Source organism: Lithobates pipiens, unplaced genomic scaffold, assembly GCF_037356315.1.
Source record: "Lithobates pipiens isolate NorthernLeopardFrog02 unplaced genomic scaffold, aLitPip1_a1.2 Scaffold_28, whole genome shotgun sequence".
NCBI lineage: Eukaryota > Metazoa > Chordata > Amphibia > Anura > Ranidae > Lithobates > Lithobates pipiens.
This window is the reverse complement of record NW_027507789.1, coordinates 19465171-19753528: the sequence shown is the minus strand read 5'-3', so window position 1 is coordinate 19753528 and position 288358 is coordinate 19465171. Positions and strand designations below refer to the sequence as shown.

The 288358-nt window shown below is 45.0% G+C and overlaps 5 protein-coding genes, 1 long non-coding RNA gene and 1 other non-coding gene across 16 annotated transcripts in view; 3 read left to right on the top strand and 4 right to left on the bottom strand.

The window, feature by feature from the left end:
* GCGR (glucagon receptor) overlaps window positions 1–106234 on the bottom strand; it is a 111415-nt gene extending 5181 nt beyond the window's left edge. Inside the window, exons 1-13 of one of the 3 annotated variants that reach the window (XM_077458842.1) lie at window positions 105982–106234; window positions 45176–45313; window positions 38192–38288; window positions 33340–33447; window positions 28146–28261; window positions 24943–25049; window positions 22931–23078; window positions 20039–20192; window positions 15225–15285; window positions 10715–10784; window positions 5908–5975; window positions 2522–2660; window positions 772–813 (exon numbers count right to left, since the gene is read on the bottom strand). In XM_077458842.1, the coding sequence (XP_077314968.1) occupies window positions 772–813; window positions 2522–2660; window positions 5908–5975; window positions 10715–10784; window positions 15225–15285; window positions 20039–20192; window positions 22931–23078; window positions 24943–25049; window positions 28146–28261; window positions 33340–33447; window positions 38192–38288; window positions 45176–45229 (1164 nt within the window). In that variant the 5' untranslated portion in view covers window positions 45230–45313; window positions 105982–106234. Of the gene's footprint in view, window positions 1–771; window positions 814–2521; window positions 2661–5886; window positions 5976–10714; window positions 10785–15224; window positions 15286–20038; window positions 20193–22930; window positions 23079–24942; window positions 25050–28145; window positions 28262–33339; window positions 33448–38191; window positions 38289–45175; window positions 45314–90734; window positions 90841–105981 lie in introns of those variants that run through there. The other 2 variants (XM_077458840.1, XM_077458841.1) reach the window with 2 other exon arrangements.
* Window positions 106235–131662: 25428 nt separating this feature from the next.
* Window positions 131663–179448, bottom strand: SLC25A10 (solute carrier family 25 member 10). The gene is made up of 11 exons (XM_077458839.1): window positions 179281–179448; window positions 155861–155980; window positions 153971–154085; window positions 150216–150264; window positions 141859–141900; window positions 138752–138795; window positions 138595–138665; window positions 137850–137942; window positions 134881–134958; window positions 134742–134798; window positions 131663–133364 (listed from the first exon to the last, which is right to left on the bottom strand). Exons 1-11 carry the CDS (start codon window positions 179368–179370, stop codon window positions 133263–133265), a joined length of 861 nt encoding a protein of 286 aa, XP_077314965.1. The 5' UTR covers window positions 179371–179448; the 3' UTR covers window positions 131663–133262.
* Window positions 179449–185566: 6118 nt separating this feature from the next.
* Window positions 185567–188373, top strand: LOC143935174 (uncharacterized). Its single transcript, XR_013263468.1, has 2 exons — window positions 185567–185975; window positions 187557–188373. It is a non-coding gene; the product is annotated as an uncharacterized LOC143935174 (long non-coding RNA).
* Window positions 188374–199388: 11015 nt separating this feature from the next.
* MRPL12 (mitochondrial ribosomal protein L12) lies at window positions 199389–214752 on the bottom strand. Its single transcript, XM_077458838.1, has 5 exons — window positions 214587–214752; window positions 209314–209485; window positions 205963–206046; window positions 201330–201467; window positions 199389–199856 (listed from the first exon to the last, which is right to left on the bottom strand). Exons 3-5 carry the CDS (start codon window positions 206017–206019, stop codon window positions 199740–199742), a joined length of 312 nt encoding a protein of 103 aa, XP_077314964.1. The 5' UTR covers window positions 206020–206046; window positions 209314–209485; window positions 214587–214752; the 3' UTR covers window positions 199389–199739.
* Window positions 214753–219845: 5093 nt separating this feature from the next.
* Window positions 219846–262492, bottom strand: HGS (hepatocyte growth factor-regulated tyrosine kinase substrate). 8 transcript variants are annotated; one of them, XM_077458833.1, is made up of 22 exons: window positions 262335–262492; window positions 259468–259552; window positions 256553–256628; window positions 250917–251009; window positions 250468–250591; window positions 248929–248981; window positions 248758–248826; window positions 248528–248652; window positions 248072–248150; window positions 240515–240568; window positions 237777–237875; window positions 237554–237688; window positions 237410–237448; window positions 237179–237325; window positions 235761–235974; window positions 234433–234605; window positions 233771–233911; window positions 232975–233146; window positions 232770–232891; window positions 230844–230945; window positions 225908–226020; window positions 219846–221754 (listed from the first exon to the last, which is right to left on the bottom strand). In XM_077458833.1, exons 1-22 carry the CDS (start codon window positions 262369–262371, stop codon window positions 221745–221747), a joined length of 2262 nt encoding a protein of 753 aa, XP_077314959.1. In that variant the 5' UTR covers window positions 262372–262492; the 3' UTR covers window positions 219846–221744. The 8 variants fall into 8 exon arrangements, with proteins under 8 accessions (XP_077314959.1, XP_077314954.1, XP_077314955.1 ...); XM_077458828.1 differs by having other exon boundaries at window positions 225925–226020; XM_077458829.1 differs by having other exon boundaries at window positions 225925–226020; window positions 235761–235971.
* On the top strand, window positions 234866–234949 carry LOC143937617 (small nucleolar RNA SNORD103/SNORD85). Its single transcript, XR_013263708.1, has one exon. It is a non-coding gene; the product is annotated as a small nucleolar RNA SNORD103/SNORD85 (small nucleolar RNA).
* A 79-nt stretch (window positions 262493–262571) lies between the features above and the next one.
* On the top strand, window positions 262572–274064 carry ARL16 (ARF like GTPase 16). The gene is made up of 5 exons (XM_077458837.1): window positions 262572–262698; window positions 266763–266817; window positions 268935–269051; window positions 271719–271834; window positions 273531–274064. The coding sequence occupies exons 1-5, from the start codon at window positions 262637–262639 to the stop codon at window positions 273694–273696; spliced, it is 516 nt and encodes a 171-aa protein (XP_077314963.1). The 5' UTR covers window positions 262572–262636; the 3' UTR covers window positions 273697–274064.
* Window positions 274065–288358: the final 14294 nt, after the last annotated feature.

Sequence of the window (288358 nt, the reverse complement as noted above, 5' to 3'; positions counted from 1 at the left end):
CTGGGGCAGAGGAGGAGCACCCAGCGGGGCGGAGGAAGACCTGGGGCAGAGGAGGAGCACCCAGCGGGGCGGAGGAAGACACTGGGCAGAGGAGGAGCACACAGCGGGGCAGAGGAAGACACGGGGTGGAGGAGGACACAGCAAACAGTCGGGATAATCGGTGCGGTGGGAGGGACAGCTGTGAGCACCAATCTCCCTGTATGACATTTTAGCTGACAGCCGTGGGAGGGAGAGGAGGAGAAGCGCCTGTCAGCTCAGCTGAAAAGCTATACGGGGAGATCGGTGCTCACAGTTGTCCCCCGCCGCACCGATCATCCCCAGCTGGCAAGGGACAATCACCCAGATCCATGTGTGCAGGGTAGGTCACAGTGGGCCCCTTCCCCTCAAGATCCCTTGTGCAGTGAACACCCTGCACTCATGGATGATACGCTACTGGCTGGAGCATCAGAGAAAAGAGGCCTTGGAGGACCGGTTGCATGGAAGGAGAAGCCTGTGGGAGATAAAGAGGTAAGTAAATGTACTTTTTGCTGGTACTCTGAACAAAAATGGGCATTTAATCCATTCTGCAGTGCACCAATGCAAGGGATTTTTTTTTTACAACTTTCCCTAGAATTCAGCTTTTAATGGTTTCTTCTCCATAAACTGCTTAGTGTTGTTGACATAACAAGCATGCTGCACTTTTTAATGTTCATTGTTGTTATTTTGGGCTCTTTAAAGAAAATTAGAAACATTTTATCTTGCACAGGGCATAAGGAAGGATCGATCACTTACCTCTTTATTGACAAAACAGTAGAGTACAGCTACCAGCATTCCCTGCAGAAAGGAGAGAGAAACAAGAGTCTTGTCAGCTAAAAATATATACAGTCCAGGGAAAGGGGCGTGGGGGATCCTCATTGCATAAATATTATGTGAAAGGGAGGATCAGGTTGGAATAGGGACACCTATGCCTTTTGGTCATATGATGTATCATTCAAAACAGAGCTGGGCAATGGGGTATAGGAGAAAAGGTGATTGCAGCAGAAGACAAGTCTCAAAAAAGGGCAGGATCTGCAATCTATGGTGCTCGTGGAGGTTAGGGGGCGCACTTTGGCTTTTTTTTTTTTTTTTTTTTTACCTTGGGTGCTAAAGGACCTCATCCTGGTTCTAATCCAAAAGCCCCTGCTTCCTGGAGCCCTGCGGTTAGTACTCAGCACCTTGGAGAGTTTCAGTTGCATCTGGAAGCGACCAGCATGGGAGTTTTGCACTCCATCTGATATTTAGGCTGCGTTCGCACATGCTGCGTCCGCAGTTTAGAGCATGGGGTCAAGTGCATCTCTGTTCACAGATTCAGGTGCAAATTGGGTCCGAACTTTTGCCTGAATTCGCACCTGAATCAGAACCAAAGAGGCACAGTAGACGTGCACTGAAAAAAAAATGTGTTCGTTTTCGTATCATTTTGTTTTTTTCAGAAATTAGAATTTTCAAATGTCCGAATCTTTGAATTCAGAATTTTCGTAATTCTGAAATTCAAAAATCGGAAAAAAAAACAACAAAATGAGTAAAATTCAAAATCGCTAACTATTAAAATTATAGGTATTGGAATTTCCTAATTTTCAAATTTGGCTGTTTGTGAACGTAATATCTGAAGTTACGAATTATCCGAAAATAACGAATGCCGCATCTAAACAGATGGAATGGAACAAATTAATAAATAATAAGAAGGTTTTATTATTATTATTATTATTATTATTGTTGATAATTATTAGATTATTACGTTCCATTTGTTTAGATACGGCATTCGTTATTTCAGATAATTCGTAACTTCGGATAAATTCGTACTTGTTACGTTCACCAACAGCCAAATTTGAAAAGAAATTCCAATACCTATAATTCAATATTTATTATTTGTTAGTTATTTCAGATTTTCAGGTTTTCGAATTTTCTGATTTTTCATTCTTTTGAATGTTCAGATTTTCATATTTCCTAATTTTGGCAATTTTAAGCTTCGGCAATTGGAAACTTTTGGAAACTTTGCAAATTAGTAAAATTTTGGAAACTTTGCAAATTTGGTAAAATTTTGGAAACTTTGCAAATTGGAAAATTTTGAAATTTCGGAGATGAACAAATTTAACATGTCTAATGCACAGGACCCTTTTTTAAATGCGGACCATGGCCGCCCCGGAGCTGTGTGAACCAGCTCCATTGAGAGCCGGTCACTCTTCTGTAATGCGAATTGAATGTGCTAGAACAGCGCAGATCGTGCTTAGACCCTCCCAGCAGAGGAGGTGGCTATAATGTGCAAGAAGGGAGGGGGCTGTGCTAGGGAATTGTCTCTTCCTAGAGTAACCAAATTTTCAAGCAAGTTTATTGGCAGATTGCAAGTCAATAAAAAAATTATTTTTGAAAAAAAAAAAATGCTGGAAGTAAGCTTTTAAAATACTTATTTTCTCTGTGGCTTTTACATCCATTTTATTTATTTATTTTTTTGGTTGGTAACGGGGTCTCTTCAATCACATTCTCATAAAGCCCACTTTTAACTTGCCTGGAATGAGCCGATAAAAAGGTCAAAGAAAAGTTTCACTAGTCTCAGGGTTCCCATTGCCGTCTCATCGGTTACCAGCGCAAACACCACTTCATGTATGCCCAGCAGAGGGATGAGTGTGAGCGTGGATCTTGCCAGCCTGGTAGAAGACATAGTAACATACAGGTGAAGCTATTATATACCATTTCCACTCAGGTGACCACCCCCTGCTCTTTTCCTTTTTTAAAGTGCCCATGTAGGTTTGGAGAAAAATTGGCATTAAGAAATATAGAAACTGCTTTTTTTTTTTTTTCCTTTTTGCCCTATGAAGGTTTTATAGTTATTTGAAGGGTAATATTAAACTTCATCTCCCATTCCCATTCCAACTCTCACCGAGTCCTGGTGGTCTCCTCCCAGTCAATCAGGTCTCTGGACCTGCTTTCTGATTGGCAGGGGGGAGAGACAGGAAGACATTAGCGAATGTTAATTTGGTAATGTTACACAACTGGGTGAGCCCCGGGGCCCACCCCTTAACCAATGAAAGCCTGTTAAAAAGTTGAAATCCATGCGTCCGGCACCCTGCCTGTAGATCAGGGATATGCAATTAGTGGACCTCCAGCTGTTGCAGGACTACAAGTCCCATAAGGCATAGCAAGACTGACAGCAATAAGCATGACACACAGAAGCAGAGGAATGATGGGACTTGTAGTTTTGCAACAGCTGGAGGTCCACTAATTGCAGATCCCTGATGTAGATTAAGGGCCAGGAGCATGTATATGGGGGGTGGCGCCCATGCACCCTGCATGAGCGGCCACCACTGTAAGCTGATTGTTCATTGTAAGAACCCTTCTCAGTGCTAGGAAAGAAGAAAGAAATGGCTGCACATCCAGAACTTCCTATTGCCTTCTATTTTGTCTCACAACGATAACACCAAACTGTGGTCACGTAGACGCGTTTCACACATACATCTTGTGCTTAATCGTAATGATTAAGCACAAGATGTATGTGTGAAACGCATCTACGTGACCACAGTTTGGTGTCTTTGGTGTTATCGTTGTGAGACAAAATAGAAGGCAATCTGAAGTTCTGAATGTGCAGCCATTTCTTTCTTCTTTCCAAGTTTCCCACGGAGGCGGGCCGGGGCTAGCCCTCTGCATGGTACTCTAATCGGCCGTATCTTTATACACCTGGAGCAGCGCTTCTCTTTCTTGTATACTACCTCCTTGTCAGCGTAAATGGTTCCTCTCATCAGTGTTAACGGATACATTTCCTAGAGCGCTAGTTCTTTTGAAAAAAAGCAGACTTGCTGGCCAGATCACCAGATGAAAATAGAAGGAAGAAAGCTGACAAAAAGAAAACAAATGCAGCCATCACATGTAAGAATTGGAAGGCTGCAATATAATGTTTGCCTTGGGTTTAATACCCGCTTTAAGCTTACAGCGGGAGTCCACCGGGACTCCACGTTTTTTTTTTTTTAAAAGCCAGCAGCTACAAATACTGCAGCTGCTGACTTTTAAAATAGTGACACTTACCTGTCCAGCGCGCCCGCGATGTCGGCACCCGAAGCCGATCTCTAGATCGTCTCAAGTGCTGCCGCCGCCATCTTGGGTATGGGAATCAGGAAATGGAGCCTTTCGGCTTCATTTCCCGGTTCCCTACTGCGCATGCACGAGTCTCGCTGTGCAATAAGGACGGTCCCCGCTGCCTCTGGGATCTGTGTGTTTCCCAGCAGGCAGCGGGGCACTTGCGGAAAGGGGCGGGCACTTGCGGAAAGGGGCGTAATCTATGCCCCTTTCCGCAGAGAGCTATCCCGGAAGTGGGTGCAGAATACCTGTACTGTACAGGTATCTGCACCCCCCTCCCCCCTGAAAGGTGCCAATTGTGGCGCCGGAGGGGGGGAGGGTTCCGATGAGCGGAGGTCCACTTTAGGGTGGACCTCCGCTTTAACTAATTATAAACAAACAATCCAAAGATTCCTCCTGTCCACATTATACAGCATGGATGGAGGAATCTCCTAATCCACAGACACGGCTGTTGCTCCCAATATGGCATCAATGTGGGTGCGGGGTGCACAGCGCCAAATACAGACAGTGACAATTTAACTTTTTTGCCCTGTACTGAAAAGTTTTGAGATGATGATGCTGGATGTTCTCCAGCCCAGAAATGAGGCGGGCTCTACTGGACTTGCTGCAGATAGTAGCGCACAATATGAGAGGCTCACAGTGTGCACTGAAATCAGTTTCAGTACAGGAGAGGAGCTGGTACAAGTGTGCATGACTGAGGGGAAGACTGGAATTTAGCCTTAACACGACCCTTCCAAAAGTTCTCCAAAACCTTCACCGTTGGTAAAAAAAAAACCCCCAAAAAAACACAAGTACAGCGGAATCTTGACTTATGAGCATAATGCCCTGTACACACGGTCGGACATTCCAACAACAAAATCCGTCTGATTTTTTCCAACGGATTTTGGCCCAAACTTGTCTTGCATACACACGGTCGCACAAAGTTGTCGGAAAATCCGATCGTTCAGAACGCGGTGACGTACAACACGTACGACGGGACTATGAGGCCAGTAGCCAATAGCTTTCGTCTCTTAATTTATTCTGAGCATGCGTGGCACTTTGTGCATCGGAATTGTCTACACGCGATCGGAATTTAAACGATTGGATTTTGTTGTCGGAAATTCAGACGGAAAAAGGCCGATGGAGCCTGATCGCACATTTTCCTGTCGGAAAGTCCGGCCGTGTACAAGGCATATTCCGTTCCAGGAGAATGCTTGTAATCCAAAGCACTCGCATATCAAAGACAGTTTCCCTATAGCAGTCAATGGAAAACTAAGATGATTCTTTCCGCATTGACTTCTATTGCATGCAATACTGCATGTGGCCAGAGGTGGGGGGCGGCGCCGGAAAGCCTCGGAAATACTCGGACAGCTGCGCTGAACTCTGAAACCCTCGGGAATGGATTATTTCTGAGTGTTTCCGAACGGCTCCGAATGTCACCAGCGCCCCCCTGCACCTCTGGCCAAATGCGGTACTGCACACCACATTAGCTTGAATTCTGCTCGTTTTGCGAGACAACACTCGCAAATGGAGTCAGGATTTAAAATAAAAAAAAATAAAAAAGTTGCTCCTCTTTCAAAACGCTATTTAACCGCGTTACTCCTTAACCAAGGTTCCACTGTATTACATCTTCCTTGCCGACTCCTTTGCAGCAGGATGTTTCTCACTACAATACAGGAGCACTTTAATCGCTATAATACATGAGCACTTTAGTCACTACAGTACAGGAGCACTTTAACTGGCAAACCACAGTCTGCCCTGCACAGCATTTGTGCCGTCCATGCGACTTGTGCCGCCGCTTTGCGGGTGTCACACGTCTCTCACCTGAGTTTATAGTCTGTGTACCTCATCTGATGAGCTCGCATCTTCGACAACAGAATCTGAATTATCCTCATGAATATTAAAAAGTTGATCTACAAAAGTACAAGAAAAAGAAAAGCTCCATTGTCATGGAAATCTAAACATTTTGGCGTTCTTTTACTTTTACAAGGGATTGCCTCATGGCAAAACAATCCCGAGTGTTTAGAACGCAGCTGCTGCATCCCCGCGGATCTTCTTGCAAACAAAAAACAGAATCTTATTTTTCCAGCTATTAAAGTATAGCTAAAGGCAAAACCATTGTCATTGTGTCCGTGAATAAGAGGAAATCTCACTAAACGGAGACCTGGATAGCAGTCATTCTCCTTGTGCAGGGTGACTGGTCTCGTCTCCGCCCCCCTCCTGTCGTTTTCTGCAGGCAGCCCACAGTGGGTGGAGCCTGCTCTGTCCCTCCCACATCGCTGTTCTCTGCACAGGGCTATGTATAGCACAGCGATTATGTCACCGCTACTTTTACAGGGTGATATCTGGGTTTGCAAAGGCAATTTGATGCACATAAAGTAGATTTGTATCCCTTTTGGCTATTAAGTAATATATTAAAAAATTTCATCTGTTTTGTGCTTGGAGTTCGGCTCTAAGGGCCGTTTCACAGCAGAAAACCCCCGTACGTTTCCCCGCACCATCAGGGCTTTTTTTTTCTCGGGGAATAGGTGCAGGAACCACCCCCCCCTCTTCCGAGTCACTTCTTATCTCCACTCCCTATCCATCTCCCAGTAGCGTCCCTTTTTGAGAATACAGAGCCAAGTATCATTTTGTGGTGCAAAGTAATTGGTATGGAATTTAAGGATAACCAGGAAAGTAGTAAAATCCCTTGCAGCCGGCAGCCATAGATCCCCCCCCCCAGCAACAATGTATCCACCCAGGAACAATGGACCCCCCCCCCCCCCCCAATGGACCCCACAAAAAAATACCACCCAACAGCAACAGAAGATCTCCCAGCAGCCAGCAGAAATGGACCTCTCTGTTAACAGTAGATCTCTTCCAGCAAAAATAGACCCCCTCCCTCACCAGTAGATCTCTTCCAGCAACAATAGATCCACCACGCAAGAATGGATCCCCTCCAGCTACAACAAATCTCACAGCAGCCAGCATCAACAGAGCCCCCAGCAACCCTTGCCATTGTATACATTCAGTGCTGGAACTGCGTTCCTTTTGAAAAATAGCCCATGCAGCGAGTTTGCCCGCAACTGGATCACATGGAACCATGCAATGCACTTACAGTGAGTTCCTAAAAGTAGTGCATGCATGGTACCATGCGGTGCACTCAGAGGTGTATTTAGGTTTTGTGCTGCCCTAGGCCTGACTAAACTTGTGCACCTCCTAGTTTAAGTATGGCCCACCCCTTCCTGTCAAGACCTGCCCTGTCATCTGTAAACCACACCCTTTCCTCTTTAGGCTCCACCTTTTCCTTTTAGAGCTCAACTCATCCTCCGTTAATTTCCACTCGCCAAGTGAATGCGAGTGGAAATTTTGAGGGCTGTGTGTATGTGTGTATATATGTGTATATATATATATATATATATATATATATACATACATACATACAAAAACAAAATGTACGCACAGTATCTCACAAAAGTGAGTACACCCCTCACATTTTTGGAAATATTTTATTCTATCTTTTCATGTGATAACACTGAAGAAATGACACTTTGCTACAATGTAAATTAGTGAGTGTACAGCTTGTAAAACAGTGTAAATTTGCCGCCCCCTCAAAATAACTCAACACACAGCCATTAATATCTAAACCTCTGGCAACAAAAATGAGTAAACCCCTAAGTGAAAATGTCCAAATTGGGCCCAATTAGCCATTTTCCCTCCCTGGTGTCATGTGTCTCATTAGTGTTACAAGGTCTCAGGTGTGAATGGGGAGCAGGTGTGTTAAATTTGGTGTTATCGTTCTCATTCTTTCATACTGGTCACTGGAAATTCAACATGGCACCTCATGGCAAAGAACTCTCTGAGGATCTGAAAGAAAAGAATTGTTGCTCTACATAAAGATGGCCTAGGCTATAAGAAGGTTTCTAAGACCCTGAAACTGAGCTGCAGCACGGTGGTCAAGACCATACAGAGGTATAACGGGACAGGCTCCACTCAGAACAGGCCTCGCCATGGTCGACCATAGAAGTTGAGTGCACGTGCTCAGCGTCATATCCAGAGGTTGTCTTTGGGAAATAGACGTATGAGTGCTGCCAGCATTGCTGCAGAGAGTGAAGGGGTGGGTTGTCAACCTGTCAGTGCTCAGACCATACGCCGCACACTGCATCAAATTGGTCTGCATGGCTGTCATCCCAGAAGGAAGCCTCTTCTAAAGATGATGCACAAGAAAGACAACAAACAGTTTGCTGAAGACAAGCAGACTAAGGACATGGATTACTGGAACCATGTGCTGTGGTCTGATGAGACCAAGATAAACTTATTTGGTTCAGATGGTGTGAAGCGTGTGTGGGGGCAACCAGGTGAGAAGTACAAAGACAAGTGTGTATTGCCTACAGTCAAGCATGGTGGTGGGAGTGTCATGGTCTGGGGTTACATGAGTGCTGCCGGCACTGGGGAGCTACAGATCATTGAGGGAACCATGAATGCTAATATGTACTGTGACATACTGAAGCAGAACATGATCCCCCTCCCTTCAGAGACTGGACCGCAGGGCAGTATTCCAACATGATAACCACCCCAAACACACCTCCAAGATGACCACTGACTTGCTAAAGAAGCTGAGGGTAAAGGTGATGGACTGGCCAAGCATGTCTCCAGACCTAAACCCTATTGAGCATCTGTGGGACATCCTCAAATGGAAGGTGGAGGAGCACAAAGGTCTCCAACATCCACCAGCTCTGTGATGTCATCATGGAGGAGGGGAAGAGGACTCCAGTGGCGACCTGTGAAGCTCTGGTGACCTCCATGCCCAAGAGGGTTAAGGCAGTGCTGGAAAATAATGGTGGCCACACAAAATATTGACACTTTGGGCCCAATTTGGACATTTTCACTTAGGGGTGTACTCACTTTTGCTGCCAGCGGTTTAGACATTAACGGCTGTGTGTTGAGTTATTTTGAGGGGACAGCAAATGTACACAGTTATACAAGCTGTACACTCACTACTTTACATTGTAGACAAGTGTCATTTCTTCAGTGTTGTCACATGAAAAGATAGAAGAAAATATTTACAAAAAAAGTACTCACTTTTGTGAGATATTGCATTAGCAAAGATCAATAGTATAAATATTTATTTTCTACAACATACTGTACAATGTGGCATGCATATTACATTATCCATGTCAAAACTCGTTGTCTCAAAACTGAATTTCTCATGGTTAATTCTTGTAATTATTAAATCATTAAAGTAGAAGTCCATGCAAAAACTAAAATGCCTGCATCTATAGGCACCAGAGATCTAACACTAACCTCTCTATCCCTGTAAAGAAAAGATGACTATACATGCCTTTTTGGAAGCCGATCTGACCCGCTCTGACCCGTTCTCCAGCGGGGGAAGCTCTGCAGAGGACACGGCTGACAACAGCTGTGAAATGAAAGTGACGTAACCCATAGACTTACTATGGGAAGTCCATTGTCGTCCGTGTCTTCTGCACCCGCCTCCACAGCGAAGCTGCGGGTGACAGCGCAGCGCGGGATTGTGGGTTGGAGCGGCTTCCAAAAAGGTATGTATACTAATTTTTTCTTTACAGGGATAGAGAGGTTATACCTGGTGTCTATAGATACAGGGATTTTAGTTTTTGCATGGACTTGCACTTTAAATTTTATATATATATATATATATATATATATATATATATATATATATATATATATATATATATATATATATATATATATATATATATATATATATATATATATATATATATATAATTTTTTTATTTTAATTTTTTTTTTTTTTTTTTTTTTTTTTTTTTTTTTTATAAATTGAAAATCTGGGATGACCCCAGGGGGGGTTAGTAATTCCTGGGACAGCTTTGGGAATCCTAGCTGGCAGCCATGCATTGGTGTGTAGGGTAGCAGATTATATATAATTATAATATTTAGATTTGATTTTTTGTTTTGTTTAATAAAACACTAAAAAAGGTAGAGCAAGCCAGTTGGGCCTCTTCGTTCGGGAGAGGGTTGTTTTTTTTTTTCATGCGGGGGGGTGCTTTTTTACAGCCCCCCGCAAAGTGCTGCCCTGGGCCTGGATGCACTTGTAGTGAGTTTCCAAAAGTAGGGCATGTGTAACTTTTGATGGGGTGCGATTTCCAGCGATTGGCCAGTAGCTAATAGCTTCCATCTCTTAGTTGAATCTGAGCATGCGTGAGTTTTGGCGTGTCGGAATTGCATACACACGATCGGAATTACCGATGGAAAGTTTTTCCGTCGGGAAAATTGAGAACATGTTCTCAATTTTTGGCTGGTGGAAATTCGGACAGCTAAATTCCGATGGAGCGTACACACGGTCGCATTTTCCGATGAAAAGCTCTCATCTGTGTTTTTCTGGCCGGAATTCCGATTGTGTATATGCGGCATTGTACAAGCTGAAGCCCATGTGTGAAACAGGCATAAGGGCACACAGACAATAAGATCTGGCAGAGATTCTAATTCTTCCCCACTGTATTAAAATAAAAAATAAAAAAAGGGTTTTGATTAGACATGCACTTTAATTTATGGAATTTATAAATAAAAAATAAGAGTGTATCGCGCTTAAAGCTGATCTTATGCCCCCCCCCCCCCCCCCCCGCCAAAAATACTGGATAAAAGTGCAAAAACAAAAAACATAAATTACCGTTATTGCAAGAAGCACCGGTGAACGCAGGATCCACCAGTATCCCATATTGAGGTTTATGGTCCAGCACCTGGGTGAGGAAACAAAAAAAAATGAAACACCGTCTGGGCAAAATCTTCATAAATTATTTAAAGAAGCTTATTCTTCTAAATCTCGCTTGCTTGCTGAATCTGATGATTCTCTGCTGGTTTACAAACTAAGATTTTAAGCATAGACTTCATTTATTCTGAATGGAGTGTAGAAGGGTTAGAACCGCTGTTGGGTTCCTATTGTTATCTGTAGCCATTGTTAGCAGGACAGAAAGTGATGGGAAATAAAAATATTTTATAGTAGTCACTAGGGACAGGAATAGTGGGGGAAACCTTCTAATGGGGACACCTGGCAAGTGGAGATTTCCTGTCATTTTTCTGGGACAGGACTTTAATTTAAAGAGCAAAAAAAAAACCACACACACCTGATGTGAGTTCTAAGGTTCTTATGCCGCGTACACACGACCGGACTTTGAGGGACTAGGTTCGACGGTCTTTCCGACGGACTTTCGGCGGAGTTCCGACGGACTTTTCCAAATGAACGGACTTGGCCACCCACAATCACACCAAAGTCTGACGGATTCAAACGTGATGGTGTACGACTGGACTAGAATAAGGAAGTTCATAGCCAGTAGCCAATAGCTGCCCTAGCGTCCGGTTTTTGTCCGTCGGACTAGCATACAGACGAACGGATTTCTCGGTCCGGCGCAGTTCCGGTGGAAAAATTTAAAACATGTTCTATTTCTAAAGTCCGCTGGATTTTTGGCAAGCAAAGGTCCAATGGAGTCCACACACGATCGAATTGTCCGACGGACTCGTTCCGCCGGACCTTTGCTGTCAAAAAGTCCGGTCGTGTGTACGTGGCATTAGAGTTGACATGCAGGAGGTGGAGGTACTTGGGTGGACTTTCAAAAGTCTACATTAAGGCCGGGTTCACACCGCTGCGATGCGGGAACGCCGCAAATCCGTGGCGTTTTCCCGCATCGCATTACTCCCGCCGGCAGTTCACACTGCCCTATGCGCACGGCTGGGAGTGTCAATGATATGTTAATGACACCCCCAGATCCGTCCGCATATCGCAGTGCTATCTGCCGACTCGCACAGGAATCGGATCGCATGGTGTGAATACCCATGCGATCCGATTCTGTTGCGGACCAAAAAAAGGGTCCCGTGCGAGTTTGCTGCGGGAGCGATGCGAATTCAGCCATACTATCTGTATGGCTGTACTCGCATCGCTACGGAGATCGGATGTGATTTGCGGTGCGAATCACATCCGGATCTCCCCCCGCAGCAGTGTGAACCCAGCCTAAAGGTGGAAAATGTTCCGAAATTATTTATCTTAGTCTCATTTTATTACATCACAGAAACCAGACATTTTAACAAGGGTGTGTAGACTTATGTCCACTGTAGGTCCAGCGTTGCCCTTTAACCAGTTCCAGACCACCGAACGCCGATATACATCCTAACTTTGACGGGGGATATCATTGTTATGGCAGCAGCTAGCTGCCATAACCCCAGTATCCTCTTGTTTGGCCAGCGGTCTGCTTCAAGAGTGGTCCCTGTGGCGGATTCACCGCAAGATCACTTTTATCGGTGGCGGGGGAGGCGCACCCTTCCCGCCGTGCTCCAGTGCCCTCCGCCACTTACCGGAGCCATCGGCAGCGCAGGAGGCGATCGGATGTTTCTTCTTCCTTGGCATGGAGACGAGTGAGGGGGAAGATGGTCCCCACCCGTCTCCATGACATTGCTGGGCGGAATTGACTCTTAAAAGGGCCATTTTTTTATTTATTTTTAAATGACGATTTTTTTTATTTTTATTTTTTTGCATTTTAGTGTAAATATGAGATCTGATGTCTTTTTTGTACCCCACATCTCATATTTACGAGGTCCTGTCATGCTTTTTTTTTTTCTTTTGCAAGGGATGTTTACATTCCTTGTAATAGGAATAAAAGTGACACATTTAAAAAAAAAAAAAAACTGATAAAAATAAAGTTAAAATAAATGAGAATTTTTTTTTTGAACGCGCCCCGTCATGCAGAAACGAATGCATACGTGAGCTGCGTCCGCATATGAAACCGGTGTTCAAACCACACATGTGAGGTATTGCCGCAATCGGTAGAGCGAGCGCAATAATTCTAGCTCTAGACCTCCTCTGTAACTCAAAACATGCAACCTGTAGAATTTTTTTTAAACGTCGCCTATGGAGATTTTTAAGGGTAAAAGTTTGTCGCCATTCCACGAGCAGGCGCAATTTTGAAGCGTGACATGTTGGGTATCAATTTACTCGGCATAACATTATCTTTAACAATATAAAAAAAAATTGGGCTAACTTTACTGTTGAATTATTTTTCATTTTTTATTCAAAAAAATAATATTTTTCCAAAAAAAGAGCACTGAGCAAACACAGTGTGACAGAAAGTATTGCAACAACCGCCATTTTATTTTCTAGGGTGTTAGGAAATTTTTTTTAGAATGTTTGGGGGTTCTAAGTAATTTTCTAGCAAAAAAAAAAATTTTTTAACTTGTAAACAACACATCTAAAAAAGAGGCTATTTGTCTATTAATCAGACAAGTATAATCTGAGCAAGTGGCGGGAAATATCAGCACCGTATCGGCGGTGGAGGTTTACGGGTTTTGCGAGCCGGTCTGTTGCCATCTGGCTGCGCTCCAGCGCTCCAGGAAATTGGCCAGTCTGTGTGACAGGCCTAATGAGTCTTATCATGTGCAGCGGCTCCTAGATAAACACAAGCCGCTTCATATAAAATTAAGCTGTGTGAACATCACCTGTGGTTGCTTTGCTTAGTCGATGTTTTGTTAGCATTGGCACCTGCTAATGTCCTGCGAGCAGAACGCCAAACCGCAGCGCAAGGATGGCGGTGGAGCAACACACGCTCTGCCGTTGCAGACAGCACCCGATTGTCATAAAAGGGAGCTTACTACGGGGCTGTGCCGACACGACTGGAATCTGGGCGATAACAAACCGGCTCAGAGATTCATTTACTAATTTATCTGGTGTGCATGTGTACAATATAAACATTTAATCCAGCGGCACTTGTAAAGCTAAAATGTAGGCAGATAGAAAAGAAGCACATGAATGCAGCTCTGTATTACTTGATAAATAATTTAAACATTTTTTTTTTTTTTTTTATGCAAGCAGCACAAGTACCGGAATTTGACCCGGTTAGCTGCCTCTTATGATCTCCTGTACAGCAGGGCTCAGACTGCGAGAGGAAGGGAGCAGCACTGGGAGCCAATCAGGGGAAGAACAGGCAACTTGCCCCAGGCCAGTGATCAGATGGGTGGCTCTGGGTAGAAATACTCAAGGGAGGGGCCCACAGTGAGCGACACATGCTGGAATCAGCACTAGGATGGGCCCATAAAGGGTGCCGCCCCCCCAAATCCATACGCCCAGGTACTAATCTATATGAGGCTCTAATTGGCTTAAAAAAAGGGTGGGCTCGGGGCGCAAAGCATAGCTCCCAACTGTCCCCGATTTGGAGCAACGTCCCTCTTTGCTCCTTATTTGTCCCTCATTTTGGTCTGATCCATATAGTTGTATATAAAATGCACTTTTTATCATTCAAAAAAAGTTTCCCAGTGCTAAACCTTTCATCCAAATTCTAAATTGCTGCATTTTTTAATTTTAAAAGCCAATATAAAAGGAATAATAGTGGCAAAAAAAAAAAAAAGCACTTGTGGATTTATTAACTATAACTTTTAAACTTTTCTTTTTGGTTATTTCTCCTTTAAGGGGGCGTGGCAGGGGGCGTATCCTATGCCTACATACGTTCGCTAGTAGGTGTCCCTCATTCCCATCTCAAAATGTTGGGAGGTATGACGCAGAGCACTGTGCCATGAGCCCACCCAGTTGCGTGATAATAGCGAATATTCGCTATTTTCTTCCCGATTCCCCTCCTGGCCAATCAGAAAGTGGATCCAGAGAGCCGATTGGCCAGGGCATATCAGGGCCCACTTCCTTTTTGGCCAGGGGGAGAATCAGGAAGACAATAGCAAATATTAGCTATTTTCCTGATTCTCCTCCTGGCCGATCAGGAAGCGGCTCCAGAGACCCGATTGGCCAGGGAGTCTCGGGCCCACTTCCTTTTTGGCTGGGGGTGAGGAGCCCCGGCTCTTCCCTCGGCATACTCTCAATCTCGCGCTGCCAGAACCCCCTACATCACCGATTCCCCCAACAGCCAGTCAGGGAAAACCGGGTGAACCGAGCACCCAAGGTAAGGCCTCCGATCACCGCCTCCTTCCCGTTCATCTCCTGCATGGAGGGGCAGGACAGGATGGGGACGGTGGCGCAAGTGAGGAGCGGCAGGTTGTTTGCTGCCCCCACCTCCCAAAATATTGAGCATCAGGATCCAATTAACCTACCAGCATGTCTTTGGAGATTATATACACACCCCACATTTTTTTTCTGCACAAATAATATGCCCAGCCTTGGCATTGATCTGCGGCTTCCTGCACATACTTACTGATCATTTTCATATGTATACTTGACAGCCACCCAAGGAGCCATAAATAAAACTGGGGCACCTAGAAAACAGAGAATGAAATAAGAAGATATCATTTAGATCCTATGGCCTTTTCTTTGCCTTCTCAAAATGACCCCCCCCGTCGGTAGCATAAACGGCCACTAGGGGGGCGCATGCGCTCGCTCCCCGAGCTGATGCAAGTGCCCAGCGGTCTCGATCACTGCCGGGATCCCACGATTGCTCGGGGCACAAGGAGAACCGGCAGCTGCATTTGTGTAAACACACGGTTTCCAGTTCTCTGAGCAGCGAATTGACAGATCGTCTGTCCATAAAGAGTATGAACAGCGATCTGTTGGTTTCCCTGCACAGTCCCCATGCCCCCCTTCAGTTGGAACACAAAATAGGATACATATTAACCCCTCCCCCGCCCCCTAGTGTTAACCCCTTCACTGCCAGTGAAGTTTTTACAGTAATCAATGCAATTTTAATCGCACTGATCACTGTATTAATGCCAAAGGTCCCAAAAATGAGTCAAAATTGTCCGACGTGTCCACCATGTCGCAGTCACAATAAAAATTGCCGCTCACCGCCATTACTAGTAAAAAAAAAAGAAAAAAAAAGAAAAACGATCCCCTATTTTGTAGAAGCTATTGCAAACCAATCAATACACGCTTATTGCGTTTTTCCTTTTTTACACCAAAATCATGTAGAATACATATTGGCCTAAACTGAGGGAAAAAAAACGTTTTTTAAATATATTTTTTGGGGATATTTATTATAGCAAAAAGTTTAAAATATTGCATTTTATTTTTCAAAATTGCCGTTTTTTTTTGGTTTATAGCGCAAAATATAAAAACCACAGAGGTGATCAAATACCACCAAAAGAAAGCTCTATTTGTGCGTAAAAAAGGACGTCAATTTTGTTTGGGAGCCACGTCGTATGACCGCGCAATTGTCCGTTAAAGCGGCACTGTGCCGAATCGCAAAAAGTGCTCTGGTCTTTGGCCAGCCAAATGGCCAGCGGCTTAAATGGTTAATCAAAACACAAAATTACATTTTTGTATGCATCTTGGGAACTAGAATCTACAGAGAGTTGAAGCTGTTATAGCTGCAAAGGGCGGGGCCAACTCAATATTGAACCCTACGGACTAAAGCTGGCCATACACCATACAATATTCTTCTTCAATTTCCTTTAGATTTACCTTCAACTGTGTAGTACAAGGGCCTGCCTGATTGCACACAAACTGAAAGTGTTCAGATTTGACCTCATATTATATGGTTTTGGTAAATCTAAAGGAAATCTATAGAAGAAAATTGTATAATGTATGGCCAGCCTAAGACTGGGATGCCATTAAAGTTCATGTGTGTAGTAAAAAAGGCAGGTGTCCCAATACTTGTGACAATATAGTGTGTGTAAAGCCCGCTGGATCATATGGCTCCCGGCATTGGCATTTTAAATATATTCTGGCTTGATAATATCCAGAAAACTGGGGTTGCTGCTCTGGTCTCCACCTCCTCTTTTAGTTTTCTGTAGTGGGTGGAGCCTGCTAGGCCCCTCCTACAGCTCCGCTCTCTGTACAGGACACTGATGATGACGCTGCTACGTTTACAATGTAACATCTGAGTTTGTAGCGACATAGGATTTACCAACGATTTTTTTTTATGATTGTAAAAGGTTATAATCCAGTACATTTATATAGAAAGTACATATGTACTAAAGATATAAAATATAATGATTATTGGTGACTAATGAGGAATATATTTAAATGTTTTGCATCCAGAGTTCAGCTTTAACATCCAAGTGACGTTTCAATGGACATACCAAAGGGATGACTGCAGACCTACCGGATAGCGAAGCTGTTAAAAGGTCTCCCAAATACACCATAGGTATGTACAGGGTGTGTGTCCCCATTTACTGCCCCTCCCCCTCCACCGCTGCTGGCTTCCTTCCTCTCCTCTCCCCCCGGCTACTGCAGGGGATGTGTCAGGATGGAGGAGAGCGGCGGAAGAGGCTAGTAAACATTTCCTTTTCTAAATGAACACAGTAAACACGCTTGCTCACTGTGTCCATTCATAATTGAAGCATAGTAAACGGCATTTACTATGCTTCAGTTTATGAATGAACCAGGAAGCCGCTCAGCACAGAGCACTTGTCATTCATTCACTGTCCCAAGCAGCTGAGGCTGCAGAGAAAGGGATGTGTTTGAAATTTGGGGTGCGCACCTGTGCAAATATTAGACATGTGCAATTTGTTTAGTTTTCAAATTCGTTTAACGAATTTTGACAAATTCGTTAATTCCGAATTTTTCAATTTCGGAAATTTGAAAATCTGAAAAAAAAAAGAAAGCAAAATCAATAAAATTTGAAATACTATTAAAATTAGAGGTATTGGAATTTTCCTTTCAAATTTGGTCAACGTTTGTGAATGTAACGAATACAAATTAATCCAAAGTTATGAATTATCCGAAAATAACGATTGCCGCATCTAAACGAATGGAACAAATTAATAATAAAAAGATTTTAATATTATTAGATCGTTACGTTGCATTCGTTTAGATGCGGCATTCTTTATTTCAGATAATTCGTAGCTTCGGATAAATTTGCATTCGTTATGTTCACAAACAGACAAAATTTGAAATACCTGTAATTTAATAGTTAATTATTATTTAGAATTTTACAGATTTCTCTTTCTTTTTAGACCCCTTTTCACACTGGGGCGTTTTTCAGGCGCTTTAACGCTAAAGAAGCCTCATCTGCAATCCCAATGTAAAAGCCCGAGTGCTTACTCACTGAGGCGCTGCGCTGGCAGGGCGTCAAAAAAAGTCCTGCAAGCAGCTTCTTTGCAGCGCTTTTGGAGCGGTGAATACAACGCTCCTAAAGCGCCCCTTCCCATTGAAATCAATGGGAAGCGCCTGCAAAGTGCTTTTGGCAGCGGCACTTTGTGGGCGCTTTTAACCCTTTATTTGGCCACTAGCGGGGGGGTAAAAGTGCCCCGCTAGCGCTTGAAAAACGCTGGTAAAGCGCCGCTAGTTTAAGGGGCGCTTTACCAGTGTTTCTTGGGCACTGACAGTGTGAAAGGGCTCTTAACCATTTAAGCCCCGGACCATTTTGCAGCTAAAGGACCAGGCCTCTTTTTGCGATTCGGCACTGCGTCGCTTTAACTGACAATTGCGCGGTGGTGCGATGTGGCTCCCAAACAAAATTAGACAGAATGTAATTAGCTGTGCCGCTCTTGTTTCTCAGCCACTTCAGCCCCTGGACAATTTGGCTGGCCAAAGACCAGAGCACTTTTTGTGATTCAGCACCGCGCTGCTTTAACTGACAATTGCGCAGTCGTCCGCCATTGCACCCAAACATAATTGACGTCCCTTTTTTCCCCACAAATAGAGCTTTCTTTTGGTGGCATTTGATCACCTCTGCGTTTTTTTCTTTTTTGCGCTATAAACAAAAATAGAGCGACAATTTTTAGAAAAAAAAAAATCAATAGTTTTTACTTTTTGCTATAATAAATATCCCCCAAAAATATATTTAAAAAAAACATTTTTTTTCCTCAGTTTAGGTCGATACGTATTCTTCTACATATTTTTGGTATAGAAAAAAAAAGAAAAATCGCAATAGGCGTTAATTGATTGGTTTGCGCTAAAGTTATAGCGTCTACAAAATAGGGGATAGTTTTATGGTATTTTTATTAATAATTTTTTTTTTACTAGTAATGGCGGTGGTCAGCGATTTTTTGTGACTGCGACATTATGGCGGACATGTCGGACAATTTTATCACATTTTTGGGACCATTGGCATTAATTCAGTGCGATTAAAAATGCATTGATTACTGTAAAAATGTCACTGGCAGTGAAGGGGTTAACACTAGGGGGCAGTGTAGAGGTCAAGTGTGACCTAATTTGTGTTTTTTTTTTTTACTGTGGGGGGGGCGTGGCTTGGCGTGTGACATCACTGATCGTCGTTCCCTATGACAGGGAACAGACGATCAGTGACAGGCTCACTAGGAAGCACGAGGAGAGGTTGGTTTACACTTACCTCTCCCCATTCTTCAGCTCTGTGACCCGATCGCCGCCGGTGTCCCGCGGCCACGGAGTTCAGGACCGGGTTGCGAGTGCGCCGCTGGCGCTGGGCTCATAAAGGGCAACCTACATGAACATGCTTGTGCCATTCTGCCGATGTATATCGGAGTGAGGCGGTCCTTAAGCAGTTAAAGCACTCGGGCTTTCACATTGGGATTGCAGAGGACGCTTCTTTCAAGCGATTTACATTTTTTTTTTTTTTGCTTTTTTTCCGAAATTTCAAAAATCCAGAAACCTAAGATCACTTTCACACTGGGGCGTTTTTCAGGCGCTTTAAAAAAAAAAGCGCCTGAAAAACGCCCCAGTGTGAAAGTGATCTTAGGTTTCTGGATTTTTGAAATTTCTGAAAAAAAGCAAAAAAAAATAAAAAAAGCCAAAAACGAACGCATTTTTGGTCAAAGTTTGTGAACTACACCCACTAGGTAGGCCCCACCCACTACAGGCTGTCTGCAGAAAACTACAGAAGGGGAGGAGACAAGACCAGTCTTCCTGCACAAGGAGAGAGAGCAGCAGTGAGCGGTCTTTATTACGGGAAGCCTGGGATTACTGCACAGATCTGGAAGAAACACACAAAGCACACCGAGGTTCAAGAAGAATACACACAATGAATGTATTTTATAGAATATTTGTTAAACCCCGGGGTACAGCGTCGTCAAGAAGATTGTGCGACCTTCATATTTCATCATTAAATCTGCTTTGCATTAATGGAAGGTAGTCCTCAATGTGTGTACTCACCCCATCCAATACAGATGTACAGCATAAAGTAACTCCTTTCCGAAAACACAACCAGCACCAGAAGATTGTGCAGGTAGATCCCCTCCACCAGCAGCCAGTAGTAATTGGCAATAGTCGCATACTGCGCCAACACATAGGCAACACGGCATCCAGTCTGCAAGATCGGGGGGGGGGGGGGCAAAAAAATTAAAAGGGATAGATTTTAAAGAGACCCTGTCACCAAATAAAAAAAAAAAAAAAAAATGCAGATAGGAGCACATATACATTACGACTAGTATATGCTTGCTGTATTTTTTTCCTTTTCATACACTGTTTTTATTCACTTGCAATGGGAAAATGTGACTTCTTTAGGAGATAATTGCCTAGCACAACCCCCTCCACCCCTTGCACATTATATAGCCCCCTCTCTTTTTTTTTTGGGGAGTATATAATTACCGTCTGTGCTGGCCCAGCTCCTCCACCCTTTCCCTCCCTATATTAGATTTTGTGTAGCTGCCATGGGAGGAGTGAGGGGGATACTATAGAGCAGGGATCTCCAAACTTTCTAAACAAAGGGCCAAGCTAACAGTCCTTCAGACTTTAGGGGGGCCAGAGTGTGGCCAGAGGAAGTAGAAAAACATCCTGACATCAGTAGGAGGAATAGCGCCCCACCGTCGAGGTCACGTGGGGAGAATAGCGCCCCACCGTCGAGGTCACGTGGGGAGAATAGCGCCCCACCGCAGAGGTCACGTGGAGAGAATAGCGCCCCACCGCAGAGGTCACGTGGAGAGAATAGCGCCCCACCGCAGAGGTCACGTGGAGAGAATAGCGCCCCACCGCAGAGGTCACGTGGAGAGAATAGCGCCCCACCGCAGAGGTCACGTGGAGAGAATAGCGCCCCACCGCAGAGGTCACGTGGAGAGAATAGCGCCCCACCGCAGATGTCACGTGGAGAGAATAGCGCCCCACCGCAAAGGTCGGTGGGGAGAATAGCGCCCCACCGCAGAGGTCGGTGGGGAGAATAGCGCCCCATTGTTGGTGTCAGCAGAATAGTGTTGGTGTCAGTAGGAATAGTGCCCCATAGGGCCAGATAAAAGTAAGCAAAAGGCTTCATTTGGCCCCCGGCTGTAGTTTGGAGACCACTGCTATGGAGTGTCACCTGAGTAACGGTTTGAGGCTGCTGACATCACATCCAAGATGGTATCACTCTCCGAGGTTTTAGAGGCCTACATAGGGGAGGTTTTTACAGGTAAATAACATGCATAAAATACATTAAATGCAGATATAATCTTATGGGATTGAAATAAATGGTCTGGTGACAGGGTCTCTGCTTTGAGAATGTGCCTGTAATGTACGCTATACGTTCATATGAAGCCTATAGTGCAAACGGACAAAAAGGGTGTTCCCAGAATCCCATGCAGTGCGGCTCAGCGTGCCGATTGTATGATGACTCTGATAGAACAGTGGGGTTGGGTTGGCTGCAATGCAATAAAATTATTCTCCGAGCTCCACAATGAAGTGTATATCATAATAAAGATTTATGTAACGCGTTTCAAAGTACTTCACCACGTCTTCCTCCGGCAAGTAGTACAACAAATCAAAGCTGTTTATAGCCCAGACTGGGCTGTTCAGGAGCTCAGGGATTTATTGCAGCCTACCCCCATCCACTGCTATCAGAGTCCTCCTCCTGTCAGCTCCCTCAACCTTGCTGCACTTCCATTTGACAGCCGACTTACATACACTCCAAGTGGCTGCAGCCGCCAGAATTGTGTTAACGCCCCACTGCCACCGACATAAGTTGGTAGCAGTAAGAGGGGTAACGAATATCTAAACCCAAAAGCATTAAATTATATTACAGATTATCAATCCGTAGATGTGGTGGCTGTGTTTTTTTTTCCGGCTGTTATAAGCGAATAAATAACCTACATGTTGTCTACTATTAGGCTTTAGTGTAGATCAGTGGTCTCTTAACTGTGGCTCAGGGGGCCGGATGAGGCCCTTGTTTTCCTTTATCTGGACCTTCGGAGATTTTCCTCCCACTGACCCCAATGTTGGGCCATTATTCCATCCACTGACACCAACATTGGTTTACTATTCCTTTGCTTGCCTTTATTTTGACCTTCGGACACTTTACCCCCCACTGACCCCAATGATGGGGCACCGTTCCTCCCACTGACACCAACTATTCCTCCTACGGGTACCAACAATGGGGCACTATTCCTCCCACTGACCCCAACGTTGGAGCATTATGCCTCCCACCGATAACAGGGCACTATTCCTCCCACCGACACCAATGATGTGGCACGATTCCTCCCACTGACACCAATGACGGGGCACTATTCTTCCCACTGACTCCAACAATGGGGCATTGTTCCTCCCACTGACACCAACAATGGGGCACGATTCCTCCCACTGACACCAACAATGGGGCACGATTCCTCCCACTGACACCAACGATGGGGCACTATTCTTCCCACTGACACCAACAATGGTGTACTATTCTTCCCACTGATACCAAAAATGGGGCATTAATCCTCCCACTGACACTAATGAGGCACCATTCCTACCCCTAATGCAAAGATGCATTGTTTACTCCCACCAAATCCAGGTCAATTTCTGTTTCCATTAGCCACAGTCCGGCCCCCTAAAGTCAGAAGGACAGTAAACTGACCCTTTGTTTGGAGACCCCAGCTTTAGATCCTGACTGTCATATTTTTGCCCTGATGAAGGGGTCTTTTCTAAGCCCCCCAAATGGGCCGTGTCCTTTTTTTCCTGAACACATAATTGTACATGGGCTCTTAGCATTGGTTTGGTGCTCTCTGTCCTTCACTTTATTCCATTTGAGACAGACATCAAAGCAAGTAGGATAAAGCCTGTTAATAATTACTCCGCATAGTCCTGTGACCTTCTCACCTCATTGCTGATCTCCACGTGGTGTTCAAAATCTATTTTGCTGTAACTGGTCTTCAGCAAGGTGTCGCTCACAAGTATGCCGACGCCCCGCAGAATGAAGGAGATGAACAGGTTGATATGGATGTAATTCCTCATGCAGTGAAGTTTACTGCAAGAAACATCATAGTGGCATATTCAACACAAGTCCCTCATGTGCCACCACCACGTAAAGAGACTCTGCCACTTTGCCCATTCAGGTCCTAAATTCATAAAGTGGCAGAGTCTCTTTAAAACCAAACTCCATTTCCCCCCTCAATCTAAAAAAAAAAAAATCCCATTTACCGTACTTAACTTTTTTCCTGCAATTTTTTGACCAATTAATTTCTTTCCTCCTATGGCAGTGGTGGATGGTCCCTCTTCCTGGACAACGCCGCAGTCACATAATGGCATGCCACACCAACCCCCTCCTTCCCCTTCCATCCATGAAGGGCCTGGGCTCACAGAATGTGGGGAGGATGAGGCTGAGCATTCACCCAGAATAAATTGAGTTTGTCCAAACGCAAACTCGTCTTTAATGCCCAGTAGTGCCAGAGTACGCAACAGCTGCAATGTGTACACAAAAAGGTAGGATGCTCGTGTTATCGTTGACCTAACCTGGCCACATAGTCCTTTCATTGGACCAAACCCAAATGCATCTTTTCTTTTGTGGGGGGGAAGCAAAACACATCTTTAATGCCCAGTAGTGCCAGAGTAAAAGACAGCTGCAATGTGTACACAAAGGGGTAGTTTGCTCATGCTATCATTGACCCAATCTGGCCACATAGTCCTTCTTTGGACCAAACACATATTTAATACCCTGTAGAGCCAGGGTAGGAGGTGGCGATAAGCGATTTACAGTCATGAAGTGTTGTTATTGCTGTTTATATTCCTATTGGGTCCCAGGGACCATACTGGAAGAAAGTAGAAAACCTACCCGATGAAGGGATCTAGCCCTTCGCCAGTATGCCCAGGCCTTCATGGACTCACCCCCTAGGGTGAAGGTCATGCCACCCAAGGGATATAGGCCAAATCAGCAGACCAACATCTTAGCGCAAGAGCTTCAATACTCTTATCCTCTCCAGTGCTGTCCCCCAGTACCACACCCAGAAGAAATGTGGTGCTGGGCCTTGAGGAGGCCTTTTTAATGGGGGACAGCACTGGAGAGAAGAGTATTAAAGCTCTCGAGCGAAGATATTGGTCTGCCGATTTGGCCTATATCCCTTAGGTGGCATGATTTTCTCCTTAGGGGTGAGTCCATGAAGGCCTGGGCAGACTGAGGAAGGGCTAGATCCCTTCATCAGGTAGTCGCTGCTGTAGGTTTTCTATCTACTTGCAGTAGGGTCCCTGGGACCCAATAGGCATATAGACAGCAATGACACTTTATGACCGTAACTCGCTTATCGCCATCTCCTACTCTGGCTCTACAGGGTATTACATATGTGTTTGGTCCAAAGAAGGACAATGTGGCCAGATTAGGTCAATGATAACATGAGCATACTAGCCCTTTGTGTACACATTGCAGCCGTCTCTTACTCTGGCACTACTGGGCATTAAAGATGTGTTTTGCTTTCCCCCCCCCCAAAAAAAGATGCATTTGGGTTTGGTCTAATGAAGGACTATGTGGCCAGATTAGATCAATGATAGCACAAGCATCCTACCCCTTTGTGTACACATTATAACTGTTGTGTACTCTGGCACTACTGGGCATTAAAGAGGAGTTTGGTCCACTAAAGGACAATGTGGCCAGATTAGGTCAATGATAGCATAAGCATCTTAGACTTTGTAGCCATCTCTTACTCGAACATTACTGGGTATTAGAGATGGGCTTGGGTATGGTCCAGCAATGGACCATGTGGCCAGATTAGGTCATTAATGGCATGAGCATTCTGCCCCTTACATTACAGGTTATGGAAAATAAAAATGTATAGTGGGATGGAATAAGCCTAACCATATGGAAACCATTTCTCCCCACATTAGCAGAATCCATAAAATACCTGAATCCGACAAGGATGGCGAGGGCCAGTATGAGAGCAGCTACCGAGCTGGAATATCCTACGGTGTACATGACCTTAAAGTTTTCATAGGTCTTGAAAAAAATTTCCTGTAAATGTAAAACAAATCGTCACAAATTACTCTTCTGTCTTGAATAATACGGTCTGCTAGAAGAAACAGAACTTCACATCTCAAAATTATTTGTGAGGTCAACAGCTTACCAATTTTTATAGGGAGGGGTCTCCGACATTCTAAACAAAGGGCCAGTATACTGCTCTTTAGAACTGTGGCCTTTGGGGGTAAGAAAGGTCTGAATGTCAGCTGGGAAAAACAATGCTCAATCTTTGGTGCCAGTGAGAGGAATAGTGCCCCATCAACGGTGTTATTGGGCCCCATTGTCGGAGTCATTGGGAGAAATTGTGCACCATTGTTGGTGTCAGTGGGCAAAATTGTGCCCCATCTTTGATTTCATTGACAGGAATTGTTCCCCATTGTTGGTGACACTGGAAGAAATTGTGCCCCTTGTGTACCTGAATTTGACTTGGTATCTGCCTCCTGCATTATCTATACAGCAGAGCTCCGTCTATGGGAGGCAGAAGCAGAAAGCATGAATAGTTAGGTGTGCTGCAATATTAGGAGTCACGATAATAGCAGGAAAGAGCAGAGTACTAGAGAGATGAGCTCATCAGTCTTCTGCTTCTCTTTCACCGTCCAATCACAGGGTGGGGGAGGGTACCTGTGAGTGAAAGCGAAACTGCAGCACAGAATGATCAGGTCCCCTTCCCTTGCTATACAGGGCTCTGTTGCGTGTCAGAGCTGTGTAAATCAAAGGACTGGATGAACAGAAATATATATTTCAACTACTGAATAATTGTAATCATATATATATTATTAAATGACTATGCCTTCTTGTATATGGACCTGCAGTTCAGCTTTAAACACAAGAACCGTGCATCTTCTGGGTTTCTATCTTGACAGGCCCCTACTGAATTATGAATTGAAGTAGAAAATCAGTTTAAATAAATCCAGTTGTTATATAAATGCTCTGGCTTTGGCATACCTGTATATAAACTGCAATCCACAAAACGTATACAGCCAGGAATCTGAACAAATGACTTGTTTATAGCCGTGTCTTCTGGATCGACCACGGTGGCAGGAAGTAACAACTCAAAACGCTTGCAGCTTTAGCAGAAGAAGGGCCAAAACCTGAGACCCATGAGTGGGAATGAGCTGAGGAATTTCAATGGCACAAATCCCACCACCCTTCAGGAACTGCCAGATAAAGGAACAATGAGACCCGGGAGACAGACACCTTATCGAGAATGGGGGCTACAATGACTACGAGGCCCTGGCAGTCTGCACAGCCCGGCACCAACAATCGTTCTTCAACAGAGTCCGACACCAATCAATGAGGTCACTGGGCTTGACGTAAAATGTTTAAACAAATTTGTGTTCCCAATTACGTGTGCTACATAAAACAATGGTATCCTTATCTTATATGCCATATATTTAAGAGAATGCTGGCAATGGAGGCAAGAGAAAAAAAAAAAAATGCTCTGGGCTACTTGTGTTCTTAAAAATGAGGGCTGGCCATCAAACATTTGTTTGCACGCCATGTGCAAGGTGACATTTTCAGCCCCTGAAGTGCTTATTTTCCTACAATTGCTATGATGTTTATGTACCAAACCTGGCTCTTGGGTCTTCTGCTGGCCAGGTGACTCCACAGAAAAATATTTGTAGATCCTACTCTTCCTGTGGATCAGTCCTACCCTCCAACTATGCAATAGGGTGCTTCAGCACCCAATAGAATGTTACGCAGTTGGATTATACTGCTATCCAACAGGGTGCCTCAGCAGCCAATTGAGAGATGCTCAATTGAATCTCCCCACTATCCCAAAAGATTGTTCCAGCAGCCAATAGAAAGGTGCACAATTGGATCTTCCCACTACCCAGTAGGGTCCCTCAGCAGCCAATAGAGAGGTACCCAAGTGAATCCTTCTACTATCCAATAGGGTGCCCTAGCATCTAATAGAAAGGTGCCCAGTTAGATTATACCACTATCGAACAGGGTGCCTCAACAGCCAATAGAGAGGTGCCCGATTGGATCACACCACTATCCAATAAGTTGCTCCAGCAGCCGATAAAAATGTGCCTAGTTAAATCCTCTTTCTAGTCAATGGGGTGCCCCAGCAGCCAATATAAAGGTGCCCAATTGGATCTTCTCACTATCCAATAGGGTGCCTCAGCAGCCATTGGAGAGGTGTCCAATTTGATCCTTCTACTATCCAATAGGATGCCTCAGCAGCCAAAGGCAAGGTGCCCAACTGGATCTTTTCACTATCCAATAGAGTGCATCAGAACCCAATAAAGAGGTGCCCAGTTGACCTATACCACTATCCAACAGGGTGCCTCAACAGCCAATAGAGAGGTGCCGGATTGGATTATCCGCTATGCAATAAGTTGCTCCAGCCGCCAATAGAAAGGTGCCCAATTGGATCCCCTACTATTCAATAGGTTGCTTCAGCAACCACTAGAAAGGTGCCCGATCGGATCTCCCACTATCAAATAGGGTACCTCAGAAGCTAATGGAGAAGTGCCCAATGGGAGCTTCCCACTAACCAATGGCTTGCTGCAACAGCAAACAGTAAAGTGCCCAACTAGATCGTCTTACCATCTAATAGCAGCATATGCCAACCAGCACATATCAAGATGGAACATAGACTATTGAGGCATTGCATCGCACTGTGGGATGTGTTGCAGAATGCTCTTCTGCAGCACATTTTGCAAAAGTCAGAATTTGCACCCTGCAAGTGCCCAGGTTTTAAGGGTTTTCATGGTGTCTGGCAGAAATGGATCCTCAAGCAACCTATACCTAAGCACATTGCTGTGAAACAAAGACTCAAATACAGGCTTGTTTTTAGACATCCATTCAAGCAAGTTATTTGCCAAGATGTTCAACCCTACTAGGCAATAATTAATGTGGAACGAAGGGCAAAATAAATCTGCAGTTTTTGTTTTCCTGTATTGGTTTTACCTGTTGGTCCTGTCAGTGGATCTGGGTCAAGAACCATGGTGATGATGTTTCTTGGTTCTTTCCCATAATGCTCTGAAAACATGGGTACTAGAAGCCTTTGAACTGGTTGTCCATCAGGCTGGCAGCCAGTTACTCCTCCTTAGATTTTACCTAATTATGGAATTGAATTACCTCCTCTTTCAGGTCCTCCAAGTCCCGCTGACATTCAAGGGTTTCATTTTGACGGCTCGATGACTCTACCCATTGCCCATCAGGACCGCAGTGCTTGTACACGAAGCCATGCTGCACTGAGAAGGGACACACTTGTTATTGTACAGAAAGACTTAAAAAAAAAAAAAAAAAAAAAAGTTGGTCCACCCAATACTGATATTTTAGAATTTTACGAAGAGATGCTGATAAACTGAATAACTAGCTGGTTACTAAATTTGTCATCATCCCTGTTATGTTCTCCAGCTGTAAATTCAAATTTCTCTTGTTACAGCAAGTGAAGCATTGACCCTCTTTCCAGAAAATCCAACAGATGGGGTGAAGGCTCCTTGCTGCGTCCATAGTATAGCAACCCTACTAGATAGGTGCTATCATGTAGTTCAGTATAGCGTGGTCTCCTGCTTAACAGAAAGCTTCAATTGTTTAGCGAGGGTCTCCTGTGTGACTTACAGTGCTGCTGCTGCGATTGGCTCCTCTGAATCCAGGAAACTTTGGAAAGTTCTGGGTGAACAGGAGTGACCCATGCAGAGCAGAAGCAGGAACATGAATGCCCTTTCAGCCAATTACATGCTGGGTGCTGGTATTTATATTTAGTGAGTCCATGGGATCTGGGTCTTCCTCCAGAGAGATCGGTCCAATTGGGGAGGGGCCCCGAGACCCCTCGCCAGCACAGGGTGCCATGAGGGGTCTGAACACCGAATACTGAAACCCAGGATTCTCCCGAGAGCTGACTGAGTCCATGGGTCCTGTCTGGTATCACACTTAGCCCTTGTACACACGGTCTGGCATTCCGACAACCAAATCCGTCGGATTTTGTCCGAAACTGTTGCATACACACGGTCGGACAAAGTTGTTGGAAAATCCGATCGTTCAGAACGTGATGACGTTATTTCGTTACGACGGGACTACGTTCAGGCTAGTAGTCAATAGCTTTGGTGTAGGAATTTGATCTGAGCATGCGTGGCACTTTGTCCGATTGGAATTCTCTACACATGATCGGACAAGGTCTGATCGGATCATGTTGTCGGAAAATTTTACCGAAAAGTTGGAAACGTGGTCCGTCGGATACTCAGACGCAAACAGTCCGATGAAGACCACACACAGTTGGATTATCCGACAAAACGGTCCGATCGGACACATTCTGTCGGAATCTCCGACCGTGTGTACAAGGGCTTACAGTTCACCTAAGCAACTAGGGTTGCCACCTCATCCCTTTAAAACCGAACACATATTAATTACACAGGTTCTGAGGCTGATTAAGGTGATAATTAAGCTCACTTGGTGCCTTATCTGCATGAAATTAGCCTCAGAACCTGTGTAATTAATATGTGTTTTCGGGCTTAAAGCTGCTGTTGCTTTGACTGAGGGCCCATGTATAGTGCCAAGGTAGTTAGACAGATAGGAGGGTCTATTTTGTTTTCTCTGTGTCTTTCAGGGCTCTGGAAGATAACGGGGCAAGAGTTTTGCCCTTAGGGGGCAATTTATGGAGGACCCATCTATGTGAACAGTGGGAGCAGACCTATAGGTGTGTTTTATTGTGGGAAGGTCATCTCTCCGGAGAGGATGTTCCCACAATTATCGAAAAAGAGAACGTACTGACTTTATTATTGTGCTTTCTTGCAGGACTGCAAGGATTAATCTCGTCATGGCTGAGGCAAATTTCACCATTACTGTTGATTGATATTGAACTATGTAAATATGTTAGCTAGGTAGGAGTAGCTAGGGTTGTTTCATTATCACCCTACCAATCATTAACATTTTTGTTGTGGGTTGCACTAAACAAAGTTGCACTGGGTAGGGCTCTACCTACTAATCTTGTGACTATATGTACAGCAGGTGGTTACATTTTCTCATTTATTGTGTGTATACACAGGTACAACAAACAATATGTATTTTTCTACACTATTGTATTTATTGGCCACATATGGGGCATTGAGAAATGAGCAGCGCTGATCTGACCAACCCTTTATACTAAATTCATACCACCCATGTGCACCCCATGATATTTCATTGCATGATATTCCACACTGCAAAAAAGTGCTACTGCAATCATAAACAAATATTACAAAATATAAAATGTGTAAAACATATCATGTCAAAGTGCAAATGTAATCTGTCTAAAACAGTATAATGTGCAAACAGTTCAGAAACAAAGTGCTATAGTGCAACAATAAAATCAGTCACCACTTTAAAAAAGCCAGGAAGAAAAAGAGGGGAAAAAAAAAAAATTATATACATCAGCGATTTTTATTGCGACTGCGACACTATGGTGGACACATCGGACATTTTTGACACATTTTTGGGACCATTGTCATTTATACAGCAATCAGTGCTATTTAAATACACTGATTCCTGTGTAAATGACCCTGGCAGTGAATGAGTTAACCACTAGGGGGCAGTGTTGGGGTTATGTATGCCGTGATGTGTTTTTTTTTTTATTGTAGGGGCGTGGCCTGGCTTGTGACATCACTGATCATCCTTCCCTATAAAAGGGAACAGACAATCGGTGACAGCCACACAGGGAAGCAAGGGGAGAGGTTTGTTTACACAGACCTCTCCTCGTTCTTCAGCTCTGTGGCCCAATCGCAGGACACCAGGGGTGACCGGGTCCGCTGGTCCCGCGGTCACGGAGCTCAGGACCGAGTCGGGAGCACGCCGCCGGTGGCGCGCTCCCGACCCACAGCTGGGCACTTAAAGAATCACGTACCGGTACGTGATTGTGCCCAAACGTGCCATTCTGCTGACGTATATATCGGCGTGAGGCGGTCCTTAAGTGGTTAAAGCAACGGTGTTTGATCACCCTTCATGGACAGAGGACAGGATTACACCTCAACCATGTCCAGAACAGCACTCTTATGCCCCCCTACACACGGTCAGAATTTCCGACAGAAAAGTCCAACGGGAGCTTTTCATCATATATATATTCCGACCGTGTGTATGCTCCATCTGACTTTTTACGTCGAAAATCCTGTTGGACCTAGAAAGAGAACATGTTCTATATTTTTCCGATGGAACAAATTCCTATCGGGAAAACCGCTAGTCTGTATGCTGTTCCGACGGACCAAAAATGACGCATGCTCTGAAGAAAGTACAAGACGGAAGCTATTGGCTACTGGATATTGAACTTCCTTTTTCTAGTCCAGTCGTACGTGTTGTACGTCACTTGACAGTCGGAATTTGGTGTGATCGTGTGTACGCAAGAAGGCTTCAGCAGAATTCCAACCTTCAGAGTTTATTCAGACAGGGAAAAACCGGGTCGTGTGTACACGTCATTAAGTCCTCCTCCAGTCCCAACTGCCCTACCTCTGCCAGGACCATGGACTTTCAATCCACTTCCTGCGACTTCAGGGAGGTCAACCACACACCTCCTGGAAGCGTGCCATCAAGCCACCCTGGCTTTCGGGAGAAGGTTGCAGCTAAGAAATATTAACCATGTCTTAGCCCCCGTACACACGGTCGGAGATTCCGACAACCAAATCCGTCGGATTTTGTCCGACTGATTTTGTCTGACGGATTTTGTCCGAAACTGTTGCATACATGCGGTCGGACAAAGTTGTCGGAAAATCCGACATGATGACATTATTTCGATGCGACGGGACTACGTTCACGCTAGTAGCCAATAGCTTTGGTGTAGGAATTTGATCTGAGCATGTGTGGCACTTTGTCCGATCGGAATTCTCTACACATGATCGAAGTATGTCCGATCGGAGCATTTTGTTGGAAAATTTTACCAACAAGTTGGAAAACTTGGTCTGTCGGATACTCCGACGGAAACAGTCCGATGGAGACCACACACAGTCGGATTATCCGACAAAACGGTCCGATCGGACACATTCCGTCGGAATCTCCCACCGTGTGTACAAAGGCTTATGGTGCCATTTTCTGCATCGTAGAGGATCCATTCACCGCAGGAAAAAGACATCATGTGACTGGACTGAGGGCAGCTCAAAAAGACATGTATACTAAAATATTAAAGCAGATAGGGGTGCATAACTGGCAATTCGGCTTTAAGAACAAACGACACCAAGAGATTGTGGATCCAGGGAATATCTAATGGCCTCCTGGGGGATTTGGGAGGAATTTGCTTTTTCTCCTGCTGGAGTAAATTGGACCATGCTTCAAAGGGGTTTTTGTTTTTTGTTGTTTTTATGCCTTTCCTCTGGATCAAACGTGGTTTTGGGATTGTATATATGGGAGTTTTCTGTTTATTTTCTATTGGTTGAACCAGATGGACTTGTGTCTAATGCGACCCGGACTAACACACGACCAGGACTCTTCAACGGACTTGGTCCAAACACGATCACTCCAAAAGTCAAAACGGATTTGAAAGTGATGACGTAGAATAAGGAAGTTCATAGCCACTAGCCAATAGCTGCCCTAGCGTCGGTTTTAGTCCGTTGGACTAGGATACAGACGAACGGATTGTCTGCTAAAAGTCGAGTCCGGCGGACAAATTTGAATCCAGTCTTATTTCTAGGTCCGCCGGACTTTGGGGGGAAAAAAAAAGTCCGCTGGAGCCTACACACGATCTAATTGTCCGACGGACTCCGTCTGTTCATGTGTACGCGGTATTATTCAATCTGATTATTTATGGAACTATGGAAATGAAAATTACAATAATGCTGCCTAAAAAAAATCTGAAAGTGATTGTAAACGATCACCTTGTAAAACAACCCATTCAGTTTGGCAAATGTGTGTATAGATTTAAAAAATTTTGTTTATTGAGGACATTTCCTCAGTTCTCAGCTGCATAAGAGCTGGAGGAGGAGAAGCAACAGCACACTGATCTTCCCAGTGAAAGGCTGTCCGGGGGAGGGGAGGGGGGGTGTCAGGACATGTCTGATCATTGGAGGAGAGCAGCCCGAGTTCCCAGCACAGCTAGAGAACTGGCCATTGTTAGCTCTCCTGCCTAGTGTGGTCAGTTTTTTTTTAACAGGAAAGCAGAGGAACTGTCAGGAACACCAGGGATTTCACACAAAAGTAAGCAAAAAATAAATAGTAAAAAATAGAACAGAATACTTTCTCATACAAGTACATGGTACAGCAGGCACATATCAGAATTTTTAAATGCTGGGCTAACTAACACTTGGCAAGAAAATGCATAAAACAATGCTAGTGTCCCCTTTAACACACAAAAGATAGAATGAAAATGGTTTACCTTTATTATACCAGGGTAGGTACCAAGGGCATGAGATATTGATTGTTGTGTTGGGCAGAGCATCGGGCCAGCAAGCAAAATTATCAAATGTCCGGTTACAGACCAGCCCTGAAAATCAAATGCACCGATTATAGATCAATCTTTATAAAGAGAACGTCAGAACATCATCTTCGAAACATTAGAGAAGGGACGGTGACGCTGACCTAAGGATCTAGCAAAATTTGGTAGCCGGAGTTTGAAATAGACGGTTTTAGCCCTTGGAATCCCGTAATCTGCAAGGAAACCGATACCAAAAAGGTGAAGCACCATACCACCAGATGGGCTCCATATTTTGTACTAACCTCATCCACGGACCACCACACAACCCCCTAGCTTCCGGGGAAAAAAAATATCTTCCTATAATCTGATCCAGTTGACATACAAAAAATAAGGGAGAGCGGATGGGAACATTTCTTGACCATGCTTCCAGAATGATCTCCCGGGATTTGCCACAGCTACTACCTTTGTGGCTCTTCCCAATCATTTGACCGTCAACCTCCACTCAGTAAAGGCCTTTTGTACCAACACTGTCCTCTTACATGTGAGCCCTTTCTTGGTATGTACCTCCCCCAGTCACGTGTCCCCTATTTTTATTTTCCTCTGGGTCACAGAATCGCTACTAGTTAGCAAAATTAAGAAATCTCAGTGAAATTTAATGGTAGTAAAAGAAGTATGGGATTGTGTTTTTTTTCCTTTTTTTTTTTTTCTTAGAATCATACTTACCAAGGTGGATGCAGCATCAGCTTGGCTCCAAGACTAGGGTTGCCACCTGTCCTGGATTCAACCGGACAGTTTGGAATCATGCGTCCGGGTTTCAGACTGAAACCCAGACACATTATACAGACCGGACTATGGCTTCCCAGCAGGGTTGCTGGCTGCAGTTGTCTAAGCTGAGAGTGGCTGTCTTTCTTTCTTTCACTGGCCAAAGCCAGCATTAACAATCCCCCCCAAACACACACACAGACGGGAGAGGAGAAAGCGCTTGATCTGCACCTCTTCCTTCCACCCCTCCCCCTCTGTGTCTGCACACACTGCAATCCCCGTGCTGTTCCTCAGAAAAGGAAAGTGGGGGCTGGAAATTATACATCTGGATGAGAGGCGCTGACTGCCAAGGGGTGAGTGAGCTCACCATCCATATCTGTCTGTGATTGAAGTCTCCCCCCTTCTCTCTCCTGCCTCTGAGCGAGTACACTAAATAAATTGGGGTTCTCAGAGCACCCCTTACATCAGAGTTCTCTCTGTACATCAGAGTCCCCAGAGTTCTCTCTGTACATCAGAGTCCCCAGAGTTCTCTCTGTACATCAGAGTCCCCAGAGTTCCTGCTTACAGTCAAAGGGGAACTCTTGTCATTAATGTCATATGATTAGAAATGTTATTTAATAGCAAAATATATGTATAGTTTATACTATAAAACAAAATTGGTGTGCTCCGTGAAAGTGTTTGGGTTTGAAGAAAAGGTGGCAACCCTATCCAAAACTGAGAAACGAGCGATCAAACCCTACCGATTGGTCGGTTCTCAGAGCTCCTTGAGCAGAGAGCTGGTGATGGTCAGACACCGCTGTCTGCTCAGCGTCCCCCCCCACGCTCACTGAAAGGGAGTGGTGGTGGCCGGTGTCTTGTCAAATAGGGTCCTCCATCAGATGCTGTCCCCTGCGTACTGCGCATGCGCAGTACACAGGTACACAGATTCCGAAAATTGCCGAGGATGAACGGCGCCTGTGCCGTGAGTCCAGGTTCTATCCCCACTATCCAAGTGGACAAAGAGTTAGAATAAAAAAGAGCCGAGCGCAGCGAGGCCGAGCCCGAAGCGCGGCGAGCGAAGCTCGCCCGCGAGGGGCCCTCTAAAATTCACAACCCTATGTCCGCTTGGATGGTGGGGCTACCACCTCCACTCACGGCGCAGGCGCCGTTCAGCTTCGGAGATTTTCCGAAGCTTCGTCTGCTCCGTACTGCGCATGCGCAGTACGGAGCGGACACATATTGATGGCCAGACTCTATTAGGCAGAACACTGGCTCAGCCTCTTAGAGGCTCACCGAGAGGCCGAGCTGGGTGGCGGTCCAGGCACGTGGGTGGATTCCGAAACATATACAGACGATCTTTCCCCAGCCTGGACCAGCTCTGCGACATCAGACGACAGCAGGCTTCAGCCCGCTGTCTGCTGAAAATGGGTCACAGGAGTGCAGAATGAACAAACAGGCTTTGGTTGAACTTCTTTAAAGTCCAACTGAAGCTTTCAGTTTACAGCTGCACTTTGGAGCGTGAGCGCGGATGATTGGATCATTGTACAGTGTGTCAGCCCGCTTTAAAAAAAAAATAAAAAATTAATCCTGATCTACAGCATGCTGCAGTACATTAAAAATATGGTTTGAAAGACTTGCATATCAATTACAGCTTATGAAGTCTTAACTGCATTACAGTAATATCAAAACGGTTCACCTGGGATTTTTTGTGGTTTTTGATGAATTCAGGGGTGCAATGAGCTTTAAAAGATCTTCTGAGAGTTGCAAAAGCTCCTTTTTTTTCCCCCAACTATCCCCAACCTGTTCTTGTGCAAAAAACAGTCCTTTAAACATTCCATTCTTTTTCACTTTTTTTTTTTTCTTTCTTTCGATTTCAAAAAATAAATAAATAAAAACATTAAAAATAGTACCCAAATAACAATATAATGCATAAAAAAAACAAACAAAAAAAAAAAAAAATCTAAAGACAACTAAATGAAATTAAACTACTGTAACCACACCCCTCAAAGACAGATAATAGTAAAAAGTCACATTGATCTAGATTTTCCTTGCCATGACTGTGGGTAAGCGTAAGTCAAAATGACGCACAAAGAGGTTTCCTTTCAGAACACAGAGTTATATGTTTAAAAATCCTCGTTTCATGATTAACAAAACCATTGGAGCAGAGGGATAGCTTGATTCTTGTGGGCCCCAATGCAAAAATGTTACCTGGGGACCCCCCCCGCCCCCCACTACCACCTGCTGCTTCTACTACCACCCAGGGTACCCATGGTGGCCAGGCCCTCCGACTTCCAGATTTACATACAAACTAGCCCACCGCTTTTACGCGGCAGCGTAGAGTGTGGCCTGCCTGCCCCCCCACCTTGTGTGCCCACGCATAGTTGAGCCGGGCAGGGAGGAAGGGGCTGTACAGGGCAGGGAGGGAGGGCTGAGCACAAAGGATGCTGCTTTAGGAAAGGGCTTGCCCCATCACTCTACATAGTAGGGGAAAATCAGAGGGCCTGGGCGGGCCCCTGCCCGGGCCCTCGAAGTTTACTGAATTACCTACACAGGAGGTCACAGCAAGTGCTTTTCTCCAGCGACACAGTGTAAAAACAGGGATAGGCAACCTTTTGAGAAGCAGAGATCTACATGAACAACATGAAAGAGATCAAAACCCCAGAAAACTTGCATCAGGCAGGGGACATAGTCAGTCGTTTATCACTTTTATTATTTTTTAAATTTTTTTTTTTTTTAATTACTATTTTTTTCAGCAACCGTGTTAGGGGGCTTTGGTGAAACATCAGGGGTCTAAATAGACTCCTAATATCTCACTTTTGAGACAGAGAAAGCAGAACAGCAAAAGTCCTCTATCTCAATGTCTGCAGCCTCAGATGAACAGAATGAATGAATGTTCATTCAAACCGAAGCATGGCGAACAGTTCACTATGCATCAGTTCTAAATGAACACAGTGAATGATCAGTACCAATCACTCACTGTGTTAATTTAGAAAAGGAAGGGTGTCGGTAAATTACATTTACCAGCCTCTTCCCCCGCTCTTCATCCAGAAAGGATCCCCGCAGCAACCGTCACGAGAGGAGGGGAAGCCAGCAGTGCTGCCAGGGGCAGTGGACCATAGAAGCACACAGGGGGACTCGGGCAGGAGAGGGAAGGGAAACCTGGACAGGAGGGGTGGCATTTACTGAAACCGATCCCCTTCATTTTTCTCCTGCAGCAGTTGAATGCCTGCAGAAGGGAGAGGAGGGTACACCGGCTTTCAGCTGCTGCAGGAAGAAAATAGAGTGAATCAGGCATGGTAATTTTTTTTGTAATTTCCCCTTTGGGATTAATAAAATATTCTAAATCTGAATATCTGAATAAATGCCTCTCTTGCCGCCCCTCCTGTCCAGGTTCCCCTTCTTTCTGCACATTGAAATGAATTAATGCTCAATTGCTAAACACACGTTGAAACGCATCGAGCAATTTTTCAGCCAAAACGCTGCTGCTCCTCTACACACTTGTAGTGGGGTTGTTTTTTCTTCTAACATGCAGGGATGTTTAGAGGCAGAAAATAAATGCCAGACACCCTTAGGAGCAGTGTTAAAAATATGGTTGCCACTTTTTCTTCAAGCCCAACCCGAACACTTTAGTGGCGCACAGACATATATTTCTTTAAATATACACTATAGCAGTGATGGCGAACCTTGGCACCCCAGATGTTTTGGAACTACATTTCCCATGATGCTCAACCACACTGAAGAGTGCATTAGCGTAGTGGGAAATGTAGTTCCAAAACATCTGGTATGCCAAGGTTTGCCATCACTGCACTATAGGGTTGTAACAGACCCGAGACACCTTTGGGCACTCCAAAGAGAATAGTAATGTGGCGCACATAGTGCCCCCCACCCTCTTGTCAAGCCCTGTTCTGAGCCACATTTCTGTCTGAATAATGTGTCCGGGTTTCAGGTGAACTGAAACCCGGACTGTCCGGGTGAATCCTGGACAGGTGGCAACCCTAGTTAAAAAAAGTGTCTCGTGTGTATGAGGCCTTATAATTTGCATTTGTGATCAGATAGGACTATAAGCTTTTACCTGATGAAAGGGGCTCCTTCAACATTTTGTCATCGCACTCCATGGAGTATTTCTTCCAGCTGTCACGCAGGTAATTCATCACCTGAGCAGAGGCAGCCTGGTTGGAGAAGACATGAAAATCAAGCGATGGACACAGAGAAAAGTGGTGTTATGTGAAGGTTAATCGTGGTCCGTAAGTATCATTACTTCCTACATGACCATCAGCTGACATGCTAGATCTTTTCACCGAAGAAGAACCAGGCAACAACCACAATTAAGGAGAACTTTGTTTAAGGACATATTCATCAAATTAATGAGCACCTATTGATGGTAAGTTTATGCAAAGATTTGAAAATTCACTCTTAAAAGTAAAGCTAAACCCAACAAATAAAAATTTCATATAAACGTTACCATGTTGTTTTCAATTCTTTTATATCTGCAGCTCACCGTAAAATGATCCCTGGCGATCCTGCTTGAAGGCCCTTGTTCAGGCACTTTCTGCGATGGGCTGGCAACTCTATTCCAAATGCTTCAGCATTGTCACCCTGTCACTTGTGCCTCCTGGGTTAGAACTGCGTGTGGCTGTGCTGGCACACATTGTCCAGGCATGGTCCACCATTGTCCCCAATAAGAAAATGGCCCAAAGCAATGATATGCGGTTGATGCTGAAGTGTGTGCATGCAAACCATTGTCTTCGCTAGACCCTGGCGTCTGAAGATGCGTGCCCCGGGTCTTATGCCTGGTCAAGTGTAGAAACACCTCATTCTGGCTGTCCGGTGTTCATGACACTGTCTCCATACTAATGTTTTTTTTTACAGATATTTCAACCAAGCTTTAAAAATCATTGTGGAATAAAGTGAGAGCGCAATGGTAGTGTCATGAACACTGGGCAAAGTGCAGGCAGCAACAGGTGGAGCGATATCCCATACATGGTTCCAGGAGAACAGGTAATAGTGTGGGACCATCGCAGCTTCTTCTTGTTACTTCAGGCAAGTAACAACTGACCAAAGGAAGGGGGCCATGATGCTGAAGGGGGGCACTATGAACACCAATTCTGTAAGGAGCATTGACCACTGGAAAGCCAATGCTGTAGGGGGCATTGACTAGTGGAACCAGGGCCATCTTAATGCAAGGGCACTCCTGGGGACTGCCCAGGGGCCCCAGGTACATGGGAGCCCCACAATAATCTTGCATTACATCATACGGATTTGCTGGGACAGTCATGCTTTTTACTAAACTGTGCCGATATGGTTGTGTCCCAGGAAGCGTTCCTGAACCTATACTATGCCCTCCTGATCCCAGTATTGTGCCCCCCCATACTGTGTCCTTTGTGTTGACTAGACTTTGATTAATGGAATGTCTTTTTGTAAAATCGATTTTATCGAAAGTACTAATGAATACATGTTTAATTATATCAACTATTTATACTTTATTTTTTCAAAATAGGTGCATAAATTGGGGCATGTTGGTAGGTGCCCGAGTGCATTACTTTGCACAGGGGCCCATGATGCTTTTAAGATGGCCCTGACTGGAACACCAATAGGGTAGGGGGCACTGGCAACTGGAACATCAATTCTGTAGGAAGCACTGACCACCAACATTTAAGTGGGTGCTGAGCACTGGCCACCAACATTGGCACTGGAAAACTAATGCTGTAGGGGGCATTGACCACTGGAACACCAATGGGTTAGGGGGCATTGACCACTGGAACACCAATGGGTTAGGGGGCATTGACCACTGGAACACCAGTGGGGTAGGGGGCATTGACCACTGGAACACCAATGAGGTAGGGGGCACTAACCACTGGAACGCCAATGGGGTAGGGGGCATTGACCACTGGAACACCAATGAGGTAGGGGGCACTAACCACTGGAACGCCAATGGGGTAGGGGGGCACTGACCACTGGAACGCCAATGGGGTAGGGGGGCACTGACCACCAACATTGACAGTGGCACCCAGCAATAACGACCAACATTTAGAGCTGAACCCACCACTGACCACCAGTGTTCTAGAGGGCACGGACCACTAACATTTATGCGGGAATTAACCATCACGGTGCAGGGGGCACGTAGTGCATGCTCTAAAGCACACTGGAGTGCTGAAGGAGATCAGCAGTACTGAGATGAAAAAAAAAAAAAAAAAAAGATTAGAACCAGATTAAACCCCTTAATGTGAAAGTAAAAACAAACCTTAAAAGGTTGAACCCAAATTTGCAACTCTGGCCTCTGTTAGTAAAACTGTACATATCATTGCAACTGTGCATTACCTCTTGCAGCTCTTTTGGCCTAAGGCTGGGTTCACACTGAAGCGATGCGGGAACGCCGCGAATCCGCGGCGGGTTCCCGTGTCGCAAGCTTCCCGCCGGCAGTTCACACTGCCCTATGCGGACTGCTGGGAGTGTCAGTGAAATGTTAATGACACCCCCCAGATCAGTTTGCATATCGCAGTGCGATCTGCAAACTCGGACAGGAATCGGATCGCATGGTGTGAACACCCATGCGATCCGATTCTGCTGCGGACCAAAAAAAGGGTCCTGTGCGAGTTTGTGGCGGGTGTGATGCGAATTCAGCCATACTATCTGTATGGCTGAACTCGCATCGCACAGAGATCGCATGTGATTTGCACTGCAGTGCGGTGCGAATCACATCCGGTTCTCCTAGCCGCGCCAGTGTGAACCCAGCCTAAGAGGCCAGAAAATAAATGACTTGATGAATAAATTTTATGTTAAAAAAAAATTATAAAAAAATTTAGCCGCCTGGTCTGACCTTTATAGAGGACTAAAAAGTGGCTTGCAGGTCAATAAGAAAACAGCGACACTTAAGTCACAATGCCTTACATTGATCAAATCAAAATCTTTCCATTTTGGACATTGTAATTAATAAGCAATTTCTTCTCTGTTGGTTATCCCAAACATTGACCAGGTTCTTTGGGGTCCGGCCATTATTTAAACTGTGGGCTGGTCAATATTTCTAGAAAATCTTGTACTATCCCAAGCAATACCCATATAGAAGTGGTGCCGTGGGTCCTGCAGAAGGAGGCACTCTGGGGCTGGGGGGTTTGCCGGGTGGCTTTTTTAGCACCGCAATGATGTTGGCCATAGGTTTACCATGATTGCTTGGGTCCCATAAAGATTCTCGTTCCTCTGAGAAAGAAATGTAGTCTATTTGAAATGTGTTGGGAGTGAAGAGAATTGTACCCAACATGCTCTGGTCATTATCATGTCCCGACATATTATTTTTACATGCACCTTATCTTCCATCACAATGCATCATAACATATAGTAAGTAACGTGACTATTCAAAATAAATGACACTCAACACACCAACACTATGTGAAAAGCTGGCTTTAAAATATATTTATTTTAAGCATTAATTATTGCGGCTATAGCTATGCCTTGTCTAGATACTGCTCTTGCAGCATTGAGATATTGTCTGTGAACTGTCACTCTTATTTACCTCTCTGGATAATACATGTGGCTCTGTGTAAGCAGAGGATGTGACATGCACTCCTGGTCATTCCCTCTTATTATGAACTGCTGGAGGATTTCCAAGAAATGCTGGACTCAGGAAAAATCGATCACTGGGGACATTCTGGGGACTGAGGCGTACATCTGTCTAAGAGGCAAGCTCTATGCTGATTCTTCTCATTGCCTATCTAGAGACAGAATATGTTAAGAACAACTCTTGCCACATTATTTTTTTTTTTTTCTGTTTGGGACAGAAGGAGAATTTTAGTTTGGGACAACGTGGCCATTTAAGCCTGGGATAGTTTGTTCATTTTAGCTTGGCACAGGATGGGAATTTTATTTTGGCACAGGATGGGAATTTTATTTTGGCAAAGGATAGAAATTTTAGTCAGGCAAAGGATAGAAATTTTAGTTTGTTTAAAAATTCCCATTCCGTGCCCAACTAAAATTTCCGCCCTTTGCCAAACTAGGATTTCCGCCCTTTGCCAAACTAGGATTTCCGCCCTTTGCCAAACTAGGATTTCCGCCCTTTGCCAAACTAGGATTTCCGCCCTTTGCCAAACTAGGATTTCCGCCCTTTGCCAAACTAGGATTTCCGCCCTTTGCCAAACTAGGATTTCCGCCCTTTGCCAAACTAGGATTCCCGTCCTTTGCCACATTAAAATGTTCACCTTGTGCCAAAGGATGGGAATTGTAATCTGTCAAAGGATAGAAATGTTAGTTTGACACAATATCGGAATTTTAGTTTGGCAAAGGATGGAAAGTTTAATCTGGCAAAGGATGGACATTTTACTCTGGCACATGACGGGAATTTTAGTTTGGCTTAGGGAATTTTCATTTTGGACATTTGGAAAGGATGAGAATCTAAATTTGGGACAGAGTGCCAGGTTTAGTTTGGTGCAGCATAGAATATTTAATTTGGCACAGGAGAGCAATTTCGATTTGGCACAGGACGGGAATTTTGGTTTAGCACAGGATGGGAATTTTAATTTTGGAGAGGATGTAAAATCCTAATTGGGGACGGAGTGCCAATTTTAGTTTGGTACAGCATGGAATGTCGAGTTTGGAATCAGTTGACAATTTTTAGTTTGGGACAGAATCAGTATTTTTTTATATAGAACAGGAGGATATTCTTGATTTGGAACAGGGTGGCAATTTTAGTCGGGCAAAGGATGGGAATTTTAGTTTGATTTAAAATTCCCATCCCGTGCCCAACTAAAATTCCCACCATGTGCCCAACTAAAATTTCCATCCTTTGCCAAACTAGAATTTCCATCCTTTGCCAAACTAGAATTTCCATCCTTTGCCAAACTAGAATTTCCATCCTTTGCCAAACTAGAATTTCCATCCTTTGCCAAACTAGAATTTCCATCCTTTGCCAAACTAGAATTTCCATCCTTTGCCACATTAAAATGTTCACCTTGTGCCAAAGGATGGGAATTGTAATCTGTCAAAGGATAGAAATTTTAGTTTGACATAGTATCGGAATTTTAGTTTGGCAAAGGATGGAAAGTTTAATCTGGCAAAGGATGGACATTTTACTCTGGCACATGATGGGAATTTTAGTTTGGCTTAGGGAATTTTCATTTTGGACATTTGGAAAGGATGAGAATCTTAATTTGGGACAGAGTGCCAGGTTTAGTTTGGTGCAGCATAGAATATTTAATTTGGCACAGGAGAGCAATTTCGATTTGGCACAGGACGGGAATTTTGGTTTAGCACAGGATGGGAATTTTAATTTTGGAGAGGATGTAAAATCCTAATTGGGGACGGAGTGCCAATTTTAGTTTGGTACAGCATGGAATGTCGAGTTTGGAATCAGTTGACAATTTTTAGTTTGGGACAGAATCAGAATTTTTATTTAGAACAGGAGGAGAATCTTAATGTGGAACAGGGTGGCAATTGTAGTTTGGGACAGGTTGGCAAGTTTCATTTGGCATACAATTGAATTATTTGGCCTCAACACCAAACAATATGTCTGGTGGAAATCCAATACAGCTCAAAATAACACCATTCCTATAGTAAAGCATGGGAGGTGGCAATATCCTGTTACGGGGGAGTTTCTCTGCAGTATGGACTGGAGCATCAGGATAGAAGGAAAAATGTATGGGTCAAAAAACCTGCTGCCCTCTGCCAGAACGTTGTCAATGGGCAGAAGTTTTATCTTCCAACATGACTGACCCAAAGCACACAGCAAAAGGAGAAAAAAGGTGAATGTCCTTGCATGGCCTAGTCAGAGCACAGACTTAAACCCCATTGAAAATATGTGGAATGAGTTGAAGACTGCAGTCCACAAACTGTCACCATCAAATATAACCGAACTTGAGCAGTTATGCAAAGAAGAGCGGGAAAATATTGCAAAGTCTAGAGGTGAAAAGTTAGTAGAGACAAATCCCAACAGACTAAAGGCTGTAAGGTAGTCCAACAAAAATACTGACACAAGGGGGTAATCCTTTTTCCAAATCAGGATTCCGTTTTTGAAAGGATGGGTTTCCCCTTTTGAAGAGATTTCCATCATCCCTTTCCAGGCAATAATTGTCACAAAGTGCAGGAAAAGCATTAGCAACAAAATCCTAAAAAGGAGAAAAGGAGTTTTAAATCTTCCCCCCCTCCCCTGTAAAGCTGAACTCCGGGAACAAAAAAGTTTCTTTAAATATAACCCTCAAAAGCTGCAAAGGATAATAATCCACTTTGTGTGCACCAGATGCCTTTAAAGTGGTTCTGCACCTAAAAAAAAAAAAAAAAAAAAAAAAAAAAAAAAATATTAAAAGCCAGCAGCTACTAATATTGCAGCTGCTGACTTTGAATAAAATCACACTTACCTGTCCCAGGGTCCAGCGATGTCGGCGGCAGATGACGAGCGATCGCCATCCTCTGTCAGGAAATCGGGAAGTGAAGCGTTGCGGCTTCACTGCCCGGTTCCCTACTGCGCATGTGTCTCTTCTGGTCCCCGCTGTGTCCTGGGAACTGTGTGTTTCCCAGAACACAACGGGAGGGTGGGGGTCTGCGGCAGTCTGTCCCGGAAGTGGGTGCAGATACCTGGATTATCCAGGTAACTGCACCCCCCCCCCCCTGAAATGTGCCGATTGTGGCACCGGAGGGGGGGGGGGGGAGGGATCAGATTAGCGGAACTTCCCCTTTAGGGTGAAGAACCGGTTTAACAAGCCAAAAGGTATTACCATTATAAAGTAGAAGTGACATCACTGTGCTGTACATATCCTGTGCATAGAGCAGAGCTGTGGGGGAGGGCCAGCAGGTCCAACCCACTACAGGGTCCCTGCAGAAAACTACAGGAGGGGTAACGACTCTGCACTCTCCTACTATTAGCATGATCATTACATCGCAGAATAACAGATTGGTTTCTTGAGATGCTTCCGCCCACTGTCTGGTCTGAGCTCTGCTGTACAGGGACTACATGAGGCTTACATAAAGTCAAGTTCAGGTACTGCATTTAAAAAATACATAATAATGTATTAATGAACACAGAGGTGCATTAATTAGCATCTGTAATATCTTAAGTTATTGTTTGCACAGGTACCTGGTATAGCGCTATCAGCACCAGAAAGACACGGAGGCGGATAGGCTGGGGCATCACTGGGCACCGACAACCTCATCTGGAGGATTTTGTGATTTCTTGCAGTGGAGCTTTCAGGAGAAGTGTGCACGGCTGCAGCAGCTGAAAAAAAGAAAAAAAAAGGATTAGAAGTTAATACAAAAAAGACCCCACATCTCAAAATCATCAAACATACAAAAACCATGTCAAGAGTTTTCATTTTCTTTTCTTGTTGGAGATTAGATATACAGTGCCTTGAAAAAGTATTCATACCTTTTGAAATTTTCCACATTTTGTCAAGTTACAAACAAAAACGCCAATATATTTTATTGTGATTTTATGTGATAGACCAACACAAAGTGCCACATAATTGTGAAGTGGAAGGAAAAAATGATAAATGAGTATGAATTTTTTTTTTACAAATAAATATGTGAAAAGTGTGGGGGACATTTTTATTCAGCCCCCTTTACTCTGATTCCTTTTAACTAAAATCCAGTGGAACCAATTGCCTTCAGAAGTCACCAAATTAGTAAATAGAGTCCACTTATGTGCAATTTAATCTTAGTATAAATACAGCTGTTCTGTGAAGCCCTCAGAGGGTTGTTAGAGAACCCAAGTGAAGAAACGGCATCATAAAAGGCCAAGGAACACACCAGACAGGTCGGGGATAAAGTTGTGAAGAAGTTTATAGCAGGGTTAGGTTATAAAAAAAAAAAAAAATATCCCAAGCTTTGAACATCTCACGGAGCATTGTTCAATCTATCATCCGAAAATGGAAAAAAAGAAAAAAAAAAAAAAAAAAAAGAGTATGGCACAACTACACATCTACCAAGACATGGCCATCCACCTAAACTGACCAGCCGGGCAAGGAGAGCATTCATCAGAGAAGAGCCAAGAGGTCCATGGTAACTCTGGAGGAGCTGCAGAGATCCACAGATCAGGGGGGAGAATCTGTCCACAGGACAACTATTAGTCATCTCTCCACAAATCTGCCCTTTACGGAAAAGTGACAAGAAGAAAGACATTCTTGAAAGCAAACCATAAGAAGAGTCCCGTTTGCAGTTTGCGAGAAGCCATGTGAAGGACACAGCAAACATGTGGAAGAAGGTGATCTGGTCAGATGAGACCAAAATTGAACTTTTTGGCCTAAAAGCAAAACGCTATGTGTGGGGGAAAACTAACACTGCACATCACCCTGAACACACCATCCCCACCGTGAAACATGGTGGTGGCAGCATCATGTGGTGGGGATGCTTTTCTTCAGCAGGGACAGGGAAGCTGGTCAGAGTTGATGGGAAGATGGATGGAGCCAAATACAGGGCAATATTAGAAGAAAACCTGTAAAGCCCCATACACACTATCAGATTTTCTGCCGATTTTTGTCTTCAGATTTACCAAAACCATGTAGTGCAAGGGCCTAAGGTTTGACCTCATATTACATGGTTTTGGTAGATCTGAAGGAAAAAAAAAAAATCAGCAGAAAATCTGATAGTGTGTATGGGGCTTTAGAGTCTGCAAAAGATTTGTGAATACAAATGCCCCCCACACTTTTGACATATTTGTAAAAAAAAAAAAAAAAAAAATTGAAAACCCATTTATAAATTTTCCTACCACTTCACAATTATGTGCCACTTTGTGTTGGTCCAGCACATAAAATCCCTATAAAAAACATTTACATTTTTGGTTGTAACATGAGAAAACGTGGAAAAATTCAAGGGGTATGAATACTTTTACTAAAGCCAAGCCCCAGGCAAACAGATGGTTAACCTGCCAATAGGATTTTTGTATAACTGTCCATCCCGTCCTGAGATGTCAACAGCTTTGCCACACAGCACAGACAGGTTTGTGACCCAACTCTTTTCTAATATAGTTAAGCACCACTTGTGACTGGACAGAAAAAGGAGCAGCAGCAGATTGGTGAGATCATCTCCCTGCTCTTTCTATTACAGTCAGCAGGTTTCCTGTCAACCAATGCTATTAAGAAAGAAGTCTTATAAGCACCATAGGAAGCCTGTTCCTACCTTACCAATTCAACACCAGGGCACCCTGAAAGCTGCATGTAAATACCGACTTTCTGGAAGTCTCTATTTGCATAACTCTAGGCATGCCCCTTGACATGACAAAGCTTCAGCCTGTCGAGGGGTCACTAAGTAAAGGGGTCTAAGTAAATTGGAAAGGATTTTCTAAAACTCGAACGGTCAATTTAGAGAAGCTGTTCATAGGAACCGGCAATCAGCTTCTTGCCCCAGCTTGTTCAGTTAGTGCCGTTTCACTCTACAACGACTTGGGATCCGACTTGTAAGTCCTCAAGTTGCTAGATATAAGAAATGCCATAGAAGTAAATGAGAGCCAACTTCCGGAAAGGTCCCTGTACTAGTACAAGGCAACTTGTACCCATGGAGGCAACTTCCATTGAAATCTAAAGGGAGATCTCCATCTATATGGAAGCGATTTTACACTTCCCACGTTTACCCAGGCAACCCCCTCCCTCCCACAGAGCTGATCATTCTGTGGATTGGCCATAGCCAAAGGCGCCTGTCCTAGAGGCAACTTTAAGTTGTGTTGTAAGTTGCGCAAAAGTCGCCTCCAAATCGCGCTGTAGGTTGTCCCTGTGTGAACCGGGAACTTAGGCTTTAAAATTGAAAGCTAGAAGATGACTTGTTGCCATGCAGAGCTGCTCTATGTAGTTTTTGTAAATTCCCCTCATTGTCCTTTTCCAGCGTGCAAAAAATAAAATAAAAAAAATGGGTGAAGACCGACCTTTTAACCACTTTCAGACCGGACCAATTTGCTGGTCAAAGACCAGACCACTTTTTGCGATTCGGCACTGCGTCGCTTTAACTGACAATTGCGCGGTCGTGCGACGTGGCTCCCAAACAAAATTGACGTCCTTTTTTTCCCACAAATAGAGCTTTCTTTTGGTGGTATTTGATCACCCCTACGGTTTTTATTTTTTGCGCTATAAACAAAAATAGAGCGACAATTTTGAAAAAAACGCATTATTTTTTACTTTTTGTTATAATAAATATCCCCCAAAAATATATAAAAAAACATTTTTTTCCCTCAATTTAGGCCGATACGTATTCTTCTACATATTTTTGGTAAAAAAAAATCGCAATAAGCGATTATTGATTGGTTTGCGCAAAAGTTATAGCGTTTACAAAATAGGGATAGTTTTATAGCATTTTTATTAATAATTTTTTATTATTTTTTTTTTTACTAGTAATGGCGGCGATCTGCGATTTTTATTGTGACTGCGACATTGTCGGGGACCCATCGGACATTTTTGACACATTTTTGGGACCATTGTCATTTATACAGTAATCACTGCTATATAAATGCAGTGATTCCTGTGTAAATGACACTGGCAGTGAAAGGGTTAACCAGTGGGTGGCAGTGTAGGGGTTAAGTGTTCCTAGGGGTGTGTTACTAACTGTGGGGGGGGGTTGGGCTTTCATTTAGTGTACACTGATCTCTGCTCCAATCACATGGAGCAGAGATCAGCGTCACTAGTTGCTAGGCAGAATGGGAAAATGTTGTTTATACAGCATTTCCTCCATTCGGCCGCTCCGTGAGACGATCGCGGGGATGCCCGCGGCGATCGAGTCCGCGGGTCCCGCGACCGGACTCACGGGGGTCCCGACCAGCGCGGGAGCGCGCCGCCGGCGGCGCGCTCCCGATGGCACGGTGGCAACGAATATTGGACGTACATGTACGCCAATATGCCTGCCCGTGCCATGCTGTCGACGTACATCGTCGTGCGCTGGTCGGGAAGTGGTTAAAATCCAGCCTCTTTCAAACTTTTTACCATGGGAGGAACCATTGAAATAACTTTCTGGTCTTCTGGTGAAGCCCTACTACTAATTGCTGTATCTACAGCTCATTGTACATTGATGTGATGGTCGGTGGGAAGAATGATCCTTACATTTGTGGTCATCAAGAAAAAATTCCCGCTTACAGATAGCTAAAAAAAAAAAAAAAAAAAAAAAAAAAAAAAAGCAAGGAAGAATGCCCCAAACACACGGTCGGATTTTCCGACAACATAATCCGATCTGACTTTTTCCATCTGAATTTCTGACCGTGTGTAGGGGGCAGAAGACAGAAAGCTCCATGGTGCCAGTGGAAACTTATCTGAGAGACTGAAATTGCCCATTCCTGAAGGAACCTCAAGCAGCCTCTGGAGGAACCCTGGATGAGAAACAGTGAATAACCCAATTTTGGATTTCCCATCACTTTCTTCCCTAGTAATAGTAATGACCAGAACAAATAGAGGGGTGAAACTTCCCAGCAGGAACACAGACTGCGAAAAAAAAAAAAAAAAAAAAAATTCCGACAGCTTTTTTTTATCCGCTTACAAAATAAATAAATTGGGCTTTAGATACACTTTAAAGTGGAATTAACCACTTAACCTTCAGAAGATGACCAGGCCATTTTTTTGCGATACGGCGCTGCGTCACCTTAACCTGACAATTGCGTGGTTGTGCGACGCTGTACCCAAATAAAATTGTTGTCATTTTTCCCCAATCGTCTTTCAGGACAGCCACCTTAGAGAGACACCGGCTCCTCCCCTCTGAGGAAACACCGCCTTCAATTTCATAATTTAAGCCTCCTCCTCCCTTCGTTCCTCAGTTATGGTGTTTCCTCCGGCGGGGAGACATCGCCAAGGAACCTTAGGCTAAATTCGGTTGGTGAAACTGAAGCCACCCGAGCGGAGCCCTGGCCCCGTTCGGCTATCCGACCGTTCATCGGTCGGTCCAGGACAGTCCTATCAGCGGGGAGCTGTAGTGTTCGTACTGTCCATATACCCTAAACTCCGCTTGGGGAAAGCGGGAAGTTTATGGGGTCGTCCGTTCGTTCACCCGCGGGGGTTTCAACGGAACAAACAGTCCAGTCGGCTGGGGAAGCTGAATACTCGACTGACCTTTACACGCACTCCAATCTTCGCTTGGGGAAAGCAGGAAGTCTTTGGAGAGGTTCATCCTTGCGTTTCGCCCAGTGGGGTGCTGAACGAAGGCGTCCAGGGCCCCCCTGTGTACGCAGCCGGCTGGGAGCTGGAAGCCGGACCGGTAGGCGGGCGACGTCAGTTCCGGTGGGGGCGGACCCCTTCGTTCGATCCGCGTCTTCCGGTTCCGGACGCGGCACGTGAAAGGGAACCTAGCGTTCGGCTGGTGCGGCCTCTCTTTTCACAGTTGCACAGGTAGCTGTTAGAGGCGCATTCGTACCACGCTTCCTCAACGGGAGAATGTCCGAGGCAGAGGCTTCAAAAACTCCTGGAGATAATAGCACCAGCCACTCGAAGGTAAGAGGAAACCTGGGGAGGTGTTCCCTTACTTGTATCCAGTAGCTCCACTGGTGTTCCTCCTTGGTGGTCGGGGGGAAGGGTAGTGTGTCTGGGATCCTGGTGATGGTTGATCCTAGGGGGGGCACTCCCGGTGGTCCTCTATGTAGCGCTGGTGTTGCTGTTTTTTAGGCTCATGCTGCCCCTTCCTGTATTTTGTGTCTTTCAGAAAGCCACGAGCAAGTCCCCCCATGGTTCTAAGAAGAAGTGCCCTTCGTGTAGAACGTCTATGGGAGACTCTTGGTCTAAAGCTATTTGCAAACAATGTGTTGAGGATTTACTTAAGGAACAGGCAGTAGAGCTGAGTGCAGATCTGGTAGCTTCTATGAAGGAACTCTCTGGTACCTTTCAGTCCTTCCAAAACTTTTTTTCCAGTTTTCAGTGGCCCCAGCCTCCGAGCACTCCTACACCAGCGCAGCAGAGTGTACCATCCAGCCCTGTGGATGTTCCTCCTGCAAGGGGAGAGAATTCAGAGGGTCCCAGGGAGGAAGCTGAGGAGGAAATTGACAGTGTCGTTTCAGACTCCCAGGGGGAGTCTGACGCAGAGATGTTGGATGGGGAATCCAGCAGAATCTCGCGGTATAAGCTTTCCCTGGAGGATGTGGATGAGCTCTTGGGAGCGATTCATACCACTTTAGGTATTCAAGAAGAAACTAAGACATTGTCACTCCATGATCGGATGTACAAGGGCATGGGGGAACAAAAGAAGCGGGTGTTCCCAGTGCATGACGTCTTGATCGATACCATCAAGAAGGAATGGCGGGATCCCGAAAGGAAACCTTTCTTTTCTGGGGCATTAAGACGTAGGTTTCCTTTTTCGGAGGAAGAGACTCTCGTCTGGAATAAATCTCCCAGACTAGACGCTGCTTTTTCCCAGGTGTCCAGACACACTGATCTATCTTTTGAGGATATGGGGGTACTGTCTAACCCTATGGATCGAAGGATGGATTACCTTCTTAAGAAGGCCTGGGATTCGTCACAGGGAAATCTTAAGCCAGCCATGGCAACCACGGTGGTGGCCCGCAACATGGAGTATTGGCTCACCCAGATTAGCGCACACATTGAAGCAGGGACAGCAAAGGAGACTATTCTATCCTCCTTTCCCATGCTTCTTAAAGGGATAGCCTACATAGCGGACGCTTCGGCGGAATCCGTGAGGATGTCGGCAAGGTCCTTGGCCCTGACCAACTCTGCCAGGAGAGCCTTATGGTTGAAGACCTGGCCTGGAGACAATGCATCCAAACTTAAACTTTGTGGAATCCCCTTTACAGGAGATCTACTGTTTGGACCAGGCCTTGAAGCGGTGCTAGATCGCACAGCAGACAAAAGAAAGGCCTTTCCTGTTAAAAGGAAAATTGGGGAACAAGCCAAAAGAAAGACTCGTCCCCAGAAAAGGGTTGTACCACCCCGTACGGTTCAGCAGAAGAAAAGTTGGGGACTCAAAAGCAAGGGCCCCGGGGGAGCAATTTTTCGCCCTCCTGAACAGCCCAAAAAATCTCAGTGACAGGGTCACGGTGGGAGGAAGATTGGGGGCCTTCCTCCCACAGTGGGAAATGATTTCCTCCAATCAGTTTGTCTTGGGGATCGTCAGAGGAGGTTACCATTTGGAGTTTTCGGAACTCCCTCCTCTGAGGTTCCTTGTCACCGAGCTGCCAAAATGCGCAGAAAAATCATCTGCCCTTCTTTCCTCTCTTCAGGAGTTGGAAGAACAGGAGGTGGTAGTACGGGTTCCAGTAGGAGAGACAGGCAGAGGCTTCTACTCTCACGTCTTCGTGATTCGCAAGCCTTCGGGAAAGTTCAGGCTCATCCTGAACCTGAAGCCCCTGAATGTCTCAGTTACCTACAGAAGGTTTCGGATGGATTCGGTTTACTCAGTAAAAGCACTCCTACCTCCGAACTGCTTCATGGCATCAATAGATCTGAAAGATGCATACTTGCATATTCCAATCGCAGAGTCCCACCAGCGTTTTCTCAGACTGGCAGTGAGAACTCCAATGGAAGTACTACACCTTCAGTTCAGAGCGCTTCCTTTCGGACTATCCTCTTCCCCCCGAATCTTCACCAAAGTGATGGCAGAAGTTCTGGCATTTCTGCGTCTCAGGGGAATCTCGGTGATCGCATATCTCGACGATCTCCTTCTGTTTGCCCCTTCCCCAGCACAATTAATTCAGGATTTACAGGTCACAAGAAACCTGTTAGTAAGCCTGGGTTGGCTCCTGAACCTGGAGAAATCCAACTTAATCCCTTCCCAGAGGGTCACTTTCCTAGGGTACGAGTTGGACTCAACAGTACAAAGGGTCTTTCTTCCTTTGGAAAAAATTCAAAAGATAGACAGGGCTCTGTTGTGTCTTCAGGGCAACCACCAGATCTCTATAAGGAAGATCATGTCAGCGCTAGGGTTGCTGACATCCGCTCTTCCAGCGGTTCAGTGGGCAGGGTTACATTACCGCCCTCTACAATTATTTGTGCTGAAGGTTTGGGATCACAGCCAGGAATCTTTGGATTCTCTGGTTTCGATTCCAGATCAGGTAAAGAGGTCCCTCTGGTGGTGGAGAAAGGGAGCAAATTTGTCCCAAGGTCTAGAGTGGGTCATGCCAACCTCCAGGGTGGTCACGACCGATGCAAGCAGCTCAGGTTGGGGGGCACACCTAGACTCCCAATTAATACAGGGTATTTGGGAAAAGAGGGACTCGAGGAGATCCTCGAATTGGAGGGAGCTGAGGGCAGTAGATCTAGCTCTCAGAACCTTTCAGAAGGAGCTCCGGGGGAAGCACGTAAGGGTAAGGTCGGACAACTCCTCGGTGGTAGCTTACATCAACAGACAGGGGGGCACCAGGAGCAAGTCCTTATGGGCCCTAGCGGAAGCCATCCTCAGATGGGCCGAAGCAAATATCCTGTCCCTTTCAGCAATCCACTTGAAGGGAGAACAAAATCAGGTGGCAGATTTTCTCAGCAGGAGAACTCTGAGAGAAGGCAATTGGGTTCTCAAGCAGGAAATATTCGAAATGATCACCCGGAGATGGGGGATTCCTGCAATAGATCTCTTTGCCGCAAGGGAAAATGCGAAGGTAGCAACGTTCTTCTCCATAAACAGGGGGGACGGGGCATTGGCGGTGGACGCACTAGCACAGAGTTGGGGTTTCTCCAGGTGCTATGCTTTCCCCCCTCCAGTGCTCATTCCAGCAGTATTAAGGAAATTTCAAGTGGAGAATACTACCCTCATTCTAATTGCACCTCACTGGCCCAGGAGGCCGTGGTTCTCGATCTTGAAGGGCCTGTCTGTAGAACCCCCCTGGATTCTCCCAGTGCAGGAGGATCTCCTGTCTCAAGGTCCGGTGTTCTGCCCTCAGGTAGGACGATGGAACCTGGCAGCGTGGCTTCTGAGGAAGAATTGCTAAAAGCCAAGGGCTTCTCAGACCGGTTGGTAGCCACTCTTCTAAACTGTAGGAAAAAGGAAACCCAGTCCATTTACTTAAAGGTATGGAAACGGTTTAACAGCTGGTGTTCAGAGGGTTCCTTCAACGTGCATAGCCCTATAGCCGTTCTAGAGTTCCTGCAGGCAGGGGCGGATAAGGGGTTAGCGCTTGGAACACTAAAAGCTCAGGTTTCCGCTTTGAGCGTGTTTTTAGAGAAACATCTAGCGTCAGATCCTTGGGTCGTAAGGTTCTTCAGGGCCATAGGTAGGCAAAGACCAGCTTCAAGCTCCCCCTTCCCGGTTTGGGATCTTTCTTTAGTTTTACAGGTTCTCACAGGGGAACCTTTTGAGCCGTTAGAATCTTGCTCATTAAAGCTGATCACTCTCAAAACGGTGTTTTTGGTGGCGATCACTACAGCAAGAAGAGTAAGTGAACTCGAAGCCCTTTCTGTCAGGGCTCCCTTTTTTCAGGCTTTTCCGGATCGTCTGGTTTTGAAGATAGATCCGGCCTTTTTGCCTAAGGTAGCTTCTAGTTTCCACAGGATGCAGGAGATTGTGCTACCTACATTTTGTTCAAATCCAGTTAGAGAACAGGAACACATGTTTCACAGACTAGATGTTAGAAGATGTGTTCTTTATTATTTAGACTGCACAAGTCAGTTCAGAAAGACAGATTCACTTTTTGTTTTATTTTCAGGGGCCAGGAAGGGTTCCAAAGCCTCTAGACGTACCATAGCTAGATGGTTAAGGTTAGCCATTGGGCAGGCATACGTGGCAGGGGGATTAGATCCTCCAGCGGGCATTAGAGCACACTCAACCAGGGCCGTGGCAACTTCTCAGGCAGAGTGGGCTGGTGCGTCTCCGGAACAGATCTGTAGAGCTGCAACGTGGTCCAGTTTTTCTACGTTTGTGAGACACTATAGACTGGATCTTCTGTCAGCCAAAGACCAAGCCTTTGGTCGAAAGGTGCTACAGGCAGTAGTCCCACCCTAAGGTAATATACTCGCTTATCCTCTCTAAGGTGGCTGTCCTGAAAGACGATTGGGGAAAAATGGAATTACGTACCGGTAATGTCCTTTTCCAGGAGTCTTTCAGGACAGCACCGGTTCCCACCCAAATTGTTGCAGATCATCGGGAACTCATTGCATGAGATCGTCAGGTAAGACTTAAAAAGGTTTATTTGTTTGACGTGTTCTTGTGTCTCCCCAGTTTGGCCGGAGGTACTCTGGAAGAACTGAGGAACGAAGGGAGGAGGAGGCTTAAATTATGAAATTGAAGGCGGTGTTTCCTCAGAGGGGAGGAGCCGGTGTCTCTCTAAGGTGGCTGTCCTGAAAGACTCCTGGAAAAGGACATTACCGGTACGTAATTCCATTTTTTTTTCTCACAAATAGAAGCTTACTTTTGGTGGTATTTAATCACCTCTGCAGTCTTTTTTATTTTTGTGCTATAAACAAAAAACGGCAACTTAAAAATAAATAAATAAAAAATAGTGTGGTTTTTATTTATTTATTTTCTGCAATAAAACACATCCAAAAAAAAATAATAATAATAATAATAATAATTGGGAAAAAAAAAATCTAAAATTTCTTCATCAATTTAGACCAATACGTATTCTGCTACATATTTCTGCCAAAACATAAGCAAAAATCTCAATGAGCGTATATTTATTGGTTTGCGCAAAAGTTATTGCGTCTACAGTACAAACTGAAATGTGATGTTATTCATTTATTTATTTTTTTACTAGTAACGGCGGCGATCAGGACTGCGATATTGCAGCGATCAAACCAGACACGTATCTGACACTATTGACACTTTTTAGGGACCAGTGACAGTGGTCAGTGCACTAATGACACTGGCTGGGAAGGGGTTAACATCAGGGGCGATCAAAGGGTTAACCGTGTGCCTAGCTGGTGTTCTACTATAGTAGGGGGAGGTGCTCGTACTAGGGGAAGGCATGGATTGGTGCCCCCTGCTTAGCAGCGACACAGGATCCATGCCTTCTGTACTGATGGGCAGATCTCCCTCTTGACCGAAGGACTGGCGGGTGCTGGAAGCGGCACGTGTGCGTGCCCCAGACCTTCTAGTGCAGGGTCACATACTAGGTACGTGATCTTGTGCAGCAGAGCTTCCTTGCCACCATATATGAATGTTATACCTTCGTCCAGCGGTTAAATTTCACAGTTTTTTAAATGGGCCCCTTGCAGGTTTAAGCCAGAATGTGCTAGTATTGCACTGCAAGGCAGCACATTTTAGCAGACTTACCTGTCAAGCAGAGCCCTCCAGTGCTGTGCCACCAGTTCTAAGGCGCTTTCACCTTTACCTGGTCATCCTTTTGGTTTTGTGCAGTTCGAATGCTTGAATGGCTGGGCTGTGATGATGTCACGCCCGTGCACGCACACATGGCACAGAGCCAGTGCCGTAATTGTACTCTAAGCTGTGTGAGGGTGGCTCAGGATACATTACCACTGACTGGCCAGAAGAGGCAGACTTCTTTACCCCGATATAGCTATAGCACGGCTCTGTTGCACCCATGGATGCCCTCTTAGAACCGTGCCCCCCCCAGGGCGCAGATTCAGCGAGTGCTGCGAATGCTGTGGTCTTCGGACACAGATCTTGGTAAAGAGCCTTTCACTGCAGCCCTTTGAGTTGGCAGTTATCGGCTATTCTTTCCTCACGTACTTTGAGGAGAGGAGAGCAGTTAATTGGCAATCCTGACAGCCAACATGTTCACAGATAATTAGAGCACTGATCATCAGTGCCTTGATTATCAGCTCAGCCCCATCAGTGCCGCCTCATCAGTGTCCATCAGTGCAGCCTCATCAGTGTCCATAAGTGCAGCCTCATCAGTGTCCATAAGTGCAGCCTCATCAGTGGCGCCTCATTGGTGCCAATCAGTGAGCCTCAGCAGTGGCGCCTCATCAGTGCCCATCAGTGAGCCTCATCAGTGCAGAGTTATAAGTGTCCATCAGTGCCCATCAATACCGCCTCATCAGTGCCGCCTCAGTGTCCAATGCTGCTTCATCAGTGCCCATCAGTGTCGCCTCATCAGTGCCACCACAGTGTCCATCACTGCCGCCTCATCAGTGCCCATCAATGTCCATCAATGTCACCTCATCAGTGCTGCCTTAACAGTGTTCATCAGTGCCGCCTCATCAGTGCCGCCTCATCAGTGTCCATCAGTGCTCATCATTGAAAGAGATAAAATTTCTTATTTGCAACATTTTATAACAGAATCTAAAAAGTTTTTTTTTTTTTAATTAACATTTCCTTACATTTTTTATTTATTTATTTTGTTTAGCAAAAAAAAAAAAAATAATAAAAAAACCCAGTGGTGATTATATACCACCAAAAGAAATCTCTGTCTCCAAAAAAAAAAAAAATGATAATAAATATAAAATGTCATATGGGTACAGTGTTGCATGACCGCACAATTGTCAAAGTGTGAGAGCGCTAAAAGCAGAAAATTGGCCTGGGCAGGAAGGGGGTATAAGTGCCCAGTAAGCACGTGGTTAAAACCCCCTACCTGATGGCAGTTTTTAAAATGCTGAGTTAAATACCACTTTAAAAATAAGCGTCTTTTCTGCTTCCTTTTCAAGTAGAATTTTATTTAAAGGAGAGAAGCTTTTTGTGTAAACACAATTTCCTCTTTGCATCTTGGTTTTAATACCCAAGTGCGCACATCTGTGGGGAAGCGCATCCGTCAGCCCCGTAATTGGCTTTGTGGCAGAGTAACAAGTCCACATTTAGAGATAATGGAACACCCTCCAGGTCTGCTGAAGTTTGAACTCGGGCAGCCTCTGTGCCGACTTCTGACATATTGTTAAATTGGTGACCGACACAGAGGGATTAAAGGGAAACCAGAAGGAATTTGTCACATGGTAAGCTTTTTTTTTTTCTCTAATATTACAACTAATGGGACACACATTTTCACGTACGTGCTTTGACACTTTATCTTAAATTGTATTGCACAACATCTTTTTTAAATGACTGCTGAAACAGCCAAAATTGTATTCATTATGAAGATACCAGAAAACATTATTTTGACACATCCAGCTGCAGAATTATGCAAGGAATTGTCATCGGGACCATCTGGAGCCTCTTAAACTGGAGGAGAACCACAAGGAAGTGCTAATGGCTGCACACGCCTAAAATCCCCTAGCTCTGACTGCATCTGAACCACTTCAAAGCCAAGTAAAGCCTGGTACACACGATCAGATTATCGGAGAAATTTTTGTCAGTTTTTTGTTGCATGCCAGTGTCATATGGAAAGTGAAGAGGCTACTCGCCATACGAAAATTATCATAAGACAGAATTCAACGTCAGAAGTGGCGAAATGCGTTGAATTGTGTTCTATGTGTAGCGCTATACGAGCAGCCGCTATATGATTTTCAAAGTTAATTCTCCTGAAATCACAGTTTTTGGGGCTAATTTTCAAAAATGTATGGTTTCAGTGCCAGTCCAGCTGGGTTGCACTGGGTTCTCCTTGACCGCAGGTGTCGCTGTCACCGCCGGCAAGGTTAGAAGCACAGTCTAGCTGGGTGTATTGAATGCCACCGATTTCCTTCAGAACCAGCCCAGTGCGAGTGTTCTCCTGCTGTGCATTCTGGGGGGTTGCATTTAAGGTGCTGACATCACATGCTTCAGGGTTCCTGAGATTATTTTCTGTCTCTGGTTCTGGTCCTCCTGACCAGCCCCCGTGGCCCTCCTGGCCTGGGGTGCAGAACCATGCATTCCAAGTCTCGGGGCTGGCTAGCCCGAGGCAACGCAACTGCAGGGACAGGCCTGAATGGATTTTGGGGCCTATTGATCCAAAGGTGGTCCGGTGCCGTCTCATCTAAGGGAGAGGCCCAACAACTGGAGAAACCCCAGGGGAGGACTCTTCGGGAGAAGGCCTTGCGCAAGGCTGGCTTCTCTGAAGGAGCCTGGAGGCTTAGTTGAAGGACACTACATGGATCTACACTCATAGGGTATCACCAGACTGGCTGAGAGATACTGGTACCGTATGATGGCTCTTAAAATTTGTCGATGTCCCTCAGTTACACTCAAGTCTGTGGCAGACCTTACTGACTGCTAGGCCTAGTGAGAGGAGGTTTGTCCGGGGGTTATAAAATCCAGTTGTGAAGCGGTTGCTATTCTCTGGATTTTTTTTCCTATAAGAGACTTTCCATTTTTGCAGTCTAAAGTACCTGAACTTACTCCTAACCCTCTACCCAAAACAGAGATTCTGTTTCGGTTTCGAATAAATAACCCAAAAGAGGGAGATTCAGTGTCAGTTTTCACATTTCTTTGGGCCATCTACCACGGGAATCCCTAGATGGAGACGTGAACAAGAAGGTAACGGTAAGCCCAATAAAACCAGCAGCTCCTTCGGGGGGTCAGTGCAACATATGTATTCTTTGTTTCTGAGCACGCGTTGTCTTGCTCTTACGATTTTATTTTTGCGACCGAAAACTGTGCTAATTAAAAACGAAAAAAATCGGACATTGTGTTCACATCAGACAAAAATTTTATAGCCTCCACATCCAGTTTCTGTCGTCCGAAAATTCAGAAATCGGCTGTCAAAAGCACTGTAACTAACGAACGATCAGAAAATCAGCAGATCGTTCATCAGACGAAATTTTACGACCGATTTTCTGATCGTGTGTCCATACGGACCTTGAGGCTGGGTTCACCCTTATGTGATGTTCAACATCACATGTGATTTGCACCACATGGCTGTTTACATCACATGTGTAGCACCCCTGATGTTTAGGCAGGGTTGCGTCTAAATTTACCTGCCAGGTATAGCGGCCTTGGCTAATTGTTTAGGATTTCACGCTTATGCTGCGTACACCACGATAGAACATTCCAACAACAAAATACCATGTTATTTTTCCGACGGATGTTGGCTCAAACTTGTCTTGCATACACACGGTTGCACAAAGTTGGTCGGGAATTACGAACGTCAAGAACATGGTGACGTACAACATGCCGAGAAAAATTAAAGTTCAATAGCCAGTGCTGCTCTTCTGCTTGATTCTGAGCATGCGTGGCAATCTGTGCGTCGGAATTGTCTACATACGGAATTTACGAGAACGGATTTTGTTGTTGGAAAATTTGAGAACCAAATCTCAAAATTTTGAATTTCCGACAACAAGCTCCGATCGCACATTTGCTGTCGGAAAGTCCAACCAGGTGTATGTGGCATAAGTCTGTAATTGCTGCACTGCTCTCTTTTGCTGCTAGGTAGTCGGGTACCTGGTGGCATTAGATAGAAGAAGGGCAATGCAAGGTCAGATTATGGGTATATGGGGTATCTTTGGGCAGGGGTTTTCTTGGATCCATTGGCCTGCTGGGAGAGCTTATATATTTGGGTGGAGTCAGGTGATCTATTTCGTGTCACCTGGACGGCTGTCTGGGTGGACCTGTGTATTGCCCGGGCTGCTAGGCCAGAGATTGGGCCTATCCCAGGCAAATCTGGCTGCTAGGCTGTGTGAGGGCCTACCCAGAAGCAAGAGAGCAGGGCAAGGTTGGGATTGCAGTTTGCAGTCCAACCAGAAGTGCCGGTTTTATCGGTCGGAGAACCCGTCGTGGTCGGAGGTAGAGGGGAAGCTGTTGCCACTAAGGGACCATCCACCTTGTTACCAGGGACCACAGTGAGTAGCTGAAGCAAGTAATGGAGCAACATTTTCACCAACCGGGGATGGTGAAGAATTGGGAAACTTCAGTGGGTATCAAGCCAAAGACCCAGCCAGTAGAGGTGACGCTTGCAGAGAATGACCAATGTAGCCCAGATGTCCGCAACCTTCTTTATACTACCCAACCACTTACACTCCCCCCATCCCCCTTACCATTATCTAAATTAACGAGACCACACCTGAATTTGGAGTATAAATGGCCATAGCAGCCTTTTAACAAAACATTTCAAAACTTTTAACATATAAAACCATCTGTAAATGACAACTATGAATCACTCAGTCTGTTGGTCTTTGACGGCACCCCAAAGTTAACACATATTCCACCACTACACTGCATGACCTTCCTCCACGATAGGCCTCCATACCGGCTCGGAGACAACCCACTTCCCGCAGTGCAACCATTACCATATTCCAGCTAACCTTTCTAACTGGAATACACCAGAGGGGCACATACTACCAATGAGTCCCCAACACTTCCATCTCATATGTTTTCCAACACTATCAAAGACCAAAACACCGCCACAGCCCGCAAGGATAACACCTTACCCTTAAGGGCCCCTCCACACCTGCAGGGCCTGCTGAATCCCATCCTGTAGACCCAGCGCCCATAAATCAATCCCCACTGCAAACAGGTGAACCCCATCGCCTCAGAGGTACAGGCCGGTATTAGATTTCAACTCCATGTGGCGGGTGACCATGCCCCCATTCTAAGTAATGAATCTTCCCAGTGTGAAGTGCCTGCAATTCAGATGCGATGTGGGCACCCACACAGGAAATCGCTGCGGTTCCCGCTTCGCACCAGGCGTGAACCTAGCCTGAAGAAATGTCATCACCACACCAAGGAGTCAAACTGGTCCAAAACTTTATTCACATGGTACACATACGGCAACATTTCGAAACTGCACAGGGACCCTTCGTCAGGCAAGTGACAAAGTGCAGTACAAATCACTAAGTATTTAAACAGACGATGCACCAATCAATGCAAACAATTGCAGCCTAAAGGCCCGTACACACGGTCGGACTTTTTGACAACAAACATGCAAATTAGCTGTTTTGGAGCAACATCCGACTGTGTGTACGCTCCATCGGACAAACTTTTTCTGTTTTCATCGGACTTTTGTTGGCTGTGCGAACGGACAAACTTTCTGGCAACAAAAGTCTGATGGAGCAAAGTCCGACCATGTGTACGCAAAAGCATCGGACTTTTGTACAAGGTACAAACACGCATGCTCAGAGCCTATGCAAACGATCAGACTACAATACAGAAGTTGACCAAAGGTGGCGCTGGAGTCATTGAACGTCCTCTTTTGAAGTGGCGTCCGTACGTTGTGACGTCACCACGTTCGTGTTTGTTGTCAAAAAGTCCGACCGTGTGTATGCAATACAAACTTGTGGACCACGCCCTTTGTACAAAAGTCCACGGAAAAGTTTGTACAAGTCCGACCGTGTGTATGAGGCTTAACTCCGCCCCTGACAAAAGAAAGTCATAAACCCGCCATTACACTCCGTTTAAAAATATGACTGATATAACTGCCAAAAGCAAAATTGCAATCAGTAAAATTATAGCAATCAAAAAAAACTCTAGTAGGCAATGATCCTATAAAGAAAGATGCTGGTCACTTTTTAAAGTTGAAAATCCATTTGTGTAATAAACAAGCTGGCTATACCAAGCCGTGGACCGTACAGTCCCAGGAGACTGTGTATCCACGTTCTGGGAAGGCTGTCCACAAGGTTTAGGAGTGTGTCTATGGAAATGTTTGACCATTCTTCCAGAAGCGCATTTGTGAGGTCAGGCACTGATGTAGTATAATGCCCCGTACACACGAGCGGACTTTTCGACATCCAAACTCCGACGGACTGAGTCCGGCGGACTATCCGATCGTGTGTGGGCTGCAACGGACTTTAGCGAAGCTAAAGTCTGACGGACTTTAGAAATGAAGCATGCTTTAAATTTTCCCGACGGAACTCCGCCGGACCCGGTCCCCTTTGAAAAATCCGCTCGTGTGTGTGCTACTCCGACGGACTAAAACCGACGCTAGGGCAGCTATTGGCTACTGTCTAGGAACTTCCTACGTCGAATCCAGTCGTACGTCATCACGTTCGACTCCGTCGGAGTTTGGTGTGATGGTGTGTGGTCAAGTCCGTTCGGTCGAAAAGTCCGCCAGAACTCCGTCGGAACTCCGGCGGAACTCCGGCGGAACTCCTTTGGAGGTCTGTCAGACTTAATCCCTCTCGTGTGTACGGGGCATAAGAAGGCCTGGCTCAGTCTCCATTCCAATTCATCTCAAAGGTTCCTCCAACCCAAACTCACTCATCCATGTCTTTATGGATCTTGCATTGTGCACTGGTCATGTTGGAACAGGAATCGGCCGTCCCCAAACCGTTCCCACAAAGTTGGGAGCATGAAATTGCCTAAAATGTCTTGATATACTGACACCTTAAAGGGGTTTTAAAGGTTCAGTCTAACGTACCTCCTCTGTGCAAGGGTTTTGCACAGAGTGGCCTCAATCTTCCTCTTTTGGGGTCCCCCAACGGTGCTCCTTGCTCCTCCCCGCATTGATTCCCCCAACGCAGAAGCGCTCTTCCTGGGGGCGCTCATGCGTCCATCAACACAGACAGCAGGACTCAGCTCTGAGACACCTTGAGACACGGGCTGGAGCTGGTGTGCTTATCCCCGTCACAGGAAAAACTGGGCTCAGGTAAGTAATAGGGGGGCTCTGGGGGGCTGCTGCGCTAAAGGAGGATTTCACCATAATGCATAGAATGCATTAAGGTGAAAAACACTTGAGGGTTTACAACTCCTTTAAGGAGTTCTCTTCATTGGCACTAAGGGGCCAAGCCCACCCACTAAAAAAACAACCCCTCACCATAATCCCCCTCCACCAAATGATTTGGACCAGTGCACAAAGCAAGGTCCATAAAGACATGAATGAGTGACTTTGGGATGGAGGAACTTGACCGGCCTGCACAAAGCCCTGACCTCAACCCCATAGAACACCTTTGGGATGGATTAGAGCGGTGACTGCGAGCCAGGCCTTCTCATACAACATCAGTGCCTGACCTCAAAAATGCGCTTCTGGAGGAATGGTCAAACATTCCCATAGACAAACTCATTAACCTTGTGGACGGCCTTAACAGAAGAGTTGAAGCTGTTGTAGCTGCAAAGGGCAGGCCAACTCAGTATTGAACCCTTCGGACTAAGTACTAAGCCCCAATACTTTTGACAATATAGTGTATGTGGAAAATCCTGCAAGATTCAATACAGCACAAAGTGCAAACATGGAGTCAAAATATGAAGATCCATCCATTATTGTAATATCATAAAATATGGCTGAACCGTTGATCTTCAGTATGTGAAGACTACAATGTCCAGATACATTTGGTGCAAAGCTGTTTGGAAACCACAAAGTTCAGTAGTAAGCCCATTCACAGTCCAGGCGGTGGAATTATTGATACATCTGATAAAGCAAATGCCCATAAAAGTGTTTGAATAACTATAGATAAACTGATTTCCACTAAAGTACAATCCATAAAATATCAACATATCTGCTGTTTCTTGCGAGAGGTGCGGATGTTGATCTAACAACTCACCTTGGTGGACCTTGGTCGGTGCCCCATAGGTTTTTCACTGCATATAAAACAATATCCCACTGAAACAACATAAATCATCCTTGGCAGTTCAAATAGTCAATGTAGCCCCCTATTTCCATCTCTGCAAAGTGGAAACAGACTACACACCTTCAATATGTGCGGTTTGCCACAATTAATGAAATCTGGCAGATGGGAGGACCTCACCGCTTCCATCTACCACAGAGAAGAGACGTGTCAGAATTGGCCTGGGTGGCAAGGGGTTGATTACCATAAGTAATATACAAATAATTATTATATTTTTAAAAGGTAATTTACTATAATTTTCAAAAACTGTACTCAAAGTGGAGGGCCACCCTGAAAAAAAAAAATATATATATAAAAAATTACAAAAAAAAATCTAGAAGTGCCTGTTGCTAGGCACATAATCCTAATCTTCCTCTTCCTCCTCCGCGGAGATCTTCTTTCTTCTCTCCTCCGTGCGGCGTCTTCTGGGTAATGGGTCGCGCTGTGTTCTGGGAACTGTGTGTTCCAGAACACAGCGCGTCCCATTCACAAAGCGCTGCGTGACTCACGCATGCGCAGTAGGAAACGAGCAGTGAAGCCGTAAGGCTCCACTGCCTGTTTCTCTTACAAGGAATGGCGGCGCCGGGACCCGAGAGCCGAGGGACGGGTCGGCCTCGGGCGGCCGACATCGCGGGCGCCCTGGACAGGTAAGTGGGCTGATTAAGTTAGCAGCTGCAGTGTTTGCAGCTGCTGACTTTTTTTTTTTTTTTTTAACGGCCCTCCGCTTTAAGCAGTTGGTTTAACGGACAATCTACTGAAGTTTGAAGTTATAAACGTAAAACCAGTAACTTCACAGTAAATAGATAAAAATTATTATCTTATAACATATAGCATAATAATAATAAATATTATATGATTTAGCTTGTACCTTTTCAACAGCAGCAGATTCTCATTCTCCCTCTTAACTGTGTTGTTAACACAGTTAAGTAAATCTTATACCCATAAACCTATGTTTTTTCCTTCTAGTTAAAGAAGTTGTATACTCAACTTTTACACTTTTACCTACAGGTAAGCCTATAAATAAAGCTTACCTGTAGGTAAAATTAATATCTCTTAAACCTGTACCATTTAGGAGATATTCCCTATGCATGCAGCCGCTGATGTTAGCAGGCGCATGCGCTCTGAATGTCCCAGCTGAAGGTCCGGCAGCGTTGCCAGACCTTGCTGGGAAGAAAACTCCTGGGCGCGTGCGCGGGAGTGACGTCATTGTGGCTCCGGCCACTCACAGCACCGGAGCCGCGAACCCGGAAGACACGCCGAGGGGAAGAGGTCAGCTCCCTCGGCGTGGACCGGGCACTGATATGGGGGCTTCATTCTGAGGTAAGTATTTGATAATGAGCTAGTATGCGCTGCATACTTGCTTATTATACCTTTGCCTTGCAGGGTTTTTTTTTTTTACTTTTTTTTTGTTGGTTTTTTTAATGTGCGGGTTTACTACCACTTTAAAAAGGACTAGACTGTCTCTTAGACACATGCCCACTGACACTGCAGTGAGAGGCGTGCCTCCACTGCAGCATTTTTATTGGCTAGCTGGGGCCAATGATACTTTACCATTGGTCCAAGACTCCAAGCTGTCCATTGAGCTCAGTACCTCTGACAAGAAGTGAGGAGAGGCACTGTGAATTCATCCTCTCAGTCTGCTGCAAACAGAGTGCGCCCGCTTGCATTTAAACTGACCGCTCTGTATGTATCTTCTGACAGGCTGAACAAAGAGCCCCGTATCTCTGAAACCATAGATGATAGGAGCCCCATATTTTGTGGTGGGGTAGGACTTTTGCTACCTACCCCCCAAATGTGGGGTCTCTTTGACCACCGAGCTACAACCCTCGAAGTCGATCATTTTTATTTTTTTTAAATGTTCATGGCAGGTGAGGCTCTGCCTCATCTGCCTCCCCTGACTGCACGTCCCTGCTGTGAATGTTCTTCATGTGATGACCTAAACTAGCCTATGTCACACAAAGCATATAAAAAGGGGGAGATTTACTAAAACTTGAGTGCAAAATCTGGTGCAGCTATCCTTTGTGTTGGAAACTGACCCAGCCCAAACTGAAGATACATTCAGAGTGAGTTGGGCAGCACCCCCTGAACTATCCTTGCCCTCTCTTTCTGACGACCCCCCCCACACACACACACACACACACACACACACACACACACACACACTTTTCTCCATAGAACCCCCCTTTTCCACCCTTGGGCTTATAACCTCCCTAACTTTCCTTTCCGCCATGTTTCTTTTATCGCCCACATCTCAGTACGCTTCTTCTATTGATGACACATAAGCTGCCTCTCCCAGCACTCCCCTATCTGGCAGTATTATACTGTATTCTTTCCTTTGGCATATGTTTTTGTATTATTACAATTTTAAAAATTTAAATATAAAATGGAATAAAAAATAAATAAAAATAAAATAAAACCCTCAAAGCAACGCATTTGGATTATAGGAGCTAAATGGACTTGCAAACCCTATGATGACGTCCAACTTTCAAAACAGCTTAAGTATATATGAGCCATATGAACTGTATGCATCCACTTTCGTATAGTTCATGGAGACTCAGTTGCAAGATATGAAATCAACAAAATATCTCAAACTTCCACATTGGATCAATGTAAATAAACATACATGAACCCCATAGCATTCCATCGCATTCAGGCTAGCCAGAAAAACAAAGATCTCCGTGGAAAAACCCAACCCAGCAAGCCTAAAAGCTGGCCATACATCAGTAGAATTTAGTTTGAAAAATTAGTTTGTTCCATTTTCTGATAGTTACTGGGGTCAAATCAAAAGATCGTTTCCGGCTATATAAAAAAAAAATAAAAAAGCAAGGCGGAGGAATAATTTTTTTCCCCAAATAAATGAAACAGTGAATATGTTTTTTGTTCAGGAAATTCCATTAATTCCAAAGTTGAATGGTAAAAGCAAACCAAATTTTAAAATACATTTGACAAGTCTCTAATGGCATTATCAAATGTATGAACGAGACTTTCCATGAGAAGGAGTATGGCCAGCTTAAAGCTAACTCAAGATTTGTTGGTTTTCCATTTCTGTCTTTGACCACAATTGGGAGAATTTCCCTCATTTCCTGTGCCTATGATACCTGTGAAAAAAAAAAGGAAAGACGAGGTGGTGGCAGCTGTCACCAAGACTGGAGCGTTCATTACAGTACTAAAAATGTCATACCCCAATCTCTGTTGCCATGATGGTAACTGAAACAGTGAACTAACTCCAAATATCTTGGCCTCCCCTTCTTGTAGCAGCCGTAATCTCCAGTGCGCCTAGGATAATGGTCTACACAGCCCCAGAATGAGTATCCATCATAAGTATCCATCATTGGTCAGCACGGTCTTATGGCTAAGCTGACCAATGAGTATGATAAATACTCATTCTGGGGCAGTGTAGAGTTTTTTTTTCGCCTGCCTTTACATGTACATGAACTTCAATGGCATCCCAGTCTTGGTCCGTAGGGTTCAATATGGAGTTGGCCTACCCATTGCAGCTATAACAAGCTTCAACTCTTTTTGGAAGGCTGTTCGCAAGGTTTAGGAGTGCGTCTATGTGAACGTTTGACGTTTCTTTCAGAAGCGCATTTGTGGGGTCGGGCACTGATGTTAGACGGGAAGGCCTGGCTCGCAGTCCCCGCTGTAATCCATCCCAAAAGGTGTTCTAGTAGGTTGAGATCAGGGCTCTGTGCAGGCCAGTCAAGTTCTTCCACCCCAAACCCGCTCATCTATGTCTTTATGGACCTTGCTTTGTGCACTGGTATAAATCATTTGGTGGAGGGGGCATTATGGTGTGGGGTTGGGCTTGGTCCCTTAGTTCTAGTGAAAGGAACGCTCAAGGAGTCAGCATAACAAGACATTTTGGCCAATTTCATGCTCCCAAATTTGTGGGAACAGTTTGCACAAAGCAAGGTCTATTAGCAAGGAATATGCAGTCCTGACTTCAACCTCATAGAACACCATTGGAATAAATCAGAGCGGAGACTGCAAGCCAGGCCTTCTCTTCCAACAGCAGTGCCTGACCTCACAAATGCGCTTCAGGAAGAATGGTCAAACGTTCCCATAGACACACTCCTAAACCTTGTGGACAGCCTTTCCATAAGAATTGAAGCTGTTATAGCTGCAAAGGGTGGGCCAACGCAATACTGAACCCTACGGACTAAGACAGGAATCCCATTAAAGTTCATATGCTGGTAAAGGCAGGTGTCCCAATACTTTTGGTAATATAGGGTACTCCTCACATTTTTTTGTAAATATTTTAATATCTTTTTCTTTTTTTCATGTGACAACACTGAAGAAATGACACTTTGCTACAATGTAAAGTAGTGAGTGTACAGCTTGTATAACAGTGTAAATTTGCTGTCCCCTCAAAATAACAACACACAGCCATTAATATCTAACCTGCTGGCAACAAAAGGGAGTACACCCCTAAGTGAAAATGTCCAAATTGGGCCCAATTAGCCATTTTTCCTCCCCAGTGTCATGTGACTCGTTAGTGTTACAAGGTCTCAGGTGTGAATGGGGAGCAGGTATGTTAAATTTGCTGTTATCGCTCTCGCATACTGGTCACTGGAAGTTCAACATGACACCTCATGGCAAAGAACTCTCTGAGGATCTGAACAAAAAGAATTGTTGCTCTACATAAAGATGGCCTAGGCTATAAGAAGATTGCCAAGACCCTGAAACTGAGCTGCAGCCCGGTGGCAAAGACTATACAGCGGTATAACAGGACAGGTTCCACTCAGAACAGGCCTCATCATTGTCGACCAAAGAAGTTGAGGTCACGTGCTCAGCATCATATCCAGAGGTTGTCTTTGGGAAATAGACATATGAGTGCTGCCAGGACTGCTTCAGAAATTGAAGGGGTGGGGGGGGTCAGCCTGTCAGTGCTCAGACCATACGCCGCACACTGCATCAAATTGGTCTGCATGGCTGTCATCCCAGAGGAAGCCTCTTCTAAACATAATGCACGAGAAAGCCCGCAAACAGTTTGCTGAAGACAAGCAGACTAAGGCCATGGATTACTGGAACCATGTCCTGTGGTCTGATGAGACCAAGATAAACTTATTTGGTTCAGATGGTGTCAAGTGTGTGTGGCGGCAACCAGGTGAGGAGTACAAAGACAAGTGTGTCTTGCCTACAGACAAGTATGGTGGTGGGAGTGTCATGGTCTGGGGCTGCATGAGAGCTGCCAGCACTGGGGAGCTACAGATCATTGAGGGAACCATGAATGCCAACATGTACTGTGACATACTGAAGCAGAGCATGATCCCCTCCCTTCAGAGACTGAGCCGCAGGGCAGTATTCCAACATGATAACCACCCCAAACACACCTCCAAGATGACCACTGCCTTGCTAAAGAAGCTGAGGGTAAAGGTGATGGACAGGCCAAGCATGTCTTCAGACCTAAACCCTATTGTGCATCTGTGGGGCATCCTCAAATGGAAGGTGGAGGAGCTCAAGGTCTCCAACATCCACCACCCCAATGATGTCATCATGGAGGAGGGGAAGAGGACTCCAGTGGTGACCTGTGAAGCTCTGGTGACCTCCATGCCCAAGAGGGTTAAGGCAGTGCTGGAAAATAATGGTGACCACACCAAATATTGACACTTTGGGCCCAATTTGGACATTTTCACTTAGGGGTGTACTCACTTTTGTTGCCAGCAGTTTAGACATTAATGGCTGTGTGTTGAGTTATTTTGAGGGGACAGCAAATTTACACTGTTATACAAGCTGTACACTCACTACTTTACATTGTAGACAAGTGTCATTTCTTCAGTGTTGTCACATGAAAAAAGATATAATAAAATATTTCCAAAAATGTGAGGGGTGTACTCACTTTTGTGAGATACTGTATGTGTCCATGAGCAATAGAGGTTTCTGTGGTGAGAGCCAAAGCTGTCAAAGTCAGTTCCTCTTCTCTAATAATGATCGGTAGCCAACGGGATGGACTCCCGATGGTCTGACTACCGTGACAGCCAATCACTGTTGCTGATCAGGCAAGGGGTTACCTGGAAATTCCACCGTTTTTTATATTAAAAAGGGAATGTAACAGGAGGAGTGAGAACATTCAACCCCCCCCCCCCCCCCCCCAAGATGGACAGAAACAGCTCCAGATATTATGGCAGCGCGATCTCATCAATGTGGTCTCCAAGAAATATAAGCAATGACCCAGCCTAACATACTCCACCTACAAGTCCAGGTAGACGGACCCTTTAAATAGTGACTTCGCTTTTCTAACAATGATGATATTGTAAGGTAGGCAAGACAATGGAATCATCAATTTTGTTCACAAATAATGGAAGAGTACAATACTAAACATACAGTATATATAGATTCTGTGTATGGGGGGGGGGGGGGGTTGCAGTTGTATTCACTTGGACAGGTGTGCAAACAGGTGAAAGGGCTTATGGAAGCATTCAGTTACATGAAGTATAAAAGCAAGGGTCATTTACTCTATAGAAGAGGCCATTGGGGATTATTGTATCTTCTATATTATATATACAGATTTAGGACTCCTTTTTCCATTTCGCGAAAGCCAAGTTTTCTAAGCTGGCTGATTTTCCACGCACAATACGCAATTTGAAGTCCCATTGAGTGCCATTATTATGGCCGCGGTGAAGTGAGAGTATCTGAGATCCTTGGTAGAATCGTTTTCTTCTAGGACTGGCTTTTAGATTCTGCACGTTACCGCTCTACATGTTCTAGATGCCTAGTCAGATCGGTGAACGTGCTTGCGTTGCAACCCAGCCAAAAACAACAAGATAAAAATAAAATTATGCAAAACAGCTTTTGCTGCAATATCCAGCTTCAATGCAGAGATTTCCCCCGTGAAGTAGATGTTCTCAGTCTGATGTCCAGCATCATTCAGGCCAATTTCTCTGAGCCCAGGTCATCCTGGGTGTATCACCAACCTGCAATGGGACAGTGAAAAGAAAAGCAGCACAGTGATGACCTCATCTATCACTCTGCTCTCTCCTCCTATCAGAATACTTCTTGTTATCACATGAAAACTGATTTGCTCCTTGTGCCAATTTTCCTCATGGTCCAGCCCTGCTACAGAGGGCCTTCAAGAGTATGCTTTATGGCAGTGTCAATGATGGGGTGTATACCCATTGGGAATGGTTGTACACTTCACCCCACCCTTTCCCTCAGGTACAACCTACTGTCCCCACCCGAGGGCCAAGGCGGGTGCCGCTGGGTAGAGGGGAGGCATTGTTGGTTGCTAGGACGTTAGCAACCAGGTCACACAGTTGCTAGTATGCTGGTGGCAGAGCTGCACAGCATCATCAGTTGTTAGGATGTTGATGGCAGTGCCCCACAACATTGTTGGTTACTAGGACGCAGGGGGCTGGGCCACACAGAATTATTGGTCACTAAGACACAGGCGACTGAGTCACACAGCAACATTGGTCACTAGGACGCAGGTGGCTGGGCCACACAGCATCATTGGTAACTAGGACGCAGGCAGCCTCATTGGTTGTTATGCAGCAGGCAGGGCCGGATTAACATAGGGGCTATTGGATCTGCAGCTCCAAGACCCTTCCTTCAGATAGGCCCAGCGGTGTGAATGAGTCACTAATGCTGCCCAGGCCTGTTCTGTGTGCAGTGCACACATGATTGATATGTAAATTGCGGTAGCATTGATATGTAAAATTGTTATAACATTCACAAGTATGTCAAACTCCTTGAGCCCTGGTCCACCATCACCTTTGCTGAATCCTGCCAACATTGGGGATGTACAAGCCCTGCCTGCCACTGCCGCCAAGCCCGCCATCAGCCTGTACTGCGAAGGTGAGCAGATGGATGGGGGTGGGGTGTTCAGAGGTGAACAGAGAAGGAATTACAGTTTGGAGGGCAAACATGACCAAAAAGGGGGTGTGCAGGGTGGCAGGGGTGCAAAGATGAGCAGAGGCTTGACACGTTTAGCAGAAAATTAGGGTGCTTGAGGTGTAGGGGACCCCCTAATATGTGCTCAACTGCCCCTCTCTCTCCGCTCTCCTTCACCTCCCTCTGTTTCTCTCTCTCTCTCACCCCCCCATCCCTCTCTCACCCCCCCCATCCCCCATCCCTCTCTCTCACCCCAGCCACCTGCACCATAACAAATCAATGATGCGGTGCAGCCTGGCGGCTGAACATGCACTGAGGACAGAGTGTCCTGTATTGACAGACCGTCCATCCCCAGTGCTGCCCCTACCGTGCCTCCATAAATGCAAACTGAGGAGACTGCCTTAGTTGGCCTCACAGGTTGCACAGCCCTACACTTTGCTAAACTGTGTCTTTATACGAGGGACCCCCAGGTAAGTGCAATATGAATAAAAAAGTAGCATCTAATTATCACATATTCACGTTGTCCTGTTTCCTTCTTAAAAGCTGCAGATTGAGAAGAGGGATAGTTGCAGGGGATATTTGTTTGTAACGGGATATAGTCACATAACACTAGGTTCAACAATACCACAGTACTATGCCGTCAATAAGCCTCTATGGGCAGAGGAAGGGGCATGGATGTCACTGGATGGTTTCAGGTTCATTGACTGGGGGTATGGATTGCAAAAAAGACAAAACGTTGCCTTGACTTCCACATTAAGGATTTGAAAAGGATTTCTGCGGTTCAATAACTGTATCTGAAAAAAAAAAAAAACCCCAATCCATTAAGCTGAAGGCCACCCTACCTAACCAAAAACATTTCTTCTGAAAACCCTCCTAAGCACAAAGTCACAAAATGTCCAGGATACCAAAACCTTAGTGACGTACTAGAGCTCAACAAAAGAAAAAAAGTTCAAAACCTTATTAGAGATACTGAGATGTGGTGACACACAATGACGTAGGAACACATGAAGGTGGTTTGTTATTTGTTCAGATTTATAAAAAATTTCATAAATCAGGAAAAAAGTATCTGGTGTTGAGTGCCAGAGCCAATCAGATTGTTTCTGGGTCAAAGGACAAAAGATCAATGCTGACCGTACCAGCCAGTTGGATCATGTGGAGCAGGGAACTGGACTGAATATATTTTAATCAGATTTTGCCTCCGTTAACGGCGCTATACCTGTTGTTGTGCACCCCATGGACGAGCCTTGGACTTTGCTAAAACAAAAGGCTCGTTCATTAGACAGATTAAACCCTTTCACATTTCTATGTTTAATCTGGCTAGAGAGAAGATTTACCATGTTGGCTGAACACAGACACACGTAATATTGTTCTTATACACCCTTAGGGGTGGCATTCCAGGGCCAGATCAAGCCAGATTCCACGGCAGGCACCTCCAGCTAGCTAGGCAGCTCTGAACACAAAAGGGAGTCTCTGCTGCCTTGCTCAGCTCAAGCACTCACGATAAGGTCACCGTGTGAGCTGCTACCTTCCCCGGGCGCACTCAAGAAAACGTCCTTAATTGCTAAATAATTACTAATGAGTTGTCGCTGCTGAAGGTGGCCCCTGACCTCAGGCTAAGTTGAGCTTCTGAATCCAAAACACGCAGCCAGGACACCTGTAGAGCAAGAGAGCGAGGATCCAAGTTCACAACGCAGTTTCCGAGGGGATTATGGAAGGAAGCAACGATTTCCTACCGACCAACCAATAAATAACTCTCCACCCCAGATGGAGCCCCTTGTCCTGTGTAGAGAGGACACATGGCTTCCAGTTTGAAATACCAACAATGAAGTGAAGGCTAAAAAGGTTTTCGACCTCCAACATCCATTCAGTGTTTGGGGGTGGCTTGGTCAACTTGTCCATTGGACTAAATCTGTCAATGAATTAGATTAACCCTTTTATATCTGAATAAGATGGTTCACTACCTTAAGCCTGAAAATTGTGTGACTGTCAAAAGATTGTTGACCTCCAGTACCATCGATCCATGAATAGCATTAACCCCTTTAATATATGAACATGATAGTTCAGTTACTAAAGCCTGAAAACTGAGAGAAGGTTAAAAGGTTGTTGGCCTCCAACAACCACTCAATACACAGAGCCAGTAGGGTCAACTTGACCATTTAGACATGGCTGATTAAATCCATCAATGAATTAGATTAACCCTTTTTATCAGAACAAGATGTTTCAATAAGTAAAGTCTGACAATCGGGTTAAAGCGAAAAGACATTGACCTTCCAACAATCATTTGAAGCATGGGGCCCACCAGGATTAAGTCCACCATTTAGACATGGCTGACCAAATATATCCATGAATAAGAGTATGGCCGCGTACACACGGGCGGACTGTATGGCCTACTTAGTCCGTCATACAATCCGACGGACAGTCCGTCATACTTTCGAATGAACGGACTTGACCACACACGGATGCACAAACAGTCCGTCGAAAGCTTGCGCGATGACGTGTACAGCGCGTACGATGGGACTAGAAATAGTCCAATACACAGCAATGCACCCTTCCACCGTGTAAATCCTTTCTGAGCATGCGCCATTCTTAGTCCGTCGAACTAGCCTACTAACGAGCGGATTGTCCGCTGAAACCAAAGTATGACGGACAGAATTTCGAAAAATCCGAAATACTTAGTACGCCAGACTGCACGCTGAAAAAGTCAGCTGAAGGCCACACACGAGCGGACTGTCCGCTGAAATGTGTTTCGACGGACTAAGTAGGCCATACAGTCCGCCCGTGTGTACGCGGCCTAACCCCTTTGATATCTGTGCAGGATGGTTCCATAACTAAAGACTGAAAACTGGGTGAATGGCCAAAGGTTGTTGACCTCCAGCAACCATTCCATGTATGGGACCAGTAGGGTCAAGTTGGCCATTTAGACATGGGTGACTATATCTATCCATGAATAGGATTAACCCCTTTTATATCTGGACATAATAGCTCAGTAACTCAAGTCTGCAAACTGGGTGAAGGCTAAAAGGTTGTTGGCCTTCAACAACTATTCAGTGCTTGGAGCCAGTAGGGTCAACTTGTAAGCAAGTTTAGTTACTAAAGTCTGAGAATTGAGTCAACATCCAAAAAGGTTGTTGACCTCTAGCAACCATTCCATGCATGGGGCCACAAGGGGCAACTTGTCCATTTAGACGTGGCTGACTAAAGCTATCAATGAATATTATTAAACTTTTTGTATCTGAATATGAGGGTTCAGTAACTAACGTCTGAAAATTTGATGACTGTCCGAGGGTTGCTGACCTTCAGCAACTATTCAAACCATGGGGCCACCAGAGCCAAGTTGGCCATTTACACATGGCCGACTCACTATATCCACGAATATTATTAACACCTGCTGTCAGCCACACCGTCTGGTGTGAACCAAGCCTTACTTTTTTTATATCTGAACATGAGGGTTTAGTAACTAGCATCTGAAGATTGGGCAACTGTCCGAAAGGTTGTTGACCTTCAGTAACCATTCAAACCATTGGGCCACTAGACATGGCCGACAATCTATTCATGAATGATATTTACGCTTTTTATATCTGAACACGATGGTTTAGCAACTAAAGTCAGAAAATTGGGTGAATGTCAAAAAGTTGTTGACCTCCAGCATACATTCCATGCATGGGGCCACTAGAGTCAAGTTGGCCACTTAGACATACCTGACTAAATAAATCCATGAATAAAATGAGCCCCTTTTATAGCTGAAGATTGGTTTAATGACTAAAGTATGTAAATTGGGTGAAGGCCAAAGAGTTGTTGACCACCAACAACCGCTCAATGCACGGGGGCCACTAGGGTCAAGTTGGCCACTTATACTGATAAATGATTAGGGGACATGAGGGCCTGATCAGTTGATTTAGTCATCCATGTCTATGTTCTGTAGTAGCTACAATGTGATTTTGGCTAGTAATGTCGCAGGCTTGTAACTGTACCATTGGTCCACACCAAGTCCTTTGTTATCTTTGCTATCCAGCCATTGTTTTGTAACTTGTAAAACTTTCAGAAAACTTCCCGAAACAGAAATCTAATGAACTCTTTCGTATCTAAAACGGTTCAAGTATTGAAGTTGGAGAGATAGAAAGGGTAACAAAGAAGAGACTAGATTACTTGGCACGCAAAAAAAAAAAAAAAAACGAGAGATGCCAACCACCAACCAGGAAAGCTTAAAACACAGAACTACACTCTAAAATTGCTGGGCTAAAATTCACATCTAACACTAAATTGTTACCAAAAATTAGAATGCCACACTAGGAAAAATATTTGACACAGAATTCATCCATAAATAAGGAGTAACAACTGTAATCTCATTATATCACAACTGGGCTACAGCTGACCTGAGAGGAGGCATAGTGATAGAAACAAGAAAACATTTGAGGATTTTTATTTTTTATTTTTATTTTATAGGCTGGATATACTTTGCAGGAGGTGTTTGAAAAGAGGTTGTTAATTTTTTAGGAACTATATCCTGTTAAGCATACCGCAAACCCAACGCATCAAGAATATGATAAAATAGAACTAGTAAAGAGTTGCAGGAAACCCACTTCTACCACAAGTTTAAACTATCACAGCCACGGCATGCACAGAATCCCCATCATGCTTGTGCGACCTGCTTAGCAAAAGGTCATCGCACCGCAGATCGCTATATCCGTACAATCAGACACAGACGTGGGTGTACAATACAGAAAAGCAGAAGATGCTGCACAAAGCACACTTGCCATAAAATAGCACACGACAGCCTGTGAATAAATTTAATTTTTAAAACTAAATGCAAGCTAGCATTTCAGCCCAGAAAGTAGATGGAGACCCTGAATGATGCCTGAGGAAAGATGGTGCCGTCTTTCAGAAGAGAAACACAGATGAAGGCATCGTCAGGGAAAGCATGCTAATAAATACCTAGAGATGTTACACATCACTTAGCATTAAATAAATGGATTTGATGGTAGGTCCATTTTTTTAAAGTTGAAGTCCAGGCAAATTGTTAAATACAATAAGGAAATGCATAATGTATGTATGTATGTATGTATGTATGTATGTATGTATGTATGTATGTATGTATGTATGTATGTATATATATATATATACATATACACACACACACACACACACACACACACACACACACACACACACACATATACACACAAACACAGTTGTGAAATGTATTATTTGATCTCCTGCAGATTTTGAAAGTTTGCCCACTTAAGCCCCATACACAACTATCAGTTTTTCTGCTGCATTTTTCCTTCAGGTTTACCAAAACCATGTATTGCAAGGGCCTGCTCGATTGCATACAAATTGAAACTCTTAAGGTTTGACCTCATATTATATGGTTTTGGTAAATCTGAAGGAAAAACTCAGCAGAAAAACCTGATAGTGTGTATGGGGCTTTACAAAGAAATGAAGGGTCCATAATTTTTATCATAGGTGTATTTTATATGATAGAGGCAGAATATCAACCAAAAATCCAGAAAAAAAAAGACACAATACAAATTATTAAGTTATAAATTGAGTTGCAGTTCAGTGAGTAAAATAAGTATTTGATCCCCAAGCAAAACATGACTTAGTACTTGGTGGAGAAACCCTTGTTGGCAAGCACAGAGGTCAAACGTTTCTTCTAGTTTACTACCAGGTTTGCACACATCTCAGGAGGGATTTTGGTCCACTCCTTACAGATCTTCTCTAAATCCTTAAGGTTTTTTTTTTTTTTTTTTTGTGTCTTCGCAACTAGGAATTTCAGCTCCTTCCATAAATTTTCTATAGGATTAAGGTCTGGAGACTGGCTAGGCCACTCCATGACCTTAATGTGGTTCTTCTTGAGCAACTCCTTTGTTGCCTTGGCGGTATATTTTGGGTCATTGTCATCCTGGAAGACCCAACCATGACCCATCTTCAGTGTTCTGGCTGAGGGAAGAAGGTTCTCATCCAAGATTTTACAATACATGGTCCGTTCCATTGGACCCTCAATGCGGCAAAGTCGGTCTGTACTTTTAGCAGAGAAACAGCCCCAAAGCATCATGTTGTTTCCACCTCCCTGCTTGACTGTAGGGATGGTGTTCTTAGGGTCATAGTCAGCATTTTTCAAACTTCTACCAGATTCTTATCGCCCTATATCTTTGTGGAACACAGACGTAAAACTTTTAACCTGCATATTAGCTACTAGCATAGGTGACAGCCTATTGCATTAGAGTGTGCACCCTTAAAACTTGAACACATGCATGTGTGTACATATATACCGGTGTCAGTAGATTTTTTTTTTAATTTTTATTATTACTTGTTTTACAAAAATTTTTTGCTTTGCTGAAATATCAGGGGTTTCAAAACTGGGAATATTTACAACACAGGGCGATTAGGGTGTTCCTAGGCACACCCTGTGTGCATACCTATGGCTACTAGGCCCTCATAAGTCATTGGCAAGCTTGTACACCCTGATCAATCAGGGTTCATCCCCTCTAGATCAACTGCCCATAATATTAGATGCCTTTTTCTTAATTTTGCAGATACCAGTGGATAACCAAGGAGGTAGGGCCATTCTTTCCTTAGATGCAGCCAAAGTCTTACCCTACCTCTGAGAAATTTTTCGGCCAGAACTCCACCGCACCCACTTCCCATCGAGAAATACGCTTGTATGCTAGCCCCGCGGACAAAAACCGACGCTAGGGCAGCTATTGGCTACTGGCTATGAACTTCCTTATTCTAGTCCGGTCGTACGCCATCACGTTCGAATCCATCGGCGTGGTGTGATTGCGTGTGGCCAAGTCCGTTCATTCGGAATGTCCGTCGGATCTCTGTTTGAAAGACCGTCGGACCTAGTCCATCGAAAAGTTCGGTCGCGTGTACGCGGCATTAGATTCTTAAATTGGGCGCGAATACTTTACTCAGCTTCTCGTGCTTGTATACACGTAGAAGCGGAGATATATTATTATCAGTAAATTTCTCATATTTTTATTATTAATAATAATAATAATAATAATAATAATACAATATTATATATAATAATGTTTTACTATTATTTTTTTATTGTTATTTGGATTATCTATCCAAATAAATAATATATTAATAAACAACAAACAACAGTAGTTATTATACCATTAGTTTATTTTTTTTAAATTTTCATTATTATGCTATGATCATTATTTATCAATTTAAAAGAAATAAAAATTGCCAGAAAATTTCTGGTACATGAGAGTACTTACAGTCATTTTCTTAAAACTATTATTTTTTTTTGCAGTCTAGAGAGAAGTCCCCAGCTTATCCAGGATTGCTGCCTCCAGCTACACCACTTCAAAGCCGGCCTTTCTCAATGCTGCTGATCTCAGACACAAAAAAAGTGATGACGGCGAAGACAATTTTCCACTCTGCGAAGTGTTGTACGTGCACAAGAGGCACAACTGCGTGCAGAGTCATGAGGCTGGGCTCTGCACTTCCACCTTCCATTCCAAGGCAGAAGAAGTATCCCATGACCCTGAAACCAGGACTGCTTTTCCCATAATGACTCTCGCAGCACTAATTGTTTTTTTTTTCTTATTTTGCCTCCTATCCACCTCTAGACATTTGTGACAAAATCAGCGGGTGTACTGCAAGGGATGTTGAGAGGAGTCACAAGGCTCCTTACAGTTCTGAAAGCATGAAGCCATTTATCATTCCTCTAGTTTGTTGCCCTCTACAGCTGAGAAGCGGTCCTAGATTTAAAGAGGACTGTAACGCATTTTATATGTATAGGTGTGCTGCAGCTCCATACATTTTGTGTGGCACCCCCAAAGTACCTATGTTGTAGAGCACCACAACACACCACTCTCAGCAAGGTGTCCACTGCTGAGTTCTCTGCTAAATCACTGCTGGGAGGGGGGAGCTGGGCTGCTAAGAAACTGCTGGGTCACTGCAGGGAGGGGAGAGCAGAATGAGCTAAGCTGTTGAGTAACTGCTGGGACTGGGGGGGGAGACTTGCTGGGAGGGGAGTGTCGATTCAGCACTGGGAGAGGGGTGCAAGGGAAGCTGAGCTGCCGAGGGGGGGTAGGGGGGGGAAGCGGGTTGAATAAAGCTGCTGACAAAACTGGCTGGAAAAATGTGGCACCTCTGCAGCGAACTACGATGATGAATTTCTCCACAGTGCCTGTAGCTACATAGGTAAGTTAGGGATCAGCTTGATGATCATTTACTGCTTTTTAAAGTGTATGTAAAAATCAAAAAAATATTTTTTTTTATATAAAATAAGGCAATTTTAGACCCTTTGGCACGTTTTTTCTGCAGTTTTCACATCTCTATTTCTCCTGGTAACTATTGTTACCGAGATAGAAAGTATAGAGAAATCCAAAATTTTTGATGACAACCTGGAAATGAATTCCCTTCACTTTGGCGAGATTTCCTACCACTTCCTGTTGCATCTCCAAGACCAGAAGAGAAGAAACATCACCTCAGTCCGAATACAATAGACAAGGTTCAGTTCCAGCTCATGTCTTTCACAACTGGCATACACTATATTACCAAAAGTATTGGGACACCTGCCTTTACACGCACATGAACGTTAATGGTATCCCAGTCTTAGCCCCCGTACACATGTTCGGAAATTCCGACGGAAAAAGTCCAATTGGATTATATTGTCAGACAATCCGATCATATGTGGGTTCTATCGGACTTTTGTCCGATCGTTTGTAGAGAATTCCGATCGGACAAAGTGCCACGCGTGCTCAACTCAAATTACAAGACCAAAGCTATTGGCTAGTAGCCTGAACGTAGTCCCGTCGCAACAAACGTACATCATCCCGCTCCGAACGATCGGATTTTGACAACTTTGTCCGACCGTGTGTATGCAACACCAGTTTCGGATTCTGTTGTCGGAATGTCCGACCGTGTGTACGGGGGCTAAGTCCGTAGGGCTCAATATTAAGTTGGCTCACCCTTTGCATCTATAACAGCTTTAACTCTTCTGGGAAGGTTGTCCACAAGGTTTAGGAGTGTGTCTATGGAAATGTTTGACAATTCTTCCAGAAGCACATTTGTGAGGTCAGGCACTGATGTTTTCGACGAGAAGGCCTGGCTTGCAGTCTCCTCTCAAATTTATTCCATTTCTCGTTTTGCATTTATGGCTTGTGACTCAGACAGTATAGAGGTCGGAGGGTCAACCAGCAGCTATCCCATGCAGTAGGAGATCATCTATGGGGGCTCCTGTAAGTGCCTTGCTTTGTACCGCCGGTTGAGGTGCAGGCCAGTCAAGTTCCTCCACCCCAAATTCGCTCATCCATGTCTTTATGGACCTTGCTTTGTGCACTGGTCCAAATCATTTGGTGAAGGGGGGATTATGGTGTGGGGGGTTGTTTTTCAGCGGTTGGGCTTGGCTCCTTAGTTCCAGTGATGGGAACTCTTAAGGCGTCAGCATACCAAAAAATTTTGTACAATTTCATGCGCCCAACTTTGTGGGAACAGTTTGGGGATGGCCCCTTCCTGTTCCAACATGACTGCGCACCAGTGCACAAAGCAAGGTCCATAAAGACACGGATGGGCGAGTTTGGGGTGGAGGAACTTGACTGGCGTACCAGTACACAAGGCAAGGTGGTACAAAGCAAGGTACTTACAGGAGCCCCCATAGATGATCACCTACTGCTGGCTGACCCCCCCGACCTCTATACTGTCTGAGTCACGGCCATCAATACAAAACAAGAAAATCAGAAATAAGTCATTATCTGCATACATGTTCAGGTCAGTGATTAAAGATATTGAAGCCGCTGGATCAGCACGACAACCAGGCAACTAGCACGAAGGCTAGTCATCACTGCTCACCTCCTCCATCACAGGAGTGAGCTCTTTCTCTCCCCTGATGCAGTATCTCTGAGATCAGCATTTGAGAGCTCCCTCCAGTGATGGCGGAGGTGAGCAGTGATGACTAGGCCTCACTTAGCAACGTCCTGGGAGTAGTCCAGTAAGGCTTACTATGTAAATGGCCTACATCTATAGCAAGGGCATTATTCAACTTCAGTCAGAGCTGTGCAGCTTGTTTTTCATCTACAGACACCCCTTATCTGCATAGGCAGTTTTGTGGCAAAGGTGAACTAACCCTTCAAGGCTAAACCGCATAAAAAAAAATAATCATATAATCACGAGCTGACCTGTTTTTTTTCTGTCACTTTTTGCTTACAAGTTTAAAATCAGTATTTTTTTGCTAGAAAAGTACTTCTAACCCCCAAACATAAAATATATATATATATATATTTTATGTTTGGGGGTTAGAAGTACTTTTCTAGCAAAAAAATAATACAGATTTTATTTTTATATTATATTATATTTTAATATTATTTATATTATTATTATTTTATTTCAGCAGAGGCCCTAGGAAATAAAATGAGGGTTGTTGCAATTTTTTATATCACTGCATTTGTGCAGTGGTTTTGCAAACGCCTTTTTTATTTTTTGGAGAAAAGACACTTTAATTAAATAAATAAAAAAAAAGCGAACACAAAAACACAATATAAACCCCAATTTATTTGTAAAATGTGAAAGATGATGTTACACCGAGTATATAGATACCAAACATGTCATGCTTTAAAATTGTGCACGCTGGTGGAATGGCGACAAACTACTGTATTTAAAAATCTCCATAGGCAACGCTTTAAACATTTTTACAAGGTTACCTGTTTAGAGAGGAGGTCTAGTGCTAGAATGATTGCTCTCGCTTTAAAATTTGCTTGCTTATTTATTTTACTTTTTACACCCCTTATTTTTTTTTATTTTTTTTTAAATCACTTTTATTCCTATTACATAGTTATATATAGGGGAGGTTGAAAAAAAAAAAAAAACACAAGTCCATCAAGTCCAACCTAGGTATGTGATTATATGTCAGTATTACATTGTATATCCCTGTATGTTGCGGTCGTTCAGATGCTTATTTAACAGTTTTTTTTAAACTATCGATGCTCCCCGCTGAGACCACCGCCTGTGGAAGGGAATTCCACATCCTTGCTGCTCTTAGCCCTTGTACACACGGTCGGAGATTCCGACAACCAAATCCGTCGGAGTTATTCCGACGGATTAATTCCGGAACAGGTCCAGAAGTGATGTTGCATACACACGGTCAGACTAAGTTGTCAGAAAATCCGATTGTACAGAACGTGATGACGTTATTTAGTTACAACGGGATTACGTTCAGGCTAGTAGCCAATAGCTTTGGTCTAGGAATTTGATCTAAGCATGCGTGGCACTTTGTTCGTCGGAGTAGGCTACACATGATCGGAGTATGTCCGATCGGAGCATTTTGTCGGAAAATATTTCCGGCAAGTTGGAAGAGTTGGTCAGACGGATATTCTGACGGAAACAGTCCGATGCAAACCACACACAGTCGGAATATCCGTCAAAACGCTCCGATAGGAAACATTCCGACAGAATCTCCGACCGTGTGTACAAGGGCTAAGAGTAAAGAACCCTCTACGTAGTTTAAGGTTAAACCTCTTTTCTTCTAATTTTAATGAGTGGCCACCAGTCTTGTTAAACTCCCTTCTGCGAAAAAGTTTTATCCCTATTGTGGGGTCACCAGTACGGTATTTATATATTGAAATCATATCCCCTCTCAAGCGTCTCTTCTCCAGAGAGAATAAGTTCAGTAAACATCCCTTGCAATAGAAAAAAGGATGACAGGTCCTCTTTATGGGGAGATCTGGGGGGTCAAAAACACCCCAAATTTCTTCTTTACCTTTAAACGCAAAAGACCCCAAAAAATAAATAAATGAATAAATAATGCATTTCCAGCCTGGACTATCGCTCTGGTCCTTTAAGGCCATAGAGGCAATCAAAGACGGTCTAATCTTTGATCGCCTCTGGGACTAGTCGGCTGCACAGTCTAATCATTTCTCGGGTGAGCCGCTGAAACTGGTAAGTCCGAGAGACACCGGCGAGCAGCGGCAGATGAGGCTGCCTGCAGAAAACTGCAAGAGTCGGCGGAGACAAGACCGGTCATCCTGCACAAGGAGAGAGAGAGAGAGAGAGAGAGAGAGAGAGAGAGCAGTAGTGAGTGGTCTTTATTACAGGAAGAAAAGTCTCACACCGGATTGCTGCACAGATCTGTAAAGCCGCGTACACACGGGCGGACTGTCTGGCCAACTTAGTCCGCCGAAACACATTTCAGCGGACAGTCCGCTCGTGTGTGGGCTTCAGCGGACTTTTTCAGCGTGCAGTCTGGCGGACTAAGTCTTTCGGAATTTCCTTAATATTGTCCATCAGACTTTGGTTTCAGCGGACAATCCGCTCGTGAGTAGGCTAGTTGGACGGACTAAGTATGGCGCATGCTCAGAAAGGATTTACACGGCGAAAGGTTGCATTGCTGTGTATTGGACTTCATATTTCTAGTCCCGTCGTATGTGCTGTACACGTCATCGCGCAAACTTTCGGCGGACTGTTTTGCATCCGTGTGTGGTCAAGTCCGTTCATTCGAAAGTAGGACGGACTGTCCGTCGGATTGTCTGACGGACTTAGTTGGCCAGACAGTCCGCCCGTGTGTACGCGGCTTTAGAAATACACAAAGCACCCCGAGATTCAAGCAAGACTACACATGACGAATGTATTTAGAAAATATTTGCTTATCCCGGAGTTCAGCTTTAAAAGCGATCAGCATGCTGCGAGTAAATTTACTGTTCACCCCGGGACTGAATGATCGTTTCAGACATTCGATCGGTTAAAACAATAAAATAAAAAAGGAGTCTATTATCTTCCAGAGTTCCCACTCTGCTTCACACACCTGCCTATTCAATAAAGTTATCTACACCAGAAATGTATTAGGGTTGAGAGAAACCCTTCCAGACCGACTGCAGATGGGCGGAGCTGGGAACCCAAGAGCAGAGACCTCAGCAATGGCGGTGCATCCATAAGGGTACAAGAGCGCCACCCCTTCTCTCCAGCCACCCCTCAATCATGAATAGATTCATACATTGCAACCTGTAAACTGCACATATCTGCATTCTGCAACCTGTAAATCGCACTTAACTGCATTCTACAACCCCCCCCCCCCCCCCAATAAGGTTAGCTTCACTGTACACATGGCAGGAGGAGGGGGTGGGAGTGCCAGTGAATGTTTTTGGTGAAAGTTACATGTGCTGCTTTAGAAATATGCCCCTCAATAATAAATTGTCACTAAAAATCAGTGAGAAATTCTTCATGGAGAAAGGAATTCTTTGATTCATTCCTTTTATATTGTTTTTAATAAAGTTGATAACGGGGAGCAGGGGGAGTATGGGGCAGTGTTTCTGCTGCCGCGGACCAGCACAAAAGTTTAAAACAAGTTGTTAAGGGGGGGGGGAACCACCGCAAATTTGAAACTAGTTGTTAGGCTGGGGGGGGGGGGGGGTGGGTGTCTGGTGTATTGTGCTGCAGCCGACCACTACCACTAGCGTGGGGGGGGGGTTGGGATGGTGGGGGTGGCTGGGTACCTCCGAAAATTTTAAACATCACGATTGGCATGGCTTATCTGATCCTCTGAGGCAGGAGGTTGCAGCTGAGTGCCAACGTCACTTCCTTGAGTGAGGCGCCACCCACTCACGGCCAGTCCATCGCGCAGGAAGCTGTGGCGCGATAGACTGCGACACAGAGCAAGTTTTTTTGGGGCAAATGAAAACGCGTCATCTGCAATCTCGTGATTGCATAGACGTGGAGCTTCCCAAATTGCACTGCGCCCGGTGCCAGGACTCAGTGAATGCACATAAAAAAAAAAAAAAGGTCTTTTTATTAAATTTTTTTCTTAAAGGGACATGTTTAAATTTTTTTTTTACTTTTTTTTTTGACTGCCTGGGGGGGGGGGGGGGGGCATTGGGGTGCAGCACTTGCGTGGCCTATAGCAGAATGATGGCCAGGCAGGGGGGCTCCATTTCTTATGACATCCTTTCAGAACAAGCCACTGTGTGCGTTCTGGACACACCGCACCTCCGATCACGGTAAAGTTCCTATGACGTAGGCTTTTTACCACGTGATCAGCTGTGTCCAATCACAGTGTAATTAGGAAGTGCTGGTTATCAGCACTCCTCTACTCGCATTGACAGGGCATGAGTAAAGGAGAGCCGATCAGCAGCTCTCCTGACGGGGGGGGGGGGGGGGGGGGTGGTTCTGCTCTGATAATCAGTGCATCAGCGATGCCTTCCAGTGCGCCCCCAGAGATGCAATTTAGTGCCCACCAGTGGTGCCTGTCAGTACTGCCTATCAGTGACCACCAGTGGTGTGTGTCAGTGCCCATCAATGCTGCCTGTCAGTGCCCACCAGTGGTGCCTGTCAGTGCCCATCGATGCCCATAAAAGCCATCAGTGCCCATCAATGCTGCCTTTTAGTGACCCATCAGTGCCCACCAGTGGTGCCTGTTGGTGCCTCCCATCAGTGCCCATAAAGTCTGCCCATCAGTGCAGCCTATGAGCGCACATCAGTGAAGGAGAAAAAATTACTTATTTACAAAACTCAGTGTCTAAAAAAAAAAAAAAAGAAAAAAAAAAAAAAAAGGATAAAATATAAATTCCTTTGGATACAGAATTGCATGACGGTGCAATTCTCATTAAAAGTGTGACAGGACTGAAAATTGGCCTGGGCAGGAAAGGAGTGAAAGTGCCCGTTATTGAAGTGGTTCTTCTTAGACACACTTCTATGGAGAGGGGGGACAGAGATGCTGGTTATAGAAGTGATGGAAGGCCAAAACCTCCCTCCAGAAGGAACCCATTAGCCGGACAGTCCCAAAAAGACATACATGAAATCCGCAGCTGGTGTGGAATAGCGCCAGCAAAGGGAGGATTGGTTCCCAAATATCTTAGCCAGTCCAGCAACGTATGAAATTGTATGAAGCTGTCTCTAGCTGAGACTAATCTGGTAAAGGGAGCTTCCCCAACCACCTCCCATTCCTCCTGATCTTGGCCAGGAGCCACTACTTCACAAGGTCGTAACAGTGTAGTAGTTTCTGGAAAAAGGGATATTTATATATAGTGGACAAAGGTTTGACCAACTCCTCATCCAACAATTCCATATCATTAACTTCTAAGGAAATGTGACTGGGGCCAAATTGAGACTGAAAATAGTGTTGTAATTGGAAGTACCTAACAAAAAAAAAAAAAAAAAAAAAAAAAAAAAAAAGGTATTAGGTGGTTGGTACAGTGCCTTTAACGCAAAGATTTTCAGAGAGCCAAGTTGGTCCAGACTCTTAGTGTCAGGGTTAGGGTTGGCACCTGTCCAGGATTCACCCGGACAGTACAGGTTTTGAATCACGTGTCCGGGTTTCAGTCCGCCTGAAATCCAGACAGGAATGTGGCTCGGAACAGGAGCTGACAAAAAGGGTGATGGGGCACTATGTACACCACATTTCTAATCTCTTTGGAGCGCCCAAAGGTGTCCCAGGTCTATTACAATCCTATTGTGTATATTAAAGGGGTTGTAAAGGTTCGTTTTTTTATTTTCTAAATAGGTTCCTTTAAGCTAGTGCAATGTTGGTTCACTTATCTTTTCCTTCGATTTCCCTTCTAAATGTTTCTTTTCTTTGTTTTCTTTGTCTGAATTTCTCACTTCCTGTTCCTCCTCAGTAAGCTGTTCTGGCTGACTAACCACCGCTCGGATGATGGTGTGAAGTTTACTGAGGAGAAACAGGAAGTGAGATATTCAGACAAAGAAAAAAAACATTTAGAAGGGAAATCGAAGGAAAAGGTAAGTGAACCAGCGATGCACTAGCTTAAAGGAACCTATGTAGAAAATAAAAAATTAACCTTTACAACCCCTTTCTAAAAAAAAAAAAAAAAAAAATTATTTGCTGCCCGCCGAAAAAGTGTTTAGGATCGGCTTGAAGAAAACAAAGTGGCAACCCTAGTCAGGGTACAAATAAAAGTGGACATGATTTGGGTTTTTCCACAAAAGGTACATGTGGAGAGAACCCGGGAGCTCCCGCGGGTGCAGAGCCATAAACCCAACACCAAGCCTTCAGTACAGAGAGCACGGAGCTAGCAAGACTATGGAGAGGCTTAGGGCTCCTATATAATAAATGTTTTAAAGCCTCATAGGATCCCAAGCCCGCTGCTTCCTGGGGCATCATCAAAGCGGGCAGTCAACATATTGGCCTAAATTTATGAAGAAATTTGATTTTTTTTTTATTATTTTAAGTTTGTAGAGCAGAAAGTAAAAAATTTTTTTTTTTTTTTTCCAAAATGGTGGCTTTTTTTTGTTTGTAGTTAAGTTACCAGTAAAAAAATAAAAGTCCCTAGATCTATCCCGTAGTTTGTAGACGCTATAACTTTTGCGCGAACCAATCAGTATACACTTATTGGGATTTTTTTTAGCAGAATATATATTGGCCTAAATTAATGAAGAAATTTACAGGTTTTTCTTTTGTTTATAAACGCAAAAAAAAAAAAAAAAAAGCAGGAGGTGATCAAATGCCACCAAAAGAAAGCTCTATTTGGGGGGGGGGCGGATTTCAAAGCCGCATGTCCGTGTGGCTTCAGCTACGACTTGGAAGACATCCATGTGGCTTCTTGCACAGATATCTATGCAAGTCACACCCGAAATCGCCAAAAGTAGTGCAGGAACTCGTTTTTCAAATCGATGCGCCACCGCAAACTACGCGTCGCACCGATTTGAACAGCCCCATTGCTGACAAAAGGGCACAACGTGTCAAATCGCATGACAAGTCACTCTGGTGTGAACAGGGGGCTAAAACAAGAAGCCACTGGCGATTAGAAGGCTCCATTCACATCTATGTAGGTGTGAAAGCGCATGCTCGTTTTTGTGTGTTGCATTTAATAGGCTGCCCCCCGGGTGGATTTTATTTAAATAAAGTCGATTTAAAAACCACTTGTAAAAAGGCTTCGATTTAAATCAACTCAAATCAAATCATACATTTTTAAAGAGCAACTGTCATCTCTGTCCCGCTGTGGACTCACCGACAGTCCCATTCACTTTAATGGGACGGCTGGTGATGCGGCAGTGACACAACGAGGTGAGGGACGTGGCGGCAGCAGGTGAGTGGATGCCCGCTAACAGGCGCTGCCATGATGGATCTGAAATGACAGGCACTTCTTAAATGCAAGGATTTATTCTTGCTGGTAGTTTAGAATCTTTAATATTTGCAAACAAAATGAAGGTTTCCCATTTAGAATAATAAGCTGTCAGGTTAGTAAAGCAGCGATATCAGAACCGATTCAATCATACAGTTTGTAATGAACATAGATGTGAGAAACAATGGGATAAAGGAATATTCCTGAACTTTGTTTTATCTCATAGTTACTGTGACATTGTGTGAATGAATCAATGCAGTGCATGTTATCTCAGCTTGCATTCATTGACTGAGTTTACCAAATATATATATATATATATATATATATATATATATATATATATATATATATATATATATATATATATATATATATATATATATATATATATATATATATATATATATATATATATATATCTATATCTCGGCAGAAAGGCTCATACAGGCAAACTAACGTACCTCTATGTTGCCCTTTAAGAGGAGGCCAGCAGGCAGCGTGCATGCGCGCCTGCGGCAAGCTCCCCGTGTCGGGACGCGGGTCCCGCGTACTTGATCGCTGCGGAGATACCCGCAATGGTCTCATGGAGAGGAAGAACGGGGAGATGCTAATGTAAACAAGCATCTCTCCGTTCTGCCTAGTGACAGTGTCACTGATCTCTGCATTTGTATAACACAGATTTCTGTATATATGATAATGATCCCAAAAATTTAAAATAAATAAATAACTTTTAAGCCTGTGTTGGGGGTGGTCTCTATATATGTCCCACCTGAGTGATACTGTAAGCTCTATGTTTGAAATTCTGTATGTTTTATTATGATTGTCCATGTGCCTGTTATTTCTTCCGCATTAAATAAATAAAAGAATTACAAAAAATAAATAAATAAATAAATAACTGATCGCCGCCATTACTAGTAAAAAAGAAATAAAAAGCATTTTTTTTCAAAATTGTCGCTCTTTTTTTGTTTATAGCGCAAAAAATAAAAACTGCAGAAGGTGATCAAATACCACCAAAAAAAAAAAAAAGCTCTATTTGTTGGGGGGGGGGGGGGGGGGGACGTCAATTTTGTTTGGGAGCCACGACCGCGCCAATTGTCAGTTAAAGCGACGCAGTGCAGAATCGCAAATAGTGCTCTGGTCAGAAAGGGGGTAAAATCTTCCGGAGGATGAAGTAGTAAAAAAATAAAAAAAAAAATCCATTTATCTATATCGACCCTGGGCTGCCCTACATGCCAAAAAAGCGAACTAAAGACTGCGCCATGCCAATCACATGGTACTTTGTTACTATGCATTTTGGTGCATGTTAGCAAGATGCATTGGGGTGCATTAAGGACACCGCTGCACACTTACAGAAGGTTTTTTTTATTTTGTGCATTAAGGAAATTTGCGCTTTTTTGCGTGCATTCCTGCATCGCACAAATCTGAATCTACGGGTAAGCAAGAAGGAAAAAAAAAAAAAAAAAAACTACGAGTGAGAAAACGTGAGTGTGTGAGCCATTCCTTCTGTATCATAGAAAATTAATGTTTGACCGGAGTGCTGCCACCCAGACGTACTATGAAGCAATCTCTATAGGAAATCAGTCTATATGTAGAATTTCCATACCGGCCTGTCCTGTACAGACGCGCACCTGCTGGTTCCCATTTTGCAGCCGTCAGGCGATCAGTAACCTGCAGCTCATTGCACAACCCAGGAAATGCTCAGCGAACGACACGCATTATAAATTAACAAAGTCCAAACGAGTGACGGCAGGGAATACGGCCAAGCCGAGTTTCGGTGAATCGGGCCCTGGGCAGCGTTACAAAAGTTCAGGCGAGAGTCGGGGCTCTGGGTTTTTGGATAGTGAGCTGCCGCATGAGCCGTGGCGCAGTACAACCATATAGACAGGGGACAGTTCACAAGGACTCTTTCACAGCATCAAAAAAAAAAAAAATCAAAAAAAAAAATCTACAGTGATAAACTTTTTTTTTAGGCTGGGTTCACATATCTGCACGTTGAGAACGGGCGTGCAAAAAAATAAATAAAAAAATAGCATGTCTGACAGGCAGAGAAATTATTATTATACAGGATTTATATTGCGCCAACAGTTTGCACAGCGCTTTACAACATGAGGCAGACAGTACAGTTACAATACAATAGGGGTCAGAGGGCCCCGATCATTAGAGCTTACAATCTAGGAATGTGCTGCACTTTAGCGGACATGCGGAGTGCCATCAATTCTTAACCGCTTGAACTTCGGAAGATTTAGATCCCTTCCACACCGAGACGGTTTTCAGGCATTTTAGCGCTACAAATAGCCTCTAAATATCGCCCGAAAACCACGTCCCATTCATTTCAGTGCGTATTTTCACACTGAGGTGACGCGATTGCGGGACGTTCCTAAAAAGTCCTGCAAGCAGCATCCGTGGGGCAGTTTGGGAGCGATGTATACAGCACTCCCAAAACGCTCTGCCCATTAAAATGAATGGGCAGCGCTTCCAAAGCTCCTGAAAAGTGAATTGAAAAGCACCGCAACATGGGCGCCGAAACCCAGTGGCAGTTAATTAGCCGCCCCCCCCCCCCCAGCGTCAGTTAGGCTAAAAATAACGCCTCTCCTGTCACTCCAGTGTGAAAGCCAGAGGGCGTGCTTGCGGGACATTAAGGGCAGTTTCACACTGGGGTGTTGTGGCGTCGGCGGTAAAGCACCGCTATACAGTGCTGGCCATCGTTTTCAATGGCAGGGGCGTTTCAGGAGCGCTCTATTGACCGGTCCCCGCAATGGCCCAAAGATGCTGCTTGCGGGACTTTTTCTCCCCCCCCCTCCCCATCTTGCAAGCATATCGCCCCCAGTGTGAAAGCCCTACAGGAGCTATTAAAAGTGCTCCGCTAGCGGCCGAAAGCGCCTCTAAAGCTAGCGGCACTTTACCGCCGACGCTCCCATGGTTTAGTGTGAAAGTGCCCGCCGCACTATCGCAGTCCCGTTATAAAAGTTTATATATCCTGTTTCCCCGAAAATAAGACCTAGCGTCATTGTCGGTGATGGCTGCAATATAAACCCTACCCCCCCCAAATAAGCCCTAGTTAAAGGGTCCTTGTGGGTCTTATTTTCAGGGTAGGGCTTATATTGCAGCCATTACCGACAATCGCACTAGGTCTTATTTTCGGGGAAACAGGATAGATACGGTATATATAATAAAATAAAATACGATACAATGTCCAGTATATACACACACACCATAGTTAATACACGCTATAACTTTCACACAAACCAGTCACCACACACTTATTGGGATTTCTTTTACCAAAGACATGTAGACATTTTGGCCAAAAACGTATTAAATGTGGAGTTCCACCCTTTTTTTTTTTTTTTTTTTTTTTAGTTTATTAAAAGTCAGCAGCTACAAAAAAGTATAGCTGCTGACTTTCAAACAAACCAAACACTCACCTGTCCTACGGTCCAGCGATGTGGGCACCCGGAGCCTCTCTCCTCTCCCCCTCCTCGGCGCTAGGGTTGCCACCTGTCCAGGATTCACCCGGACAGTTCGGGTTTGGAATCATGTGTCCGGGTTTCAGACTGCCTGAAACCCGGACACATTATTTAGACTGGACTATGGCTTCCCAGCAGGGTTACTGACTGCAGTTGTCTAAGCTGAGAGCGTCTGTTACACTCTTTAACACTGCCCAAAGCCAGCACTAAGAACCCCCCCCCCCCCCCCAACACACACACACACACACACAGACAGGAGAGGAGAGAGGGCTTGATCTGCACCTATTCCCCCCTACCCCTCTGTGTCTGCCACACTCCAATCTCCGACACTGTGCCTCAGAATAGGAAAGTAAGTTGGGGCTGGAAATTTGAAGTCCAGCCTCAGATACATCTGGATGAGAGGTACTGACTTGCCAAGGGGTGAGTGAACTCACCATCCAGCCCTGTGTGACTGAAATCTCCTCCCCTTCTCTCTCCTGCCTCTGAGTAAGTACACTAAGGCAAATCAGGGTTCTCAGAGCACCCTTTACATCAGATTCTCCTTTACACTAGAGGCCACAGTGTTTCCCCTTACATCAGAGTCTTCTCCGTACATCAGAGCTCTCAGTGTTCCTCCTTAAATCAGGGTTCCCAGACCATCCCTTATGTTAGAGGCCCCAGAGCTCTCACTTACATCAGAGTCTGCAGAGTCCCCTCTTACAGTATAAGGGAATTCTGTGAGTTCAGGTGTAAAAGAGAACTCTGTGGACTCTGATGTAAAGGAGGACTCTTGTTCTTAACTTTATATGATTAGAAATGTTATTTAATAGCAAAATATATGTATAGTTCATACTATAAAAAATAATTGCTGTGCGCCACTAAAGTGTTCGAGCTTGACTTGAAGAAAAGGTGGCAACCCTACTCGGCGCCTCCATTGATACTGTGAGGCGCGAGTCGCGCTACGCTCTCCTATTGGCCAGCCAATCTTCTGGGACCTGTGTTGTGTCCCAGAAGATCGCTGGCAGGGAGGAGTCGCCTAGGCGGCCGAGAACAGGAAGGAGGAAGTGGGACAGGAAGTCCCACTAAAAAAGGAGGATACACCCCCCCCCCCCCCAAAAAAAAAAAATTACATGCCAAATGGGGCGAGGAGTGCTTAGAGCGCAAGTTCCACTTTTGGGTGGAACTCCGCTTTAAGAGAGAGAATAAATATATATTTTTTTTTATTGTTATTTTTTTATTGGATATGTTTTATAGCAGAAAGTAAAAAATAAATAAAATATTCTCTCAAAATTGGTCTTTTTTTGTTTATATAATAAAAAAAAACAAAAAAGGTAAATAAATACCACCCAAAAAAAGCTTCATTTGTGTTAAAACAAAAAAATAAATAAAAATAAATAATAATAAAAAATTTATAAAAAATGTATGTTTGGGTACAGCATTGCATGACTACGCAATTGTCGGTGAAAATAATGCAATGCGGCATAGCAGAAAAAAAAATATAAAAAAATGAATGGGATAAAATTTTCTGGAACTGAAGTGGTTACAATACCACACTGAAACAACGAGCTAGTGGTTGCGGCATGCTCCCTGTTGCCGAGTTTAATTTGCCACTGCTACAATGCAAACACAGTCGCAGCATTCTCATCCCGCTCAATAGTAGAATGCAGCTGGATGAACGGGGGGCAGTAAAACCACGGCTCATTTGCCCCCCCCCCCCTCTGTGCGCTCATCTGAAATAGCCCCAAGACAAGGATAAGACACCGGTTGCCCATAGCAACCAGACACTTCAGCTCTAACCTGTATTAGAAAAAAAAAAAAAAAAAAATAGACTTAGTAACCCATAGCAACAAAGCAGGTCTCAGCGCACCGCAGTCAGATGGATTCCGATTGGTTGCTCTGGGTTACTCCACTAGCAGCATATTTATTGAGTACTACAGTAACCCATAGTGACTGTGCGCAAAATCATTGGTTACGGCGTTCTCCATATGCAGAGATGTGAACCTAGCCGTAGCCACCTTCCCACCGCCGCCACCCTGGCAGATCCGGGGGGCCCCTCTGACATCTGCCCCCTTCCCACGCAGGTGGCCGGTGACACCAATTAGGACACCACAGTAACCCCCCGCCGCCCCCGCCAGCCACAATCCAGATAGAAATAACCGAGCGGACCCTTTCCACCTCTTCTTTGTTGTCGTTAAGCGAGAGCTTCCCGGACATGGGGCTACGTGACTCCTAACCCTCCGATTCCCATGGGAACCGCTACAGGAGACACATTTATGGGAAGTTTACATCACACAATAAAACTGGCGAGCTCAGCTCATTTTTACACTTGTGTATGTAATATACACTCACTGGACACTTTATTAGGTACACCTGTTCAACCGCTTTGCAATACAAATTGGTAATCAGCCAATCACATGGCAGCAACTCAATGCATTTCACCATCTAGACGTGGTGAACACGACTTGCTGAAGTTCAAACCGAGCATCAGAAAGGGGAAGAAAGGGGATTTAAGTGACTTTGAACGTTGCATGGTTGTTGGTGCCAGACGGGCTGGTCTGAGCATTTCAAAAATTGCTGATCTACTGGGATTTTCACGCACAACCATCTCTCAGGATTACAGAGAATGGTCTGAAAAAAAAGAGAAAATATCCAGTTGTGTGGAGGAAAATGCCTTGTTGAGAGGAATGGGCAGACTGGTTCCAGATGATAGAAAGGCAACAGTAACTCAAATAACCACTCGTTACATCCAAGGTATGCAGAATACCATCTCTGAACACACAACACATCCAACCTTGAAGATGATGGGCTACAGCAGCAGAAAACCACACCAGGGGTGACTCCTGTCAGGGAAGAACAGGAAACTGAGGCTACAATTCGCACAGGATCACCACAATTGGACAACAGAAGATTGGAAAAACATTGCCTGGTCTGATGAGTCTGGATTTCAGCTGAGACATTCAGATGGTCGGGTCAGAATTTGGTGAAAAAAACATGAAAGCATGGATCCATCCTGCCTTGTATCACCGGTTCAGGCTGGTGGTGGGGGTGTAATGGTGTGGGAGGAGCTGATCAAATACCCCCAAAATAAAGCTCTATTTGTGGGAAAACAAGGACATCAATTTTATTTGGGTACAATGTCACATGACCGCGCAACTGTCAGTTAAAGCAACGCAGTGCCCCATCGTAAAAGGGGGGGGGGGGGGGTGAAACCTTCCAGGGCTGAAGTGGTTACCTTTGCTATCACTAGGGAGCCAACAAGTTCCCTATGTAATAGCACGAGTAGGTGACAGGTCCTCTTTATGAAGACATTAAGGCGCTATTAGACCTTTAGCCGCTGGTCACCAAATCCGAATTTGAAATTGTGCAACTTCACTTGAAATCGCACCTTTTTAAAGCTGCACGTCAGTGAAACTTCAGCTGCAACTTGGCTGAGGTCTGTGCAACTTCATGCATAGTTGTCTGTGCAAGTCACACCGAAAATTGGCAAAAGTAGTGCTTTTTCAAATCGATGCGGCGCTAAAAAGTGGAAGTTGCAGCTATTTGAACGGTTCCATTGCCGACAATAGGGTGCAACTGGTCATGTCATTTCAACCTGTCAAATTGCAGGACAAGTCACACCAGTGGGGCTCGGTGTCTCCCTTGCCCTCTGCTGGAGCTAATCAAGAACAGGTTGTGTTGGATCAGCTGCTTCCCCGGCTGCAGCATCTGGAAAATGGCAATTGTGAACCCGGAAGTGATGCAATAGACATACTGCAGACATGCTCCAAGAGACGGTCAGAGACTGCAGACAGGAGACGGTCAGAGACTGCAGACAGGAGACGGTCAGAGACTGCAGACAGGAGACGGTCAGAGACTGCAGACAGGAGACGGTCAGAGACTGCAGACAGGAGACGGTCAGAGACTGCAGACAGGAGACGGTCAGAGACTGCAGACAGGATACAGGAGACGGTCAGAGACTGCAGACAGGATACAGGAGACGGTCAGAGACTGCAGACAGGAGACGGTCAGAGACTGCAGACAGGATACAGGAGACGGTCAGAGACTGCAGACAGGATACAGGAGACGGTCAGAGACTGCAGACAGGATACAGGAGACGGTCAGAGACTGCAGACAGGATACAGGAGACGGTCAGAGACTGCAGACAGGATACAGAAAATGCTCAGAGACTATGAACATGTTACAGGGGTTGTTGGAGACTGGGGGCATGCTTCAGAAGTCAGTCATAGACTGGAGACATACCGGTAGTACAATCTATAACAGCCTCTATTCATCTGGAAAGGGTTTCCAGAGTATATTGGAGTGTAACTCTGGGGGATCTCTACCTATCAAAGCCAACAAGGACATTGGTGAGGTCAAGCACTGATGTTGAGATGAGAGGACCTGGTTCGCAATTGTAGCTTTCATTTATCCTAAAGGTGTTCGGTGGGGTTGAGGTCAAGGGTCTGAAGGCCACTCAAGTTCCTCCACACCAAACTCTTCACACCATGCCTTTATGAAGCTGGCTTTGTACAGAGGAACTATAGTGATGCTGGAACACAGAAGGACCTTCCCCAGACTGTTACCACAAGTTTGAAGTATGCAATTGTCTAAAATACCTGTGTACGCCTAGGTCCACACTGAGCTGCAGGAACGAAATTTTGCGAGTTCAGCTGAACTCACATGATTTCACAGATATCTTTGTGGGATTCTGCACAGATGTCAATGGAAATCGCACCCCGAAATCGCAAAAATTAGTACAGAAACCACTTTTTTGAAATAGGGGCGGCGCCGCAAATTCAGCATCACACCAGTTGGGATGGTGCCATTGCCGCTAATTAAACATGTCAAATCTCACCAATGTGAACCAGGGCTACGGCGTAGTATTAACAGTACCCTTCACTGGCAACACCTGAGCAGAGTTATTTGGAAGGCGGGGGGGGGGGCGGGGGGTCCACAAACTTTTGGTCAGATAGTAGGTGTAACTGTCCACCAATGTTTCACCATATAGCAGGTATACCTGTCTGGTGTCCACATACGTTTGGCTATATAGTAGGTGTAATGGTCAGATATCAACATAGGCTTGGCCATATAATAGGTGTAATGGTCAGGTGTCCATGTAGGTTTGGTCATTAAAGTAGATGTAATGGTCAGGAGGTGTCCACATACATTTGGCCCTATATGAGCAGAAATGGTCAGGTGTCCACATTTGTGTGTCCATACAGGTTTGGCCATTTAGTAGATGTAACGGTCAGGTGTCTAAATACACATAGGTTGGACTTGATCTTGTGTCTTTTTTTTTTTACCTAACCTATATGTATGCAACTATATTGTCAAAAGTATTAGGACACCTGCCTTTACACACAAGAACTTTAATAGCGTCTTAGCCCCTGTACACACGGTCGGAGATTTCGACAACCAACTCCGTCGGATTTTGTCCGTCAGATCTTGTCCGAAACTGTTGCATACACACGGTTGGACTAAGTTGTCGAAAAATCCGATCTTTCAGAACGTGATGACGTAATTTCGTTACGATGGGACTACGTTCAGGCTAGTAGCCAATAGCTTTGATGTATAAATTTGATCTGAGCATGCGTGGCACTTGGTCCGATCTAAATTCTCTACACATGATCGGAGTATGTCCGATTGAACCAGTTGGTCGGGAAATATTTCCAACATGTTGGAAAATTGGGTACGACGGATATTCCGGAATCAGTCCGATGCATACCACACACAGTCAGATTATCCGACAACACGGTCCGATAGGACACATTCCGATGGATTCTCCAACCGTGTGTACAAGGTCTTAGTCTGTAGGGTTCAATATTGAGTTGGCCCACCCTTTGCAACTATAACAGCTTCAACTCTTCTGGGAAGGCCGTTCACAAGGTTTAGGAGTGTGTCTATGGGAATGTTTGACCATTCTTCCAGAAGCGCATTTGTGAGGTCAGGCACCGACGAGAAGGTCTGGTTTGCAGTCCCCACTCTAATTCATCCCAAAGATGTTCTATCGGGTTGAGGTCAGGATTCTGTGCAGGCTAGTTAAATTCCTCCACCCCAAGCTCGCTCCAAGTCTTTATGGATCTTGTTTTGTGCACTGGTGTGCAGTCATGTTGGAACAGGAAGAGGCCATCCCCAAACTGTTCCCACAAAGTTTGGACAATTTCATGCTCCCAAAGTCTTGTTATGCTGACGCCTTAAGAGTTCCCTTCACTGGAGCAAAGGGACCAAGTCCAACCCCTGAAAAACAACCCCACACAATAATCCCCCATCCACCAAATTATATGGACCCGTGCACAAAGCAAGGTCCATAAAGACATGAATGAGAGAGTTTGGGGTGGAGGAACTTGACTGGCCTACACATCAACCTGATAGAGCACCTTTGGATGAATTAGAGTGGAGACTGCGAGCCAGGCCTTCTCATCCAACATCAGTGCCTGACATCACAAATGCGCTTCTGGAAGAATGGTCAAACATTCCCATAGACACACTCCTAAACCTTGTGGACAACCTTCCCAGAAGCATTAAAGTTGTTATAGCTGCAAAGGGTGGGCCAACTCAATACTGAACCCTACGCAGGGACGCCATCAGGGGGGTACAGCCGTTACAACAGTAAGGGGCCCCGAAGGGCCCGCCCGGGCCAGAAGAAGGCAGGATGGGTGAAGAGGAGCCGTGCATTACAGAATCGATCTCGGCTCATTCTGCATTCTGCGGCATTGAGCTCAGACATTGAGCTCTTGCTGTCTCCTCTGGCTACTATGTGCACCCCTCGTGTAGTGTGCACCCCTCGTGTAGTGTGCTCCCCTCGTGTAGTGTGCTCCCCTCGTGTAGTGTGCTCCCCTCGTGTAGTGTGCTCCCCTCGTGTAGTGTGCTCCCCTCGTGTAGTGTGCTCCCCTCGTGTAGTGTGCTCCCCTCGTGTAGTGTGCTCCCCTCGTGTAGTGTGCTCCCCTCGTGTAGTGTGCTCCCCTCGTGTAGTGTGCTCCCCTCGTGTAGTGTGCTCCCCTCGTGTAGTGTGCTCCCCTCGTGTAGTGTGCTCCCCTCGTGTAGTGTGCACCCCTCGTGTAGTGTGCACCCCTCGTGTAGTGTGCTTCTCAGCAACATGTCAGCTTTGTGAAAACGAGCCGGGACCAGGTAGGAAGATCTTATTTACAAGTATGGGCTGTGAATGAAATGGGGGGGGGGGGGGGCGTTTTGTGTATACGGAGGGGCCAGAACTTGTGTGTTTACAGGTTTGTGTATATGTGTGGGGCTGCAATATACACATCTCCCAACTTTCTGAGATGGGAATGAGGGACACCCAAAATTAAAAAGTATGCATTAATATGACGTGCCCCCCCCCCCCCCCCCCCCGCACCTTTAGTAGGTGTATTGGTCAGGTGTCCATGTATGTTTGGCCATACAGTAGAAGTAATGGTCAGGTGTTCACATGTTTGGCCGTACAGACACATTTGTTCATACCATGTATAAAGTATAAGGCTGACTATTCCATAATCCAATGATAATTTAGCAATCCGTACAGCAATCCCATTAGGATTCCAGAACACACAGTCCGAGACATCGTGTGGATTCCTCACTCTTGTAGAACTACAAGGACCAGCCTCTCCAATTATTGCAGCTTTATTCAGTAAGAAAGTGCAGGGCCATCAATAAATACAATCAATCTTTTGAGTAAAATCATTAAAAAACTAAATCTATTTACCGCAGTCACATTTGTACTTAATATAAATTTAATCAATTCTGGACAGCAACAGGTGGAATTTATGGGATTTCAAGTGAAAAGGTGATTAAGTCAGCTGAGAACTCCAAACCGACTTTCAGGTAGGGCAACCGATCCATGGAATGGAATCAGCAATTGATCAGGACGATCAATATACAGAAAAATCACAAGAATGTTGCCTTCTCCTGTATGAACCCCAATTTCTGCATTTGGCAAGGGATTGGATGGATACAATCAATGGTGTATTGTGTTTTTTAACATCCACTCCACCCCAAACTAATAAATACTTTTGATGGTGACAAGTTGAATTGGCTGCCAGCTTCAGCCAGGAGATCTAACCCTGACCACGTCCAACCACCACGTGTGGTCTCACTCCTCTCACTGCAGGCTTTCCTTCATGTTACATTCTGGAGAATGCAGCTGTAACAGTGGCACCGATCCCGTACAGAGCCATAAAATTTAATATCAGATTTAGACGGACTGATCCTTTAAAAACCATCAACCACAAAATGATCTTAAAGTGGATATAAACCCAATTACTGGACTCTCATAGGAGGTTTTAACACATTAATGTCATTTCAAAAGTAACGTTCAATGTATTTAAATCTCCAGATGTCATTATTAGAATTGTCTATGCTTAAAGCGAGTGCCCATGGGACTTTTAAAGAGTCATGCCAAGAAAAAAATAAAATAAAAAATAAAAAAACAGCTTTTAAACCATAATATATAAAATGTTTAACATTTATTATTCACATTCCATATTGAACAATAAAAATAGAGAATATATATTTTTATTTAATATAATATATATAAAAAAAAAGTTGGTGTATAATGCCATATAGCACACTGTGATAATCATAGCAGCAGAATAGTCTCGACGCGTTTCGTAAAACAATGTTCACTTGTTGCAAACACAGATCTCCCTGTATGGCATTTCAGCCGATAGCCGCTTCTCCCTGTTTTCAGCTGAAATCTGTGGGAGGGAGAGGAGGAGATCTGTGCTTGCAACTTTCCCCCGCCGCACTGATCATCCCGACTATCTCCCTGTTGCCCTCCTCCTCCTCTGGCCCCTGTGTATTCCTCTGGCCCCCGTGTCCTCCTCCTCCTCTAGCCCCCGTGTCCTCCGCGTCCTCCTCCTCCGGCCCCCCTCCGCGTCCTCCTCCTCCTCCTCCTCCGGCCCCCCTCCGCGTCCTCCTCCTCCTCCGGCCCCCCTCCGCGTCCTCCTCCGGCCCCCCTCCGCGTCCTCCTCCTCCGGCCCCCCTCCGCGTCCTCCTCCTCCTCCGGCCCCCCTCCGCGTCCTCCTCCTCCTCCGGCCCCCCTCCGCGTCCTCCTCCTCCTCCGGCCCCCCTCCGCGTCCTCCTCCTCCTCCGGCCCCCCTCCGGCCCCCCTCCGCGTCCTCATCCTCCTCCGGCCCCCCTCCGCGTCCTCATCCTCCTCCGGCCCCCCTCCGCGTCCTCATCCTCCTCCGGCCCCCCTCCGCGTCCTCATCCTCCTCCGGCCCCCCTCCGCGTCCTCATCCTCCTCCGGCCCCCCTCCGCGTCCTCATCCTCCTCCGGCCCCCCTCCGCGTCCTCATCCTCCTCCGGCCCCCCTCCGCGTCCTCATCCTCCTCCGGCCCCCCTCCGCGTCCTCATCCTCCTCCGGCCCCCCTCCGCGTCCTCCTCCTCCTCCGGCCCCCCTCCGCGTCCTCCTCCTCCTCCGGCCCCCCTCCGCGTCCTCCTCCTCCGGCCCCTCTCCGCGTCCTCCTCCTCCTCCTCCGGCCCCTCTCCGCGTCCTCCTCCTCCTCCTCCGGCCCCTCTCCGCGTCCTCCTCCGGCCCCTCTCCGCGTCCTCCTCCTCCTCCTCCTCCCCCTCTCCGCGTCCTCCTCCTCCTCCTCCGGCCCCTCTCCGCCTCCTCCTCCTCCGGCCCCTCTCCGCCTCCTCCGGCCCCTCTCCGCCTCCTCCTCCGGCCCCTCTCCGCCTCCTCCGCCTCCTCCTCCGGCCCCTCTCCGCCTCCTTCTCCGGCCCCTCTCCGCCTCCTCCTCCTCCTCCGGCCCCTCTCCGCCTCCTCCTCCTCCTCCGGCCCCTCATCCCCCCGCAGCCGTCTTCCCTCCTCTCCTCTTCCGTCTGATTATGTGATTTACCGGCTCCTTCCTTTTCTGAATTGGACACAGTGAGTAATCGCTACCGATTAGCTCCTGTGTCCTGTGATAACTGAGCATAGTAAACTGTGTTTAGTCTGCTTCAGTTTATGAATGAATGGGAGCCACTGTCTCCTGTTCATTCATTTTCAATGCTGAGAAAGAGACTGAGAACATAGATTCCCCAGACCCTTTCTCAAAAGGGGAGATGTCAGGGGTCTGTTTAGATCCCTGATATCTCATCAAAGCCCACCAACAGGGCTGAGAGATATATTATATTAACAGATAGATAGAGATAGATATCTATCTCTCAGCCCTGTTGGTGGGCTTTGATGAGATATCAGGGGTCTAAACAGACCCCTGACATCTCCCCTTTTTGAGAAAGAGCCTGAGAACAGAGATTCATGTAAAATAATGATAAAAAAAGAAACTACCGACACCATCCCCACCCCTACCAACGCTGTCCACTGCCCCAACAACCCCCTCCCCAAAAAGCATTGTGAAAAAATAAATATATAAAAAATGAAAAGCAAATTAAAAAACTACTGAGACCATCCACTGCCTCATAAACCCCCCCCCCCCCAGTATATGTAAGTGGGGAGAGGGGAATGTATGGAGGTGGGTAGAATGTGCAGGATGGTGTCAGTAGGGCATTGGATGGCATCATTAGTGCTCATTTCATTTTTTTTTTCCTTTTTGCATTTTTTCAAAATGCTTTTTGTGGGCCAGTGGATGGCATCAGTAGGGCAGTGGATGGTGCAAGTGGAGAAATGGACAGTGCCAATGTTTTTTATATTTATTATTTTTTACAAATGTATTTTTGTATTTAATTATCGAGAACAAAATATTTCAAAAATTAACAAAAAAGTTATAATAAAAACAAAAAACGACTGACACTGTCCACTACCCCCTCCCCTATTCATTGTGGAAAAAAAATACATAAATAAAATTTGTAAAAAGTAAAAAAAAAAAAATTACACCATCGACTGGCCCCCAAAGAGCATTTTGAAAAAAATGCAAAAAAAAAAAAAATTAAAATAGTTACGATATGTAATAATAAAAAGAAAGAACTGACACTATCCACTGCCCTACTGACACCATCCTGCACATACTCTGCACTGTACATTCCCTATGTAAGATTACTGCATTCTGCACTACGTAAGGCATCTAAAACTATTAAACCACACCCAATATTTAGTACACTTTAAGCCACACCCACATTTTGCGGCTACGCGCAACGCATTTTATTTGCCTAGAGCCCACTTTTTATCTTGCACACAGGCCCAATGATTTCATGATACGCCCCTGGTGACAACATTCCATCCCTGTCTCCCAATTGTGTGCCTAGGTTGTCACCCTCTCTCACACAGGCTTCATACAGAGACTACGAAGGACCATTTCAAACACGCACACTACACCAGCTTAGTCCACAGCTGTCACCATCAGGAATGTATTAAAATCAGCTACTTTCATTAAAGTAGTCCCACTATGAAAAGGTCCTCGCTTTGATAGGGTGACAACATTTATCCCAGTCTTCCAATTGTGTGCCTATGTTGTCACCCTATCACATGGGCTTCAGATGGGAACTACAGGTGGCCATACAATCAGTCATTTTCAATGTATTTAAATCTGCTACTTTCATTAAAATAATACCAGGTGATTTGGCCATAAGACCCCTTTCACACTGGAGGCGTTTTTTCAGGCGCTACAGCACTAAAAATAGCACCTGAAAAGAGCCTCAGCTGCAAACCCAGTGTGAAAGCCCGAGTGCCTTTACATGGGGGCGCTGCGCTGGCAGGGGGGGGAGAAGGTAAAAAAAAAAAAAAGTCCTGCCAGCAGCTTCTTTGCAGCGGTGAATACCCCGCTCCTCCCCATTGAAAAAAAAAAAAACCGGGGCAGCGCTGCTGTACCATCAGCAAAGCGCAGCTACAGTGGCATTTTGCGGGTGGATTTAACAATTTAACCCCTTTTCGGCCACTAGCGGGGGTTAAAACCGCCCGCTAGCAGCTGAATAGCGTCACTAAAACGGCACTAAAAATAGCGCCGCTTTACCGCTGGCGCCCGGGGAGGCTCAGTATGAAAGGGAGCTTACAGTCCTTGTTCAGTCACCTGCTTTTATAGGGTGACAATGTTTATTCCCTTCTTCCAACTGTGTGCTTATGTTGTCACCCTGTCACATGGGCTTCAGAAAGAGACTACAATTGGTCATTTCAACACACATTACGCAGACATAGTGCACTGTTATCACCATCTGGAAACCCGCCCCGAGAAATGCCATGCAGCCAAAAGTCATTTTCAATTATGTTAAAGTCGCTACCTTCATTAAAAGAACCTCTTGTGATCCTGCCACCAAGGTTTTTGTTTTATAAAGTGACAACGCTCTGCACCCTCCTCCCAATTTTGTGCCTACGCTTTCAACCCAGGCTTCAGATGGAGACTACAAGTGGCCATTTCAACAAGCATTACATCGTCATGGTCTACTCTCGTCACCCGATAAATGCCATACACAGACACAGTAACGTATTTATCTCTGCCACTTTCATTATCCTTACATAAAAAGGTCCTTGCTCACACACCTGCTTTTTCAAAAAAGGGTGACAACCCTCTGTCCCAGCCTCCCAGTTGTGTACCAATGTTGTCACCAGCTTCAGATGGAAACTAGAAAGTCATTGTTTCAACACAGGCATGGTCCACTGCGGTTACCGTCAGGCTACCCACCCTGAGAAATGCCATGCAGCCTTTGCTTAGGGGGACATGTAGACATGAAGTGGGTGTGAAGAGGCTGTAGGAGATCAGCAGCATCAAGATGCACCAATTAAACAAAAAATAAAATAATTAAAATTCATATACACACACACACACACACATACATATATATATATATATATTATAAAATGATGATAAAAAGATAAAATAAACTACCTCATAATCCCCCACCCAGTAAGTCGGGAGTGCGGAATGTATGGAGGTGGGTATTATGTGCAGGATGGTGTGATTAGTTCTCTCTTTTTAATAAAAAAAAAAAAAAGTATTATATATATATATATATATATATATATATTATGTTATATTTATATTAACTGGAATTTGCACCGGAAAATAAAATGAATAACTGACCTACTAAATATCTTCTCTTCTTTTTTTAGTAGATGTACACATATACTTTTATAATTAAAAAAAAAAAATGTATTATATAATATATATATATATATATATATATATATTTTTTTTTTTTTTATTTAAAAAGTGTATGCTTACATCCACTTTAAGAAAAAAAAAAAAAAAAGGAAGGAGAAAAGAAAAATAGGTCAGTTATTCATTTTATTCTCTAGTGCAAATTCCAGGGAACATAAATATAACATATTAAATAAAAAAATGTATATATTTATAATGACAAAAATATAATATAAAAAAAAAAAAATGTATATATATTTAAAAGAAATTAAAAAAAAAATTAGATTTTAATCTGAATAATAATCTGGGATGACCCCAGGGGGGTTTTAATAATTCCCGGGACAGCTCTGGGAATCCCAGGAAATCCTAGCTGGCAGCCATGCATTGGTGTGCAGGGTGGCAGAGCAAAGCAATGTACTCACAAAGTTGTTGGCAGGGCAGCAGTCTGCAGGAGGCACTTGCGGAGTTGCACGCTCATAAGTCTGCGGAATCCTTTGGGGCTCCCAAGAAAATTCACCCTCAGCACCTAACCCAGGAGATCCAGGGCCCTCTTCATTGTCCCTGCCCTGGGTGACAACTGAATTCCTCCAGGATCACAACTCCTCCAGCACACAGAGCAGCTCACAGTCCCCCCCACTTCCAGCAGCCAAGCGCTTTGCCAAAGTCTGCAAGTTGACAGCTCCTGCTAGCAGACAGTTCTGTGGGCGGGGCCAGCACCTGTCACTTAAGCCCTGTGGGCAGGCTTAGGACAGGCTTGCAGGCTTTCTATGCACAGCTGCAGGGTCCTAAAATACAGAGAAATCTTTCGCAGCATCAAAGCGTTCATGGAAACGGATTTTCAGACTTTAACTTCCAGGAATTTTTTATTTTTTAGAACCTGCAAAGTCACTGTCTGCATTAATAAAAACAGCATAGGGAAGTTTCAATAAAAAAATTTTTTATAAATGAAAGTGCGTTTTAAAATTTACATTTTTTTTTTTTGCGCACAAAGATGGGATTACGTCTTTGTAGTGCGTTAGCACAAAGCGCGTTGATGTGCAGTACTTTGTGCGTTGTTTTAGGGTGGCCCATTTATCCTAACGCACTACTGGTGGCCACACACAGACTTCAGATTTATTATCGGAACGATGGTGATTTGATCAAAACGATCAAATGTGCAAACAATTAAACAACCACAACTTCCCTTTTGATTGCTCAAGGCTCCATTTACACCTATGCATGTTGCTTTTGAGAGTGCAGTGCTATTTTTTTATTTTTTTTATTTTACTGTGATTTTGCAAATTTAGACAAATTTGTTGTTGGGCAGATTAAAAAAATGCCAAACCGCAGGAATAAATAAATCGCACTACATGTTTTTCTGCAGCTTATCCATTGAAGTCTATTGAATGAAAAAAAAAAAAAATTATAATTATATATATATATATATATATATATATATATATATATATATAAAATAATATAAAAAAAAACAAAAAAAAAAAAACAGCGTTTTGCATTTAAAAAAAGTCCCTGACCCTTTCCAAATATGCAGAGGCACAAAAATGCATTGATGTGAAAGTGTTCCATAGGAACCCATGTTATGAATAATGCCCTGCGTTTCTGCAAAAAAGCATTAAAAAAAAAAAAAAAAAAAGTTATAAATAAAAAAACACACATGGTGTGAATGGACCCTTATGCCGCGTACACACGGTTGGACTTTCCGACGACAAATGTGCGATCAGAGCTTATTGTCAGAAATTGCGAGGGCTTGTGTGGGCTCCATTGGACATTTTCCATCGGAATTTCCGACATGCAAAATTTGAGATCTGATTCTCAAATTTTCCGACAACAAAATCCGTTCGCGTAAATTCCCATCGTGTGTTCACAATTCCGACTCACAAAGTTCCACGCATGCTCGGAAATCGAGCAGAAGAGCCGCACTGGCTATTGAACTTAATTTTTCTCGGCTCGTCGTAGGTGTTCTACGTCACCGCATTCTTAACGTTTGGAAATTCTGACAACTTTGTGCGACCGTGTGTATGCAAGGCAAGTTCAAGCCAACATCCGTGGGAAAAATAAAAAATAAAAAGCACATGGATTTTGTTGTCGGAATGTCTGATCGGGTGTACGGGGCACAAGACTTTTCGATCCAATTCCATCAAACTTAAGCCTCATACACACGGTCGGACTTTGTACAAACTTTTCCGTGGACTTTTGTACAAAGGGTGTGGTCCACAAGTTTGTATTGCATACACACGGTCGGACTTTTTGACAACAAACACGAACGTAGTGATGTCACAACGTACTGACGCCACTTCAAAAGAGGACGTTCAATGACACCAGCGCCACCTTTGGTCAACTTCTGTATTGTAGTCTGATCTTTTGCATTGGTTCTGAGCATGCGTGTTTGTACCATGTACAAAAGTCCGATGCTTTTGCGTACACACGGTCGGACTTTGCTCAATCGGACTTTAGTTGCCAGAAAGTTTGTCCGTTCGCACAGCCAACAAAAGTCCGATGAAAACAGAAAAAGTTTGTCCGATGGAGCGTACACACGGTCGGATGTTGCTCCAAAACAGCTAATTTGCATGTTTGTTGTCAAAAAGTCCGACCGTGTGTACGGGCCTCAAGTCGATCGGTCAAAGCAGAAAGTGATCAAATCGGTTTGCAACAACATACTTTGAATACAAATGTATTTTGATTGTTTAGATTAGGAGATTATATGCTGGCAAATTATCAATTGTTTTGGATCTATCGTCAGCACTGAGAAACTTTTATTCATGGATCGGACCATATTTGGATCGATCAGAATATGCGATTACATGGTGGACACCAAAGATGCGCTTGATAATTTACGATTTTAATTTTAACTATCGCTCGAAAAGTTCTTCCCTGCGTGTGGCATATAAATTAAATGGGTTGTTGACTATAGATCGATTATTCCTATCAGAAGAGATCGATTGGGGGAAAAAAAAAAAAAAAAAAAAACATTGATCATGTGTTAGACAAACGTTTTGGGATCAGATTATGGGATTACATCATATAATGGGATCCATGATATAATACATTGTATACATACAGGATCTATAATATAATATATTCAGGAGCCATTATATAATACATTGTATACATACAGGATCCCTAATATAATACATTTTATACATTCAGGATCTATTATATAATACATACAGGATCTATTATATAATACATTGTATACATACAGGATCTATAATATAATACATTGTATACATACAGGATCTATAATATAATACATACAGGATCTATAATATAATACATAGTAATTGTATACACACAGGAGCCATAATATAATACATTGTCTCTCTCTCTCCTTGCAGGGGGGGGGATATTATTTATAAAATATTTTTTATTTTATTTTTTTCAGGACAAATTTGGCTTTTATTTGGTGGTAAATGGTAACAGAGATGTATCTCTCTGTTACCATTTACTACCAAATGAAAAAAATGAAAGCCCAATTTGTCCTGAAAAATAAATAAATAAATAAAACCCAAGGCATAACCCACCTGGATGCATCAAGTAGTTGTGATGATATGTACAGTTTTACTAACACATGTCAAAGTTGAAAAATGATGTGCAGGCATGAACATTGGTTTTCCCCTCAGTCATAAAGGGGTTAAGCACTGTACTGCACATAAAAGTTCTCAGGTGTGTGCCAGGCCTATGGCTTGGTTCACATTAGTGCAAGTTGAGAACGTGCGCCAATATGCATCAGCAGACATGCGGAGTGCCATTAATCCCTTATGGTACCCTCCCACACATTGTCACCCGCCTGCGTTTTTTGTGGATGCAAAACCGCATGGTAACTCAGCCCCATGCAGTTCGTTATGGCAAGTTTTTAACCTCTTGACCCCGACCGCAACCAAATGCCTATCCTGGGTGGGCCTTGGCGCCAAGCAGCCGCATATTTGCGTGCTGCTTGCGACCGGGGGTGGTCCGATCATGTGATCGCCGTGACAGCCAATCATGGCTGTCGCATGATCATAAACTCCGCCTCCCGGGAAACGTAAACCCTTTAGAGGCCTGAAAGGCGCTGTCTTCAAGGGGTAAAATAAAACAAACCAAAAAAAAAAAGTAATAATAATAATAATAATAATAATAATAATAATCATTTTATTAATATAATTTTTATTAATTTTTTTACTTATTATTATTACTACATTTTTTTCCATTTAATTATTTAAATGAAAAAAATTTAATAATAAAATGTAAAAAATAAAAATTATATTAATAAATTAATAGACCATTAGAGGATTTAATTACCCATGGTTTTCGTGGGTCGGGCAGCTCATTCACGTTAATTGGGCTGACCTACAGGTGATGCGCACACACATACAGGTGAACCGAGCTTGAGGGCTCATTCACATGCATGCCATCCTTTGCTGTCACTCTGAAAAGCGATCCAGAGTAGATTATGTCGCCTCCTCACTGCCTGCTTTAACCCTCAAAATGCTGCCCTACCGCGCCACAACTTTGTGCATTGCTCGTGGGTGTGGCCCCATTTACTTTAGTGGTTCTCATTCAGCAGAGATTCAACATGTCAATTGTGACGTGCCATTTCATTTTGGAATGAAAGCAAAGCACCACAGCTAAGGCATGGGCAAAGTTCTGATTGGCTACATTTCTGTGTATAGGTGGGTGGTAAAACCATGGCTCAGCCGCATACATTTAACTGCCCCTAGCCACCCATGTGAAAGAGCCCTTACCTTGCTCTGATATGAAGTGATGTTTCATCCTGTCTTCTCTCCCACATGGGAGGTTCTGCCTTCATTATAAGCACCTGGGGCAATGTCAGTGCAGTAATGAGAAAAGCTGCAGTGCCTGCATCCCTTTAGAAGAGACTGACTATAGACAGACCCCACCAACATGAACTTCCTACGTATGTGACATGTGACCAGTATCTCAGGACAAGCATCTAGTATAAGCTGGGGGCCAATCACACAAGCCGGACATTTTGTTTTCTGGGGATATTCAACATACAGAATTTTTGATTATTTTTGAAAAATGTCAATGTATGCAGATTGAATTAGTAAGGTTGATTCCCATAGATCAGGGTCCCCAATAGGGCCCCCCTTACATCAGGGTCCCCATCAAAGTCCCTCCTTGTATTGTAACATTTTTGGGTTGTGTTTGATATTTGTGCAAAGAGAGATCACAATAGGGAAATATGAAATATGTAATTTTCTTAACACTCCTTACATCAGGATCCCTGCCAGAGTTTCCCATTACATCAGGGTCCCCATCAGAGTCCCCCCTTACATCAGAGTCCCTCCTTACATCAGGATCCCTATCAGTGTCCCCCCTTACATCAGAGTCCCTCCTTACATCATGATCCCTATCAGTGTCCCCCCTTACATCAGGGGTCCCAATCAATGCCCCCCCTTAAATCAGGATCCCCTTTAGAGTCCCCATAAATGTCAGCCCTGACATCAGAAGTGCAGACCATAGGAAGCCTCTGGGAAGCCCACAGTGTGCAAGACAGGATGATGCCATCTGTAGGAGTTTTTCAGTAAGTCTTCAGGAGGTTCCTAATTGGCCTATACCTTTAGCAAGGGAATTATTCAACTTTGCTCAAAGCTGCCCGGTCTGTCTTTATCTACAGATGCCCCTTATCTGCATAGGCAATTTTTGGTAAAGGGGAACCAACCCTTTAGAGTGATTGTAAAGGATCGTTTTTTTAATTTTTTTTAAACAACAAACACATCATACTTACCTCCAATGTGCAGCTTGTTTTGCACAGAGTGGCCCCAAACATCCTCTTCTGGGTTCCCCCCGGTGGCTCTCGTGGCTCCTTCCCGCATCAGATAACCCCCTAGGAGATGCGCTCTCCCGAGGGGGTTGCTTTTCGGGCATGCTCACCGAGTCCAGCATTCGGCGTCCACAGACACGAATGCAGGACTTGGCACCCAGCACCCGCGTCATTGGATTTGATTGACAGCAGCGGGAGCCAATGGCTGCGTGCTATCAATCAATCCGTTCAAGAGCCGGGACCCCGTGCAGAGAGGGACAGCGAAGGTGATAATGGGGCACCATTCCTCCCACAGACACCAATGATGGGGTATGTATTCTCCCACAGACACCTATGATGGGGCACCATTCCTTCCATAGACACCAATGAAGGGGCCCCATTCCTTTCACAGACACCAATGATGGGGCACCATTCCTCCAATAGACACCTAATGATGGGGTACCATTGCTTCCATAGACACCAACGATGGAGCACTATTCCTTTCACAGACACCAATGATGGGGAATGATTCCTCCCAAAGATACCAATGATGGGGCACTATTCCTCCCACAGACACCAGTGATGGGGCCCCATTCTTGCCAAAGACACCAATGATGGGGCGCCATTCCTCCCATAAACACCAATGATGGGGCACCATTTCTCGCACAGACACCAACGATAGGGCATCATTACTACTTTGAATACCAACAATTGGGCAATATTCTGTCCACTAAAACCTATGATGGTGCGCTGTTTGCTCTCACTGACACCACAGCGTTTTCTAATCCCACTGGTTACAGTCTGGCCCCTCTAAAGCCTCAAAGACAGTAAACTGGCCCTTTGTTCAGAGAGTTTGGAGATCCCTGCTCTAGAAGCTTCTTCTAAAGGCAGGGAGAAGCAACCAAACACCCAGCCTGTGAAACCCCGAACAGACCAAACCAAACAATCTCAGCTCCTGTGATTACAGCAGAAGCCCAACCATGAAATTTACATAGTAGCCTAACTGGGGGGGGGGGGGGGGGGGGCGTTACAAATGCAAAGGGTTTAATACTCTAGTATCTGAAGGGAAGATTCACTTTGCAAAGAAAACAAGCTCAATTTCTTCTGCACTTCACTTGGAATCTATTTAAACCCACAGTAATCCATGTGGTATAAAACTGGCCTTATACAGACAATACCAAGTAGTTGTCAAATCAGAAATTACCCAGACCTCCGAGCCAAGGTGGTCAGACTTAAGATTTGCATTGGTTTACACCCAATGAGATAAGAGTTACCATAAGAGGAACAAGCTTTGAAAACGCACATAGCATTGCAGTAACAACCCCCTACATAAGAAAGCTGCAAAGTCATTTCCCTCTTCACTGATTTCCATACTCGAAAATTGGAACTCCAAGTTTACAGGACTAATGTCTGATAGGAAAACCAAATATATTGATATCCAACTTATACAATTATAACAATTTTATTGACAATTAATTAAAAAGACTTTTGTAAAGACATCATAAAAGCTTATAATGCGGTGGTTATAATGCACTTTCAATGTATGTCCTTGAAAAACGGGGTCTACGGGTTTCGTGGCCAAGCCGCTTCCTCAGGACTCATAAGGATCAATACAATGAAAGTTGTGGGTAACATTCAGAAAAATAAGAATACAAAAAAGAAGAAATGTAACACACATTAATGATATGTACAAACAATACATTTAAGCATCAATTTATACATAACCATGGGTTGATCACTACATTTCCCATATGCGATATATATAAATGGGTAAATAAACCCAAAATAGAAACAAAGAGATTGTTCCCTCTGTGCAGAGCCCTGTGTTGATTGTCAACACAGGGCTTTAGGCTGTGATTTGGCATAGCTGATCAGCAGGTCCTGCCCATAAATCATTGGCCGGGATCTGCAGTCAGACTCCCGCTGTGTCAAATCACAGGGGAGTAGGAGGACAGTAATGCGCATCCACGCCTGAAACCTGGAAACAGTCAGCGACATACCAGTACATCACGGTGCCTGTAGGAGCCGTCCTGTTACAGTATATATACTGCGGCAAGTGGTTAAGCATAAAAAATGCACGAATGCGCATAAACACGCGCGTCAATCCATTCTAATGACTAAAATAAATTAACAGAATAAAGTAATAATTAACGCACATAATCGCTTGTGAAAAATGCTTTTACCGCGTTTTTAAGCTTTCAGCATCTAAAGCAGCACAGTGTGCATGAAGCCTTAATACAGGTAAACGCAAAGTCTAAACAGTACCCTTAAAAATTTATTTTTTGCATTAAGAAATGTACTCTAAACGCGTATATGCAGATTTTACACTGCCAACATGAATGAGGCCTTAGAGGGATTTTTCAGGTTTGCCCGGCCCCAAGAAGCACCAATTTGTTACTTAATCTGCTAAAGCAGCAAGTTCACCGGGGCAGTGTAGGAGGGATCTGGATGAGCAGCGGGTGAGCAGATATGTCCAGGCAACCGCTGATTAATTTGTTGTTCTGCTTGTGTCAACATGCCGAGCTGCTGCTCTCCTGGTAAAATTGCTGGCAAATTTTCCATAATTGTCTCTTATAAGGCAGAATGAAAGCTGTGCACTGCCTGTGTGTGAATGGGAGACAATGGGGGCATATGCTGTGCCCGGCCCATAGGCTTCCCAGTTAAAAGGACACATCACTTCTTACTTCTGCGGCACTACCCCCATAGGAGTTGCACGTGTGGAGTGAACAGCGTGTCACACAACCTTCTTCAGAAATTCTATCCCACCTGGCTGCTTTCTCTTCCCAGTCCTCCGACTGACACACACACACATGGAGACTCCCCAGGGCAAGGTTGGATGAAGACTTGGCACAACGATGTCTTCAAGAGAGATCTGCTACAGATGGCAGACTCTCCCCGTGTCTGTGCCTGCACCCTGTTGTTCTACTCACTGTCTCTCCTTGCTCCTGCTGCCTCTCTGATTAGGGTCCCTCCAACTGCCTCCTGTGGTCCTGTGGTGGGATCCTTCCAGGTCAGCCTCCCGAGCTCCAGCCTCCCCAGCAGGACATTGACAGACTCTCCTCAGCATCCTGCTTTTCCATCTTCCACCCAACTCCCTGACTGGCATGGCTCATTCCTATTTAAGGACTCCTTAGTCACCTGCCAGGCCCACTCCTGGGGATTGGCTAAGGGCCCCTAAATATTCAAGGCAACCCCTCCTAATCTCCACCTACTATCTTCTAGAACATTCTTCAACATTCTAGAAACAGGGAGGCACCAGAGTGCTGCCAGGATGAGTCACCCAGCCCAAACCTCTAATAACGCAGAGCCAGATTGCATGTCTCAGGTTTATCCCTGGGCCAGATACATTTTCCTGTACTACCGCTAGTAGCACACTAGAGGGTTGCTACACTTATAACCACTAAAGCCCTCCTACTGTTCAGAGCTAATGCGCTTCCTTCTGAAAGATAAATAAAGAAGGGACAGTCAGTCAATCTGAGACCCTCTAAGAGTCAAACTTCTGGTGTGTAACCCTCAAGAAGAACTTCTATGTGTTGAGCCATAAGCAAAATGTCCCACCCTGCAACACTCTTCAGTGAAGGTTTCCTTTTCCAGCAAAGCTTTCTTCAGGCCTTCAGCACATGAGGCCTAGTAGCAGCCTCCCAGGGATTGGCTAAGGTCAGATAAATATTCATAACCTCAGTGATTGGTCCTCCCATTCACTTTCTGGAATACTTTTCCAGAAGTAGGCAGAAGCAATCAACCACCATGTTTAGGGATATGTATGTGGTTTCCGTGGGCACAGCAGATATGTAGACCCAGGAACTCAGCACAGGGATAGTGGGAATCCTTCATAACTGGCACAGCATGTGCATAGACCCAAGAGTTCAGCACAGTGATGGTGGGAACACTTCATAATGGGCACAGCAGATGTACATATCCAGTAACTCAGCACAGGGATAGTGGGAACCCCTCATAATAGGCACAGCAGGTGTAAAGACCTGGGAACTCAGCACTGGGATGGTGGACACCCATTATAATGGATATAGAAGGTGTGTAGACTCTGGAACTCAGCACAGGGATGGTGGGAACCCCTCATAATGGGCACAACAGGTGTACAGATCCAGGAACTTAGCACTTAGATGGTGGGAACCCCTCATAATGGGCACAGCAGGTGTACAGACCTGGGAACTCATCACTGAGATAGTGAGCACCCCTCATAATGGGCACACCAGGTGTACAGACCCGGGAACTCAGCACGGGGATGGTGGGAACCCCTCATAATGGGCACAGCAGGTGTACAGACCTGGGAACTCAGCACAGGGATGGTGGGAACCCCTCATAATGGGCACAGCACTTGTACAGACCTGGGAACTCAGCACAGGGATGGTGGGAACCCCTCATAATGGGCACAGCAGGTGTACAGACCTGGGAACTCAGCACTGGGATGGTAGGAACCCCTGATAACAGGAGTTGTACAAGGAACACAACATTTTCTATACATGTCTGGAGGCCATTAGAAGCAGAAAGATACATTGCCAGGAATATGGGAAAAACTGAACGTGGAAATAAAATGTAAAGTTTAGACATACTTATACTAAAGAAACATATATCTCCTGATTTTTCCATAAGCCAACCAGTGCCCAGCCAGGACAGTACTGGAAGGATCAGATGTTTCCCTTTCTTTGTCCAAACACATGACTGGCGCGTGTATCTTCCTCGTGTATTAATATGGGATCCTTCCTGAAGAAGCACTCCGGCATAAAGTACATTGTAAACACTTTAAGTGTATGCTCTAAAAGCGTGCTCACAGCAGGCTGCAGAAAGTCGTAGCAGCCAATCAGATGTCAGTTTAAAGATAGGGATAAGTAAAAATTAGAGTTTTCATTTTTATATCTTTTGGCCAAAATGTGGGAAATTTCAGCAATGGAGTCAACAGGGAAGGCGGTTTTTAAAGCTGAACTCTGATTGAAATGCAGGGATGCCCCCAGCATGTAGGAGAGGAAGGAAATGCACCTTTATTTGGATCTGCTCTGCCTGCCACCTGCTACCATGTGGCTGGAGTCATAAGCTGTAAGGCATCCGCTAGGAAGAATGGACTCTGTAATAAGGGGGCTCATGCTTGGGGGGGCATCTAATGTATAGGGGGGACGCTGATGGTGGAAGTGTGTGGCTTCCAATGTGATTCTGTGATGGGGGGACTCTAATGTGATTAAGGGGATTCTGAGAAGAGGGACTCTGATGTGATGGGGGGACGGGGGACTGAAGGGAAGTGAGACTTGTTATGTGATGGGGAACTCTGATGGGAAGGGAGGCTTCTGATGTGATAGGGGTCTCTGCTGGGCAGGGAGGCTTTTGATGTGATGGGGGACATCTGATGGTAAGGGAGACTTGTGATGTTATAGGGGAGCTCTGATGGAAAGGGAGGCTTCTGATGTGATGGGGGGGGGGGTCTCTGATGGGAAGGGAGGCTTCTGATGTGATGGTGGGACTCCTATGTGATGGGGAGAATGTGATGTTATGGGGGGACCTTTGATGCAACGAGAAAGCCTTTGATGTGATGGGGGGGGTCTCTGGTGGGAAGGGATGATTTTGATGGGATGGGGGGACTCCTATGTGATGGGGGACCTCTGATAGGAAGGGGGACTTGTGATGTTATAGGGGAACTCTGATGGGAAGGGAGGCTCTGTTCTGATGGGGAGGTCTCTGATGGGAAGGGAGGCTTCTGATGTGATGGTGGGACTCCTACGTGATGGGAAAATGTGATGTGATGGGGGGGGGGGGGACCTTTGATGCAACGAGAAGGCCTTTGATGTGATGGGGAGTCTCTGGTGGGAAGGAAGGCTTTTTATGTGGTGGGGGGTCTCTGGTGGGAAGGAAGGCTTTTGATGTGATGGGGGGGTCTCCGATGGGAAAGGACTCTGAGGGGAAAGAGGACTCTATTGGGAAAGGGGACTCTGATGTGAATTGGGGCTTCTTATGTGAAGGGAGAATTCTCATGGGAAGGGAGGCTTCTGATGTGATGGGGGGGGGGGGGGTCTCTGATGGGAAGGGAGGCTTCTGATGTTATGGGGGGGGTCTCTGATTGGAAGGGAGGCTTCTGATGTGATGGTGGGACTCCTATGTGATGGGGAGAATGTGATGTTATGGGGGGACCTTTGATGCAACGAGAAAGCCTTTGATGTGATGGGGGGGTCTCTGGTGGGAAGGGATGATTTTGATGTGATGGGGGGACTCCTATGTTATAGGGGAACTCTGATGGGAAGGGAGGCTCTGTTCTGATGGGGAGGTCTCTGATGGGAAGGGAGGCTTCTGATGTGATGGTGGGACTCCTATGTGATGGGGAAAATGTGATGTGATGGGGGGGGGGGGAACCTTTGATGCAACGAGAAGGCCTTTGATGTGATGGGGAGTCTCTGGTGGGAAGGAAGGCTTTTTATGTGGTGGGGGGGTCTCTGGTGGGAAGGAAGGCTTTTGATGTGATGGGGGGTCTCCGATGGGAAGGGACTCTGAGGGGAAAGAGGACTCTATTGGGAAAGGGGAGAATTCTCATGGGAAGGGAGGCTTCTGATGTGATGGGGGGGGGGGGTCTCTGATGGGAAGGGAGGCTTCTGATGTGATGGTGGGACTCCTATGTGATGGGGAGAATGTGATGTTATGGGGGGACCTTTGATGCAACGAGAAAGCCTTGGATGTGATGGGGGGGTCTCTGGTGGGAAGGGATAATTTTGATGTGATGGGGGGACTCCTATGTGATGGGGGACCTCTGATAGGAAGGGGGACTTGTGATGTTATAGGGTAGTGATGGCGAACCTTGGCACCCCAGATGTTTTGGAACTACATTTCCCATGATGCTCATGCACTCTGCAGTGTAGCTGAGCATCATGGGAAATGTAGTTCCAAAACATCTGGGGTGCCAAGGTTCGCCATCACTGTTATAGGGGAACTCTGGTGGGAAGGGAGGCTCTATTCTGATGGGGAGGTCTCTGATAGGAAGGGAGGCTTCTGATGTTATGGTGGGACTCCTACGTGATGGGAAAAATGTGATGTGATGGGGGGGGGGGGGAGACCTTTGATGCAACGAGAAGGCCTTTGATGTGATGGGGAGTCTCTGGTGGGAAGGAAGGCTTTTTATGTGATGGGGGGTCTCTGATGGGAAGGGACTCTGAGGGGAAAGAGGACTCTATTGGGAAAGGGGACTCTGGTGTGAATTGGGGCTTCTTATGTGAAGGGAGAATTCTCATGGGAAGGGAGGCTTCTGATGTGATGTGATGGGGGGGGGGGGGGGGGGTCTCTGGTGGGAAGGGATGATTTTGATGTGATGGGGGGACTCCTATGTGATGGGGGACCTCTGATAGGAAGGGGGACTTGTGATGTTATAGGGGAACTCTGATGGGAAGGGAGGCTCTGTTCTGATGGGGAGGTCTCTGATGGGAAGGGAGGCTTCTGATGGGATGGGGGGAGGGGAGGTCTCTGATGGGAAGGGAGGGTTCTGATGTGATGGTGGGACTCCTATGTGATGGGGAAAATGTGATGTGATGGGGGGGGGGGGGGAACCTTTGACGAGAAGGCCTTTGATGTGATGGGGAGTCTCTGGTGGGAAGGAAGGCTTTTGATGTGATGGGGGGTCTCCGATGGGAAGGGACTCTGTGGGGAAAGAGGACTCTATTGGGAAAGGGGACTCTGATGTGAAGGGGGGGCTTCTTATGTGAAGTTAATGGCATGGAAGTAGTTGCGCTCATCATCCCAGGCTGCTCAGGTTTCTCATTGGTACCATTTAGGTTTCTTAGACTGCGGTTCCTCAACATTTTGCACGCTTCTAAAGGGTGCCATGACTGAAGTTGAGTAACGCTGGTCTAAGCCGCCAGGAGGTGTTGGGCAGACTGAGCCCTTAAGACCCCCATCATCAATCTGCGGACAGAGTTGGGCATAGCTCGGAGTCACATCCATTGATCCATCCACTCTGGAATCCTTGGCCAAGCCTCAGTCTGCGGACGGGACAGACAATATAAATCAGATGTTAGTAGATAATCTTTCCTGATATACGAACAATCAGAATTTTTGTTTTTTGCCAGAGAACTAGAAAGTGAAGAATTCACGCCGAGCTTCTTTCCTGCCAGTTGGCGGATTCCTGTATCTCGATGACAGCGCCGATATGAAATTTACTGTCATAGGGGGAGGGGGGTAGAAAAGGATACAATGTAAATAGCGGTTTCCTTGTCCTAGCTCCATCCTGGATATCGCACGCAGAGCTGAAGCGCAGCGTTGTGTATAGTGAAGGTCATTTCAGCCCGGGACCCATGGGACAGATCGCTGCCGTGATATAAAGTCCTTTCCCGGGATATTCGTCTTGCTGCTGTCAGATCGAGTCTACGAGTTATTGTTTGTTAATGTAATCCGGGGTAAATATTTGGGATTGGCACCGTCCTCTTCCCTTCTGTCTGTGCCAGCGGGCTCAGGACTGCGTTCATCAGAGGATGGTCCCAGGCCGCCGTCATAGCGAACGCCTTCCGATCGCCGGGCGTGGAGCGCTGGAATGTCAGACCTCAGTATTGTCAGTATCATGCCTTGTACTATCCAACATAAAAAAATAAAATTTAAATCTGACCTCCAGCCTTCTCTTCAGTCTTGCACAGTTATATCGGCTCCTCTCCTCTACTGGAAAGGTTCTCTCTGATTTCACCGCACACTGCGAGCTTCTCACAATGTGCATTAGAAGCTGCAGCAAATCATAGAAAGCCCCGCCTCTTTTCAGCTCAACTGTCCCTGGTCTGTCCCTTTCATTCATTGGATTCCAGTTCTTTCAATCATGGAGGCTCAGCATCACATGCGGGCGTTACCAAGGATGGTCTGCATTCAAATACAGCCTGCCTAGGAGCGCCCATTCCTCAAGACCTGATGTCTGATCAAGGCATTTTGATATTTGCATAACTCCTCCCAAGAGCCAGCCCACATGTGGGTGTTACCTGAGCTGCGTGCAACGCCCACTCTTCCAGACTGACATCCACCCATCAAGGCATTTTGATATTTGCATAACACCCTCCAAAGAGCCCATTCACTGCTTGCATCAGGTCTGAGGGCTCTTTAGAGGAGTACAGAGGCCGGGTGCTGGGATGTTTTCAGGAAGCTAAGTACAGTACCCTGCCAGCCCCTCCCACCAGCCACGATCTGCCAGCATTGCATAGAGAAGTACAGAGACCTAAAATAAGGTATATAATGGAAAAAGGCAGCTTTCACTTTAAAAAAAGTTAATTAGCATGTCGATGGGGATAGGGGAACAGGGAAACGAGTTTAGGTTTTAGGTTGTAAATTTCAGACATGAGAAATTAATAAAAATTAATTATTATTATTAATAATAATAATAATAATAATAATAATAATTATTATTATTATTAAACACACAAACCCAAACAAAAAATAAATAAATTATTATTTTTATTATTTAGCTAGGGTTAGGGGGTTAATTGTTTATTATTATATAGTATTCCTTTATTTTTATTATTATTATTTTTAAGGGTTAGGGGGTTAATTGTTTATTATTAAATAGTATTCATTTTTTTTTTATTCTTTTATTTAGATGTGTATTTTATTTTACATTTATTTATTCATTTATTATTATTATTAGTAGTAGAAGTAGTAGTATTAACACCCTAATTTATAAATAGTCCTAACCCTAAAATAACCTTAATTCTAAACCCTTACAAAAAATATATATATTATTTTTATTATTATTATTACTACTAATAATAATAATAATAATAATAATGTATTTGTTTATTTTGTGTTATGCTGTTTAGTTATTATTTTTTTTATTTTTTTTAAGGGTTAGGGAGTTCATTGTTTATTATTACATAATATTCATTAATTGTATTTTTTTTTATTTATGTGTGTATTTTATTTTACATTTATTTATTCATTTATTATTATTATTATTAGTATTAGTAATAGTAGAAGTTGTAGTATTAACACCCTAACAAAAAAAAAATAATAAAAAAAATAATCCTAATCCTAAAGCTAACCTTCATTCTAAACCCTTACTGTAACAAAAAAAAAAAAAATAATAATAATAAATGAATAACAATAATAATAATACAAAATAAATAAAAGCTGATGGAAAAGCTAAAAGAGCTGGAAAACCTAGCAACAAATGATGCAAAAAGATTTCTTCATTGGCTTAAAAAACACTGTATAAAAAAGTGCGAATTGCGCATAAAAAAACACACAAATACGCTCAAGGATGCTACTCTCAGTTGTGAATGTAGCCTTAAAGCGGAGGTCCACCCTAAAGTGGTCCTTCCGCTCATCGGAAACCCTCCCCCCCTCCGGCGCCACAATTGGCACCTTTCAGGGGGGAGGGGGGTGCAGGTACCTGTACAGTACAGGTATCTGCACCCACTTCCGGGATAGCTCTCTGCGGAAAGGGACATAGATTACTTTCCGAAAGTCCCCCGCTGCCTGCTGGGAAACACACAGATCCCAGAAGCAGCGGGGACCGTCCTTATTGCGTAGCGCGACTCGCGCATGCGCAGTAGGGAACTGGGAAATAAAGCCGAAAGGCTCCCTCCACTTCCTGATTCCCATACCCAAGATGGCGGCGGCAGCACCCGAGAGACGATCGAGAGAACGGCTTCGGGTGCCGACATCGCGGGTGTGCTGGACAGGTAAGTGTCACTATTTTAAAAGTCAGCAGCTGCTGTATTTGTAGCTGCTGGCTTTAAAAAAAAAAAAAAAAAAATGCACACTCCCGCTTTAAGCTGGCCATACACCATACTGCCATTACTAGTAAAAAAAATTTTTTTTTAATAAAAATGCCATAAAACTATCCCCTATTTTGTAGACGCTTTAACTTTTGCGCAAAACCAATATATATATATATATATATATATATATATATACACACATATATATATATTAAAAAATATGTAGAATACAACATATCGGCCTAAACTGAGGAAAAAAAATGTGTTTTTATATATTTTTTGGCGTTTTTTTTCAAAATTGTCGCTCTTTTTTTTGTTTATAGCGCAAAAAATAAAAACCGCAGGGGTGATCAAAAGAAAGCTCTATTTGTGGGGAAAAAGGGACATCAATTATGTTTGGGTGCAACGGTGTACGACTGCGCAATTGTCAGTTAAAGCGGCGCAATTCCGAATCGCAAAAAGTGCTCTGGTCTTTGGCCAGCCAAATTGTCCGGTGCTGAAGCGGTTAAGAAACAAGAGCGACACAGCTAATTACATTCTGACTTTATATTCCTGAAATCCACTTCTATAAAGTTCAGCCTCCTTGTTGCTGTGTCCTATGGGGAGGAAATTTCTCTCATTTCCTGTCCTAGTGAGAGGGGTCACCAGGACAGGAAATAATGGGAACTCTCCCACAGTGATAAAAATCCAACAGGTTCTAAACTTTCCTTCACTTTAATTGGTAAAAAAAAAAAAAAAAAAGAAGAAAGTTTGGGCTGGAGTTCTGCTTTTAGGTTCAACTGGTGCATTAAGCTCCGCCCATGAAAGTGAAATTTCCCTTCTTCATTTTTCCTGCGATATGACAGCCGCTTGTTATGTATGCAAACAGTCCACCAATGTGATGTCAACACTTTACATAGACAGCGGGGTGATGCCAGCGACAGGAGTCACCTTGTATGTACAGCCCGGCCACGCCGAGCCGGTAATGTGGCGGACGGATCGGCTTCTCCAAGAGTCGGAAGTTGGGCGACCTTCCAATCTGATGGACCGCTAGCCTAGGGCAGGGGGATGGGAATGAGCAGCAAAATTCACAACGCAGGCAGACATTCAGGCTTAAAGATGAACAGCACAGCTCTGTATGCATTTACCCACTTGGCCTCCGAAAGATTTACCCCCCCCCCCCCCCCTTCGTGACCAGGCCTTTTTTTGCGATACGGCTCTGCGCATGGTTGTCCTTTTTTTCCCACAAATAGAACTTTCTTTTGGTGGTATTTGATCACCTCTGCATTTTTTTTTTTTTTTATTGTTTTGCAGTATAAACAAAAAACATCGAAATATTTCCCCTCTATTACTTTTTTGGGGACAACCCAAAATTTGGGATTTTCTTTTACTTTCACTAATAATGCTAAACAGGATAAATAAAGACGGAGGAACAGACAGCAATATATACTGACAGGGGTTCTAATCCATCTCCACTCTATCCAAAACTAAAAAAAAAAAGTTTTGCCTTTACTTTATCTATACTATACTATACTTTAACTGCTTGCTGCCCACCCACCATCATATGATGGCGGAGCGGTGCAGCTCTTGTTCTGGGCCCAGAACGGCCGCTCCCGCGCTCTTTAACCACTTGAGATCCGCGCTATAGCCAAATGACGGCTACAGCGCGGATCTCCTTTGCCGGGACGACGTCTATTGACGTCGTCCCGTGCACGAGCGGCCTGCGCGCCCCATGAGACTCGCCTGATCACCGATCCGCGCAAGGGGTCGATCCCGACCCCTTATCACGTGATCAGCTGACAGCTGATCATGTGATATAACGGAGCCGGTAATCGGCTATTATTCCTCCTCGCGCGAGGAGAAAAAAAAAAAGCCGATCACCGGCGGCCGTGATCGGGACATCAGTCCCGATCACGGCCAGCCCTGCTAGTGCCCACCTGCCCCCTGCAGTGCCAAATTTTTAAAAAGTAAGTGCCCCCCGTCAGTGCCACCCAGCAGTGCCCACAGTGCCACCCACAGTGCCACCCAGCAGTGCCCACAATCTGCCTCAAAGGTGCTGCACCCCAGTGCCACTTATCCGTGCCCATCAGTGTCATCTACCAGTGCCCAGCAGTGCCGCCCATCAGTGCCCAGCAGTGCCACCTATCAGAGCCACCTATCAGTGCCACCTATCAGTGCCCATCAGTCCCATCTATCAGTGGTACCTATCAGTGCCCATCCATGCCACCCATCCGTGCCCATCTTTGCCCATCAGTGCCGCCTTATCTGTGCCCATCGGTGCCGCCTTATCTGTGCCTATTAGTGCCGCCTTAACTATGCCTATCAGTGCCCACCAGTGCAGCCTATCAGTGCCTACCAATGCAGCCTATCAGTGCCCACCAATGCAGCCCATCAGGGCCCACCAGTGCAGCCTATCAGTGCCGCCTAATCAGCGCACTTCAATGAAGGAGAAAAATGACCCGTTTGCAAAATTTTATAACAAACTATTAAACATGATTTATATTTTTTTTTTTGCATCTTTTTTTGTTTGTTTAGCAAAAAATAAAACTCGGAGCTGTAATTAAATACCACCAAAAGAAAGCTCTATTTGTGGGAAAAAAATGATAAAAATGTCATTTGGGTACAGTGTTGTATGCCCGCGCAATTGTCATTCAAAGTGCATCAGCGCTGAAAGCTGAAAATTGGTCTGGGACTGAGGGGGGTTTAAGTGCCCAGTAAGCAAGTGGTTAAACATGTGATTGGCTGTGTCCAATCACAGCCAGCCACATCTAAACAAGGAAGTGCCGGTAATCGGCGCTCCTCGCTTCACACTGACAAAGTGTGTGGCGAGGAGAGCCGATCAGCGGCATCTCCTCACAGGGGAACATTTAGGAATGTAATCAGGGCACTGATCATCAGTGCCCTGATTACAATAGTAAAAAAAAAAAGTGTAAAAAAACAGTGCCCACCAATGCCAATGATCAGTGCCCACCAGTGGCAGCAATCAGTGCCCACCACTGCCCAAAAGTGCCAATCAGTGCCCATTAGTGATGCCAGTCAATGCTAGCAATCAATGCCACCTATCAGTGCTGCCCATCAATGCCCATTACTGCAGTCAATCAATGCCCATCATTGTCGCCCATCAGTGCCACCAATCAATGCCCATCAGTGTCCATCAGTACTGCCTATCCGTGGCACCTATTAGTGCCCACCAGTGCCGCCTATTAGTGCCCACTAATACCACCTATTAGTGCCCACCAGTGCCGCCTAACAGTGCCCACCAGTGCCGCATATCAGTGCCCATTAGTGCTGCCTATCAGTGCCCATTAGTGCCACCTGTCAGTGTCCATAATTGCGGCATATTAGTGCCTCCTCAGTCCTCATTAGTGCCACCTAATCAGTGCCAGTAAGTGCCACCTCATCAATGCCCACCAGTTAAGCCTGTCAGTGCCCATCGGTGCCGCCTCATCAGCGCACATCAGTGAAGGCGAAAAATGACTTGGTTACAAAGTTTACTGACAGAAAAAAAAGTAAAAAAACCTTTTTTTTTCAACATTTTTGGTCTTTTTTTTTGTGAAAAATAAAAAACCCAGCAGTGATTAAATACCACCAAAAGAAAGCTCTATTTGTGTGAAGAAAATGATAAAACATTTGTTTGGGTACAGCGTAGCATGACCGCGCAATTGTCATTCAAAGTGTGACAGCGCTGAAAGCTGAAAAATGGCCTGGGCAGGAAGGGGCTGAAAGTGCCTGGTAGGCAAGTGGTTAATGGGTTTTTTTTTTCTATCATTTTCCTCCCAAGACAGGCCGGGGTCGGGGGTCCCCCTCCCACCTTCATAGGAACACCTAATGCCCTGTACACACGGTCGGACATTCCGACGACAAAATCCGTCGGATTTTTTCAGACGGATTTTGGCCCAAACTTGTCTTGCATACACACGGTCGCACAAAGTTGTCGGAAAATCCGATCGTTCTGAGCGCGGTGACGTAGAACACGTACGATGGGACTATAAACGGGCCAGTAGCCAATAGCTTTCATCTCGTCATTTATTCTGAGCATGCGTGCCACTTTGCCCGTCGGAATTGTCTACACACGACTGAATTTTGTTGTCGGAAAATTTTAGATCCAGCTCTCAAACTTTGTCGGAAATTCCGAAGGAAAAAGTCCGATAGAGCCCACACACGATAGGATTTTCCGACAACATGATCCGATCTAACATTTTCCATCGGAAAGTCCGACCGTGTGTACGGGGCATGACTCATTGGAATGATCCCAACCTGATTGCTGCATTATATACTATGTGTAAGCTCCTACAACTGCAATTAAGTTCATTTGTGGAACTGGGCAGTAAACTGAAGATAGGACTGTTACAACCAAACACACAGCGACCCCTGCTGGCAGCTTTAGGACTTGTTCGCGCCAGAACGCACGTTTTTTGGCACATTGTATTAGGCAGCCCATTCAAAATGACCACAACAGACGTCAATATATGCATACACTGCAATCATTGCTTGCAGTGTGTGTACTGAAAGTGTATCGGGTGCCAATCCAAATGAATAGCACCACAAGACATTAACACATGTATGGTGGCTTGCGTGGTGGCAACATGGCATTTTCACTATGTTACTACAATATGCCAGTGTGAACAATCTCCCAAAACTGACAGAGCTAAACCGGTCTGTTTCATTTGTCCCACAGGTACTCAATTGGTGAAATCTCCCTGCTGGGTTCTTGATTTAGACTCCTCACCTACAATGAGTTTCCACATTTGCTGTGCCCATTATGAGGAGTTCCCACCATCCCTGTGCTGAGTTCCCAGGTCTGTACTCCTGATGTGCCCATTATGAGGGGTTCCCACCATCCCTGTGCTGAGTTCCCAGGTCTGTACACCTGCTGTGCCCATTATGATTGGTTCCCACCATCCCTGTGCTGAGTTCCCAGGTCCCTCCACAGCTCATTGCTCCAATGAACGTGGAGGAGCAGAGCTGCTGATTAACAGGAGCAGCTCTCTGCTTGAAGAGTACTGCGACATCGGGCGATGTTCGAACGCTCAGCTCTCAGTGCTGAGACGCGGGGGGGGGCGATGCTGCATCCACCTAGGCGAGTATAAAACGGCAATAACCCCCCAAACCCATACTTCTCTTTTAACTCTTAGGCCTGAATGGCAAGAGTCATGTCTGGAGGAAACCAGGCACAGCTCATCACCTGGCCAATATCATCCCTACAGTGAAGCATAGTGGTGGCAGCCTCATGCTGTGGGGATGTTCTTTTAGCAGCAGGAACTGGATGACTAGTCAGGATCGAGGGAAAGATTATTGCAGCGATGTACATCCTTGATGAAAACCTGCTCCATAGAGCTCTGGACCTCAGACTGGGACGAAGGTTCATCTTCCAAACAGGACAACGACCCTAATCACACAGCCAAGATAACAAAGGAGTGGCTATGGGACAACTCTGAATGTCCTTGAGTGGCCCAGCCAGAGCCCAGACTTGAACCCGATTGGACTTCTCTGGAGAGATCTGAAAATGGCTGTACACCGACGCTCCCCATCCAACCTGATGGAGCTTGAGAGGTCCTGCAAAGAAGAATGGAAGAAACTGCTCAAAAATAAGAGTGCCAAGCTTGTAGCATCATACTCATCATACATCATACTCATCATACATCATACTCATCATACATATCATACATCATACTCAAAAAGACCTGAGGCTGTAATTGGTGCCAAAGGGGCTTCACTAAAGTATTGAACAAAGGCTGTGAATACTTCTGTACATGGGAATTTTTTTTCGGTTTTTATTTTTAATACATTTGCAAAGATTTCAAACAAACTCCTGTCACATTGTTATTATGGGGTATTGTTTGTAGAATTCTGAGGAAATTAATGAATTGAATCCATTTTGGAATAAGGCTGTAACATAACAAAACGTGGAAAAAGTGAAGTACTTTCCAGATGCACTGTATATAAAAGGAAAAAAAACCTCGTGTCCACAGAGGTGCCACAGGTCTCGGACAACTCCCAAAGGTCTGGCAGAGGCCCTCGACACATATGCAAGAATATCAAAGATGGCAGCACAGGTCAACTTTAAAGCTGAACGCCGTGAAAAAAACAAACCCTGATTTGGAGCATGACTGTGTCCTAAACCCAAAGTTTGAGGGTATTTTTGCTTTCTCAAGCCTCTGCTCCCACAGGCTCTCTCCAGGTTGCTAGACCGGTCCCCACAACTTCTTCTCCCCTAAGCTCTGGTGGTCACAGGTCCTCTGATGTTAGAAGCTCCAATGTGGGGACCATAGTGTCAGGGCTGGGCTCAGCTCTTCCTTCTCTGAGCGGGCCGCTCAATTGTAGGCTAATTACCAGCTCCCATCTCTCTCCACAGTTACTCAGCTGTTGGTGATATCCTGCTCGTCAGTCCTGCCTACTTAAACCGGGTAACTCCAGAGGATCTCTGCCTTCGCCTTGGTCACATCACAGAAACCTCCTGCGATCCTATTCAAGACTTGCTTTGCCGACATCCCTTCTGGCTCCAGATCCTGCTTGCTGTTCCACTACATTGATCCCTGACTTCTGGCTTGGCTGACTATCCGTTCTGGTTACTGAACTTTGGCTATGTTTTTACTATGTTTGTTCTTTTTACTTTTATTATTAAACAAGTGTGATTTAACTGTAATTCTGCCTCGGCCTGATTTTATGGTTTCTGACACATAGCCTTGCACTGAATGGACAGTCCATAAAGCAGCAGCAGCAGAGGGGAGTATGGCATGCCAGAGAAGAAGACAGCGTAAACCTGCGTTTTCCAGTCCCCTAGACCTAAACCAACATTTAATGCTTACAGTACGGGGGGGGGGGGGGGGTCTCCTTTCCCTAGGAGATAGGCTTGTAAGTACTGCTATGTGTTTAGGTTGTGGGAGAAATAAAAGAAATAAGTGGAAATAAGCTAAAATCTGTAAAAGGATCATCTTTTTAACCATTAACCAAATTAAGTGGCATTGGTTCATCCGATTGACTGCACTGGGTCCAACATTGGTGCCAATTAGACTGCATATGAATATTTAGACACCCTGTACAGGTGGAGGTAGGACTATAAAAATAGAAGTTATTAGGAGAATATCTGACTTCATCTCTATTTCTGCACGCCCCAGGAAGACGTCACGCGTGACGAAACATGTCGGGTGATGTTATGCACTGGCTCAATCGCGCCCCATGTGATCCCGGAAGGACGGGTGTTCGTTTGTTTGCCGGCAAAAGGATTTTTATATGTGCGCATATGTGTTTTAACCTTGTAAGTAGCAATTTGGCCCCCTTTTTATCTACAATAAACACTATATAAATGGTATCACACTATTGGAGTCTTTTCTCCTCCTTATGAAACTAGTTTGGCTGATCTGGGGATATCGCTGTGAGTGGAGGCTATAGAGAGAGATTATCTGCCGTTACCCCGCAGAGGTTAATCTGCTTGCTCTGTTGGCCATCGTAGAGATAGGTGGCCCCTTCTATCTGGTAGGAGTCCCCAATTACCACATTGGTGTGCCACAGAAGATTCATTATGTGTCACTGGGTGGAGGAACACAAGTTAATCATTTTGGACTATTTTTTTGATACTACACTGACTTTTTTTTCTCTATTAAACTGTAATTTTTGATGCACACTTTTTTCTTTAAGGTGTGTAGCACTTATCTACCTATTCCACTTACGATAGGTTTGGTAGACTTACACACAATTAGTGGATTTGCTTTTGCACTTTAATCAAGTGTTTCAACACTTATTTGATTTGCGCAATTGTTATTTTTATATGTATTTTTGCCTTGTTTATATCACATGGTTAATCGCGCCAGTCTTTACGTTAGATCATTTCTGTTCTCATTTGGCGCAGTATATTCCATTTGTTTTTTTATCTCTATTTATGCAACTTTAATTAGGCCTCATGTACACGGCTGCTTGTAAAAACGTGGGTTACTATCCGTCAAGTTAAATCATTCAGCAGAGGTGACGTCCTGTGTACATTAAGCCTCAGGCCCCGTACACACGATCGGATTTTCCGCCAACAAACGTTTGTTGGCGGAAAGTCCAACCGTGTGTACGCTCCATCGAACATTTGTTGTCGGACTTTCCACCAACAAATGTTGGCTAGCAGGTTCTCCAATTTTCCACTAATTTTTTTTGTCGGACTTTCCGATCGTGTGTGTACACAAGTCCATCGAACAAAAGTCCACGCCTGCTCAGAAGCAGAAGCGGTCGGTCTTGTAAACTAGCGCTCGTAATGGAGAATTAACATTCGTGACGCGGCAAATTATGAAATCTCGAAATGCAGCGCACAATTCTCTTCTTCTTTATTGGGATAATAATGAAGCTGCTTTGCTGGTGATACTGGTGGAGTTATTGCAAACTAATTTTCAAAGGCTTTTTTTTTTCAAGTGATATCAAGAATAATAATAATATTATTATTTAATAATAATAATATGAATAATAAATAATATTATTATTCTTATTATTAATAATATGATTATGTATTAATATTATTGTTTATTATTAATATTATTGTTAATTTTTTTATTATATTTATTATTGTTATTAATAAATAATAATTTTATTATTAATAATAATAATAATAATAATAATAATAATAATAATAGCGCTAAATGAAAAACACAAAAAGAAAAGCATAAAACACCCAAACTTCTACTAACATGAAATTAGCAGAAGGAGCCCAAAGGGTGGCGCTAAAGAGCTGAAAAACCACAACGTACGTCACTACGTTCATAATTGTTGCCCAACATTTGCGTGACTGTGTGTATGCAAGACAAATTGGAGCCAACAACCTTCGAATAAAATTCCATGGTTTTATTGTCGGAAAGTCTGAATCGTGTGTACGCTCCATCGAACATTTGTTGTCGAACTTTCCACCAACAAATGTTGGCTAGCAGGTTCTCCAATTTTCCATAAATTTTTTTTGTCTGACTTTCCGATCGTGTGTGTACACAAGTCCGTCAAACAAAAGTCCACGCATGCTTAGAAGCAGAAGAGGTAGGTAGGTCTTGTAAACTAGCGCTCGTAATGGAGAATTAACATTGGTGACGCGGCCAATTATGAAATCTCAAAATGCAGCGCAAAATTCTCTTCTTCTTTATTGGGATAATGATGAAGCTGCTTTGCTGGTGATACTGATGGAGTTATTGCAAACTAATTTTCAAAGGCTTTTTTTTTTCAAGTGATATCAAGAATAATCATAATAATATTATTATTTAATAATATTATTTATTAATAATAATATAATTATTATTTAATAATATTCATTAATAATTAATATTAGTATTATTAATAAATATTATTATTAATAATATTATATGTATTATTTATTATTATTAATATTTATTATTATTAATATTAATAATAATAATAATAATAATAATAATAATAATAATAATAATAATAATAACAGCGCTAAGTGAAAAACACAAAAAGAAAAGCATAAAACACCCAAACTTCTACTAACACGAAATTAGCAGAAGGAGCGCAAAGGGTGGCGCTAAAGAGCTGAAAAACCACAACGTACGTCACTACTTTCATAATTGTTGCCCAACATTTGCGTGACTGTGTGTATGCAAAACAAATTGAAGCCAAGAACCTTCGAATAAAATTCCATGGTTTTGTTGTCGGAAAGTCCGAATTGTGTGTATGGGGCATAAGTCGAAAAAAAAAAAGAAAAAAAAAAAAAGGAAACAAAGCTGCATAAAGTTCAGTTTTTAATTCACAGCCTATACACAAACACCCTCTAGTGGTCATACCGTGTCAATTCATTTGATCAGTTTACAGTGAACTAGGTACACCCCAGGTTTAAGTCTAAACACAAAATTTCTATGGAACAAGTTTCCTTTTGTTACAGTTAAGATGATTTTCCACCAAAAAGTGAACAAATCCTAAATCACAAGTACTATTTATATTAAAATCCATGATTCCAATTAAATTACAAAACAGTTAAAAAAAAAAAAAAAAAAAAAATTACAATATCCACAATTAAAATAATCATCCTAGGTATGCTCAGAGCCCAATCAGCAGGTCTGTAGGAGACGCACTACAGACAAAAATAAAATAACACAATAGGGTTGATTTACTAAAGGTTATACTTTTTCAAGTGCTGTTGCTCCAGAGCTTACAAAATAAGGGGGGGCTCTGCTGACTTCCATCATCCAATCACGTGCAAGTAAAATTTTTTTTTTTTTTTTGTTTTTTTTTTTTCCCTTGAATGTGATTGGGAATTTTTTGTAAAGTGAAGCTTTACCTCATTTACCAAGGTCTAGTGCAACTGCACTTTGTAAAGTGCACAATCTATTTACCTTTAGTAAATCAACTCCAATTTTTCCAGGTCAATGGCACAGATTTCCATCATTTTGACAAAGAAGGGCTATTAGGGTGCATTTACACCTGCAAATGCCCCCCGCATTCCGACAGCCTGCGTCCAGGGCTGATCACTTACATGTAATCACTGTATGAGGGATTACACATGAGTGGCCACCATTAGCTGAGGGAGCCAACAGCCTTCTGGTGCTTTCAATGGGGCTGCCTCCCATAGCTAATCACGGGAAACCCCCCCACACCCCCACCCGCTAAGGTTCTCACATCCAAAAATCGGAGTGCGGGTGCGTTTGCAGGTGTGAATGCACCCTTAAAGGGGCAGTTAAGCCAAACCTGGATATTTCATTTTTGAGCAGAAGGCAGAAAGGTAAGTCTCCCCCAGGGTACTTGTATTGTTCAGGAGCTCCTTTGGCGAGATCACTGCACAAGAGTTCCCAGGACCTCCATGTGCTGTGGGGGGGGGAGAACCTCACCATCAGACTTGGGAAGACCAAGTGATTCCCCTCTTGAGTATCCACCCAAAAATCAAAATCTTGGTTTAAGGTGGAGTGACCCTTTAAGAGATGGTCACCTAGAAGACCAGATTTGTAAAAGAGGCTCAGGCAGATTTGTTAAAGAGGCCCTCTGGCTGTCCGTGGCCTGCAGATCCAAGCTGAGACTTGTACTACTGAAGACACAGACCGCCATAATAGGTATGCATTAGAGAGAGTGATTTTTTTTTTCAGCCCCCGGAACTGTTGCCTGTGAGGTCACATGACTACTTAGAACCGGTTGGCTAGGAAAGTTTCGTCCTTCAATGTCCCATTGTTAAATCCATCTAGGATTCCGCCTCGGCAAAGTGAAATGGCACGCTGCCGTAAAAAAAAATAAAAACAGCTCTGCTAACGTAGGCACCGGTTGCCCTCAAGTTCTTTTCAGTAGTGGTTCCAAGATGGAGAAGGTGGCCCCCCTACCACCCTCCCCGCCGCCAGTATTAAGCGGGGACCCGGATCCCGAAGTACTTCCGCAGCTGTTCCAGAAATACGAAGGTCAAGACGGTGTGCGGGACGAGCCTGATGCCGGCCGGAACAAGACCCTGAGAGTCAAGAAGAAAAAAAGGTCAGACAGAAGTGTACACAATGGCCATGCTGAAGGAAGACTGTCTTTTCCAAAAATATCCCATCCTTCCAGTTAAAGTACAATATGAATGCAATGGAAAAAAATAAAAGCCACTGCACTCCAATGATGTTCACTTAGATCAGTGATTCTCAACTAGGGTTCCTCCAAAGGTTGCTAGGGGTTCCTTCAGCATTGGGCAATTTCTGCCTCTCAGATAAGTTCCCAATGATACCATTGATCTTTTTAGCTATCTGTAAGGAGGTAAATCTTCCCAATGACCACAAGTGTAAGGACCATTCTTCCCGCTGACCATCACACTAATGTATCACGAGTTGTAGATTTCTAATTTTTAGTAGGGGTTCCCTGAGACCGGAGAACTATTTCAAGGGTTCCTCTATGTTGAAAAGGTTGAGAAAGGCTGACTTAGATCCTGGATCACAGGGAGGGAAATGAATAGTAATGCTGGAATAAAGAGAGTGGGCACCCTCTGGTGGTGGGAGGTTGGCAGTGCAGGTTATGCTGGCTCGTTCGCCTGCTGCCCACCCACCGCAGCACACCTGACTCCTAATAAGCCCCGGACCAACAGGGGTGCCCCTGCACTACATGAAAGCTATGAGCCACAATCACCTCTTAATAAGTTGGTGTCAGCAGTATAGCACCAGCATATCCAGTAGTGATTATACAGAACGCTGAACTGACCACAAGTCTAAACCCGAGTCATACACATTGGGGTCAGGCTATGATTAACCTACCAAAACCAGAACACCTGGGAGGAAACAGGCACCCATGAGGAGACCATACAAACTCCATGCACCGTGTTACTGGTGTGAACTAAGCCTGAGAACGCTAGAGTTGCAAAGAAAGGGTGTGAACCTCTTAATCAAACTAGGGATTTAAGAATAAAATTCCAGGTATGGTATACATTTACAGCTTAGACCAGTGTATGTATACCTATGTATGTTGGCAGGGCTGATGCTACCACTAAACAAACTAGGCAGCCACCTAGGGTGCACTGCGGCCTAGAGGGCACCTGGCCAGTCGTGTTTCTACTCTCTTCTCTCTGCAGCAAGCAACTAAGTCTCAGCATCAGAAGGCAGCCGCTGCTCCGTTCGCACATAGTGTCAGAGGCGCAGTGGTGGCAGAGGACTATGTCTGTGTCCCAACTCCCAAATGAATAGAAGTTTTGCCTAGGGTCTCAAAAATCCTTGCTTCAGCCCTGTATGTTGGAGGCCATTAAAAAAGCACATAAAAAGCACATAAAAAGCACACTGAAAGCTTGATGGTACCACATGCATAAAGGGCCCTAAACGTAAGTCCTGGGCACACCTTTAACCATGCCTCACCCTGCTATTACCTTGTAAAAAGCCAATGGTCCCAGTCTTGCCGTCTCCATGGCACAGTGGGCAACTCCCTGGTAGAAAGAAGACAGTAGTTAGGAAGAGGTGACCTACCATGTGCCGAGTCAGAAAATGAGCATCAATAAAAACACCTACCCGATACTCCCCCTTGGAATTCATCAGTCGCGTCTTCATGACATCCAGCGGCTGACAAAGGAATGTAGCGCAACCTCCCTGCAAAACACACATGGCTGCCGTTAGCCCCTCATCCTCGCATTATATAAAGTGCAACTCCACCCTGATTGGCAACCTTAACATTGTTGTGCAAAATAATAAACTATATAAAAGCAACATTGTAACTTTTTTTTTCTTGGATTTTTAGAGCCTTTTGGAAGACGGCTTCAGCAGCCATTAAGGGCATGCTCATTGGACAGGGAGAGGCTTAGGAATTAAGTCAAGGACGCCAAGCCCCCTAAGCAACCTGAAACTCAGAGAGGAGCACAGAAGCCAATAAATGTAACAATGGGCACAGGTTCACTTTAAACACTTAAAATAGAGGTTCACACAAAAATGAAACCTCCGCTTTTCGGAACCCTCCCCCCCCCCCGCCCTCTGGTGTCACATTTGGCACCTTTCAGGGGGGGGGGCCCACTTCCGGGCATAGACTCCCACAGGAGTCTACGCCTCTTCCCGCCCTCCCCCCCTGCGCTGTCTGCTGGGACACACACGGGTCCCAGAGACAGCAGAGACCATTGGGATTGCGCTGCGCGACTCGCGCATGCGAAGTAGGGAACCGGGAAGTGAAGCCGCAAGGCTTCCTTTCCTGATTGCCTTACCGAAGATGGCGACGGCAGCATCTGAGGGACGGTTCGGCCTCGGGTGCCAACATCGCTGGACCCTGGGACAGGTGAGTGTCCATATTTAAAAAGTCAGCAGCTGCAGTATTTGTAGCTGCTGACTTTTAAAAAAAATAAAATAAATTTGCGGGACTCCCGCTTTAAGGACCGAGCCTCTAGTTAAGATGTGTTGTTTACAAGTTAAAAACTGTTTTGTTTTGTTTTTTTGCTAGAAAAGAACCCCCAAATATTATACTATTTTTTTTTCTAAAACCCAAGAAAATAAAATGGCAGTCATTGCAATACTTTGTCACACCGTATTTGCACAGTGGTCTTACAAGCGCACTTTTGTTTGGAAAAAAAATCAAAATAAAAAAAAACGAAGACAACAGTAAAGTTAGCCCTGATTTTTTTCTTAAATTGTGAAAGATAATGTTACACCGAGTAAATTGATACCCAACATGTCACACTTCAAAATTCTGCCCGCTCGCGGAATGGCGACAAACTTTTACCCTTAAAAATCTCCATAGGTGACGTTTAAAAAGATTCTACAGGTTGTATGTTTTGAGTTACAGAGGAAGTCTAGGGCTAGAATTATTTCTCTCGCTCTGCCTATTGCGGCGATACCTCACATGTGTGGTTTCAACACCGTTTTCATATGGGGGCGCTACTCACGTATGCGTTCATTTCTGCACGCGAGCTCGGTGTTTAAAAATGTTTTTTTTCTTATTTATTTTACTTTTTTTTTTTACACTGTTTAGAAAAAATAAATACATAAAAAATTGTGTCGTCACTTTTATTCCTATTACAAGGAATGTAAATAGAGAAAAAAACAGCATGACAGGACCTCTTAAATATGAGATCTGGGGTCAAAAAGACCTCAGATCTCATATTTACACTGAAGTTGGACCTGAAACTCACCGGACCCTCTGCTGTGAGCTGCATGCAGCGATGGTGTGAAATCAGCATTAATCTGACATTTCATTGAGTGTCAGAGGTCAGTTGAAGTGTGACAGTCAGTGAGGTCTCCCCCCCCCCCACTTCTCGAATAACAGAGCGCGCCATTGTTATGTCCTCTCAGGATCTAGAAGGCCGTGTCTGAGGTCAGGCGGGACAGTAAATGTCAGACTTCAGGTGACCTCTGACACTGCCGAACGATCAAAATCAAAGTAAAAGATCAATAAGGGAGCAAATCTAAACATTTTATAATGAATATTCAGAAGATTTCATAAACAGAACTATGATGGATTCTTTCAAAATATAACAACTTAATATGACAATGTGTGAGGGAAGGGAATCAGGAAAGACACATTTCATTAGACTTCTTACTAGGAGGAAGCTGTGGACACAGTTGTGGTCTCCGGTTATGTGACAGAGAAAAGGCTTCAGTTCCAAAGTATGAGTAAATGTGTGAGAGAGAGAGAGCGCGAGAGAGAGCGCGCGAGAGAGCGAGCGCGCGAGAGAGCGAGCGAGAGCGAGAGCGAGCGAGAGACCACAGAGCGTGCAGAGAGCGACAGAACACAGAGCATGCAGAGAAAGACAGAGCGCGCAGAGAGAGAGTACACAGAGAGCGTGTAGAGTAAGAGAGAGAGCACAGAGAGCGAATGCGCAGAGAGAGAGAACACAGACAGCATGCAGAGAGAGAAAGCACAGAGAGATAGAGCACAGAGAGCACGGAGAGAGAGAGAGAGAGAGAGAGAGAGAGAGAGACAGAGAGAGAGAGACAGAGAGAGAGAGACAGAGAGAGAGAGACAGAGAGAGAGAGACAGAGAGAGAGAGACAGAGAGAGAGAGACAGAGAGAGAGAGACAGAGAGAGAGAGACAGAGAGAGAGAGACAGAGAGAGAGAGAGACAGAGAGAGAGAGACAGAGAGAGAGAGACAGAGAGAGAGACAGAGAGAGAGACAGAGAGAGAGACAGAGAGAGAGAGAGAGAGAGACACAGAGAGAGAGAGAGAGAGAGACAGAGAGAGACAGAGAGAGAGACAGAGAGAGAGACAGAGAGAGAGACAAAAAATGCAAGAGAGCGAGAGCCCAAAGAGAGTGCGCAGAGAGAGAGCACAAGCACGGAGAGAGAGCACAGAGAGAGCGTCAGAGCATAGAGAGTGCGAGAGCGAGAGCACAGGGAGAGAGCACAGAGAGCGCGCAGAGAGAGCGCGAGCACAGAGAGCGCGAGCACAGAGAGCGCGCAGAGAGAGAGAGAGCACAGAGAGCGCGCACAGAGAGAGCATGCAAGCGAGCAAGAAAAAGCAATATGATAGTGACCATAAAAAGAAAGAAAAAAAACTTACTGCAATTGAACTGGCCAGAAAGTGGGTGAATATGTTATCAGACATGACGCCGGTGTTCAGAACTAGCTGCTTAGCCTGGTCATAGCATGCCAACTGCAATAGGAAAAACACAGCAATTAAAAACAAGTCACATGAAGCGGCTTTACACATTTTTTGTCATTTAAAAAAGGTACAGGCAGAAAAGCTCTCTTATAAATATATTCCTCAATAGCCACAAAAAGATATAAATCCACTGAGTGCCAAACACCTCTGTACACCCAAATATCACCATATGATAGTAACAGTGACATCACTGTGCTGTACATAGCCTATATATAAAGAGCAGAGCGGTGGGAGGGGCCAAGCAGACTCCACCCACTACAGGCTGCTTGCAGAAAACTACAGGAGGGGGCGGAGACCAGACCAGTCATCCTGCACAAGGAGAAAGAACAGCAGGGAGCGGTCTTTTTAAAAAAAATTTATTCAATACATCTTTTTTAAATCGGGAGCAATCTTTCTTACAGGAAGAAAAAAAGTCTCACACCGGATTACTGCACAGATCAGGAAAAAATACACACAAAGCATACCAAGATTCAAGGAAGAATACACAAGATGAAGGTATGTAAAATATTTACTTATCCCAGAGTTCAGATTGAAAAAGCAAACCTGTGTGTATGTGGTCACCAATACCCTTCTTCTAAAAATGGTGGTGTGTGCCCCTTAAAGGAAACCAATTTGTTATTTAACCAGTTTATCATGGGCTTACCTGGCCCACAGTTACAAGGGCTCCCCTGCTGGATGCCATGGTACCCCCTGAGAAAAGCCTCCGGAATCCCTCTAAATGGGAAGAATAAGAGTATTTTATTATTTTTCTAAGCAAAACATGGCAGACCACAAATATCCCCCAATTCCACCAAATCTACCTTCTTTCATGACTCTGTACATGCCGTCCAGTGCGTGAGCATAGCTAAAGTGGAGACAGAGGAGATGACAATCACACAGAGAATTGAGGAGGCACACGTACTCTAATATAGAACCCATAGAGAAATCTTAGCCGTGAAAAAAAAAAAAAAAAAAAAATATATAATATATATATATATATATATATATATATATATATATATATATATATATATATATATATATATATATATATATATATATATATATATATATATATATATATATATATATATATATAAATAAATAAAGAAGAGCTTCTGCATACATACAAGTCTAAAAAAATAAATGAATGAAATAAAAAATATATAAAAAAATGTTGGCGTCGGCTATAAATTTTTTCTTATTTCTAATATTACATATTAAAACATAAAACATTCCCCAGGAGGTTTTGTGTAACAAAAAAAATAAGGAAGTAAATGACAAGGATGGGAAAGAAGTCTGATATACAAAGAAAATAAATTAAAATTTGCAGACTTGTGCAATAACCAATCTGAGTGAGGATCTGTCTCTGGTGTTGTGTCGGCCATAGCGTTGAACTCATTCGTGGCTGAATGGGAGAAATATAATACCGTATATACTCGAGTATAGGCCGACCCGAATATAAGCCGAGGCCCCCAATTTACCCCCAAAAAAACTGGCAAACTTATTGACTCGTGTATAAGCCGAGGGTGAGACATGCCTGTCCATCCCTGTGTGTGTGTCCGTCCATCCCTGTGTGTCCGTCCATCCCTGTGTGTCCGTCCATCCCTGTGTGTCCGTCCATCCATCCCTGTGTGTGTGTGTGTCCATCCATCCATCCATCCCTGTGTGTGTGTGTCTCCATCCATCCATCCATCCATCCCTGTGTGTGTGTGTCTCCATCCATCCATCCATCCATCCCTGTGTGTGTCTCCATCCATCCACCCATCCCTGTGTGTGTCTCCATCCATCCACCCATCCCTGTGTGTGTGTGTATCCATATGTGTGTGTGTGTGTGTGTGTGTGTGTGTGTGTGTGTGTGTCCAGCCTACCTTTGTCCCGAGCCTCCGTCCCGTGCCTTGCCTCCTTGCCTCCGTTCCGTCCCGTGCCTTGCCTCCGTTCCGTCCCGTGCCGTCCCGTGCCGTGCCTTGCCGTCGTGTCGTGCCTTGCCTTGCCTCCGTCCCGTCCCGTGCCGTGCCGTGCCTTGCCTTGCCTCCGTCCCGTGCCCTCTTCGGCGGCCATTGTAAAATTCAAAAGCCGCGCCTCCTCCTTCGCCTGTGATAGGCGGAACACTGAATTTCCCAGCAGCCTGTGTTCCGCCTATCACTGACGTCGTATCATCCTCGTCCGTAGTACGAGGATGATACGATGTCCGTGATAGGCGGAACACAGGCTGCTGGGAAATTCAGTGTTCCGCCTATCACAGGCGAAGGCGGAGCCGGAGGCGCGGCTTTTGAATAGAATGGCCGCTGTCTGTCTGCTCGACACGCTGATCGAGCGGGCAGACAGCGATGACTCGAGTATAAGCCGAGGGGGGCACTTTCAGCCTCAAAAAAGAGGCTGAAAATCTCGGCTTATACTCGAGTATATACGGTAGATTCCTTCATCCAGGCTAAAAACAGCATAAAACTAAAAGGGATCTTTTACCGGCTACTGTATTCTGACAGCTGGCACCCGCAGCTGTCTGAACACCCCAACAGTGACTGCATCTGATTGGCTGCAGTTGCTAATCAACCAACAAATTTCCACCCATCTCCTTCAACAAAAGTTGAGGTTTAGAAAAAAAAAAAAAAAAGACACAATTTTGTTGCGCTGGGATCATACAAATAAAAATCAGCAATTAATTATGGAAGTTTTAAAACAATTAATTAGAAATTATGGAATATAAAAGTTGCTAACACAATATGCGAGGTTTGCGCAATAATTAATATGGTAGATGGTGTAGCGCAAAAAAAAAAAAAAAGCTGAATAATGAACTTTCAAATGCTAAAATTAATTGGATTAGAACATCATTTAAAAAGTCCATAAAGATATAAAATTACAGTAAAAAATCTGGTGAAATCCGCTTGCAAGGACATTGCCACCATCACCCAAACACAATACCCTCTTACCCTCAGGTAGATGGCACAGGCATAGGTATCTCCTCAGCAGTATGGGGGATAAAAGACTGCAGCTCCTTCAGGTAGATATCAGCAAGCCTAAATGTCTCTCAGTGACAGATCATCACCAGTATGGGGTTGAACATACCAGCTTATCCACCAATTTAGTAACCCACTAAAGAGAAGAAAACACCTCATAGTGCAGACATCCCAAATATCTTGTTTTACTGAAAAGTTGAAAGTTGTTACACTCACATTTAAGTAGTTGATAACAGGCAAAATGAATGGAAGAAAGATCCGGCATTTCAAACCAAGAAAATGTCTGCTGCGTCCCACTTCCCAGACTCCTCCCTGCGCATTTCGTCATCACTGATGTCGGCAGGGGCCTGACAACGTCAGTGACGACAAAACACGTAGGGAGGGCTTGCCGATATCTACGTGAAGGAGCTGCAGTCTTTTATCCCCCATACTGCTGAGGAGTGGATGTTAAAAAATGCCTATGCCTGTGTTGTTATCTACCTGAGGGTAAGAGGCAGTGTGTTTGGGTGATGGTGGCAGTGTCCTTGCAAGCAGATTTCACCAGATTTTTTACTGTTATTTCATTGATGTTCTAATCCAATTCATTTTAGCATTTGAAAGTTCATTATTCAGCTTTATTTTAGTGCTACACCATCTACCATAAAAGTTGGATGTTTGTTGAGCCAAGTTGTGCCAACAGGGCCACCCACAGCTCGGGTTTCACCCAATTCAACAGGAATTGGACAAATACCTTTGGAGGTTCAGAAAACATTGCGTGCCCTTATGTGACATGCAGAACAAACAGCAGTAAAAAATGTTTTTAAACAAAAACTCACTCTCCCAACCAGCCACCATAACCTGTGTATGAGCATCAGCTTTCAGCCTACATGTCTTTGCCAAAAAAAAACACACCCCTACCGACGCGTTTCGTCCCACCAGCCCATACAGTGAGAACAAGACCTAAAAATGTGAACCTGAAGCACATCACTTACTTGCGTCTTAGGTGGGCCGGAAGCTTCACGTCATTTTGCATCCTGGGAGGAAGATAAAATTAAAAAAGATGCAAAGATTAAATAAAGTTAAAAACAACAATGATGGATAAGTTGCAAAGCTGACAAAATAAACACGTGTATGGCTTGTAAAACAATGCGCTCGTCTTCTTGAGATCCCATGACATTTTATGGCTCAATAGTATTAAGAAGTGTCTCAACCCTTTCCAGAACCTGCAATCTTTCAACCCTGGTGTCACCGATCCACTCCCTGCTGGTAATTTGGACAGTTACCCTTTCTGCCCCAACTTCAAGCTTTGTTCACAACCCTGATAATAGGGGAGGAAAAGATCCCCAAAACGCATTGGAACTTCAGTGCAATCTCCCTCCTCCCAAAGACCGGGGGTTTAAATCTGATGCAATGCTTTGCTTTGAAGCTTTGGCAAAAATCGATCCAGCTTCCAATGAATGGCACATCACCTCGCCACAACCGCAGGGTGGGATGGCATTCTGAGGGTTAGAGAAGGCAGAGTGGAGGTGACATATTGCCTCCACACCACCTGTCAAAAGCCCCTAAAAACAAATCCACAGTGGGTCACTTTTCAAATCCTAAGCCTCCAAAACCGACTTGCTGTGATATTTGCATTCCATCTAGGGCGTGGATAGCTATCCTGATGTAGTAGGCTAAATGGTTAAATAATTGTAATATTGTTGCAACAGCATATTAGGCAATACATTTGGCAATCAGTAGAATAAATAATAAAATGTTTTATAGTAACCTTATTGACTGGCTTTCATATAATTAAAAAACAAAACAAAAAAAAACAAACAAAAAAAAAAAAAACACACCTTTAGGGGTTATTTACGAAAGGCAAATCCAGTTTGCACTACAAGTGCAAACTACAAGTGCGAAGTGCACTTGAAATTGCACTGAAAGTGCACTTGGACGTGCAGTTGCTTTAGATCCGAGGGGGACATGCAAGGAAAATAAAAAAAAACAGCCTTTTAGCTTGCACATGATTGCATAATAAAATCAGCAGAGCTTCCCCTTATTTCAGATCTACCCTCAGATTTACAGCGACTGCACTTCCAAGTAAATAACCCCCTTTGTGCTCTAGCTGATGTATTCACAAATAAGGCACTTCCTTTTCTTACATATTTCTATTTAAAATGTATTCTTAACAAATGGTTTTAGTAGAACCTTTTAGTTTACTAATATATACCCATCCTTCCAGTATCCCATCATGATATTCACATAGCTCAATGTATTTGGGATAACTCGTTAGTCAAACTGTCCACTCTAGTGATAATTGGGGAAACCTGGTGGATTAGTGAAATCTATGTATTTTAGGTAGATCAGCCTTTCTCAACTTTAATTTTTTTAATAGCTAAAAACCCTTAAAGTAATCATCTGGTCTTAGGGAATCCCTTCAAATAATTACTACAGTTAATATCTACCGTTTACGTGAGAAGAATGCCCCTTCTATTGGTGATCAGCGAGAAGACTGCCCCTTCCATTGGTGGTCAGCGAGAAGACTGCCCCTTCCATTGGTGGTCAGTGAGAAGACTGCCCCTTCCATTGGTGGTCAGTGAGAAGACTGTCCCTTCCATTGGTGGTCAGCGAGAAGACTGCCCCTTCCATTGGTGGTCAGTGAGAAGACTGCCCCTTCCATTGGTGGTCAGTGAGAAGACTGCCCCTTCCATTGGTGGTCAGTGAGAAGAATGCCCCTTCCATTTCTGGTCAGTGGGGAGAATACTCCTTACATTGGTGGTCAGTGGGGAGAATGTACCCCACATTGAAGGTCAGTGGGAAGAATGGCCCTTATATTGGTTATCAGTGGGAAGAATCGTCCCTTACAGTGTTGGGATCTCCTCCTCGTGTCAACACTCTAGGAGTTCTGGGATCTCTGCTCATTCATATGCCAGTCTCTCTCCTGGACTTGGTTTTACTTGTGCTTCACTGAATAAAATAGTACGATGCTACGAAACTGCTTGGAGTCCCTTTCTCCTTTTGTTGGCTATTGGGAAGAACGCTCCTTACATTGGTGGCCAGTAGAACAATTGCTCCTTACATTGATGGCAAGTTATCCGAGAGGCATCTCATAGTCTAGTGTTTCTGGACTTAAATACTACGCCATAACGGTCTAGGAGACATCGAGTGAAAAATACAACTTAAGGCCTGAGCCGGAAACTTATCTACATCAGGAAAGCCACCCGCCCTATAGGGAAAGGCGATATTCCAGTAAGTCAGTCTAGGACGATAAGAAAGAATTACAGTAGAAAAAATAACTATGTAATGCAAACTGACAAAAACAACATTTCCATTCACCACCCCCCCCCCCCCCTAAAAAAATTAAAATATTTATTAATATTTCTATAGTAATATATATATATATATATATATATATATATATATATATATATATATATATATATATATATATATATATATATATATATATACACACACACACACACACACACACACACACACACCAGACAGGGCAAGACAAGTTTTTTTTCTCATGACAGGTCAAAAAGGTTACCAAAACAGTTTATTGTTCTACGGATTACGTAACATATTGCCTAATATGCCCTTGTGACCTATAATATGTAGGAGAAACCATCGGGTCCCTGCGTACAAGATTTGCTGTGCACGAAAGGAACACAGACAATGGGTCAGACAAACACACGTGAATTAAGTAATTAGTACTCTCTCTTTAATGACCTTTAACCCCTTTATGACCACCTAAAACATATGTGCGGCAGCAAATAGATGGGCTTCATCACCCACGTGCTGCACAAAGGAGTTACTGGGCGGCCGCTATTTCTGTACTGAAAGTCCGCTCACTGCACGCTCCCAGCACACACCGAGCTGTGAAAGACAGCTCTCCCCGCTAATGATCACATGACCATCAGTGTTCACGATTGGCTAATCCCCCAACATTCAAAACTTTTTCACAGGATGCCAAAGCGTGCCGGAAGTGGCTAATAGAGGCTGCTTTGTAAATTGCCCAGTTAAAAAGGAGAAGATACTGTATCATAATATCCTTTTTAGAACTAGATGTAAGGCGGGAGTAGGCAATCTTCTGAGTGTCGTATGGCGAAAAACGTTAGCACAAAAATCGAGAGTACCAGATATATAAAACAAAATATCTACTTCAGAATCTGAATCAAGAAAGAGAAAATTTAGCAAGTAAATTGTGGTGCTAATAATCCAAATATCCAATAGTAACCCCCAACACAAGTGGCTGTGTTGACACTATTAACCCCCAACTATTGGTGTCGGCACTAATCACCCCCAACACTGATGACAAAAATATCAACCCCCAACATTGGTGTCGGCACTAATCACCCCCAACACTGATGACAAAAATATCAACCCCCAACATTGGTGTCAATGTCAGCACCAATAACCCCCAACATTGGTGTCAGCACCAATAACCCCCAACATTGGTGTCAGCACCAATAACCCCCAACATTGGTGTCAGCACCAATAACCCCCAACATTGGTGTCAGCACCAATAACCCCCAACATTGGTGTCAGCACCAATAACCCCCAACATTGGTGTCAGCACCAATAACCCCCAACATTGGTGTCAGCACCAATAACCCCCAACATTGGTGTCAGCACCAATAACCCCCAACATTGGTGTCAGCACCAATAACCCCCAACATTGGTGTCAGCACCAATAACCCCCAACATTAGTGTCAGCACCAATAACCCCCAACATTAGTGTCAACGTTAGGACCAATAACCCCCAACATTGGTTTCAGTGTCAGCACTAATAACCCCAACATTGGTGTCAGTGTTGGCAATAATAACCCCGACGTTGGTGTCAGTGACTGGTTTAAAGGGGCACATGTAACCGCTTAATGGACTTCCCCCATGTACATATACTGCGGCCCAAAATCACACACCTATATGCGATTGCGGTCCTCAGCTCTGGGGCACCCGTGTTGCCAGAGCCCTACTCCCGCTGTGATTGGACACACCGGGAGCCAATCAGCGGGTCCGGCAGCCGCGATGGCCATCTGGAACCCACGGATCATTCAGAGAAGAGGCAGAATGGCGGTCTACCTATGTAAACAAGGCAGACCGCCATTCTGTGAGGGAGGAAGATGAAGATCTTGTGTTTCTGCTAAGCAGAAACACGGATCTCTGTTCTCCTTCAGTCACAGCATCCCCCCTACAGTTAGAAAGCACTCCCTAGGAGCACACTTAACCCTGTGATCGCCCCTGGTGTTAACCCCTTCCCTGCTAGTGCCATTTATACAGTGACAGTGCTTTTTTTTTTTTTTTTTTTTTAGAACCGATCGCTGCATTGGGGTCCCCAAAAAGTGTCACTTAGTGTCCGATTTGTCCGCTGCAATGTGAAAGTCCCACTAAAAACCATCCGCCATTACTAGTAAAAACAATAAAAAAAATAAAAAAGGGTCCATAAATCTATCCCATAGTTTGTAGATGCTATAACTTTTGCGCAAACCAATCCATATACACATTGGGATTTTTTTTTTTTACCAAAAATACATAGCAAAATATATATTGGCCTAAATCGATGAAGAAATTCGATTAAAAAAAAAAAAAAAAATTTATTGGATGCGTTTTATAGCAGAAAGTAAAAGAATATGTTTTTTTTTTCAAAATTTGTGCTCTTTTGTGGTTCATAGCACAAAAAATAAAAACCGCTGGAGGTGATCGAATATCACCAAAAGAAAGCTCTATTTGTGGGAAAAAAAGGCCATTGATTTTATTTGGGTACAACGTTGCACGTCCGCGCAATTGGCAGTTGAAGCGACGCAGTGCCTCGCAAGAAAAATAGCCTTGTCAGGAAGGGGGGTAAATCCTTCCGGAGCTGAAGTGGTTAAATAGTCCGAGTATACACTGCACACTTTTGTCACAGTCCTTGTACGAAGACCTGGCTACTTAGTAACCAGCAACTGTTGAAACAACAAACACATTGGTCAGGCGTATCTAACATAAAAAATGGCATAAAAATTGCAGGGTGTACAGGCATACACTTATACAGTTGTGGTCAAAAGTTTGCACACCCTGCCAGAAATCGTGACATTTTGCCATCAATATTGAAAATATGACTGATCATTTCAAAAACTGTCTTATGTAAGGATAGTGATCATATGAAGCCATTTTATTATCACATAGTTGTTTGGTGTTTCCTTTTTAAAATCATAACAGAAATTACCCAAATTGGCCCTGATGAAAAGTTTCCATCCCCTGGAACAGTTGGCCTTGGTACAGACACACAAGGTGACACACACAGGTTAAAATGGCAATTAAAAGGTTAATTTCCCACACCCGTGTCTTAATAAATTGCAATTAGTGCCTGTGTATAGTCAATGAGTTTGTTAGCTCTCACGTGAATGCACTGAGACTAGATACCGAGCTATGAGGAGCAGAAAAGAACTGTCAAAAGACTTGCGTAACAAGGTATTGGAACTTTATAAAGGGAAAAAGGATATAAAAAGATATCCAAAGTCAGTGCTGGCATAGTCGGAAAAAAAAAAAAAAAAAAAAAAAAAAAAGATATCCATGCCAGTCAGTACAGATCAATCACTTATTAAGTGGAAAATTTATGAAACTCTTGATACAAAGCTTTACAAAGATTGCAGCCACAACTGCCAGAAGAATTGTTCAGGATACAAAGAAAATCCCACAGGTAACCTCAGAAGAAATACAGGCTTCTCTGGAAAAAGATGGCGTGGTTGTTTAAGGAGCACAATACTTGAACAAAAATGAGCTGCATGATCAAGTTACCAGAAAGAAGCCTTTACTCTGCCAATGCCACAAAAAAGCCCGGTTACAATATGGCCGATAAAACCTTGACATGGCTCACCGGGCTATTTTGTGGCATTGCTGCAGTAAAGGCTTCTTTCTGACAACTCGACCATGCCAGTACTGACTGGCATGTTCTAGGCTTTGGATATCTTTTCATATCCTTTTCCCATCTTTATGAAGTTCCCATACCTTGTTATGCAGGTCTTTAGATACTGAGGCAAGGAGAGTAAAAAAAGAACTGTCAAAAAGACCTGCGTAACAAGGTAATGAAACTTTATAAAGATGGGAAAAAGGATATAAAAAGATATTCAAAGTCAGTGCTGGCATAGTCGCGTTGCCAGAAAGCAGCCTTCACTGTGTCAATGCATCTTTATAAAATTCCATTACCTTGTTAAGCAGGTCTTTGGACAGTTCTTTTCTGCTCCTCATGGCATCCACGTCAGAGCTAACAAACCCATTGACTATTTATACACAGACACTAATAGCAATTTAAGAAGACACAGATGCGGGAAATTAACCTTTGTTATGTGCATTTGACCTGCTGCTATCAGCCTCTTGCAGCGCACTGTACAGCAGAACTCAGACTGGGGGAAGGACAGGCTGCACAAGCACTCAGCATGTTCCTTGCACTGCAGAACAAATGACTGATTGGAGCAAAGCAAAGTGACAGATGAGCTCATCAGTCTGCTGCTTTTCTTTTCACTGTATAATCACAGGCTGGGGGAGAGACAAGACCTGTAATGTGTTATCTTAACAGTAGCAAAGATAAATCAGGTCTCCTGGCCTGCCAGCTAAGGCTGTGCCATGTGGCAGAGCTGTGTAAATCTCAGAACTGCATGGATATAAATACATTATATAAGGTATCTTACAAAATTGAGTACACCCCTCAAATTTCTGTAAATATTTTATTATATTAAATATATTAATATAATATATAAATATATTAAATATCTTTTCATGTGACAACACTGAAGAAATGACACTTGTCTACAATGTAAAGTAGTGAGTGTGCAGCTTGTATAACACTGTAAATTTTCTGTCCCCTCAAAATAACTCAACACACAGCCATTAATGTCTAAACAAAAGTAAATTGGGCGCAAAGTGTCAATATTTGGTGTGGCCACCATTATTTTCCAGCACTGCCCTAACCCTCTTGGGCATGGAGGTCACCAGAGCTTCACAGGTTGCCACTGGAGTCCTCTTCTCCTCCTCCATGATGACATCACAGAGCTGGTGGATGTTGGAGACCTTACGTTCCTCCACCTTCCATTTGAGGATGTCCCACAGATGATCAATAGGGTTTAGGTCTGGAGACATGCTTGGCCAGTCCATCACCTTTACCCTCAGCTTCTTTAGCAAGGCAGTGGTCATCTTGAAGGTGTGTTTGGGGTCGTTATGTTGGAATACTGCCCTGCGGCCCAGTCTCTGAAGGGAGGGGATCATGCTCTGCTTCAGTATGTCACAGTACATGTTGGCATTCATGGTTCCCTCAATGATCTGTAGCTCCCCAGTGCCAGCAGCACTCATACAGCCCCAGACCATGACACTCCCACCACCATGCTTGACTGTAGGCAAGACACACTTGTCTTTGTCCTCCTCACCTGGTTGCCCCCACACACGCTTGTCACCATCTGAACCAAATACGTTTATCTTGGTCTCATCAAACCACAGGACATGGTTCCAGTAATCCATGTTCTTAGACTACTTGTTTTCTGCAAACTGTTTGCGGACTCTCTTGTGCACCATGTTTAGAAGAGGCTTCCTTCTGGGATGACAGCCATGCAAACCAATTTGATGCAGTGTGCGGCGTATGGTCTGAGCACTGATAGTCTGACCCCCCACCCCTTCAACCTCTGCAGCAATGCTGGCAGCACTCATACGTCTATTTCCCAAAGACAACCTCTGGATATGACGCTGAACACGTGACCTCAACTCCTTTGGTTGACCATGGTGAGGCCTGTTCTGAGTGGAACCTGTTCTGTTAAACCGCTGTATGGTCTTGGCCACTGGGCTGTAGCTCAGTTTCAGGGTCTTGGTAACCTTCTTATAGCCTAGGCCATCTTTATGCAGAGCAACAATTCTTTTTTTTCAGGTCCTCAGAGAGTTCTTTGCCATGAGGTGCCATGTTGAACTTCCAGTGACCAGTATGAGAGAGAGAGCGATAACACCAAATTTAACACACCTGCTCCCCATTCACACCTGAGACCTTGTAATACCAACGAGCCACATGACACTGGGGAGGGAAAATGGGCCCAATTTGGACATGTTCACTTAGGGGTGTACTCACTTTTGTTGCCAGCGGTTTAGACATGAATGGCTGTGTGTTGAGTTATTTTGAGGGGGCAGCAAATTTACACTGTTATACAAGCTGTACACTCACTACTTTACATTGGAGCAAAGTGTAATTTCTTCAGTGTTGTCACATGAAAAGATATAATTAACCATTTACAAAAATGTTAGGGGTGTACTCACCTTTGTGAGATACTGTACATGTCCATCTGTGCATTTAGCGTTTGCCTGAACAAAACCTTTGCAAAACAAGAAATAAAAAATAAACACTCACCTGACGTTAACCATGTCGGCCGGGGTCCCCACGAAGCCCCCTGTAAAACCTGAAAAAAAAAAAAGAAAAATGAAGTCAAGGAAGCTTAATTAGCTCATATATATATATATATATATATATATATATATATATACATATACACATACACACACACAGTTCATCTGGAAAGTATTCACAGCGCTTCACTTTTTCCACATTTTGTATTGTTACAGCCTTATTCCAAAATTTTACAAATTCATTATTTTCCTCAGAATACTACAAACAATATCCCATAATGACAACGTGAAAGAAGTTTGAAATCTTTGCAAATTTATTAAAATAAAAACATAAAAAAAAAATCACATGTATACTGTACAAGTACATGTGTGTGGCCTTTGCCATGACACTCAAAATTGAGTTCAGGTCCATCCAGTTTCCACTGATCATCCTTGAGATGTTGCTACAACATGATTGGAGTCCACCTGTGGTAAATTCAGTTGATTGGACATGATTTGGAAAGGCCACACACCTGTCTATATAAGGTTCCCCAGTTATCAGTGCATGTCAGAGCACAAGCCAAGCCATGTAGTCCAAGGAATTGTCTGTAGACCTCAGAGACAGGATTGTATGGAGGCACAGATCTGGGGAAGGGTACAACAGAAAAATTACCTGCAGCATCCATCATCTGTAATTGGAAAAAGTTTGGAATCACCAGGACTCTTCCTAGAGTGGGCTGCCTGGCCAAACTGAGCAATTGGGGGAGAAGGGCCTTAGTCAGGGAGGTGACCAAGAACCCGATGGTCACTCTGACAGAGCTCCGGCATTTCTCTGTGGAGAGAGGCGAACCTTCCAGAAGAACAACCATCTCTGCAGCACTCCACCAATCAGGCCTGTATGGTAGAGAGGCCAGACGGAAGACACTCCTCAGTAAAAGGCACGACAGCCCGCCTAGAGTTTGCCAACAGGCACCTGAAGGACTCTCAGACCATGAGAAACAAAATTCTCTGGTCTTATGATACAAAAATTGAACTCTTTGGCCTGAATGGCAAGCGTCATGTCTGGAGGAAACCAGGCACAGCTCATCACCTGGCCAATATCATCCCTACAGTGAAGCATGGTGGTGGCAGCATCGTGCTGTGGGGATGTTTTTCATCTGCAGAAACTGGGAGACTAATCAGGATTGAGGGAAAGATGATTGCAGCAATGTACAGAGACATCCTTGATGAAAACCTGCTCCATAGCCCTCTGAACTTCAGACTGGGGTGAAGGTTCATCTTCCAACAGAACAATGACCCTAAGCACACAGCCAAGATAACAAAGGAGTGGCTACGGGACAACCCTTAATGTCCTTGAGTGGTCCAGCCAGAGCCCAGACTTGAACCCGATTGAACATCTCTGGAGAGATCTGAAAATGGCTGTGCACCGACACTCCCCATCCAACCTGATGGAGCTTCAGAGGTCCTGCAAAGAAGAATGGAAGAAACTGCCCAAAAATAAGAGTGCCAAGCTTGTAGCATCCTACTCATCATACATCATGCTCATCATACATCATGCTCATCATACATCATGCTCATCATACATCATGCTCATCATACATCATACTCAAAAAGACTTGAGGCTGTAATTGGTGCCAAAGGAGCTTCACCAAAGTATTGAGCAAAGGCTGTGAATACTTCTGTACATGGGATTTTTTTATTTTTAATAACTTTGAAAAAGTTTCAAACAAACTTTAAATGTTGTCATTAAGGGGTTTTATTGGTAGAATTTTGAGGAAAATAATGAATTTATTCCATTTTGGCTGTAACAACAGAATGTGGAAAAAGTAGAGCGCTGTGAATACTTTCTGATGCACTCTATACATTATTTTTAGCAGAGAATCTAGGGAATAAAATAGCGTTCATTGCAAATTTTTATGTCAAACAGTATTAGCGCAGCTTTTTTTTTAAACGCAATTTTTGGGGGAAAAAAATTAATAAAAATACACCATATACACACCCCAATTTTTTTTATATAATATGAAAGATGTTACACCGAGTAAATAGATACCTTACATGTCAAACTTTAAAAGTGCGCACACTCGTGGAACAGCGACAAACTGCGGTACTTAAAAATCCATACGCAATGGTTTAAAATGTTTTACAGGTCACCTGTTTAAAGTTACAGAGGAGTTCTAGCGCTAGAATTGCTCTCGCGATAACATTTGCTGTGATACTTCACACGTGTGGTGCGAACATCGTTTACATATGCGTGAAAGACTTACATATGCGTTCGCTTCTGCACACGAGCACAGAGGGATGGGGGTGTTTTACATTTTTTATTTTTAAAAAGAAAAAGCAATCCACCACAAAACACTTTTCTGAGGGGGCAGCAAGGGCTGCCATGTGTCTGAATGAGGCCCAATAATCCATCACCTAATTACTTCCTCCTTCATCACCCACACTTCACTGGTGCCGCGGGTGAAATTTCAAGATCTGCCTGTAGACGGTCATTACCGGGGCGTGTAATCCTAGGTGTGTGGTCTTTCGTGGTCGAATTCTCAGTCTCCCTGGGATTTGGGCTCGGAGGTCACTGTGGTAATGGATTAGTACAGATATTAAACTTTCTAATCCTTTGCTCTATACATCAACGATCGTCTTAGTCTTTCAGTCCTTTAAGCTGGCTGTAGAGTTTAGGCGGCAGCTGGAGGATAATAAAATGATCCAACCACCAAAAATATATTTCTGCTGCCCGGCATACACATGTACACACGCTTGTGTCACGTTTCCCAGCTCAGGGAAACAAAGGGTTAAAAGGTTATAAATTGTAGCCCAGCCAATAGGCTTCCCCAGATAAGACCAGGTATCAGGGATGGGTACATCTAGGCTACTCTACTGTTCAGCCAGTTTTGTGATCACCTGACAAGACAGTACAAGGACCTCCACTGCAGCTACAACAGCACTTGGACACTCCCCCAGCTTTCTGATTGGATGGTGAAGGAGCAGCACACACACTGTAGAGGTGTTCCCTCTGCTCTCCACCTGTTTGTTAACACAGCTCACTGCAACAGCGCCGGATTGGCTGTCAGGGCAGCCTTTCCAACTCCAGGTCCGCATGCTGGAGATTACACAATAACAAAGAATACACACATCCAATATTAGGACGGATGCAGGTATTTATGGTAGCTGCATTTAAAGCCTTACCTTTTTTTATGCCCCATACTGGTAGCAAGTCTTTTGCTGTACTGAAACTGGTTGTTCTTAATTCCCTAAAAACGTGCATCTCCACATTGTAACCCTTTGAAGCTGCTGCAGCTAGTTTGAGCCTGCCTGCAATCATTAATCCCGGCCCTTCCCAATCTGTACTGTCCTTGCCTCCCAAGCTATTAGCCTTCTCTGCCATCAATAAGCATTGTATGAAACAACACATCCTCGGCATCCCTTTAGATGTGCATGCTCAAGCAATCAATCAGCAGAAAGAACCGCAGGGAGGAGCATGCATGTCTAAAGGGATACCTCTGATGTGTTCTTTCATATAACGATTCTGAAAGAAGATTTCAGGTAGGGTGCTGCAACGCTGACAGGAGCCCACTGGACCCTCCCACCAATCTCTCAGCAAAAGACCAAACGAGGCAGACCCAATTTTGTCACTGGTTCTCAAAAGAGGTTCTTTCTTGAAAACAAAATGACTTGATCGGGGGGTTGGGGGGGTAAGGGAAAGTATTATTTGTGTATGTAGCCATACACAAATTTTGATTGGTTCCTCATAAAATGGTCTGAAATTCACTTTATCATTCTTACCGCCAAATGCTCCCAGCAGAACCTTCTGGTAGAACGGGAGGGGGGCCTTGCTGTCCTGGGCCAGTTTGTCTCGCACCGTCTCATAGATGGCAAATCGAGTCATGGAATATGTGATCTGCGGGAACAGAAGGGCAATGTGATAAAACATTCTGACTTCTGCCTAACAGCACTAGGGACATCGGTTCGAATCCCATGTTGGATGAGAAGATCCAACTCCCAATCGTGCTTCTCAAAAGGTGTTCAGTAGGGTTACCACAAGGAGGAGCACAATTGTCTACAATATCTTTCCATACCGTAGTATCAACATCAACCTTCAATGATGACACCTGAACTCCATTGTTTGGAGGGATGTCCTCCTACGTGTGGCCATACAGCTAGCTATGATGGTCAGATGTCTTCAAACTTTAGACTATATACATATAGCCTACTCAGAAGAACACCGTGGGTCTAGGTTATATGGATAGCAGCTGGCAATGGAAATGGGAGATCACCTGAGAGAAGCTCATATGTGTAATGACATGTAATTGAGGTTTCATGTCCCGAAGGAAGGCAAAGTGTGCATGCAGAGAGCGGTATGGGAATGCTAAAGAGGACTAATTAAATAAAACAGCAATACTGCACAAACACTATACAGTCTACATTTATTGATGGTGGGAGCTGTGATGCTCTAGAGAAAGCGGAAGTGACGCGTTTGCGCTCAATCTTACCCAACATGTTTCGCTCAAATAACCACAGCCGGTGATTCCCTATACAAGTGATGGCGAACCTTGGCGCCCCAGATGTTTTGGAACTACATTTCCCATGATGCTCTACTACACTGCAGCATGCATGAGAATCATGGGAAATGTAGTTCCAAAACATCTGGGGTGCCAAGGTTCGCCATCACTGCCCTATACCATAAGAGCGATCATAGCGACTGTTCTGCCACTTGATCGTTCTTACAGGAGGCGAGAGGGGACCGCCCCCACCGCCCCGGTGCTTCTTCCGACTTACCGATATGATCGAAAATCGCCGGCCCCAGATGTTGATCATCTGGTCTGCCGGAGCCTGTATGATCGTTGGAGGCCGGGCGCGATGTTATGAAGTCACGCCCGGCCTCTGCATTAAAAAAAAAAAAAAAAAAATGGCGCCGCCTTGGCTGGGAAGCCAGGATCGTTTTATTTTTATTTTTTTATTTCAGGCTTCCCAGCCTAGTGGTGAGATGTGGGGTCTTATTGACCAAATATCTCACTGTAAAGAGGACCTGTCATGTTATATTCCTATTACAAGGGATGTTTACATTCCTTGCAATTAGGAATAAAAACGATCAAATTATTTTTCAAAAAAGTGTCAAACTAAAAAAAAAAAAAGAAAGTATAATTAACAAACAATATAAAAAAGTTGTATTCTCTAGGGCAGGGATCTGCAATTAGCGGACCTCCAGCTGTTGCAAAACTACAAGTCCCATCATGCCTCTGGGTGTCATGCTTGTGGCTGTCAGAGTCTTGCTATGCCTCATGGGATTTGTAGTTCTGCAACAGCTGGAAGTCCGCTAATTGCATATCCCTTCTCTAGGGTCTTTACTAAAAAAAAAAAAAAAAAATTATATATATATATATGTTAGCCCAATTCTTTTTGTATAATGTGAAAAATTTTACGCCGCGAGAATCGTGATCTTTTTATTCTAAGAAAAAAACAAAAAACGTGTGATTCTCATTTTGGCCAGAATCGTGCAGCTCTAACGCACATGCACTTTATTTACAGCTAATAATTTTTTTCAGTTTATTCATTGATGAGCGTGCAGCTCTTATTTATAGATATTGCCATTAGTGCATCATTCCCCTTTGCGCAGGCGTTGGGTTAATCTACTCACACAAAACTTTATATTTTTCTTATACACGCCCAGTTTACCTGTCTGAAGAGGGATGCACTCAGGCCATTGTATAGCGCAAGAAAGCCGTCATTCTTAATCACAGTAATTGCCATTCCAGTCATTCTCTTCTTCACCTCTTGCTGCGTCTGCAGATGTACCTGGATAGTGGAACAAAGGGAGTCACGTGACATTGCGCATCAGATTTTATAGATTCTCTGCCGAAGAATGGGAGCCAAAGGTTGCAAACATATCTTCTGCCATTTATTCACAGAGGCGCCCCTCCTTATTCAAACACAAGGTCATCACTGCAAATTCAACCCTCCCCCCCCCCCCACCACACACACCTTCCCCCGCCAATGTCTTAAAAAGTTTTCCTGCTTCTCAGACAGAGGACAATCACCCGATCTACCCACTTCACAATCGCACTGTGCTGACTCACTGTGACTGCAACACAAATTCCTTCACCGGAATTCCAGATCTCCGTGTGTATACAATGCCTCCGCTCAACCATCATTTTATGACCACCCACCTAATATGGAGTTGGCCCCCCCCGCTTTTGCGTCCATGCTGGTTTGTGGGCTTTTGGCTATGGTGGGTAGAACATGTAAGCATATACATGGTGCATCTCAGGAGTGCAATTCCATGCGTCCTTTGGTTGTGCACATGGGCCAAAGAGGATATTTAAACTCCTTCCCTTGTGGGGACTGGTGCTGGGACTTCTTGCCAGCTATCTTGTTTGTGATATTGCCGTTTTCTCCCTTTAAGTTTATTGGTCCAGGTTGCCTGTCTTAACCTGCATCTCCTGTCATTGCCAACTCTCCTTGTTTCTGACAACTGCCTGCCTTACCTGCCCGGACGCCGACTACTCTTGCCACGGGCCTGCTTGGACACCAAACACTTGCATCTGCCCCGGCCGCTGCCTGGACACCGACTACTCTTGCCATGGACCTGCTTGGACACCAAACACTTGCACCTGCCTTGACACCTGCTACTCTTGCCATGGACCTGCTTGGACACCAAACACTTGCATCTGCCATCTGCCCCGGCCGCTGCCTGGACACCGACTACTCTTGCCATGGACCTGCTTGGACACCAAACACTTGCATCTGTCACCTGCCTCGACCGCTGCCTGGACACTGACTACTCTTACAAAAGGGGTTAAGCATTGGCGCAAAGGTAGAAGCCAGCGTGTCACAGGGGGTGCTCTAGAATATTAAAAGCTGGTATAGAAAGTGGTTTGGGCAACATAACAACAAATTGGAAACAAATTGAAACCAAGGGAATGTCCAAAAAGTCCATAAAAATCAATTGGCTGCACACTATATGGCATCTCAGTGGGCAAGTAAGAAGCAACTTGAAGTCTGGGAGAAAGCACAAGCGCCAATCTGAGTGTAGCATTAAGGTCATTTAATAAAAAACAGACAGACAGGTACTCACAATGGTGAAGTAAAAATCAGCATGCAGCATGTGGCACTACAAGTATCCCCATCCAAGGAGAGGTGTATACAGGTCCACCGATGCAGCTTTGGGCTCCAAAAGACGCTGCCGATGGATTCTGGTGCTTCCTGGAGACATGGAACGCAAGGGCGACTGTTCCTGACGTTACTTCCTGGATGTAGGTGTGTTACCAGGGCGACCTTAATACTAAGCTTGAGATTTCTCCTAGTCCTAACTGACTACTCTTGCCTGCTGCCAGCCCTGACCCCTGCCTGGATACTGACTACTTATCACTCAGGCCTGTCTGCACATACACTATTGCATGCCTCCTGCCTCAACCTCTGCCTAGACACTGACTACTCTTGCCTGCTGCTAGCCTTGACCTCTGCCTGGACATCCCACTGGCCTGTCTGCACATAGACTACTCATGCATGCCACCTGCCTCGAACTCTGCTTGGACACTGACTACTCTTGCGTGCCTTCAACCTGGGCCTGGACATTGACTACTTATCCCACCGGCCTGCCTTGACCTCTGCCTGGACATGGACTATGCTGGCCCACCTAGACCCCTGCCTGGAAATGTACTACGCTGGCCCGCCTAGACTCCTGCCTGGACACAGACTACCCTGGCCCGCCTAGACCCCTGCCTGGACACGGACTACCCTGGCCCGCCTAGACCCCTGCCTGGACACGGACTACCCTGGCCCGCCTAGACCCCTGCCTGGACACGGACTACCCTGGCCCGCCTAGACCCCTGCCTGGACACGGACTACCCTGGCCCACCTAGACCCCTGCCTGGACACGGACTACGCTGGCCCACCTAGACCCCTGCCTGGACACGGACTACGCTGGCCCACCTAGACCCCTGCCTGGACACGGTCTACGCTGGCCCACCTAGACCCCTGCCTGGACACGGTCTACGTTGGCCCACCTAGACCCCTGCCTGGACATGGACTACGCTGGCCCACCTAGACCCCTGCCTGGACACGGACTACGCTGGCCCACCTAGACCCCTGCCTGGACACGGACTACGCTGGCCCACCTAGACCCCTGCCTGGACACGGACTACGCTGGCCCACCTAGACCCATGTGGACAGGAACTAACCTTGCCTGCTTCGAACTCGGCCTGTACTCCAGCTATTCCTTGTCTGCCTCAACCTCTGCCTGGACACCAACTACTTTTACCTGCCACATAACCTTGACCTCTGCTTTGACACTGGCTACTATTGCCAGCTGCATGCCTCGACCTCTGCCTAGACACTGATCCCTCTGGCCTGCGTAGGCACTTAATCTTTCCTGCTGCCTGCCTAGGCACTGACCACTCTTGCCTGCCCCTTGTCTAGACCTCTACCTGAATTCTAACCAGCCATAGTGCTGCTAGCTTGTCTCCTCATTGCTATCCCAGGGTGGGGCAATTCTGCGGATCACAATCTAGTAACTTTTTGCAGAGAAGTATCTAAAAAAGTGAGCACTGCAATGCATTTTAACAACCATGGTAGCGTATAGGAGTAGGCGTTTTCAATGCACACCATGATGCAGATAATATGCGTACTGCGTGGTATAATGAATGAGCCCAGAAATTTGCGTATTTGGAGAAAATGGATAATTTGGTTCACCGGCTGTCATGTATGTGTGTGTTTGGCACTCTCTATACTGAAGGAGTACGTCACTCAAAAAGTCACGTGACCATCCTTACGTTCGTCTTCCCAGCGCATTGGCGCCCTCAGTAAAGCTTTGATAAAAGGCATTTCTCTTGCAAAGCAAACGCTCCGCAGTACATTTAGTTTACTCCGAGAGTTTATGACATGAACACTCCCTGCTGTTGCAATGACAAGTCCTTGAAAGCTCACAACACGTGCCCCAACCATCTCAAGGCGATGCCTCGTCCCACTTCCCCGGGCATTTGGCCTGGTCTCCAATTTCAGAGAGTTCCACATCTGCACCAATAATAGGCTACAAATGCAGCTCACTCCTAACGAGCTTGGCACAGCGAGACCAACAGGCCTGTGACCCCATGCAAGAAAAAAAAAAAACCACACAGAATAAGATGAGAGGGGGCGGGGGAAGTCATTCATTGGGTGCCAACAAAACGTCACGTGTCACCAGCTGGGGGGCGCTGCAGATGGCACGCACTCATTCATACTGGACGTGGCAAAGAAGCAAAAGGGCCAAAAGTTACAGCAACCGTGCTAAAACTCAACTCGATTGATGTTATGAAATAGGCTGCAACCTGATCATACAATCTCTCAACAAAAGCCCCACATGTGTTACAATCTGATTGTAAGATCCCTTTAGAGCTATTATGTAGTACAAGGGCTTGTCCGATTCGATTCACCGCAAATCAGATAAATTAGATGGCTGCTTATGTGACACGGTTTAGGCAGATCTGAAGTTGAAACTGATTGTATGGACAGATTTGATTGTGTATGGTGAACATACACTATACAATCACCTTTAGCCGGGGTTCACACTAATCCTTTCACCTGGCAGACGGAAGGAGCCACACAATTCCACCACTTATGCAAGACTACGTGAGGACCTGAGCTATAAGATAGACCCCTATGCACTTGGTTTGTGGATGCGCATGTACGAAGACTAGGGATGCACCGATACCATTTTTTTACGAGTACGAGGAATGATATTTTTTTTTTAGTACTCACTGATACCAATTACCGATACCTACCACAACCGTTTTGTTTTCACTTCAGCTGTCAGCAATGGTACAAAGCATTGAAAAGTTATTTACAAAATGGACGTGAACAAAACAAAAAACACAGGAAAATAATAATTAACCGCTTCAGCCCCGGACCATTTGGCTGGCCAAAGACCAGAGCACTTTTTACGATTCAGCACTGCGTCACTTCAACTGACAATTGCACGTTCGTGCGACATTGTGCTATTTGATCACCTCTGCGGTTTTTATTTTTTGCACTATAAAAAAAAAAAAAAAAGTGGCAATTTTGAAAAAAAAAATTGGGACCATTGGCATTAATACAGCGATCAAAAATGCATTGATTACTGTAAAAATGTCACCGGCGGTGAAGGGGTTGTGTGTCCTAACTGAAGGGGGGTGGGAACTGTACAGGGAAACGAACAGATCGCTGTTCATACTCTGTATGAACAAATGATCTGTCAGTTCTCCCCTCAGAGAAGCGGAAACACACACACACCATTCCGGGTTCTCCGTGTGCCCCGAGCGATCGCGGGAGCAAGGAGAGGAGCGAGCAGGGGGTGCGTGCCGGAGGCAAAGCGACATTACATAATGTTGTTTCGCCCAGCCGTGTCATTCTGCCACAGTACAACTGCGGCAGCTGGTCGACATGTGGTTAAAGGATTATAAAAATGAAATGAATAGAGAGTTAAATTAATCTATTAAATTAATATAGAGGCTTAATTAAGGCCTATTTGAGTAAATTAAGGGTTATTAAGGGGTTAAACAGAGGAACATTTGTTCATCCCTTTGATCTGCAGATGAAGATAAAAGATACAAAAAAAAAAAAAAAAGTTTTTTATTTTAGTGTTTCAGCTGCTGAGCAATGTTGTTAATAAACATTGCCAGCTGTTTTTTTTTTTTCCACAGCTCCAATTACTTGACTTCTTTAACACTTTAGCTGTCAACAGAGGAGACCCTGCTGACAGCTCAAAGAACCGAGCCTGAAAGTATCGGTTTTAGGTATCGGTGCACTTGTACGAGTAACGATACTTGTGCAAATACTCGGTATCGGTGCAACACTGACTAAGACTGCATCAATTATTGACATAATACACCTTTGGATGACGATGACAAACACCTTTTACCTTTTGAAGTCCCTGCAAATCTGAGATATGTTGCGGTGAAATCCACTGCGAGCCAAATCCACTCCTTTTAAGTGCTTACTTGGCCATATGTGAACCATCTCAGTCCGTGACACTCTGGCCGCTATCCATGCGTGGCTCTGACAGACCACCTACTCTTCACCTGAGCCATTTCTGCTGTTCAGTGGAATGCTTAGAGTTGGGATTTAAGCTACAGCTTTGCAAGTGTCAAGCCCTTTTAGTCCCTGAAGAAGTTCTACACTGTGTGTTTTTGAAACGCGTTGGACGGTCTGTCGGTTGACAGCTCTTGGGCCTCCCTTTTAACTGGCTGTATATTTGCCCCCAACTTTTGCTTTTATCGCTTAGAATTTTTGTATTTACGTCTTGAGAGAGAAATTTATATATACACATATTATATTATATATATATATATATATATATTATACACACACATACATATACATTACCGTATATACTCGAGTATAAGCCGAGATTTTCAGCCTCTTTTTTGAGGCTGAAAGTGCCCCCCTCGGCTTATACTCGAGTCATCGCTGTCTGCCCGCTCGATCAGCGTGTCGAGCAGACAGACAGCGGCCATTCTATTCAAAAGCCGCGCCTCCGGCTCCGCCTTCGCCTGTGATAGGCGGAACACTGAATTTCCCAGCAGCCTGTGTTCCGCCTATCACGGACATCGTATCATCCTCGTACTACGGACGAGGATGATACGACGTCTGTGATAGGCGGAACACAGGCTGCTGGGAAATTCAGTGTTCCGCCTATCACAGGCGAAGGCGGCGGCGCAGCTTTTGAACTTTACAATGGCCGCCGACGAAGAGGGCACGGGACGGCACGGCACGGGACGGGGGCAAGGCAAGGCACGACACGGGACGGATGCAAGGAGGCAAGGCACGACACGGGACGGATGCAAGGAGGCAAGGAGGCAAGGCACGGGACGGAGGCTCGGGACAAAGGTAGGCTGGACACACACACACACACACACACACACACACACACGGATGGAGACACACACAGGGATGGATGGATGGATGGATGGAGACACACACACACAGGGATGGATGGATGGATGGATGGATGGATGGAGACACACACACACACAGGGATGGATGGATGGATGGATGGAGACACACACACACAGGGATGGATGGATGGATGGATGGAGACACACACACACACAGGGATGGATGGATGGATGGACACACACACACACAGGGATGGATGGACGGACACACAGGGATGGACGGACACACAGGGATGGACGGACACACAGGGATGGACGGACACACAGGGATGGACGGACACACACACAGGGATGGACAGGCATGTCTCACCCTCGGCTTATACACGAGTCAATAAGTTTGCCAGTTTTTTTGGGGGTAAATTGGGGGCCTCGGCTTATATTCGGGTCGGCCTATACTCGAGTATATACGGTATATATATATATATATATATATATATATATATATATATATATATATATATATATATATATATATTATATATTATACACACACACACACACACACACACACACACACACACACATATACACTGTATTTATAAATAAATTTGTAACTTTTTTTACAATTACCATTTGCAGTCCGTTTAAAATCCCAATTTGAGGAAACCCATTTTTTTCATTATATGTACTCGGGAAGTGGTCCACAAACATCTTAGTCAGCTAGCTGGGGCAAACCCCCTTTCTCTGATGTGGTGGGTGACAGCACATGCAATGCGCACAGGAATCGCAGCACATTCCTGTGTGAATTACATGCGGCGTCTATGGGTGTGATTTGAGCCATGGTTTTCTATGGCTCAAAACCGAACCGCATTCGCACGAAACTAGTGCAGTCCCTTTATTTATTTTGTCTGGAACCAGAATCAGATCACATGGGTGTTCACACCCATGCAATCCGATTCTGTGAATCGCACTGCATTTTGCAAACCGATTGGTGGGTGTCGTGAACATACACTTCACAATTGGTTAGAATGAATGGATTGCGATTTTGATGCAGTGCAGAATCCACATTGAATTTGCAGTGATTGTGCACAGCATCTAGTGTGAAATGAGGCTCAAATCTACCGACAAACTATGTAATGCAAGGGCCTGATGTGATACAAATTGAATGGCTTATCAGGTGTGAAATCCTGAATGAGTGGTCTCCAAACTGCAGCTCGGGGGTCAGATGCGGCCCTCTGCTTGCTTTTATCAGGCCCTTTTGGGGCACCATTTCATTTACGGTTACCAACAATGGGGCATAAGTCCCTCCCACTGAAACCAGTGAAGGGACACAATTCCTCCCAATGACACCAAGGATGAGACACACAACTCCTCCCACCGACACCAACAAAGGAGCAAATTCCTCCCAATGACACCAACAAAGGAGCACAACTCCTCCCACCGACACCAACAAAGGAGCAAATTCCTCCCAATGACACCAACAAAGGAGCACAATTCCTCCCAATGACACCAACAATTGGGCACAATGACACCAATGATGGGACACAATCACTCCCACGGACACCAAAGATGGCGCATTCTTTATTGCCACTTACATCTGGACCTTTTCTACTCCCAAAAGGCAACAGTCCGGCCCCCCTAAAGTCCGAGGGACAGTAAACTGGCTCCCTGTTTAGAAAGCATGGAGACCCCGGTCCTAAACCATCATTTGGGTAAATATAATTCAGATTACAGTGTATAGCTAGCTTAAGATTTACAAACACGTGCACGTTCGTACCCACCAAAACACATGCGTTTTGGTGCAGTGCAGTTTAAAAGAAAAAAAAAAAAAAGTTAAAAAAATTGTGGGTGTGACTTTTTTTTGTGCCAATTGAAATGAATGGGCTACTCTAAAATACAACGGATGGGAACGTGCTAAAAAAAAAAAAATTCTGACACACCTCCTGCTACAAACGACATCACCGTCCCGGGGTTCTGAAAACTGCCCGCCGCTGTCTAGACTGGACTAGCCCCCGGATCGCCACGATCATCCCTCGCTTATTATAATTAAACTCTTAGCACTTCCGCACTTATTAGCCGATTTGATGCGCCAGACCCCGCAACACAACCATGCATTCATAGGGGATAACGACCCGTTAAATGTAAATGGGCTTTAAATAGACGCAGCACGTTCCCGATTAACCCGAATAATGCGGTGTCTTGTCCTCAGCCTAGATGACATTTATTTACTGCGCGAGCTGGACGTACCCGACCCAATTCTACCAAATCTGTGCTTTACGTTAGCGCAGGTGTCCAAACACTGGCAGTGCAAAAAAAAAAAAAATCGTACTTAATTTACAAAATTTTAAAACAGAATCAAAAAGAAAAAACTTTTTATTCAAAATTTTCAGTCTTTTTTTTATTTGTTTAGCAAAAAGAAATTACATTTTTATTTGTTTAGCAAAAATAAATTAAAGTGGGGTACCCCCTAAAAAAAAAAAATTAAAAGTCAGCAGCTACAAATACTGCAGCTGCTGGCTTTTAATAATCGGACACTTACCTGCCCCAGGGTCCAGCGATGCGGGGGAACGAAGCCCCCCCCTCGCTCCCCGCTCCGCTCGCGGCGCCGTCATGCATACTGTGGGCACCCGGCTGTGGCTTCACAGCCGGGCACCCACTGCGCATGCGCGAGCGGCGCAGGGCGCCGTGATACGCCGTACAGTCACCTGGGACACATGACAGGTCCCAGGTGAATGTGCTGCGCGAGGGGAAGTGATGTCACCAGCCTGGGCAATGAGGAAGGCAGATTACGAGGGACCCCCTAGCAACCGGTATTTAGAGGTGAGTAAAAAATTTTTTTTTTGCCAATTTCTTTTTTATTTTTTTTACGAATTTTAAGCACTTTTAATTTTTTGGTGGCAACACCACTTTAAAGAAATATTTTTTTTTTATTTGTTTAGCAAAAAGAAATTACATTTTTATTTGTTTAGCAAAAAGAAATTAAAGATAAATAATTTTTTTTATTTGTTTAGCAAAAAGAAATTATAGATAAATAATTTTTTTATTTGTTTAGCAAATATAAATTACATTTGTTTAGCAAAAATAAATTAAAGAAATACATTTTTTTTGTTTAGCAAAAAGAAATGAAAAAGAAAATTAAAAATTGTATTTGTTTAGCAAAAATAAATTAAAAAGAAATTACATTTTTTTTTTTTTTTTTAGCAAAAAGGAATTAAAAAAACAAACAAAAAAGAAAGCTCAGTTTGTGGGGAGAAAAAAAAGATAAAAATTTAGTTTGGGTACAGTGTTGCATGACCGTGCAATTGTCATTCAAACTGCTCTCTACTAGCCTCATGTAACATATTACCCAAGGAAGATCAGCCATTCTCCACTTGGGTCTTCCTACAGTATTTTTTAATAAAGAATAAAACTGACTGCATATAGTGATCGCTCCACTTAAAAAAAAAAAATCCAGTTTCCCCACTTCTGACACACTCACAAGGATAGGAGAACTTACTGTAAGATCTCGAGTTCTAACAAGCTCACCTGTGCCGGGTCCCTAAAGAAGAGCTAGAAAGTGAAGTACTTGAGTTCTCATGGAAATTCGGGACATTCCTTTGTCCTATCGGCAGGCATGTACAAGAAGCAATTTCACCATCTCTGCAGGAACTGGTGAAACAGGAACGGGTTCCATTATTACTTCGTAATTAAAGTGAAGGTAAACTCCACTTGTGGACTTGTACCTACAGGTAGGCCTATAATAAGGATTACCTGAAGGGACAATGAAGACCTCCTGAACTTGCACCGTTTAGGAAATATTCACAAGGGACGCTACCAGTGACCTCATTGGTGCATTCTCTCTGAAGGGACGACATACCCGCGGCCGTACCTTCAGAGCACCGCGTCGGGTCCGAGGGCTCCTGCGTGCATGCGTGGGAGTGACATCAGCGTGGCTATTCATACAGCCGGTGTCTTGTCTAATAACGTCCTCCATCGGATAGTGTCTGCTGTGTACTGCGCATGCGCAGTACACAGCAACACAGATTCTGAAAACTGCCGAGGATGAACGGCGCCTGCGTCGTGAGTCCAGGTTCTATCCCCACTATCCAAGTGGACATAGAGTAGGAATAAAAAAGAGCCAAGCGCAGCGAGGCCGAGCCCGAATCGTGGCGAGCGAAGCTCGCCCGCGAGGGGCCCTTTAATACTCACAACCCTATGTCCGCTTGGATGGTGGGGCTACCACCTCCACTCACGGCGCAGGCGCCGTTCAGCTTCGGTAATTTTACGAAGCATCGTCTGCTCCGTACTGCGCATGCGCAGTACGGGGCGGACACTATTTCATGGCTGGACACTATACGGCAGAACACCGGAACCTGCGAACCTGGAAAGGAAGACTGTGTGAAGAGGACAGCACCGGGATCCGGGACAGCGCTACACGGGAGTGACGTCATTGCCACAGGCAAGTCCTTCATAACATGCTGGTGCATTCCAATTTACCCTGCAGGGGGGGCCCACTTTAATTTTTATTTTAGCAGCGATTTACTACTCATTTAATGTTGGAAAAATAATTAAGCTTGATTTTATTTTTTTTTGTTTTTTTAAGTAGTAAAAAAAATAAAAAATAAAAAAATAAAAAGAGAAAACCCTGAACGAACATGACTTGCTTCTAGATGAACTTATAGAATGATACCCTAACTGTTCACCCTAATTAAATGGGGGGGGGGGGGAGGGGTGCAAAAATATTCTCGCAAAGGGGGCCCTTTGCTGACTCAGCCCACCACTGACATCAGTTGGACCGCATGCAGGTCGCTCTCCTCATCACTAGATGTTAGCCCGATGGTGGCCAGATCAAATATTGGCGATTTGCTACGGTCATTATAGTAAACAGCGAGTTCTGATTGGCTTATCAGTGCACTTTGTGCTTTGTATGACTAAATAATGATCATTATTGTTTTATTATATCCATTAATATCAATGGACGTGACATTTACAGGATGTATATTGATTGAGTACTTTACACTTTTAGTTGGCAAAGAGGTAAGGTACAGTATGTGTAGAGTTTAACTCAGATGTCAGACAGAAAAGAAAAAAAAACAAACGACATAATATATATTACAAAATATAAATAATTATATATAAATCTAATTATTATATATAAATCCAATATAAAATATATATCAAAATATAAATAAATTAAAATTATTTATATATAAAAAACAAAATATACATTAAAATTTATATATATATATATATATATATATATACACACACACACACACACACACACACACAAATATATGTATTATATATACACACACACACACACACAAATATATGTATATATATATATATATATATATATATATATATATACATACATACACACACACACACATACATATACACACACACACACTATATATTTTATAATAATAAGTTTTTATTATAATTTATATTTTATACACACACGGTAACTATGCAATACAGATCATGAATGTAATTTTTGCTTTATTAAAGTGCTTATAAAGGAGTAAGGTTTTATTTTTATTTTTATTTTTTTTTAAAGATATCTTATTGCATCCCATGCATGAAGGCAAAAACCATCCATAGTCAGATATCTCCCAGTTCTCCCCTCCCAAAAATACTTATCCCAGCCCAATTTTGATTCAGTAGCTCTCTCCTCCCTGGACATGGAGGCAGCAGCGGCCATTGGCTCCTGCTGCTGTTGATCACAGCCAGTTAAGAGAGAGCAGGGGGCAGGGCCAAGCTGTGCTGTTTGTATCAATAGACGCACACAGCCCAGCTCAGGATCGAGCCTGTGCATCGGCCTGTTAGTGGGGCAGACACAGAAGAGGAGGAGCGGGCAGAGTCACCGGAGCACCCCAGAAGAGTTTCGGGGGCCATTGCGAGCATGCACTGGTGCTTCCATAGTAAGCGTCTTGCTATGGGAGCTGGATCGCTGGAGGTGGACCCGAGAATAAAAGGATTGGGGCTGCTCTGTGCAAACTATTACACAAAACAGGTTAGCATAACTTGTTTGTAAAGTTAATTTTTTTTTTATACCAATCACTTTAAACCCAATAATATGAATGGAAGTGATATGATGAATAACATGTCAGTGCAGAGTACAGAACACCTCCAGGAAGTAATGCATTAGAGGTCATTGTAGAGGTGAGGGCACATGTAGTCACCGCATACAGTCTATATCAATGGCATGATACTGAACTCTGTTAGGTTAAAGCGGTAGAAAACCCGTTGAAATTATTATTATTTTTTTTCATACCTGCAATGGAAAAGGCATGAAGAGCTAGTATGCACTGCATACTAGCTCATTATGAAATACTTACCTTAGAACGAGGCCCCGACATCTCGCCCCGATCCACGCGAGGGAGCTGACATGATCCCCCTGCGTGTCTTCCGGATATCGTGGGACCGGCGCTGTGAATGGCCGGAGCCGCGATATCGTCACTCCCACGCAGGAGATTTCCTTCCCACAGGGTCCGGCGTCTGCCGGGCTTCCAGCCGAGAAACCCCTGTGTGCATGCGCCGCTGCAGTCTGACGCTCATTGCCAGGTGAGACTTTTTTTTTTTTTACCTACAGGTAATCCTTATTATAGACTCACCTGTAGGTAAGACCCCTTTCACACAGGGCGTTTTTCAGGCGCTATAGCGTTAGAAATAGCGCCTGCAATCCGCCCTAAAAAAGCTGCACCATTGTTTGTAGTGTGAATGCCCCGAGGGCTTTCACACCGGAGCGGCAGGACGTCAGGGAAAAGTCCTGCCAGCAGCTTCTTTGGAGCGGTGAAGGAGCGGTGTGTTTACCGCTCCTCCACCGCTGCTCCCCATTGAAATCAATGGGGCAGCGCTGTAATACCGCCTGCAAAACGCCGCTATTGCGGCGTATTGCTGGCGGTTTTAACCCTTTCTTGGCCGCTAGCGGGGGTAAAAGCGCCCTGCTATCGGCTGAAATGCCCTGCAAATCCGGCGGTAAAGGGCCGCTAAAAATAGCGGCGTTTTACTGCCGACGCTATGGGCGGTGTGGTGTGAAAGGGGTCTTAAAGTGAAAAAAAATAGACTATACAACCACTTTAATGCATTCAAGTCATATGCAGGACAGACAGACATAGACAGGCAGACTACATTCACATGTCTGTATAGTTGTAGTCAGGGGTGTCCTTTGGCATAATTCAGTAGATTCTGGTTGACGGTTGTAAATGTCTGCACACACCTTGATGGCCTGCTGGGGCCGCTGTGCCCTGTACACTGCAATGACACGATGGCGGCGGCCGCAGCATTTTGTGGCTGTTCGCACAGTCGCCAATCACTGCAGGTATACTCTGACTGTGCGAATAGATATGACCGCTGACAACCTGTCATTGAAGTGTACAGGACTCGGCTAGACGCTCACATGTGTCAAACACGGCTACAGGGATCAGATTCCTCCCGCCGCCATTCACCCTGGAGAAAAATATCCGGGTGAATGTAGCATTACATAGATAGACATAGATAGCGATAGATAGATAGATAGATAGATAGATAGATAGATAGATAGATAGATAGATCTATCTATCTCTCTATCCATGTCTATCTATCCATCCAAATAGATAAAGAAATAGGTCTATCTTTCATATTATTATTATTATTATTATTATACAGGATTTGTATATAGTGCCAACAGTTTGCGCAGCGCTTTACAACATGAGGGCAGACAGTACACTTGCAGTACAATTTGGTACAAGAGGAATGAGAGGGCCCTGCTCGTCAGAGCTTACAATCTAAAATGGATAGATAAATAGACATATCTATCTATATCTATTCATCCATATGATATGAGAGATAGACCTATCTCTCTATCTCTCTCTCTCCCGTATCCATCCAGATAGAGAGCTATGGATGGATGGATGGATGGATGGATAGATATGGACAGATAGATAGCAACTATCTTATGTGCAGTCACACCAACATTGACAGGTTACTGAACTCTGGAAGGTGACTATTCATCAGATGACTGCAGATGTCACTATACACCTATGTGCTAATCATACCACGTGTCATCACATTGTTGCAGTAGAGATCAGAGTTCTGTAGACATGAAGGCGTCATTGATATTGCGTTGGCCCACCCTTTGCAGCTATAACAGCTTCAACTCTTCTGGGAAGGCCGTCCACAAGGTTTAGGAGTGTCTCTATGGGAATGTTTGACCATTCTTCCAGAAACGCATTTGTGAAGTCAGGCACCGATGTTGGATGAGAAGGCCTGGCTCACAGTCTCCACTCTAATTCATTCCAAAAGGTGTTCTATGGGGGGTTGAGGTCAGGACTCTGGGCAGGTCAGTAAAGTTCCTCTGCCCCAAACTCGCTCATCGGTGTCTTTATGGACCTTGCTTTGTGCACTGGTGCGCAGTCATGTTGGAACAGGAAGGGGCCATCCCCAAACTGTTCCCACAAAGTTGAGAGCATGAAATTGTCCAAAATGTCTTGGTATGCTGACTCCTTAAAGCCCCATACACACTATCAGATATTCTGCTGATTTTTATCTTCAGATTTACCAAAACCATGTAGTAGAAGGGCCTGCCTGATTACACACAAATTGAAACTCCTAAGGTTTGACCTCATATTATATGGTTTTGGTAAATCTGAAGGAAAAAAACTCAGCAGAAAATCTGATAGTGTGTATGGGGCTTTAGAGTTCCTTTCACTGGAACTAAGGGGCCAAGCCCAACCCCTGAAAAACAACCCCCACACCATAATCCCCCCTCCACCAAACGATTTGGACCAGTGCACAAAGCAAGGTCCATAAAAACATGGATGAGAGAGTTTAGAGTGGAGGAACTTGACTGGCCTGCACAGAGTCCTGACCTCAACCCAACAGAATACCTTTGGGATGAATTCTAGTGGAGATCGCGGATCAGGCCTTCTCGTCCAACATCAGTGCCTGGCCTCACAAATGCGCTTGTGGAAGAATGGTCAAACATTCCCATAGACACACTCCTAAACCTTGTGGACGGCCTTCCCAGAAGAGTTGAAGCTGTTATAGCTGCAAAGGGCGGGCCAACTCAATATTGAACCCTACGGACTAAGACTGGGAAGCCATTAAAGGTTATATGCGTGTAAATAAAAAAAATTAAAATAAGAAAAAAACGGAAAAGGCTGCAGTAGAGATCAGAGTGCTGTAGACTGATCGGTGTCATTAGAAGAGCTCAATGCAGAGATCACACCCAGGATGTGATATATTAGTAGTCTTCATGCATGGTGATGGGTTGCAGTCGAAATTTGTGTGTCATTGTATGGGAAGAGCTAATTGCAGAGATACAAAATGCGATATACAAGGATGAGCTGCGACGTGTTCGCACAGCCTGCGTGCAGAGCCAGGAAGTTGGCGCAGTGCTGCGCTAATCACAGGCAGTGAGACATTGCCCCGATGCGCGGCTGCAGAGATCGGGCAATGTCTCACTGCCTGTGATTAGCGCAGCACTGCGCCAAATTGCTGGCTGGCTCTGCACGTGGAGCATGCGAACACGCCTGAGCTCATCCCTAGTGATATATTATTATACATAGAACTCATAATCCCCCCGGCCCCCCCCCCATTGATGATGACAGGTTGCAGTAGAGATCAGAGTGTCTATGTATTAGAGAAGCCGATTGCAGAGATCACACCCAGAATGTGATGGATTAGTAGCAGTCATGCCTCCCATGTATGATGATGACAGGTCTCGGGTTGCAGTAGAGATCACAGTGCTACATAGGCGTCATTGTATTAGAGAATTGCAGAGATCAAATATAGAATGCATTAATTTATATTATTATGATGATGTAGCACTCCTGCCTCCCTATGTATGGTGATGACAGGTTGCAGTAGAGATCAAAGTGCTGTATTGGTGTCATTACATTAGAAGATCTAATTGCAGAGATTGGATACAGAATGTGATATATTATTATTATAATAATATGTAGCAATTGTGCCCCATGCATGATGACGGGTTGCAGTAGAGATCAGAGTGCTGTATTGGTGTCATATTAGATATCATCTTCTCTCCATCCCTACGCTCTACTCTGCTGAACGATCTGACAATGCTGTGCCATCATTTTTGGTAAATGTTTTCTGCTGCCGTATCTTTATGTAATGCCATCTCCATAACAAACACACTGCAATAGCAACCTCACTGGTGATCGACTCTCAACCCCATTTGACTTGAGTGATCAAAAGAGTTAATTAGCTTAACGACCCAACCCCAGCCTGTGTCTGTAGCTGGTCTGCTATTGGACATCTCCTCTCCCATATTCAGGTGTCTCCAATCAGACCCCATAATGACCAATTGAGAAATGCATGCCTGCTCAGTCTCCCTATAAGCCCTCATGCACACGGACGTTTTAAAAAACTGGCTGCAAAGCTAGCTCCGATGCCTGGAAAAATCGTCATTAAAAAACGTGATTTTTACCGCGTTTTGCATTGGCGTTTTTGCGCGTTTTTTAGCGTTAGCGTTAAGTAGCGTTTTTTAAGAAACACATCTCTTGGCTATAGCACTCAGAAAACAAAGAAAATATGTTGCACGTTTTTGCGCGTTTTTGCACGATTCGCGTTTTTACAGCTCTAGCTCCAAGAAACGGAACCCACTGGTCCTGGGTTTTTTTTACAGCTTAAAAACGCCTATGCCATTTGCAGCTCAAAAACGCCTAGGTGGGCATGAAGCCATAGACTAACATGGACAGGCCTTTTTAAGCTGCAAAAAAAGCTCAAAAAAGCGGCTGTAAAAACGTCCGTGTGCATGAGGCCTAAATGTAAAGCAGCCTATGGGGGGGTGCAGACAATATGGCTCTTTCATAAGAGCTGGATGAAGGACGGCAAGCAAACCAGCATTTGACATTATACATGAAGCCAGATTCCCACTCTCCATCCACTAACATGCGCCTCACATCGGCGTCTTCTATCCTCAAATTATCCTTACTCTACCCCTCCAGCATGCAAATATCACCCTCTCCCAACAACTACTGCACCCATCATCTCCTGCACCCACAGGTTGACATAAAACTCCAGGGCCATTAGACATGGGCGCTTATGGACATCCCACTCCCATCATGCCCTCCTCACCCTCCTCCTAGTCTCAGGTGACGTTTCTCCTAATCCTGGTCCGCCATTTTCCAACTGCCAGCCATATATCCAATACCCCCTCCTCCTCCTCCTCCCCTGGCAACCACCGCAGCCCCCTCAGTTTAATTTCTATCCCCCCCCCCCTGCTTCCTCAAAGTAGCCCACCAATCTCATGCGCCCTTTGGAACGCCCGCTCCATCTGTAACAAGCCAACATCCGTACGTGACCTCTTCATCGCTCATGGCTGTAAGACCCCTTTCACACTGGGAGCGTTTTTCAGGCGCTTAAGACCCCTTTCACACCGAGGGTGTTTTGCAGGTGCTATAGGGTTAGAAATAGCGCCTGCAATCCGCCCTTAAACTGCTGCTCCACTCACTCCAGTGTGAAAGCCCCGAGGGCTTTTACGCTGGAGCGGTGTGCTGGCAGGGCGTCAGGAAAAGTCCTGCCAGCAGCTTCTTTGGAGTGGTGAACTCGCCACTCCTCCACTGTTGAAATCGATGGGGCAGCCCTGCGTTACCGCCGGCAAAACGCCGCTATTGCAGCATACCGCTGGCGGTTTTGACCCTTTCTTGCCCGCTAGCAGGGGGTAAAAGCGCCCCGCTAGCAGCCAAAATGCACTGCAAATCTGACAGTAAAACGCTGTTAAAGCGCCACTAGTTTAAGCAGCGTTTTTCGGGCGCTGGCAGTGTGAAAGTGCTCTTAAAGCACTTGGGCTTTCACATTGGGCTTGCAGATGAGGCTTCTTTCAAGCTCTCTTTTATTTTTTTTGCTAAAGCGCCTGGAAAAACACCCCAGTGTGAAAGGGGTCTAACATACTTGTCATAATCGAAACCCGGCTTCAAGATTTTGACTCTGCTTCTCCTGCTGCCCTCTCCCTTGGTGGCCTCCATTGGACGCCCCAGACCAAACGGACAGAAAGGAGGTGGCGTTGGATTCCTTCTATCCCCACAAAGCACCTTTTAAGTCCTTCCCTCTCTATCAAGATGCACTGTATTCGTCTGTTTTCAATTTATCTAAGGTCTTCAGCAATTTAATCGGCCTCCTGGACCGGTATCGCGCTTTCTTGATGACTTTGCTGCCTGCCTACCCTACTTTCTCTCCTCTGAAGTACCCACGATCATTCTTGGTGACTTCAACATTCCTGTCAATGTTAACAGCCCAACTACAGCTAAAACTTCTCAACTTAAAGCGGTTCTGCACCTTTAAAAAAATATATAATTTAAATATTGCAGCTGCGGACTTTTTTTTATAAATTGACACTTGCCTGTCCCAGGGTCCAGCGATGTCGGCGGCAGATGATGAGCAATCGCTCGTCTCTCTGCTGCCCCCGCCGCCATCCCCTGTCAGGGAATCGGGAAGTGAAGCATTGCGGCTTCACTGCCCAGTTCCCTACTGCGCATGCACGAGTCGCGCTGCTCATCTCTGCTGGTCCCCGCTGCGTCCTGGGAACTGTGCGTTTCCCAGAACACAATGGGGGGGGGGGGGCGGCATCTGCGGCGGTCTTGTCCCGGAAGTGGGTGCAGATACCTGGATTATCCAGGTAACTGCACCCCCCTGAAAGGTGGCGATTGTGGCACCGGAGGGGGGGGGGGGGGGGGATCAGATGAGCGGAACTTCCACTTCAGGGTGGAGGACCGCTTTAACCTCATCTTTTGACCTAACCCAATGGACACTTACTTCCACTCACTCCAATGGTAATACCCTTAACCTTGTATTCTCCCATCTGAGCAATCCTGGCAACCTCACCAACACCCCCTTTCCTCTCTCTGATCACAACCTCATAAGTTTCACTGTATCAGTTTCTCCGACCACCCATCCCTCCAAGCAGCAAACAATTACTTGTAGGAACTTTCACCACTTTAACCCTTCTCTATTATGCTACCGACCACCTATATGACATCATCTCTCCCATCGTCCTGTCCTGACCACCTCTGTCTACAACAGTTTACTCTCATCATCCCTAGATGCATTTGCTCCTCTAAGCACATGCAGAATCAGGCCCTCGACCGTTACAACCCCGACAAAACTAGAAGAACTGTGGCGTGAAACCAAATGCCTGCAAGACTTCACCCTATATAAATCTACCCTTCTAATATACAAATTCCTGCCTCCATGCTGCCAAACAAGCCTACTTTGTCTCTCTTATTAATAATACCTTGTCATCCAGTCCCCGTCGGCTCTTTCCCAACCCTTAACTCTCTGCTTTGTCACCCACTCGCTGCCCAAGAGATTGCCAATCACTTCAAAGACAAGATCGATGCAATTCGTGAGGACACCTCCACTGTGCGTACGTCTTCCCCACCCAACATACCCGGCCTGACAGCAAATTCAACAATCTCCTCTAAAACTTTATCACCGCCATTAGATCTAGGGCTGCAACTAACGATTATTTTCATAATCGATTAGTTGGCCGATTTGTTTCGGTTAATAACCTTAAAAAAAAAAAAAAAGTAATTTTGCTGCAATTTGCATTTTACATATTTTTTTTGGCCAATCTGTTGTTGGGCAGATAAAAAAAAAAAAAAAAAAACACACAAATTGCCGCAAAAAATGCATGATAACATGTTTTTCTGCAGCTTCTCCATTGAAGTATATTGAACCAAAAAAAAAAAAAAATAAGTCCTTGTCTTTTCCAAATATGCAGCAGATGAAGAAATCATGGATGTGAACGTGCTCCATAGGAAACCATGTAAATGAACTGTAGTGTGTTGCTGCAAAAAGCACCAAAAAAAACAGGTGTGACCCAGGCCTGAGATATTTAGTAACATAATGGGGTTAAAAAAAAAAATTAAAAATTTGTACAAAAAGAGCAAATAATTGCTACTGTAAGGAGTTCATTTTTTATTATGAGGACTGAAAGTACTATTTACAGTAGCGATTTGCTCTTTGTAATATAAAAGGGCTAATTTTTTTTATATATATATATATATATATATATATATATATATATATATATATATATATATATAAAAAAAAAAAAAAAAATTTTTTTATGGCATTATGTTAGTGGCCGATTAATCAATTATGAAAATAGTAATCAATTAATTTCATAATCGATTAGTTGTTTCGGCCCTAATTAGATCTACAACTGTGTGCAAGAATTATAGATTTCATTATATATCTGACGGTGATAACGCTTTAGACATTCTTTGTTTTTTTGTTTTCTATATTTGTCTAAATAAATATTTTGAAATCTCAAAAACCTTATCACCTCTCCTAATATATTGTGCCATTAAAAGTCCACCACAAGGGGATTTTCTTCTCTTTTAATGCTGGATGTGGCACTCATTTTTGCTTAATATTGCTGGCTAAACAGTTTTACTGTTGACGCTATATAAATACTGTATAATAATAATAATAATATAAGCCGATTGCACAGAATGGGATAGATTTCTATACTATAGCACTCATGCGCCCTGTGCACACGGGTCTCAGGTTGCAGTAGAGATCAGAGTGCTGCATAGGGGTCATTGTATTAGGGAATTGCAGAGATCGGCTATAGATTGTAATATTATATGTAGCACCGTGCCCCCCCCCCCCCAGGTATGATGATAGGTTGCAGTAGAGGTCAGAGTGCTGTATATGTGTCCTTGCATTAGAAGATTTGATTGGATACAGAATGTTATATAATACTACAGTAAAAAAAAAAAAAAAAAAAAAATAGGTTTGAGCGTTTTGCAAGACAAACATTTTTTTAATAAATTTGGACTTGGTATACAAGTAGTGTCATGTCACAACTGAGTATAAAAGGAGAAGAGAGGCGCCTCTAAGTGTAGCAATGTGGTTACATTAAGGCTGCTTTCACACTGGGGCGGTATTCAGGCGTTACAGCGCTAAAAATAGCGCCTGTGTAGCGCCTGAAAAAAAACAGCCCCTTTAACTCCAGTGTGAAAGCCGGAGGGCTTTCACACTGGAGCGATGCGCTGGCAGGACGGTGAAAAAAGTCCTGCTAACCGCATCTTTGGAGCAGTGAAGGAGCGGTGTATTCACCACTCCTAAACCGCTCCTACCCATTGAAATCAATGGGACACCGCGGCAATACCGCCGGCAAAGCGCCGCTGCAGCGGCGCTTTGCGGGCGGGTTTAACCCTTTTTCGGCCGCTAGCGGGGGTTAAAACCACCCCGCTAGCACCCGCAGACCGCCGCTAAAACGACGGTAAAGCGCCGCTAAAAATAGCGGCGCTCCCGCCCCAGTGTGAAAGGAGGCTTAATGAAGGTACAACATTTAGCAACATATTAGAGGCACCTCTCTTCTCTTCTATACTCTGGAGCTCCTGCTGGATTTTGCTTTTAATCCCCTCGTGGAGGCTTCTATTGGTGGATGGACATTTTATGGTTACACAACCCGGTCACATTGCTATAATCTTTTTACATGGACTATAAACTGAAGGATTTCTGAATAAATGGTTGTGGGACGGATTTGTTGAGTTTCCATTATTTCTTATGGGGAAATTCGCTTTGATATAAGAGTGCTTTGGATTACAAGCATGTTTCCGGAACTTATTACGCTCACAATCCAAGGTTTTCCTGAACGTAGCACATGTGTCCCATTTATGAGGATGACAGGTGGCAGTAGAGATCAGAGCGCTGCATATTTGTCATTGTATTAGTGCAGCCTTTCTCAACCTTTTCAACACAGAGGAACCCTTGAAATAGTTCTCTGGTCTCAGAGAACCCCTGCTAAAAATTAGAGTTCTACACAGGGGCGGACTGACAACTCATGGGGCCCCCGGGCAATAGGAGATTATGGGGCCACACAGTATACACAGACATGTATCTATTGGCTGAGAAGGTACTGGAGAGGTGGGGCAGCTATAATCTCAGCATTTTTAGACCAAAAGGATGTTGGTAAGGGACATTTCAGAGACAGATGTAAAAAATCTGTGTTGTTTTTTTTTTCTTACATACTGTCCCTGGTTTTACTGAGGCTGGCAAACCTGATGGGGCCCCCTAGTGGCACAGGGCCCTCGGCCAATGCCCGAGTGGCCCAATGGTCATTCCGCCCCTGGTTCTACAACCCATGATACATTAGTGTGATGGTCAGTGGGAAGAATGATCTTATACTTGTGGTCATTGGGAAGAATTCCCTCCTTACAGATAGTTAAAAAGATCAATGGTGTCAGTGGGAACTTATCTGAGAGGCAGAAATGGCCCAATGCTTGAGGAACCCCTACAACCTCTGGAGGAACCCTGGTTGAGAATTGCTGGATTAGAGAATTGCAGAGATCAGATACAGAATGTATTATATTATAACACTTGCCCCCCCCCCCCCCCCCATGTATGGTGATGACGGGTTGTAGGAGAGATCAGAGTGCTGTATTGGTGTCAATAATCATGAAAGCTGGATGACGATACAACAAGAACTCTGCGCCACACTGAAGGACGACAAGCAAACCAGCATTTGACATTATATATGAAGCCAGATTCCCACTCTCCATCCACTAACATGCTTCTTCTCTTCCTTCTCACATTCGCGTCTTCTATCCTCAAATTATCCTTACTCTACCCCTCAGAATGCACATATCACCCTCTCCCAACTACTGCACCCATCATCTCCTGCACCCACAGGTTGACATAAAACTCCAGGGCCACTAGACATGGGCGCTCATGGACATCCCACTCCCATCTTGCCCTCCTCACCCTCCTCCTAGTCTCCGGTGACGTTTCTCCTAATCCTGGTCCGCCATTTTCCAACTGCAAACCACATATCCAATACCCCCTCCTCCTCCTCCTCCTCCTCCTCTGGCAACCATGCAGCCCCCCTCACTGTACTGGTGTCATTGCACAGAATGGGATAGATTTCTATATTATAGCACTCATGCTCCCTGTGCACACTGGTCTCTGGTTGCAGTAGAGATCAGAGTGCTGCATAGGGGTCATTGTATCAGAGAATTGCAGAGATCAGATATAGATTGGATGATGATGGTGATGGTGATGATGAAACACTCATGCCCCCCATGTATGGTGATGACAGGTTGCAGTATAGATCAGAGTGCTGCAGACATGAAGGGTCCCATATGTATGACATGTCCTCTGACATCATGTCTGTGCAATCACACATATATGACAGATCACACACATATTTGACGGATGACATACACATATACACACATATGACACACACGTGTTGTAGGATGTCCTCCGCCCCGCACACACAGCCCGGCTCTCTCTCTCTCTCACCTTCAGCAGGTCCAGCGGGTGTGTACAGCAGGCCGCCCCGCAGGAGGCCAGGCCCCCGAAGTACCACCGTGACACCCTCCGCTCCGCCATCTCCCCCCCGGGGCTCTTCTCTCCTCTCTCCCGGATCCGGGCGCTCTGCACAGACCAAGGGCCGGGGGCGGAGCCGTGCCCGGGAGAACGAGAGGAGCCGGGGGGAACCAATCGAGGAGCAGCGCGAGGCGAGGCCCCGCCCAGCCAGCGCTGGCCAAACCACGAGACGCGGCCGTCTTAAAGCGGCGACGGGGAGGTGCGGTGGGCCCGGGGGAGGGGAGAGGAGGGGGGAGGAGTACACGTGCTGCGGTGCAGGTCTGTGCGGGCTGGAAGTGGGTGAAAGGGCAGTGGGGGGGTGTAGGAGGGTGCCCGGTGATGGGCTGGCAGTATTGTCCGGGGTCGCCAGTTTTGTGCTTCCTATATTGGAGAGGTTGTGTGTATCTGCCAGCAATGGGAGTGCAGGAAGGGGTTAATGCCCAGTGGTGAGGTGGGAAGGGGTTAATGCCCGGGGGTGAGGTGGGAAAGGGTTAATGCCCGGGGGTGAGGTGGGAAAGGGTTAATGCCCGGGGGGGAGGTGGGAAGGGGTTAATGCCCGGGGGTGAGGTGGGAAAGGGTTAATGCCCGGGGGTGAGGTGGGAAAGGGTTAATGCCCGGGGGGGAGGTGGGAAGGGGTTAATGCCCGGGGGTGAGGTGGGAAAGGGTTAATGCCCGGGGGTGAGGTGGGAAGGGGTTAATGTCCCGGGGATGAGGTGGGAAAGGGTTAATGCCAGGGGTGAGGTGGGAAAGGGTTAATGTCCCGGGGGTGAGGTAGGAAGGGGTTAATGCCCGGGGATGGGGTGGAAGGGGTTAATGCCCGGGGGATGAGGTGGAAAGGGGTTAATGCCAGGGGGTGAGATGGGAAGGGGTTAATGCCCCGGGGATGAGGTGGGAATGGGTTAATGCCCGGGGGATGAGGTGGAAAGGGGTTAATGCCCGGGGGTGAGATGGGAAGGGGTTAATGCCCCGGGGATGAGGTGGGAATGGGTTAATGCCCGGGGGATGAGGTGGAAAGGGGTTAATGCCCGGGGGATGAGGTGGAAAGGGGTTAATGCCCGGGGGTGAGGTGGGAAAGGGTTAATGCCCGGGGGTGAGGTGGGAAAGGGTTAATGCCAGGGGTGAGGTGGAAGGGGTTAATGCCCGAGGGTGAGGTGAGAAAAGGTTAATGCCCGGGGGTGAGGTGGGAAGGGGTTAATGCCCAGGGATAAGGTGGAAGGGGTTAATGCCCGGGGATGGGGTGGAAGGGGTTAATGCCCGGGGGATGAGGTGGGAAGGGGTTAATGTCCGGGAATGGGGTGGAATGGGTAAATGCCCCGGGGATGAGGTGGGAAGGGGTTAATGCCCGGGGGTGAGGTGGAAAGGGTTAATGCCAGGGGGTGAGGTGGGAAGAGGTTAATGTCCCGGGGGTGAGGTGGGAAAGGGTTAATGCCAGGGGTGAGGTGGGAAGGGGTTAATGCCCGAGGGTGAGGTGAGAAAAGGTTAATGCCCGGGGGTGAGGTGGGAAGGGGTTAATGCCCAGGGATAAGGTGGAAGGGGTTAATGCCCGGGGATGGGGTGGAAGGGGTTAATGCCCGGGGATGAGTTGGGAAGGGGTTAATGCCGGGGGTGAGGTGGGAAGGGGTTAATGCCCAGGGGGTGAGGTGGGAAGGGGTTAGTGCCGGGGGTGAGATGGGAAGGGGTTAATGCCCAGTGGTGAGGTGGGAAGGGGTTAATGCCCCGGGGGTGAGGTAGGAAGGGGTTAATGCCCGGGGATGGGGTGGAAGGGGTTAATGCCTGGGGGTGAGGTGGGAAAGGGTTAATGCCCCGGGGTGAGGTGGGAAGGGGTTAATGCCCGGAAATGGGGTGGAAGGGGTTAATGTCCCGGGGGTGAGGTAGGAAGGGGTTAATGTCCCGGGGGGTGAGGTAGGAAGGGGTTAATGCCCGGGATGGGGTGGAAGGGGTTAATGCCCCGGGGTGAGGTGGGAAGGGGTTAATGCCCGGGAATGGGGAAGAAGGGGTTGATGTCCCGGGGGTGAGGTAGGAAGGGGTTAATGCCGGGGGATGGGGGGAAGGGGTTAATGCCCGGGGGATGAGGTGGGAAGGGGTTAATGCCCAGGAATGGGGTGGAAGGGGTTAATGCCCGGGAATGGGGTGGAAGGGGTTAATGCCCCGGGGGGTGAGGTGGAAGGGGTTAATGCCCGGGGATGAGGTGGAAGGGGTTAATGCCCGGGATGGGGTGGAAGGGATTAATGCCCGGGGATGGGGTGGAAGGGGTTAATGTCGGGGGTGAGATGGGAAGGGGTTAATGCCCAGGGGGTGAGGTGGGAAGGGGTTAATGCCCGGGGATGAGGTGGGAAGGGGTTAATGCCCAGTGGTGAGGTGGGAAGGGGTGAAACATCAGTGACTGGTAATAACAGATCATATATACAATGTCACATCAATAAGAATAATACAAATAAATAATAAAGGGCACTGAGCTGTCAGTCACACAATTTACAGACATTGGACATTTGTTTTTCTGCCCTGACAGGCTCCATTCACACTAATGCATTTTAATGCTTTTGGGTTCCTTTCAATGCATTTTGGTGAGTATGTGGAAAGGGTCAGGCCCACTTAAATAATAAATAATAAAAAGTGACGGGTGATGATGATAAATTGCGACTCAATAAAACATCTATAAGTATAATTTAATACTCATTAGATTGTGCATAGCTATCCTTCTACATAATTTACATCCACAATATTATAATGAAAATAAAAGTGAAAATTAAACACATATAAACATATAATGGTTAATAAAAAAAATAAAAATAGACGTGTTAAATATAATAGCAAAAAATCAATATAATGCTGCAAGCCAATTAATCACTGGTGATCTAAAAAATATAGTGCGATTCAATAGTACAAAAATCAATAAATAAAATCGTTACAAAAATAGAAATAAAAATAAAGTCAATAAAGTGCTCTTGTGCCAGTGAAGAAACAACGCTGATCTAATTCCCATTCCAAAAGGTGATCACATCGCGGCGTGTTTTATGCGCGCTCCTGTTGTGGTCGCACTCAGCGGAAAGTTCCCCCCTCCTGGGCATTATATGCCACTGTGCAGCACTTTAGAGACTATCCCGTCCACAATGATTTAAAAGTAGTCCCATCATGTACCAAATGCCATAAAAAAGAGAGGGGTCCCAATAGTGTAATTCTGTATTCAACTATTTTATTGCATAAAAATCTGGAACGGTACTCACAGTCAGTTAAACCAAAACAAGCATGTAATGCGGACACTAGCGCCTGTGGCCGGAAGTGATGCAAAGACGTATGCTGACTCCGCACCATGGACTTCGCCAGTATGGCAGTGGGTTTTTTTATTTTTATTATTTGATTATTTTTTTACAATTTTATTGGGGGGGGGGGGGGGGGGCTTTGGCGAAATATCAGAGGTCAAAACAGACCCCTGATGTCTCACTTTCGAGACAAAGAAAGGGATTGAGGACAGAGATTCCTCAGCCCCTTGCTCTGCAGTCTCAGCTGCACTGGCCAGTGAATAAATGGGAGGAGCTCTGTACTGAACAGCTTCCTGTTCTTCACAGACTGAAAGCGGGGTTCCACTGCCCTAAACGTTTTTTTTTTTTTGATACAACATCAACGATTATGTCCTTAAAACTTATAGCTCACTTGTTGCATGTTTTCAGGGTTAAAGATGTCCGTTTTCTATTCTAATATCAAGTTTTAATTGTTGTAGCCGGGTCTCATCTTGCCTGTGGGTATGTGAAGCCCACAGGCGTCCTCTTCCGGGATACAGTACCGCTAATCGACCAGCATGCACTGCGCATTGTATCCCCGATACTGCGCATGCGCAGTAACAGTAAATAGGAGCGCCGTCAACAGCTCGGGTTGCCATCGCAACGGGCAGCGTCATCGGAAATCCCGCCCCGTTGTGATGGCAACGGAGCTGTGCAAGTAACAAAAGAAACAAAAGATATCTATCACCAGGCCGCTCCACTGACTCCTGGGAACTATGACACAAGCTCCCAGGAGACAGTGCGGATAGAGGATATTGCGAAATATCCGCACTATCCCCGCCCATATCCGAGATCACCATAGACAGGAAATAGACAACATCACAAGAAAAAAAAAGGTACTGTAGAAAAAAAAAAAAAAAAAAAAAAAAACCCTTCAGTTTTTGAATGATGACATGTATTAAATCCGCTTGAGATATTATGTTAAAATCAGGTGGAGCTCCACTTAAAGCAAAATAAACACAGCAGCCGGAAGAGGATGGAAGCAGGAGTGCTTTAGGGGGTGGGCACAGGGCAGTAGGGGGAATTGGCGCCACACGTGGTGATTAGGGTGTGCCTAGGCACACCTGGGGCACACCCTGTGCGCACACCTATGAGTGCCGTGCTGGACCACCTGGGCACGCATTGAGGGGGGGGGGTCACTGCGCCACGCCGCCAGGAGGGGGGGTTTTGTTTACCGCCCCCCCCCCCCCCCCAAAAGAAGAATTCACCAGCTGCCACTGTGGACAACATGTCCTGCCTAATACATCCCACCAATTTTCAGATGCCACTGTAATAAGATATTCCCTTTACCTGTTAGTGGTCATAATGTTATGGCTGATCAGTGTATGCACTGCCGTTAAAGAGTATTTACAGCCACTTTTTTTTTTTTTTTTTCATGTTTTCGCGCATAATGCATTATTATCATAAATAACGATTTTATATGTTTGCTAGTGGATGTTGATAATATATTTATTTTATACTCACAACTTCTGGCCGTTGCCATAATGATTGTGGGCATGTGAAGCCCAATCGATACCATATGCGGGATTAGCGCTGGTGAAGAGCATGCACCTCTCAATATCGCGCATGCGCGATTCTCTGGTGGCCGTAGCACCGATTTTTTTTTAAGTTGCCATAACAACAGGGCGGTAACGGAGGAAGGTCCCGCCACGTTTTTATGGCAACCACCTTAAATCATGTAATTTCCTGTCGGGAAATAACATGATTTTTTGATCACAGACTCCCAGGAGCACAGGCGAGGGAGGAAGTGAGGAGGAGCGCCGCGGACCAGGAAGTGGCAGATTAGGAACACTACATAGCAACAGGGCGTTTCTGGTAAGCATTTAAATAAAAAAAGAAATCCTCCAAATGTTTCTTTATAGGATTAAAGCTCTGTGGTTATGTAAAAAAAAAAAAAATGTAAGAGTGGAAATCCGCTTTAAAGTGGTTGTAAACCCTTACAAACCACTTTGACCTACAGGTAAGCCTAGATTCAGGCTTACCTGTAGGTCCAAGGAATATCTCCTAAACCTACACGGTTTAGGAGATATTTACTAAGAGACAGTCACAGCTGTAGACAGAGGCATGCAGGCGCCGTTAGTGGCGGCTCCCGTGTGCATGCGCGGGAGTGACGTCATCGCTGCTCCAGCGCTGTGAGTGGCCGGAGCAGCGATACCCAGAAGAAGATGGAGGCTCCGGACTACAGGGGACAGCGGTGACATCGCTGGCTCCTGTGTCAGGTAAGTGACACATAATGGGCTACTATGCAATGCATATTATATTTATGCAGGGAGACAAAGAGGAAGTAAACCCATCAGGGTTTACTTCCCCTTTAAGCTTTGACAAAAAAAAAAAAAAACGCCTGGAAGCTGATTGGTTTCTAGGTACAGCTGCACCAGATTTTCCACTATCCAGTTTTAGTAAATCAACCTCTATGTGTCCGAGACTAAATTCAAACTTAGAGGGAGTCCATCTAAAAAATATATATATATATATTAAATATCAGCAGCTACAAATACTGCAGCTGCTGACGTTTAATAAATGGACACTTACCTGTCCCGGGGTCCAGCGATGTCGGAAGCCGAGCAATCACTCGGCTCTTGGCTGCTGCCGCCGCCATTCCCATTGAGGGAATCAGGAAGTGAAGCGTTGCGGCTTCACTTCCCGGTTCCCTAGTGCGCATGCGCAAGTTGCGCTGCGCGTCGCAAGTGGTCTCCGCTATCTTCTGGGACCTGTGTGTTTTCCAGGAGACAGCGGGGGGCTGCGGGAAGGGGCGTGACTCCCGCGGGAGGCTATTCCCAGAAGTGGGTGCAGATACCTGTATTATATAGATATATGCACCCCCCTCCCCCCTGAAAGGTGCCAATTGTGGCAACGGAGGGGGGGGGGGGGAGAGGAATAAAATGAGCGGAAGTTCCACTTTTTCGGTGGAACTCCGCTTTCAGTAAAGTTCAAACTAAAAGCAAACAAACTATTGTGATTTATATGTGGTGAAAATACCCAATAGGAACACTGCAGACTTTTAACAGTGTTGTAGACAAACCTGCTACAACAATGTAACTAAATATGCTCAGGTGGTTTGTAATTAAGAATACTCCAACCAAGTAGATACATTTTAACTACTATTGTAAATATATAACATCCGTCTGTGAAGGAGCTCAATTATCCAGGTCAGGGATTTCTCAGCTAGGTGTGCACAGCCTTTATAGTCACAGGTTTGGGCATAGTTCACAACTCCGGTAAGGACACATTTCTGTTCTACTCAAGTTCCATGCTGACCGAGCGGGTCTAGAGGACTAAGAGGGTCAAGACGCCTGAGCGAGTCAGGATGACTGTGCGAGTCCAGGGGACTGAGAAAGTCAAGACAACTGAGTGAGTCTAGAGGAATAAGGGAGTCGAGAGGACTGAGTGAGTCTAGGGGACTAAGAGAGTCAAGATGACCGAGTGAGTCTAGAGGACTAAGAGAGTCAAGACAACTGAGCGAGTCCAGAGGACTGAGAGAGTGGATATGACTTAGCGAGTCTAGAGGACTAAGAGAGTCAAGGCGACTGAGCGAGTCCAGAGGACTGAGGGATTTGAGATGACTGAGTGAGTACAGAGGACTGAGAAAGTCAAGACAACTGAGTGAGTCTAGTGGACTAAGGGAGTGAAGACGACCGAGTGAGTCTAGAGGACTAAGAGAGTCAAGACAACTGAGCGTGGCCAGAGGACTGAGCGAGTCCACGAGACTGAGCATGTCCAGAAGACTGAACAGGTCCAGAGGACTGAGCGTGTCCAGGGGACTGAGAGTGTCCAGGGGACTGAGAGTGTCCAGGGGACTGAGAGTGTCCAGGGGACTGAGAGTGTCTAGGGGACTGAGAGTGTCCAGGGGACTGAGCGATTCCAGAGGACTGAGCGAGTCCATGAGACTGAGCGTGTCCAGAGGACTAAGCGAGTCAAGATGACTGAGTGAGTCTAGAGGACTAAGAGTTGAGTTGACTGAGTGAGTCCAGAGGACTGAGAGAGTGGATATGCCTGAGTGAGTCTAGAGGATTAAGAGAGTCAAGGCGACTGAGCGAGTTGATAGGACTGAGGGATTTGAGATGACTGAGTGAGTACAGAGGACTGAGAAAGTCAAGACAACTGAGTGAGTCTAGCGGACTAAGGGAGTCAGGACGACCAAGTGAGTCTAGAGGACTGAGTGAGTCCAGGGGACCGAGAGAGTAGAGACAACTGAGTGAGTTTAAAGGACCAGGAGGGTCAAGATGACTGAGCGACCCAGAGGAGTCTAGAGGACTGAGAGAGTGCAGAAAACTGGTAGAGCTGAGAGAGAGGCACATGAACAAAGAGAGGCTGTGTAAGAGGTTCTGTGGGACCCTACCAGAGTCCTGAGACTGAGGCCTTGGCATAGGTGCTGCAGGAGTGAGCCAAGAGGCTGGTCCTCATAAATTTTTGTGTATGTGAAGCGATGACTCCAGTGCAGGAAATCCTTATGTAAGGAACTTTGCTTAATTTTTAAATAAAAGCGGGCCATCAAGCCCTAAAAATTCACTTTCTGGTTGGTGTGAACTTTCTAACAAGCTCTGCCTACACCATTGAGTTAACTTCCTCAGTATCACACTGCCTATAGGGTGATAGCTATCAATCACAGGTGACAGTATTGGTGACTTGAAAAGCCTCATATAGACCAGTGATTGCTGGGTAAGGAACATGCGGTACTCTTTCATCTGCAGAATTAGCCCAAAAAGTTTGCATTTGTACAGCACTGTGGTGACAATGATCTCAATGCTGGGTGTAAATTGGCAGCATGACTTGGCAGGTTCCTCTCGGTCACTGTGGGGACAAAAAGGGGTTTCATAGACTGCTGGCTGTGCAGTGGGCTGACCTAAAATGCCAAGCATTTCAACTGCAGCTTAGCAACTGGGACAAGTTCCTTCCCATTGTCGGCTTTCACTCTTCTGTTTCCTACTGCAGGTGGAAGTTAAAGAAAATCTAAACCCTAATGCCGTGTACACACGACCGGACTTTTCGAGGGACTAGGTCCAACTGACTTTTGGCGGAGTTCCGACGGACTTTCCGAATGAACGGACTTGGCCACACACAATCACACCAAAGTCCGACGGATTCGAATGTGATGACGTACGACCGAACTAGAATAAGGAGGTTCATAGCCAGTAGCCAATAGCTGCCCTAGCGTCGGCTTTTGTCCGTTGGACTAGCATACACACGAACGGATTTCTCGGTCCGGCGGAGTTCCGGTGGGAAAATTTAAAACATGTTCTATTTCTAAAGTCCACTGGATTTTTGGCAAGCAAAAGTCCGATGGAGCCCACACACGATCAAATTGTCCGACGGACTCGTTACGTCTGACCTTTGCTGTCAAAAAGTACAGTCGTGTGTATGTGGTATTACACGCACCTTGGCTGCTTGGCATTTCCCAGGGTAGGTTTCCTAATGGTGACAACAGTGGTCCATATCTGTGTTGGACGGGCCTCTTGTAGTCTCCATCAGAAGCCCATTTGACAAGGTGACAATGCAGGAGCTTATTGGGAGGCAGAAAGAAATCATTGTCGCCCTATAATAGGAAGTGTCTGAAGAACTGAAGAAGACCTTCATGGCAGGAACACCGGGGATTTTTTTTTGTAAATGCAAGCTGCAGATGTATAAATATTAAAATGACTTTTGAAGTGACAATTATCTCAAAGATTATATGAGATTGTATTGTCTGGGGTTATATCAATTATCAAGTGAGCCTGCACTATCCTAAATCCAATAAAGGAATAGGACAGTCTATTTTAGTGAGTCCGTACTTTGAGTTATTGTACTTTGTACATTTTGATGTGACTTACTTTTTTTTTCCAGAGGTTCTTCTTTGTTATTTTTTTTTACAAGGGAATTTATGAACCAGCCCCCAGATCAGCCATTCTCAACAAGCGTTCTCTGGAACCTGCAAAATTGATCCTCCATTTGGTGGCGCTTGCATAATTTCAGGACCAACACTACTTGACACATGAAACCAATTCATTTTTTAGGTTTCTGTGCAGGTGAAATTCTGACCACCACCACTGTAAGAGGGGCATTCTTCCCACTGGCCAATGTAAGGGACAGTCTTCCCAGTGACCACCAATGTAAGGGATGTTCTTATTTCTTGTTATCAATAAGTGACGTTCTTCCCAATCGCCACCAATGTAAGGAACATTCTTCCCAGTGACCATCAATGTAAGGGACATTCTCCCCACTGGCCACCAATGTAAGGAGCATCCTTCCCATTGATCACCAACGTAAGGGGCATTCTTCCCACTGATCCTCAATGTAAGGAGCATTCTTCTCACTTACCTTCAATGTAAGGAGCATTCTTCACATTGATCACCAATGTAAGGAGAATTCTTCCCACTGATCCTCAATGTAAGGAGCATTCTTCTCACTTACCTTCAATGTAAGGAGAATTCTTCCCACTGATCAACAATATAAGGGGCATTTTTCCCACTTCTCATCAATGCAAGGGATATTCTTCCCACTGACCACCAATATAGGGGACAATCTTCCTACTAACCCCAATGTAAGTGGCATTTTTCCCACTGACCCCCAATGCAAGGGAAATTCTCCCCAATGCCATGAATGTAAGGGCCATTTTTCTCATTGACTCCCAAAAATGTTGTTTTAGTAGGGGTTCCCTGAGACCTGAAAACTATTTTAAGTTCTGGGGCAAAAAGTAAAAAAAAAAAGGAGCTGTATAAGGAGGGTAGAAAAGATACTACAATGACAGAGGTCCTGTGATGGCTTTTGGTGCCAATCTTATGAGGGTTTTTTACTTCCATCTGAAGCAGTCTAATGACATAAGGAGAAGTGAGGGAGGGGGGCAGTGTGTGTGTGTGTGTGTGTGTGTGTGTGTGTGTGTGTGTGTGTGTGTGTGTGTGTGTGTGTGTGTGTGTGTGTGTGTGTGTGTGTGTGTGTGTGTGTGTGTGTGTGTGTGTGTGTCTCAAAATCTTACACTCCAATAAATCCAGAAATGCTAATTCTCTGGCTGATATTTCTGCTTAGGTGTCTCAAATTGCTACAGATGGCCTACATGTGTTCAGTGGTGAGTATATGACAAGGACTATTCCAAAAGGACTGCCAACTGACACAATGCAGGTCTTATCTTTTCATCTGTACGTGTGATCACGAGCAGTCAGAGATAACAGGTACGCTTTAAAAAAAAAATGTTTAAAAAAACATATTTTGCAACCTCTGTACAGCAGAGAAAAACAGCATTCTTTCTTGCAAAATGTGTTTTGCTGCTGAAGTTTATTGATCAGAGGTAGAAGGGCTGTAGAGCGGGATGGCTCGTTCCCTGCAAGCTCTGGATTAGAGGTCAGCGCTGAACTGACCGAGCCACTTTGAGATGTGCAGAACGGCGACTGTGCAAACCTGTTTTTTTTTTTTGTGATAAATATGTTTTGACAAAAAACGAAAGTTTGTCAAACTAAAAATAAGGCCGGAGGTAGGTCATGTTTTTTTTTTTTTTTCCAACACGCACTCAGCACCACGGCCTTCAGGCTACGAGATTCTTTGGTAATTTACAGAAAAACAATATTGTTTCCAGAGGGTGTTGTGCAAAATAGCGTTGTTTACCTCCAGTTCAAGCAATCAGAATTTCCGTTCGTTGCAGTGTGGGAAAATAAAAAGTATATTTTAAGGATTGGTTGCCTTGGGGAGGCCTGTTAAGCGCTTCAGCCCCCCCCGGAAGATTTTACCCCCTTCCTGACCAGATGCACTTTTTGTGATTCGGCACTGCGTCGCTTTAAACTGACCATTGCGCGGTCGTGCGACGCTGCACCCAAACAAAATTGACGTCCTTTTTTTTTCCCCACAAATAGAGATTTCTTTTGGTTTTCTTGTGAAAAAAAGAAATTTCTTTTGGTGGTATTTGATCACCTCTGCTTTTTTTTTTTTGCGCTATAAACAAAAAAAGAGCGACAATTTTGAAAAAAACACAAAATTTTTAACTTTTTGCTATGATAAACATCCCCCAAAAATATATAAAAAAAATATTTTTTTTTCTCAGTTTCGGCGGATACTTATTCTTCTACATATTTTTGGTTAGAAAAATTTGGAATAAGCGTATATTTATTGGTTTGCGCAAAAGTTATAGCGTCTACAAAATAGGGGATAGTTTTATGGCATTATTATTATTTTTTTTTTATTAGTAATGGCGGTGATCTGCGATTTTTATTGTGACTGTGACATTATGGCGGACACATCGGACACTTTTGACACTATTTTGGGACCATTGTCATTTATACAGAGATCAGTGCTATAAAAATGCACTGATTACCATATAAATGACACTGGCAGGGAAGGGATTAAACACTAGGGGGCGATGAAGGGGGTTAAGTGTGTCCTAGGGAGTGATTCTAACTGTGGGGGGATGGGCTTCCACTCACATGACAACGATCACTGCTCCCGATGACAGGGGGGGCAGTGATCTCTGTCATGTCATAAGGCAGAACGGGGGAAATGCCTTGTTTACATATTTATTGCTTTGACATTATTTTTTTGGTTAAATAATGATTTGATTTGTTATATTTTCTATATTTTTGGATGCATAGAATGTACTTTTTGATTAAGTTCTATTGGCAGATAGCATGTCTAATTTTTTTATTTTTTTTTGCACAATAAAAAAGATTGAGTAGAATAATACTTGGCTGTGTGTTTTACTTCAAATGACAGTTTGGGAGTCGGCAGTTACATTTAAAAAAAATACAATGTAAAATTAACAAAGGAAACCAACATAGTTTTATCTTTGTTCTTAAAAAACTACGAGATAATGGTCTTGTGGTAACTTGTCCAAATAAAAAAAAATTAAAAAGCATAATAATATTATTCTTGATATCACTAGAAAAAAAAGCCTTTGAAAATTTGTTTGCAATAACTCCATCAGTATCACCAGCAAAGCAGCTTCATTATTATCCCATTAAAGAAGAAGAGAATTGTGCGCTGCGTTTGGAGATTTCAGAATTTGCCGCGTCACGAATGTTAATTCTCCATTACGAACGCTAGTTTACAAGACCGTCCGCTTCTGGCTCCTCCTTGCTTCCGAGCATGCGTGTTTGTACTTTGGCCTTTTGTCCGATGGACTTGTGTACACACGCTCGGAAAGTCCGACAACAGACATTTGTCCACGGAAAATTTGAGAACATGCTAGCCAACATTTGTCCACGGAAAGTCCGACAACAATTGTCCGATGGAGCGTACACACGGTGGGATTGTCCGCCAACCTCACATCCAACATTTCCCGTCGGAAAGTCCGATCGCGTGTACAGGGCTTTAGGGTGTAAGACTACTTTACTGAAGACTATAGAACAGTTCAGAAATGGCTTCAACCAGCTGCTGATGAAGGGGGAATGTGGCCCCCGAAACGCGTTGGATTTGTAAAATAAAATGTATATTTGGAATAAACTCAGCTGCCCCAGACTTCCTTTGTAAAGAAATGAAACTTACTTTCCCTGGAGACTTCACTAATGTGGTAGTTGAGGTAATTGTCCAGTTTGCAACCTTTGCCAAGCTCCGGTCATGTCTCACTCCATCTCAATAGGCAGATTTATGACATAATGAAGGGCTTGCTGATTCCTTTCTAGGTGTTGCTGTAACTCTTATGCTGCGTACACACGAACGGTCTTCCCGACGGGTATTAGAAACAGACAGACCAATATCTAAGTGGAGAAATAGGATGTTGAATTATATTAAATTAAGTTCTAATACCCCCGCAGTCGCCGGGGGAGACACTCCCGGGGCCCTTCAGGTGCTGCGGTAGTACACCGATGGGGGTAAGAGCCACATTCTGCGTTATATACTCGTTCCCCTTTACTTCTTTTACAATGTACCCTAAATGATTATCGTCTTTTTCTATTTAATTTATTACACTTACGTTTTTTTTACAGATGTATGTATTTCCTGAAGAAGCTCATTTAGAGCGAAACTAGTAGAAATACGTCACCACCTGTACCAGTCTGTATATTGTCAAATGATTTTATCACTTGAATACATTTTATTTGTATTTTACTTTGGTTTAAACAATTGGTTATTAACATTTCTACATGTACTGTAATAGTCCTTTAGCTCACCTCTGTTTTCGATAAGCCTGATATGGGAACCAGGCTTTTCGACTTCTATTTCATTGATGTTAGATGCAGAAGGTGCCAGTCCTTCAGAATTCATTAAACAGTGGCTGCTTACCACCATTGGTAAGGACAGTCTAGTCCTACTTGTTCTCTACTTGCCTTCTTCCTTCTGGAAACCCACCGAGACCCCTTCTAACCCACCCAGTAAACTACAGGAACAAAGATTCTATACACCGCAAGGCTCGTGACCTAGGTAAATCTCGTTTAATGGTGATACCGTTTTCAGACTTCTTCCAAGAAAATGAAAACCAGAGCCAAGTTTCACGTCATCAAGAAACACCTCCAACAATTTAAGTTCCAATATTCTTTCCACGCGGCCCCTGAAGGTTATATTTCCTGACCTCGGACCCTTTCTCATCAACTAAGAATTGGTCAGAGATCAGCCCAAGGCCTGAACTCTATCCTATATCAGGGATCTCCAAACCTTCTAAACAAAGGGCCAGATTACTGTCCTTCAAACATTAAGGACAGACTGGAGCCGGTGGGAGTAAACAATGCCCCATCATTGTTATGGGGGGGGGGGGATAGTGCCCCTTCCCTGGTATCAGTGGGAGGAATGGTGCCCCATCATTGGTAGTAGGGGGAGTAATAGTACCCCTTTATTGGTATTAATGGGAGGAATAGTGCCCCATTGTTGGTGTCAGTGGGAGGAATAGTGCCCCATATTTGGTATTAGGAAAATAATAGTGCCCCTTTGTTGATATCCATGGGATAACTAATGCCCCATCATAAGTATCAGTGGGAAGAATAGCGCACTATCTTTGGTGTCAATGGAGGAATAGTGCCCCATCTTTGTGTCAGTGGGAGGAATAGTGCCCCATTTTTGTGTCAGTGGGAGGAATAGTGCCCCATTGTTGGTGTCAGTAGGAGGAACAGTGCCCCATCATTGGTGTCAAGAGGAGGAATAGTGCCCCATCATTGGCATCAATATTGCCCCATCATTGGTATCAATGGGAGAAATAGGGTCCCATCATTGGTATCAGTGGGAGGAACAGTGCCCCATCATTGGTATCAACAGGAGGAATAGTGCCCCATCATTGGTATAAACGGGATGAATAGTGTCCCATCATTGGTATCAGTGGGAGGAACAGTGCCCCATCATTTGTATCAACGGGAGGAATAGTGCCCCATCATTGATGTCAATTGGAGGTATAGTACCCCATCACTGAAATCAATGGGAGGAATAGTGCCCCATCACTGGTAACAATGGAAGAAATAGTGTACCATTGTTGGTGTCAGTTTCAGTGGCAGGAACTATGCCCCACTGTTGCTGACAGCGAGGGGAATAATGCCTCAAGGGCAGGTAAAAGCAAGTAAGGAGCCGCAGTTTGAAGACCACTGCTCTGTATTCAACACACCATCTCAATATTTCTTTGCTAGACTTGTTGGCTTTATTGCTGCTCATTGTTCCATTACTCACAGATTGTCTATTAGCATCTGGCCTAAAGTGGCCCCACATTTCATCACAGTAATACCTACCATATATGGAGAGACCTTAGGCATCCATCACAGTGAATTATGCCTACCCCCCATTAGGGGTGACATTCTACAGCTTCACTTGTCTCCATTCTATTCTTGGACAGGGATCAGGTTTTCCATTTTCTACAAGATACCATCATCGCAGACCATCTGGTTTTGGACTACCTTGTACCCCAAACATCGCTTGACTGGACTTTTGGGTCTGGGAGCCGCCCATCTATTCTCCCGTCTGGTGGTGGCTGTTGATGTTCCTGTTTTCTGTACAGGTTGTTGTATTTTCAGATACTCTCATCTCCAATTCCAACCATCTACATGGTCAGGCACCCATGCCTTCTCACCATTGAAGATGCTCTTAATCTGCCTTTGTCCTCATCTCCAGCCCTTTGTTTCTGGTTGTTTTAGTCTCCGATACTCTTCTCCAAACCCAAGCATCTACATGGCAGCTGCAAGGTCAGGCACCTATGATGTCCCACCATTGAAGTAAGTGCAGATACTCTTGATCTGTCTTTATCCTCGCCTCTACCCCTTTGTTGCCGGTTGGTTTAGTTTTAGTCCCTGTACACACGGTTGGAGATTTCCACAACCAAATCCGTCGGATTTTGCCCGTCGGATTTTGTCCGAAACTGTTGCATACACGCGGTCGGACAAAGTTGGCGAAAAATCCGATCTTTCAGAACGCGATGACGTAATTTCGTTACGATGGGACTACATTCAGGCTAGTAGCCAATAGCTTTGATGTAGGAATTTGATCTGAGCATGCGTGGCACTTGGTCCGATCAAAATTCTCTACACATGATCGGAGTATGTCCGACCGGCCCAGTTGGTCGGGAAATATTTCCAACATGTTGGAAAATTGGGTCCGACGGAATCAGTCCGATGCATACCACACACAGTCGGATTATCTGATGGCACGGTCCGATAGGACACATTCCGATGTGTGTACAAGGGCTTAGATCTTCTCATCTCCAAGCCCAACCCACCTACATGAATGCTGAAAGGTCACCTATGCTGTCCCATCATTGAATTCATTATGGATACTCGTGATCTGCCTTTGCCCTCACCACCACCCGTTTCCCACCTTCCATGACAATCCACGTACAAATAATTTCCTGGAATTTAGAAGGACATAAATGACCCTGTTAAAAGGCAGGCAACATTTGACTATGTTCTCTATCACCATTCACAAACCATCGATTATCTGTCTACAGGAAACCCATGTCACTTTCAAAACTTGTAGATACCTTAGGATAAAATGTTCTCAAAACCACTGTGCAGTCTTTTTATTCCTCAAATGCCCAGGGCATAATGTACCTTGTCCAAAAAAAATAGTTTTACTGCAGTCAGTTTCGACCTGACAAGTTGGGTTGCCATGCGTTTATCCATTACACCGTTTGCTTTGAAATATGTATTGTCAATTGTATCTCCCCTTTGACGTTCGTAAAAAACACTGGCGCTATTTATGAAGGATACTCTGCCTCTTCCTGACTTAGTCTTTTGGTTTTTAATAACTGTATGAACTCTGAGGTTCCCAGGGGCAGACTGACAACTCATGGGGCCCCTGGGCAATAGGAGACTATGGGGCCACACCGTATACATACACACAATGAAAAACGTACTAGAGAGGCGGGGCAGCTATAATCTTGGGATTTAAAAAAAACAAAAAAATAAATAAAAAACACAGATTTTTACATATTGTCCCTGGTTTTATTGAGGCTGGCAACCCTGATTGGGCCCCTTAGTGGCACTAGGCCCTCAGGCAGTGCCCAAGTGCCCGAATGCTCAGTCCGCCCCTCTTCCCACCTACCCAAATAAATGGATGCCCCATCTATACCCCAGTCGCTAGACTCTACAACCTGGACTGCACAATCTCTGGCATTTGTTTCCACCCAAATAGCTCCCAGTTTTTGTACCACTCCAACACCGATAATAAACTATAGCGGATTGATCCCATTTTAGACACTAAAACTAGGTTCGCTCTGTTGACTTGGGGGATTTCAGACCATTATCCCCTACTTGTTACTCTTTATGTTCAGTGGGGCATACCAAAAAGAATGTGCTGCTTGAATTCATAATGTCTAACATTAAAGTGTAACTGAAGGCAAAAAATTTCTTTGTTTTGGACACAGGAGGTGGAGAGGGATTAGAACCCCTGCCAGGTTTTCACTGCCATCTGTGCCCCCTTCAGGGTTATTCACCCTCATTGTTTGCCCCGTTTACTGTTATCACCGAGAGTGAACGCAATAGAAAATCCAATGGGGACACTAGACACACTGGGATACCCTAACTTTGGAGGGATTTTCTCTCACTTCCTGTTTTGGCTATGGGACAGGAAGTAAAGGGAAATCTCTGCTATGGGACACAGATGGGGAAAATAAACTGACAGGGGTTATAACCCTCCCTTTTCCTCCCTTAAAGGGAAAAACAAAATTTTTGCCTTTAGTTACACTTTAACCGGTTCCCGACCGGCGCACGCCGATGTACGTTGGCAGAATGGCACGGGCAGGCATATTGGCGTACAGGTACGTCCAATCTTCAATGCCGCCCTGCCATCGCGCCGCCGGCACGCTCGCGTGCCGGTCGGGACCCCCGTGAGTCCGGTCGCAGGTCCCGCAGACTCGATCGCCGCGATCGTCTCAACAGCATTTCTCCATTCTGCCTAGCAACTAGTGACGCTGATCTCTGCTCCATGTGATTGGAGCAGAGATCAGTGTTCACTAAATGAAAGCCCAACCCCCCCCCACAGTTAGTAACACCCCTAGGAACACTTAACCCCCTACACTGCCACCCACTGGCTAACCCCTTCACTGCCAGTGTCATTTACACAGGAATCACTGCATTTACATAGCAGTGATTACTGTATAAATGACAATGGTCCCAAAAATGTGTCAGCCACAATGTCGCAGTCACAAAAAAAAAAAAAAAAAATATCACTGATCGCCGCCATTACTAGTAAAAAAAAAAAAAAATTATTAATAAAAATGCCATAAAACTATCCCTATTTTGTAAATGCTATAACTTTTGCGCAAACCAATCACTTATTGCGATTTTTTTTTACCAAAAATATGTAGAAGAATACGTATCGGCCTAAACTGAGGGGAAAAAAATGTTTTTTTTTATATATTTTTGGGGGATATTTATTATATCAAAAAGTAAAAAAAGAATGCGTTTTTTTCAAAATTGTCGCTCTATTTTTGTTTATAGCACAAAAAATAAAAACCACAGGGGCGAAAAGCTCTATTTGTGGGAAAAAAGGACGTAAATTTTGTTTGGGAGCCACGTCGCACGACCGCGCAATTGTCAGTTAAAGTGACGCAGTGCCGAATCGCAAAAAGTGGTCTGGTCTTTGACCAGCAAAATGGTCGGGGGCTGAAGTGGTTAATGAAGGCTTTACCTGTGAGGCCTTTTAAAATTAAGCAGATTAGCCCAATTAAAACTAGTACCTGGAAGGCCGAGGTGGAGATTTCACACCTAGTTCCTCAACTAAATCTGCTTGTTGGTCAGATTCTTCCCCTGAAAGCCAATTATACTGGCCGAACGTGCAGCATCCTTCAGACCCAACATCTTCTCATAAAGCCCAAAACAAATAGTTCTATTATCAACAAGTGTTTTGGGCGGAGTAAGAACAAGCTGACAAATTATTGGCACCCATTGAAACACAGGATACCAAAATGTTACCGCCATTTAGGAAATTACAGGATTCATCCAAACCTCCACCTCCGATGCAAGTTTGGTTTTATTTGCCCCCATTTCTACCAACGAGTCCACATCCACTTCATTTCCTTTGAGTTATATGCTTTCCTAGACGTTTTCCAGCTTTGCCACCCACTGCCCAAAGTTAACATGGATTCTGCAATAACAGCACAGGAATTGGAGTCTGCCCGCCATGAGCTTCCCCAATTGTAAGCCACCCGGGTCAGATGGCAACTCTGCTTTAGAAACTGGATCTCAGAGCCACGACAATGGACCCAGATATGGGACACCACTGCTCATGGATGGCTGAGTTCTTCCTTTCTGGAGGTTCATTTTTAAAACGTCAGCTCCCTTTAACCACTTCACCCCCGGAAGGTTTTACCCACTTCCTGACCAGGCCTTTTTTTGCAATATGGCACTGCAACACTTTAACCGACAAACGCGCGGCCCTGCAACCATGTACTCAAATAAAATAATTGATTTTTTTTCCCCACAAATAGAGTTTTCTTTTGGTGGTATTTGATCACCTTTTATTTTTTGCGCTATAGACAAAAAAAAAAAAAAAAAAAAAAAAAAAAAAAAATTTTGAAAGAAGAAAAAAAAAAAAAAAAAAAAAATATATATATAGTCAGGGGCCAAATATATATCAGTTTCAGGGCCAAATTCAGGCATAGATTCGTCCTTGAAATGAGGAATAGGGACGCACAGCGCCCCAGTGCGAACCCAGCCTTAGGGACTTTTCTTTTTTCACTGATAATGGCAGCGATCTGCAATTTTTAGCGGGACTGCGACATTGCGGCGGACAAATCTGACACCAAGTGCCATTTTTTGGGGACCATTGACACCAATACAGTGATCAGTGCTTTAAAAATAAATAATAAATGCGCGTTTGGCTATACTGCTCCTCGGGATCACAGGAGTGCAGTTAGTTTTGCACTCCTGTGACCCGTATTCAGCAGAGAGTGGGCGGAAGTCCGCTGCCTGCTGACTTCACAGAGCCGGTCCAGGCTCGAGCATCATCGTGACCATATAGTCGGGTTCTGCCCACATTCCTGAACCGGCACCCAGCTCAGCCTCTCAGAGAGAGAGCCTGAGCCGCCCGCTCCCTCCCCCTCCACAGCGCAGCGCTCCAGGGGTCGTCTGAGTGTTCAGGTTTTAGGAATGACCAGGAAACAGCTGGACTCAACGGGGGAGCTTTACCAAAACTGGTGCAGACAGAAACTGGTGCATAGTAACCAATCAGCTTCCAGGTTTTATTGTCAATGCTTGATTGAAGAAGCTGAACTTAAAAGCTGATTGGTTACTATGCACAGCTGGCACCAGATTCTGTATGCACCAGTTCTAGCAAGTCTACCCCTATGCATCGAACAGTTCTCAGCGCTGCCACTTCTCTGCTCAGGCATATCGATTATAGAAGAGGAGTTGTCTATTATATAGAAAAGAGATTAATGAGGTGATGCCTGAGGGAGCAGCCTTCAAGGTAGGAGTTTAATGTAAAAAAAAAACAAAAGATTAGATAATGAAACATTGAACTATTGATTACACATTTAAGTGCTTTAGAGGTCAACGTACACAGGAGGGAAGATATACCAACAAATGCTGTACCCCCACCCAGCCCATAAAAAGGGGGAGGTGGGAGAGGCGTCCCCATGGGGAGTATGAGGTGAAGGCCTTGGGTGGTGCTCCCACGCGTTTCGATGGCTTAGACACAAGAGTACATTGCATTTCTGAGAACTGACACTGCTTGGTCTGTAGAGAGGAGACTTGTAGAAGACGACCACAAAACAGTCATCCGATTTAAACGGTCATAAAGAGTCCAGATGCTTCACTCCAGCACCACCTTCCCTCCTGCAGCTTCCAGTGCCGCCTTTATCTTTTCCGCTTCCTCCTTGGAGACGTTGGTTTTGATCTCTTGTGGAAGAGACTCCACCAGCTTCTTGGCCTTTTCAAAAAGAAAAAAAAATTAGGAATTATAAAATAAGATTTGAACACAGCAACTATCTAGTAGCTTTTATCAAGCCAATGGGGTCATTTATTAAAACTGAATGTGCAAAAGTCTGGTGCAGTTCTGCACAGAAACCAATCAGCTTCTAGATTTTTTTTTTTTTAGCCGTGCTCAAAAGTTCGCATACCTTGGCAGAAATCATGACATTTCGGCATTCATATTGAAAATGACTCATGCCAAAGAACTGTATTTAACTACTTGCCGCCCGCCCATCGTCAAATGACAGCTGATTGCCATATGACGGCTTCCCAGGATGACTGCTCTCGCACGGCTGCGCCGTGTTGGTAGGACACGGTGTGCCCCCCCACCCCCCCATCTCTGTTAAGAGCCGTGGCTTTTTAACCACGTGATCGGCTGTGTCCAATCGCAGCCGGTCACATGCAAACACAGAGAGATGCCTGTAATCGGCGCGCCTCGTATCACACCAAGCGTGAGGAAAGGAGAGCCGATCAGCGGCATCTCCTCACAGGTCAGTGCCATCAATGAGTGCCCACCACTGCCAGCAATCAGTGCCCACCATTAGCAATCAGTGGCCATTAGTGATGCCAGTCAGTGCTGGCCATTACTGCTGCCCGTGAACACCAGTGTCCCTCATCAGTGCTGCCTATCAGTGCCCATAAATGTGGCATATTCACGCCTCCTCATAAGTGAAACCTAATCAGTACCCATAAGTGCAGCCTATCGTCATGGCAGCTAACACAAAAACCCATCTTTAGCTCAAATTTTTTGTTTATGAATAGTGTGGGGCCCTCTATCCGAGCTCAAAAAATAAAATAAAAAAAACACGACAAAAATAAATAAATAAATAAAAAAACCCATTAAAAAAAAAAAAACAGACAGACATGTCCTGAGTGCCCAGGCCAAATTTGATTTTAATGTACAAGTTTTTAATAAAGGATTTGATTTTTTTTTCTGTACAGAAGCAGGCAGGCTACCATTTTTTGTACAAATCCGGGGATGTCCGAAAGAAAGTCACTTATGTGCTCAGTCTTGGAGTATCTCCCAAGTTTCGAAGGCAAAGGGCTGTAGTTACATATTTCACTTGCAGAAGGGGGAGATGGTGGAAATACACCACCTGATGGTGAAATTTGGTAATGCAGCAGCAAAAATCTAAAATACAGTACAGCCTTTTATGGGAACCACCATATTTCTCAGGCTGTGCTCCCCCCCCGTCCAGTCATAAGCAACAGAATGGGGTCCCACTCATGTTTACAATCAGGTTGTAGGGTCCCATTGACAAAATACATTTATAGTGCGATACAGACATTACAGCAATCTGGTAATGTTTAGAATGCTGCAGACCAGCAACAAGCTCCTGTATTCCAGAGCCACAGTACGATAATAACTACGCACCGCACTGAATGACTATATATCCTGAGCGAATAATGCATTATGTGGGGATTATCTTACCTGCACCAAGTTCACCCCCGGTATGCAATTCTTCACTTCTTTGATGAGTTTCACTTTCTCTACAGCGTTCAACTCTGTCAGTTTTACAGTGAAATGCGTCTTTTCTTTCTTGGCTGGAGCTTCCTCTTCCTCTGCAGCCTGTGCAAGACAAAACAAAACCAAAAAAAATCAAACCCAACTCAACCCTAAACAAGTCTTCAGGAATAACTGCAGACCGAGGAGAACAGCTTCTCAGATATGTTAGGTATAATGACCCAAAGTCAGTGACAGTTGTCACCGACGTACCCCAAGCAGAATCGGTATGGCGTGCACCTTTTTTGTTTTTTAAAGTAAACGTGGAGTGATCAGAACAAAAAATTTTATTTTATTTAACCACTTTCAGACCGGACCATTTTGCTGGTAAATGACCAGAGGTCTTTTTACAATTTGGCACTGCGCTGCTTTAACTGGTAATTGCGCGGTCATGCAATGTTGTACCCAAACAAAATTTGCGTCCTTTTCTTCCCACAAATAGAGCTTTCTTTTGATGGTATTTGATTGCCTCTGCGATTTTTATTTTTTGCGATATAAACGTAAAAAGACCGCAAATTTTGAAAAAAAATGATATTTTCTACTTTTTGTTATTAGAAAAATCCAATAAACTCAATTTTAGTCATACATTTAGGCCAAAATGTATTCAGCCACATGTCTTTGGTAAAAAAAAAGTCAATAATTGTATATTTATTGGTTTGCGCAAAAGTTGTCACATCTACAAACTAAGGTACGTTTTCTGGAATTTACGCAGCTTTTAGTTTACGACTGCCCATCTCATTTCTTGAGGTGCTAAAATGGCAGGGCAGTACAAAACCCCCCCAAATGACCCCATTTTGGAAAGTAGACCCCCTAAGGAAATTGATAAGAGGCATGTTGAGCCCATTGAATATTTTATTTTTTTGCCTCAAGCGATTGAATAATGACAAAAAAAAATATTTTTTTTTTTTTTTTTTACACAAAGTTGTCACTAAATGATATATTGCTCACACATGCTATGGGCATATGTGAAATGACACCCCAAAATAAATTCTGCTGCTTCTCCTGAGTACGGGAATACCACATATGTGGGACTTTTTGGGAGCCTAGCCGCGTACGGGGCCCCGAAAACCAAGCACCGCCTTCAGGCTTTCTAAGGGCGTAAATTTTTGAGTTCACTTCTCACTACCCATTACAGTTTTGAAGGCCATAAAATGCCAAGATGGCACAAAACCCCCACAAATGACCCCATTTTAGAAAGTAGACACCCCAAGCTATTTGCTGAGAGGCATGTTGAGTCCATGGAATATTTTATATTTTGCCACAAGTTGCGGGAAAATTCCAAACTTTTTTTTTTTTTTTCACAAAGTTGTCACTAAATGATATATTGCTCACGCATGCCATGGGCATATGTGAAATGACACCCCAAAATAAATTCTGCTGCTTCTCCTGAGTACGGGGATACCACATATGTGGGACTTTTTGGGAGCCTAGCCGCGTACGGGGCCCCGAAAACCAAGCACCGCCTTCAGGCTTTCTAAGGGCGTTACAGTTTTGAAGGCCATAAAATGCCAAGATGGCACAAACCCCCCCCAAATGACCCCATTTTGGAAAGTAGACACCCCTAAATTTAGGGGTACACTAGTGAGACTAGGTAATAAATGGCGGGTGCCCTGAAACTATAAAAAAATAACTAACCAACCAGCGTCACCTGTAACAGTTATATGGTGATCACTGGTGAAAGGGTTAACTAGGGGGCAATCAGGGGGCTTTATGCGGTAGTATATGGGGGGTCCCTGGCGCTATAAAAAGCTGCGGCGAACCTAAATACCTACCTGCCTAACTAGCGTCACCTGTGACACTAATACAGCGATCAGAAAAACGATCGCTTATTAGGCTGGGTTCACACTGGAGCGATGCGGGAACGCCACGAATCCGCGGCGGGTTCCCGCATCGCATGCCTCCCGGCGGCAGTTCACACTGCCCTATGCGAACTGCTGGGAGTGTCAGTGAAATGTTAATGACACCCCCAGATCAGTTCGCATATCGCAGTGCGATCTGCAAACACCCATGCGATCCGATTCTGCTGCGGACCAAAAAAAGGGTCCCGTGCGAGTTTGCGGCGGGTGCGACACGAATTCAGCCATACTATCTGTATAGCTGAACTCGAATCGCACAGAGATCGAATGTGATTGGCACTGCAGTGCGAATCACATTCGTTCTCATAAACCACTGCAATGTGAACCCAGCCTTAGTGACACTGGCGACGGGGGGTGATCACGGGGTTAAACCTTTATTGGGGGGGTTAGGGGGGTACATTAGAACTAAAGGGGGCTAACCCTAACTGCCCTAACAGTTATTACAGTCACAAATGACACCAATGCAAAAAAAAAAAATGACATTGGTGTCACTGTGACTGGGGGGCAGGGGTAATTGGGGGGGGTGATCGGGGGGGTGTGAGTGTGCCTGGCATGTTCTACTGTGTAGTGACGTGTTGGTGCAACTCACCGATCCTCTCTTCTCGGTGCCGGAACGAAAAATACCGACACGGAGGAGAGAATACATCACTTCCTCTCCTGTGTTTACATTACAGGAGAGGAAGTGATGTCACGAATGATTCCTATTCGTCGGGAGCGATCGCGAGGGGGTGGCCATGAACGAATGGCCGCCCCCTCGTCCGGGATCGCTCCCGCACGAATACCGACCGCCGCAGGCACCGGGCGGGGGCCCGATCGGGCCCCCGACCCGCGGGAAGGCAGGGACGTACATGTACGCCCATATGCCTGCCCGTGCCATGCTGTCGACGTACATCGTCGTGCGGCGGTCGGGAAGTGGTTAAGGATCCCAGAATAGCACACCTTATTGAACTGTAGCAAAAAAAAGGGACTATATTAAAGTGGCATTAGACCCAAAACCAAAAATGTAATCTATTGCAGCTCGTCATTAGATTATTCGTTTTCTTCTTTAGGCTTTTTGTCCCTGTGTTTTCATCTGGTGATGTGGCCAGTAACACACTTCCTGTATTAGAGCGCCCCCACTCTGGATGAAGGAGCAAATTTGGGAAATTTGATTTGCGTTTGCTCTTCCTCTTTATATAATGTTTTCTCCTTTTCTGTATTTTTCTAATGTGAACATCACTATGCTTTGCATACATTTTTGCAAGTAATAGAAAAATGCGTTTTTTTTTTTTTTTTGGAGTCTGCAAATCGTAGGTGCCATGTCAGGCCTTTGCGTAGTCTTCCTCTAGTTTTCTGCCCTGTACGGGCTTTCAGTTACAAATCTAGAAGAATTGGCGCTCGCAGCTGAACTCAAACTACAAGTACGTCTGCAGCGGTGGCATACGATACTTGTTATTTAATTCACTGAGAACTCAGAGAATGAATGACACGGCTGTGTGGGCGGAGCGAAAAAAGAAAACCCGCTCCAGGTGTCTCTTTCTAAGATCTCCTCCCTCTTTAGGTATGGGTGCGGCTCGATATGCAAACAAAGAACAAAAAGTCCAGGTGGCCGCACTTCAATGAAAAACTATTTCTTTATTGATATGACAGCAGGGATAAAACCACGAATGCGTTTCACACCGTCAATGCAGGCGCTTATTCACTGCTCACTGAGAATGAATGGCGCGGCTGTGTGGGCGGAGCCTTGCAGCCGCGCCGTTTTCAAAAATGGACAATCCCTGCTTGATGTCACAGAGTCAGGCCCCGCCACTGTCACACTGGATTTGATTGACAGTTGGGGAGCCATTGCTATCAGTCGAGCCAATGAAGACCAGAGACAGCGGCTGGAGCTGCGGAGCACGTGCTCATCACTGGAACGATCGGGTTCAGGTAAGGAAAAAAAAAAAAAAAAAAAAAGGGGGGGGGGGGTATTTTTAACCTTAAAGCGGGGTTCCACCCTAAAGTGGAACTTCCGCTGATCGGAACCCTCCCCCCCTCCGGTGTCACAATTGGCACCTTACAGGGGAGAGGGAGGTGGAGATACCTGTCAAAGACAGGTATTTACACCCACTTCCGGGCATAGACTCCCGTGGGAGTCTATGCCTCTTCCTGTCCTGCCGCGCTGTCTGCTGGGACACACACGGGTCCCAGAGACAGCGCGGACAATTCCTATTGCGCTGCGCGACTCGCGCATGCGCAGTAGGGAACCGGGAAGTGAAGCCGATTCGCTTCACTTCCTGATTCCCTCACCTAGAATGGTGGTGGCAGCAGCCGAGCGATCGATCGGCCTCGCTGGACCCCGGGACAGGTGAGTGTCCATTTATTAAAAGTCAGCAGCTGTAGTATTTATAGCTGCTGGCTTTTAATATTTTTTTCCCCCAGTACAGTCCCGCTTTAATGCATACCGATGAAAAACCCTGAGACTTTACAACTCCTTTAATCACATGTTTTGAGGCTTCCATAGGTTCCGTTTGCTGCACTGCCGGAGGTGATTTAGCAGTCTACATTTTTACTAATACAGGAATCTTCAAATGATCCTTCTCTCCGCACAAAAACCATAACCCGGCAAAGGCCAAAAAGCGAGAAGTGAAGAACAATTCACCAGAATTTCACAGAAGGTCTCTTTACTAAAGCCAATTATCTCAAATATAGACCAGGTCTAACAGCCAAGAAACAAATGTGTTTACCTGTGCTGGTGCTGCTGCACCCACTGCTCCTGGCATCACGGCACCCATCGGCATCATACCAACATCCTGAATATTCAGCGTTTTCTACAAATAAAACAAAACATATTTTTTAAAAAAATAAATAAAAAACAAACAGATCAGACCAGTAATTTTTTACTGCAACAAGTATGGCATTCTTGAGGCCACAATCACACAGGTGTGCGTAAGAGAATGCCCAGGTAAGGGCTGTGTGTGTCTGCATGGGAATGCACAGGTGATCTGTGCAGGTAGTCCCATGTCAATTGGGACACAGGTGCTACTCTCAATTTCATAGCCATGCCAGCACACACCCACACAGCTGTCATTTTGGGAGCAGATACAGTGTCCATGGCTTCCAATAGACATCAATGGGTCTGCCTGCACAGGGATGCATGGAACCGCTGGAACACAGCCCTACGCTCAAGTGCATATTTGGGGGGGGGGGGGGGGGGGTGAAATTTGTGCTTTTATATTAAACTGTATCCAGTAAGTGACGGCACATTGTACTATTTAAATGATATTTAATAATCAAGTGCATTTCTCCATTTCCAGCAACGGAAGAAGAGTTGGAACAACAGTGACACCTACAGCATGTGCAGTGTATTACCAGATTTGTACATGAGAACACGTTGGGGTTGATTTACTAAAGGCAAATAGGCTGTGCACTTCAAGTGCAGTCCCCGTAGATCTAAGGTGAATCTCTAAAATGAGGGGAAGCTCTGCTGATTTCTATCATCCAATCAAGTGTAAGCAAAAATGCTGATTTTTTTTCCCCCTTGCATGTTCCCCTCAGATCTAGAGTAACTGCACTTGAAGTGCACAGTATATTTGCCTTCAAGAGGAGCTCCAGTTGTTTTTGTGTTTATTAGAAGTCAGCCGCTACAAAGTTCAGGGGCTGACTTAACACAAACTCACGTACCCAGGATCCAGCGATGTGGCCGCCCGAACCCTTGATTCTTTCCCTTTAATCTCGCTGGCATTACAACACTGGGCACCTGACTGACAGCTCGCTGCGTCACAGCTGGTTGCCCACTACGCATGCATGAGTTGCGCTGTGCCTACTGAATGGTCAGGCAATCTTCTTGGACCTGTGACATGTACCGGAAGATTGCAGGGAGGGGGGAGAGAACTTCCGCTGAGAAATGGGTAGCGGGTACCTGTCAAAACTAGGGCCTAGGGGCTGGGGAGTGCTCAAGTTGCTTAAAGTTGAACTTCCCCCCTTTTGGATGGAGCTCCATTTTAAGTAAATGAACCCCATTGTGAATATACGTAATGAACATTGCCATATCACTGGTATTTCTTACCCCCTTCTCGTCGAGTGGTCCCTGTAACTAGGCTATTATGTCTGGTGGGAGGTGGGCAGTAAAGTATCCCCGATCATTTAACCACTGTGATTGGCTGTCACAGTGGTCACATGATCAGGTGGCTCACGATCATTAGAGATGTAACTATTAGATAAGCACCTGAACGGCCGCAACATACAGGGATACACAATGTAATACGGACATCATATAAATCACACAGATAAATTGGACTTGTCTTTTTTTCAACCTCACCTACTATGTAGCTAAGAGATGGGGAGCAGTCTCTGCCAGCTCAGTCACTGTGCTGGGAGTGCACTCAGCACAGAAAGCTCAGCCGCTCATGGACACGTGTGTGCGATGCATGGGAGTTAAAGCCTGAGCTCCTTGCCATTGCATATATGTGTTACACGGCCGGCAAGAGGTTAAACTCAAGTCCAAGGGCTCATTTACCGTCTAACAGGAATCTCCAAACTACGGCCCTCCAGCTGTTGCGGAACTACAAGTCCCATGAGGCATTGTAGAACTGATAAATGCACAGACATGACTAGGCATTAGGGGTGCAACGGATCGTCACCGATCCGTGATCCGAACGGGTCACCCCGCTCGGATCGGCACATGCCGCGATCCGCAGTCTCGGCCTAGCTCCGAAGCGGTGGCCATCTTTCTACACCCAGGCTGTTTACACAGATCGCTCCGATGGAGCGATCACTTGTAAACAAACCGGCATCATGTCATGACGCCGGTTCCTCTCTCCCCTCTCTGTACCAAGCTGTACAGTGGAGGGGAGAGATCCTGAGATGGAAGCAGCCATCCCTCCATACCCTGCAGTACCCAGCAATACCCTACCAATACTCTCCAGTACCCTAATACCCTACCAATACCCTAGCGATGCCCAGCCATACCCTACCAATACTCTGCAGTACCCCAATACCCTACCAATACCCTAGCGATACCCCAATACCCTAGCGATACCCCAATACCCTAGCGATACCCCAATACCCTAGCGATGCCCAGCCATACCCAGCCGTGCCCAGCCATACCCTACCAATACTCTGCAGTACCCCAATACCAATACTCTGCAGTACCCCAATACCCTAGCAATGCCCAGCCATACTCAGCCAATATTACAGTGGGGGAGATTGTGGATTTTACAGTGGGGACTATATGGTGGTGGAATTTTCACAGGTTTTTGCAAATTAAATTATTTGCTGATCCGAGGAACGATCCGATCCGTTGCACCGCTACTAGGCATGATGGGAATTGTAGTTCCCAAACAACTGGAGGACTAGTTTGGAGATCCCTACATTTAGACAAATAAGGCATTGGTCTTTACCTGAGCACTGCTGCATACACTCATTCAGCACACAAGTGCTGATAAGCATCCATGTTCAAGAGGCTTCACAAACTAGAACACAACCTTAAAGTGTTACTAAAGTTAAATTTTTTTGTTTTACATTAAAATAACAAACATGTTATACTCACCTGCTCTGTGCAATGGTATTGAAGATCCCCCCTCTTCTCGGGTCTCCCACTGGCGATCTTGGCTCCTCCTCTTCTTAGTGTGTCCCCATAGCAAGCCATTTGCTATGGCGTCACACAGTGTCCGCTCGTTCCCAAGCAGTGCATCCCTGGAACCTCGCTCCATAGACACACACATCGGTATCTTGGGTCCTGATTAGATGGATTGATAGCAGCGCAGCCATTGGCTCCCACTGCTGTCAATCAAATACAATGATGCGGAAGCCGAGTCCTGCTGTCTGTGTTAATGCCCCCAGGGAGAGCGCTTCTCCGACTGGGCACTCAAGAAGAGGAGGAGCCAGGAGCGCCAATGAGAGACCCCAGAAGAGGAGAATTGGGGCCACACTGTGCAAAACCAACTGCACAGAGGAGGCAAGTAGGACGTTTGCTTTTTTTTTTTTTTTTTGTTGAACCGAACCTTTACATATCCTTTAAGGCAAAAGCACAGATTTGAACATGGAACAATATGCATAAGACCGGCAGTATACATGACGCCAGTGTCTTCGCTTACCTTTAGCAGCTCATTGAGGTTGGAGACTTCTAACAGTGTGAGGGATGCTATTTGGTCAACCAGCTGGTGGATTTTGGGTGGGTATTGTTTGGCCACATTGTCCAAATCTGGCGTGGATAAAGGCTCGTTCCTTAGTGCGCAGGACGTCCGTAAATACCTCACTGCCTCCAACCTGTAGAATGTAACCAAATCGTTATACTGGAAATCCTGACACTGCACAGAGGAATAACATTCTGTTATTATCTTTATTGTTACTATTAATATAAAAAAAGAGCAATCACATGCAGTATTCCATAGGAACCAATCAGAATCCATCACCTTCAATTTCTAAGCCCTCTTCTGCTTACAAATGGCCACTGCTGACCTCCACTTCTGAAAATGGCAGTTGTTGGAAGTAATGACTTTCCATATTTTGGTTTCAAACTTGGTGGCCCTCCAGCTGTGGTGGAACTACAAGTCCCATTAAGGCATGGCAAGAGTGACAGTTACAAGCATGACTCTCACAGGCAGAGGCATGAGGGTACTTGTAGTTCCCGCAACAGCTGGAGGGGCCACCAGTCTGACACTCCTGGCGCTACGGACCCAACGACCACCCCGGTGACGACATGTTTTGACGTTACATTCAAGTGTCCCATGGCTGGGAAAGAATGGAATGCAATCTGCACTGCATGACATCCAGTGGAGCACAGAGGAGTCATCCAGGGTCTAGATCAGTGGTTCTCAACGCCTGTCCTCAGGACACACCAAGACCCCCCATACACCCCAATACAATTCTCTGCAGATTTTTGTCTTTAGATTTACCAAAACAAATAATATGGGGGGGGTCAAACCTTAAGAGTTTCAATGTGTATGCAGTCAGGCAGGACCTTGCACTACATGGTTTTGGTAAATCTGAAGACAAAAACCTGCAGAAAATATAATAATGGGTAATGGGGGGGGGGGGGGGGTGCTTAACAGGCCAGGTTTGCAAGATAACTGAAAAACATTACAGGTGATATCATTTGCTGCTCAGTGATTGCAGTATTCTAGTCTGCATCTCCCCCAAGGTAATACTTAAAATCTGGCCTGATTAGCTGGCCATACACCTATAGATTATCAGATTTTCTATGGTTAGATGGAAAAGGTGCAACAGATTTCTCCACATATGCTAAACTGTGTTGATGGAGGAATCTCCCACTGGGCCAAGCTTTCGGTATCTCGCTAGTCCGCCCCACTGGCTCTCAACCTAAACAATGCCTGCACCTAATCAGAATGTTCAGGTATTATGAGAGCCAGCGACTAGCAAGTTATGGAAGCTTGGGGCCAGTGGGAGATTCTTCCATCCACACAGTTCAGCGTAGATGGAGGAATCTATTCCACTTTTTCCCCATCTGACCATAGAAAATCTGCAGATAATCTATAGATGTATGGCCAGTCTTAGGGCGTCCTGAGGATGGGAGTTGAGAACCACTGCTCTAGATCCTGGATGTCTCCTTCAATAGAACCTGTCACCCAAAAAAAATCCTTATAGTGGACTTTTTGTCCCCTATATGATAAAATAAAAAATAAAAAGTTACAATTGTAAAAAATGTAAGTTGCACCTGCACATATAATCCCACCCCCCCCCCCCAAAAAAATTAGGTCCCCCACTCCCTCATATACACATGTAAATGCACACGGTGGTGTGAAAGCATCCATTGTGATACTTGTTACCTTTTGTAGCAACACCCCCTCCCTTTAGAACGTAAGCTCTACGAGTCGGGCTCTCCTGTATTGAACTGTACTGTAATTGTGCTGTCCCCCCTCTACATTGTAAAGCGCTGCGTAAACTGTTGGCGTTATATAAATTTGTGAATAATAATAATGTTGCATACCGCCGCCCACGGCGGAGAGAGAACAATATTTCCAGCACCAGGCCCTCCTCTTGTAATGCCAAACTGATGACCTATAGGGGGCTATTGAAAATCTAGTGAACTGAAGTTTGTCACCATTTCACGGGTGAACACAAAATGTAAGGATTGACATGTCTGGCATCTATTTACTCGGTGCAACCTCTGCTTTTATATTTTACCCAAAAATTTACTGCGTTTGTGTGCGCTAAAATTAAAGTGTTACTAAAAGTCTGAATTTTTATTTATTTTTTTACATTTTTTTTTTTAAATTAAAACAAAAATCATGTTCTACTCACCTGCTCTGTGCAGTGGTATTGCACAGAGCGGCCCCCGATCCTCCTCTTCTCGGGTTCCTGGTGGTGGTCTTGGCTCCTCCTCTTCTTTTGGGGAGGGGGGGGGGACAAGGAAACTGAAAATATATAATTTTTTTAACTTTAAAATTTGCACCCACTTCTGGGCATAGACTCCCACGGGAGTCTACGCCTCTTCCTGTCCCGCCGCGCTGTCTGCAGGGACACACACGGGTCCCAGAGACAGCATGGACCATTCTCTGTGCGATTCGCGCATGCGCAGTAGGGAACCCGGGAAGTGAAGCCGCAACGCTTCACTTCCCGATTCCCTCACCAAGAATGGCGCCGGCAGCAGCCGAGAGATTGCTGGGCTTCAGGAAAGGTAAGTGTCCATTTATTAAAAGTCAGCAGCCGCAGTATTTGTAGCTGCTGGCTTTTAATATTAGGACACTTACCTGTCCTGGAGTCCAGCGATGTCGGCACCGCAGTTGATGTTTCCATCAGCTGTCTGGTGCTGCGGCCTCCATTGCAGGCAAGGGAACCTGGCAGTGTAGCATAACGGCTTCATGCCAGGTCCCTACTGCGCATGCACAAGGCACCGCTGCACCCTCCAACTGGCCCCTGGTGGTGGGGGAAGGAGGGAGGACCAGGGAGCCGAGCTGCTGACATAATGCGCCACGGCCCAGACTCCCGGAAGTGGGGACAGGATGCCAGTCAAAGACAGGTATTCGCCCCCCGAAAGGTGGAAAATGTGGTACCGGAAGGGGGGGGGGGGGTGGAGAGACAAATAAACGGAGGTTCCACTTTTGGGTGGAACTCCGCTTTAAGGTAAAAAAACATTTTTAGGTTTTGTATCACTTAATATTAGTAATATTGTGTGCGTGGAAAAAATTAGAACTACCACTATTTTATTCTCCAGGGTCTCTGCTTTCAGAAAATATATAATGTTTTGGGGTTTATTTAAAATGTACACTTCAGGTCTAAAATGATTTTTAAAAACGTTCAAATTAATTTATTTTTTAAATGCAATTTTTTTTTCCTGGCAGCGAAAGTGTTCAAGTAGAACTAAAGGAAAAGCTTTTCCCCATTTTGGACGGCGTAAGGAAATATAGCAACCCCTGCCAGATTTTGTTTTACCATCTGTGTCTCATTGGAGAGATTTCCCTTCACTTCCTGTGTAATAATAAAATCTCCCTGAAGGGGGCGTAGACAGCAATAAAAACCTGACAGGGGTTCTAATCCCACTCCACCTCCTGTGTTCAACCAGGCACAGAACCCACAGGCGATCACTGTAGTAGCGTCGACTCGTTGACTACTACAATGCTTCTCCGCTTCCCCAGCGGCCCCTCAGGTAGGAGGGATGTACACGTCCATTGCTCCAAGCTCCATTAGTAATAACTGGAGCTCAGCTTTAAGCCCGATGGCTCAGCACAGCAGCCAGGAAACTGGCATTTCCAGAAGCAGATCAGCAATGGCTCTCCCCTTTCCCTGCACAATTGAAGGTACACTTATCCTTTCTGCCCCAAACTAAAGGTGCCCCCCCCCCCCCCCACCCCATTCCCATAGACTTCCAAGCAACCATCTCCAGAGGATGCTCCGGGATCCACCCTACAGAAGATGTGAACACTGCAGCAGGCAACGGCCATAGGATGGGGGCACACAGGCATTCTGGGGGGGGGGGGGGGGGGTTGCCACATAGGTATTCTAGAAGAGGGTATTTGGGGGGAGGGGGGTGGTGCATAGGCATTCTAGAAGGGGGTATTGGGGAGGGGGTGGTGCATAGGCATTCTAGAAGGGGGTATTGGGGAGGGGGTGGTGCATAGGCATTCTAGAAGGGGGGACGGGTGACTTAGGAATTCTAGAAGGGGGTGTGGGGGGGCGACATAGGTATTCTAGAAGGGGGTATGGGGGGGGTGCATAGGCATTCTAGAAGGGGAGACGGGTGACTTAGGAATTCTAGAAGGGGGTGTGGGGGGGCGACATAGGTATTCTAGAAGGGGGTATGGGGGGGGGTGCATAGGCATTCTAGAAGGGGAGACGGGTGACTTAGGAATTCTAGAAGGGGGTGTGGTGGTAAGGGCGACATAGGCATTCTAGAAGGCGGGATGGGCGGGGGTGCATAGGCATTCTAGAAGGGGGGACGGGTGACTTAGGAATTCTAGAAGGGGGTTTGGGGGGGGGGCAACATAGGCATTCTAGAAGGGGGTATTGGCGGGTTACATGGTCATTTTAGAGTGGGGTTTGGGGACGGGTGACTTAGGAATTGTAGAAGGGGGTGGGGAGGGAGGGCGACATAGGCATTCTAGAATGGAGATGGGGGGGGGGGGCAACATAGGTATTCTAGAAGGGGGTATTTGGGGGGGTGCATAGGCATTCTAGAAGGGGGGACGGGTGACTTAGGAATTCTAGAAGGGGGTGTGGGGGGAGACATAGGCATTCTAGAAGGGGGGGTTACATGGTCATTTTAGAATGGAGATGGTGGGGCACAACTTAGGCATTCTAGAAGGGGGACGGGATGGAGGGCTGACTTAGGAATTCTAGAGGGGGGTATGGGGGGCAACACAGGCATTTGAGAAGGGCTTATTGGGGGGGTGGTACATAAGCATTCTAGAAGGGGGGTGATAGGTTTCTTCTAGAAGGGGGGGTATATAGGCATTCTAGAAGGGGGGGACAGGCGTGACTTAGGCATTCTAGAATGGGGTATGGGGGGGGGGTAGTACGTAGGCATTCTAGAAAGGGATGGGGTAACTATTTTCGGCATTCTAGAATAGAGATGGGGGGTGGGCAACTTAGGAATTCTAGAAGGGGGTATTGAGGGACGTGACATAAGCAATCTAGAGGGGGATGGGGGGGCTACATGGCCATTCTTCAGATTGCAGGGGGCATATGGGGAGGGTGGGGGTACATAAGGTCAGGTGGACATTATGAATACATTCTGTACGGAGGGGTCAGTCATGGTATATTTATTGGGGGGGTCACATAGCTGGGAAGGACATTATACACACAGCCATTCTCCTCATCCACCCTCTGCTCCTCAGGGTCACCTGACCCCTCCATGACCAGACCAGTAATGACCTTCCCAGTCTTCCTTCCTTCCTCCCCCTGCAGGTACCTGCACAAGCCGGAGGCGGCGCTCCTCGCTCTCAGGCAGCAGCGGCGGCGGGGTACATGGTGTCCGGTGTTCGGCCTTTTCTCCGCTCACTGTCACCGGCGCCAACACATGGAAGCCCAGCACACCGTGTGACCTACCCGGCGTGCACCGCGTCCAGGAAAAAAAAAAACTTTATTGACAGGAAGCACGGCGCTGCCTATTGGTCGCAGACGCCGACGGAAGTGATTTCAGGAGCTCGGAGAGAGTAAAGAGGCAGACTTCTTGACTGTGGGTATGTTGCCCACACCTGTCATGGCCGGCTTCCTTGCAACCTGAGCAGTAGGAACGGTCACTGATTTCCTGCGTGGAGACTGAGGCTCTGTCCCGTGCTGCAGGCAGTTGTCTAGGCTTTAAAGGAATCACACTAAGAAAATAATAAAGATGCCTTTTGCTGTACCTGCCTTTTAAAAAAAATGTCAGTTGCCTGCCTGTCATAGCAACTCATTTACTTATTATTAGTGCATGACCTTGGCTTTCATAGTAATGGAGCCCTGCATTAATATTTCATTAATTTTTATTTTATTTTTTTCTATTTGTAACTTTTTTTTTTTTTTTTTAAACAGATATGTTTTTAATGTATTTCAAAGCAGTGCAAGTGACCAAGGTATACGCCTCCCTGTACAGCTGAGTGAGGGAGAAGCAACTCAAGGAGCCAATCAGTCGTTGTCACCCTCCTTTAACCACTTGCTTACTGGGCACTTAAACCCCCTTCAGTCCCAGACCAATTTTCAGCTTTCAGCGCTGATGCACTTTGAATGACAATTGCGCGGGCATACAACACTGTACCCAAATGAAATTTTTATCATTTTTTTCCCGCAAATAGAGCTTTCTTTTTGGTGGTATTTAATTACAGCTCGGAGTTTTATTTTTTGCTAAACAAACAAAAAAAGATGCAAAAAAAAAAATCATGTTTTAATAGTTTGTTATAAAATTTTGCAAACGGGTCATTTTTCTCCTTCATTGAAGTGCGCTGATTAGGCGGCACTGATAGGCTGCACTGGTGGGCACTGATGGGCTGCATTGGTGGGCACTGATAGGCATAGTTAAGGCGGCACTAATAGGCACAGATAAGGCGGCACCGATGGGCACAGATAAGGCGGCACTGATGGGCAAAGATGGGCACAGATAAGATGGCATGGATGGGTGGCACGGATGGGCTCTGATAGGTACCACTGATAGATGGGACTGATGGGCACTGATAGGTGGCACTGATAGGTGGCTCTGATAGGTGGCACTGCTGGGCACTGATGGGCGGCACTGGGGTGCAGCACCTTTGAGGCAGATTGTGGGCACTGCTGGGTGGCACTGTGGGCACTGCTGGGTGGCACTGTGGGCAGTGCTGGGTGGCACTGTGGGCAGTGCTGGGTGGCACTGACGGGGGGGGCACTTACTTTTAATAAGTGGGGCACTGCAGGGGGCAGGTGGGCACTGGCAGGGGGCAGGTGGTCGCTAGCAGGGCTGGCCGTGATCGGGACTGATGTCCCGATCACGGCCGCCGGTGATCGGCTTTTTTTTTTTCTCCTCGCGCTGTCAGCGCGAGGAGGAATAATAGCCGATTACCGGCTCCGTTATATCACATGATCAGCTGTCATTGGCTGACAGCTGATCACGTGATAAGGGGTCGGGATCGACCCCTTGCACGGATCGGTGATCAGGCGAGTCTCATGGACTCGCCGATCACAGAGCGCGCCGCACGCGCCCCTCAGGCCGCTCGTACACGGGACTACGTCAATAGACGTAGTCCCGGAAAAGGAGATCCGCGCTGTAGCCGTCAATCGACTATAGCGCGGATCTCAAGTGGTTAAAAGAGAAGTCTGGGTTTCTTTTTTTATTTCAGAATCATACTTACCTACCCTGTTTCCCCTAAAATAAGACCTAGTGTGATTGTCGGTGATAGCTGCAATAAAAGCCCTACCCCACAAATAAGCCCTAGTTAAAGTCCTTGTAGGTCTTCTTTTCAGGGTAGGGCTTATTTTTGAGGAAACAGAGTAGGGCTTATTTGGGTGGTAGGGCTTATATTGCAGCCAACACCGACAATCACGCTAGGTCTTATTTTAGGGGAAACAGGGTAAATGGATGCAGTCCTGGTCCGATGCAGCATCTGTCCCCCAAGGGCCTCTACATTGAGAACAGAGCGATCGAACACTGCGGATCACTCTGTTTTCAGAGCTCTGTGAACAGAGAGCTGCAAACTGTCAGTCACAGCTCTCTGCTCTTCTCCCTGCTCACACATTAGAGCGCTGAGCTGTGGAGGGGACAGAGCAGCAGTCTCAGGCTCTCAGCGGCTCACTGAGAGGCCCAGCCGGGTGTTAGTCCAAGCACCTGGCTGATCCAGACGTTATTGTCGGGATGACGCGGTGCCTGGACTGATTTCCACAACGTCAGCAGAGTGGGGACTTCAGACCGTTCTCTGTTGAAAAACAAGTCACAGAAGTGCAAATTGAATTGCAGTTCTGTGATCCATAGGAGACGTACAGCCAAACCCGCTTTGGCTATACTACTTCTTTTATGGCATCCCAGTCTTAGGTTGGATTCACACCTATGCATTTTGTTAGTGCTTTTTTGCAGATTTGCACCACAGTCCATTTAACATGGTTTCCTATGGAATACTTTCTGTAGTGCAAAATGCACAAAAAAAAAATGCATAGGTGTGAATCCAACCTTAGTCTGTAGGGTTCAATGTTGAGTTGGCCCACCCTTTGCAGCTATAACAGCTTCAACTCTTCTCGGAAGATTTTGGTGCTTTATATTTTCCATAGGTGACAATTTAAAACCCCCTACAGGTCATCAGTTTATCGGTAACTAATGGGTCTAGAATTCTTGTTCTGACTCCAGTGTGTTCGCCAACATGTAATGCTGCATACACACAACCGGACTTTGACGGACTAGGTCCGACAGTCTTCCCGATGGACTTTCCAAATGAATGGACTTGGCCACACACAATCACACCAAAGGCCAACGGATTCGAACGTGATGACGTATGACTGGACTAGAATAAGGAAGTTCATAGCCAGTAGCCAATAGCTGCCCTAGCGTCGGTTTTTTGTCTGTCGGACTAGCATATAGACAAGTGGATTTCTTGTTAGAAACTGGGTCGGCGTTCCGGCAAAAAAAATGTTAAACATGTTCTATTTCTAAAGTCCGTCAGATTTTTGGATGGAGCCCACATATGATCAAATTGTCAGACGGATTCGTTCCGTCTGAACTTTACTGCCGAAAAGTGTGTACGCGGCATAACAGGTATAGCGCATATCTACTTTCTAGCATGTAGGTGTCCCTGACACATGTTCACATTTTGTATCTATGTGGGGGTGGAGGCTCAATTTTTTTTTTTTTTTTGGGGGGGGGGGGGGGGGTTCATGTGGTTCAGTAACCTTTTGTAATTTTATTTTTTCACTAAACTAGATGAGAAGGTCCACTATGTGACGCTATTTTGTTGTGACAGGTTCTCTTTCAATAAGACTTTCAGAGGTCTTTTAGACCCCTGATGTCTCACCTGCCTTCTAGTGAAGCATAAATCCCGTTCCATTATAGTGATACTAAACACACACTGTTCAATGTACATCATCCCTTCTATTTCTCTATATGGATGATGGCACTGTAATTTAATTAAAAAAAAACCCTTTCAGGTTGGGTTCAAACTGTTGCGAATTGGATGAGGATTTCACCACATCCAATGCGCATGTCAGGAGATTCTCTATGGAGCCGGTTCACACATCTCCGGAGCGGCACCAGTGTAAATTGCACAGGAGTCTTCTGCGTCTTCTGGCCCATTTCGGGTCTGAATTCAGCTAAAAATTTGAGCTGAAATCAGACCTGAAATGGTGAATGGGGACTCACTGGACCCCCCCTGCTGTGAGCCACTCTATGTTGCAGTGTGAACCCAGCCTCCAGTACCTTTTTCCTAATCGATATCCAGCAGTCACATGACCCTGATGTTTCCCAGCCTGTCTGCTGGGAAACATAAGCAGGAGGAGCTTCTAGTCCTCTGCTGCTGGTCGCTGTTATAAATTTTCATACAAATATATATTTGAAATCAAATCTTTACCGTTTTGTGGCAATACCACGGTGTAGATTGATTTCTGCCAGTCACAGGCTGTGTCACGCCTCTCCAGCCTGTGTCTTAAAATAAGAGGGAGGTGAAGCCTCCATCAATCTACATGTAATGGCCCACCCCCTTTGTGTTTAGTTGGTTAGTGGGCATGGAGGAGGAGGGAGAGAGTGGGCTGTCATTTACCACTGTGTATGACTATAGTAGTAGTGGTCACATGGGATACTCCGATATGATAAGGAGGAAATGCTCAGCATAGAAACTCACTGAAAACTGAGCATGTGCAGAACTGCAACACTGCTCTGCAAAATCCCCAACTGCAGTGGGGATATGGATAGAAGGTGGAGATAGAGAGCAGAAGGATCAACCAGGTTTTTTTGCAGAATACAGAAAAGGGAATCTCTTAGTGACCGAGTATGAACAGAATGTAATCTACCATTTATTGATCTTTTTTTTTTATGATGTATGTTTAGTGACACTTTAAAGTGGTAGTAAACCGCTGAAAAAAACCCCCAAAAAAAACAAAAACCTGCAAGACAATGGCATAATATGGCATTGCATACTAGCACGTTAAGTAATACTTGCCTTAGAACGAAGCCCCCACAACGGCACCCGGTTACCGCTAACATTTTCTCCCGGGCGTTTCTTCCAGGGATTGCGGGCTCCGGCGCTGCGAGTGACCAGAGCCGTGATGACGTCAATCTTGCGCATGGGCGCGGGAGCCTTCAGTTCTGGCAAGAAGCTCTGAATTTCGGCACGATATGCGGAACCTTCAGAGCGCATGGGCCGCTGACATCAGTGGCTGCAGGCAGGGTGAATATCTCCTGGAATGGCGCACATTTAGGAAATATTCATTTTCCCTACATGTAAGCCTTATTATAGGCTTATCTGTAGGTAAAAACAACAAAGAGAAGTAAACAACCCCTTTTTTCCCCCCCAGGCCTGAAAAAGAGATGGCAGAACCTGCAACTGAAGCAATACACGCAGTTTTGGAGTTCTTACTGGGTACGGGTCTCCCCTCCCCTCTACAAAGCAGCCCCCCCCCATGCCAGTCACAGGTTTGCAGATTGGCTGCCATGCACAGCTGCTCCAGATTCTGTCTGTTGCGTTTCAATAAGTCCCCCTCTCCGTGTTGCAAACCCCACATGAATAAGACCAGTCAGCCAATCTAAGGTTGATATATGTTTATTGTCACTAGTTCAATAGATTAATACAAGCAATAACTCCGTGGTCCGAGGGCGCTAACAGCTGGCCCCCGACCTTCACAGTTTACAAAGCACAAAAAGCAGTAAAACACATTAGAGGGGGCAGGAATGATGGGCGAGCCAACAATTGTACCAGAGCTGAAGGACTCACCTACGCCGCCCTGCACGTTAGGATTTTATGGGTGTATGGGATCTCACACACACACACACAGACATTGCACATATGCAGGACATTCGTTCCAGTTTACATCCAGTGACACTGCACACGCCTCTCCCATAGAAAGCAAACAGCTAACACCTAAAGACCTCCATGTGTTTCATTCTCACCTCCCTGGGGGGGTAAAACCTCCCTCCCCTCCACCCCATCAGAGGAGATATTTAAAGGGGTTATTTTTCCTGTACTTTGTCCATCTTTGCTGTACATAAGGGAGTTGGGCTGCTTGTTGCCATCTATTAAGCTCCGCTGATGACTTTTGGTCTTATCTTTCAAAGAGCCTGCAAAAGAATTTGTTCATGAACAAGCCTCCATTTCCCCCTTATTGCAATGGGAGGATGACAGGAAGAATTTGATGTGTGTTAATAGATCAAAATAAAATAAATTCCTTAAAGTGATTGTAAACCTCAGATGTGAAATCTGAACAAAGCATATCCCTCTATAGTGTGTACTTGTCTCAATCCAGAGCACCAAGTGTCATTTCTATCTGCTGCTTCGTTCCTCTGCTATCATCATGAATCGCTTCTGACAAGTTTTCCTGACACTTAGTGCAGAAGAGGCTGATAGCAGGGGGTCCGGTGTGTCCCTCTTCTCCGTTTTCAGAGACTAATCGGGCCCAAATTTTTGAATTCAGACCCGAAACTGAGCCAAAGAGGCACAGGACTCCTGTGCAATCCGCTCCGCAGCTGCCACGGAGATGTGTGAACCGGCTCCATAGAGAGCCAATCTCCTGTCATGCAAATTGGATGCAGAGAAACCCACATCCAATTCACACTAGTGTGAACCCAGCCTAAGAGGGGGGAAAAATAAGGAAGCAGGAGCTGAAACATGTCACAGATACCACCCTAAAGAGAATGTAACATGTTCCAAAAGATGAACTTACCCATTATAGGTGGAGTTAGCCATTAAATCAGACTCAAAGGAATGTTATTTTTCTTAGCAGCTTAGTACATTTATAAACAGATGCTTCAGAGGTTCTAAGTGGGCTGATTCACCAACTTCTTTCATACCTCACCCAGGGACTCCAGAGGTGAAGTCATCTCATCCGACAGCCATTATAGGAAGGTATCCCTCTACGTGGAGTTCTCATTTATTTTAAAGCCCACCCCAAAAATATCAACTTTGGGTAAACAGTCCCTTTCACACTGGAGAAGCACTAAATCCCAGTTCAGGAAGGTAAAGTAAACACGTTAGCAACAAAAAACAGCATGTAAGGGGACCCGCCTTACAGAGGGGGCAGAAGCAGGTGCTAGGCAGGAGGACATCGGATGAGGTGGGAGGCTCGATAGGATGAGCAGCTCTGGACACCTTACAAGTGGACTACAGATTACAATGTTAGTAGAGAGCAGTGAGGCATTGGCCAGCTGTGATGAACGCAGAGATTAGCCTGGCAGACACAGGAAATGGCAGGTACATAAATGTAGTGTTTACTGCAGCAGCACTGAGAAAGAAAGCATGCTACACGTCGGTAGGGAATGCCAGCCGTGATGGTGGTGGTGTTGGGGGTCGAGGTTAATTCTGACAGATGACTGGGAAAGCGAAGGGCGTTTCCAGGTATCAATCAAAACAGATTAACTGGGCTTCGCTGCCCCCCGACACTTGCTGGCCGTGTGTTGCTTGCTGCTGTGGAGGCTGCTGCTGACCAGCACCTACTGCCATCTAAAATAGAAGAGAGAAACAATTACTCCATAGAACAGCATTACACATGTACAGCACAAAAACCCCAAAATATTTCTCACCCTTAAAGTGGAAATAAACCCTCTTTATTTTCAGCCAAGGGAGCTGCCATCTTGGCCTCCCTTTAATCTTCAACTGCCATGATGCTGCACATGTGATCAGTTATGACACCAACCATTGGATGCTTTGACAGTTTGACAGCACAACCAATGTGACAGTTACATTTCCAGCATGTGTCGGGAATGGAATTGGGGGGGGGGATTTCTAAGCTCTGGAGCCGTGGGGTGGCTATATTCGGGGGCTCAGAACGGGAGATTCCCACACTGCAGGTCAGCAGGACTGTGGAGGTTCTGGAGGTGGGTCCAGTGTACGTTCCCTTTACAGATTTTTCTGTAAAGATGAAGATGAACTTACCCTTTAAACCTCACAGCACTCTGCCTCAAAACTTCTTTCAAGAGTATTTTGTAAAAGAACACACTCAGTATCCCTGTGTATTTTACTGATTAGTTAGCATACATGACTAAAGGGATGCGGAGGATGTGTTCTGCCGCTTGGTACAAAATGACTGATGGCAGAGAGAGCTAGTAGCTGTGAGAGGGGAACCACAACATACAATGTGACAGGACGCCGCACACCGCTAGCTTAGCATGCAGCGCCTAGAGGCGATTCAGTTCGCATTGTGCGCTATACAAGTATTTCATTCATTCATTCAGCATGTTGTTATGTGGAGTTATAAACCTTGGGGGGGGGGGAGGGCTATCAAATCAACTACTACCCAATATGGAATGGCAAGCAACCAACACAATCTGTTTCATATACAAATAACAACATATGAAAAGTCCACATGCAGCGCTAAATAAGGGAAACTTAATAGGAGGGAAAAAGGGAAGGATGAAATCTCAGCACCAGCCTCAGTGTGTAGTAGTAGCACTCCACACCACAGTGACAATAAAATCTCCTTACCAGAAGGGGAATGATAACAGGCAAATAACCAAGATCTGATCACCAGCTCTCATCCAATCACTTCATGAATAGCTCGCTGCTACAGCAGCTTGTCGGAAAGGCTTCCATCAATCGCCTCTCTGGATAGGACAGTCGGCTAGATCTTCAAGTAACCAGGCTCACTCGTGCAAATCGCTCTCAATCATGAGGATGATGTTGTCAATAAAACAATAATGATGCAGCACATAGTGAAGCCTGTATGGGATATCAAAAACCGTTTATTTAGGTTGTACTTTCACCAAGAGAATAAAACCAAACGCTTGGGATTATAGGTTCATGAACCACCGCGGCTCTCAGTGTGCTTGTGTCTCCTAGGCCCCACTAATGCGTTTTGTCCAATAGGACATCGTCTGAAACGCATTTGTTTTTATTCCCTTGATGGAAGTACAAACTGAATAAACCGTTTTAAACATCCCATACAGGCTTCACTATGTGCAGCATCATTATTGATTTATTGGTGACGTCATCCGCATGATTGAGAGCGACTACACGAGCGAACCTAGTTACTTGAAGTTCTAGCCGACTGTCCTATCTAGAGAGGCAATTGATGGAAGCCTTTCCGACAAGCTGCTGCAGCGCTGTATAATGTAAAATATACACACATTAAATAAATATATATATATATATACACATTACATACATACATACATACATATATATATATATACATACACACACACACACATATACACACACACTGTAATTATCAGCGTTTAGGATGCACTTTTTTCCCCTTAAAATCAGGAGAAAATTGTGGGTGTGTTTTATACGCCGATCCCCCACTGATTGTGAGCGGAGGAGCGAGCGCCGCTGGTATACACATAGCCAAGTGTACTCGGCTAGGCTCAGCTCCACTCACAGTCATGCCCAGTCCCACCCAATGGAGGACATAACACAGGGACTGGGCGTGACTGAGCGGAGCCGAGTACACTCGGCTATGTGTATGCCGGCGGCGCTCGGCTCCGCTCAGAGTCAGTGGAGATCGGCACCAATTTTAAATAATCAGCCTGCAATGAGGCTGGCCAATGCTGCAAAGACACCAGGCAAGGCTGCATTGATGGGCACTTAAATGTAAGTTCGTTTTTTGCCTTAAAATTCCCTCCTAAACTTGGGGTGCATGTTATACGCAGATAAACACAGTGTGTGTGTGTGTGTGTATGTATGTGTATATATATATATATATACACACACACACACACAGCGAATATATATATATATATATATATATTATATACACACACACACACACACACATTAACACGGGAAAAGACCACACGTTTTTCACAGAAAAAAAAAAAAAAAAAAAAACGATATTTTCTACTTTCTGTCATAAAACATATCCAATCAAATCAAATTTCTTCATAAGTTTAGGCCAAAATGTATTCTGCTACATGTCTTTGGTAAATAAAAAAAAAAATCCAATAAGTGTATATTGATTGGTTTGTGTAAATGTTATAGCATCTACAAACTATAGGATATATACACTGGAATTTTTTTTCTTTTTATACTAGTAATGGCAGTGATCTGCGACTTATAGTGGGACTGCGATAGTGCTGCGGACAATCTTACACCAAGGCCCCTTTCACACGGGGCAGGTGACGGACTCAGCTTGCTCAGCAGGGATCACCCTGTTGCACAGTGAGCGGAGACGGACCTGTCAGAGTCCCATTCTCCTCTATGGGGAGATCGCATGAAAACAGACGGCCTGTCCGTTTTCATCCGATTCGCCAGACGGATGGAAATAGGACCACCAGTATCTGAATTTGGCAGACAGGATCCATGGGGTGAATGGAGGGTTCAATCAGGTCCGCCTAAAAAACAGACAGGCGGACCTGATCGGACAAGCCCATGTGAAAGTGGCCTGACACTGGGTGGGAACTGACATCACACTAATACAGTGACAATACTATACACTGTCACTGTACAAATGACACTAGCTAGAAAGAGGTTAACACCTGGGGGGAATCAAGGGGTTAAATGTGTGCCTAAAAGCGTAGTGCAAACAGGCCCAAGCAGTCCATGTGTTCTGCAGTCAGGCCAGCTTCTGTGAAAGGGGCATGACCGAAAAAAAAAAAATGGCTGTGAGTGCTGACCGGAGCGTCTCCATCAGAACACAATAGAACAGCAAAGGGGATCGCTGTACTAACATTGCTTAGTTAGTACAGATGCTCCTCCTGAGCTGTCAGTTTTTTTTGTTCATCCTTACTGGGTTGAAAAAAATAAAAAAAAATAAAAAAAAACTACTAGTGTGTACTAGGCTTAAAGTGTTACTAAATCCGGTATTATGAAAATAGTTAATCTGCCCACCCATAGCTCAACGCTTATAAGTATTGTTTTTACATTAAAATACTGCCACTATATACCTTTCTGGCTGATCTGTATGCCACAGTCACATGATAACCTGCAGAGTTTGTCCAGAGCCGTGTGTTCAGGTAGGAGGAGATTTCCCACTATAGCCTGTATACACGCCCACATGTGTGATGTCAATATCATGTGACCTGGCTAGATCTGAGAACAAGTAATTATTCTCTCCAGCATAAAACAGACACAACTGAACATGTGCAGGTCGGCTACCCTGCCTGTGTTAGCTGGCCTTCCCCAGACCGTGCAGGGATGGAAGGATCTGTGCATACAGGATCAAACAGCCTTTTTTACACAATGCAGAGGATTAACCCCATAAGTTCCACAGTGAGTATAACAAGCATGCTATTCTGCACATACAGACTGATTTTACAGTTCTGGGTTTAGTAACACTTTAACAATGTGTAGTGTGTGCTGATTTTTACTAAAGATCTTTTTGTTTCTTACCACTGCTTTGCTGCTCTGAATTATCCTTGCAGCATAGGGACTGGGACTAATTGTTCTGTCGTTCAAATTAGGAACTGGTGGGAAACTACAGAGATAGCGCATGTGTACAGGACAACTATGAATCTCTGCGATGATCAATAGTTTTTTTTTTTTGCACTTACTGAACAGAAATAAAACAAAAAAAACTCTTTCAAGGGAATATTAAACAGACCGAAAAAGGGAGCAAGTGAGAGATGTTCATTGTTAGGGATTACATACAATGTATTTCCACTCAGCTCAACCCATTGGTTTAAACTTGAAATTTGACACATCAAGACCCACTTACAGGGAACGATCACATACCGGTTGGTACATCTGCTGTTGTCCAGGATGGAAAGGTTGCTGAGAAGGCATGTTGGTCATGGCTGGGTCTTGCCCAGGAAGAGAAGAAATTAGGTTCTAACAATGAAAACAAACAAACCAATGTATTAGTTACAAAAAATTTTTCTCACGTTAACCCATTTGCTGCAAGACATTTTTTATGTATTTATTTTTTGCGTTTTTTTTTTTTTTTTTTTAAAACACATTTATAAACAATTTTAGGCCTGAAGATTGGTTAAAAAAAAAAAAAAAAAAAAAAAACATTATATAATTTTCTGAAAGCAGAGATATTAGAATAAAATTGTGATAATTCCAATTTTTTACGTCACACGATATTTGCACAATAGTTTATCAAATACAAAATTTCAGTAAAGAAAATACAGTTCAAGTGGATGTAAACCCAATGTCATCCTTTCTAAACTACTGCCATAGGGGTTATCTATAAGGATATACCAGCGTATAACACGCACCTTTTCCCCCCTAATCGTGTTATACGCCGATCCCCCGCTGTTCTTAACCTTCTCTGCCACTCACGGCGGCTTTCCGGTATTTTCGGCGGCTTTCGGAAAGCTGAAAGCCACCAAGAACGGCCGAGTACAGCCGAAAATAGGCCAGAAGGGCCGAAAATACCCGAAAGCCGCCGAGAACAAGCACCGAGATACACAGGACATCCGCTCTGTATCTCGGCGGCGCCATTTTTAAAATGGCAAAAACTCTGACAAGGCTGCAAACGACCCTGACAAGGCTGCAAACGACCCTGACAAGGCTACAAACGACCCTGACAAGGCTGACAAGGCTGCAAACGACCCTGACAAGGCTGACAAGGCTGCAAACGACCCTGACAAGGCTGCAAACGACCCTGACAAGGCTGCAAACGACCCTGACAAGGCTGCAAACGACCCTGACAAGGCTGAAAACGACCCTGACAAGGCTGAAAACGACACTGACAAGGCTACATTGATGGGCATTTAAATGTAAGTTTTTTTCCTTAAACTTCCCTCCTAAAAGTTTTTTCTTTTACATTCCCTCCTAAACTTGGGGTGCGTGTTATATGCCCATAAATACGGTTGATGCCTCCTGCATGTATCTTTACCTGTCACATGTCTCCCCTCTGTCTGCTATGAGACCCTGGAGCTTGGGTGGGTGGAGTCGTGATGTCGGTAGACTCCCCGCCCACCTCTACACTCCCCTTGTCAACATGCATGTTTTCCTGTATATTCCTTACACTGAACTCCTGCTATGATCTCTAACATCCAGTGAAAAGACAGGAAAGTAACCACATGACTTCAGCATGCCCAATCATGCTGAGGTGTGGAACATCCAATCCTGGCAGAGCAGCAGAAGAAAAGAATGTGAGGGAATTAAAAAACAAGCAAGGGGGGGGGATTTGACAAAGTTTTTCTCTGTTTGTCAAGATTTATCTCACTGAACAATAAAAGAGGATTGCTCAGAGATGGATTAACTCTTTGTGGCAAGACTGGGCTCAAATGATAGGAAATCCTATACTCTACATTATTACATAATATTAATAATAATAATAATAATAATTCGGGTTTACATCCACTTTAAATAAATTTTAGTGCACAGAAAACATAACAAGTCACCCAATATTTTAAGAGGGAATTGGGCTGTGTAAATAGAAACAATTAACTGAATTCTGGCAGTCAATTGAACTCGAAGGTGGTAGACTGCTTAATTTCTGCAGGCAAGAATGGCCAGCCATGGATTATGACATTATGATTTTGGAATATATTTAGTCTGAGTGGTTACATAGTTAGTCAGGTTAAAAAAAAAAGAAAGAAAGGAAAAAAAAAAAAAAAAAAGACACAAGTCTATCTAGTTCAACCATAAAAAAATAAAAATATCATCATCCAATCCCATTTACCCAATCCTATACCAACAGTTGATTATGGCAATAAACCATACAGGCTTTTTGAGAGGACAGCAGACAAGGGGCATGTGTCAAGTGGGTGAAAAGCAAGTGCGACCCTTTTGTTCATGTGATAGCAGCCATTATTGTAAATACACTTCTAGACATGCATTTACACAAAAGCACCTTATCCACTTAGTGGCGGTTCACACGGGCGACCTGCCATGCGACTTAGCCGCCTGACAAGTCGCGCTCCCTGCATTGCAAAGGAACCGTTCTAACAGGATCGGCTCAAGTCGTTCAGACTTAGAAAAAAGTTGCTGTACTACTTTGGGGTGACTTCGGAGTGGCTTGCATTGACTTCTATACAGAAATCGTTTTGCAAGCCCCACTGAAGTCATGCTGTACCGGATGGCTTCAGAGTCGGGCGGACTTTGAAGCCACCCCTGTGTGAACCCTGCACTTAAAGACCAGGCCTTTTTCTTACAAAAGTTAAAAATCTGTATTTTTGCTACAAAATTTATTAGAACACCCAAACATTATATATATATATTTTGTAGCAGAGACTCTAGACTAGAGAATACAATGGCGGTTGTTGCAAAATTTGATATCACACTGTATTTGTGAAGCTGTATTTCAAAAACGCAATTTTTAGGGAAAAAATACACTTTAATGAATTTAAAATTTTTTATTTTTTTTTGCACAATGTGAAAAGATGAAGTTACGTTGAGTAAATAGAGATCCAACATGCTATGCTTTAGAATTGCGCACGCTCGTGGTATGGCGACAAACTACAATACTTAAGAATCACCACAGGTGACATTTAAATTTTCAACAGGTCTCTTTGTTTACAGAGAAGGTCTGGTGCTAGAATTATTGCTCTCGCTGTAACGATCGAGGCGATACCTCACATGTGTGCTTTTGAACACCGTTTACATATGCGGGTGCAACTTATGTATGCGTTTGGTTCTGCGCGCGAGCACAGAGGGGCGGGGCACTTTAAATTGTTTTCCCTTATTTACCTCTCTCTTTTTACACGGTCCCTTTATTTGGATCACTTTTATTCCCATTACAAGGAATGTAAACATCCCTTGTTATGGTTAATAAGGATGACAGGTCCTCTTTACTGAGAGACCTGGGGGTCGAAAAGACCCCAAATCTCTCATTTACCTTTAAAAGAAAAACAAAACAAAAGAAAGAGACATTTTGAATTTAAGGAAAAAAATAAAATAAAAACAATCCTGTCTGTCTATCTGCCCGAGAACTGGAAGTGACATCGGAGGTCGCTTCGGTCCTCCAGGGGCATAAAGCTGAATAGGGGCTCTCTTGCCCTCACTTGTCTTCAAGAGGTTGTAAGTCTCCATTTTCAAGTTGTACCTATAGGTAAGCCTATAATAAGTCTTACCTATAGGTACAGTATATATATATATATATATATATATATATATATATATATATATATATATATATATATATCTATCTCAAACGTGTGCAGTTTAGGAGATATTTACTTTGTACTGCGCCAATGATGTCATCAGCACATGCGCTGTGAAAAAACAGTCCTCTGGGCCATTTCTTCACTAGCGAGTGGTGTGACTGGTGGCTCTCGCGTGCATGCACGGGAATGATGTCACACAACTTGGGCCAGTCACAGAGCCGGAGTCTGCGCCCCCTGAAAGGAAGAGGGGCGAACACGGATACTCCCTCCACCGGGGACAGCACGGCTTCGTTTGCAGGTAAGTGCCACAAAAAGTGCTAGTATGCGACAGGGATGGACGGGGGGGGGGGGGGGGAATAATGAGTGGGTGAGCCGGCGGGTGGGCGAGTGGACAGGCAGGCTGGTGAGTGAGCAATCATGCCTGCGGGCTGGCGTGTGACTGAGCGAGGTGAGCAGGCAAATGTTATCAGGGAAGGGACGTTGCGTCGTGGCCATCTTGGTACTCCCACACTCGTCCACAGTAAGCCTACTGTTATAAGTCGGCAAGCGGACACCTTTATACACCCACCAGAGTTATGCTTTTCACAGTTATTTTTAACAGTAAACTCAACTTATATTTCACTAAATAAGCTGAGTTTACTGTTAAAAAGTACTGTGAAAAGCAAGACTCCGGTGGGTGTATAAAGATGTCCGCTTGCCGACTTCTAACTCTAGGCTCACTGCTGACAAGTAGGTGTGTACCAAGATGGCCGCAATGCAACACCACTTTGGTAGCATATTCTGATGAGTAGTGGCTTTCTGACATCATCTCTCACCCTGCATCCCCACAGCTCAGCTTCTGACAGCACATCACTGTGCAGCAGAGATTACATTATCTCCCACTGCCCGCAGTGACTCTGGCACACAGCCACTGGCAAGTGACAATCCGCATCTTGTGGCAGGCGACATTGGCAGTGACAAATCTCATCTGGTGACAGGGGATGTGGCAAGTGACATGGCAAGTGACAATCCGCATTTGGTGGCAGCCAACAGTGGCAAGTGACACGCTGCATCTGGTGGCAGCCGATGGTAGCAAATGACACGCTCAGGGCTCCGACTGATTCTGCATTTATGGTGAGTTGAACTATTTAATTTTATATAACAATGTAATAATAGAAATAATGCGCTTCAATCATCCTGACACCATATCAACCGTGGCGCCGGGATGATAGACGCGCAACACCAGCCATTGCCCCGACAAATTTTATGGCAGTGCCCCTCCCCAGACTAGGCTCTGGATCCGCCCCTGGTATGCGATGCATACTAGCACATAATGCTTTTACTTTGCAGTTAACAAAAAAAGAACAACATAACAATGTTATTTAACGTCAAAATCACGACTTATATTCCCAGTTAAGCTGACGCCAAGTGGTTATAACAGAGTGTTATAAGATTAGGAGTAAGACAGTGGAGTTAAAAAAAATAAAATAATAATAATAATAATCAGTGTATATTTTGTTTGGAGTAAAAAAGGAGCTCCCAAAACCTTGGCAGACACAGGCAGAGAAACTAAGAAGCAAATGCACTTTAACTGTTCATATGACTTAAACCAACCTGCATGTTATATGGCTGATAGCCCATGGGGACAGACTGTGCACCCATGTAATTCATTCCGCTAGCAGGAGGATTCTGGGACATGCTCTGGGAGGACACGTTCTTTAAAAAAAAAAAAAAAAAAAAAAAACGCACAACTTTAAAGCAAAATATGGGCAAAATAAGAAATGACATATCATGCAGTCTAGCATTGGCATTAACACAGCAATTTTTGATTTCCAGAGTCATCCCTATAACCTCTTTATTACTTGTATATCCAAGTAGTAGTTTTATTATATTCTTCCCTTCCTTAACGGACGACATCCTGCAGTGAAATTGTACAGCAGTGTTGTCACCACACAGGGGAGTCTTAGATGGGCATCTAGTATTATTAAAGTATAACTAAAAGGCAAAACTTATTTTTTTTGTTTTGGATAGAGTGGAGAGAGATTAGAACCCCTGTCAGTTTTTATTGCGGTCTGTGCCCTGCCCCCCCCCCCCCCCCCCAATCAAGGAGATTGACCCTGTTTACCATTATTGTTGAAAGTAAAACTAAAATACCAATATTTGGGTTGTCCCTGGAAAAGTAATAGGGGACACGAGTTCTGGTGACCTGGGGGGCCTTAATTTGCAGAGATTTCCTCTCACTTCCTGTTTTGGTTATAGGACAGGAAGTGAAGGGAATTCCTCCCAATAGGACGTAGATTACAAAAAAAAAAAAAAAAAAGAAGAAAAGAAAAAATATGACAGGGGTTACCTACTTTACGCTATACAAAAATGGAAAAAAAAAGTTTTGTCTAAAGTTCTAATTCAAAGCGGACGTTCAGTCATTTTTTTCAACTTCTCATCTATTAAATCTTCTGCCCTTGTTGTTTTAACTTTGGATGTAAAAAAAAAAAAATTCTACCAGTAAATACCTTATGCAGCCCACTTACTGTTTCTTGTCTAGTCATTATGACATCATGCACAGCACGCTCTCTCATACCCATGAGAGTTTGCCAGGAAGGGAAGGGGGTGAGTCAAAAGAGGGCTGATGAGAGCTGCAGAGCTGGAGGTGTGTGTGTGTGTAAATCCAGGAGGTGAACAGGCAGCAGCTTCAACGGTTAAAATGGATGCAGCCAGACTCAGTGAAGGGAGATTTCTGCAGCATATTTGGCAAGTACAGAATCACAGTATATATAAAATAATATGCAAAGTGGGTGGAGGGAAGCTTCAGAATGGTAAAGATGTATTTATTACAAATTATGTGAGCAGACTGCAGTTCCTCTTTAAGCAAGAAGCAAACTAAAGCCCAACTCCAACCCTAAATGGCCAAATAGCAGTGTCTATTTAAGCCTGACTATGAAAAATGAAGTGGGGAAAAAGTTGAAATTTCTGTCATGTTTTTACTTCTTTCAGTGACATCATTGGGGGGAGGGGGGCGGGATTTTTCTTGCTTCCAGTACCATACAAAAAAGGCCCACTTAACACTATAAAATAGCACGGCCAACAATAAAAACATTGCCATCAGTTCTAACATTTCTATACAAAACTGAATTCTAGTCCCAAGCCCAGCTTAAATGATTTCCCATCACTTCGCACTGACTGTACGCAAATATGCGGTCTCTCGGCAGGTGGGCATTGGCGCCAAGCAGCCGCATATTTGCGTACCACACTGCAGACATAGCTGTGCCAAGAGTGCGCGCCTCCCGATCAGGAGCTTTCCATCAGCCACCGGCAACTGTGCTGGAAGTGCACAGGGCGCGCGCTCTCAGCACTGCTATGTCTGCAGTGTGGTATGCTTGGTGCCAAGGCCCACTTCGCTAAGAGATCATAAACCCCGCCCCGCCTTCCGGCATCAAAAACTTTTAAAGGGCAAGGAGGCGCTGGCTCAAAGTGATTAAAAGGCTCACCAACAATTTGCAGCATCCACCTGTAATTTGCCTATCAAGCTGTAACAGAGCTTACCTGATAGGGCTGTGTCGGAGTGGGCTGGTAGGATGTATATGCAGGGTTATTAGTTGGCACTGGCTGCCCTTGCTGAGCTGCTGATCCTGCTTGGTACATGTAGGCATTAACCATGTTTGGGTCTGTAACAAGACAATATTGAGACTATTACAAAAACAGCCTGCTTTATTAAACACTGGGGCAGAGCCTAGAACATGTCGCTTACCTGTACCAGGCATGGCGGTATAAGGCCCAGCGCCAGGCTGTCCTGGTTGATTCATGTATACTCCATGCATTGGAGATCCCTCCACTGAGCCAGAAGGACTGAAGGTGCCCTGATAAGCATTGGGGCCAGCGGGTGGGTACATGACGCCACCTGATGATGGTAGAGACTGCAGCTACAAAAAAAGAATAGGAAGCTCGAGTCTGAACAGAAAACACTCAGTACAGCTGTCAAATACATGCATAGTTCCCTACGATTTATCTCTGCAAGTACAGAAAAAAAAAAAAAAAAGTTTAATGCAACAGAAAACCAGCAAGTTCTTAAATCCATGTCTGGGTTGCCAATACAATTCTTTTGCTGCATAAACCATGCTGCTGCTTCGATTATGTAGAGCAGGGGTCTCAAACTGGGGGCCTTCCAGCTGTTGTGAAACTACAAGTCCCATGAGGCATTGCAAGACTGACAGTTACTAACATGACTCCCACAGGCAGAGGCCTAACGGGACTTGTAGTTTCGCAACAGCTGGAGGGCCGCCAGTTTGAGACCCCTGATGTAGAGCTTTTTGCCCATACTCGTTCTGCAGTGAAAAGGTTACAGGCAGATATAATTCTGGGGACATGCCTATGCCAGTCAGAACTGGGCACCCATCAGCTGCCCCTGCAAGAAAATCTTTAAAGTTGGGACATTCTATAGGGGATCAGAGAGGTTTGGTGGTACATTTAGGTAAGTGACAAGACATAAATTTGACAGTGGTTGCACTGTACAGAATGAAGAGCTCTGGATACAAATAGAAACACACCTGAGCATATGGCAGGGAGAAAGCTGGCATCTGGGCTCTCATCTGGATGGTCTGCTTTTGCTGCTCCAGACGCATCTGCCTTTCCTTCTCCTGTTCCTGCAGGCGCTGGATGGCAAGCTGGCGCTGCATCTCCAAATATTCCTACAACGACAGGTATGACATTTAAGAAAATACTAAAAAAGGAAAAAAAAAAAAAATTATATATATATATTTTAAACATGTTATGCCTACCTGCTCTGTGCAATGGTGTAGCACACAGCAGGCCTGATACTCTCTTCTCAGGTCCTCCACCGACATTCCTGGCTCCTCCCTCCTTCCAAGTGCCCCCATAGCAAGCAGCTTGCTATGGGGGCACTTATGCGTGCTCGCTTCTGAGCCCTGCCTCCTCCTCACTGGCTGTGATTGACAGCAGCGAGAGTCAATGTCTCCCACTGCTGTGTCTGAGGATTCAGAAAGCCGGGAGAACAGCTGCTCTCAAGCATATCGCTGGATCGAGATCAGGCTCAGTTAAATATTAGGGGTGGTTGGGCTGCATACTGAAGGTTTTTTTTACCATCATGCATAGAATGCATGACGGTAAAAAAAAAAAAAACACATTCAGCCATCACTAAGTCTTGCTCAACAAATTGCTATGTATAAACTTAGCGGTCATTGTATCTTACCTGTTTCTTCTGCCTCATTATTTCTAGCTTTTGTGCTAGCTGTATCTGCCGCTGCCTTTCAGCCTCCTCTGCAGCTCTTCGCAGCTTTTCTCTGTGCTCCTCGCGGAGTGCATTTAGAGCCCCGCGGGCATCTCTGATCTGGGCCAGCTTGTCCTGAAGACCTTCATAATACACTGTGGAGAAACATGTTAAGATGGTAGTGTGTGATCAAGAGAAAAAGATCTAATTTGTGGGGAAAGGACAAAAATTTTATTTGGGTACATCGTTGCAGAGCTGAAATGATAATTGATCTGTCATGAGAATGTTCCTGCATGAAATTTTAGATCTCTGTAAATCTAAGTTTGAACAATTCCAGGCCACCTGGTAAGCAAAATGCCCCTTCTAGTCAAAGTGGTGAGTGACCTCTTTCTGTACTGTGAGCTCTATTATCAGGTTAGGCGAGGATGACACACTTGCCCTCACTGAGAACATCGTTCATTAAGGAGAACCACTACGTACTCAAAATATCCGAGCTTCGAAAAAAAAAAAAAACGCATCTCCGATCATGGTAAGGAGTCTCTGACAGAGGCTTCTTACTACGTGATCAGCTGTGACCAATCACAGTTGATCACCGTGTGAACCAGGAAGTTCCGGTAAACGTCATTCCTTGGATCGCGCTGACAGGGAGAGACGATCGGCGGCTCTCCCTGTCAGAGGAGGGGGGGTCTGTGCTGATCATCAACACATTGATTATCAGTGCAGCCCCCATCAGATGTGCCCATCAGCTTCCAATTAACAGCTGCCAGCAGTGCCCCATCAATAAAGTCTATCAGTGCCCATCAGTAACACCTGTCAGTACCTCATCCACAGTGCCCCTCAGTGCCGCCAATCATTTACCCCTAGACCCAGGTTGTATAGAGGCATGGATCTTGTCTTGTGGGGCTGGAGGAGGTAAAGAATGGACAGCAAGTCTGGTGACATCATCACACTTGTGTCGCTGTGGTGCAAAAGAACATAGATCCCTGTGAATTTGAAGGCAGAAATATGAAACAGATGTCTGCAAGGAGAAGCACACTGCGATTCATTTAAATGAGGAGCAGTTTGCAAGTGGGGGGTTTGGAGAAAGCAACCATACTTCATATTACAACATGATTACAGGCGTAACATAAAATGATCCCAAAGAGTATGCCCTTGGGGGGGGGGGGGGATGTGCAAATGAACAATATAGTTATGTAAAGTAATTGTATCACATTTCATTCAGACTCTTAGCATCACCAAGCTAGATACAATATTTTACCAAACTCACAACCAAACAGCAAAGTGTACACAATAATGTCCCTGAAACCTACAGCGTCTCTCATCCAGCTGGTTGAGCAGCTCCAGAAGCTGCGGGTGCATGTTGTTAATAGACTGGAACAAGGACAGCACAGCCGAGTCATTGGTGATGCTCCTGCCACGCATATGATTGCTTTTCATGCGATTCACAAAAGTGGTGACTGCGTTCTGCAGCGCCTTCAAGAACTGCTCGTGATTTTCCTCAGACTCGCCATTCTGGTACTGCTGCTGGAGGAATGGCAGATAGTTCAGTCCAAAACCAATATAGCAATTGAATAAATTGTTTACTGTTCACGTTAAAAGTGGAATTCCAGCTTACATCTAACTAGCCTTAGAAAAGGTAAAACTTTTTTGTTTCCACTTTGGATAGAGCAAGGGAGGGTTATAAGTCCTGGCAGATTTTACCTCGCCATCTGTGTCCAATTGGGGAGATTTCCCTTCACTTCCTGTCCCAAAGCCAAACAGGAAGTGACAGGAGATGAAGGGAATTCCTTAGGGACTACCCAGGTCAACAGAACTTGTGTCCCTATTGGAAGATTTATCCTCTATTACTTTTCTGGGAACAACCCAAAATTTGGGATTTTCTTTTACTTTCACTGATAATGGTAAACAGGACAAAGAGAGGGTGAATCTCCTTAAAGTGTTTTTTTTTTTTTTTTTATAAAAACAACAAAACATGCCTATACTTACCTGCTCTGTGCAATAGTTTTGCACAGAGCAGCCCCAATCTTCGAGAGATCGAGAGAGAGATCGAGAGAGAGAGATCGAGAGAGAGAGAGAGAGAGAGAGAGAGAGAGAGAGATCACGTGACCAGATCGGAGCAACCTGAAAAAAGGTAGGTATATACAATTTTCTCACTCCTGTGAGTAAACAATGGCGTTAGGAGGGGGCAAGAGACCGGTTTAAAGCTAATTAGCTGTAAGCTAGAGTTCCACTTAGTTAACTGTGTGTATAAGCCCTTGTACACACGGTCGGACATTCCAACGGAAAATGTCTGATCGGACCGTGTTGTCGGATAATCCGACTGTGTGTGGGCTCCATCGGATTGTTTCCGTTGGAATATCCAGCCGACAAAGTTTTAGAGCTGGGCTATAAAAATTTTCCGACAGCATGATCCGATCGGACTTTGTCCGATAGTTTGTAGAGAATTCCGATCGGACAAAGTGCCACGCATGCTCAGATAAAATTACGAGACCAGAGCTATTGGCTACTAGCCTGAACGTAGTCCTGTCGCAACAACGAACGTCATCACGTTCCGAACAATCGGATTTTCCGACAACTTTGTCCGACCATGTGTATGCAAGACCAGTTTCGGACAAAATCTGTTGGAAAAAAATCAGACGGATTTTGTTGTCGGAATGTCCGACCGCGTGTACAAGGGCTGAGAGTTGAAAGGCCAATGAGCTTAGTTCAAAAGAAACTGAATTCTTACCTCCATCACACTGACCATGTTCACTGGTGGCACCTCAGCCACCTGCACCACAGGCTCACTTGTTGGTACTGGAGCGGAGGGGGTGGGACTCTTTCGCACCTCTTCCTGTTTTTTCTCCCAGTAATTGCGATTTAGATAGCGGGCAAGCTACACAGAAATAACAGATGAGACCCAGCATGATGGAAAACAGACAAAAAAAAGACGTACAGTAATAATCCTATAATTTATTACCTCCGGGTCAACTTCTTCAGCAAGTGGAGCAGAGGAATTCTAAAAATTTGGGGAGAAAAAATAAAAGGTATAATACTGGTATCAACAAGCACCCTAATGATAAAATCGGGGGAAATTGGATATGCCAGTCAGGCATCTACTCACCACAGAGGCATAGAGCGTACTGGCCGGAGGAGCAGAGGACGTGACAGGAGTTGGGTCTGCCTTTGGATACACGCCATAGGTGTTCTTTTGTCTCTGCAAGTGAAGACCAGAACCATCTGCATTAGCGGGGACTCCCTAGATCACAAAACGCACACTATGACATCCGTCTGCTATAGAAGTAGAGCAATGCTTTGAGCGGCTGTAAGAATGCAGGCAGACTTACCATTCTTTCCTTTTCTTCAGCTTCAGACTGTGACAAAGCAATAGCCAGCTGCAGCTCCTCCTCCTCCTGCAGAGCAGATTCGTCCCTCTTGGGCGGCGTCTAAAAACAGAACATTCAGGGAATTAAAAAGGATGACTTACGAAAAAAAAAAAAAAAATTACACATTGTACAGGGATATTCCATATGATGGCTTATGTCTTATTCAGTGGTAGTTGATTTAAAGGCCACATTTTTAATAGATAGAATGCAAAAGGGATAGATACATTATCACGTCTTTATTGTTGTCTGTGCCCCCACTGAGGAGATGAAACACTTTCTTCAGATGACAATTTTCGCAGACAGAAAATTAAGGGAAATGCAATTTTTTTGAATTATCATTATAGCAATAGGTGAGAGAAAATCCCTCAATGGGACATATCTTTCTCTGACAACTCTGGCCATACCTTATACAAATTTCCCTTTTCTTTCTCAAAACCATCTAATATGAGATTAAACCTACACACTTTCAATTTGTATGCAATCAGCCAGACCCTTGCACTACATAGTTGAAGGTAAATCTAGAAAATTGTATAATATATGGGCAACTTAAAGCCGAATTTCAACTGCTCACTTCCGCTCGGGCCGCCAAGGTGACTCCAGCGGAAGTTTTCCCCCCCCCCTGCAATTGTCTGGGACACGTCACAGGTCTCAGAAGATTGCCCAGCCACTGAGGAGGCGCAGCGCCACTCGCGCATGTGCAGTGTGCACCCGGCTGTGAAGCCACAAGCTGTTACAGCCAGGTGCCCACACTTGTGATGCTGGCACTGGAAAGGGGCAAATCTGGCCTTTATGGAAGAGTGGCAAGAAGAAAGCCATTGTTGAAAGAAAGACATAAGTCGCCCCATTTGCAGTTAGCAAGAAGCCATGTGGGGGACACAGTAAACAAGTGGAAGAAGGTGCTCTGGTCAGATGAGACCAAATATGACCTTTTTGGCCAAAAAGCAAAAGGCCTTTGTTGCTGTATTTGTGGCGGAAAACTAACACTGCACATCACCCTGAACATACCATCCCCACCGTGAAACATGGTGGTGACAGAATCATAATGTGGGGATGCTTTTCTTTATCAGGGACAGGGAAGCTGGTCAGAGTTGATGGGAAGATGGATGGAGCCAAATACAGGACAATCTTAGAAGTAAACCTGTTAGAGTCTGCAAAAGACCTGAGACCGGGGGGAGGTTCACCTTCCAGCAGCACAACGACCCGAAACATACAGCCAGAGCTACAATGGAATGGTTTACATCAAAGCATATTCATGTGTTAGAATGGCCCAGTCAAAGTCCAGACCTAAATCCAATTGAGTATCTGTGGCAAGACTTGAAAATTGCTGTTCACAGACGCTCTCCATCCAATCTGACAGAGCTTGAGATAGAAGAATGGGCAAAAATGTCCCTCTCTAGATGTGCAAAGCTGGTAGAGACATCCCCAAAAAGACTTGCAGGTGTATTTGCAGAGAAAGGTGGTTCTACAAAGTATTGACTCCGGGGGGCGCCATACAAATGTACCCCCCACACTTTTCACATATTTTTTAAAATAAATGTTGAAAACCATTTATCATTTTCCTTCACACACACACACACACACACACACATTATATAATATAATATTATAATATATATTATAATTAGTATATATATATATATATATATATATATATATATATATACACACACATATACACACATATACACACACACACACATATATATATACATACACACACACATACATATATACACAATATATATATATATATATATACACACACACACACATTATGTATATATATATATATACACATACACACACACACACATACAGCGACACTTGCCTTTTACACTCACATGAACTTTAATGGCGTCTCAGTCCGTAGGGTTCAGTATTGAGTTGGCCCCGCCCTTTGCCTATAACAGCTTCAACTCTTCTGGGAAGGCCATCCACAAGGTTTAGGAGTGTGTCTATGGGAATGTTTGCGCTTCTGGAAGAATGGTCAAACATCTCCATAGACACACTCCTAAACCTTGTGGACGGCCTTCCCAGAAGAGCTGAAGCTGTTATAGCTGCAAAGGGTGGGCCAACTCAATATTGAACCCTCCGGACTAAGACTGGGATGCCATAAAAGCTCATGTGCGTATAAAGGCAGGCGTCCAAAGACTTTTGGCAATTTACTGTGTTATAGAGATATATATTATATTAATATACACACACACACACACACACACACACACACACACACACACACACGCTACAGAAGTAATGGCGAGACTGTGGAATACACCTAGATGACATTTGTTAAAAAATAGTCTATTATACTGGGGTATACAATGCACTATAGGGGAGGAAAGCTGCACTGCCAAGTCGAACAATCAAATTCTGTATATACAGCGACTTCCTTAGAAAAATTCCCATTTGGCTTTTCATCTGCAACCACCTCCTGTGACCGATCTGCCCTGAATCTTGGGCTTCCCAGGATTCCTATCCTCCTCCTCCTCCTCCCGACTGCTATTTGACAATTTTTTGTGCCGCACCTAAATTCCATCAGTTGGTTTCTGTTGGGGGCGATATGTTTTGGAAACCGGTAGTAGAATTAGCCCCCTGAAGACGACTATTGCTATTCTCAAGTTGAAACACGTTGGGGTTGACACTTGTACATCTGGCACCTGGTTTGGGAGTAACGAAAATGGGATTTTGTTGTTACTCACCGTAAAATCCCTTTCTCTTTGTTCATTGACGGACACAGCTGCTTCTGTTTTAATCTTATTTTATTAAGGTTTTCAAATATAAAAAGGAGAGATTAAGTTTACAGTAAACAAAGATTCAGGTGTAAAAAAAACAATTACATAAATTCAAAATGTGGACAGACACAGCTTCTTCTTCTTAATCCATGACCAATCAGGGTTTTATAGCCCCCACCTGCAGGAATAGGACACTAGACAGGAAAAAAAAAAGACTCGGCACCTCCTAGGGGCAGTCTTCTCTGGGTATAGAACACCCTCTCTGCTATAGGCCAGTGATTCCCAACCCTGTCCTCAAGTACCCCCAACAGGCCACGTTTTGGGAATTTCTCTTAGATAAAATATCTGTCCAAATTACCGAGCCATCGACTCTGATTAAAGCACCTGTGCAAGATAAAGGAAAACCTGCAAACATGGCTTGTTGGGGGTACTTGAGGACAAGGATGAGGAACCACTGCTATAGGCTTTCAGTCATTTCTGCCTAGTGTCTTCAGGAGTATGGACATGTTGTTTTCATCTGGGATTTATGGTCCCACAGGCATTTTCCCTTTTTTTGGAATTTTCAGCTACTCCTATGGGCAGTCCTCTACGAGTATAAAACCCCCATTTTGCTATAGGCCTCAGTCACAAGCAGTGTCAAGGAGAAAACTCCACAGAGGGGTGGTGCTAGGTCCGTCAATTAACTCAGAGAAAGGGCTTTTATGACGAGTAACAAAAAAAAAATAAAAAAAAAAAATAACAAGATTGTCTCTTCTGTTCATTGGTGAACACAGCTTCTTCCTCCTTATCCATGACCAAAACAGGGAAGTCCCCAAGCAGTGTGGGCAAGCCAACCAATGGAGAAAATATAAAAAAAATCTAGGGCAACATGCCAACATTCCAAACAACCCCAAAGGGTGCACAAGAGCCCTAAACAGCTGCCTGCAAAACTTGACGGCTAAAACTAGCATCTGAGGATGCGAACACATCAACCTTAAAGAGGAAGTAAACCCTGATGAGTTTACTTCCTCTTTCATTCCCTGCAAAGGTAAAGCATAATGGACTACTATGCTTCGCATAGTAGCCCATTATGTGTCACTTACCCGACACAGGAGCCAGCGATGTCACTGCTGTCCCCATGCAGTCCGCCGCATCCATCTTCTCGGTGGTTCTCACTGCTCCGCCGCTGTCATTTGACGAAGCCGCGATGACGTCACTCCCGCACATGCGCACAGGAGCCGCCGCGTGTGGCATATTCGCCATTGACGGTGCCGCGCTTACTGCGCATGTGCGCCGCTATCTACGGCGCATGCGTCGTAGACAGCGGTACCTGTCTTTCGGCAAATATCTCCTAAACCGTGTAGGTTTAGGAAATATTTCTTGGACCTACAGGTAAGCCTTAATCTAGGCTTACTTGTAGGTCAAAGCGTGTTGTAAGGGTTTACAACCACTTTATAAATTAAGTGAACGTGTGCACTGACAACCAGGCTGTTGCTTGGCAAACTTGAGAAACAGATGCCTGGTGTCAAAAGACCAGGGAGGCGATAACCACTCTGGTTAAGTGCGCATAACAGGGAAGGGAGGATCCCGCCCTTTAATGGCTTATGCCTGCACAATTGTCAGACGAATTCAACAAGAAACAGGAGGCAGAAGAGGCCTCCATCAAAAAACAAAAACAGAAAATCCCAACGCTGACCTAGCTTGTCTGATAAAAGGTCCAAAAGATGGTAAGTGAAAGGATTGCGGAACTGAAAATAGTTAAGCCGCTATATATAACAGCGTCTCTTATATGCTCCATCTGGATGGGAGAGAGACGAAAAAAAATAAAAAAAAATAAAAATCACTGCAAAATTTCTGTAGTATCAATTGGAAACAGGCAGCCTGCTCTGGTGTCAGGGAACCCAAACTGAAACAGAAGAGGGGAAGGGGAGAGTAAAGTGATTTACAATATTGGTCACCTGGCGCCCCTCTCCCCCTTCAGGAGAGGCCTCCACACTTTTTTGCAGACAGTCCGTAGCATAAAAAGGAGACAGTCGGACCACCGCAAAGAAGCAAGCGAACTGCGCAAACCACATCCAAGGAGTGCAAGATCATCTCTTTGGATGCAACGGCCGAGGACACAGAGAAGGACAATTTCCTCATTTAAGTGAAAATCCCACACCTTCGCCAGAAAGGAAGGGGGAGGTTGAAGCACCACCTTGTCTACGTGCAAGTCCAGATTAAGCAGCTTACAAGACAAGGCCTCCAATTCCGACACCCGCCGCGTCAAAGTGAGAGCGACTAAGAAGGCAACTCTCTGAAAGAGCGTAAGCAAGGGAATATCCCAGATGCCCTGGTAGAGAGGCTTCTGAGGAGTTGACAAGACTAAATTCAAGTCCCACAGTGGCAACAGGGAACGCACAGGGGGCATATGATGAACCCTTTGACTGAAAGTGCAGGCCAAGGAATGCGTGGTCAAAGAACGTGAAAGAAAACAGCCAGAACAAAGACTTGATCCTTGATCAAAGCAAGTTTCTGATATACGCCACGTTGCAGGAAGGCCAACAAGAAAAAGAAAGGCTGGAACCTCAAGGCTTCATACCAAAAGATAGAGGTCCTCCAGGTGCTATGATAAATCTTCCGGAAGGTAGACTTATGACTGGGATCACCGAGGCAGACAACCCCCTGCCCTTCAGAACCCGGCTTTCAATAGCCACACCTCCAAAAGCCAGCAATGGAAAGCACGGAAGAACACCAGCCCCTGGGACAGAAGATCCTCCTGAAGAGGCAGCTGCCAGCAAGTAACTGCCACCAACAGCACCATGTCAGCATAGCATGGACAACTGCCCTGGTATGCAGACCTGTCTGGAGCCACCCGGGTGACTGGGATCTGTTCGGCCTCTATCAAGCGCAACTGATGAGGTATGAGACAAAGGGGCAGGAAGGCGTAAATGAGATTGTACTGATCCCACGCGCCACTATTGCATCCTTTGCTATTGCCAAAGGACCATACAATCCAGCACCGCTGGATTCTTGTGTTTCTCTGAAGATTGAATTTCGCCACCCGAATAGCCTTGCCCAACTGGAACCTGGTCGGTAGACCCTTTAGGCCAGTGGTTCTCAACTCCTGTCCACAAGACCCACTAACAGGCCAGATTTTAAGTATTCTGTAGTGTTCTCGTATGGAAATGAGCAGAGAGGACCGCCTTGAAGGTAGCCACCATCAGGCCCAAAACCTGCATGCAAAAGCACAGGGAGGGTCGCCTGCAAGTCCATAGCTGCTGGACCGAAGACCAGAGCGTCCAAGGTTTGTCCAGCAGGAGGAACACCTTGGCCTGCTCCGAATCGAGGCCCAGCACCCCAAATACTCCAAGCACATGGATGGTGTCAATACAGACTTCCTAAGGTTCAGGATCCACCCGACGTCCTGGAGGGAATGCATGGTGATCTCCACCATGCCCAACAGGGACGAGCGAGTCCCTACCCGTGGGAACAAGTCATCCAGGTAACCAATCACAGCGATCCCCCATTGTCTCAGCAAGGCCAGGACCGGGGGCCAAGACCTTACTAAACACCTGAGAGAGTGGAGACCAGACCAAAGGACAGCACTACAAATTGATAATGTGTGTCCCCAATATCAAAGCGTAGGCATAAGCAGGTAAGCATTCTTGAGGTCTATGCACTATAAAATCCCCCTGGTGAAAGGAGGCCACCCAAGAACGAATGGCTGCCCTCTCAAACTCAAGGACCCACACAAAAGCATTTAAGGACTTGAGATCCAGGATCTGGCGAACACTGCCCATCTTGATGACTGTGAACAGATTGGAATAAAATCCCCAGCAGAGCTCTGACTCAGGTACTGGGACAGTCACTCCTCTAAGGAGCAGATCCTGCACAGCCCCGTACAGAGCCAACAGATGGACCAGCGAGATACGCAGATTGGAGGGAAAGAACATGTCTGGCGGAAAGGATGAAACAATTTTTTAGTCTGACAATGATTTTTCCACGGGCCTGGAGAGCAGCGAAGGCAAGCTCCCACTCTGGACAGGGATGGGGGCAAACATTCAGGCTGAAGAGGACTTATCCACAGGCATAAAGGGCTTTTGGGGCCATGGGCAGTTAGCACCACCTGCATGTGTCCCTAAAGGTTTGGAGCCCTTAACTGAGGACCCAGCCTTCTTGCGTGGTTCCTTTCCCTTCTTGGTCTAAAGGGAGGAAGTTACTTTTGCTACCTGTAAGATTCTTGAAAAGATCAACCAGCATAGCCCCAAACAGCCGGTCTTCCCTGGAAGGGCAGTTCCGCCAAGGCTTTTTTAGAAGTCTGGTCAGCCAACCAACATTTGAGCCAAAGGACCTGCCTCAGAACCACTGCCGAAATGGATAGTTTGGAGAGAAGTGGCGCTGCGTCCCTGGACGTGTCACAATGCATTGCAGCCCCTGGCCCAACTGGTCTGCAAATTCCACATATGCTTGAGACATCTGGCTGAAAGCCAAGGCTTGTCACTAAACCTTGGCCCATTCGGTCAGACTCTGAAACACCAGAGCTGTGGCCAACAGGATCCTTTAAAGGAGGGAGATTCCTGCACCAGATGATAGGTGGATCCACCACCAGCGGAGCAGTCCACTTCTTCAGAAGGGCCTCCTCAAAGGGTAGCGTACCGCAAAGCACTTAGGACGTACAAATGGGCATCTCGAGCGACCCCAGGCTTTGTGGACAATTTTGTCAAAATATGCGGGATAAGGAAAAACCTTAGCAGCCCGAGCTGGCTTGTGCATACCAAAAGGGGACAGGCACTACAGCAGATGTACCCGCGGAATCCTCAATTTTAAGCATTTCCCGCACAGCATCAATGAGAGCGGCAATTAGCGCCTTCTCTTGTACAGCAACAGAGGACCTATCTTTTCCATCTGAGGAATTAGGGGATATGCCATCTGGATCGGCAGCGATGCGTAACCTGCGGCGGAGCCCGATTTGTGCTTAGAACAGTCTGAGGAAGAGTGTAATGGTGGGGTGCGCTTCTTGCTCACCTCTGAACATCACCTCCACAGTAAGGGAGAGTGCTCTTGAGATCCAATAGGGACCACACAACCCGATGGGTACTACTGCAACCAGGGACCCCACAAGGTCCTAAAGGCAGGAGAGACCATCCTAGGCTGCCCAGCAGAGAGAGAGAGGGAACCCCCAGAAAGGACCACCAGTGACTACAAGGGTCACCCATGGGCGCTCCATGAATTTCAGGGACCAACCCCCCACACCCTCTGACCCACAGCAGGAGGGACAGGGCCGCCGCCGTGAGCTACAGGAAAATGGCTGCTCAGTACCTTCCCCACCCAGCTCACATAGCCTTTACAGGCATAGGGTACACAACAAAATAGTGGCCAAGCATGGCCAGCAGTGAACAACATATAGTTAGTAAGGTCGAATAAAGACACCAGTCCATCCAGTTCAACCTGAGTATCATCGGTCCCTACCCTCAAGGAGTCCACAATCCAAGGTCCCCAACTCACATTCATATACTAGGGCCAATTTTTTTTGGACAGAAGCCAATTAACCTACCATCAGGTCTTTGGAGTGTGGGAGGAAACCGGAGTACCCGGAGGAAACCTACGCAGGCACAGGGAGAACATGCAAACTCCGGGCAGGTAGTGTTGTGGTTGGGATTTGAACCAGTGACCCTTTTTAATGCTAGGCAAGAGTGCCAACCACTACAATACTGTGTCGCCCTAGACCGGGAATATCTTCAAGCCAAGGGAAAATAGTGGCTAGGGCTCCACAAACATGGCCGCCAGCCAATCAGAGCCACATGGTGTCTGCACGTGAGCTCCCAGGACCCAGAGGGAGGCAGCAAAGGTAGGCGGCACCCCCATCCCAGCAGAGCCCTGGGACTCTGAAACAGCAAGAGGGACATAGGACAGTCACAGAGGGAGTAGGTAGCAGGGGGGACCAGTAACCTTTATAAGCAGCATGCATGACCAACTGGCTTAAATCTGCACCCCCCCACCGTGGGCAGCAAGGTCCCTGATACACTAAATCTGGTAAGCTGGCGGGGGGAGCCCACAGGACTGACCACCCCAGGTAGTACTCACGCCCACACCGTGTCCAGATATGGAAGGGAGGGGGCATCTACTTACCAATCCAGGGGAAGGCAAGGCTCCCTTGACAGATCCTCCTCTCCACCGAAGTGGGGTGGGGGGGGGGGGGGCTGTCGGCCAGGGGTAATGCTGTGACACAGACTATAGGGAGCCCAGTCAAGTTTAGCTCGCAGGCTATTCCGGTCCAGGATGGGGCATAGTCGTGGCCGACTGAGCGCGGAACTAGCGGTCCGCACACACTTGCTAGTCACACTAGGGTGACCACTGGATCTAGATAATCCAGCCCATTCCCCAGCCTGACTGTCCATAAAAAAGGAAAAAAAGCTGTGGGACGAAAATTCCCAGCAGAAAACAACATGTCCAGACTCCTAGGCAGGGATGACTGGAAGCCTATAGCAGAGAAGGGGTTTTATACCCAGAAAGGACTGCCTATAGTAGGTGTTGAGTCATTTTTTCTGCCTAGTGTCCTACTCCTGTAGCTGAAGCTATAAAACTCTGGTTGGTCATGGATAAAGAAGCAGCAGCTGTGTCCATCAATGAACATAAGAGAAACATGGTTCAATTGATGATTTATTACCATTCGTCATGTGGTTTTAGCTTTGCATATGTATATTTTGTGTTTATATAGCCCATATTGCTTTGATATCAATAAAAGCTTTGTAATTTTTTAATTTCATGTGTGTATATAGTGGGTGCCTAAAAAGTCCCGTTACTTTCCCCATGTTTTATTTGTTATCATTGTGTTGGGATGTGGCCCAACAACTATAGTTGGGTCATGTATTTAGAAGGATTATATATTCTTATAGGTAAAAGCACCTTGGCAGGTAACTTAGCCCGCACTGGGGATTTTTCAGTTTTGTTTTTTATAGTTTTACTGAAGCCCCTTGGCAAGAAAAAGCACATGCTTTCTATTGGAAGCCAACAAGGAGATAATACATCTTGTTTGACTTTACTCTCCACCACAGCCTTTGTCTTCTGCTTTTTAGGGGACGAAGAACACTGGCTGTGGTGGATGAAATTCTAAAAAGGTAAGATCTTATGCCCGGTACACCGAGGAAGTTTTTCTTCGTTCAACCCAGCAGGCCAAATTAAAAAAAAAAATAAAACACAGAGGAGGTCGGTATACCAACTATATAACTATATATGCTGACAGGGGGGACCGATTGTGGCCCCCCCCCCCCCGCCAGAACACAGCAGTCGGTGCTCCCAGCCATTGACTGCACTCGCTGATCGGATGCCGATCGGCTGCTGGTTTTCCAGCATGCTTGTTCAATAGAAGCCAATCAGGAGACCGGCTTCTGTTGGAGCTGTACACCCAGGTCAAAATTCAGCTGCCAACTGTCAAACCACGTGTACCTAGCTTTACCACTGGCATCCCTGTGAGCAACAACTTTGATAAAACATCAGAAAGCTATCTTTTTAAAAAGTTAGTCTGAAACAGTTCAATTGAAAATCCACAATTGTTCTTCTCACCTGCGATTGCTGAGACAAAGGGCTGGTCAAGTATTCTGGGGGCAATTCCCCGCTGGTGGCCGACTTTCCTTCTCCCTTCCTGCAACAAGACAATGTGTGTTTAGTGAGACACAAGGGCCAATGATTGCCTTTAAGTGTAAAGCACAAGCACTGAATTTTCCTTGGGCTTTTCTTCTCAAAAGGGTAACTCCATAAAATATACACACACACACACTGGGGGCAAAGATAAAAAAATTGCATTTTAATGTTCTGTGTACTGTGGGAAACCAGACATAGTGACTGCAGGGTCCTGGGGAGACCAGGTACAGTGACTGCAGATTGCTGCGTATACCAGATATAGTGAATGCAGGGTCCAGAGGAGACCCGGTACATTGACTGCAGGGTCCTGGGTTTAGTAACCCTTTAACAAAAGTGGAGTTACTCTTTAATGTCAGCTGTTTCACCTCTGGCACTTACTTGTTCAAATGTTCATAGCAAGGCTCACACACGCGTACTTCTTTCTCAATACCAAACTTGGGGATGGTGGAGTACTTTGAAGAACATTTCCCACAGAAAATCTGCCCACAGGCTCTACAGTGATGCTACAAGAGAAAGGATAAATTCGTGAAAAAAAAAAAAAAAAAAAAGGAGAGATATACTGAGCAGATGGGAACAAAGAGGCAGCAAAACAAAAATGTTACACCTACCTTCCGCGTGACGACTCCAAACTGAACACGGCAACGGTGACACTCCTCGGCATCTACCCAATCAGGAGCCTACAGAATAAAAAGACAACCAGTCAAGATTCAGCTTTTCCCTTCAGTGCTACATTTCCCCATCCAAGAATAAAGAAAAATGATCATTCTGAATGCACTCACGCGCTCTGCAGCAAACATGGCGTCACTCTCCTTGAACTCTGGAAAGTTGTGTCCTAAAGAGGGAAAAAGCCACAGAAACATTAAATCTTAAAAATGTCAGAAGTGTGTTAGTGTGCATCAAAAACTTAATTTTATTGCTGCCCGTGTCCCTATTGGTGAGATTTGGACACAGACAATAAAAAACAAATAGCACATTTTTAGTAGAGTGGGAAGGGTTCAAGTCAAAATTAAAGTGATACTAAAAAGGTTAATTTCTTTTTTTTTTTTTTGTTTTTTGTTTAAATAACAAACATATCATACTTACCTCCACTGTGCAGCTCGTTTTGCAGAGTGGCCCCAAACCTGCTCTTCTGGGGTCCCGCGGCGGCTCTCTCAGCTCCTACCTGCATCAGATAACCCCCTAGAAAGGCGCACTCCATAGATGCCGAATGCAGGACTCGGCCCCCCCCCGGCCACGTCATTGAATTTGATTGACAGCAGCAGGAGTCAATGGCTGCACTGCTATAAATCTATCCAATCAACAGCCGAGAACCCCTTAGCAGAGAGACGGTGCATCCCCGTGGGACAAGTTTGAGGGTTCACGTAAGTAAAATGGGGGGACTGGGGGCCATTCACTGTCAGGTGTTTTTTGACCTTAATGCATAGGATGCATTAAGGTGAAAAAACACAAAGTTTTACAACTCCTTTAATGTTTACTGTGCCTTTAACCACTTGCAGACAGGAGGCCCCACACAGGCAAAGCTGTCCTTTTCCGGGTTTAGGGCGCACATTAATGACACTAGCTGGAAAGGGGTTAACATATAGGGGAATTTAAAGGGTTAACTGTGCCTAACAATGTGTAATTTAGTTTAGGAGGCATACTAGCTACAGGTTGTAATTTGCTGCTTTTACTTTACTGCGTTACTTCTTTCTGATTTGCAGGGAGAGGAAACAGACAGATCGCTGTTCCTGTGCACAAAGTTCTGTGTTTTTGTAAACACAGGACTCTGTGTGGAATTGGCCACAGCCAATTGGATGAAATCAGACTTGTGCCGTGTCTAATCACAGCACAGGTTGGCAGAGGATTGGCACATGTGCACCCCGAACCCGAAGAAGGGCCGCAGCACTACAACTTTCTGGGGTTTCAGAGAGAAAAGAACAATGTCAGTTCCTGTCTCTCTGTACAGGGCAGCCATCGCTGGTGGCCCCGCCGCTCCCAAGTGGGACCCCCTTCCGCCACCCGCAGAAGCGATCGAGATTACTTCTGCATTACTGGGAATCGCCAGCTGAAAAGATTGATACGGGAATGATGCTTGTAGGGGCAGGCATCATCCCGCTACAGGCACAGAATCCCAAAAAGGTCCATGAACGTCCTACAGGAAGGAAGTGGTTAAGCAACTGCTGCATAAAGAAAAAAAAAAAAAAAACTAAAGCTAAAAACAATAAAAAAAAAAAAAAAAAATGCTGAACAAATAAAACAAATATAAAATGTACTACGAGCAACACCCTCATTACATACAATGTACACAGTATCCTCAATAGCAGGGTGGTCCTGCTTACCTTCCACCTTCATGATCTGATAAGTGTCCTGCACAACTTTATACTTTGGCTCGTTGCGGAAGGCGTGGGCCCAGGCCTGGATCAGATACAGGATCTTGTTCCGAACGTTCGGTTCCACAACTCGCTAAATAAAAATAATAAAAAATTGATAACTCACTAACAAAAGTTGCTATCTTATTAATGAACACCGAGTCTGGTGCACTGTTATTGAGTCTTCTATCTAAAGGACAAGATCTGAACATTCTGATTGAGAGTGAGTCAGGAAGTTGTGAAAGAGTCACAAGACCAGCTATGGGACTTTCCTTCCAGGAGTCACTTGATAGGGAAAAACCACCACCAATGAGAAGGAGGCATGCTTGGGAATGGGTGGAGTTTCTGGAGACAAAGCAAACTCTGACCCAGGAAGTATCAGTAACTGAACGACCTTTCTGCTGTATGTGAGTCATTACCTTCTGGAGTTCCTTTAGCTCTTCCATAGTTTGCTTATTTGCCACTTCATCGTGTACGGTTGAGCCACAGTTTTTCACCACAGACTCTAAAACCTGCCAAAGTAAAGCAAAAATCAATGCAACGTAAAACTGTAAGTGTAACCAAAAGCTTTAGCAACACAGGAAAAAAAAAAAAAAAATATTAAACAAGATTATAAATGACAAAATGCTAAAATAAATGGATTTATGATTCAGCTTTCAGTTTATAAAGCGCAGATCCACCCAAGGCTCCATTCACAATTGTGTATTTTGTCATGCGACTTTGGACAAAGCCACTTGACAAGTATTCTTTTCAATGGCACCTGTTCAAACTGGTGAGACTTAAAGTGTTACTAAAGTCATTTTTTGGTTTAATATATACGTTAAACTTACCTGCTCTGTGCAGTTGTATTGCACAGAGTGGCCCTGATCCTTTCTCTTCTGGGGACCTGGCGGCAATCTCAGCTGCTGCTCCTCTTTTTAGCACTACCATAGCCAGCAGCTGGCTATGGGGAGAGTGTAGCCGGAGCGCTCCCGACCTGTGTGTTTATGGAGCCGCACACCATAGACTTAAAGAGCGGGACTGACTGCCCCCCCCCATTTCCTCTGATTGACAGCAGAAAGAGCCAATGGCTCCCTCCTGCTGCTCGAGTGCTGTTTAACCACTTAAAGCGGTAGTAAACCCGCATTTTTTTTTTTTTTTTTTTTTAAACCTGCAAAGCAAAAGGCATAATGAGCTAGTATGCACCGCATACTAGCTCATTATGAAATACTTACCTTAGAACGAGGCCCCGACATCTCGCCCGATCCACGCCGAGGAAGCCGACATGCTCCCTCGGCGTCTCTTCCGGGTATCGCGGCTCCGGCGCTGTGAGTGGCCGGAGCCGCGATATCGTCACTCCCGCGCATGCGCGCGGGAGATTTAAATCCGGCCGGACGAGCGCTGCCGGATTTTCGCGGAGAGAACCCCCTTGTGCGCATGCGCCGCTGCAGTCAGCGGCGCATACCGAGGGGAATATCTCCTAAACCGTACAGGTTTAGGAGATATTTTTTTTACCTACAGGTAAGCCTTATTATAGGCTTTCCTGTAGGTAAAAGTTAAAAAAGTGGGTTTACTTCCACTTTAAGGACCGCCTCACACCGATATACGTCAGCAGAATGGCACGGCTGGGCACAAGCACGTACCTGTACGTTGCTCTTTAAGTGCCCAGCCGTGGGTCGGGAGCGTGACCGTGGCCGCGGGACCAGCGGACCTGATCGCCGCTGGTGTCCCGCGATCGGGTCACAGAGCTGAAGAACGAGGAGAGGTCTGTGTAAACAAATCTCTCCCTGTGCTTCCCTGTGTGGCTGTCACCGATCGTCTCTTCCCTTTTATAGGGAAGGACGATCAGTGACGTCACAAGCCAGGCCACGCCCTCTACAAGAAAAAAACACAACACCTACACTGCCGCCTAGTGGTTAACTCCTTCACTGCCAGTGTCATTTACACAGGAATCAGTGCATTTAAATAGCACTGATTGCTGTATAAATGACAATGGTCTTAAAAATGTGTCAAAAATGTCCGATGTGTCCGCCATAATGTCGCAGCCACGCCCCCCACCCAGGCCACACCCCATTTTCGGCCGTTTTTCTCTTTCGGCAAATTGCCGAAAAGGGCATTTTCGGCCGATATGTTTCAAAGACCGAAATTTCGGTGCATCCCTACTACAGGCAAAACAATGTTATTTCGTTTTGGATAGAGTGAAGAGGGATTAGAACGCTGGATCATCACTGAAAGTAAAATAAAATACCAAAATTTCAGGTTGTCCCCAGACACTAGTTGTGGTGGCCTGGGATTTACTCTCACTCCCCGTTTGTCTATGGGACAGGAAGTGAAGGAAAATCACTGCAAAGGGACACAAATGGTGAAAAAAAAATCTGACGGGTTATGACCCTCCCTTACCCTTGCCTATAATTCTACTTTAAAATGTTACTAAACCCACAACAGTAAAAATCTGTTTCTTTTTGCAGTAAAGGATGCTTGTTATACTCACTGTGGAAACTAAGGGGTTAATCCTGTGCACTGTGTAAAAAGGCCCGTCTCCTCTGATCCTCCCCTTTGTCCACTGTCCCTAATCTATCTGCTGATAGAACAGAGCCTTGGGGACACTCTGCACATGCTCAGTTTGGTGTATATTGCTAGAGAGTATTTTTCTGCTTGGGAGGGTGCATGTGATCGGCACAGGGCCAATCAGCAATGTCCAGACAGAGGGTCAGGGGTTATGCAGCCTCATAGGACAATCAGAGGAGAATGAAAACTCCTCCTACAAGCGTTAACCGGACACTGATAGAAGAAGTCACAAGACTGCTATATACTGCTGATAAGAAAAGGTATTTAGCAGTTTATATTTACTAAAATAACTGCACTTCCATGTTCTCTGGGAGACCAGATATATTGAATGCAGGGTCCCGAGTATAGTGACACTTAAAGTCGCAGTGACTTTGAAAAGGTGCCTGCTCTACTTTGGTATCATTTTGATGAGACTTTGACCCATAGAATGTAAAGTTAAAGCAAAATTTCTCCAAGGTTGCACTGAAAAGCGTGCAACTTTGGAGACACGCTAATGTGAATAGAGCCTAAAACTATCTTTTTTTTCTATTTTGGGTGGAGCCCAGCTGTATTTTTATTTCTGTCTGAATTCAAGTGTGGACACCCCCCCCCCCCTCCACACACACACTTTCCTCCAAATAATTTATGCAGTCCTATTAAAGTGATTGTAAAGCTTGGCTTTATTAAAATATCAAACATCCTGGTCTTCTGGGGTCCCCCGCTGGCGCTCTGGGCTTCACCCCCCTGCCAAGTGCCCCCATAGCAAGCCACTATAGGGGGCACTTGTGCGTGCTCACTCCCAAGCCCTGCTTTATTCATAAAGACACACAGAACTTGCTCCCGCTCTCATCCCTGGCTCTGACAACAGTGGGAGCAAATGGCTCCTGCGGCTGTATCTGAGCCAATGAGGAGCAAGAGTGCCTTGACTCTTGTACACATCGCTGGATCAAGATCGGGCTTAGGTATGTACTTAAGGGGGCTGTGGGGGAGAAGCGGCATTCAGAAGGGTTTTTGCCTTACTGCACAGAATGCAGTAAGGTAAAAAGCCTTTACAACCACTTTAACCCCTGAAGGTTTATCCCCCTTAATGACCAGGCCATGTTTGCGATAGGACACTGCGTCGCTTTAACTGATAATTGCACAATCGTGCGATGCTGTACCAAAAATTGATGTCCACAAATAGAGCTTTCTTTTGGTGGCACTTGATCATCTCTGCGGTTTTTATTTTTTGCGCTATAAACAAAAAAGTCTGACAATTTTGGAAAAAAAAAAAAAATAATCAATATTTTTTTCTGCTATAAAATATATCCATTCATTTAAACAAAAATAAAAAATCTTCATCAATTTAGAAAAATATGTATTCTGCTACATATTTTTGGTAAAAAAAATCCCGATAAGCGTATATATTGATTGGTTTGTGCAAAAGTTATAGCGTCTACAAACTATGGGATAGATTTATGGATTTTTAAAATTTATTTAAAGCGGTAGTAAACCCGCAAATTTATTTTTTATTTTTTTAAACCTGCAAAGCAAAAGGCATAATGAGCTAGTATGCACCGCATACTAGCTCATTATGAAATACTTACCTTAGAACGAGGCCCCGACATCTGGCCCGATCCACACCGAGGGAGCTGACATGCTCCCTCAGCGTTTCTTCCGGGTATCGCGGCTCCGGCGCTGTGAGTGGCCGGAGCCGCGATATCGTCACTCCCGCGCATGCGCGCGGGAGATTTCATTCCGGCCGGCCGGCCACCGGATTTTCAGGCCGAGAGTCCCCTTGTGCGCATGCGCCACTGCAGTCAGCGGCGCATACCGAGGGGAATATCTCCTAAACCGTACAGGTTTAGGAGATATTTTTTTTACCTACAGGTAAGCCTTATTATAGGCTTTCCTGTAGGTAAAAGTTAAAAATGTGAGTATACAACCACTTTAACTAATAATGGTGACGATCAACGGTTACTGTGACATTGCAGCAGACAAATCTGACACCAAGTGACACTTTTAGGTGACCAGTAACACCAATACAGTGATCAGTGTCAAAAAATAAAATAACGCATGGTCACTGTACAGTGTACACATGGCACAGGCAGGGAAGGGGTTAACATCAGGAGCGCTCAAAGGGTTAAATGTGTCCCTAGGGGGTGCCTTCTAATTGTGGGGGACGCTTTGACTACGGGAAAACAGACCAGTGTTTATGCTTAGAAGAAACACAAGATCTCCATTTTCCCCTCTGGCAGAACAGCGATCTGCCTTGCTTACATAGGCAGACCGCCGCTCCGCCTCTCCTGTGAACGATCGGTGGGTCCTGGTGGACGTCACAGTGGGAGCGGGTCGCTGGTGGCAAGCAAGTGCCCCCCAGACACCATGCACAAAATCACATACGCGATTTCGCGCAGGAGGGCCACCCTGCCGCAGTACATCTGCGTGGGGCAGTACAGAAGTGGTTAAAAAGGAAGTAAACTTCCATCACTAAATATTACCTATAGGTAGCGTAACCATCTCCTAAACATGCACCGTTTAAAAGACGTTTACTGTACACGCAGCCAGTGACATCACTGGCGCATGCTCTCTGAAGGCCCACTCGTGCCGTTCCTTCAGAGCCCTGTGCCTTGGAGCGGCGGCCCCCGCTCGCAAGCGTGGGCGTGACGTTGTTGCGGCTCCGGCCAGTCAGAGCTGGCGTCCACGAACCTGGAAGCAAGTTGGTTGATGGAAGCGGTCTTCAGCGATGAAATTGCATCGCTGTAATGCTTCACTTTAAGTAAGTTTCACATAATGCGCTAGTATGCGATGCATATTAGCACATTATGCCTTTACCTTGCAGGTAAAAAATAAAATAAAAAAAAACAGCGGTTTACAACCGCTTTAAATCCCAACTTCAACTGAAGCCATATAAACAAGGCGCTCATTCATGGACTACTGGTGACAGTACTCGTCTGAATTGCATCCCAACAGACATGAAGGGGGCTGCCTTGAAGCCACATAAACAAGGTGCTCATTCATGCACTAGTAGTATCAGCGCCCATCGGAATGAGGCCTCAATCGAGCATCAGCATTTATAAAACACTGATTAGGTGGTCTGTTGTTGACAGCAGCGTGTAATAGCTGCTATATATCCACACAACTCCTCTCGGCTGCCGTTTTGACAGCCAGGAATTGCTGCCAAATGCAGACAGAGGGAGTGGAAGCGGGAGAGAAGAACCGGGCACCCTGTGTACTTCAAATAGTTATTTTGGCTGCATGTAGCATGCCCAATGTTCACAAATGGTTAATGATAGATTTACTTTACTGCACTAGAAAGGTTAGTAAAGCAGCATTAGCTAATCAAGGGGGTCTCCACATAAAATTGTCCTGGGAAGAAAAGAGAGATACCATTTTTTTTTCTACTTTTTACTTGAAACCCCTGTACCTCACTTCAATCACAGATTCTAAAATAAGAGTAAAATGCCAACGCCAAAACATGCCTGCTGACCCCCTTGTTTAAGCAGTTCAGAAGCCCACCCTAAGACAGTGTACAACCCCCACAACTTACCTCAAGGGCAAAAAGAGCCACGTGTGGGTTTTTGTCATTCACCTTCTTCTTGATAGAAGCAACTGCGTATTTAGCTCTAGAAACAGAAAATATCAAATCATGAATCTTAAAAGCTAAATAAATAAATTTGCTAATATCTGCATTTTTTTTTTTTTGACATGTCAGTGTTATATCTTTCACTTGAATGTTATAAGTTGCACTTATAACAGCTGGATAAAAAACAAAAACCATGTCGGTCTTCTTTTTAGGCTGCAAATGCGATTTAAAAAGGGAGGTGTTTTTTGTATATTCACTGTACATTAATACACAATGGGTGAGACTACCATAACTGCAATGAAACAGAAGAACATCATCTGTGTTTATGAATTTATTGTTTACTTTAAAATGTACCCACCTCCATTTTCTAAAGTGCATATTCTATAGGAGCAGGGGTCTCAAACTGGGGGGCCCTCCAGCTGTTGTGAAACTACAAGTCCCATGAGGCATTGCAAGGCTGACAATCACAAGCATGACTCCCACCGGCAGAGGCATGACGGGGCTTGTAGTTTCACAACAGCTGGAGGGCCACCAGTTTGAGACCCCTGCTCCAAAGAGCAATACCTTGGATTACAAGCATAATTAGTTTCAGAAGAATGCTTGTAATCCAAAGCACTCCTAAATCAAAGCAAGTTTCTCCATAGGAAATAATGGAAACTCAAATATTCTGTTCCACATCCACTGCTCGTCTATGCAGTACCGCATGTGGCCAGAGGTGTGGGGGGGTGCCAGAGACACTCGGGAACGGGAGTGTTTCTGAGTGTCTCCTAATGTCTCAGAGCGTCACTGGTGCCCCCGCACCTCTGGCCAAATGCGGTACTGCACACCCCAGTGGCTTGAATCCTGCTCATCTTGCGAGACAACTCTCACAAAGCCATGTTTTGGTTGCTGCTCTTCCTGATCTGTCTCTATTATCGTTTTAGAGTTAAACTATTTTTGACCGTACTTATCCCTGCTCTCTACTCCTGATGAAGGTGTTAAACTGGAAACACGTCAGGTACCAGGGATCACCATCCACTGGAGAGTACTAGTGTCATTTTATATGTACTGTTGCACCATGTTATGTTTGTTTTATCATACAACATTAGACATTAGATGTCTTTTTATGTTTGATTATCTGTTTGAGCTACTTGTTCCATGTAAGGCCTCATGCACACGGACATTTTTACAGCAGCTTTTTTGCTGCTTAAAGAGGAAGTAAACCCTGATGGAGTTTACTTCTTCTTTGATTCCCTGCAAAGGTAAAGCATAATGGACTACTATGCATCGCATAGTAGTCCATTATGTGTCACTTACCTGACACAGGAGCCAGCGATGTCACCACTGTCCCCTGTAGTCCGGAGCATCCATCTTCTTGGTGGGTCTCGCTGCTCCGGTGAGTCTCGCTAAACCGTGTAGGTTTAGGTGATATTTCTTGGACCTACAGGTAAGCCTTAATCTAGGCTTACCTGTAGGTAAAAGTTGGTTGTAAGGGTTTACAACCACTTTAAGGCAACTCCATGTTATTCAATGGGCTTTAATGGGCTCATACACACCATGACGTTTTTGAGCTGTAACAGGCATGGTTGTTTTTAAAAAAAAAAAAAAAAAACTAAGGACCAGCACCTTCAAAAGCTCCAGCGCTAGAGCTGTTTTGACGCCAAAAAAAGCTCAAACATACGCATTAACCCTATAACGACGTTTTTTAGCGTCAGCGTTTTTAAGCTGTAAAAATGTTTATGTGGGTAATTTGAGAGTGGAAAATAGCAGAGGGATGTTTTTTTTTTTTTTTTAAACGCGCCTTAGTGTTAACGCTAATAAAATCGCGTTTTTAACGCTGCTTTTTCCCCCAGGTGTTGTTACTAGCTTTACAGCCCGTTTTTTAAAACGTCCGTGTGCATGAGGCCTAACAAAAAAATGATATTTTTTTACGAATATCAATGTCTGTGGCCTTTTAAGTCTCATACAAGGGGGAATAATTATTTTGCTGTATACATCTTAGGGATGTGACCAGTACATTGATTCTTTGAGATAGTGGAAACCTCTTTTCTCTTTAACGCTCACAAAGCGAGTCAGGATTTAATAAAGAAAAAAAACAGCTCGTATTGTGTAACGCTTGTAAAACGCGTTACTCGCAATCCGAGGTTCCACTGTATATCCCTCATTAGGAATGAGCACAGGAGTGTCCTGACACGATTAAGAACCCACCTGCGTTATCCTACCAGGAACCTGTCTTTGTGGACAGTCAAACAGAGGAGGTATTTCCTACCCTGCAGCCACACCTTTACAAGGGGCGTGGTGCATATGTGCCTCTTCAAGGGCAGCGAATGCCTCGGTCACTTATGATTGGCTGTCCACAGTGACGGATAGCTCACTAAAACACACCTGACCTCATCCCTATATGAATAATCCACTGACAGCACTGTGGTATTATGAATTCTCTTACCCTCATAGGAAATGTACAGAAATGGTGGATGAGAGGAACTGGCTCACACATCGGCTTTCTAATAAATCCCAATGGTGGTCAGTAGGGTAGAGGTCAGGACTCTGAAGGGCACTTGAGTTCCTCCACCACAAACTCATCATCCCATTTCTTTACAGAGCTGGCTTTGTCATTGCTGGAACAGAAAACTGCCAACACCTGAACTCCATCATATGGAGGGGTGTCCACATTCTTTTGGCCATACAGAAAAGACAAACTATATGTTCAGCCCACATAAGGACCACAGCTGCCATTAATCAACTTACTAGGTATGTGGGGTGAGCTCTCCCCTATTGGACAAAAAAAAATAAAAAAAAAAAAGCCTAATCCACTGTATCTGAAAAAACACAAAAGGATTCTGGAAATAGTTCCACTTCAAAACATCTACCTTATCGATCAAAGGTTCAAAGATACTTACTGCGTGTCCCCTTGACGAATCATATCACAGATTTGCAGGATGGACTCCCAGTCTGTCTCCAGCAGGAGCTGGCTGGTGGCTTTATCTATATTAAAAAAAAAAAAAAAAAAAAAAATGCATTAACCCCTTTACCCCCAGATTTACTCCCCTTCATGACCAGGCCTTTTTGCGTTACTTTAACTGAAAATTGTGCGGTCATGCAACCCTGTACATAGATGTCATTTTTTTCATAACAAATAGAGCTTTCTTTTGGTGGTATTTGATCACCGCTGCGGTTTTAATTTTTTGTGCTATAAAACAAAAAAATACAAAAACAATTTTTTACTTTCTGCTAGAGAATCCAATAAAACATTTCGGAAAATCAAATGTCTTCATAAGTTTAGGCCAACGTGTATTCTGCTACTTATTTTTGGTAAAAAAAAAAAAAAAAAAAAATGTGCATGCAAAAAAAACGCACCCGGAACTGATCTGGAGTGCATCGTTATGGTGTGAACCAGCCCGTAATATTGGGGTTGTCCCGATACTGAGCAATGCATTCACGTGAATACTTGTACTCGCACAAATGCTCTCGAGGCCTAGTCCGATACCTGTGAGAGGCGGGCGGAGTCAGAGGCTGCGCGCAACCCGGAAGTCAGCGGGCGGAGAGAGAGCGAGTCCTCAGCAGTGGAACTAGATAAGCTGGCAGGGGGTGCAGGGCGCAGGAGCATTTTCAATCAGGATGGGTGACCGGAGCCGTCACATTCGGTCGCAGTCAGCGGGTGAACATATCGATATAGATATAGTTTGGGCTGGGTGTAACAAGATGTCCGCTGCTGCTTACTGTGGCCAAGTGTAGGGTGTACCAAGATGGGCGTCGCAGCATAGCATTGCAAAATAAATCCTTTCCTTTCATGTCATTTATTGCTGCATTTCAGTGCTGCCTATCAGTGCCAGCCATCTGTCAAAGCCACCAGTCGGTGCCCATCACAAAAAAAGAAAAAAAGTATTGGTAATCAGTATCGGCGAGTACTTGAAATTATTATCTGTACTTGTGCACGGTCTTAAAAACATGATATCGGGACAACCCTACTTGACCGCTTCACCCCCCGGAAGATTTTACCCCCTTCCTGACCAGAGCACTTTTTTGCGATTCGGCACTGCGTCGCTTTAACTGACAACCGTGCGACGTTTTCCCCCACAAATAGAGCTTTCTCTTGGTGGTATTTGATCGCCTCTGCGGTTTTTATTTTTAGCGCTATAAACAAAAAAAGAGCGACAATTTTGAAAAAAAAAGCTATATTTTTTACTTTTTGCTATAATAAATATCCCCAAAAATATATAAAAAAAACAATTGTTTTCCTCAGTTTAGGCCGATACGTATTCTTCTACATATTTTTGGTAAAAAAACAAAATTGCAATAAGAGTATATTGATTGGTTTGCACAAAAGTTATAGTGTTTACAAAATAGAGGATAGTTTTATGGCATTTTTATAATTTTTTTTATTTTTTACTAGTAATGGCGGCGATCAGCGATTTTTTATCGGGACTGCGACATTATGGCGGACACATCGGACACTTGACACATTTTTGGGACCATTGACATTTATACAGCGATCAGTGCTATAAAAATGCAGTGATTACTGTGTAAATGACACTGGCAGGGAAGGGTTAAACACTAGGGGGCGATCAAGGGGTTAATGTGTTCCCTAGTGTGTGTTCTAACTGAAGGAGGGAGGGGACTGTGTAGGGGAGATGACAGATCGCTGTTCATACTCTGTATAAACAGACGATCCTTCTCTTCTCCCCTCAGAGAAACAGAAACTGTGTGTATACACACACAGATCCCAGATCTCGGTGTGCCACGAGCGACCGCCGGGCACACTCATCGGCTCCGTCGCTGCCCCTAGTGGCCACAGGGCGAAGCGAAGTCACATAACGTTGTTTCGCCCAGCCGTGCCATTCTGCCGCAAGTACAATTGCGACAGCTGGTCGGGCAAGTGGTTAATATACTTGTCTCAATCCAGAGCACTAATTGTCATTTCTGCCTGCTCTGCTACCAGCATGAGTCACTCCTGACAAGATTTCCTGACACCAAGAGAAAAATGGTGACAGGGGTAGGGAGCTCCAGCACACAGCCTGTGGTTGACAGCCTCAGCTCTGTTCCTGTGTGAAGTGGGGGGGTGTCTCTCTCCTCCAATCAGCTCTCAGAAGTTTTTTTAGGACCACAGAGCACCCCCCATGTTAGGGAAGGGGGAGGCGTTTTGTAGTCCTGACACACTTCCTGCCCTAAAGTACAAAACGCCACTCCCCCCCCACAGATGCAGTTGTGGGAGTCAGCAGTCCCCCTAGGACAGGAACTGTGTTACTGGCAGGATCACCGGGTGAAATAAACAGGAAAGAATGTAGAAAGAAGAAAAATTAAGACGTGGCGCTTCTTCTTCTTGGGTCACCCTGACATAGGAATACCTGCAAGGCTCCGACCACTCTGCTAGGAGAGAATTCTGCTCCACTGGTCACGTGATCTCCACTGGGAAGGCCGGGGTCAGAGGTCACTCCTCGCCTTCAGAGGTCACATGACCAGCACTGGAGGGAGCACACAGCAGCATTTCCCCCAGAGAAGATGTTTCTTAACCTTGTCTGTCCACACTGATCAGGCTGGTATAATAGAAGTACAATCAGGGGTCCTTGTGGCCCTATACATGGATTTATAACAGGTCTCCTGTGATGACAGCTGTCACTATAATGTAGAGGGTGGTGGGGGAGGGGAGCCCTCAGTCTTCCCATTACCAGTCTATGATAATAGAGGGCTGGTCATCACGTGATTCAGGACAGACGCCCCTCCCCCCATCCTGTGCTGACCAATGTCACCCCTCCACAGCTTTCCTCACCCAGCAGCCTCTCGAACGTTCCGCCGCCTTTTCCCATCTCGACACCGGAGACCGAGCAACACACAGACAGCAAAGATTACCGAGCGAGACTCTTCCGCTTCCGTCACTCCCAACCGGAAGCAGCGGGGCGGGGTCCGGCCAAGGAAGTGACGTCCGGCGTGAGGGGCCAAAAGGGGCGGTGGGACGAGCGGCAAGGGCGGGGCTGGTGGTATTTGGGGCGGGGGCGTGGAGTCAGGCCAGAGCGGTGTGGGAGGGGCGTGGTATCCAGGGAGACGGCGGAGTGGAGGCTGTAGAAGGGAAGGATGTGTTTGGTTCTCGGGCCCTCCGGTGTGGGGAAGACTCTGATCATGAAGAGGCTCCACAATATCCTTTACTTTGCGAATAACGCCCTCTACTGGACACCCAGAGCCCGTACGGGGAGGGGGCTCAGCGCGGGCTCTCAACTTCTCTCTATACTTCATATACAGGAGAGGAGAGGACACATAGAACAATGGGGGCCGATTCATTATCCCCGTTTATGTATTCTTATCCTGTATATGTGCGGGCTGACACCCCGAGAGCTCAGAAATGTCCCTCCCCCTTATGCCCTTGCCCCGCCTTGTTTGCTCCTGCACCTCCTCCTCTGGCCCTCCCCCTTCTGCCCCTGCACCTCCTCTTCTCTGCCCCCCTTCTGCCCCTGCACCTCCTTCTCTGACCCCCCCTTCTTCCCCTGCACCTCCTTCTCTGCCCCCCCTTCTGTCCCTGCACCTCTTTCTCTTCTATGCCCCTCCCCCTTGCACCTCCTTCTCTGCCCCTGCACCTTCTCTTTTCTACCCCTGCACTTCCTTCTCTGGCCCTCCCTTTTATTCCCCTGCACCTCCTCTGCCCCTCCCCCTTCTGTCCCTGCACCTCCTTCTCTTCTATGCTTCTGCCCCTGCACCTTCTCTGTCCCTCCCCCTTCTGCCACTGCACCTCCTTCTCTGCCCCTCCCCCTTCTGTCCCTGCACCTCCTTCTCTTCTATGCTTCTGCCCCTGCACCTCCTTCTCTGCCCCTTCTGCCCCTGCACCTTCTCTGTCCCTCCCCCTTCTGCCCCTGCACCTCCTTCTCTGCCCCTCCCCCTTCTGCCCCTGCACCTCTTTCTCTGCCCCTGCACCTCCTCTTCTCTGCCCCCCTTCTGTCCCTGCACCTCCTTCTCTTCTCTGCCCCACCTTCTGTCCCTGCTCCTCCCCCTTCTTCCCCTGCACCTCCTTCTCTGCCCCTCCCCCTTCTGCCCCTCCCCCTTCTGCCCCTGCACCTCCTTCTCTGGCCTTCTGCCCCTGCACCTCCTCTTCTCTGCCCCCCTTCTGTCCCTGCACCTCCTCTTCTCTGCCCCCCTTCTGTCCCTGCACCTCCTCTTCTCTGCCCCCCCTTCTGCCCCTGCACCTCCTTCTCTTCTGAACGTTCCTAACGGGGGCCACAAACAACAATAAAAACAGACCTGGGGTCTAATTCCTCTCCATTCTATCAAGAACATTTGCGTTTGGTTGTACTTTATAAATATGTTATCTTAAAAGCCATCCGATTTCCTCCAGCAATGTGGCTCCTTGTTAATCGTCTTTTATTTTTCCCCTCGGCTGACACAAGCAATTGAGCCTTACAATGCAGGCACGGCCCGCTGCAAGAGATCCTTTTGTATTTGCCGGAGTTGGACTTTATAAATGCTGCATGCTGCGTTTGTACCGAGATAACAGCTGGAGGCACAAAGCCAACGCATGCACCCGCCGACTCATTTCATTCCAGCCCTTAGTAAATGACCTTGTTTATGTGCAGAGGTGGAACAGCAGTTGTGATAACAGAAAGCTTCTTTACTGTATTTGGGGATGTGTTAAAGTAGATGTGAACTTTAACCACTTCAATACCAGGCCCTTTCACCCCCTTCCGGCCCAGGCCGATTTTCAGCACTCTCACACTTTGAATGACAATTGTGTCATGCAACACTGAACTCTTATTACATTTTTATCTTTTTGAGACAGATAATTCTTAGTTTCTGTTTTATAATTATTCAAATAAAATATTTTTTTTCTTCACCAATGTGCACTGATGAGGCTTCACTGATGTGCACCGACAAGGCTGCTCTGATGGGCACTGATAGGCTTCCCTGATGTGCATTGAGGAGGATTCCCTGATGTGCATTGAGGAGGCTGCACTGATAGGCTGCCCTGATGTGCATTAAGGAGGCTGCATTTATAGGCTGCCCTGATGTGCATTGATGAGGCTGCACTGATAGGCTGCCCTGATAGGCTGCTCTGATGTGCACCGACGAGGCTGATCTAATCAGTCTTGATGAGGCTGCACTGATGTGCACTTATAGGCTGTGCTGATGAGGCTGCCCTGATTTGCACCAACAAGGCTGCTCTGATGGGCACTGATAGGCTTCCCTGATGTGCATTGAGGAGGATTCCCTGATGTGCATTGAGGAGGCTGCACTGATAGGCTGCCTTGATGTGTGCTGAGGAGGCTGCCCTGATGTGCACCAATGAGGCTGCTCTAATAGGCATTGATGAGGCTACACTGATGTGCATTGATGGGCCCCGATAGGCTGCCCTGATGTGCACCAACGAGGCAGCTCTAATGGGCATTGATGAGGCTGTACTGATGTGCACCGAGGAGGCCACCCCGATGTTCACCAATGAGGCTGCTCGAATGGGTATTGATGAGGCTGCACTAATGTGCATTGAGGAGGCTGCCCTGATGTGCACCAATGAGGCTGCCGTGATGTGCACTGATGAGGCCTCACTGATGTGTGCTGATGAGGATGCACTGATTATCAGTGTAAACAATGTACTGTAAGCCTTGCCGGGTATCGGCTCTCCTTTCCTCACACAGACACAGGGTGTGAGGAAAAGGCTCGATAACCGGCCATTGTGTTTACATGTGACCAGCTGTGATTGGACACAGCTGATCACATGGTGAAGTGTCGCTGTTATGTGCCCTTTACCGCTTTCTGTAATTAGCTGTGTCCAAAGGACACAGCCGTCACAAAGTGTGCCCAATGTGTGCCCCGGGGGCGTGCGGGAGGCACAGTTCGGGGAGGATGTCAATGGATGCCCCTCCCAGAACTGGGGAGCCGCCCTGTAGCCATCTTTCAGCTATAGCGCAGTCAAGTGCTTAAAGCAGAACTAAACAAATCGATTCAGCAGTCTCAAAACATAATTGCATTCCTGGCACGTGCATTTAACACGTAAACAAGGAAATTCCGGTTATCAGCTTTCCTCTCCTCACGCTGATAGCATCAGAGGAGAGCCGATCAGCGGCATTTCCTCACGGGATATATGCACAGATAATTTGTGCCCTGATTCTCAGTGCAGCCCCAACGGTGCCCATTGGTGATGCCAGTCAGTGTGTACCAGTGATGCCAATCAGCACCCATCAGTGATACCAATCAGTGCCCATCAGCGATGTCTTTCAGTGCCGCCTATCCGTGCTGCATATCGGTGCCTCCTCATCTGTGCCCTTCAGGGCAGCCTCATCAGCGGACATCAGTAAAGGAAAAAAATTACTTATTTACAAAATTTTCAGCTTTTTTTTAGCAAAAAAAATGATAACAATTTGGTTTGGGTACAGTGTTGCATGACAGTGCAATTGTCATTCAAAGTGCGACAGCCCTGAAAGCTAAAAATTTACCTGGGCAGGAAGGGGGTAAAAGTGCCCGGTATTGAAGTTGTTAATACAATGCAGATTTAAAGAGCCCCTTCGAAATCTTCTGCCCTTGTTGTTGTTTTACCTTTTGGATAGTAAAACATGTTTTAATCTGCCAGTAAATAAATACCTTATACATCCCACTTCCTGTTTCTTGTCTGGTCATTAGCCTAGGCCAGTGATGGTGAACCTTGGCACCCCAGATGTTTTGGAACTACATTTCCCATGAGGCTCATGCACTCTGCAGTGTAGTGGAGCATCATGAGAAATGTAGTTCTAAAACATCTGAGGTGCCAAGGTTCCCCATCACTGGCCCTAGGCTTATGGCATCATGCACAGCTCTCTCACTCTTGTGAGAATTTGCAAGGAAGGGATGTGGGATGAGACATAAGAGGGCCAATGAGAGCTGCAGAGTTGGAGGTGTGCCTCTGTGTGTATCCAGGAAGTGAACAGGCAGCAGCTTCAGCTGCCCACAGTTAAAATGGCTGCAGCCAGACTCAGTGGAGGGAGATTTCTGCAGCAAGTACAGAATCACAGTATATATAAAATAATATGCAAAGTGGGTGGAGGGAAGCTTCAGAATGGCAAAGATGTTTTTATTACAAATTCTGTGAGCAGACTGCAGTTCCTCTTTAACGACTGAGAACTTTTGAAATTAAATTGACACGATGAATCTCATATGAGATTTTAGTGATTGGGTTTAGTTCTAATTTAAGCAATTATTTGGCTAGCTTGTTTTTCATGTGTGTGTTCCTTAAATCATCTGCACAGTTGTGCTCTAAAGATCCAGCTGGTCTAGGCGATCCACCACCCACCCAGCCCACTGTAAGTCATTGTATAAAATCTGCTGCCTTTGCCAGGGCAAGTTGTGTAGCGTAAAAGCACCAAGGAGTTAGACCTCATTCACACGGTGGGTACCTCAGCATACCCCCGTATGAGGGCCGAGTTTGCCTACATGGGATGCCATGTTTACCTACAGGTGTTCCATGCATCCCTGTGCAGGCAGTCCTGTTCTTTAGACACGTGCAATTCGTTTCATTCCAAATTCGTTTTTTCAACAAATTTTGACTAATTCATTAATTCCGAAATTTGAAATTTTCGGAAATTCAATATTTCAGAAATTGGAAAATTCAAAATGAGAAATTTCAGAAATTTGAAAATTCGAAAATGTGGAAATTTGAAAATCCAAAAATTGAAAGTGAAATCTCTGCAATGGGACAGGGATGGTTAAAAAAAAACTGACAGGGGCTATAACCCTCGCTTATTCTACCCAAAACGGAAAAAATAAGTGTTGCCTATAGTTCTACTTTAACCACTTCCGGACCGCCCACCGTCATTTTACGTCAGTACTTTGAAGGAGGATATCGCTGCCATAACCCCGGTATCCTCTTTTTCAGCGGGTGGTCCGGTTTAAGACAAAATTGGTCTCTCCAGTGGATTCACCGCAAGATCACTTTTATCGGAGGTGGGAGAGGGCCCCACCCTCTCCCCACCCCCTCCCCCGTGGCTTACCGGAGCTGTCGGCAGCAATCACGTTTGTCCTCTTGCTGGGTATGGAGACGAGTGAGGGGAAGATGGCCCCCACCCGTCTCCATATCAATGCAGGGCGGAAGTGACGTCAAAACGTCACTTCCGCCCATAGCTCTTAAAGGGACATTTTTTTTTTTCATTTTTTTAAAATTACACAATATTTTTTTTTTATTGCATTTTAATGTAAACATGAGATGTGAGGTCTTTTTGACCCCCAGATCTCATATTTAGGAGGACCTGTCATGCTTTTTTCTATTACAGGGGATGTTTACATTCCTTGTAATAGAAATAAAAGTGACACAATTTTTTTTTCTAAAACAGTGTAAAAAGGTAAAATAAATATGAAAAAAAAAAATAGTTTTTTTAAACGCGCCCCATCCCAACAAGCTCGCATGCAGAAATGAACGCATACTTGGCACACGCCCGCATATGAAAACGGTGTTCAAAACACACATGTGAGGTATCGCCGCGATCGGCAGAGCGAGAGCAATAATTCTCGCCCTAGGCCTCCTCTGTAACTCAAAACATGCAACCTGTAGAATGTTTTAAACGTCGCCTATGGAGATTTTTAAGGGTAAAAGTTTGTTGCCATTTCACGAACAGGCGCAATTTTGAAGCGTAACACGTTGGGTATCAATTTACTCGGCATCACATTACCTTTCACATTATAAAAAAAAAAAAAATTGGGCTAACTTTACTGTTGTCTTATTTTTTAATTCAAAAAGGTGTATTTTATCCCAAAAAAGTGCGCTTGTAAGACCTCTGCGCAAATACTGTGTGACCGAAAATGTATTGCAACGACCGCCATTTTATTCTCTAGGGAGCAGTGCAGCCGCTTTATGGGGCCCGCTAGACTAATTTGCCTCTCAGCCCTGTCCACCCCAGTGTAGCACAAGCCAGTGGGGTCTCTTTCCGTGCTGCCCCCCCCCTGCAAAGGCCTAGGCCAGGATACAGCGTTGGACCCCCAGCATGCAGATGCTTAGAACATCTTTGCATCCTGTGCGGAAAAACACGGCCCTCACACTGGTATACCTAAACCCTAGACCCGTTTTGTGCAGACAGCGGCGGAGCGCCTCTGAGAGGCTGAGCCGGCCGCCCCTTCACTCCCCTCCACAGCCCAGCGCTCCACAGAGCGAGAAGAGGGGCAGAGCAGACCGTCACCAGCTCTCTGCTCAGGGAGCTGTCAGAACCCAGCAATTGCCGGTGTTTGATCTCTCAGTTCTCAGTGTTAGAGGCGCCGAGGGACAGATCCAGCATCGGACCCATGCTGCATCCACATAGGTAAGTATGGTTCTTAAAAAAAATATATATATATATTTATTTGACAAATTTGACAAGTCTTTTGTTTCTCTGTAGTGGGATCATGATTGTACTCTTTGTCATTGAACTTGCATTGCTGTGTGATTGTGCAGGTTGGCACGAATCTGACTGATCTGACAATACAGAGGGTGCGGATCACTGTGCGAGAAGTTGGCGGATCCATGGGACCCATTTGGCCCAGTTATTACAAGGATTGCAGGACTGTGTTGGTATGTATCTGTCCGGCTGTTGTTGCATTGTCATGTCTGAGTATAGCCGTAAGTTTATTCCAACCATGCCTGGGGTAAGTATAGGTCTATACTCAGACAAAAAGCTTTAAAAAAAAAAAAAAAAAAAAAGGGAAAAAAGAAAAGAAAAGCAGACTTGATGGACCGCCTTGCCTGCCGTCGATCTTCCATGTTGCTAGCTTCATAAAGAGGTGGGGGCTATTCCTGTTAATAAAACAAAAGAAAATATATTACAGAATGTGTGAGCATTATATGTACTCCCAGAAGACTCTGATATTTCTTACCCACTAGTACAGCCTTTCTCACCCTCTTTACCCCAGGGGAACCCCTGCTAATTTACCTGAAGTCATTGGGAAGAATGATTCCCCCCCCCCCCCCCCCCATTACAGTGGTGATCGCAATGCCAACATTAACCACTTCAGCCCCGGAAGATTTTACCCCCTTCCTGACCAGAGCACTTTTTGCGATTCGGCACTGCGTTGTTTTAACAACAGTTGCGCAGTAGTGCCACGTTGCACCCAAACAAGATTGATGTCCTTTTTTTCCCCACAAATAGAGCTTTCATTTGGTGGTATTTGATCGCCTCTGCAGTTTTTATTTTTTGTGCTATAAACAAAAACAGAGCGACAATTTTGAAAAAAAAAAGCAATATTTTTTTACTTATTGCTATAATAAATATCCCCCAAAAATAGATAAAAAAAACTAATTTTTTTCCTCAGTTTAGGCCGATATGTATTCTTCTACATATTTTTGGTAAAAAAAAAAAAATTTGCAATAAGCGTACATTGATTGGTTAATGCAAAAGCTATAGCATCTACAAAATAAGGGATGGTTTTGGGTCATATTTATTTTAAATTACTAATGGTGCCTATCTGCGATTTTTATTGTGACTGCGACATTATGGCGGACACATCGGACACTTTTGACACTATTTTGGGACCATTGTCATTTATACAGCAATCAGTGCTATAAAAATGCACTGATTACTGTGTAAATTACACTGGCGGGGAAGAGGTTAACCACAAGAGAGCGATCAAAGAGTTAGGTGTGTCCTAGGGAGTGATTCTAACTGTGGGGGGGGTGGGCTTACTGCAACATGACAGAGATCACTACTCCCGATGACAGGGAGCAATGATCTCTGTCATGCCACAAGGCAGAACGGGGAAATACCTTGTTTACATAGGCATCTCCCTGTTATGCGGCTCCGTGACACGATCGTCGGGACGCCGGCGGGCACGGTCGCGCTGTACGTGGCAGGCACGTACACGCCCTCTAACCCCGCCAATTAAAGTAGATGTAAAAGGGGTTGTAAAGGTAAATGTTTTTTCACCTTAATGCATTCTATGCAGAACATCTGACAGTCCCGGCGCCCCCAGCCCCCCGTTTTACTTACCTGACCCCTCGAAAGTCCCGCGCTCGTCCCCCGACGTCCTTTCGACCGTTCAGCCTGGCCGCTGATTGGCTGGAGTGGATGGATGGAAAGTCAATCACATCCACTGATGAGGGAGCTCGCATGAACGTGAGAAGCATCTGCGGGAGGAAGCAGAGGCAGCCACCGTGGGACCCCAGAAGAGCAGGTTCGGGGCCACTCTGTGCAAAACGAGCTGCACAGTGGAGGTAAGTATAACATGTTTGTTATTTTAAATAAATAAACAAAATTCCCTTTACAATCCCTTAAAGGTACGCCCATTTGCTCACCACTGCCATTGTTGCCAATGTTGCATCCTGATAAAAATTGCAGATCGCCGCCATTACTAATTTAAACAAAAATTATAATACAAATGCCATAAAACTATCCCCTATTTTGTAGACACTATAATACAGGAATTTCCAACCACTTCCGGGAATAGACTTCCTCGGGAGTCACGCCCCTTCCCCCCTGCGCTGACTTCTGAGAAATACACAGGTCCCAGAAGATAGCAGGGACCAGTTAGGACGCGCAACACTTCACTTCCTGACTCCCTCACCGAGGATGGCGGCGGCAGCCGCTGAGAGCGGAGCGATTGATCGGCTTTGGCTGCCAACATCGCTGGACCCTGGGACAGGTAAGTGTCCATTTATTAAAAGTCAGCAGCTGCAGTATTTGTAGCTGCTGGCTTTTAATATTTTTTTTTTTTTTTTTTTTTAGGTGGCCCTCCCCTTTTAGCCTCGTACACACGATTGGATTTTACGATGGGAATTGTGTGTTGACAGACTGTTGGTGGAAAATCCGACCGTTTATACACTCCATCGGAAAATTGTTGTCGAATTTTCCACGTACAAATGTTGGATGGCAGGCTTTAAAATTTTTCCACAGACAACGGTCTGTTGTCAGATTTTCCGATCGCGTGTATACAAGCCCGTCAGACACAAGTCCACGGTACAAACACGCATGCTCGGAATCAATGCTCATCAAACAGGACATTAGCAAAAGGTGCCCAAAGGGTGTTGCTCAAGAGCTGAAATTTCACGTAATACGTCACTACGTTCGTTTTGTTGGCCGACAATTGTGTGCCAACGCCCCCTCGGGACAAAAGTCTGAGGCTTTGTCTTTGGAAAATCTGATCGTGTGTACAAGGCTTTACTCTCTCCAAAATGGGTGAAGGGGGTTAGCTTTAGTTCTACTTAATAATAATAATTAAATATATATAAATTCTTTTTTCTTTTTAGTTTGTTGTAGATTCCGCCAATCCAATGCAGGTATCGGCGTCCTGTATACAGCTTCTGTCTGTGCTGTCCGCTCCCGCTCTGTCTTCTGCTGCTGTGCTCATTATTTTCAATAAAACGTAAGTCATTTCATGATTGAGCAAAACCCCAGCGTATCGCGCATGATATCAACAGACTATGGAGCCTTTTGTGTTCTCCCGGCAGGGACCGCTCCCCAGCCCCCCACAGGCAACAATCGCAATGATAAAAATCTTGATGTACTGGTTGTACCCAAGTTGACCAATGCATCGACTTGGGTGTAATCAGCCTACCATAGATGGATCAAATCTCAGCCAGTCCATGGTGAACCAGCCGAGATTCGATCCATCTGTGGCCCGCTTAAGTCATAGACCTGGAATGAGTGTGAAGCAAATGAGTCAGAAATGTGTCAGAATTCCTCCTCCCACTTTGTTGCAGGTGAGTTACTCAAAGGGTTAGGCCCCTTTCACACTTGTCCTGCGACTTGAGACTGCAAAGTCGCATGACAAGTTGCACCGCATGATTTCCAATGAGTACCATTTAGATCTGTGCGACTTCAAAGTAGTCCCTGCACTACTTTGGTCCAACTTTGATGCGAGTTGAGGTCCATAGACCTCAAGATTACATAGGCATGTCAAAATCGGTGCGAAGTTACGGCAAAAAACACACAACTTTCAGGTCGCACAACACAAGCGTGAAAGGAGCCTTAAGGTGTTTCAGCCAGGAAATTTGAATTTTTAAGGAATGGGCAGTAACCGCATTTTACTTTCATTACAGGTGAAAGATTATATTTCCCTTAGACCAGAGGTCTCCAAACTTTTCAAACAGAGGGCCAGTTTATTGTGTTTCAGATTTTAGGGGGGCATAGGGAGTAGAACATGTTTTGGCATCAGTGGGATAAATGTCTTATCTTTGGTATTGGGGGAATTATTAGTGCCCATTGTTGGTGTCAGTGGGAGGATCAGTTCACCATCATTGGTGTCAGTAGGAGGACTAGTGCCCCATCGTTGGTGTCGGTGGAATAGTGCCCCATCATTGGTGTCAGTGGGAGGAATAGTGCCCCTTCATTGTTGTCAGTGGGAGGATCAGTGCCCAATCATTGATGTCAGTGGGAGGTATAGTGCCCTATCATTGGTATCAGTGGGATGTATAGTGCCCCATTATTGGTATCAGTGGAAGAAATAGTGCTTCATTGTTAGTATCAGTGAGAGGAATAGTGTCCAGTTGTTGGTGTCAGTGGAAGGAATAGTTCCCCATCGTTGGTGTCAGTGGAAGGAATAGTGCCCCATCGTTGGCGTCAGTGGAAAGAATAGTGCCCCATCATTGGTATCAGTGGGAGGAATAGTGTCCCATTGTTGGTGTCAGTGGAAGGAATAGTGCCCCATCAATGGTGTCAGTGGGAGGAATAGTGCCCCATCATTGGTGTCAGTGGGAGGAATAGTGCTTCATTGTTGGTGTCAGTGGAAAGAATAGTGCCCCATCGTGGGTTTCAGTGGAAGGAGTAGTGCCCCATCGTTGGTGTCAGTGGAAGGAATAATGCCCCATCGTTGGTGTCAGTGGAATGAATAGTGCCCCATCATTGGTGTCAGTGGGAGGAATAGTGCCCCAAGGGCTGGACAAAGGCAAGCAGAGGGCTGCATTTGGCCCATGGGCCTCAGTTTGGAGACCACTGCCTTAGATTGTTCTCTATGCAGCTTGCACAGATGCTCACAGGCTGCTGTGATGCCACAAAACCCACACAGTAAAAATATATTTAAAACAGTTCATCAGATGACAGTACTTGCTTTGTTCTTGCAGGGACCTTCCATGCTGTATGTCTTTGGTGGAGATGAAGTCACTCTTCAGAATGGATGACATAATAAGCTGTTCTCAGCAACCAATCACAGTTATGGAAACCAGCGCCCTTGAAGGCACAGGACTGCAGGAGGTTGTGCAGTGGCTGCATTCATCTATTGGGACATAAAGGAAGAATACTGATATTTGTGCCTTTGATCTGGACACAAGATATGTACTTTTTTTTTCTTGTGGGTAAAAAATAAAAAGATTTTCTGAACCGCCAAACCCCACAAGTCCTTTTACCCACAACATGGGGGGGCTGGCAGCCCCTGGAACAGGGGGACACAGTCTTCATTTGCATGAGGCACCTTCAGATATCATTTGTAGCAAGAGACTTGAAAGAAGAACTTGCCAATCGGAATATTCACATCGAAGCCGGCCACAAATATTCATGAAGAATAAAACTTTTCCTACGGAAGAAAAGCCCCTGACGGACAGTCGGCTGCTGTTACATTCTTATAGGCTGGCATGGGAATTAAAAAACATGCAAACAAACATACCTTGTAGAGCTTGTTTATATAAGTGTTGCCCTCTGAAAAGTGATCTGCAGTGGATTGCTTTTCAGCGGGCGTTTGACAGATGGTAAGGGGGCCTCCGTCTTTCATTTATTTTTATTTTTTTCTTTAAATACATTTTTTTATCTGAGTCTGATGATATTTTCCAGATTTAACCTCTAGCAGTATATACAGTATATCTCTTATCTCTGTTATTCAGAGTGGATTAGAGATTTTGTTCCCTAACCATATAGTTGGTTATTTATATTTACCACTGCATAGAGATTTTTAAGCTTAAATTGTCTTTTTTTTATTTTTATTTTTTTAAACTTTACATATTAACTAAATTATACACACTTTTTTTTTTTTTTTTTTTTTTTTTTTTTTTTTTAAGGTTATTATCCAATTAAATTGATAAATTGAAACAATTCGGCCAGCTAATCGAATATGAAAATAATGGGCTTACTTTACTGTTTACTTATTTTTTTTATTTAAAAAAGTGTATTTTTTTCCCAAAAAAGTTGTGTTTCTAAGACCGCTGCGCAAATACAGTGTGACATAAAGTATTGCAACGATCCCCATTTTATTCTCTACCTTAGTTTGTCGCCATTTCACGATTTTAAAGCATGACATGTTGGGTGTTTACTCGGCATAACATCATCTTTTCACATTCTACAAACAAATTGGGCTACCTTTTACTTTTTTCCTATTTAATTAAAAAAAGTGTATTATTTCCAAAAAAGTTGCGTTTAAGACCACTGCGCAAATACGGTGAGACATAAAGTATTGCAACAATCTCTATTTTATTTTGTAGGGTCTCTGCTAAAAAAAAAAAATAACATATAACAAATCTCATAGGCTTGGTCCAGAATTGCCTGTTGAGATTTTTAAGTATCGTAATTTGTCTCCATTCCACGAGTGTGTGCAATATTAAAACGTGATAGGTTAGTTATCTGTTTACTTGGCGTAAAATCATCTTTTATATCTTACCAAAAAATTGGGTTAAATATTCTGGGGGGTTTTTTGTGTTAAAAGTGTATTTTTTTTTTTTTATTGCTTTTGGAAAACGGCTGCACAAATACCATGTGACATAAAAAAATTGCAACAATGGACATTTTATTCTCTACGGCCTCTGCTAAAAAATATATATAATTTTTGGGGGATTCAAAGAAATTTTTTTAAACATTTCTAGAGAGAGACAGAGAGTGGTTTTAAAGACTGAAGGATGAACAGAGCGGGTAAGTATAACGGGATTGTTATTTAAAAACAAAACAAAAAAAAACAAACCCTTTAACTTTTTAGGCTCCGTTCTCACCTAGTCATTGCAGACAGAATAGCCGTGATTCCAGAATCGTGGCAAAACGTGCAACGCGATTGCGATGCTATTAGTTGTTAATGGCACCCCAATCACAGTGCGATTTTGCTGCGATTGTCACCCAAAAGAAGATCCTGTTCCTTTTTGAGCTACAAGCTTTGTGCGTAGTGATTTTGCTGCGATTGCGTGATTTTATCTTGGAACAATTGTGACAAAATTGTCACGATTGGGGTGCCATTAACAAGTAATGCCATCGCAATCGCGCCTTGCCACGATTCTGGAATTGCTGCAATTCCGCCCACATTTTCGAAAAGGCCTAGGAGTAAATGGAGCCATCAGTTTAAACTTGGCTTCGGTTGACAACTATTAAAAACTAAGCACACCCCAACCCCCCCACCCTCCCCCAATAACAGCTCATATCATCATTTGACAAGAAAAATAAAATAATAATTAGATCACTTGTCTGTTAAAAACTAAGCACACCGCAACACAGCAGCTATCATCATTTGAAAAAAACAAACAAAAAGTATGTGTATATATGTATGTGTGTGTGTGTATATGTGTATATATATATATATATATAAAATAACAAATGAGATCATTTGTCTGCTTTCTGACATGTTTAACCACTTACAGACCAGGCCATTTTGCTGGTCAAAGACCAGACCACTTTTTGCGATTCGGCACTGCGCCACTTTACCTGACAATTGCGCGGTCGTGCGACGTGGCTCCCAAATAAAATCGACGTCCTTTTTTTCCCACAAATAGAGCTTTCTTTTGGTGGTATTTGATCACCCCTGTGGTTTTTATTTTTTGCGCTATGAACAAAAATAGAGCGACAATTTTGAAAAAAAACGCATTATTTTTTACTTTTTGTTATAATAAATATCCCCCAAAAATATATAAAAAAACATTTTTTTCCCTCAGTTTAGGCCAATACGTATTCTTCTACATATTTTTGGTAAAAAAAAATCGCAATAAGCGATTATTGATTGGTTTGCGCAAAAGTTATAGCGTTTACAATATAGGGATAGTTTTATGGCATTTTTATTAATAATTTTTTATTATTTTTTTTTTTACTAGTAATGGCGGCGATCAGCGATTTTTTTTTTTTTTTTTTTTTTTTTTTTTTTTTTTTTATTGTGACTGCGACATTGTGGCGGACACATCGGTAATTTTTGACACATTTTTGGGACCATTGTCATTTATACAGTAATCACTGCTATATAAATGCAGTGATTCCTGTGTAAATGACACTGGCAGTGAAGGGGTTAACCAGTGGGTGGCAGTGTAGGGGTTAAGTGTTCCTAGGGGTGTGTTACTAACTGTGGGGGGGTTGGGCTTTCATTTAGTGAACACTGATCTCTGCTCCAATCAAATGGAGCAGAGATCAGCGTCACTAGTTGCTAGGCAGAATGGAGAAACGCTGTTTACACAGTATTGCCTCCATTCAGCCGTCCTGTGAGACGATTGCGGGTATCCCCACGGCGATCGAGTCCGCAGGACCCGTGACCGGACTCATGGGGGTCCCGACCGGCACGCGAGCGCGCCGCCGGCGGCGCATTTGCGATGGCAGGGCGGCATTGGGGGAAGGGGGCCCCCTAGTGGCACGGGGCCCTCGGGCAGTGCCCGAGTGGCCCAATGGTAAGTCCGCCCCTGTCTGCCTCCCCCCCCCCTTACATAGCATAGTAAACAATAAAATCAAAATGTATTTATAAATAGCAATTGTTTGTTTTAAACTTGGCTTCAGTGGACAAATATTAAAAACTAAGCACACACCCACCCACCAACCCCCCCCCCCCCCTCCATAGCAGCTTGTATCATCATTTGAAAAAAAATAATTAAAATGAGATTACTTGTGTCTGTCTGCTTTATGACATGTTTATTTCATATGTTTAATCTTAAAAAGAAAAGAAAACGGTCTTATTTTTTAATCTGCACCCCCCCCCCCCCCTTTACATAGTAAAAAAAATAAAAAATATTATAAATAGCAATTGTTTGTTTAAACTTGCCTGCAACCCCAACCCCCCAAATTCCCCTCCATAGCAGCTTGTATCATAAGTTGAAAAAAATATATATGGAAAATAACATATAATAAGAACACTTGTCTGCTTTCTGGCATGTTTATTTCATATGTTTAATCTTAAAAAGGAAGGAAAAACATATTTTTTTTTAAATCTGTATTTTTTTCCCTTTACATAGTAAACTATCATTTAAAAAATGTATTTAATTCAATTGTTTGTTTAAGTTCTGCTTTTTTAGGGAAAACATGTAATGAGAAATGAAGCAGATATTGTCCCAAGAGGGGAAAAAAAAAAAAAAAACTGTGGCAGTTGGTTTCCATGGAGATCTGAAAAAAAAAAAAAAAAACTGTGGCAGTTGGTTTCCATGGAGATCTGGAAAAAAAAACTGTGGCAGTTGGTTTCCATGGAGATCTGGAAAAAAAAAAAAAAAAAAAACGGTGGCAGTTGGTTTCCATGGAGACTTGGAAAAAAAACGGTCACACTGTGACATCACAACTGCTCTTATAAGGAAGTGCAGTTGGTGTCCAGGGCCAGTCTCATATTGACACACGCAGAGAACAGACGTGAGAGTTTAAAGCTCTTCATTTCTATTCAATCTGTATTTAAAAAAAAAAAGAAAAAAAAAGAAGCAAGATGAGAGTATTATTACTTTTAGCGTTTATTATGCTTATCAATCCAGCGACAGGTAAGATATTTTCTTTTAATAGATGCAACGGCATTTGGATATTATTAGTTATATTGATGTACAGATGGATCCTTCAGGGCAATAGGCAAGGGGGGGGGGGGGTGTGATGGGTCTATTAATAGTGTGTGATGGTCTATATGAAATTGGGCAACAGGCAATGTAATGTAAAGCTTTTTTAAACCCCAAATTTTCACCTGTTGAACCAACCAATATGTTTGTTATTTTGCCATTTCCATTATCAGAATAAGCCGTCCAGATGAAATGTCAGTTAGAAGGTTGAGACAAACCGTTTAATGCAAAACCTTTATCCCAAAAGTGGGGAGGGGGGGAGGAATTGCTGTAAAATAATCATGGGTGCTCAACTTGTGGCCCTCCAGCTATTGGAAAACTACAAGTCCCAGCGTTCCTATGCCTTTGGGCAGTGGTGGCGAACCTTGGCACCCCAGATGTTTTGGAACTACATTTCCCATGATGCTCCTGCACTCTTCAGTGTGGTTGAGCATCATGGGAAATGTAGTTCCAAGGTTCGCCATCACTGCCTTTGGGAGTCCAGCTTGTAACTGTCAGCCTTGCAATGCCTCATGGGACTTGTAGTTTTGTAACAGCTGGCGGGCCACAGGTTGAGCACCCATAACTGCTTATAAAGTATTAACTGGAGTTTGGCTTCAGTTTGAAATTCAAATCTGCTAGTACAGCTAACACTCCCCTCCCCCCCCCCCTCCAGACTGACAATGCTGCTGTTAAGCACAGCCCCCCCTGCTCCTTTATTCAGAGTGGGGGCACTCTAATACAGGAGGTGTGTTACTGACCAGATCACTGGGTGAAAACAAAGAGAAAAAACCCCCTAAAAAAACTAAAACGAATGCAGCCTCCAGTGACTGATAAGCTGCAATAGAATCAGTTTTGGGTTTAAAGGGGTTGTATAGGTTCATTTAAAAAAAACAAAAAAAAACAAACATGTCATACTTACCTCCGCTGTGCGGTTCATTTTGCACAGAGTGGCCCCGATCCTCATCTTCTGGGGTCCCTCAGTGGCTGTCTCTGCTCCTCCCCGCAAGAGCTAACCCCCCACCCCTCTGAGAAGCGCTCTCCCAAGGGGGTTAGCTTAGCTTGTTAAAAGCACCCCAATCTCGCTCTCCCAAGGGGGTTAGCTTGCGGGCACACTCTCGTGTGATATAGTCGGTGGCCATAGCCGCCGACTGTATCACTCGGCCCGTCCCCCAGCACGCCATGTCATTGATTTGATTGACAGCAGCGGGAGCCAATGACTGCGCTCCTATCAATCATCCAATGAAGAGCCCACAGGAGCTGGAGAAATGCAACGTGGGATCGTGCCCATGGAGATTCGGGGCTCAGATAAGTAAAACGGGGGCTCGGGGGGGGGGGAGTGCAAGGTGTTTCACCTTAATGCACAAGATGCATTAAGGTTGAAAATAAAAAACACTAAGCTTTACAACCTCTTTAAGACTTAAAGTGGAGTTGCCCCCCAAAAAATAAAACCACTTAAAAATCTTAAAAAAAATCAAAAAAAAATAATTGGCAAAAAAAAAATTTTTTACTCACCTCTAAATACCGGTTGCTAGGGGGTCCCTCGTAGTCTGCCTTCTTCATTGCCCGGGCTGGTGACATCACTTCCCCTCGCGCCGCACATTCACCTGGGACCTGTCACGTGTCCCAGGTGACTGTACGGCGTATCACGGCGCCCTGCGCCGCTCGCGCATGCGCAGTGGGTGCCCGGCTGTGAAGCCACAGCCGGGTGCCCACAGTATGCATGACGGCGCCGCGAGCGGAGCGGGGAGCGAGGGGGGGGCTTCGTTCCCCCGCATCGCTGGAACCCGGGACAGGTAAGTGTCCGATTATTAAAAGCCAGCAGCTGCAGTATTTGTAGCTGCTGACTTTTAATTTTTTTTTTTTAGGGGGTGCCCCACTTTAAGAATTGCTATTCATCGCCATCTAGTGGCTATAATTCAGTATTTTCCACACTCGCACATATAAATTGTTCAGGAAAAAAGCCTGAAAACATTTGATTTTAAAAACTTTAGCCCCGGCAACGACTTTCCCCCTTAACGACCAGGCCATTTTTTGCGTGTATTTAACTGGCAATTGCGCGGTCGTGCGATGTTGTACCCAAACAAAATGTATGTCCTTTTCCTCTGCACAAAAAATAAAGTGACATTTATGAAAAAAATATTTTAAAAAAACAAATTTATTCATCAGTTTAGGCCGATATATTTTCTTCTGTATATTTTTGGTAAAAAAAAAAAAAAAAAAATTGAAATAATCGTATATTGATTGCTTTGCCCAAAACTTATAGCGTCTACAAAATAGACCAGTGATGGCGAACCTTGGCACCCCAGATGTTTTGGAACCACATTTCCCATGATGCCCATGCACTCTGCAGTGTGGTTGAGCATCATGGGAAATGTAGTTCCAAAACATCTGGGGTGCCGAGGTTCGCCATAACTGAAATAGGGGATTGATTTAGGAACTTTTAATTTATTTTTATTTTTTTTACTGGTAATGGCAGCGATCTGCGATTTAAAATTTTTTTTGCGGGACTGCTACATTGCGGTGGACAAATCTGACCCTAAGTCACACTTTTTTGGGGAGCAGTGACACCAATACCGCGATCAGTGCTAACAAAAAAAAATGCACTGATCGATGTATAAATGACACTGGTAGGGAAGGGGGTTAACACTAGGGGGCGAACGAAGGGTAAAATTTGTTCCCTTAGGCTCCGTTCACACAGGGGGCGACACGAGGCAACACGACTTGCCGTGCCGCGACCTGACAAGTCGCCCCCGTTCTGTACTACGGAACCGTTCTAAGAGGAGTGACTCGAGTCGCTCCGACTTAGAAAAAAGGTTCCTGTACTACTTTTGAGCGACCTCGGGGCGACTTGTATTGACTTACAGAAGTCATTTGCAAGTCGCCGCTGAGGTCGCGGCAGGTCGCGGCGCGGCAAGTCGTGTCGCGTCGCATCGCCCCCTGTGTGAACCGAGCCTTAGTGTGTGTTCTAACTGTGTGTGGGGGAGGGTGGGATGGGCTCACTGGGACAACACAGAGATCGCTGATCCTGATCACTAGGTGCGGACGATCTCCCTGTACTCCCCTGTCAGAACGGGGATTGTTTTACATAGGCAGAACCCCGTTCTGCCTCTCTGTGGAGCGATCGCGAGTGGTCGGCGGACATCGCGTTCTGGCGTGCAGCGGGCGTGTGCACGCACCCACAGTATCTCATGCAGCCGAGCTGCCCTGCCGTAGTATAATTGCGAGGGGCGGTCCGGAAGCGGTTAAATAAACCCCCCGAGAGTGTGTAGGAGCCCATTTCACCATAGGAGGCCATCTTTAGGAACTACTTTACAGGGGGGGGAATTTTTTTTATTCTTTCCTGTTAATGTCCATTTATAACATTGTTTTATAGGACTTTATTAGAGCTTTTGATTGAAAAATAACCTTTTGTCTCTTTTTTTTTTTCAGCTGTGAAAATAATGTCGGTAGATGTACCGAATTACATCCAGTTGGTGGTCGGATCGCAGATGATAATTCCATGCCGGTTTCATCTGGCTGACCCAACCCAAGGATATCTCGTGAGGATGGAGTGGGGGAGAGTGACCGAAAAAGCGACCTCATACGAAAATCTGATCTATCGATACAACCGTAAGGTGACCGTATCAATGAACCCCAGGGTCAGAATGTTCAACAGACTCGCCAACGGTGGCAACTGCTCCATGAAGATAGATCCGGTCAGGTTGGATGACGCTGGTCTGTATCAATTGAACATCAGCATTGATGACCATGTATATACACCGTATCCGTTGGTGGAAGTTATTGTCCAACATGCGCCAGGTAAGTTACCGAAATTTAAGAAATATATAGTAAATACAGTAATCTCAATGCCCAAAACTTTAATACCAAGATAAGGATCCCAATGCCCCGTACACAAGATCGGAAACTCCACCAGCAAAAGTTCGATGTGAGCCTTTGGTTCGGAAATTCCGACCGTGTGTACGCTCCATCAGACTTTTGCTGGCGGAATTTCTGGCAGCAAAAGATTGAGAGCAGGTTCTTTATTCTTCCATCGGAAAAAACATCCGAGATTTTTTCAGACGGAAATTCCGATCGTGTGTATGGGGTATTAGTGTAGTCACGCGACTGTCATTTTCATATATCATTGTGCTGGGCTGAAAATAACTCACTTTTTATATAAAAATAATGAATCTTATTCTGGTGGATTAGCTTTGTGAATTGAGCTCAATGTGCTTTGTTTATATCTAGTATTTGGGGTGGGGGTGGTATTAAAGGGTATGTACAGTGAGTGCGCTTTGTCACTCTAGGACAGGAAGTGTGTTACTGGCAGGATCTCCAGTCCTTTCACCTTCTAACCAGTCTTCTCTGTGTTACTTACAGATTACTACATTGAAAACAACGACAACGACGATGACCTGGACAAAAACAAGGATGCCTTGCCGCCTTATGTCACTGCTCTAATTGTCGTGGGAATCCTATTCGGCGTGGTGATCCTGGTCGCTTGCATCTGGAATGTGTGCATGTAAGTTCCGTTAGCACTTTATTTCCTTTCAATGAGTGTCTTTCCAGCCAGAGGTAGAAATTGTTAAAGAACTCTCTATTTGTTCTAAATACACAATGCTTATGTTATGTCTCCTTGTTCTTTACAGATACTTTATACTTGCAAGAGGCAAGAACAAGAAAGAGGATATAGAGACCGGTCCATTAGAAGAGGAATCGGGTCCTTGGAGAGACCACACGATTGTTTGGGTAGAGAACACCGGCCCTGAGGATAACAAAACCATTCCTGGGGATGAGCACACCATTCCTGCAGGAGAGAACACCGGCTCTGAGGATAGCAAAACCATTCCCAGGGATGACCACACCATTGTTTGTGTGGAGAACACCGGCCCTGGGGATGAGCACCAGCCCTGAGAAAGGACACACCGTTCCTCTGGGAGAGCACAACATACCTGGGGATGAGCACATCTGCCCTGGGGGTGAGCACACCATTCATGGGGTTGATGTTCTTGGAGGAGAGCACACCATTCCTGGGGGTGAGCACACCATTCCCAGGGATGATCACACCATTCCCAGGGAAGAGAACACCGGCCCTGGGGATAGGCACACCATTCCCGGGGATGATCACACCATTCCTTTGGAAGAGAACACTGGCCCTGGGGATGAGCTCACCATTCCTGGGGATGAGGATAAATCCACCTGCCCTAAGAGAGTGAACACCAGCCCTGAGAACATACTTGGGGGTGAGCACATCTGCCCTGGGGTTGAGCACACCGTTCCTATGGAAGAGGGACCCTATAGAGGAGAAGAAGAGAGTGGCGCCAACAGTTCACCAAGTCCATCGGAGACTTCCTCACTTGAGACTACTTCAACAAACAGTGAGTGCTACGTAAGCGCAGATGAGGAATTACCTTAACCAACAGATAGCTCATCATCATGGGGCACTAGACAGGAGTCTCCTGTTCTTAATTTCTTGAAGTGGCTTCAAACCTTGTTATCTTATAAATTCCCCACTGTCTATATGGGTAATGATTCAGAAAGCCAAGCTCAGCACACCGTTCTGCCAGGTGAAGATGGCTCATGGAAGATACCAATGCCAAACTATTGAAAGGACAATGCTACAGGTGCAAAAATGGTAGGAACTGTGAATAGAGGTATTCTATGTGCAGAGATGTGAGAGCTGTGGATGGGGGTATTATAGGTGCAGAGGTGTGAGAGCTGTGGATGGGGAGTGGGGGTATTTTAGGTGCAGTGGTGAGAGCTGTGGATGGGGGGGGGGGTATTTTAGGTGCAGCGGTGAGAGCTGTGGATGGGGGGGTATTCTAGGTGCAGAGGTATGAGAGCTGCGAATGGGGGGGGGGGTATAGGTGCAGAGGAGTGAGAGCTGTGGGTGGGGGGTATTCTAGGTGCAGAAGTGTGAGAGCTGTGGATGGGGTGGTGTATTTTAGGTGCAGGGATGTAAGCTGTGGATAGGGAGGGAGGTATTTTAGGTGCAGGGGTGAGAGCTGTGAATGGGGGTATAGGTGCAGAGAGGTGAGAGCTGTGGATGGGGGGTATCCTAGGTGCAGAGGTGTGAGAGCTGTGAATGGGGGGAATTCTAGGTGCAGAGAGGTGAGAGCTGTGAATGGGGGTATAGGTGCAGAGGGGTGAGAGCTGTGGATGGGGGGGGGGGGGGGTATTTTAGGTGCAGGGATGGGAGCTGTGGATAGTGAGGGGGCATTTTAAGTGCAGGGGTGAGAGCTGTGGATGGGGGTATTCTAGGTGTAGAGGGGTAATGTTTGTGTCCGCTAATAATGATTTTAGTGTATTTTTTGTGAAAATATTGTTTTGATATTTTCACGAGGGTGGGCCGTGTCAGGTAGGCTGTACAGGGCCCCATGATTTCTAATGGCTGCTCTGAAAGGGCGGAGATCTAAGATCACACTATCCCTTCCAGCCTAAACACAGTCTCTCTCTCTATCTATATACACTCTAAAGGGGCTTCCAAATTTTATAAGCTCCCCCACAGACCCTCACAATCACCGCCCAGGGTAGTGTTTTTGTTTTCAGGTATGCCATTCAGTTGCTGCGCAGATTTATTTATCTTGACAGCAACCGCGTTTGCTCCCACGATACATAAAGTCGTGACTCCAGCACTGTAGGAGGTGATTTCACCACCACAGTTAAAAACAAAATGGTGCATGTAGGCCCATCATTAGAAGTGGGTGGATGAAGGGAGGTATTCTAATAGTGGGCATACCCACCGATCAATCTCTTTTTTTCGTTCAGCCCACAGGCTGCATGACAAAAAAAAAAGATTACAATATATGCCCAGGTGACCACCACAGTTAAAAAAAGAGCATATATGCCAAAGCATGGGGGCAGAAGGGGCGGAGGAGCGATTTGCTCCTAACTTTTGGGGCGGATGCCCTCATGCTCCGGCACATATATATTTTAGGCACAGATTGCGTTAAAAAAAGTTTTATTATTCACTATTTTTTTTGTATTTGCTTTGCAAGTATGGGATGTCTTTCTGTTATGCTGTAATGTTACTTTTATTGTTAACCATCATTTGCGTAGCAGGTACGCCATTCAGTTGCAGCGCGGATTTATTTATCTTGACAGCAACAGCGCTTGCTCCCACGATACATAAAGCCGTGACTCCAGCGCTGTAGGAGGTGATTTCACCACCACAGTTAAAAACAAAATGGTGCATGTAGGCCCATCATTAGAAGTGGGTGGATGAAGGGAGGTATTCTAATAGTGGGCATACCCACCGATCAATCTCTTTTTTTCGTTCAGCCCACAGGCTGCATGAAAAAAAAAAAAGATTACAATATATGCACAGGTATCATCTTGGTATCATTCTTTTCAGCCAGCGGTCGGCTTTCATTTAAAAGCAATCCTAGCGGCTAATTAGCCTCTAGACTGCTTTTACAAGCAGTGGGAGGGAACGCCCCCCACCGTCTTCCATGATTTTCTGTGGCTCTCCTGTCCCAACATGGAACCTGAGAATGCAGCTGGTGGTTCCGCCAGCTAACCATAGAGCTGATCAGAGACCAGAATGGCTCCAATCATCTCTATGGCCTAAGAAACCGGAAGCTACGAGCATTTCATGACTTCGATTTTGCCGGATATAAATAAATAGTGCCATTGGGAAATTGGGAAAGCATTTTATCACACCGATCTTGGTGTGGTCAGATGCTCTGGGGGCAGAGGAGAGATTTAGGGTCTAATAGACCCCACTTTTTTAAAAAAAAGGAGTACCTGTCACTGCCTATTGCTATCATAGGGGATATTTCCATTCCCTGAGATAACAATAAAAATGATTTAAAAAAAAGAAGAAAAATGAAAGGAACAGTTTAAAAATAAAATAAAAAAGCAAAATAAATAATAATTAAAAAAAAGCACCCCTGACCCCCCTGCTCTCGCGCAAAGGTGAACGCAAGCGTCCGTCTGGCGTCATATGTAAATACCAATTGCACCATGCATGTGAGGTATCACCGCAAAAGATCGAGGGCAGTAATTTTAGTAGTAGACCTCCTCTGTAAATCTAAAGTGGTAACCTGTAAAGGCTTTTAAAAATGTATATAGTTTGTCGCCGCTACACCTTTGTGCACAATTTTAAAGCATGTATCCATGTACTCGACCTAAGATCATTTTTTTTTATTTCATCAAACATTTGGGCAATATAATGTGTTTTAGTGCATTCAAATTAAAAAAAGTGTGTTTTTTCCCCCAAAAAATGCATTTGAAAAATCGATGCGCAAATACTCTGTGAACAAAACAAATGCAACACCCACCATTTTAATCTGTAGGGCCTTTGCTTTAAAAAAATATATAATGTTTGGGGGTTCAAAGTAATTTTCTTGCAAAATAAAAATATTTTTTCATGTAAACAAATAGTGGCAGAAAGGGCTTTGTCTTCAAGTGGTTAGAAGAGTGGGTGATGTGGTGTGACATAAGCTTCTAAATGTTGTGCATAAAATGCCAAGACAGTTCAAAACCCCCCCCCCCCAAATGACCCCTATTTGGAAAGTAGACACCCCAAGCTATTTGCTGAGAGGCAGGTCGAGTCCATGGAATATTTTATATTTTGACAAAAAGTTGCGGGAAAATTCCAACCTTTTTTTTTTTTGCACAAAATTGTCACAAAATGATATATTGCTCAAACATGCCATGGACATATGCGGAATTACACCCGAAAATACATTCTGCTGCTTCTGAGTATGGGGATACCACATGTGCAGGGGTGGACTGACAACTCATGGGGCCCCCGGGCAATAGAAGATTATGGGGCCCCCAGGCTTACAGGTGGCCGCCATGCCAGGAGTAAGTAACATACAAAACAACATATAGAGTACAGTCAGGATGAGTGCCACGCTCACATCAGCCCTACCTTACACCAAAGTCCTAACATTCTCCCTATACATCACAGTCCACAGAGTCCTATCTTATGGCAGAGCTCCCCCAGTGTGTCACCTTCTATTAGTGTCCCCTTACACACACCTTTGCACCTTAATTTAAAGGCCTTTAACTTAGAAAAAAAAAAAATCCACTGTTGCAGGCTCTGAACTGCGCAAATGAGTCTTAGAGCCAGCGAAATAGTGAACTGCTGTGGTTGGCCTCAGATCTGGCAGTGGGGCGTGTGAATAAAAGCCATACTTGATGTGAGCCAAATCACGGCACGCACCCAGACCTGCCCTGCTGCCTGATCCGAGGCCGGGCTCAGCAGTTCACCATTCAGCTGCCTCCGAATGGCTGTGGATTTTTCAGGGGCATAGGATTGTTAGATCGACTTCTGTTTAGGGGCAGTAGGCACAAATGAAACATACAGTATACATACACACACACACACACACATATACACATTATACATATATACACATAGACACCAGTGGTGGCTGGTGCTCAAAATTTATGGGAGGGGGGGCACAAACAAACTGAAAAAAACAAACAAAATAAAAAATCATCAATTGCAGCCACTGTGCCCATCAAGCGCAGCCACTGTGCCCCATAAATTGCTGCCACTGTACCCCATCAACTGCCGCCACTTTAACCCATCAAGTGCAGCCACTGTACCCCATCAAGTGCAGCCACTTTACCTTGAAATTCCACTTGTGCGCTCACAGTGCTCTTACCTTAAAGTGGTTGTAAACCCTTACAAACCACTTTGACCTACAGGTAAGCCTAGATTAAGGCTTACCTGTAGGTCCAAGCAATATCTCCTAAACCTATATGGTTTAGGAGATATTTGCCCGAAAACGGGCACCGCTGTCTACGGCGCATGCGCCGTAGACAGCGGCACGCAGGCGCACTGAGCGCGGCATTTCCAAGAATGGAGCTGCCGCGCATGTCGACTCCCGTGCGCATGCGCGGGAGTGACGTCATCGCGGCTTCGCCGAATGACAACGGCGGAGCTGCGAGACCCCACCAACAAGATGGATGCGGCGGACTACAGGGGACAGCGGCGACTTCGCTGGCTCCTGTGTCAGGTAAGTGACACATAATGGGCTACTATGCGATGCATAGTAGTCCATTATGCTTTGCCTTTGCAGGGAATGAAAGAGGAAGTAAATTCATCAGGGTTTACTTCCTCTTTAAAGGCATTTAAAAGGGGCCCTAAATGGGTGCTTTAATCATCTGTATAGGCTTATGGATCCATCATATCACTGTGTCAAATGCTGAAATGAGCGTCCAATATGGTGTAGGAGGAATACTCATATGGATAGACAGTGTCTGCATGTAAAAGATGAATAAGG

Bases quoted from the DNA above. Each gene is read 5' to 3' on its own strand.
- SLC25A10 (XM_077458839.1), bottom strand. From the start codon at position 179,370: ATGGCGGAGCGGAGGGTGTCACGGTGGTACTTCGGGGGCCTGGCCTCC. The intron at 138,666-138,751 runs GTAGATTTGGTG...CTTCCCATTTAG, and splicing joins GTACAGAGTCATGAAAGAAG to AGGGATTCCGGAGGCTTTTC. The intron at 133,365-134,741 runs GTAATAGCAGGG...CTTGACTCTCAG, and splicing joins GACCATTGGCTTTTTACAAG to GGTCTTGTTCCGGCCGGCAT.
- MRPL12 (XM_077458838.1), bottom strand. From the start codon at position 206,019: ATGATGCCGATGGGTGCCGTGATGCCAGGAGCAGTGGGTGCAGCAGCA. The intron at 201,468-205,962 runs GTAAACACATTT...TGTCTTGCACAG, and splicing joins GTGCAGCAGCACCAGCACAG to GCTGCAGAGGAAGAGGAAGC. The intron at 199,857-201,329 runs GTAAGATAATCC...CTTTTTGAAAAG, and splicing joins CGGGGGTGAACTTGGTGCAG to GCCAAGAAGCTGGTGGAGTC.
- HGS (XM_077458828.1), bottom strand. From the start codon at position 262,371: ATGGGAAAAGGCGGCGGAACGTTCGAGAGGCTGCTGG. The intron at 237,876-240,514 runs GTGAGTAACAAC...TTCTGTTTTTAG, and splicing joins AAAGAGAAAGGGATTTTACG to ACGCCGCCCAAGAGGGACGA. The intron at 226,021-230,843 runs GTTGGTTTAAGT...TTTCATTGTTAG, and splicing joins ATCAGCCATATAACATGCAG to AACCTAATTTCTTCTCTTCC.
- ARL16 (XM_077458837.1), top strand. From the start codon at position 262,637: ATGTGTTTGGTTCTCGGGCCCTCCGGTGTGGGGAAGACTCTGATCATG. The intron at 262,699-266,762 runs TATCCTTTACTT...ATCATCTGCACA, and splicing joins ATCATGAAGAGGCTCCACAA to GTTGTGCTCTAAAGATCCAG. The intron at 269,052-271,718 runs GTATGTATCTGT...TTTTCTTTTTAG, and splicing joins AGGATTGCAGGACTGTGTTG to TTTGTTGTAGATTCCGCCAA.